The following is a 288358-nucleotide window of genomic DNA, read 5'->3' as shown; positions in this document are numbered from 1 at the left end:
ACTTTTGGGTGGATTATATTGCAAAGGGGAGGTCTTGAACGCAGCCCTATTAGCACCAACCTGCCATTTGAAAATGAAGTAGGGAACCTCCCTTGATCCTGGAAAGTTTTCTGGAGTCAAAAGTTTCTGGCAGGACGATGCCAGCATAAGTGCTGGAATTGCTGCCCAGTGCATTCCTGATGTCGATATATCCCCCCGTGTGGTGCTTGCCACAGATTGAGTGAGATGGGGTGCTGCGAAGTGCTTGGGAAAGGGCAGACAATGCTGTCTGTGGTATCTTCACCATGGGCAGCTATAAGATCAGAAGGAATGCCGCCATTCAGAGACCCCTCAAAGCAGAGCTTGTGTGGCAGCATATTAGAGCTAATTCCTCAATGTAAGACACAAGAAGCAGGCCCACACCTGCAGCACAGAATTGGTTGGACAGACACAAGGACCGGCAACACTGCATGCCATTTACAACGAAACTAAATGTCTATAGAGTTTCAAAGATTCCTACTTAATGTGAATATATGTTAATGACTCCTACATCAAGCTCCCCAGAAACAGTTTAGGGAGTGGGCTTCTTCATGAGGAGTACTTGAAATGGATCTCTTTTGAAGCTGTGACAGCCTACTTTAGTTAGTGTTATGGTTCTAACTTGTGTCACGTACCACAGTTGCTTTTGCAATATATTTCCACTCCAAGACTCCTTCAGCAAAAACGTCCAACCACAGCATTATTGCTACCACCTACAGCTGACATCATCACTGCTCAGCTCAGGCATTCCATTGCATCAGCCAATGGCTATTCTAGATTTGGAGCAGGAAACAGAGTTCAGATAGAGGGAAGAAAGACAGTGTATTTGCAGCTCAGGGACTTTCAATCTACCTGCAATTGGTCGGGAAACTCCATTCTCCAATCCAGACCCTTTGTTGCCACTTAGGAAAGGGCGGGATGAAGCCTAATATTTCAAGGTCTTTGTGAGCATGACCCCTCGTCTCTCAAGACCAGAAAGGAGAGCCTCCTGCAAATTGGAGCACCTGTTCTCAATAGCGTCACACAGTGCTGGCGAGCAAAGTTGTTTCTTGTACCCCTCTGTCCTCTAGGGCTGCCCTGCAGATCACCCTGGAGGTGCCACCAGCTTTGCAGCTTGCGTCTGGCAACCCTGCACAGATGCCAGAACTGTACTACAATGAACATGCTGGTGCTTATGGGGTCTGCCATGCTCAATGGATACTAGTGCCAATTTCCGGTGCCTGAAGTTGTACCCATTGCTAGACACATGTGAAAAGGCAGAAGTTGGTTTAAAAGGCCACAGGAAGTACTATAAAAACCTTGGGCTGGATCTTCAAATGCCAATGGGAGCGGGAGCGGGCATGGGCACGATTTGAAAATTGCTTTCCCTTGAGGTAGCGCTGAATCCCGCTGCTGCCAGTGTGCCATGCAATCTTCAAAGGGAGGGCCGGGGGGAGATATTTTGAAACCCGCAAACCTACAATTAAGTGCTTGTTGAACTCAATGGCATCTTTCCATCTGCGAGAGATGATGGAAATGCAGCCTCGGAACTTTGGTGAGGTCAGATAAGATCATCTGCTGCACTTCTTTGATGGCTGAACAAGCCGATTCTGGAAAGGCAAAGTCTGCCACAATTGCCTCTCATGAAGTTGTCCCTTGTTGGTGATGCAGGATCATCTCTGCTGATGCCTTATTTGCAGGGCTGGCATCTGCTTTGGAGCTTCTGAAACCACATGTTGTCATGGTGGCGAATTCCTGCCCACAGCTGGTGTTGCCATTTGCATCGATCAGCTAGAGCTTCCCACTTGTTGTGATTGATGTCGAGGGCTTTCATGTCTCTTTTGGCAGCATCCTTGAATCAGAGCTTTGGACGTTCTGCTGGTCACTTGGCATGAGCTACCTCTCCGTGTAGCATATCCTTGGGGATACAGCCATCTTCCATCCTATGCACATGCCCAAGCCAGAGAAGCCTCTTTCCTTGATTAGAGCTGGCATGCTTGTCCTGTTTGCCCAAGAAAGGACTGCTTCATTGGTGACTTTGTCTTTCCATGTGATGCCGAGAATGCGTCATAGACACAGGAGATGGAAATTATTGAGCCTTTTTTCTTGGTGGGTCTAAGTTGTTCAGGCTTGGCTGCCGTACAGCAATATGCTGAGAATACAGGACTTGTAGATAAGCATCTTGGTCCTGTGGGTCAGTTTTTTGTTTTTCCATGCCAAAGTTGGTGGCTGACTTTCCAATGCGTACGCTGAGCTCTTCATCAAGAGACAAGATGTCACAAAAAGTCGGAGCAGACATCACTATTTTCCGGAGCGCAATGTGGAATAGGACATGGACTCGCCCAGGCAAATAGCTGAGGTTTGGACCAGAAAAGATCCCAATGATCAGTTGATAGAGTCCAGAAATGCTCCCCTTGTTAGTTTCAAACCTTTAAACTAATGTACCTGGTTGAATTTCACACATGACACAGCATAGACACCTGTGGCTTCCTGAATCTGCCTGGTGTGGAGATAATCACTGGCAGGGCTGTGCTAGCTGGCCAGCTACAAGGGGTGGTGGTCCTCTCCCTCTCCCTGTAAGAGTCCCATGTTAAATATTTCTGAGCCACTATAACCTAGAGTGTGTGAGTACTTATCACAAAGCTTGGGGAGTTCAGTGCTGCAAAGTGCAGATACCTCTCAGAATGGTCCTTCTGAGACAGGTGTACCTTCAGCACTGAGCTCAATGATGAGCTCATTAACAGCCCTCAGAGGAGCAGTTTCAAATTTTTAATTGGCAGGTACGGGGAACACAGTGTCTGGGACATGTCAGGGTTCAGCTAGCATGAACACAGCAGGGAGCCGTGAGGGTTAATGGATACACTGGTCAACTCATTTAAAAGAGGGTGAATAAAGTTAGGCTGCACAACCGGTGGCACAGAGTTGCCATCGCTGGTACTGAGAGGTTGTATTTGAAAAAAGTGAGAAGTAGGAGTCCTGAGAGGGGATCAGGCTGTTGGTATCACTTGGGCAAAAAGAAATTGGCAGAGGAAGCCCTGGTGAACAAACAAGCACCAGCTGAGGGAATTGAAATGAGAGCAGTCTACACTGACGTTGGACAGAGTAGCGAGGAGGAGCTTCAGCAGATGCATCCTCCTGGTCAGGAGGAGCTGAGAGGGGCACAGAGAGGGGCTGCAAAGGGAAGAAGATGCTGCCCAAGACATAAGGTGTCCCAGACATCAGCTATCTACAATTGACAGAGCGCCAATGCCATAGGACACTGGGCCTATCCAGGCAGTGGATGCCATAGGGCATCTGTGCTTCGGTCCACAATGATCTCTATTTTGGGCAAAAGAAGAAGGGGACATATAAGGAAGCACTTTTTTTACACAGCGGATAGTAATGACTTGGAACTCATTGCCCACAAGGGTGCTGGAAGTGGAGACGATCAGTGACTTCAAGAGGAAGTTGGATGGCCAACTGAGAGAAATAGACTTGCAACACTACGGGGACGAGCTGAGGAGTGGGACTGACTGCATACCTCTGTGAAGGGCTGGCACGGACTTGATAGGCTGAATGGCCTCCTTCTGTCCCATAAATGACTCTGTGACTCTATGATGTGAGTACTCGCAGGTCCCATGGCAGTCCCTTACCCTGAAGCCATCAAGGTCACTGTCACCCTGAATTTTTATGCTTCCGGGTGGTTCAAGGGATCAGCTGCAAAACTGGAGGCAACTCACTGTCGGCAGTTTATCATACCATCAGGCAGGTCACAAATGCCATATTCCAGAAGGTGGGGAATACATCCATCTTGAAACAGAGGGGCCAGCGCTGGCACAGAGAGCTTTGGGCTTTGCGTCCATCGATGGATTCCATCAGGTCCAGGTGGTCATCTATTGCACCCACATAACTATCAAGGCACCGATAGACCAGCCAATCAGATTCCTGAACAGAAAAGACTTCCACTCATTGAATGTCCAGCTGGTCTGTGACCACAGGAAGCGAGTTTAGCAGGTCTGCACCCAGTTCCCAGGCAGCTGGTACAACTCCTACATCCTGCGGGAATCCCAGGTGCCGCACCTCCTCAGGTCAACATCCAGACTCCGTGGGTGGCTGCTGGGGGTAAGGGTTATCCTCAGAGGAGGTGACTCCTGACACCTGTTTACTACCCAGACACAGATGCAGAAAGGCACTACAACCAGAGCCATCTACTAACACGGACCTGCATTGATGATGCGCTTCTGTTGCCTTGATCGGTTGGGGTGGTGCCTTCCAGTGCGAGTCAGCCAGGGTGTCTTGTATTGTGATAGTCTGCTGTGAGCTGCACAACATGATAGTACAAAGAGCCTGGAACTGGATGAAGAGGAGAACCTGTAATGACACTCTTCCTCAGAGGAGGACAGGGAGGAGGAACAAGAGGAGAATGAAAGGGGCATCACAGAGCAACCCAGTGCCCATGCATTGCTTAGAAGGACAAAGGACCATTCCTTGACACATTCAACCCACAATGGACCTTGATCACCAGGTATTGTGTGTAAGAGGAGCATTCCAGAGATTGCTAAAGTGATACAATCCAGGACAGGTTAGATTAGCTGATCAGATGACCAACTGGCTGTTCCAGTGTCTTTTGAACTAGCCACAGAGAGTTTGGGCAGAAAGACTGTTTGCTCCTGGACTGAGAAGATCTCTCCAGTCTGCTCCCATCTCTTTCTCACAGGCTTTTGAATCCACTGAAGACACATGAACCCCAAGAGAGAAAAATCTCCTACTGCGAACAAGGTTTAAGAAGAATACTGGGCCCCAACGAAAAGCGGAATCTACCTACAAGCAAGGACTTTACAGTGAGCTCAAAGAACCGTAACAAAAACTCTTCAGATATTGCCTCAAACTTTTCCACTTTATTTCTTCTGCTCTTTTCTGTCTCTACTTACATGCGTGTGTCACGTATGCATGTTAGCATGAGTGCATCGTGTATCTATTGGCGTCAATCGAATTAGAGATTAAGTTTAAGTTTAATAAATTTCAGCCTTCTTTTCTTTAAACCTAAGAAACCTGTTTGTGCTGGTTTCTTTTCCTTATAATTGGAAAGTGGTGAACAAGGATTCACCAAGGGGAGCTAAAAACACAGTGTGTTTAAAATTAAACCCTGTTACAGTAAGACCAGGTGAAGGCTGAAAGGGAACTCGAGACACCCTCCTCAATGGCTCACCTGGAGTTCTCACATCGCACAGGATGTACATTCCCAAGGTTGGAGCAGCCCTGCCATTCCTCTATCTATTAGGTAATAAACATTTGTACTGCAAATAAACCCTACTACTACTACTAATAACTCTACCAATAGTAATAAACCTTAGTAATAACAATAATAATCTTCCTACTGCGAATACTAAAATGTTACCAATACTAATCTACCTTACCACTAATAACACATCCTACCAATACTAAAACCTCACCAATAGTAATCAACCTTACTAATACTAATAAACCTTATTTAAAATAAAAGACCCACCAGCTACGCACTTGTTACTTATTATTCATACTTAATATTTTTAACGTTTTTAAACTCCCAGTTGTTTAGACTCAGTACCTAAGCAGCAATATTCACCAGCCAATCAACTCATTGCTTTCCTGTGATAGCACAGTTTGATTTTTTTTCAAACTCCTCGCAGGTCCGACACTGCCGCCACCTCTCCCGATTCCCTCCAGGTAAGTGCAAGGTCCTAGCCTGGTTCTCTCTTTATCTGCTTCTGGTAGACCCACGCAGGTCCTCCACTGCCGCCACCTCTCCAGACACCCTCCAGGTAAATGGAAGGCCCCTAGTCTGGGTCACTCTTTATACACTCCCCAGTAATTCTCTCCACACAGGTCCGCCACTGCCACTGCCGCTCCTGACAGTCTCCAGGTAAGTCTATTGTCCAGGAAAATCATCCTTGGAACTTTTTAGAGTTGCTTTTTTGAGACTTTGCCTGAACCTTCAGTTTGATAACAGTGGCGATACAGATCGCAGCCGGCTAGCACTAGGAGAAACTCAGTTCTTGGATGACAAGTTGAATTCCCTTTTGATTTAGGAGTCAACCAGCTAAACCAATTGCAGAGGTTAAGCATGGCATATTGCTCATTTCTCAAGGAAGTTAAAAAATAGGGGGCTCTTACAAACAACTGAAGAAGAAAGTGCAGGACCGTGAGGTGTGGAGAAATGAGCAGAGGACTTGCCTTTGGGCAGATCACCAGTACCAAGCCACTGAGATCTTATTCTGGGGGAGGGGAAGGGAAAACACAAGTGTGAAACAGTTAAAAGCTCAAAAAAATTACTTCTTAATGTCGGGGTTACATTTTCAAAGCAACTACAAGAGCCTTATTGAGGCCATTGAAGCAGTTTAAAGGTTGGCAAAACAGATTTGAATTTCTTGAGCTTAGGTTACAGACAATGTTGGGAAATGAAAGGGGGAGATTGTCTTTCTAAGGGATCAACTGGAATTTTTATGAAACTAATTTTGGAAGAACAATATCTTCAATTCAGTTGACTAAATATACCAGGAACTTTCCAACAGTGCTTGAAATAAACAGAAGAATATATTTTTAGCTTCCAGCAGATCTGAGTATACTCTTGCAGGTCAGCAAAAATTTTTTGACTTAGAGCAATGTTCAATTGACATGTTTCAGCTGTAATTCTTAAGCACTTACTCACCTCTAACCTGCTCACTGATGCTCAGTTTGGGTTCTACCAGAACCACTCAGCTCCAGACCTCATTGCAGCCATGGTCCAAACATGGACAAAAGAGCTGAATTCCAGAGGTGAGATGAGAGTGACTGCCCTTGACATCAAGGTAACATTTGAATGAGTGTGGCATCAAGGAGCCCTGATAAAATTGAACTCAATGGGGATCAGGGAAATACCATTCGTTGGATTCATACCTATCACAAAGGAAGATGGTTCTGATTGTTGAAGGCCAATCATTTCAGCCCCAGGACATTGCTGCAGGAGTTCCTCAGGGTAGTGTCCTAGGCCCAACCATCTTCAGCTGCTTCATCAATGACCTCTCTCCATCATAAGGTCAGAAATAGGGATGTTCGCTGATGATTGTACAATGTTCAGCACCATTCGCAACTCCTTAGATGTTGAAGCAGTCCGTGTCCAAATGCAGCAGGACCTGGACAATATTCAGGCTAGGGCTGATACATGGCATCTAAACATCTCCCCTTCTCCTCAATTTCATTACCATTGTCATATTCTATACCATCAACTTCCTGGGGTAACTATTGACCAGAAACTGAATTGGATCGGGCGTATAAAAACCCTGGCTACCAGAGCAGGTCAACAACTGAGTATTCTGTGCCAAGTGGCTTAACAAACTCTCTAAAGCCTTTTCACCATGTATAAGACTCAAGTCAGGAGCATGGTGGAATACTCTCCATTTGCCTGGACGAGTGCAGCTCCAACAACATTCAAGAAGCTCAACACTATCCAGGACAAAGCAACCCTTTTGATCAGCACCCCATCACTTGGGTTAAACATCCACTGCCTCTGACATTGGCACACAGTGGCTGCAGTGTATCAGATTGGGGGTATGGTAACATAGTGTTCTTTTTCTTTTTTCTTATTTATTCGTTCATGGAATGTGGTGTTGCTGGCTTGGCCTGCATTTATTGCCCATCCCTATTTGTCCTTGAGAAACTGAGTGGCTTGCTCGGCCATTTCAGAGGGCATTTAAGAGTTAATCACATTGCTGTGTGTCTGGAGTCACATGTAGGCCAGACCAGGTAAGGTCAGCAGATTTCCTTCTCTAAAGGACATTAGTGAACCCAGGTGGGTTTTTACAACAATCGGCAACGGTTTCATGGTCACCATTAGACTAGCTTTTTAAAAAAAATTCCAGATTTAGTAATTGAATTCAAATTTCACTAACTGCTGTGGAGGGATTTGAACCATATCCCCAGGATTTTAGCCTGGGCCTGTGGATTATTAGTCCAATTACATTACCACTACACTACCGCCTCCTCTCAATGTCATGTTATGTGACTAGTAATCCAGAGGTCTAGGCTAATGATCAGGAGGCATAAATTCAAATCCCATCATGGTAGTTGGGGAATTTAAATTCAGTTAATAAAATAAATCTGGAATAAAAAGCTAGTATCAGTAATGGTGACCATGAAACTACTGGACTGTTGTAAAAACCCATCTGGTTCACTAATGTCCTGTAGGAAAGGAAACTTACTATCCTTACCCAGTCTGGCCTATATGTGATTCCAAACCCATAGCAATGTGGTTAACTCTTAACTTCCTTGCAAGTTTCTCAGTTGTTATCAAAAAAGGGACTCACCACTACCTCTTCAAGGGAAAATAGGGAAGGGCAATAAATGCTGTCCACATCCTGAATGAATTTTTAAAAATCTACGACATGCATTTCAGCAACTCACCAAGATTTGTTCAGTAGCACCTCTTGAATCCACATCCTCCACCACCTGAGAATAACAAGTGTGCAGGTGCATAGGAATACCACCACTTCCAAGTTCTCCCCCACACACCAACCTGACTTGAAACGGTTCCTTCATTGTCTCTGGGAACTCCCTCACTAACAGCACTGTTGGTGTACCTTCACCACACAGTTCACCCTCTGAAAATGAAGGAATATGTAAGGGTGCATTTTAATTCTCGTAAGTCAGCTGCCCAATCCTGCTAGTGGGTGCATTTCAAGGACCAGGCCTCATTACCATGCCATCAGTGATTGGTATGGCCACTGCAGCTTGCCAGCTTCAGGCTGATACAATGTCGCCTGTCCCTCAGATTGACCCAGCCAGCAGGATGGTAGGTGCAGGGGAGAGGGATCAATCCCAGTTGGGTGTAAGATGGCAGGGCAGCAACCCACATTATTCTTGTGGAGCCGGCAGGAGCACTCCTGCTTATCCTGGCCCCACTCCAGTAACTTTTCATTTATTTTATGGGGGGGGGGTCACTTCCTCTGCACTGCTCAGTATGACTGGCCAGAGAATGCTTGCCATTTATTCCCCTCGGAATTGCATAAAGTTCCTAAGTATATATGGAGTAGTGAGGCTGCTGCCTGATTCAGGCAGGCGCAGTGGAAGGCCCTAGTAAGTATGGCAGCAGAGCAGGAACAAGGTGGTAAATTCACCCAAGAGATTTTAACTTCACTACCTCCCTGTTTCCGACAGGCATGCCGAGTTACAATTGTCCCTTTACTTCTAGAAACCATGGCAGAAAGAAAACATTTCCTCCCTTCTCTCAAGATATGTTGCATATTAATTATCTTCCTGATTTTCTGCTCTCCTTTCCCAAAGAAGCTCAAGTATGATGCTAGGAAGATAATTAATATGCAACATATCTTGAGAGAAGGGAGGAAATGTTAGGAGACATTTCTTCGAGCAAAGGGTGGAAAAAGTATGCAAATCTCTCTCACAAAAAACAGTAGATGCTAGCTCAATTAGTAATTTTAAATCTGAGATTGATAGATTTTTTTTAGCCAAATGTTTTAAGGGATATAGAATGAAGACGGGTAAATGGAGTTAGGATGCAGATCGGTTATGATCTCATTGAATGGCAGAACAGACTCGAAGGTCTGAATGGCCTATTCCTGTTCCTGTTTTCAACAGCAGCAAGCATCACAGCCAAGCTCAATCTTATCCTTACCAAGCATCCGTACGTGGGCACTTTCCAGCAAAAGTCATTGAATAGGGATCAGGTGAGAGAACACTGGCTGCATCATCTCACCCTCTATCAAACAGAACTAAGGTCAATTGAAGTGGCCTTATGATTATCCATCTGTGATCAGCTAACTTAGCAACTGTCCACAGGTTGAACCAACGATCTTCTTGGGCTCTCCGGCTCAATTTGTAACATGTGCTGTGGATAAAAGGGAGTTCGTTGATGTACTATGGATTTCAAGAAGGCATTTGACAATGTGCCACATAAAAGATTATTGCGCAAAGTAGGAGCTCATGGTGTAGGGGGTAACATATTAGCTTGGATAGAAGATTGGCTGGCTGACAGAAAACAGAGAGTATGCATAAATGGGTCCTTTTCTGATTGGCTGGATGTGACGAGTAGAGTCCCACAGGGGTCTGTGCTGGGGCCTCAACTTTTTACAATTTATATCAATGACTTAGATGATGCAAATTATGGCATGGTAGCTAAAATTTCAGATGACACAAAGATAGGTCACACACCATCCTGACTTGGAACCGTTACTTCGCTGTCGCTGGGTCAAAATCCTGGAACTCCCTTCCTAACAGCACTGTGGGTATACCTACCTCACATAGACTGCAGCGGTTCAAGAAGGCAGCTCACCACCAACTTCTCGAGGGCAATTAGGGATGGGCAATAAATGCTGGCATAGCCAGTGATGCCCATTTCCCATGAATGAATTAAAAATAAATACTGTGTGCAGTTTTGGTCTCCTTATTTAAGGAAGGATGCGCATGCGTTGGAGGCAGTTCAGAGGAGGTTTACTAGATTGATACCTGGAATGAACGGGTTGTCTTATGAGGGAAGGTTGGACAGACTGGGCTTATTTTCACTGGAGTTTAGAAGAGTGAGGGGAGACTTGATTGAAATATATAAAATCCTGAATGGTCTTGTCAAGATGGATGTGGAAAGGATGTTTCCTCTTGTGGGGGAATCCAGAACAAGGGGGCATTATTTTAAAGCTAGGGGTCACCCTTTTGTGACAGAGATGAGGAGAAATGTTTTTTTTTAGAGATACAGCACTGAAACAGGCCCTTCGGCCCACCGAGTCTGTGCCGACCATCAACCACCCATTTATACTAATCCTACACTAATCCCATATTCCTACCACATCCCCACCTGTCCCTATATTTCCCTACCACCTACCTATACTAGGGGCAATTGCTAATGGCCAATTTATCTATCAACCTGCAAGTCTTTGGCATGTGGGAGAAAACCGGAGCACCCGGAGGAAACCCACGCAAACACAGGGAGAACTTGCAAACTCCACACAGGCAGTACCCAGAATTGAACCCGGGTCACTTGAGCTGTGAGGCTGCGGTGCTAACCACTGCACCACTATGCCACCCTCAGAAGGTTGAGTGACTTTGGAGCTCCATGCCTCAGAAGCTGGTGGAGGTGGGGTCATTGAATAATTTAAAGGTGGAGGTAGATAGATTCTTGTTAGGCAAGGGAATCCAAGGTTATCAGGGGTAGATGGGAGTGCGGAATTCGAGACACAAACAGATCAGCCATGATCTTATTGAATGACAGAGCAGGCTCGAGGGGCCGAATGGCCTACTTCTACTTCTTAATTTGTATGTTTGTAATAGACCACAGTGTAGAGCATTTATTCACTGCACCAGCTGTGCAGGTCAATTTTTAATGATTTTCGTCTCACTTTAGTTTTGATTCTGAGGGGCAGATGAGTTCTTGTTCGAGCTGCAGCATAACAATAGAATCGTGCCTCTAACGTTACAGAAATCTCAAACCACTGTCACAAACAGCTGCAGATTAAAAAGCATGATTTCTTTTTTTCTTTGCAACTGAGAAGTGCTTCTATTTTCTGCTCAGTGGTCCAACAGCCTCTTCTCTGTCATAGAGAAGCTATTTTTCTCTCTTTTTGCAACTCAGTAAAGTTACAAAACTGAAGCATGTGACTTATTTTCTCTGAAGCCTGCTGGACATAGGAGTGACGCAAATGGCCCTTTCAGAAGCCATTCATATCATTCTCTCTTTTCCTGAATGGTTGTGTAATCATCCATCTCCTACCTGCTTTTCAGAGCTTGATTAGGTATTGTCCTGTTCAGTTCTGAAATCCTTTCTGCAGAGTCTATAATTTGAACAGTAGACTAAGTTTGGATTGCACAACTGAAATTCTCACACATCTGATCAGCAATCCCTTTCCTATGCCTTTACATGTAAATAGCTAGTTAGTTATTACAGCTGTTCACTAAACCTCCCCCAGCTGAAAGCACCTGGGGATTTACTCTAATTCTTCAAGGATGTATTTTCCTTGCAGACAAGTTTTAAGCTGTGCAGTGCGTTGTTTTGTGAAATCTGAGTGGATCGGTGCAAATGCATGAGAAGAATTAGGAACCGTGATTACTTCTAAAAATTGCTCTTTGGACTGATCACAGTTTCTTTCCTGCACTCTGCACATTGACAACAGCATGTGGGAAAGGCTAGGAGTCAGTGGTGTCGGGCACATGATGTTGAATTTATACTCCAGGGAAATACAAGTTAAACAGAGAGGAAAGAAAAAGAGAAGTGAGATGACCAATCATCATTAATGAATGTCCACATTGCATGGAATTTTCCCAAACAATTTTGATTAGAATAGATTCCCATAGAAACATAGATGTTTCCAGCGCAGAAGGACTTATGTCCCATTGGGAACTAAATTGAAGAGCCTCCAAACATGGACGCAAATTTCATGATGGGCAATTACCCAGTGCCCCTTCAATGCAATGAAGGCAGCACCACATCTTCATGCTGCCTGCACATTATCATGATTTCTACATGCAGCCAATGTTCACGGTGCTGTTAATAGGCTACATACATCAAGAAAGGTCCAAAATCAGAACTTCCGAGTACCATTTAAAGGGGTGGTGCATTGTGGTTGGAGCAGGTGCTGGGAATCCTTTGTGAGCTGAACCTGGCCTGTGAATGAGAGGACAATGGCTGAACATGGGAGAGAGTGGGCACGCAGGTTTTCTGACACGGCACTGGAAGTCTTTGTGGAGGATGTGGAAAGGAAGAGAGATGTCCTACACACCTAGGGAGCCAGTACACCATCCAAATGCATGGTGAAAAGGCAGTGGGAGCAGATAACTGTAGAGGTCAATGCCTGATATTAAAGATATCAAGGGATTATGGGATAGTGTGGGAAAATGGCATTGAGGTAGATGATCAGCCATGATCTAGTTGAATGGTGGAGCAGGCTAGAGGGGCCGAATGGCCTACTCCTGCTTCTATTTCCTATGTTCCTATATTCCTGTGTTCCAGGAGTCAAGCCCCAATGCACTGGATATAGTGCTGCAAGAAGTTCAATGACCTCACACGAGGTCAGTGAATGCATCTTCGAATGCCATATTTCACCAAATGCAGCACTAGCCTCAGCCACTGCTGGAATCACCACACCCCCATCACTCATCTACCAACAATTTATATCACACAGGACTCATACCTAACATTCATATGTTTCACCCCACCCTCATACACCATGCACTGTTGAAAGCCTCACACCCACACCTCTCCACTTGCGCACACTGCCAGTTGTTCAACAATGATTGGTACATCACCCAAATGCACTGACACACTTCCCTCTCCTTTGCTCGACAAGGTGGTGCACAACTGGAGGCAGCAGGAACTAACTGCAGGAGGAGAGGCAAACCTGCATGCTTCTAACCCCCATGAAGGAGACAATGTGAGGTGATGCATTTGGGGAGGTCAAACAAGGCAAAGGAATACACAATTAATAGGAAAATACTGAGAAGTGTAGAGGAAGTGAGAGACCTTGGAGTGAATGTCCACAGATCCCTGAAGGTAGCAGGACAGGTCGATAAGGTGGTTAAGAAGGCATATGGAATCCTTTCCTTTATTAGCCAAGGTATAGAATATAAGAGCAGGGAGGTTATGCTGGAACTGTATAACTCATTGATTAGGCCACAACTTGAATACTGTGTGCAGTTCTGGTCACCTCATTACAGAAAGGATGTAATTGCACTAGAGAGGGTACAGAGGAGATTTATGAGGATGTTGCCAGGACTGGAAAAATGCAGCTACGAGGAAAGATTGGATAGGCTGGGGTTGTTCTCCCTGGAACAGAGAAGGCTGAGGGGAGATCTGATTGGAATGTATAAAAATTTGAGGGGCCTGGACAGAGTGAAGGTGAAAGGCCTATTTACCTTAGCAGAGATGTCAGTGATGAGGGCACATAGATTTAAAGTGATTGGTAGAAAAATTAAGGGAGAGATGAGGAAATTTTTTTTCACCAGAGGGTGGTAGGTCTGGAACTCACTGCCTGAAAGGGTGGTAGAGGCAGAAACCCTCAACTCATTCAAAATGAGTCTGGATTATACACCTCAAGTGCCAGAATATGCATGGCTACGGACCAAATGCTGGAAGGTGGGATTAGACTGGGTGGATCATTTTTCGGCCGGCACAGACAGGATGGGCCAAGTGGCCTCTTTCTGTGCCTTAACCTTCCTATGATTCTATGATTATCAGAATAGCCAGGCCATGGCCAGCGGCAGGGCTGATCCACTGAAGATGACAGTATCGTCATACATAATACTCCTTCTCGTGTTCACTTTTCCACAATCTCATATGACTTACAAGTTGCAGACGGTGTCAACATGCACATCTTACTTTCCCCCTTCATTCAACATAACCTTATCCTTGTGCGTTTTTCCCTACGTTACACAAGATATACAATCTGGCCAGGCAGTGGAGGATGACAAAGAAAACAGTGATGATGAAGACACAGCAACATGTGATTTCACACTCGCAGCCATCAGCTCAGATACTGGCATTGTGCATATCTTAGAGAAAGGGTTCTGAAACCATTTTGTTTCTGCGCTCCCCACTCCCATGTTATAAAAACACAAGTTTTTTTTATATATAAAAATTAGTTATGCAATTAAACATGTATTCATTATTTTTATTTTTACTCACTTAGTGTGAAACGTGATGCTGGTGTTGAGCAACAATTCTGCCAAGAACTGGAGGTATCTTCAACAAGCACACAAGCATATTATGGTCAATGTTCATCCTGGCTCAGTAATTCACCACACCATAATTCATTTTTATCATCTGCTGAAAATCCAGTTCCACATAAGTAGATTGTACTAATTGAGATGAACACTTTCAGTGCTGCAGAAGAAGCAGTGCTGTATTCATCGGAACATTCATACCAAATGTCTCCAACAGTATTTCACTGAACATGGTTCTGAGGGAGTTGTCTGATAAATTGTCAATGAGCTCCTCGAGTAGCTTTGATGGGACAGAGGATGGCAGCTTAGCTTCAGTATTCTCACAAAAGGGGTTTGTAGCCCAGAGATATGTCATAGATTGTTCTGCCATGAGCTCTGAAAAGTAATTATTAAATTTGTTGAGTAGTCCAGAAGAATGCACTAGCAGGTATGGTTTGATTATGACAAAGTCAACATTTCTCCATTGTCCCAACATTATCATCGGAGTGACCTGACAAGGAGAAGACCCTCCATAACGCTGAGCAGGTTGGCAGGACAATTGCTGCTTTTTCAACTAAAAAATTAAACAGAAAAGACAGAATGTAAAACTTCAAAAATGTTTGTATAGGGATTGTTAGTGCAAGTTTTTTAAAAATGCAAGCAAACATTTCACATAAATTTATCCGACTGTGCTCTCTTTCACAGCACACCAACAATTTTAATACAAAGCTTTTGTTTGAGAAAAAAATAATCTCCATTTTATCTCTTCCATGTTTACATGAACATTGACACTTATTTGCTGAGGAAGGACATGATAACTTTTCTTTCCACTCAAATATTGTTCCAATCTAAATTAACAACAATGTGCCCATGATCATGCCCATGCACCCTCCAATATTTGGTTCTTCCTTCGGTCCAGTGGAAAGTGCTGGTTGGTGAGTAACTGGTACTTATAATAAATAGTTATAAAGTTAAGGTACGGCAGGACAGCTGTGCTGAGTGGAATGTACAGCCTTGTGTCATGTGGGAAGTCGCACCATGTGTCCTAGACAAAGACATCTGCAGGAAGTGTCATCGGCTGCACAATCTTGAGCTCCGGGTTTCGGAACTCGAGCGGGGGTTGGAGTCACTGTTGTGCATCCGTGAAGCAGGGGACTACATGTATAGCATGTTTAGGGAGGTGGTCACACCACAGATTAGGGGATGCAGGCAGATAGGGAATGGGTGACCACCAGGCAGTCAAAGAGAACCAGGCAGGTAGTGCAGGAGTCCCCTGATATGATCTCACTCGCTAATCAGTTTTCCATTTTGGATACTGGTGAAGGCGATGGCTCCTCAGAGGAGTGCAGTCACAGCCAAGTTTGTAGCACCACAGGTGGCTCAGCTGCACAGGACGGGAGGAAGAAGAGTGGAAGAGCAATAGTGATAGAGGATTCAATGGTCAGGGGATCAGACAGGCATTTTTGCGGCAGTAAACGTGACTCCAGGATGGTGTGTTGCCTCCCTGGTACCAGGGTCAAGGACATCACGGAGCAGCTGCAGAACATTCTTCCGGTGGAGGGTGACCAGCCAGAGGTCCTGGTCCACATTGGTACCAATGACATAGGTAAGAAGGGGGATGAGATCCTGAAAGCAGATATTAGGGAGCTACGAAGGAGATTAAAAAAGCAAGACCTCAAAAGCAGTAATCTCAGGATTATTCCCAGTCCCACATGCAAGTGAGCATAGGAATAAAGAATTGAGTGATTGAACACGTGGCTGTAGAACTGGTGTCGGAGGGAGGGCATCAGATTTCTGAGACATTGGGACTGATTCTGGGGCAGGTACAAGATGGACGGGTTGCATCTTAGCAGGACTGGGACAAATATCCTCGCAGGGAGATTTGCTAGTGCTGTTGGGGAGGGTTTAAACTAAATTGTCGGGGGGGGGAGGTGGGGGGGGAACCCGAGAGGGAGCTCAAATTGGAGGGAAGCAAAACTGGTAACTTGTCAGGGGTGTGGGAACCAGGAGCAAGTATCAGAAAGGAATAACAAGGTGCACAGAATACTATTCAAGGTATTCAAAATTATGAGGGGTCTGGACAGAGTAGATAGAGAGAAACTGTTCACACTGATTAAGTTCTGGAATGTGCTGCCTGAGAACGTGGTGGAGGCAGGTTCAACTGAACCATTCAAAAAGAAATTAGACAGTTATATGAAAAGGAAGAATGTGTAGGGTGATGGGGAGAAGGGAGGAGCATGGAACTGAGGGAATTGCTCTTTCAGAGGGCCAGTGCGGACACAATGGGTCGAATGGCCTCCTTCTGCACTGTGATTCTGTGATCATGTGCTCTTGCTTTCTCAAATTCTCATTGAACCAGCTCAGCTATCAATCACAAGGCATTTCCCCACCCAAGTTATATTCTTTATTTGGTCCATTAGTCGGTCACATCCGGTGCTTTGCTTGTGTCAACTGGGATATAAGCGCTTATGGTTAAGGGTAAATGCTTAAGGTTATGACCTGAGGAAATGGCAATGTTTGGGCTGTCAAATCATGTCCGCGAGTCTTCTTGTGTGGGTCTGGACGGGGTGGAGAATAGTGGAGAAAGATTGGGCTTGACTGAGTGAGTTCAGAGGAGGCTGGCATTGCAGTAAGTCATTCTACCTGGCCCTGGGGAATTTGAAAAATAACTTCAGCGGGTATAGTTTGGATTTCTGATTTACAGAATGGAATTGCCGACAGCTGGGAATCTAAAATTAGGAAAAGATTGACGAGAAAAATGAGGCCTTCATGATCATCATGGAATAGTTGATCCGTTTATTTTTGGCTAATGTTTTGAAACTTTCACGCAGACCCTTAAGGGTCCACAGACCCCCAGGTGAGAAGCCCTGTCTTCAAGCATAGCATAAAGGCAGGATCTGCATGTGGTGAGACACCAGGCACAAATGTGGTGCAGCCAGGGCAGGAGGCAAGGATAGCAGAGGTGTCTGCTCGCCGGATAGCATAGTTACATACAAATTCTGCTGCAGAGGACTCAGATGAGGATTCGATGGGCTAAGCTTACAGAAGCCCGATCAGCTGCCTCTGCCACTTCTCTCTCTTCCCCCACCCTACCGGGCCACACTTCCTATAGGGCTCCCCCCATCCTAGCCCTGAACATGTATTTTCCTCTCATTTCTTTCCTATCTCCCCTCGTGCCCTCTCTAAGCTTATTTGGTCCATGAGACCCACCTCCTGCTCTCTTGACCCTATTCCCACAAACTACTGACCACCCAACTTCCCTTCATAGCTGCCAGTTAGCTGATTTGTTAACAGTTCCTTCTCCTCAGGTTCTGTCCCTCTCCTTCAAATCTGCCATCAGCACCCCTCTCCTCAAAAAAAACCTTCGATTTCTCTGTCCTTGCAAACTATTATCCCATCTCCAACCTCTCTTTCCTTCTTGAATTTGTTGTCCCCTCCCAAATTTGTGCTCATCTTTCCTGGAACTCCATGTTTGAATCCCTCCAATCAGGTTTCCGCCCCTGCCACTGTACTGAAACAACTCTTAGCAAAGTCGCAAATGACATCCTATGTGACTGTGACTAAGGTAATCTATTCCTCCTTGTGCTTCTCGACCTGTCATCAGCCTTTGTCATGGTTGATCACACCATCCTCCTCCAATGCCTCTCCTCTGTCATCCAGCTGGGTGGGACTGAACTTTCTTGGCTCCATTCTTATCTATCTAATCATAACCACAGAATCACTTGCAATAACTTCTCTTCCCATTCCCACATGGTTACCTCCACTGAACCCCAATATCTTTCACCCTCAACTCTATCTCATTTACATGTTGCCTCTCAGAGACATCATCCGAAGACACAATGTCAGTTTCCACGTCGCTGATGACACATCGCTCTGCCTCACTACCACCTTTCTCAAATCCTCCACTGTCCCGAAATTATCGGACTGCTTGTCCGGCATCCAGTACTGGACAAGCAGAAAATTCCTCGAATTGAATATTGGGAGGACTGAGGCCAGTGTCTTCTGTCCCCATTCCAAATTCTGTTCCCTAGCTACCGAATCCATCCCTCTTCTTGTCAACTGTTTGAGGCTGAACCAGACAGTTCGCAACATTGTTGTCATATTTTACCCTGAACTGAACTTTCAACCACACATCTGCGCCATCACTAAAACCACCTATTTCAACCCCTGTAACATCGCCTGACTCCGCCCCTGCCTCAGCTCATCTGCTGCTTTTCATCCATATCTTGGTTACCTCTAGATTTGACTATTCAAACGCACTCTTGGACAGCCTCCATAAACTTGAAGTCATCCAAAGCTCTGCTGCCTGTGTCCTAACTCACACCAAGTCCCATTCACCCATCTCCCCTGAGCTCGTTGACATACACCAGTTTCCACTTAAGCAATGCCTCAACTTCAAAATTCTCATCCTTGTTTTCAAATCCCTCCATGGCCAGGCCACTCCCTATCTCTGAAATCTCCTCCAGCCGAACAACCCTCCAAGACATCTGTGCTCATCAAATTCTGTTCTCTGTAGCATCCTTGATTTTAATTGCTCCATTATTGGTGTCCGCACCTTCATTTGTCTAGGACCTAAGCTCTGGAATTCTCACCCTAAACCTCTTGGCCTTTCCTTCTTTAAATCTACCTCTTCAACCAAGCTTTTGTCAGCAAAGTTGAAGCCCATGGAATAAAAGGGGCAGTGGCAGCACGGATACAAAGTTGATTGAGTGATAGAAAACAGAGTCGTTGTGTAAACTGTTGGTTTTTGGACTGGTGGGCAGTATATATTGGGGTTCCCCAGGGGTCAGTATTAGGACCACTACTTTTCTTGATCTATGTTACTGACTTAGAGTTGGGTGTGCAGGGCACAATTTCAAAATTTGCAGATGACACAAAACTTGGAAGTATAGTGAACTGCGAGGAGGGTAGTGATAAACTTCAAGAGGACATGGACAGGCTGGTGGAATAGGCAGACATGCAGCAGATGAAATTTAATGCATAGAAGTGTGAAGTGATACATTTTGGTAGGAAGAATGAGGAAAGGCAATATAAAATAAAGGATATAATTCTAAAGGTGGTGCAGGTGCACCAAATTGTTGAAGATAGCAGGGCATGTTGAGAAAGTGCTTCATAAGGCATAAGATCCTGGGCTTTATAAATAGAGACATAGAGTACAAAAGCAAGGAAGTTTTTGGTGAACCTTTATAAACACTGGTTCAGCCTCAGCTGGAGTATTATGTTCCAATCTGGGCAACATATTTTAGGAAGAATGTGAAGGCATTGGAGAGGGTACAGAAAAGATATATGTGAATGATTCTGAGTATGGGAGATTTCAGTTACGTGGATAGATTGGAGAAGCTGGGGCTGTTCTTCTTAGAGAAGAGGAGGTTGAAAGAAGATTTGATAGAGGTGTTCAAAGTCATGAGGCATGTGGACAGAATAGATAGAGAGAAACTGTTCCCATTGGCAAAAGGATCGAGGACCAAAGAAGACAGATTCAAGGTGATTGGCAAAAGAACCAAAGGCAACATAAGGAAAAATATTTCTACGTAGTGAGTGGTTAGGATCTGGAATGCACTGCCTGAGAGTGTGTGGAGGCAGATTCAATTGTGGCTTTCAAAAGGGAGGTGGATAATTATCTGAAGAAATAAATTTGCCAGGCTATGAAAAAAAGGTAGGGAAATGGGACTCGCCAAAATGATCTTGCAGAGAGCATGGACATGATGGGCTGAATGACCTCCTTCTGTACTGTAACCATTCTATTATTCTATAATACTAAGCTCTTCGTCAATTGTCCTAATATATCCTTATGTGATCCAATGTCATATTTTGTTTTATATTGCCCCTGTAAGAGCCTTGGGACGTTTCATTACATTACAGGCTCTATATAAATACAAATTGTTGTAGTTGATGTTGCTGGGTGCATTGGGAAGCCTGCAGTCGCTGTCATGGAGCATGGAAGAGTCAGGCACCAACTTGGCACAGGGCTTTACACAGATCTTGGCTCCCATCCTTTCCAGCCTGGAACTGGCTTTGTTTTTTGCTCCCTCTGTTCACAGACAGATATGGATCAAAGGCCTTTCCAACATAATGGGGTCGAACTGGTGAGTCATAGAACATAGAACATTACAGCGCAGTACAGGCCCTTCAGCCCTTGATGTTGCGCCGACCTGTGAAACCATCTGACCTACACTATTCCATTTTCATCCATATGTCTATCCAATGACCACTTAAATGCCCTTAAAGTTGGCGAGTCTACTACTGTTGCAGGCAGGGCGTTCCACGCCCCTACTACTCTCTGTGTAAAGAAACTACCTCTGACATCTGTCCTATATCTATCACCCCTCAACTTAAAGCTATGTCCCCTCGTGTTTGCCATCACCATCCGAGGAAAAAGGCTCTCACTATCCACCCTGTCCAACCCTCTGATTATCTTATATGTCTCTATTAAGTCACCTCTTCTCCTCCTTCTCTCTAACGAAAACAACCTCAAGTCCCTCAGCCTTTCCTCGTAAGACCTTCCCTCCATACCAGGCAACATCCTAGTAAATCTCCTCTGCACCTTTTCCAAAGCTTCCACATCCTTCCTGTAATGCGGTGACCAGAACTGCACGCAATACTCCAGGTGCGGCCGCACAAGAGTTCTGTACAGCTGCAGCATGACCTCGTGGCTCCGAAACTCGATCCCCCTACTAATAAAGGCTAACACACCATATGCCTTCTTAACAGCTCTATTAACCTGGGTGGCAACTTTCAGGGATTTATGTACCTGGACACCAAGATCTCTCTGCTCATCTACACGACCAAGAATCTTCCCATTAGCCCAGTATTCTGCAATCCTGTTACTCCTTCCGAAGTGAATCACCTCACACTTTTCCGCATTAAACTCCATTTGCCATCTCTCAGCCCAGCTCTGCAGCCTATCTATGTCCCTCTGTAACCTACAACATCCTTCGGCACTATCCACAACTCCACCGACCTTCGTGTCATCCGCAAATTTACTAACCCACCCTTCTACACCCTCATCCAGGTCATTTATAAAAATGACAAACAGCAGTGGCCCCAAAACAGATCCTTGCGGTACACCACTAGAAACTATACTCCAGGATGAACATTTACCATCAACCACCACCCTCTGTCTTCTTTCAGCTAGCCAATTTCTGATCCAAAGCACTAATTCACCTTCAATCCCATACTTCTGTATTTTCTGCAATAGCCTACCGTGGGGAACTTTATCAAACGCCTTACTGAAATCCATATAGACCACATCCACGGCTTTACCCTCATCCACCTGTTTGGTCACCTTGTCAAAAAACTCAATAAGGTTTGTGAGGCACGGCCTACCCTTCACAAAACCGTGCTGACTATCTCTAATGAACTTATTCTTTTCAAGATGATTATAAATCCTATCTCTTATAACCTTTTCCAACATTTTACAACCGAAGTAAGGCTCACAGGTCTATAATTACCAGGGCTGTCTCTACTCCCCTTCTTGAACAAGGGGACAACATTTGCTATCCTCCAGTCTTCCGGCACTATTCCTGTCGACAATGACGACATAAAAATCAAGGACAAAGGCTCTGCAATCTCCTCCCTGGCTTCCCAGAGAATCCTAGGATAAATCCCATCTGGCCCAGGGGACTTATCTATTTTCACACTTTCCAAAATTGCTAACACCTCCTCCTTGTGAACCTCAATCCCATCTAGCCTAGTAGTCTGAATCTCAGTATTCTCCTCGACAACATTTTCTTTCTCCACTGTAAATACTGACGAAAAATATTCATTTAACACTTCCCCTATCTCCTCCGATTCCACACACAACTTCCCACTACTATCCTTGATTGGCCCTAACCTATCTCTAGTCATTCTTTTATTCCTGATATACCTATAGAAAGCCTTAGGGTTTTCTTTGATCCTATCCGCCAATGACTTCTCGTGTCCTCTCCTTGCTCTTCTTATCTCTCCCTTTAGATCCTTCCTGGCTAGCTTGTAACTCTCAAGCGCCCTAACTGAGCCTTCACGTCTCATCCTAACATAAGCCTTCTTCTTCCTCTTGACCAGCTCTTCAACTTCTTTAGTAAACCACGGCTCCCTCGCTCGACAACTTCCTCCCTGCCTGACAGGTACATACTTATCAAGGACACGCAGTAGCTGCTCCTTGAATAAGCTCCACATTTCGATTGTGCCCATCCCCTGCAGTTTCCTTCCCCATCCTACGCATCCTAAATCTTGCCTAATCGCATCATAATTTCCTTTCCCCCAGCTATAATTCTTGCCCTGCTGTATATGCCTGTCCCTGCCCATCGCTAAGGTAAGTCAAGGGAACAATTCCCAGCATAAGGTAAGTGTTGGGGGTGTGGGGGGATTGTACAGTTAGTATCAATTCTGGGATGAAGAGGAAAGTGTGTGGCAGGGCAGGCCCACGGATTCCTTGTGGTACCAGGAGAAGCACTCCTACACTTCTAGCTCATAATCTGGAGGTGAGAGTGACTGCCCTTGACATCAAGACAGTATTTGACAGAGTGTGACATCAAGGAGCCCTAGCAAAACTGGAGTCAATGGGAATTAGAGGGAAAACACACCACTGGTTGAAGTTATATCTAGCACAAAGGAAGATGGTTGTGGTTGTTGGAGGCCAATTATTTCAGTCCCAGGATATCGCTGCAGGAGTTCCTCAGGGTGATGTCCGAGGTCCAACCATCTTCAGCTGCTTCATCAATGACCTTCCCTCCATCATAAAGTCAGAAGTGGGGATGTTCGCTGATGATTGCGCAATGTTCAGCACCATTCGTGACTCCTCAGATAATGAAGCAGTTTGTGTCCATACGCAGCAAGACCTGGACAATATTCAGGCTTGGGCCGATATGTGACAAGTAACATTCATGCCACAAAAGTGCCAGGCAATGACCATCTCCAGCAAGAGAGAATCTAACCATCTCCTCTTGACATTCAATGGTATTATCATCACTGAATCCCCCACGATCAACATTCTGGGGGTTACCATTGACTAGAAACTGAACTGGACCAGCCATATAGATACTGTGGCTACAAGAGCAGGTCAGAGGCTGGGAATTCAGAGGCGATTAACTCAGCTTCTGACTCCCCAAAGCCTGTCCATTATCTGTAAGACACATGTCAGGAGTGCGATGGAATACTCTTCACTTGCCTGGATGCCTCCAACAACACTCAAGAAGCTCGACACCATCCAGGGCAAAGCAATCCATTTGATTGGCACCCCATGCACAAAAACATTAACTCCTTCCACCACCAACACACAGTGGCAGCAGTATGTACCATATAAAAAATGCACTGCAACAACTTTCCAAGGCTCCTTAGACAGCACCTTCCAAACCCGTGACCTCTACCAACTAGAAGGACAAGGGCAGCAGACGCATGGGAACACTACCACCTGCAAGTTCCCCTCCAAGCCACACACCATCCTGACTTGGAACTATATCGCCGTTCCTTCACTGTCGCTGGATCAAAATCCTGGAACTCCCTTCCTAATAGCACTGTGGGTGTACCTACACCCCAAGGACTGCAGTGGTTCAAGAAGGCAGCTCGAGGGTAGTTAGGAGTAGGCAACAAATGCTGCCTAGCCCACACCATCCACATCCCATGAAAGAATGAAAAAAATAATTTCAAAAACTAAAATACTGAATTTAATTTTGCCTCTTTTAGACATTCTGCTGCCTCCTACCAGGTTTCTCTGATATGTTTTCCACTTGGTGGATTCAACAGCTGGCCCCTGCCTGAGTTCCAGTAAAAATAACACCGCAGCACCATTGATGTAATCAGACCATGACTTTTTGATTTCAAGTGGGCCCCTGCCTGCCTGCCTGTAACAAGAGCCTCGGCCAACTTGAAGACAAAATGCTGGAGATAAAGTGTCACCAGGCGGGAATGGAACTGTCTTGGCCCAGGTAAGATGACTCATTAGGTTTTAACCCCTCCCATACACCGTTCCTGCTTGCTGGGAGCATGCAGTTAAAGTTGACCCCATTATGTTGGGAAGGCCTTTGATCCACATCTGTCTGTGAACAGAGGGAGATCCAGATCCAGATGCCAGATCCAGCTACGGCTGCAAAGATCTTAAAAGGGAAAGCTGTGAAGGTTTTTGCTGAGACAAAAAGGTTTTTTGAAACTAGATGGTGTGAGGCAATCTGGCACAAAAGGCTGCGAGCAGGTCCGAGTGTCGAAGAGAATAGTCAGTAATGACCTTGTTTAAGTCAATCAAGGTAACCCATTGAAATGGGGAAGCATGGTATGTTCTTTATTTTGTATTATTAATGCAAAGATAAGTTATGTTTGAATTAAAGTGATCATAACAGCTGCTGTCTATGTTCACCTTACTGTCAAATGAAACAATTTTTCATATCAAGTCTCATCTGAGCAAGTGTTGGTTCAGCCTGCCGTCAAAGAGATTGAAGCAGTTAACTTGTGAAAGATGCAATTATCCAGTTTAGGTCACATGAGGACACTACTGTTACATCCAAGGTTATGGTATGATACAAGTAGATATGGGGTAGAGTGAGTCAATCAAACCACTGTGGGACAGACTGATGACACTAAACCCAAGAAGGTATGTACAGCAAAGCCACATTTGCATTTCAGAGACAGCTTTACTGGCAGCATAAATTACTGGGTTCTATGAATTAGTTACTGGCAATCTAATTTTTCTGAATGGAAAGCAATGTCACGTTACGTCACTTAGTTGTCTATTAGGCAGCGTAGTTATATTTGCTCACTGCAGAGGCTATAATTAACTTGAGTACCTAGCATAATGATATTGTTTACTGCTGTTGCAGTTCACAAGGTCACAATCTATATTAGCCTGATTACATAACTGGTGCAAACTGGTTTATGAAGAGCCTGACAATACTGTTGAGCAGTATATAAAGAACCCCAGGGGTAGAAAGGAAGTGGTTCCAGACTGTTGCAAATAAGAGGCCCTATTATGGGTAGCATGCACTTGGCACTAATGCTCCCCAATCCCTAACAGCTGTTCTCTGCTGTGAGCTGAGATATAATTAGGAACTATACAACTCCAATGACTGGCTCACAGCAGTTAGGAAGGATGAAACAACAGGCTTGGCAGCATTTGGTCGGAGTTTCCAGTTTCTGAAGTAGGCTTCCAGAAAACGTAGATCTTCAGTGAATGTGAGAATGTCCTGAAGTTCTTTAGCCTGGAAAGCCAGGACCAAGTTGTTAGCATATATGAAGAGCCGTGACTTTGTGGGAGGGAGGTCACTGGTATATATATTGAAGAGGGCCGGTGCGAGAACCGATCACTGTGGGAACCCATTGTTGGTTACATGTGGGTGGCTGATTTGATCTCCAAGGTGCACATGGAACTGTTGGTTGCTGATCATGGAGTTGATTAGTTGTAGGGTTTTCACACAGCAGATGATTTTGGAGAGTTTCAACAGCATGCCTGCTTGTCACACCGTGTCATAGGCACAGGATAGGTCAACAAAGGTGCTTCCTGTCTTCAGGCCTTTCTAAAAATTGGCCACAATATGTGAGGTCAGTGTCAGGACCTGCTCAGAGCAGTCGTGGCCGATGTGAAAACCTGGCTGTTGGGGAGCTATCGCTGCTTCCAGGATGGGACTCACCTGAACAACTTGAAGACCAGGGAAGAACTTCATGTCCTGTTCTGCAGCCAACCACTCACCCACGACCCAATGCCAAAATACCTTTGCATCACTCTTGACCGTACATTGACGTATGTGCAGCTAAACACGTGGCTGAGCAGCTGGTGTAGAAGGGAGGGTTTCAGATATCTGGACCATTGGGCTCACTTCAGGGACAGATGGGACCTGTACAAGAAGGACAGGTTGCATCTAAACTGGAGGGGCACTAATATCCTGGCTGCAAGGTTTGCTAGGGAGGGTTTAAACTAGTGTGGCGGGGGGTGGGAACCAGAGCAGTAGGACAGCTAGTGAAGTAAATGAGGAGGACATAGTAAATAAGGCCAGTAGGACTAAGAGGAAGAGCAGGCAGGGAGATGTCGCTGAGCACAGCGGGACTGGTGGTCTGAAGTGCATTTGTTTCAATGCGAGAAGTATAACAGGTAAGGCAGATGAACTTAGAGCTTGGATTAGTACTTGGAAATATGATGTTGTTGCTATTACAGAGACTTGGTTGAGGGAAGGGCAGGATTGGCAGCTAAATGTTCCAGGCTTTAGAAGCTTCAGGCAGGATAGAGGGGGATGTAAAAGGGGTGGGGAAGTTGCATTACTGGTTAAGGAGAATATCACAGCTGTACTGCGGGAGGACACCTCAGAGGGGTCATGCAGCGAGGCAATATGGGTGGAGATCAGGAATAGGAAGGGTGCAGTCACGATGTTGGGGGTTTACTACAGGCCTCCCAACAGCCAGCGGAAGGTAGAGGAGCAGATATGTAGACAGATTTTGGAAAGATGTAAAGGTAACAGGGTTGTAGTGGTGTGTGATTTTAACTTCCCCAATATTGACTGGGACTCACTTAGTGCTAGGGGCTTGGATGGGGCAGAATTTGTGAGGAGCATCCAGGAGGGCTTCTTGAAACAGTATGTAGATAGTCCAACTAGGGATGGGGCCATTCTGGACCTGGTATTGGGGAATGAGCCCAGCCAGGTGGTCGAAGTTTCAGTGGGGGAGCATTTCGGGAGCAGTGACCATAATTCCATAAGTTTTAAAATACTTGTGGATAAGGATAAGAGTAGCCCTCGGGTGAAGGTGCTAAATTGGGGGAAGGCTAATTCTAACAATATTAGGCAGGAACTGAAGAATTTAGATTGGGGGAGGCTGTTTGAGGGTAAATCAACATCTGACATGTGGGAGTCTTTCAAACGTCAGCTGATTAGAATCCAGGGCCAGCATGTTCCTGTGAGGAAGAAAGACAAGTTTGGCAAGTTTCGAGAAGCTTGGATAACACGGGATATTGTGAGCCTAGTCAAAAAGAAAAAGGAAGCATTTGTAAGGGCTGGAAGGCTAAGAACAGATGAAGCACTTGAGGAATGTCAAGACAGTAGGAAGGAACTTAAGCAAGGAGTTAGGAGGGCTAAAAGGGGTCATGAAAAGTCATTGGCAAACAGGATTAAGGATAATCCCAAGGCATTTTATACATATATAAAGAGCAAGAGGATAACCAGGGTTACCTGGTTACCTGGTTGGCCCACTCAAGGACAGAGATGGGAATCTATGCGTTCTTTCTTTCTTCTTTTGGGCCTCCTTCTCTCGAGAGACAATGGAGATGGTCAGTGGTTTGTGAAGCAGCGCCTGGAGTGGCTATAAAGGCCAATTCTGGAGTGACAGGCTCTTCCACAGGTGCTGCAGAGAAATTTGTTTGTCGGGGCTGTTGCACAGTTGGCTCTCCCCTTGCACCTCTGTCTTTTTTCCTGCCAGCTACTAAGTCTCTTCGACTCGCCACAATTTAGCCCTGTCTTTATGGCTGCCCGCCAGCTCTGGCGAATGCTGGCAACTGACTCCCACGACTTGTGATCAATGTCACACGATTTCATGTCGCGTTTGCAGACGTCTTTATAGCGGAGACATGGACGGCCGGTGGGTCTGATACCAGTGGCGAGCTCGCTGTACAATGTGTCTTTGGGGATCCTGCCATCTTCCATGCGGCTCACATGGCCAAGCCATCTCAAGCGGCGCTGACTCAGTAGTGTGTATAAGCTGGGGGTGTTGGCCGCTTCAAGGACTTCTGTGTTGGAGATATAGTCCTGCCACCTGATGCCAAGTATTCTCCGAAGGCAGTGAAGATGGAATGAATTGAGACGTCGCTCTTGGCTGGCATACGTTGTCCAGGCCTCGCTGCCGTAGAGCAAGGGACTGAGGACACAGGCCTGATACACTCGGACTTTTGTGTTCCGTGTCAGTGCGCCATTTTCCCACACTCTCTTGGCCAGTCTGGACATAGCAGTGGAAGCCTTACCCATGCGCTTGTTGATTTCTGCATCTAGAGACAGGTTACTGGTGATAGTTGAGCCTAGGTAGGTGAACTCTTGAACCACTTCCAGAGCGTGGTCGCCAATATTGATGGATGGAGCATTTCTGACGTCCTGCCCCATGATGTTCGTTTTCTTGAGGCTGATGGTTAGGCCAAATTCATTGCAGGCAGACGCAAACCTGTCGATGAGACTCTGCAGGCACTCTTCAGTGTGAGATGTTAAAGCAGCATCGTCAGCAAAGAGGAGTTCTCTGATGAGGACTTTCCATACTTTGGACTTCGCTCTTAGACGGGCAAGGTTGAACAACCTGCCCCCTGATCTTGTGTGGAGGAAAATTCCTTCTTCAGAGGATTTGAACGCATGTGAAAGCAGCAGGGAGAAGAAAATCCCAAAAAGTGTGGGTGCGAGAACACAGCCCTGTTTCACACCACTCAGGATAGGAAAGGGCTCTGATGAGGAGCCACCATGTTGAATTGTGCCTTTCATATTGTCATGGAATGAGGTGATGATACTTAGTAGCTTTGGTGGACATCCGATCTTTTCTAGTAGTCTGAAGAGACCACGTCTGCTGACGAGGTCAAAGGCTTTGGTGAGATCAATGAAAGCAATGTAGAGGGGCATCTGTTGTTCATGGCATTTCTCCTGTATCTGACGAAGGGAGAATAGCATGTCAGTGGTCGATCTCTCTGCACGATAATCCCAAGGCTTTTTATACATATATAAAGAGCAAGCGGGTAACCAGGGTTACCTGGTTACCTGGTTGGCCCACTCAAGGACAGAGATGGGAATCTATGCGTAGAGCCAGAGGAAATGGGCGAGGTGCTAAATGAGTACTTTGCATCAGTATTCACCAAGGAGAAGGACTTGGTGGATGATGAGCCTAGGGAAGGGAGTTCAGATAGTCTCAGTCATCTCATTATCAAAAAGGAGGAGGTGTTGGGTGTCTTGCAAAGCATTAAGGTAGATAAGTCCCCAGGGCCTGATGGGATCTACCCTAGAATACTGAGGGAGGCAAGGGAAGAAATTGCTGGGGCCTTGACAGAAATCTTTGCATCCTCATTGGCTACAGGTGAGGTCCCAGAGGACTGGAGAATAGCCAATGTTGTTCCTTTGTTTAAGAAGGGTGGTAAGGATAATCCAGGAAATTATAGGCCGGTGAGCCTTACGTCAGTGGTAGGGAAACTATTAGAGAGGATTCTTCGGGACAGGATTTACTCCCATTTGGAAACAAACGAACTTATTAGCAAGAGACAGCATGGTTTTGTGAAGGGGAGGTTGTGTCTCACTAATTTGATTGAGCTTTTTGAGGAAGTGACGAGGATGATTGATGAGGGAAGGGTGGTGGATGTTGTCTATATGGACTTTAGTAAAGCCTTTGACAAGGTCCCGCATGGCAGACTGGTGCAAAAGGTGAAGTCACACGGGATCAGAGGTGAGCTGGCAAGATGGATACAGAACTGGCTCAGTCACAGAAGACAGAGGGTAACATTGGATGGGTGTTTTTCTGAATGGAGGGATGTGACTAGTGGTGTTCCGCAGGGATCAGTGTTGGGACCTTTGCTGTTGGTAGTATATATAAATGATTTGGAGGAAAATGTAGCTGGTCTGATTAGTAAATTTGCGGACGACACAAAGGTTGGTAGAGTTGCGGATAGTGATGAGGATTGTCAGAGGATACAGCAGGATATAGATCGGTTGGAGACTTGGGCGGAGAAATGACAGATGGAGTTTAATCCGGACAAATGTGAGGTAATGCATTTTGCAAGGTCTAATGCAGGTGGGAGGTATACAGTAAATGGCAGAACCCTTAGGAGTATTGACAGGCAGAGAGATCTGGGCGTACAGGTCCACAGGTCACTGAAAGTGGCAAAGCAGGTGGATAAGGTAGTCAAGAAGGCATACGGCATGCTTGCCTTCTTCGGTCGGGGCATAGAGTATAAAAATTGGCAAGTCATGTTGCAGCTGTACAGAACCTTAGTTAGGCCACACTTAGAATATTGCATGCAATTCTGGTCGCCACACTACCAGAAGGACGTGGAGGCTTTGGAGAGCGTACAGAGGAGGTTTACCAGGATGTTGCCTGGTCTGGAGGGCATTAGCTATGAGGAGAGGTTGGAAAAACTTGGATTGTTTTCACTGGAACGACGGAGGTGGAGGGGCGACATGATAGAGGTTTACAAAGTTATGAGCGGCATGAACAGAGTGGATAGTCAGAAGCTTTTTCCCAGGGTGGAAGAGTCAGTTACTAGGGGGCATAGGTATAAAGTGCGAGAAGCAAAGTTTAGAGGGGATGTGTGAGGCAAGTTTTTTACACAGAGGGTGGTGAGTGCCTGGAACTTGCTGCCAGGGGAGGTGTTGGAAGCAAATACGATAGCGACGTTTAAGAGACATCTTGACAAATATATGAATAGGAAGGGAATAGAGGGGTATGGGCCCCGGAAGTGCAGAAGGTGCTAGTTTCGGCAGGCATCAAGATCGGCGCAGGCTTGGAGGGCCGAATGGCCTGTTCCTGTGCTGTACTGTTCTTTGTTCTTTGTAACAGCAACACCTCCAGAACACCAGAGCCAAAGTCAAGACGAAGTGATTCTCATAAAGAAACTGGCAGGTACCACCTGGGGCAGCAGAGCCAACACACTCTGCTTTGCTTCACTTACCCTGGTCTACCCAACAGCAGATTACTGTTGCTCAGCTTGGCTCAGGAGCCGCCACACAAACATGATAGATATCCACCACAGGGAAATTTTGAGGATTACTTCTGGAAAGTTGAGACAACACAGCTCAAATGGTTTCCCGTGCTAGCGCACATCGAACCTCCTGATGCTCACAGATAAAACATTCTCCTCAAAGTACACCTCAGGCTGACAACTAACGAAGCATTTTTATTGATACAGGACCTCAAAAAAAAAAACCCATGCACTCGCCTGAAATTTTGTAGCCCCTACTGGAACACACTCCACACCCTACAATCCAACCACAGCCCCACCTCTCGATGGCACAACTCCTGGTTGACTCTTAACATCACCAAGCGCAATCTGGTAACTGACCCGAGTGGTGAAGTCCCAGGTTTCAACCTCCCATGAAAAATCTGGACAACCCACAACCGCTTGAGGACGGGCCAGGGAAGATGTGGCCACTTCCTCCACCAGTTGAACATGAGGACTGGTTCAAATTGTGACTCTGGCCATTCAAGTCACCCACATATTGAACTCTTGCCCTGAGAGATCCATTCCTGGTGGCATCACAACCATTCACAATATATCAGCCGAAGCTGTTGAATTCTTAAAAAATTCTTTCATGGGATGTGGGCATCGCGAGCTAGGCCAGCATTTATTGCCCATCCCTAATTGCCCTTAAGAAGGTGGTGGTGAGTGGCCTTCTTGAACCTGGGAGCAGACCAGTCTGTATGTCTCAGGAACACACTACTTGATGGGTTCACCCACTAATCCATCAACGAATCATTTTTACTACTGATTTGATAAAAATAGAAACTGAAATTTGCCAGTTTCAGATATTGTGCAATATTATCAGAATTAGTAGGTTACTCTTCAAGGAATTACATGTTTCATTATGGTACATGTAAATCCTGAAAGCACATTCATTGCCATCGACAAATTATAACATTTTAATGCGAAACTATAACTTGATTTCCAATAAATTTGCATACGAAAACTTGGGGCAATAAGCCTCAGAAACTTTTACTGACTCAATTGCAGCAGATAAGTTAGAATTTCTATCTTCAGCACTTTGGATTTGTGCGGCTTCACAGAATTATACAAAACTACAAGTTTCAATTAAAACAATGTTGTCTTTCTGGTTTTAACAGAAGGGATTTGAAACTGAAACTGTTTTTGAAGATTTTAAGCTTGATGGTAATCAGCTGCGGGGCCAAGTAGCTCAGGTATCCAGCTGGTAAGTTGTCATTCATTAAAATGACAAGCATGTGAAACCTCTCTGGAGTCTCGGCTTTGCTACATAAGGTTCTCACTTTACATATTAGCTAATCCTCATCCATCAAGAAGACAAAGCTCCTTGAATCAAATGAAATAAGAAACCGAATGACTTCAGATGCACATGAGCAAATCAGTAAATTTCATCACAAAAGTAAGCTGTTACCACAAGAGCACACACACAAGAACACAAGAATTAGGAGCAGGAGTAGTCCATTTAGCCCCTCAAGCCTGCTGTGCCATTCGATAAGGTCATTGCTGACCTGATTGTGCCTCAACTCCACTTTCCTGTCTGTCCCATAACCCTTGACTCCCTTGTTGATCAAAAATCTATCTAACTCAACCTTGAATATATTCAATGATGCAGCCTTCATTGCTGTCTGGGGAAGAGAATTCCACAGGCTAACAAACCTCTGAGAGAAAAAAATTCTCCTCTTCTCATCCCTAATTTTTAAATTGTGTCCCCTAGTTCTAGACTTCCCCACAAGGGGAAACATCCTCTCAGCATCCATCCTGTCAAGTCCCCTCAGGATCTTATATGTTTCAATAAGATCACCTCTCATTCTTCTAAACTCCAATGGGTGTAGGCCCAACCTGCTCAACTTTTCCTCGTAAGACAACCCCTTCATCCCAGGAATCAGTCGAGTGAACCTTCTCTGAACTGCTTCTAATGCAATTATATCCTTTCTTAAGTCAGGAGACTAAAACTGTACACAGTACTCTAGATGCTGTAGCAACACTTCCTTACTTTTATACTTAATTCCCCTTGCAATAAATGCCAACAGTCCATTTGCCTTCCTAATCACTTGCTGAACCTGCATACCAACTTTTTGTCACTCCTGTACCAGGAAACCCAGATCCATCTGTACTGCAGTACCTCTCCATTCAAATATAATGCTGCTTTTCTATTCTTCCTGCCAAAATGGACAAGTTCACATTATACTTCATCTGCCAAATTTTTGCCCACTCACTTAACCTATCTAAATTCCTTTGTAGACTCATTATTTCCTCTGACACCTTACTTTGTGTCATCAGCAAATACATCCAAGTCACTTATATAAATTGTAAATAGTTGGGGCCCCAGCACTGGTCCCTGTGGCACTCCACTAGTTACAGTTTGCCAACCAGAAAATGACCCATTTATTCCTACTCTCTGCTTCCTGTTAGCTAACCAAACCTCTATGTTAGCCGCTACACCATGAGCTCTTGTTTTGTATATTAACCTTTGATGTGGCACCTTATCAAATGCCTTTTGGAAATCCACATACACCACATCTACAGGTTCCCCTTCATCCATCTTGTTTGTTATTTCCTCAAAGCAAGGCTCTGCCTAATTGCATAATGATTTTCTAAATGTCCTACTATTATTTCCTTAATAAAGGATTCTAGCATTTTCCAATGACAGATGTTAGACTAACTGGCCTATAGTTTCCTGCTTTCTATCTCCATCGTTTCTTGATTAGAGGTGTTAGATTTGTGATTTTCCAATCTACTGGCACCTTACCAGAACCAACTACTATCTCTGCAGCCACTTTTTTCAAGTCCTTGGGCTTGACAGGATAGATGCAGGAAGGATGTTTCCCCTGATCGGGGGGTCTAGAACCAGGGAACAAAGTCTCAGAATAAGGACTGAGAGGAGGAATTTCTTCACTCAGAGGGTGGTGAATCTTTAGAATTCTCTACCCCAGAGGGCAGTGGAGGCTCATTCATTGAGTATGTTCAAGACAGAGACGGATAGAATGCTAGATATCAAAGGCATCAAGGCATCACGCTAGCTACTCTCTTTTCCTTTCTAAATACTTGCAGACACTCTTACATCTGTTTTTATATTTCTAGCTAGCTTTCTCTCATACTCTAATTTCTCCCTCATTTTGTTTTAGTCATTCTTTGCTGGTTTCTAAAATCTGTCCTATCTTCTGACCTACCACTAATCCTCAAGATATTATACACTTTGTCTTTCAATTTGATACTATTCTTAACTTCCTTAGCTAGCCACAGATGGTGCATACTTCTCATAGAGTCTTTCTTTCTCAATGGAACATACCTTACCTCCGAGTTATGAAATATCTCCTTAAATGTCTGAAACTGCTTCTCTACTGTCTTACTTTTTAATCTATTTTCCCATTTCACTTTAGCCAACTCTGCCCTCATATCCTTACAATTGTCTTTATTTACATTTAAGACACTAGTCTTAGACCCACACTTCTCACCCTCAAACTGAATGTTGCCTAGAGGCTCCTTTACAATGAGGTTTTTAATTAATCCTCTCTCATTGCACATTACCAGATCTAAAATAACCTGCTCCCTGGTTGGCACTAGAACATACTGCTCAAAGAAATTGTCCCAAATACATTCTAGGAAGTCATCCTCCAGGCAATCTTTGCCAATCTGATTCATCCAATCTATAGGAAGATTAAAATGACTAATGATTATTGTAGTACCTTTCTTACAAGCCCCATTATTTCTTCGTGTATACTTTGTCCTCCAGTGTAGCTACTGTTAGGGGGCCTATAAACTACTCCCACAAGTGACTTCTTATCTTTGCCCAAACTGATCCTACACCTTGATCTTCTGAACTAAGTTCATTTCTCACTACTGTACAAAGGTCATCCTTAATTAACAGAGCAACCCCACCACCTTTTCCTAGCTTCCTGTCACTCCAAAATGTCAAATACCCTTGAATATTTAGGTCCTAGTATTGGTGACCTTGCAACCACGTCTCTGAAATGGCTATCAGGTCATACATATTTCTATTTGTGATATCAGTGCATCCATTTTGTTACAAATGCTGTGCGCATTCATATACAGAACCTTTAATCCTGTCCTTTTTACCATTCTTGCAAACTCTGGCCTTATGTTTTGGTGCACTCTTCAATTTATACACTCTGTCCCTTCCTGCCACACTCTGGTTATCATTACCCATATTATTACCCTGCTCTATTGCATTCTTCTTTCTGTTTAATTTACCACATCTCTCCTCATGTGATCCCTCCCTCCCCCCCAACTATCTAATTTAAAGCTCTCTCTACCATCCTAGTTGTACAACTTGCCAGAACACTGATCCAAACACGGCTCAGATTAAGACTGTCCCAAAGGTACAGCTCCCATTTTCCCCAGTACTGGTTCCAGTGCCCCATGAATCAAACCAGCTGAAACATTTAAACATTATGTACTTTAAAGCAGTCCAAAGTGTGTTTTCTGCCTGTAGAACAGATGTTTTCTGGGGTGAGAATGAGAACTAGATACGTCCACATGAAATGAGTAATCTGAATGGATCATGAAATGAGTAATCTGAATGGATTTCACAAAATGGATGAAGACTTTCAGGGTCACCGAGGTAAAGGTTATCTTTTCAACCAGTTTGAATAACCAAAAAACCAAATCTGCCTGGGGTTCTCTATGATCACCCACCACAGTGACACACTGTCAAATTTTTTTAAAATAGGAGAATGAAGACACCCAATGATATAACAGTGCCAATCATCGCAGTTAATCATCCTTCATCTTTTTTTTAAGCTCTGCAATTTCTTCTAAACCTCCTGTTAGGGCGTCACAGTGGCAGACAAAGAATTCACATTCTCTGGGCTGGATTTCATAGGGTCTCCGACACCAGGAATGGTGGCGGGGGGGACTTGAAGATCACTATGGATGAAGCCCACTACTGACCCCGACGCCGGCAGGGCCTGTCCCGATCTCGGCGGGAGCGGCGAGGTCTTGTGGCGCTCCCACTGCCGCTCGGTGAACCACATTACAATATACAGATGGGCACATACCTTTCATTAACATGACGGCCGCAGCAATTCTGACATCAGGTTGAGATCTTCATTCCGGCGGCCGGCAATGCTGCGCCTTCGAATCCCCATTTGGGGAAACGAAGTGCGCCACCTGTAAGGCGGGAGGAGGAGGTGATTTTCTTAGTGCGGTGGGGGGAGCGGGGTCAAATGCTTTGGATTGGTTGCGGGGGATGATGGGAAGATGTTGAGGGTTAGAGTTCATGAACTTTGGGGGATGAAGGTCACATAGTTAAGGTAAGTATTTTGTGGGGGGTGAATGGGCAAGGCATTAAATGTAAGGCATTGAGTGGGGTGGAAGAGGGGATGGAAAGAGTTACTTAAATGATTTTCAATATTTTTTAATGGACTGTCACTTTAAAAATTCAACCTGTCATTTAGGGTTCTAGACCCTTTAAAAATGGCGCCGGCGCCTGCACAGTGGTACCGGACACCGTTGCCAGGGACAGCTCACCCGCCCCCTCCACATCATGAGGGGGAGGGAGGGTGGAGGAGGGGCGCAGCCGCCCCGGCCATACTAATGTGCCGCCAGTTTGGAATCGTCGTGGCTCTGCGACCTGCACCTTGTGTGTGCGGGCCGCCATGCCTTTCACCTGCCGCCTAAATAGGCAGCAGGCATATAGAATTCAGCGCTCTGTGTCTCCCTCACACCTTTCATTGTTGCCTCTGTATCTTGCTTAGGATCTTTCTGCTGTATCAAAAAGGTTTAGAGTTATTCCATAATGCAATTGATTTTTTAAAAATTCATTTCATGGGATGTGGGCGTCGCTGGCAAGGCCAGTATTTGTTGCTCATCCCTAATTGCCCTTGAGAAGGTGCTGGTGAGTTGTCTTCTTGAACCGCTGCAGTCCATCTGATGCGGGTGCATCCACAATGCTGTTAGGGAGGGAGTACCAGGATTTTAATCCAGCGACCGTGAAGAAACGATGATGTATTTCCAAGTCAGGGATGGTGTGTGGCTTGGATGGCAAGTTGCTGATGGTGGTGTTCCCTCATATCTGCTGCCCTTGTCCTTCCAGGTGGAAGAGGTCATGGGTTTGGAAGGAGGTGTGTTGAGTTGCTGCAGTGCATTTTGTATATGGTACACATAGCTGCCACTATGCATCGGTGGTAGAGGGAGTGAATGTTTAAAACAAAAACAGAAAGTGCTGAAAATACTCAGCAGGTCAGGCTGCATCTGTCGGGAGAGAAACAGAGTTAAATTTTCAGGTCTGTGACCTTTCATCAGAACTGGCAAAGGTTAGAAATGTAATAGGCTTTGAGAAAGTGAAAAGGGGGTGGGGGAAGAAGAGCAAAAGGGAAGGTGAGTGATAGGGCAGAGGGCAGGAGAGATTAAATGGCAAAGATGTCATGGAACAAAGGCAAAGGACTTGCTAATCATTGTATTAAAAGATGAACCATTAGTCCAAAGAGAGTGTTAATGACAGAATAATGAAGAGTTCTGCCTGAAAGCAAAAACATGAAAAACAAGTTTAAGACAGAGCCATGGTTAAAAAAATAAGATATAATAAAATAAAATGAGAAAAAGGCTCTGAAATTGTTGAACTCAATGTTGAGTCCAGAAGGCTGTAGAGTGCCTAATCGGAAGATGAGGTGCTTTTCCTTGAGTTTGTGCTAGTGGTTCACTGGAGCACTGCAGCAGGCCAGGCCAAGGACAGAAATGTGGGCATGGGAGCAAGGTGGTGAATTAAAATAGCAAGCAACCGGAAGCTCGGGGTCATGCTTGCGGACTGAACGCAGGTGTTCCGCAAAGCGGTCACCCAATCTATGTTTGCTCTCCCCAATGTAGAGGCAACTGCATTGTGAGCAGCAAATACAGTATACAAAATTGAAAGAAGTACAAGTAAATCACTCCATCACCTGGAAGGAGTGTTTGGGGTCTTGGATGGTGTGAATGTTGAAGGTAGTGAATGGGGTGCCGATCAAGCAGGCTGCTTTGTTCTGGATGATGTTGAGCTGCCTGAGTGTTGTTGGAGCCACCCTCATCCAGGCAAGTGAAGAGTATTCCATTACACTCCTGACTTGTGCCTTGTAGATTGTGGACATGCTTTGGGGAGTCAGGAGGTAAGTTACTCACCTCAGAATTCCCAGTCTCTGACCTGATCTTATAGCCACAGTATTTATATGATTGGTCCAGTTCAGTTTCTGGTCAATGTTAACTCCCAGGATGTTGATAGTGGGGATTTAGTGATGGTAATGCCATTGAATGTCAAGGGGAGATGGTTAAATTCTCTCTTGTTGAGATGGTCCTTGCCTGGCACTTGTGTGACACGAATGTTACTTGCCACTTATCAGCCCAAGCCTGAATGTTGTCCAGCTCTTGCTGAATATGGACATGGATTGCTTCAGTATTTAAAGAGTTGTGAGTAGTACTGAACATCCACATTTCTGACCTTATGATGGAGGCAAGGTCATTGATGAAGCAACTGAAGATGGTTGGGCCTAGGACACTACCCTGAGGAACTCCTGCAGCAATATCCTGGGGCTGAGATGATTGTCCCCCAACAATCACAACCATCTTCCTTTGTGCTAGGGATGGCTCCAACTAGTGGAGAGTTTTCTCTCTGATTCCCATTGACTTCAATTTGGCTAGGGCTCCTTGATTCCACACTCTGTCAAATGCTGCCTTGATGTCAAGGGCAGTCACTCTCACCTCACCTTTTGAGTTCAGCTCTTTGGACTAAGGCTGTAAATGAGGTCAGGAGCCGAGTGGTCCTGGCTGAACCCAAACTGAGCAACAGTGAGCAGGTTATTGCTATTTAAGTGCCACTGGATAGCATTGTCGATGACACCTTTCATCACTTTGCTGATGATTGAGAGTAGACTGATGAGGCGATAATTGTCCGGATTGGATTTATTCTGCTTTTTGTGGACAGGACATACCTGGGCAATTTTCCACATTGGCGGGTAGATGTCATGTGCTTATAAAGCATTAGGTGTCAGCCTTTGCTCAGTGTTATCACTCCCACCTCTGAGTCAGAGGTTCTGGGCTCAAGTCTTACCGCAGAGACCTAAGCATTGTTGCTTCAGTGCAGTAGTAAGGGAACATTGCGGATGCTGTCTTTCAGATTGGCTGTTGAACCAAGGCCACATCTGGCTCTCAAGTGAATATAAAGGTTCCCATTGTACTACTTAAAGAACAGCAGTGAATTTCTCCCAACATTTATCTCTCAACTGACTCCATTAAAAATCAAATTATCTGGTCATGAATCTATCCCATTTATGTTTGTGGTACCAAGTGTATGCAATTGGCTGCCATGTTTCCTTCCATTACAACAGTAACTACTCTTTAGAAGTACTTCATTTGCTGTGAAGTGCTTTGGGACAACTTGAGGACTTGAAAGATTTTAGTTATGTTCAAATTCGTTCCTTCATTAGGGGTAAAACAAGCTTTTCAAAATTTCACCTGAGCCTATTTTGCAAACTTTTGTACATTCGAGCTCTGTGTTACCAAATTCAGTCACGTAAATGAGGTAAGAAATTTGTCCGCTCCTTGACAGTTGTTGAAGGATCATTATTACAAGTGTATCATGATTGTTTGATTTTCTTCATTTCAGCTAGAGAACTATTTATTTCAATAAAAACTCATATTTCAAAATCATACACCCATCACTTTGTGAGCAGATCATAAACAACAATGAAAGGCACGAGATAATTTTTTTTGCACAAACAAGGAAAATATTGTCCATGGCCGGATATGTGTAAAAAAAAAACCACACAGGGACAGTACAACAACAACAGAAACAATTTGTATTTATAAAGCGCCTTTAGCCTAGTAAAGCGTTCCAAGGTGCTTCCCAGGAGCGTTATCAAACAAAATATGACACTGAGCCACATAAGGAGATAGTAGGGCAGATGTATCAAAGAGGTAGACTTTAAGGAACTTCTTAAAGGAGGAAAGAGAGATAGAGAGGCGGAAAGGTTTAGGGAGGGAATTACAGAGAATAGGGCCTGGGCAGTTGATGGTGGAACAATTAAAATTGGGAATGCACAAGAGGCCAGAATTGGAGGAGCACAGAGATCTCAGAGAGTTTGTTGCACTGGAGGAGGTTACAGAGATAAAGAAGGGTAAGTAATATGATCATTTCACCTATCTGTGACAGCTGTGCTTGCATATAATTTAAATTTCACTCAGCTCTTATAAAAAGGTCTTATAAAAAATAATTAATACATTTTTGGCCATAACCAGCATTTGGCTCTTCCAAATAGACCTTTTATCACTTTATGCTAGTTAGATCCTGCCTATTTGGCAGGTTAGCCCACATATTCACCGCAGACAGCTTTGAAGAGTTATATTAAATGGAGATGAAAATATTCATATTCAGTATGACCTGGAGATAACACAGAATTTGTTATGATAGTTTTAAATTCCAAGAAATTTTTCTCATTTTTGGCAACTAATGTCAAGTTTTACTATTATTTGCACTTTTTTTTAATTCACAGATCCCCTATTAACATTGATTGCAATTTAGATAATGTCTGGTTCAATGCATAGCACCACAGAGAAATCTAAATGAGTAGTTACATGAACAAAGAAAATGGCTTAATTGACTCAGGCAGAACAGTTTGGGATCATCTGCACCATAATAGTCTGACAGCTATTTGTGTGCTCGATATGTATGCAAACTGAAATGTGTACACTTAAACAGCTCATAGACCTTTTTTTCTTCTCATTTGTCTCAGCCACCATCTTTTCATCCTCCCTTCTGCCCTGACCCTGTTCAATCTGGATTACCGCATTCAGTTCAGAGCACCAAACCTGAAGGAAGACTTACTGGCCTTGGAAGAAGCTTCACCAGAATTATACCATTGGTTAAAGGGTTAAATTACTAGGCTGGTATTCCCTAGAGTTTAGAAGGTTGATGGGCCATCTACTTGAGATGTTAAAATAATTAATAGATTTGCGTTCTAGATTCCCTCACCAAAGGGAATCTGTCTCTCATCGCCTTGCCTCCCATACCACAGGTGAGCACTGTCCTTCAGTAAGCCTCTCCACTTTACTGTATGGATATGAGCCATCATAAATCATCCAAACTATGGTAAGTAAATTCAGATAGTGGGCAAACTCATAATTCCACCGAATAGGGGCATAAATGTGCCTGCCACTATTAAACTTTTTAATTCATTAGCAGAGTGCAATAAATCTTCCCAGTGGAGCTCTATATCCTGAGTGACCTCTGAGGTTATCAGCTCTTCTTGAATCAGGGCTTTCCATTCACTTCCTGCCCTTGTTCTGAATGGAAAGATTTAGCTCAAGTGACTGACGATATGCCACACCCAGACCCTTGGTGGATCATAAGCTGACACATACATTCACAACTATAACAGTAATTTAGAGACCCATATGTTTTGTTAATTATCCACAAGAAACAAGAAAACTGCAAATTAGTAGGTGTGGTCTGTGATACAATACTAACTCCTGTTCATGTATGAGTTCGAAAACAATTCATTCGAGGATTTTGGTAACATTAGAAATTCCAACACTGAAGCCTGAGCAATTTATGAACATCACCAGAATCCCAAGATTGACTTCCAGTCATCTCACATCAAATTTTACATGCATTATTTGTACACTTTCTAAAAATCTTGAAACAAAGTAACACTTATGAAGAGAACAAAGCTAGTAATAAGGTAAGATGATAAATAAGCAGGATTTTCAGTACACAACATAATTTTTACCAAACCAATAATACACTTATTGTATAGCATAGTGCATCATGATAACAGTATACACAAACTGTGCAGGTAACTGCACCATAGAGCCAAAGTAATGTTCCGGTACAGATTTTCCTGTCAAAATAATAAAGAGGCTAATGGCTCCATTATTTCTGCACAAATGGTAGAACAAATTCAATTGAAAGGTAGATGCATGGTTAAACTCAAATATGCAAAAGTTGCTGTCCAAGTTGCCATTAGCTTTGCAAAAACGGCATCTCACTGCCAGCCTCACCGTTGAAAAAAAGACAAGCTCTCCATTATATACTGCCTTTCACAGCCACAGGATGTCCCAAAGTGATTTACAGCCAATGAAGTATTTTTGAAGTGCAGTCACTGTTGTAATGTAGGAAACACAGCAGCCAATTTGCACACAGCAAGCTCACACAAACAGCTATGTGATAATGACCAGATAATCAGTTTTTGTGATGTTGCTGAAGGGATATATATTGGGCAGGACACCAGGGATATCTCGTCTGCTCTTCTTTGAAATTCTGCACACCCTCAGTACTGCTTTGGTTTTTGTGTTCAAGTCCTGAAATGTAACGAATGGCGTGAAGTTGCTGCATTTCCACAATAAATACAAACAAAACTTGCCACATAATGTTGAGTCTTGTCCATTTCAGGCTAAGTGCACTTTTAACAATGCGATAAGTTTTAATTCCTGCCAATCAACCTCTCTGGTACTGAAAATTAAATTTTACAGTGTGGAATCTCATTCCTCCAGGGTTTAATTGATGTTGGAGTTTTTAAAAACATAAAAGTTTAAATTTTAAAGTTTTACTTCTACTTTCTTTTTTCTCTCTCTCTTAATCCAATCTTTCTTTCTCTACCATTAACATATTGTTTGCCTTTGCTCCGTGACCTTTTGGTCAGCTATGTGGCCTGGTCCAATCTGCACCTTCTCCTTTGTTATCTCTTGCCCAACCCCCACCTCACTTGTTTATAATCTGTGACTTTTCTAATATTTGTCAGTTCCGAAGAAGGGTCGCTGACCCGAAACGTTAACTCTGCTTCTCTTTCCACAGATGCTGCCAGGCCTGCTGAGTGATTCCAGCATTTCTTGTTTTTGTTTCTTTCTTTCTCTCCCTTTATTTCTCTATCTGTACCTGCTTTGACATTAAATTCACCTACTCTAATATACACTTCCTACCTTCCTGAGAGCAGAGGCAGCAGCAGTGGCGCAAAGGCAGCCAGCAGCAAGGGAGCCACTCGGCCCTACATGACAGTCATGGAAATGAGGTGGCAGCACCAAATTACTGGCTCTTGGAGGTGGGAAGCCCGGCTCGGCTTTTTAGCACACCCCTCTCCTCCCCAAGCGCGATCCACCATCTTTCTGGAGGCAATGTTTCTAGTGCCAGGATCCCCGTCCCTTTAAAGACAGGGATCCAGCCTCCAAGAGCTTCCGGCCAATCACAGAGCCGACTGCTCAGCAGTATTGTCAGCACCACCGGGAGCGGTGGCTACTGCCGGTACTGCAGAGGCCTTGGACTGGAATCCCAGACTTCAGGTAAGTGATGCGGGGACGCCAGAGCCAATCCGGAAGGCCCCAGCAAGGGGGGTGGTGACAGGGTGGGCGTGAAGTCAAGGGGGAGGATGGTTCTTGGTGGTGGAGGTTTTGCCAGTGGGGGACCCCCCCCAAACCCACAGGGAGGGCGCCTTACTTTACAAGGTGCAGTCCCCATGTGAAGGAGGCATCCCCCCACTGCTGGTTAGATCGCAGCAGCAACAGGAAGAGGCCCTTAAGTGAGTGTTAATAGGCCACCTAAGGGCCTCAATTGGCCTCTGGACACGAAGGCCGTCATCGGCCTATCCCGTCCCCAACAAAATCATTTGGTGATGGGGCAGCGATGGGGAGGTCACAAGCCCTCTGCCCCGCCACCTGTCGTGATTCTATGGGCCCCCCGGCTTCTGACCCCTCTTCAGGGGTGCTCATTATATCCAACCTTTTGAGTGAAGAAATGTCTCCGCATCTCAATATTCCAGGGTATAGAGTCTTCAGGGATGATGCAGGGTGGGTGTGAAAGAGGAGGTGGCATTACACTATTGATCAAGGAGTCAATTACTGCAGTAAGGACAAATGATATCTTAGAAGGTTCCTCAAATGAGGCCATATGGATAGAACTTAAAAACAAAAAAATCACTTGGCTGGGAGTGTACTGCAGGCCTCCAAACAGTCAGGGAGAGATAGAGGAGCAGATATAGGCAAATCTCAGACAGGTGCAAAAATAATCAGGTAATAATAGTAGGGGATTTAAACTTAACATAGAAACATAGAACAAAATAGGAGCAGGAGTAGGCCATTCGGCCCTTCGAGCCTGCTCCGCCATTCATTACAATCATGGCTGATCATCCAACTCAGTAACCAGTTCCTGCTTTCACCCCATATCCTTTGGTCCCTTTAAATCCAAAGAGCGATATCTAACTCCTTCTTGAAAACATACAATATTTTGGCCTCAACTGCTTTCTGTGGTAGCAAATTCCATAGGCTCACCACTCTCTGGGTGAAGAAATTTCTCCTCATCTCAGTCCTGAATGGTTTACCCCGTATCCTTAGACTATGATCTCTGGTTCTGGACTCCTCCCCCATTCCGGAAAATCCTTCCTGCATCTACCCTGTCAAGTCCTGTTAGAATTTTATAGGTTTCTATGAGATCACCTCTCACTCTTCTGAACTCCAGCGAATATAATCCTAACTGACTCAATCTCTCCTCATACGTCAGTCCCACCATCCCAGGAATCAGTCTGGTAAACCTTCGCTGCACTCCCTCTATAGCAAGAACATCCTTCCTCAGATAAGGAGACCAAAACTGCACACAATACTCCAGGTGTGTCCTCACCAAGGCTCTGTATAATTGCAGCAAGACATCCCTGCTCCTGTACTCAAATCCTCTCGCTATGAAGGCCAACATACCATTTGCCTTTTTTACCGCCTGTTGGACCTGCATGCTTACCTTCAGCGACTGGTGTACGAGAATACCCAGGTCTCGCTGCATATTCCCCTCTCTCAGTTTATTGCCGTTCAGATAATAATCTGCCTTCCTGTTTTTGCTACCAAAGTGGATAACCTCATATTTATCCACATATACTGCATCTGCCATGTATTTGCCCACTCACTCAACTTGTCCAAATCACCCTAAAGCCTCTCTGCATCCTCCTCACAACTTACCCTCCAACCCAGTTTTGTTTCATCTGCAAATTTGGAGATATTACATTTAGTTCCCTCATCTAAATCATTTATGTATATTGTGAATAGCTGGGGTACTAGCACCGATCCCTGCGGTACCCCACTAGTCACTGCCTGCCATTCGGAAAAAGACCCATTTATCCCTACTCTTTGTTTCCTGTCTGCCAGCCAATTTTCTATCCATCGCAATTCACTACACCCGATCCCATGTGCTTTAATTTTATACGCTAATCTCTTATGTGGGACTTTGTCAATCTCTTATGTGGGACTTCTGAAAGCCCAAATAAACCACATCCACTGGCTCTCCTCATTAACTCTAGTAGTTACATCCTCGAAGAATTCTAGTAGATTTGTCAAGCATGATTTCCCTTTCGTAAATCCATGCTGACTGTTCGATTCTACCACTGTTTTCCAAGTGCTCTGCTATAAAATCATTGATAATGGACCTTAGAATTTTCCCCATGACTGACATCAGGCTGACTGGTCTATAATTCCCTGCTTTCTCTCTCCCTTCCTTTTTAAATAGTGGGGTTACATTAGCTACCCTCCAATCTGTAGGAACTGTTCCAGAGTCTATAGAATCTTGGAAGATGACCACCAATGCATCCACTATTTCTAGGGCCACTTCCTTAAGTACTCTGGGATGAAGACCATCAGGCCCTGGGGATTTATCGGCCTTCAATCCCATCAATTTCCCCAACACTATTTCTCTACTAATACTGATTTCCTTCAGTTCCTCTCTCTCACTAAGTCCTGTGTTCCCCAACATTTCCGGTATGATATTTGTGTCCTCCTTTGTGAAGACAGAACCATTTATGCATTTAGTTGGTCAGCCATTTCTTTGTTCCCCATAATAAATTACCCTGTTTCTGACTGTAAGGGACCTACATTTGTCTTCACTAATGTTTTTCTCTTCACATACCTATAGAAACTTTCCCAGTCAGTTTTTATGTTCCCTGCAAGCTTGCTCTCGTACTCTATTTTCCCCTTCTTAATCAATCCCTTGGTCCTCCTTTGCTGAATTTTAAACTGCTCCCAATCCTCAGATCTGTTGTTTTTTCTGGCAAATTTATATGTCTCTTCCCTGGATCTAATGCTATCTCTAATTTCCCTTGTAACCCATGGTTTGGCTACCTTTCCCGTTTTACGTTTATGCCAGACAGGAATAAATAATTATTGCAGTTCATCCATGCGCTCTTTGAATGTTTGCCATTGCCTATCCACCGTCATCCCTTTAAGTAATGTTTCCCAATCCGTCATAGCCAACTCACGCCTCATACCTTCGTAGTTTCCTTTACTAAGATTCAGGACCTTAGTCTCAGAAACAACTATATCACTCTCCATCCTGATGAAGAATTCTATCATATTATGGTCGCTCATCCCCAAGGGGTCTCGCACAACTAGATTGTCAATTATTCCTCTCTCATTACACAATACCCAGTCTAGGATGGCCTGTTCTCTAGTTGGTTCCTCAACGTCTTCTTCTTCTTTGGCCTCCTTGTCTCGAGAGACAATAGGTAAGCACCAAGAGGTGGTCAGTGGTTTGTGGAGCAGCACCTGGAGAGGATATAAAGGCCAATTCTAGAGAGACAGACTCTTCCACAGGCGCTGCAGATAAAATTGGTTGTTGGGGCTGTTACACAGTTGGCTCTCTCCTTGCACCTCTGTCTTTTTTCCTGCCAACTGCTAAGTCTCTTCGACTCACCACTCTTTAGCCCTACCTTTATGGCTGTACACCAGCTCTAGCGATCACTGGCAACTGACTCCCTTGACTTGTGGCCAATGTCACAGGACTTCATGTCAGGTTTGCAGATGTCTTTAAAGTGGAGGCATGGACGGGCAGTGGGTCTGATACCAGTGACGAGCTCACTGTACAATGTGTTCTTGGGGATCCTGCCATCTTCCATGCAGCTCACATGGCCAAGCCATCTCAAGTGCCGCTGGCTCAGTAGGGTGTATATGCGAGGGATGTTGGCCGCCTCGAGGACTTCTGAGTTGGAGATACGGTCCTGCCACCTGGTGCCAAGGATTCTCCGGAGGTCGAATGAGTTGAGACATCGCTCTTGGCTGATATACGTTGTCCAGGCCTCGCTGCCGCACAGCAAGGTACTGAAGACACAGGCTTGAAACAAGCAGACTTTTGTGTTCTGTGTCAGTGCGCCATTTTCCCACACCCTCTTGGCCAGTCTGGACATAGCAGTGGACGCCTTTCCCATGCGCTTGTTGATTTCTGCATCGAGAGACAGGTTACTGGTGATGGTTGAGCCTAGGTAGGTGAACTCTTGAACCACTTCCAGAGCGTGGTCACTGATATTGATGGATGGAGCATTTCTGACGTTCCCATGATGTTCATTTTCTTGAGGCTGATGGTTAGGCCAAATTCATTGCAGGCAGCTGCAATCCATTTGATGAGTCTCTGCAGACTCTCTTCTGTGTGCGATGTTAATGCAGCATCGTCAGCAAAGAGGAGTTCCATGATGAGGACTTTCCGTACTTTGGTCTTCGCTCTAAGATGGGCAAGATTGAATAACCTGCCATCTGATCTTGTGTGGAGGAAAATTCCTTCTTCTGAAGACTTGAACGCATGTGAGAGCAGCAGTGAGAAGAAGATCCCAAACAGTGTAGGTGCGAGAACACAGCCCTGTTTCACGCCACTCAGGATAGGAAAGGGGTCTGATGAGGCACCGCTATGCTGAATTGTGCCTTTCATATTGTCATGGAATGAGGTGATGATACTTAGTAGCTTTGGTGGACATCCGATTTTTTGCTAGTAGTCTGAAGAGACCACATCTGCTGATGAGGTCAAAGGCTTTGGTGAAATCAATGAAAGCAACGTAGAGGGGCATCTGTTGTTCGCGGCATTTCTCCTGTAGCTGGCAAAGGGAGAACAGCATGTCAATGGTGGATCTCTCTGCTCAAATGCCGCACTGTGCCTCAGGGTAGACATGTTCAGCCAGCTTCTGGAGTCTGTTTAAAATGACTCGAGCGAAGACTTTCCCCACTATGCTGAGCAGGGAGATTCCACGGTAGTTGTTGCAGTCACCACGGTCACCCTTGTCCTTATAGAGGGTGATGATATTGGCATCGCACATGTCCTGTGGTACTGCTCCCTCACCCCAGCACAGGCAAAGCATTTCATGGAGTTCTGAGAGCATAGCAGGCTTGGCACTCTTGATTATTTCAGGGGTAATGCTGTCCTTTCCAGGGGCTTTTCCACTGGCTAGAGAATCAATGGCATCACTGAGTTCCTATTTTGTTGGCTGTTCGTCCAACTCATCCATGACTGGCAGAGACTGGGCTGCATTGAGGGCGGTATCAGTGACAACAATTTCATTGGAGTACAGTTCTAGGTAGTGCTCCACCCAGTGGTCCATTTGCTTACGTTGGTCAGTGATCGTTTCCCCTGATTTAGACTTGAGGGGGGCGATCTTCTTGATGGTTGGCCCAAAAGCTCTCTTAATGCCATCATACATTCCTCTGATGTTTCCGGTGTCAGAGGCCAGCTGAATACAACTGCATAGATGTTGCCAGTAGTCATTTGCACAGCGCCTGGCTGTTCTTTGTGCAGCGCTTCTGGCTACTTTAAGTGCTACAGATGTTAACTCGCTGGGGCTTTCTTGTAGTTCCACAGTGCAGTGCGCTTAGTGGCTGACAGGTTCCAGCTCTTCAAAGTGAGATTGAAACCAGTCTGCATTCTGCTTCTCACATTTGCCAAAGGTGGTCATTGCTGAGTCATAGATGGCGTCTCTGTTGTGGGCCCACTTCGTCACTGCATCCCCTGCAGGAGTGTTTTGAAGGGCTTTTTCAAGTGAATATAGAAACTCATGTAACGGCTATGGATAAGAAATTCTGTTAGTGTTGATGCGCGGGCGGCCCTTCTGCTTGGAGTGATGTAGCTTCTTTGGTTTGAGTCTAACTCTGCTGCACACCAGGGAGTGGTTGGTGTCGCAGTCCGCACTGTGGAAGCTGCGTGTGATTTGGACACTGTTTATAGAAGCTAGCCTTGTGACGATGAGGTCCAGCTGGTGCCAATGACATGATCTTGGGTGTTTCCATGAAACCTGGTGACAGGGTTTAGTATGAAAGAACAAGTTGGTGATGCAGAGGTTGTGATAGGTACACAACTCCAGCAGTCTCAGCCCATTCTTATTCATCCTTCCAATGCCATCGTGCCCAAGGCATGAGTCACGGCCCCAACCCGTGGCGTTAACAAGGCGTTAAAGTCCCCCAGCAGGAACAAATGTTCAGTATTAGGAATGCTACGAATGATATTATGGAGTTCCTCGCAGACCTGGTCTTTAACTTCAGGTGGGGAGCAGAGTGTTGGTGCATAGATGCCGAGTAGGTGTCCTGGGCCAGAGGCGGTGAGCAGTCAGATGGACAGTATGCGTTCCAAGCCATTTGAAGGTGGCTCTATCGTGCTGAGCAAAGGGTTTATGATGGCGAAGCCCACTCCATGTTGTCTTGGTTCTTCAGGATTCCTACCCTGCCAGTAGGAAGGTGTAGTCTTGCTTTCTTAGAGATCCACTCGCAGGGAGGCGAACCTCAACGTATTGTTCCAGAAAACCATCCCATATACACTCCAAGAATTCCTCCTCTACGGTAGTGTGACTAGTTTGATTTGCCCAATCTATATGCAGATGAAAGTTACCCATAATTACAGATGTTCCTTTATCCCATGCGCCTCTAACTTCCTGTTTAATGCCATTCCCAACATCACCACTACAGTTTGAGGGTTTATATGGAACCACTCACTAACGTTTTTGCCCCTAAGTGTTTCTCAACTCCACACATACAGATTTGACATCGTCAGAACTAATATCTTTCCTCACTATTGAGTTAATTTCCTCTTTAACTAGCAATGCAACTCCACCGCCTTTTGCTTTTAGGTCGCCACACTACCAGAAGGACGTGGAGGCTTTGGAGAGGGTACAGAGGAGGTTTACCAGGATGTTGCCTGGTCTGGAGGGCATTAGCTATGAGGAGAGGTTGGAAAAACTCAGATTGTTTTCACTGGAACGACGGAGGTAGAGGAGCGACATGATAGAGGTTTACAAAGTTATGAGCGGCATGGACAGAGTGGATAGTCAGAAGCTTTTTCCCAGGGTGGACGAGTCAGTTACTAGGGGACATAGGTTTAAGGTGCGAGGGGCAAAGTTTAGAGGGGATGTGCGAGGCAAGTATTTTACACAGAGGGTGGTGAGCGCCTGGAACTTGCTGCCAGGGGAGGTGGTGGAAGCAGATACGATAGCGACGTTTCAGAGACATCTTGACAAATATATGAATAGGAAGGGAATAGAGGGATATGGGCCCCGGAAGTGCAGAAGGTGTTAGTTTCAGCAGGCATCAAGATCGGCCCAGGCTTGGAGGGCCGAATGGCCGGTTCCTGTGCTGTACTGTTCTTTGTTCTTTGTTGTCTGTCCTTCCTAAATACTGAATACCCCTGGATGTTCATTTCCCATTCCTGGTCACCTTGCAGCCATGTCTCCGTAATCCCGACTATATCATACCCATTTACATCTATTTGCGCGATTAATTCATCCACCCAATATTAACTGGGATAGTCTTAGTGCAAAAGGCTTAAAGGGGCAGAATTCTTAAAGTGCATACAGCAGAGCTTTTTGAGCCAGCACGTAGCAAGTCCTACAAGAGAAGGGGCAGTACTGGACCTAATCCTAGGAAGTGAAGACGGACAAGTGGTAGAAGGGTCAGTGGGGAAGCATTTTGGGGATAGTGACCATAACTCTGTCAGATTTAAGGTAGTTATGAAAAAGGACAAAAATGGATGAGAAATAAAGGTACTGAATTGGGGAAGGCCAATTTCAATACGATAAAACAGGATCTGGCCAAAGTGGACTGGGATCAGCTACTTGTTGGAAAGTCTATATCAGACCAGTGGGAGTCATTCAAAAAGGAAATAGTGAGAGTTCAGGGCCAACATGTTCCCGTAAAGGTGAAGGGTAGGACCAACAATGATCAGTAAGTTCGCAGATGACATGAAAATTGGTGGTGTCGTAAATAGTGAGGAGGAAAGCCTTAGAATACAGGATGATATAGATGGGCTGGTAAAATGGGCAGAGCAGTGGCAAATGGAATTTAATCCTGAAAAGTGTGAGGTGATGCACTTTGGGAGGACTAACAAGGCAAGGGAATATACAATGGATGGTAGGACCCTAGGAAATACAGAGGGTCAGAGGGACCTTGGTGTACTTGTCCATAGATCACTGAAGGCAGCAGCACAGGTAGATAAGGTGGTTAGGAAGGCATATGGGATACTTGCCTTTATTAGCCGAGGCATAGTATATAAGAGCAGGGAGGTTATGATGGAGCTGTATAAAACACTAGTTAGGCCACAGCTGGAGTACTGTGTACGGTTCTGGTCGTCACACTATAGGAAGGATGTGATTGCACTGGAGAGGTTGCAGAGGAGATTCACCAGGATGTTGCCTGTGCTGGAGTATTTCAGCTATGAAGAGAGACTGGATAGGCTAGGATTGTTTTCCTTAAAGCAGAGAAGGCTGAGGGGGGAACCTGATTGAGGTATACAAAATTATGAGGGGCATAGATAGGGTAGATAGGAAGAAACTTTTCCCTTAGCGGAGGTGTCAATACCAGGGGGCATAGATTTAATGTAAGGGGCAGGAGGATTAGAGGGCATTTGAGGAAACATTTTTTCACCCAGAGGGTGGTTGGAATATGGAACATACTGCCTGAAAGGGTGGTAGAGGCAGGAACCCTCACAACATTTAAGAAGTATTTAGATGTGCACTTGAAATGCCATAGCATACAAGGCTACAGGCCAAGTGCTGGAAAATGGGATTAGAATAGGTAGGTGCTTGATGTCTGGCATGGACACGATGGGCCAAAGGGCCTGTTTCTGTGCTGTATGACTCTATGACTCTATGATTCTATAAATGTATGTCATTTAGAAGAGAACCAATAACAAACAGGATTGGTGCAGCAGAATCAGAAGAGGCTGCGATTATGATAAAAGAAACTACACATGTGAAGATTCAGCCTGTGGCAGATTAGAGTCTGCAGAAAAACATATACAGCTGTTCGAGTAACCTGGGCATCAGTATTTAAAGTTTGCTTACATAATACAACAGGTGATATACAGTAGAGTTTTGCCACCATTGTTCATGAATACATTCAGAGAGGTTGAAGACCTTCTAGATGTGAGAGGACATAAGACAAGACACAAGTATTGAGACATTTAAAACAATATGGAAAGTTAGAGATTAAGGACAGGATCTTGTTCCACCTAAATAAAGAAAGAGTTATTGGGAAGACAAGATTCCAATTAATGGTGCCATCATCTCTTTAGATGGAAGTAGTAAAAGAAATCCATAATCAAGCAAGACATAATTATCATAATGGAGGCACAGGGCACTCCCAATTACACGATAGGGCAGGCTCTGAGGCATTGATTAGGGGGACAGATGACTCCAGGGGGTGCTGACACCATATTTAAAGCTCTGCCAACCCTGCTTGCATTGCTGCCTTTGAGTGGTTTACTCTTTGCTGATGGCTGCTGAACCCAGTGTGGTAGTGACTCCTCACTCCTCGACCGCCCTGCCCCCCACCCCCCACTCTGGAGAAGGACGGCACACTATAACAGAGACAAGACACTGGATGGTGTCATGGTTTAGCGATGCCTCCCTGGAGATTCTCCTCCAGGCTGCAAGGCAAAGGCAAGATGTCCTCTTCCCCAACAATGGCAAGAAGAGGTCCTCATGCCTGACCAAGCAAGCCTGGACAGAGATACAGAGGAGGTCAGCAGCTGTAGGGTCACCCCACAAACATGGTTGCAGTGCAGGAAGAGAGTCAATGATCTCCTTCATTCTGCCAAGGCTCCACACCTCTCTCCTCTTTGGAGATTGCATGTGGCTATGCGGGAGGGAGTGTCACATTTCTAGGGAGTGACCACAAAAGGGGTTAGGCATCATCACATCCTGCCAGATACATGTCTGCATCTCAGCCACAGGTCACCTTCTTTCACAGCTCACCCCCATGACATTCCCTGAGAGTAGATGTGGTGAGGAGCCATGTAGGAAACCCCAGCAGTGGACGAGAGGCTGTCACTAGCAAAACTGTTCTCTCACCCTTCCTGCAAAATCTTACTATCTCCCTCTTTCCACTTGCAGGATAAGCGGGCCCATAACAACAGGGAGACCTCAAGGACTGACAGAAGAATTCCAGACATATGGCCTCTCTCAACAGCTGAGTAGGAAGCACTGGAGTTAATGGCGCTGCTCAATAGAGGATGGTGAGACTGGAGTCTCCGTGCAAGAGTGCGAGAAATTTCTTCAATCAACATCCAACATGCTTCCAGAGATCCACAACATGCATGGTTGGCATGACAAGATCTGTGCAGCAGAATCCACTGATGTTTGTGTTCACTCATGCAGGTCATCATCCGCGGGAGGCTCCAGCTGAAGAGGGACAGTCATCAGCCTCTGATGAGGAGCAATCAGAGGATGCGCTCTCACCTGACTGTCCTGCACCTTCCATCAGCACAGATACTTTCACTTCGGTGGGTTTATACTCGGCTTTAACATCAGGGTCACAAGCTGGTGAGAGCACCGCACATGCACCTGAGCAGCTGGCTGAGGCTGACACAGCTGAGGCCACTGATAGTCAGAGGACTGTTGGGGGGCCAGGTCCATACTAAGCCCCAGGTTCATGACAAGCCTCTGGTATCAACAGCACAGGGCATACAAGAGTTGCAGAGAAAGGAAGGCAACATCTGGCAGAGATGCCGAGGCAATGCGCAGCCATGAGTGGATGATGGAGGAGTCCATCCATGTCTCAGGTGTGTGAGCGCATGGCTTCCTCTATCGGGAAGTTGGTGACTCTCATGGAGAGCTAAATCCCACAGATGCTCTCAGACCTGCACACCATCGCCTTGGCCATGAGCTCAACACAGCAATGGCAAGGTAAGAGAAGGACAAGGTGCCTGGGGTCTTCTCCAGCTTCTCAACCTTCTCTGGTCAGCAGGGAGGCTCAAGTGAGCCTTGAAAGGGAGGGGAAGAGGCTGATCTCCATAGCTGGTGGTTTCCATCAGGGCACACCGAGTGCAGACATGCTCCTCAGCCCCTCCGCCAGTGAGCCCAGCTCCAGCATCCATGATGCCTGAGGAGAGTCCTGCAGCAGTGCAGGAAACGATCAGGCAGCCGCAGCCCTCCAGGCCTCAGGCAGCTAGAAGATGGCCACCAAAGTCATCCCAGGCCAAAGCTAGCACAGGGGTTACACCTCACAGAAGCACATGTAAATATATACAGAAAACCACCTAAACACTTTTAGTGTTTTGATTTGATTTTTTTTGATTTGATTTAGAGATACAGCACTGAAACAGGCCCTTTGGCCCACCGAGTCTGTGCCGACCATTAACCACCCATTTATACTAATCCTACACTAATCCCATATTCCTACCACATCCTCACCTGTCCCTATATTCCCCTACCACCTACCTATACTAGGGGCAATTTATAATGGCCAATTTACCTATCAACCTGCAAGTCTTTTGGCTGTGGGAGGAAACCGGAGCACCCGGAGGAAACCCACGCAGACACAGGGAGAACTTGCAAACTCCACACAGGCAGTACCCAGAATTGAACCCGGGTCGCTGGAGCTGTGAGGCTGTGGTGCTAACCACTGCGCCACTGTGCCGCCCTGTGTCTGTCATTTGCCATTTGTTTTTGTGTTATAAAGTTCTCTCATTATGACAGTTCACATTTATTGTGCAAAATTCTTATTCTTTCATGCCTTAAACATGAGATACTGACTTTACCCTTCTCCCTATTGGGCTGCCAGTGTAGGCACAGCCTTCTTTCAGTAAGCGTCTCAGATATGCTTCAGAGTTTTTGGTTAACCTGGACACCAGGCACGGAACCCAAATGGAAAGGAGGCAACAGACTGAATGCATTGAGGTGAGTCTTTATTGAGTTCACGATGAGCTGCCATCAGGGTGTCTGGAAGCGGGTAAGTATGAGACGGTCTCTTGCCTCCTTGGCCTGTCGCTCAATGTGCCTGGCCTCCAGTGCAAGGGGTTCAACATCCAATGCTGCCTGCTCAACACCCTCCTCTGTGTCCTCCTCATTGGTGCAGGACTGCCGTTCAATCATGTCTTCATCATGCAAGGCCTTTCCCCCTCTGCAGTGTTAGATTGTGCAGAGCACAGTAGACCACCACGATATGTGAGGCCCTTGCTGGGGCATACTGCAGGCTCCACCGGATCGATTGAGGCACCAGAATATCATCTTCAGCAGCCCAATGGCCTGCTCGATGGTCGCTCGAGTGGAGCCGTGACAATTGTTGTACTTTTTCTCACAGGCATCAGTAGCCATGTCTTCAGTAGGTAGCCCTTGTCCCCCAGAATCCATCTCTGAAGGTGAGCGAGGGCCTGAAAAGCTGTGGCACCTGGGACTGTTGAAGTATGTAGACATCATGGCTGCTTCCCGGGAAGTGAGCACCATCAGCAGGAAACGCTTTCAGTGATCTCAGACCAGTTGAAAGTTGATGGAATGGAAGCCCTTCCTTTTGATGAAGGCAGCTGGCTGCTCCGTTGGAGCCTTGATGGCCAATTGTGTGCAATCTATCACACCTTGCACCTGGGAGAATCCAGCAATGGCCCCAAATCCGATGGCCCTCTCTGCTTGACTGTCAGAGTCGATCTGGTAGTGCACATAGTCACTGGCCCTATAGGACAGGGCATTGATCGCCTCCTTGATGCAGTGATGGGCTGCTGCCTGGGAGACCCCACACATGTCCCTGGTGAATCCCTGGAAAGATCCAGATGCGTAGAAGTTGAGTGCCACAATGATCTCCAGGGCCACAGGCATTGGGTGATCACTGAATAGGTCGCAATTCATCCTCTAGTATGGCACATAAATCAGTGATGACCTTTCTGGAGAGCCACAGTCTGACACTGATGCTCAGACATTTGGAGGTAGCTGACTCCAGTCCGGTATACTCTCTGGCACAGATGGGCCTTTCTTGGCATGGCCAGCTGTTGTTGCTCTCATTGTGGAGCTTCACGGGCAGCCACAGCTACCTCCTGGTCCTCCCTCCATTGGAGGCACTGCATCACGCCATGGGGGTCCACAAAGACAAGGTGTATGCGACTCATGCCAGGTGATCAATAGGCCTCCAGAGTTCTGTCGAAGACAAAGTTGCCTTGGGGCCTTTGCCTTTGCTACTCCTCTCAGCTTACACATTAATGGCACTCAGTGCCCACCCTTGTTGAGAACCAACCCTTTACCTGATGGTCTGGCCACCCATGCAGATCACCCAGCAGTATCGCCACTTGGTACTACCACTCGAGACCACGCCCACCCATGCAGAGTTCACAGCGCTCCGTTCCCCATTCTTCCGCTACCAGTGCTGTTGATGGCTGCCTTCCTGTCATGGTACTGAGACCTTGCCTTGCCTCGTCACTGCCGCCTCTTAATGGCCGAGGATCCGAAGGGGACGTGAGGGCTGCCTCACGTTCACTTAATTCCAAGTCCCCCATTGAATTGCTTACAATTACATGCAAATATATTATAAATATCTGTTCAGCAATTAAAATTGCGCTCCCGTCGCGTCGGGGCAGCACCACCGCTGACTAAATCTGGAACAGACGTCACCATGTTGGATTTCCAGGCAGACCTATCTGACGCTATTCTCCAGCCCCTCACACCTCCATTTCCACTCCAAACAGCCTCACTAAATTCAGCCCAATATGTGCAGAAATGTAAAAATACACTCTGAGCAAAATTTATTAGCCAGAAGACGAAGTTCCAGTGCAGCCAATTCACACCACTAACAGGTAAAGATGGTTTGTTTGGAGTTCTGCACAACAGATGACAGCAAAAGCAACCACAGATGCATTCAGGAAAATGAACCACTTTAGGAAGATAGTTTAAGCATTTCCCTGCAGCAAAAAGACCACTTAAGGAGGTGGTTCAGAAGATGTGAACCACTTCATTTGTATTTGGATTCCAAAATAGATGCAGACAGTAGCCTTTGAGAATGGTAACCTATTGATTATAATACTGAACTAGTAACCAGTGGTCAAGAGTTCAAATCCCACCATGGTGAAATGTGAAATTGAATTTAATAAATCTGATAATTTCTGGAATAGCACAAGAAAATGAAAATAATGGATTGTTGTTAATCCCAACTGATTCATTAAAATTCTTCAAAAAAGGGATTCACCACCTCCTAGGTGGTGGGACCCACATGTGACTGCAGTCTTATGCTTATAATACTTGGAGCTATACTGCTTTTCGTCCATTGACACTGTGTCAAAATTGTGGAACCTTTTACCGAACTGACTCCTAACACGCTCAGGATAACTTGGGATGGGCAATAACTACTGACTTACCAATGTCACAATGGGACAATTTTGAGTTTCAGTTGATTTATATGAACCAATAAGAATAGAAGTGCGGGCTGATTTAACTGGATGTTGGTGGTATAATCAAAGCTCCACCTCCTCATTGGAAAAATTAGTAATTTCAAACATTCACTACACTTACCTTTGCTTATAATTGTATCACACCTGAATCAATTGGATTTGCATCAACTCATCTCATGTTTGGGCAGACTCAAAAATTCCCCATATGTTATGTTTGACAGCAGTTCACAAGACAAGAGCATTATGAGTTATGATGTTTATGTCAAAAATATGTGTGGAGATCACTGAGACATTCCAGAAACAGAAAACCAAAGAATGTGAAAGTCAGAGACAGCAGTGAGACCTAAATGCAAAAGGATCCTCTGTCAAAGTAAATGATAGCTAAGAAAATGAGAAAAGAGGAAGTTAGCAGACTGAAGGGAATCCATTATGTAAAAGAAGAAATAACTTGCATTTCTATAGCACCTTTCATGACCTCAGGATGTCCCAAAGCACTTTACAACCAATAGAGTACTGCTGAAGTGTAAGCTGGGATTTTATAAGTCTCGCAACGTTCCCAACAGCGGGACCAGAAGTTGGTAGAACTTTCACTTCCGCCATTTTTCCCATATCACATGCAATTTTACAATCAAATCAACAGTGTGGCGATGGGCACAGGAGACACACATGATTATGCGGTGGAACCCGCTGTCACTCGATCAAGCACCATGAGCCCCACGGCTAAAAATCATTCTGCATTCCCAGCCTCAAGGTGCAGCAGCATTCATGGTGGTGTAAGTGTCTTCAGAGTTACTGCAATAAAATCGTTTACTGAGTTTTAACTGCTTTTCCCTATCATTTTCTTTTGACTACAACAAAGGTAAAAAAACATCAGCCAGCAGGCAGCGTCCCGACCTGCAGTTCAGTGTTGCCTCCCTGTAGGTCTCCTTCAGGCCGTCAGGGAAAGGCGACAGGTTCTTTTCCCTGCAGATGGAGTCAGAAGACCCTCCCGCCTGACCAAGGTAGTCTGGATGGAGATAACGGAGGAGGTCTCAAACCGTGGGGTTACACAACAGACCAGTGTCGGAAACATGGGAACATAGGAAATAGGTGCAGGAGTAGGCCATTTGTCCCCTCGAGCCTGCTCCACCATTCAACTAGATCATGGCTCATCTTCTACCTGAACGCCATTTTCCCACACTATCCCCATATCACTTGATATTTTTATTATCTGGAAATCTATCAGTCTCTGTCTTGAACATACTCAATGACTCAGCCTCTACAGCCCTCTGGGATAGAGAATTCCACAGATTCACTACCCTCTGAGTGAAGATATTCCTCCTCATCTCAGTGCTAAATGGCCTACCCCTTATTCTGAGACTGTGTCCTCCTAGTTCTAGACCCCCCCAGCCAGGATAAACATCTTTCCTATATCAACCTCGTCAAGCCCTGCAAGAATTTTGTAAACTTTAATGAGATCACCTCTCATTCGTCTAAACTCCAGAGAATATAAGCCCAGTATCCTCAATCTCTCCTCATAGGACAATCCTGCCATCCCAGGACTCCTTCCATGGCAAGTATATCCTTCCTTAGGTAAGGAGACCAAAACTGTACACAATACTCCAGGTGCAGTCTCAACAAGGCTCTATACAATTGCAGCAAGATTTCTTTACTCCTTTACTCAAATCCTCTTGCAATAGAAGGCCAACATACCATTTGCTTTCCTAATTGCTTGCTGCACCTGCATGTTAGCTTTCAGTGATTTATGAACAAGGACACCCAGGTCTCTTTGGACATCAACACTTCCCAATCTCTCACCATTTAAGAAATACACTGCATTTCTGTTTTTCCTACCAAAGTGGATAACTTCACATTTTTCCACATTATATTCCATCTGCCATGTTCTTGCCCACTCACTTAACCTGTCTAAATCCACCTGAAGCCTTTTTGTATCCTCCCCACAACTCACATTCCCACCTAGTTTTGTGTCATTAGCAAACTTGGAAATATTAAATTTGGTCCCCACATCGAAATCATTGACATAGATTGTGAATAGCTGGGGCCCAAGCATTGATCCTTGCGGTACCCCACTAGTCACAGCCTGCCAACCTGAGAATGACCCGTTTATTCCTACTCTCTGTTTTCTGTTCATTAACCAATTCTCAATCCATACCAGTATATTACCCCCAATCCCATGTGCTCTAATTTTGCTTACTAACCTCCTGTGTGGGACCTTATCAAAAGCCTTCTGAAAATCCAAATATATCACATCCACTGGTTCCCCCTTATCTATTCTGCTAGTTACATTCTCAAAAAACTCCAACAGGTTTGTCAAACATGATTTCCCTTTCATAAATCCATGTTGACTATGCCCAATCCTACCATTATTTCCTTAGTGTCCAGTTATAACATACTTTATAATAGATTCTAGCATTTGGGGAATTCAAGCATGCATTCTAGCATGAGGAAAAACTTTTTCACCCAGAGGGTGGTGGGGGTCTGGAACTCATTGCCTGAAAGGGTAATTGAGGCAGAGACCCTCAACTCATTCAACAGGAGTCTGGATATGCACCTCAAGTGTCGTAATCTGCAAGGCTATGGACCAAATGCTGGAAGATGGGATTAGAATAGGTGGATAATTTTTCGGCCGGCACAGACACGATGGACCAAGTGGCCTCCTTGTATGCCTTAAACTTTCTATGATTCTATTTCAGGCTAAGAGGTCTGTAGTTCCTCGTTTTCTCTCTATCTTAAATAGTGGGGTTATATTTGCTATCTTCCAATCTTCGGGAACCATTCTAGGATGTATAGAATTTTGGAAGATGATCACCAACGCATCCATTATCTCTACAGTCACATCTTTCAACACTCTGGGATGTAGATCATCAGGTCCAGGGGATTTATCAACTTTCAGTCCCATTAATTTCTCCAGTACTACTGTTTTACTAATACTAATTTCTTTCTGTTCCTCATTCTCGCTAGTTCCTTGGTTCTTTAGTATTTCTGGGAAGTTTTTTGGATCTTCCTCTCTGAAGACAGACACAACAGATTTGTTTAGTTTCTCTGTCATTTCCTTATTCCCCATTATAAATTTCCCTGTCTTTGCCTGTAATGGGCCGACATTTGTCTTTGCTAATCCTTTCCTTTTCCCATACCTATAGAAGCTTTAGAGTCTGTTTTACAGTCCGTATCAATGACTTGCTCAGATCGGCGAGGTTAAGTGGTCTTGCTAAAGCTGTTCCATTGTTTTTCTCCCTGGCTCTGTGTGTTTAAGACAGAGGCTAGACAAGGCATGTAGTGGAATGCATGAGCAGCCTTGGTGCAACATACTAGCTGGAAAAACATTTGCATACTAACAGACAGTGCTTGGAGAGACAAAGGCCTATTCCTAGGTCCACTTAACCCATAAAGGATTGTGATCGCCAGACATTGAAGGTGAGGAAACTCACATCCCAGGATGACTGCTAAGATGACAGAATCCACAAACAGAAGTGGTCAAACCAGCTAGTCACATGACTAATCTGCTGGGCAACCTGGGTTTTTTGAATTCACAGAATCACAGAATTGTTACAGTGCAGAAGGAGGCCATTCAGCCCATCATGTCCACACCAGCTCTCTGAAAGACCAACTCCCTCAGTTCCATTCCCCTGCCTTCTCCCCATAACCCTGCACATTCTTCTTTTGCATTTATCTGTCTAATTCCTTTTCGAATGCTTCAATTGAACCTGCCTCCACCACGTTCTCAGGCAGCGCATTCCAGACCTTAACCACTCGCTGTGTGAAAAAGTTTTTCCTCATGTCACTTTTGCTCCTCTTACCAAATACTTTAAATCTGTGCCCTATTGTTCTCAATCCTTTCACGAGTGGGAACAGTTTCTCACTACCTACTCTGTCCAGACCCCTCATGATTTTGAATACCTCTATCAAATCACCTCTCAGCCTTCTCTTCTCCAAGGAAAACAGATCTAACTTCTCCAATCTATCTTCATAACTGAAATTCCTCATCCCTTGAACCATTCTTGTGAATCTCTTCTGTACTCTCTCCAATGCCCCCAAGTCTTTCCTAAAGTGCGGAGCCCAGAATTGGACACAATACTCCAGCTGAGGACAAACTGGTGTCTTATACAAGTTCAACATAGCTTCCTTGCTCCTGTACCCTATGCCCCTCTTCATAAATTGTTGAGAGAGTTAGTACAGGCTGCCCAGACTGCAACTGAAGCAGAGGGAGTCCCTGATTGCTATTATTTAAAGAATGAGGTACTGATGAGGAAGTGGAGTTCTCCTCACAGATAAGAGAGCAAGGAGTGGACAGTGGTTCACCAGTTAGTGGTGCCACAGAGGTACCGGAGAGAAATATTAAGAATGGCTCATGAGATTGCAGTGGCTGAACATGTCGGTATACGAAAAACCAAAGCCCGCATAAGTCAGCAGTTTGACTGGCCAAAATTCCACAAAAATGTGGTGGAGTACTGTAGGAGTTGTCACACGTGCCAGGTTGAGGGGAAACCCCAACCTGTAGTGAAATCTGCACCCCTAAGTCCTGTATCGGCGTTTGGAGGACCCTCCAGCAGAGGGTTGGTGAACTGTAAGGGATCCCTGCCGAGAATAAAAGGGGACAGGCAGGCACCAGGCTGGCAACAGGTTAGAAAGGAACTGGGATAAAGGAACCAGGAGAGCAGGTTAAAGGAAGTTCGGGAAGAATCCCAGATGAACACTCCTATTGTCCAGATAGCCAACCCCGAAATATTTGAAAAATTAGAACCCACATCCTCCTATGTAAATGCAGATACTAGAAGCACCCCACCAGAGTTGCTAACAACATTTACAGGCACCTGTAGAGTCAACGAAAGTCCTCAAGAGGGCAGAGAAACCATGAGGGTGATGCCTCACCCAGTCGATGTACCGCAGGGGACTGCAGTAGAATCTGGACAAATACCTTCAAGCAGGAGTGTCCTAGAGGACAAAGGGAAGATTAGCAAAGAATCCTTCCCCACAATCAGGAAAAAAAGGAACCAACTATCCCCTGAGGTGAAAGGCCCTTGCTTGACTCATCAAGGCACTGAAAGAGAGTTCAAAGTGGAACCACCCACTGCCACCACCCTTGAACAGAACTCCAACCTAGGGCTAATTAAACCTCCTCACCCAACCACCCACCACCCACTGCAGCTGCAGTTTGAATTTGCAGTTAAACAACAATTCAAAATATCTTCAGCAAGCATTTGAAATGTTAAAACTTATCAGCTGGAGAATTTGTTGCTGTTGTTTGTTTGCCTAAATCACATCAGAATTACTCCATTTCAATTTTTAAAAATAAAAACAACTATTGATTAGTTACTGACTTTACAGCCCACAGGCAGTATACGATGACCTTGGCTCTGGATCATTGCATCTTGTACTGTCAGCTTAATTTGTTCACACCTATTCAATAGCATGCATAGGTTAGAGCTCTATGGAAAATTAAGGTTTGAATTTAGCTTTAAATCTTTCAAGTTAAGAACTGCACTTCTGTATATCAAGGTCAAACCATTCGGGCTTTACTATAAATACACTAAAAATATATTACATTGAAAATGTGCAGCGCTACAATCACTAATTATGCAGCAATACATTGGAAAATAAAATAAACAGACTAATAAATTGAAAAGGAGCAGCCGAATATCAGAAATTGATATTGAGTTGTATTAAAAATCAACTAATAAAAATTGTATTATAATGGGGGGTGAAATTCAATTCCAGTGGGAATGCAAAATGGGAAGTTAACCCTTCTTTCCTCAGGGAGTTCTCCACGGCATTTAACACATCATCCTCTTCCACTGTCTTTCCTCTGTGGGACTGGCCTTGCGTTTCGACCTGCTTTGATACAGCATATCTCCAACAATGGATGTTCCTTCAACTCCCGCACAGTCCTTTCGAAGTTCCCCGAAGATCTATCATAAGCCTCCTTCTGTTCTCAGAAACAGCAATGAGGATAAATGGCCAGTTAGTCTGTCTTAGGGTCATTGGGGGGATTTTATCCTGGCGGCGGGGGTCTCGACGTTGGCAGAAACCGACACCACAATCCGCACGTCACCTGTTTTCCGGAAGGCCTGCCGAATTTAGTGCCAAGCAGGCACTTAAGTGGACAGTAGTGGGCCTTCCATAAGATTTAGGACCCCGTCGCTGGAAGTCCCGCTCTTGGAATGCTGTCAGTCAATCAGAGGCGAGCAGCTGCAATGCTACCGCGGAGGCGGTGGCTGCTGCTTGAGGTGACCGTACCAGATGCCCAGGAGCATCGTTGGAGCCGGGCCTGAGGTAGATCAGGGCAGGAGGGGTCTCGCAGGGTGGGAGTCTCGAGGGAGGGAGGGGGGTTGGCAGTCAAGGATTGGGACATGGCCCTCAGCGGGCTCCCCCCCCCATTTCCCAATGCCGGGTTCCTCTTTCAGGAACTAAGTGCCTTTTAACAAGAACCCTTTCCCCCAAGACGGGAAGCAGCCTGCATGGATTTTCCTATTGTGCTTGCTGTGCAGCGACAGGACCGCCCGCTGCATGGGTAATTGTGACTGCAGCTGGATGAGGCCCTTAATTGGGGGTTAATTGCCCAGATAAGGGCCTCAATTGGCGGCAGGGCGGGAAGGTCATTCACAGGCCTTCCCGCTCCCAACTAAATTTCGGCAGAGGTGAAACAGTGGTGGGAACCCCGCTGCCACCATCCCTCCCGATTTTATGCTCTCCCCTTCAAACTCGCCATGGGGGAGAGCATAAAATTCCACCCACAGAAGGAGGCCATTCAGCCCATCGAGTCCATGCCACCTCTCCACGGAGCTATCCAGTCAGTCCCACTCCCCCGCTCGATCCCCATTGCCTACAAGTTTATTTCCTTCAAGTGACCATCCAACTTCACCACCCTTGTGAACAACGAGTTCCAGGTCATTACCACCCACTGCTTAAAAAAGTTCTTCCTCATATTCCCCCTGCATCTTTTGCACAAAACTTTCAATCTGTGTCCCCTAGTCCTTGTACCATTAGTTAATGGGAACAGTTTTTCCTTGTCTAATTTATCTAAGCCTGTCATAATCTTGCACTCTTCTATTAAATCTCCCCTCAATCCCATTTGTTCTAAGGAGAACAAACTCAGCTTTTCCAACCTAACCTTGTAACTAGTAAAATCCCCCATCCCTGGAACCATTCTGGTAAATCTCCTATGCACCATCTCAAGGACCCTTACATCCTTCCTGAAGTGTGGTGACCAGAACTGGACACAATACTCCATTTGGGGCCTAACCAGAGCTTTATAAAGATTCAGCATTACCTCCCTGCTGTTGTTCTCAATGGCTCTATTTATGAAGCCCAAGATCCCATATGCTTTACTAACCACTCTCTCAATATGTCCTGCCACCTTCAAAAATCAGTGCACATGCACCCCCAGATCCCTCTGATCCTGCACACTTATTAGAACTGTGCCAGTAACAGGATCACAGAATCATAGAATTGTTACAGTGCAGAACCATAGAACCATCGAAAAGACATGGCACAGGAGGAGGCCATTTGGCCCATCGAGTCTGCACCAGCTCTCCGAAAGTTCCATTTCCCTGCCTTCTCCTTGTAACCCTGCACATTCTTCCTTTTCATATAACAGTCTAATTACTTTTTGAATGCTTCAATTGAACTTGCCTCCGCCACACACTCAGGCAGTGCATTCCAGACCTTAACCGTTCTCTGTGTGAAAAAGTTTTCCTCATGTCACTTTTGCTTTTCTTACAAAATACTTTAAATCTGTGCGTCTCATTCTCGATCCTTTCACGAGTGGGAACAGTTTCTCTCTATCTACTCTATCCAGACCCCTCATGATTTTGAATATCTCTATCAAATCACCTCTCAGCCTTCTCTTCTCCAAGAAAAACAGTCCTAACTTCTCCAATCTATCCTCATAACTGAACTTCCTCATCCCTGGAACCATTTTGTGAATCTTTTCTGTATTCTCTCCAATGCCCTCACGTCTTTCCTAAAGTGTGGCACCCAGAACTGGACACTCCGGTACTCCAATATTAAGTATATATTGCCTCTCCCTATTCCTTCTGTCAAAATGCATCATCTCACACTTGTCAGTATTAAATTCCATCGGCCACCTGTCTGTCTTAATCTTATTGTTGAACTCCTGGAGCACTGCATGCAGGGAGTCAAATCCAAGTGTAGTCTTCATGTGAACGTATAATTGGATCACGGCCTGCAGAGATAATTCAGTTCCCATTTTAAAGTGATGCATTCGGTCCTTATTTTATGCAATACTTTGATTTAACATTATTTAGAGTCAAAAATTAAAACTTTCAATTATTTGGGTAGCAGGAAAGAAGAATTATTTGGAGCATAGTAGCTTCTCTGTTCAGCTGAGGAGATCGGAGATCCAAACTGAAGCACTACAGTACCACCACGGCCAGGAGGGTGTAATTGCAAAATGACATATCTCTATGATGATGATGATGTTGGCTAGTTCTTCGAAGATGAAAATCAAGGGAAGAATCGGCTCTGTAGGTGCTGGCAAACTCATTGGTGGCTAAACAGTCCAATTCTAGATCAGCAGGCTGCTGAGCATTTGGGGCACAGGAATTCTTGATCTGGGGGAGCCCAGGCAGAAGCAGCTTCCTTCCATTTCCAACGTTTCTCTCCTGCAGCTTCCAGTCTTAAGGACCCAAACCTCTGCGTAGCATTCCTGATTTTTGAGCACCAGTTGTTGCTGTCAGCAGCTTCCTGCTCTCACATCCGTTGTTCAATGTCAACCAAGGAGAGTTGTTTCTTCAACTGGTTCGTGAAACGTTTTCTTGGAGCAGCTGGATTCTGCTTCCCAAGGCACAATGCTCCATACAGCACTACTTTTGGCATTCTAGTGTCCTCCATGTGTGCCTTATGCTCTGACCTGGTCAGGACATATTTACATTATATTACATTACATACGTGCCATTATAAATATGGGCTTAAGAATTTATAATAAGAAAAAATTGAAAGAAGAGTGTGACAAAAATATGATAACAGGAAGTAAGGAAGTGCACACACATGTAAAATGTTTAATATTATCATAGTTATCTTGTACTGTTGATATTGCCACAATATTTTAATATTTTACAAGTTAGGTGCTATAACACAGTCAATTTAACTACAACCATTGTTAAATACATAAATTCCACTGCTGAACCCAGACAACGTTACCTACCACTCGCTCAAACACATATTTTTGGACCATTTTATTTAAGAAGAACTTCCAAAATTGGACAAATTAGAAGCAACATTTCCAGAAATGTTTTTAACATTGTCAGTTGAAAATATATAATAATCAGGCACGGGCACTGTAACCATATTGCAGGGCTCAAAGTACCATTGTACTATTCACTTCTGTCCCTGATGATATGTAGAAATCTCACCCTTCCTTCCACACACTAATGCCAGGATCTGAGTAGAAATTCAAGGCTCACTTTCCATTTATTGGTAACTTCTCCCCACATATTTCTGTCCATGTTTCTCTCCACACAGCTCAACAAGGTTTTTTTTTATAAATTGCTTTTCAGTTCTTTTACAATGGGACCAAGACCCAGAGTAACACCAGAAACTGAGTTTATGGTGCACTTACTAATTCTACCAGCCTTCCTCAGCTCTTTACTCATGGTTACTTTTGATACCGCTTTACAGACAATGGGAAGTTTACCCTTAAGTAATTTTAAGTCAATGTTTCTGTCAGAACATCAAAAATCTGGCTGTAGGATCAACTTTAAGTATGAAGTAGGAAGTAGAATTTGAGAAAGTAACAGAACCATTGAATGTTTTTTAACTTGGAGGTGTCCTTTAAATTAAATACAAAATGAATACGCCATCTATATTGTTTTATTTGGGAGCTGAAGTGCCACTGTAGAGCTGAAAGATTTAACCTACTGGGTATAACAAACTAAATGCAAATATAGAAGTAGATCTATTAGCATATGAAAGAAAAAAAATGACAGAATAATGTTTTGGATTGAGACCCCACATCAGAATTGATCACAGAATCACAGAATTGTTACAGTGCAGAAGGAGGCCATTTGGCCCACCGTGTCCGCACTGGCTCTCTGAAAGAGCAATTCCCTCAGTTCCATTCCCCTGCCTTCTCCCCGTAACCCTGAACATTCTTCCTTTTCATATAACTGTCTAATTCCCTTTCGAATGCTTCAATTGAACCTGCCTCCGCCATATTATCAGGCAGTGCATTCCAGATCTTAATCACTCGCTGTGTAAAAAAGTTTTTCCTCATGTCACTTTGCTTTTCTTACCAAATACTTTAAATCTGTGCCCTTTCATTCTCAATCCTTTCACAAGTGGGAACAGTTTCTCTCTATCTACTCTGTCCAGACCCCTCATGATTTTGAATACCTCTATCAAATCACCTCTCAGCCTTCTCTTCTCCAAGGAAAACAATCCTAACTTCTCCAATCTATCTTCATGACTGAAATTCCTCATCCCTGGAACCATTCTCATGAATCTTTTCTGTACTCTCTCCAATGCCCTCACATCTTTCCTAAAATGCAGCGCCCAGAACTGGGTGCAATACTCCAGCTGAGGCTGAACTAATGGCTTATACAAGTTCAACATAACTTCCTTGCTCTTGTACTCTATGCTCCTAATAATAAAGCCCAGAATAATGCATGCTTTATTAATCTCGCTCTCAACCTGTCCTGCCACCTTCAATGACTTATGTGCATATACACCTAGGTTCCTCTGCTCCTGCACCCCCTTTAGAATTGTACCCTCTATTCTAAGGGCGGCACAGTGGCGCAGTGGTTAGCACTGCAGCCTCACAGCTCCAGTGACCCGGGTTCAATTCTGGGTACTGCCTGTGTGGAGTTTGCAAGTTCTCCCTGTGTATGCGTGGGTTTCCTCCGGGTGCTCTGGTTTCCTCCCACATGCCAAAGACTTGCAGGTTGATAGGTAAATTGGCCATTAGCAATTGCCCCTAGTATAGGTAGGTGGTAGGGAAATATAGGGACAGGTGGGGATGTGGTAGGAATATGGAATTAGTGTAGGATTAGTATAAATGGGTGGTTGATGGTCGGCACAGACTCGGTGGGCCGAAGGACCTGTTTCAGTGCTGTATCTCTAAACTAAACTATTATTGTCTCTCTATGTTCTTCCTACCAAAATGATTCACTACACATTTCTCTGCATTGAACTTTATCTGCCACCTGTCTGCCCAGTCCACCAACTTGTCTATGTCCTTTTGAAGTTCTACACCATCCTTCTCACAGTTCACAATGCCTCCAAGCTTTGCATCATCTGCAAACTTTGAAATTGTGCCCTTTATACAAAGGTCTAGGTCATTAATATATATCAGGAAAAGCAATCGTCCCAACACTGATACCTGGGGAACCCAACTACAAACCATCCTCCAACCCAAAAATCATCCATTAACCACTACTCTTTGTCTCTTGTCAATCACCCAATTTCGTCTTCGTGTTGCTACCGTCCCTTTTATTCCATGAGCTGCAACTTTGCTCACAGGTCTGTTGCGTGGCCTTTTGAAAGTCCATGTACACCACATCAACAGCATTGCCCTCCTCAACCCTTTCCGTTACCTCCTCAAAAAAACTCCAGTAAGTTAGTTAAACATGATTTTCCCTTAAGAAATGATAAAAGAAAGTTGAACAACCCCTTTATGTGAACTGTCCACAACAAAAGGTGCAGGGGAAAAGTAAAAAAATACTAGAGTATAGAACGCTAACACTTATTACAAAGATGCAACTAACTGGTTTAACGACCCAAAACCAATTAAGGGATTGATAATCTACATTATTTTGTTCATATTGATGCTCCACAGAGCAAAGATTCATCCCAACTCTTTCAGCAGTGAGCGCTGGGACATACATATTTATCCAGGCCTTTCAAAACTCAACTTTAAACAAATCGACAAAAAAGTTCAATACTTTTGTTGTTGAGTTACAAACGACAACAAGATAAACATTTTTAGTGTGGTTGCTTTGCTTTGATTTGGAAGTTATAAATCTGACCTTTCTATTAAATAAATTAGATGCAACAAGAGTAAGCAGGCTGTTTACAACTCGAAAGTAAAACATTGGCCTGCCCTTTGACTCACTCATGACGCATTTGCCTTTCCTCAAAGTGAAAGGTGAAACCTCTCTTGTTGCTAAATACAGAAATGGCACTTAAAACTGCGGAACTCATATTCCTTTAATTGAGTACGTCTGTGAGCCATTAATTCCTGAGTGCTGCTCTGTAACCTGAAGCAAAATGGTACATTTCCACGAGAGCAGTCCTTAGATTTGTATTGATTATTATATCACTTGGTGAACAAATCTATGCTCAGCTGCTCGAGGAGAATTCTATTCAACTGAATTGTCACTCAGGGCCCAAAATTCTAGGTTCCCTGTTCCACTGGTGAATGTGCTGTAGTTTGGGACTCCTGTTGCCCTGCAGTGAAGAATGTAGGCCCCAGCCAGAGCAGGGATAAGGTCATGTCCATAGTCAGGGAAAGTGGCTCATGCTCGTATGTGCACAAAAGAGGCAATCACGCTGACTACCTGGAGAAATGGGAAGAGGCTTCTCCTGTTGCCAAATGGCATTCGCCAAATGGCAAAGTTTAGGGACCCCTTAGAGGGCCAAAGAGAGTCATTTCTGTTAGCCTGTGGCCAATTATTTTGGGGAACCATAAGGAACTTTTGGAAGACCTGATGGTGGAATTCAGGCCAGATCTAAGCTAGTGTAGCTTTCACTACACTGCTGCGTATCAAACATTTCCAGAATGAAGAATTGCCCTGAATTTCTTTCCAAAAAATTTAGACATAAATTACCATTAAATTGGCAGTCTAACTCAGAGAGGTGTAAGAGGTCTGACATGGGAAATGGGGCAAAAGGTGTCTCACAGGTACAGTGGGAGTGCTGTTCTGAAGTGTGGAAAGAGGCATGTTGTAGCACAGAGGGAGTTTTATTCTGTATCTAACCATGCTGTATCACCCAGAAGTGTTTGATGATATCACTGAACTCTCTGAAATGGGAGTGTTATATTCCACATTATTAACATCCCTCAATTCACAAATCTCTACTTTTAAATTGTTATGATAAAATTAGGGAATTCACTGGATATCCAGAACCTACTTTAATTTAAAGTCTTTGCCCAATGTAACAAACTAATCTAGTTTTTAATTATTTATACAGAAAATGCTCATATAATCTTTTAATGACTGTTGCAGAGACTGAAAGGTTAGATTGAAGCTGAGAGCTGCACAGAAGGATTAAAAAGCTGCTTGCAGTCTTACTTTGAAAGATATTTTCCTCTTCTGTTTTGCTTATTTAACAGGAGTCTTGCCAGCAGCTCAAAGTACCTGTTTCAGGCTCATAAAGCTTATAACATAATAGAGTTATGTCTGAAATGCCTCTCTGCTGTTTCATTCCCTTTAATCAACAGGGAAATAAATAGAATCTCCAGTCAAACTGAACATCATTATTAACAATTCCCCTCAGCTATGCCACAACAGCTACAATATAAAAGAAGAGTTGATAAGCAGGGTAAAGGAATCCAAAACAAACATGAGAAACAATAAAGATACATATTTTCCAAAGAACAGATTTGTCCTAAAGCTTTTTGGAAAGGAAAATTGGGCAGTTTCTATAACAGGCACCCAACTTCCAATACCAGTTTTACACTCAAGTGGTAAGTTGAAAATTGCGCCTGTTATTTCTTTTTCATCTGCCTTTTTTGCGAGTCACATAGATAATGTTGAACCTGACAGTAATTTTCACATTTACTTGCACATAGTAATCAGTATTAAAGGGTTCTGTTCAATCGGTACATCAATGATCTGACAACGGCCTAGAGGGAGTGGCATCCAAATTTGTCAACAGTGCTAAAATAGGAAGTAAAGTAAATAATTATGTGGACCAAAGGAAGATGCAAGGGAATATTGATAAAATGGCTGAATAGGCATAGAAGCAATAGATGGAATTCACTGAAAAGTGCAAGTGACATAATAAAAAAGGTTTAAAAAAATATAGGTAATTTGAACTGGAGAAAGCTGAGTGATTTGGGGGTTCAAATTCACATGACTTTAAAAGTTAAAAAGTGGATAAGTACATTTTTTAAAAATGAATGGATACTGGGTTTTATGGAAAGAGGCATTGAATCTAAAAGTTGAGATGTAATAGTCAATCTCTATAAAACTTCAGAAAAACCATGTTTGAAATATTGTGAGCAGTTTTGGGCTACACATTATAAGGAAAAGATGCTAAGGCAATAAAGAGGATATAGAATCAGTGGGATATTGTCTCATGTGTGAAAATAAAAATATAAATACAAAGAAAGACCTGAACAAAATCAGGACATTTTCATTAGAACAGCTGATATTAAAGCATAATTTGATAGAGGTGTTCAAAATTATGAAGGATGGGACAGAGTATAAAGAAACATCATGTTCCCAATGGTCAAGGGGTCTCAACCAAGGGGATATTCATACAAGCATAAAGGTAAGAAATTTAGAACAGACAGCTGAAGAAATATTTTAATACAGAGAGTTGAGAAGCTGTGAAACATACTACTACTATTGTGAGAGTATTGTTATGACCAGGTGAGAAAGGGGTCTAGGGGTTCCTGCTCAGCCTTTTTCTGGTTTGACCGTAACAAGGTTTATTTTTTAAAACACTGTGTTTTTAGCTTCCCCTCAGTGACTTCTTGTTCACTGCTCTCCAATTGTAATGGCAAAGAGTTAAACAAGAAAGGTGTAAGTTTATTAACCTTAAAATTATAATTCTGTTAAAACTACTAAAAATACGCGATGTGACCACACTAGCATGCATACGCAAAGAAGACACATGCAGATAGAGATGGAAGAGGAGAAAGAATAAAGGGGAAAAGTTTGAAACAATAGCTAAAATTCATTTACAGTCTTTTGAGTTCGATGTAGAGTCTTTGATTGCAGTTAAATTTTGCGGTCTTGTTGGAGCCCAGTGCACTTTCAAACTTCTTTCAATGGTTTTCTTTCTTGAGGCTTAGTTTCCTTCCATGGGTCCCTGTCTTTGCCTGAGAGGGAGAGAGAGAGAGAGACCTTCCTTCTCTGTTGTCTTCAAATTGTAGTCTGACTCAAACTGCTCTGTGAACGCAATTCAAAACCAAACCTGGGCCAGCAGGTTAGTCATGTGAACAGCTTTTTTTTAAACAAACTCTCCTGTGTTATTGTGGATTCTCCATTTTAGTAGACACCCTCAGTGTGGCGTGGGGTGGGGTTGGGTGGAGAATGGAATGCTGGCTTTTTACACATTCAATGTCTGGTGATGAAAATCCATTTGGGTTAATTGGATCAGGGAGCAGTTCCATTGTCTTCTCCAGCAACTGTCTCCAAGAATGCAAATGTTTCCAGCCACTGCTGTGATCTCTTTAAATAAGTCATCTTTTCAATCCAGCAACAGTTTAAAATTAATGTTTCATATGACAAAATTAATATGCCTCATTCTTGGCAGGTGGGGTTTTCATGACAGTATGACTACACAGACTTCAGTGACTCATGGAAAAGGCCTACCAGCACCTTGTCAGAGCATATGAGGTAATAAATGTAGCCTTGCTAGCATTGTCCATAGCCTGAGAACAAATTATCAAAGAACCAGAGTTAATGATTAATGCAAAGACCATGGGAGCTAAATGTGATAGCAAATACTCACTGCACGTGTACTTAAGCACTCACCAATATGAGATCTGGCTCAGCTCAGATCAAAAGTATGCTCACGGGCCATGGATGCCATTTTGGATCTCAAAGGCCACTCGTAGCACCTAAAAAATGGTTGCTATGCAACTGAATTTTGTGCCCCATGACTATAAAAGGGCTTTCAACTGCACTTTGGGAAAAGTTACAGCAGTGAAGTTAATACAGCTCTGAGGAAATTCCCAGCTCATTTCAACATTTAAGAAAAGGTTAGCTAGAGGAAAGAGGCTGAAGGGAATAGGACAGCCGCAAAGGTTGCTGGTGCAAGGATACTTTTACAAGTGGCACAGGAGGTGCTGACACGTAGCTCAGTTGGTAGCACACTCCCCTTGAAGTCAGCAGGTTCTGGATTCAAACACACTCCAGAACTTGAGCTCAAAAATTAAGGCTGGCAATCAAGTGCAGTACTGAGGGAATGCTGTCTTTTAGATAAGACATCTGGATGAGGCCCTGTCTGCCCTCTCAGGTGGATGTAAAAGATCCCATGGCACTATTTTGAAGAAGAGCAGAAGAGTTATCCTTGGTGTCCTGACCAATATTTATCCCTCAAACAGTATCACAAAAACAAATTATCAAATTATCTCATTGTTTGCGGTAACAGACTGTGGGAACAATTTGGCTACTGTGTTTCATACATTGCAACAGTGACTACACTTCAAAAGTACTTCATTGGCTGCAAAGCAATTTGAGACTTCCGATGTATGTGAAAGGTGCTATATAAATGCAAGTCTTTCCTTTTTAGGAATAAATTATATAGCCGTAAAATGCTTCAAGGGTAAGCTCACAGATCATCAGACAATGGGGCTGACATTCACTATTGTTCCAATCATCTCCCACTGAAGTTTCAGTGGGAATCCACCAGAACGGCTGCAAACTCAGCTGGGACTCAGGTACCCCAGTTCCCAGCCTTGAATTCATTTCTAGATTGGCCTTGTGGGGACAAAACCTCATTTTCCCCGACAATGGAATTGACAAAAGGGAGTGGGGCAATCAAGGTCCGAGAGTATGTGCCTCAGGCCTCAGTTAGGCTCAGAAAAACATAAGCCTGATCTATCATTAGGCATTCATTAACAAATGGAAGAGGTGGAGTCCATCTGAATCACTGAAGATTGGGGGGATATTTTTTCAATACTGCCAGCTGCGGACAACCTCTTCCTCTTTCTGATGCAATCTAACATCCCCCATCTCTAGGTCAGCAAACCGAGGGTGATTGTTTTTGCTTCTTTGGTGTGGGGCAACCCCAACCCTTCAAAGGCCCATTCCTCATGGCCCAACAATCAGCTAAACTGGTGTTTTTAGTAAATATTTACCACAGTCAACCCCAGAAAATGTCAACCGATGCAGCTTTTCAATAATATAATTGCCAACATCCCAAATTAACTTTTTTTACATCAGCATTTGTGAGGACATGTGATCGCTATATTAATAAACATTACCAGACATCCTGACTATCCTCCTCTTCAAATAATCCCTTTTGGTAAACACTCAACAATGACAGAGTTCAAATATCAGCACAGTGTTTATAAATTCTACACTGCAAGCACTCACTACACACACAGTTCAAAAAAAAAACTTTCTATTTGTAAATAGTCACCAGTAGCACTGCTCAGCAGTCAAATATACCGCCCAGAACTTTCGCCAGGGTTTCTTCAGCAGGCAATCATTGGAACCTCAGAGAAACCAATTAAATGGTTAAAAATAACCATTTACTCCATTTGCACAGGGTTTCTGATTATCTTTTGCCACCATTATGACATGAGATTGGTGGAATCCCATTGAAATTTTCTAACCTGTGATTATAGCAAAGGTGAATATAAAGTGCTTCCCTGAATATATCTATTCCCCCAAAAATGAATTCACTAACATTAACATTAGTTAATAAAAATCTGATGTGTGCTTAAGTCCTTATTATTGTCGCTAGTGAGAAATGCATGCAACATTCTGCAGTTGCATAGTTAAAACATGAAGTGAGTATAGAGATTATGAGTTAGTGAACTGATTTGAACAGGAGAATTTGGAATCATTAGCACAGCAGTTGCAGAAGTGAACAGTCCACATCATTGCTTTGTAAGAGAGAATTGAATAGCAACTGACAGACACTTCATAGCAGCAGCAGTAGGGGGGCAGTCTGGGTGTGTTAAAAGCACAACCATCACAAATGGTCTAATTTCAAAGTACAATTCATTTTCCACTCCACTAATTAGGTTGAGATACAATCCTTTTAAATATGAATCTGTTGCTAGATAAGACGCATTGTTCAGTTGCAAAGGATTAGATAGTACAATGGGATGGCACATGTTCTATTAGCCCATTAAGGCTAACACTATAAGCTTTTTCTGGAATACCATGTATAATATTCCCTTGATGATCACCAATCTGTTAAATGGATAAACAATCTGCCACAGAGGAATCTGCTAGTCTGTTTTTACTTTGCCTGGCATGACCGTTAGTTGACAAGAAACATCAACAACATCCTCTGCATACAGAGAAAAATCATGAAATGATAAGAGGCACCAATCACAAAGTTATAACAAAGTTGCCTACTTTTAGCTGTTGCTGATTATTTGGGCATCTACTGGAAAACTGAATTTCTGCATGGTATCATAATTCCATGAAAAATATGTTACCCCAGAGAAGGCAAATGTGATGAAATGGAAAAACTGATTGTCAAGAATGCCAGGTCTAAGTTCTGCCTCTGCTGATTGGTTGTTTGCCAACATTGCAAGCTGGTAGCCAAACAATGCTTCACTGGTTCCAATTGAGCTGTTACTTGGTGGCCTGTAATTTTACTAATACCTTGGTTAAATTGAGGCAGAATGATCTATGGCCAGTAGAGTTTGATTGTTGGAGAGGCTCTCTGCAGTCAGGAGATGAGTCACCTGTTGCAAAGTACTTACCGCTGCTTTGTGGTTATAGGCACTGTGCAAATAAAATTGCTCCAGTTAAGCTTCCAGACCCCGGTGACCCCCAAGTTATTAATGATGGGGCAGACAGCAATTGTGGTACTTGAAAGTAAGAGAGAGCTGGATGGTCTTCTTCTTGTTAGAGATGGTCATTACTTGACACTTGTGGTGCAAATGTTATCCTGTCACTTGTCAGTCCAAGCCTGGATATTTTCCAAGTCCTGCTGTCGGCCATCATGGTCGGCTGCATTATTAAGGAAGTTAAGAATGGAGCTGAAGACTATGGAATCAACAAGAAACAGCCACATTCCTGACCTTATGATGGAGCAAAGGTCATTGATGAAGCAGCTGAGAATTATTAAGCCCAGAATACTGCCCCAAGTTAGTTCTGCAATGATATCCTGGAACTGTATTGATTAACTTCCTGTATGTTAATATGATTCCAGTCACTTCAGACTATTCCTCTTGAATTCAATAGGCTTCAGATTTGCTAGGGCTTCTACTTGGTCAAATGGTGTCATGGTATCTCCTCAGCCTTTTCTTCTAGTTAATCTTCGGATAATTTTTATTGTAGTTATGCCATGTGAATGCCTCTTTCAATTGCCATGTTACTGCAAATTCAGCAGACCATGATAACCCACAAAACTTCAACTAGGTAATACTTTAAGATGCCCTGACTCGTCAAGGCATCAGAAATGCTGCTTCAGCCTTTCTATATTGTGCTATAATGCATCGGATGGTGGCACATGTCTCATTGTATCTGTGCTTAGCTCGATAGCTCTGGCCAGGGATGCTGCATAGAGATCATCTGCCAAGGCAGCAGTGAATATTTTTGGTCTCTCACTACCCAATTGTTCACTACTGAGGAACAGAAAATATTGGTGGTACATTAGAGTGATATTAAGTGAACAAATTCTGACAGATACCAGGTATCAGGTAATGACATGCAGTATCCAGTGTGGTTACACAAGCCGAACACTTATTGAGCTGACACAAGAATGTCTACTGCTGCCTTGCCTGATGACCCCTGTGCAGCCTCTCAGATCAGCACTAGACACAGATACAATGAGACATGTATCACCACAAGATACACAATGCAGCAGGCCATAAAAATGCTGAAGCAGTACTTCTGATATCTCGACAAGTCAGGGCATCTTACGTATTACCCAGTCAAAGTTTTGTGGGTTTTGTGGTCCATGTATGGGGCACTCCTGTAAACAGGAATACTAAGGGCTAGAGTACCATCAACAACACCTTGAATATTTTGTCATCCTACAATGCAGTAGAAACCTTGGGTTCATCTCTGATGGCCTCTGGTGTCCATGGGGAGGTGATGTCATCTCTTTGCTCTAGTTCACAATGCACCAGTGATGTATTTTTATGTAGGAATGCATTACAGACTGACCAATGTTGTTGATATCCCCAATGGCCTCCTGGAAAGATCCCGTGGCAAGAAGTATTCAACTCAATTGTCATCTTAATTGGCGTTAGCAGTACCAAGTGCGTTGAGCTGCAAGGTCCCTCTCACCACCCCTGCTGTTTCCCTTTTGAGCTGGAGCTAAACAGAGCAATAGTTAAGCTGCACCTGCTGCACTGCATACAGCTCTGTTTCAGGGGACAGTTAAACTATAGTCAGAGTACAATACATGGTTTTGGACTCTCCATTACAGAAATTATATTAAAGCCATAGACCAATGTAGGTTTATAAGGTGATAACAGTGGTGGAAAACTATAGTTATGAGGCGAGATAGTAGATAGTTGAACTATTCCACTGGAGAAGAAAAGGTTAAGAGAAGACTTGAAAGATGATTTTTTGATTATGAGAGCATGAAAGAGTGAATAGGGTAAGTCTATTCCCTCTAGTTATGTGATGAGGGGTCATCAACTTAAAACTAGGAGAGTGAGGAGACAGGTTAGGAGAAATTGCTTTATCCAGAGGGTTATTAGAGCATGGAATATTTTGCATCCAAGAACGGTTGAGGTTTGAGGACATTGTATCATTTAAGGAAAAATTGGATAAATATTTGAAGCGGTAGAGAATACAGGAATACAGGCAGAAAGCAGTTTTGGATTTCCCCAGAGTAGGCAAAATGGGCCAGGATTCCTACTGTCTGTATATAAATTCTCCCTGATGCTGAAAGATAATCAAATATAATCCAAAGTTTTCCTTCACCATTCATGATGTAATTACATTCCAATGATTTGCAGTTTATGCAAAACAATTGTTCCAGGTGAAGGTGTTACTTCCTGTTCATCATTACTCCATTGTGAAAACTATTTAGAAACACATTGGTGAGAAAGATAGCATTTGCAGTTTTGGTGCAGACATTATTAGAAAGAAAAGCTCTTTACTCTGTGATAACTATTATTCATTTTCTTCAATATTTCTTCTATGTGAAATTCTATTAATTTATTATGGTCATGGGGTATAATTCCTTATAGCTAAGATAGAAGTAAAATGATTTAGATTTTGTGGTCAGCAGTGAAGTGGTAATTTAAATCTGGCACCATCATATTGAAGCATTCATACACAGCAAACCAGGAAGTTAAAAGCACCTTCACTTTTAATTTAAATTTTCAGATAGAAAAATTATTGATTATTAGATTAGCATAAAATAAAATAAAGATAAACAAAGTGTAAAAAAAATTTGTTAAAAATACATGGAATTTCTTATCATTATAGAGAAATCTGACATTCCACAAATATAGAATTAGCTTCTCAGGGTCAAGGAGGGTGTTTAGCAGTAATGTTAAAGTTAGTATGCTGTTAAAAAGCCCATTCAAGATGGTATAACTTTTGCATGGGTTTTTACAGTGAAACTAACAGCATAAGAATGGAAGTTCTCTTCAATTTAATTGTGTTCCCATTGATTGTTGTCCAGGCGTCCTCAACAGTACGTTGATCACTGACAGCATCTTTTATTCTGCGCATAGATGGTCTCCAGACGTTATGGGCAGTTTCCAAAGAGTAATGACGACACATACGAACAGTTTCACCAATGTCCCTGGTAACTTTCCTAGTATAAACATGGCTAAATTGTAATTGTCCCTGGCTTCCTCTCCCTCTTTCTCTCTGTCTGTCTATCTGTCTCTCGCTCGCTCACACACTTTCTCTCTGCTTCTGTCCCTCATGGGATCAGTACAGTCTGATAGAAGATTCCTGCCACTTGTATTGGGTCTCCTTGCTGTACTGAAGACCTCACTTGATCCATTGTTTCTATTTGAAGCTGTTTGTAGTGGCCATTATAACAACCTTTGCTGTATAAACCATCCACTTATCATAACACTATCATGTGTCAAAATTATATGTTGATAGGATAAGATGAAGGTGGGGTGAAGCTCATATGGAACATAAACGCCAGCATAGACCTATCGGACTGAGTGACCTGTTTCTGTGCTGTAAAATTCTATGTAATAAGGATCATCCTTGACAATATATTGTAGGCATATTGGGTGAGCACATGACCATGCTCAACTGTGATACCGTTGTGGTTGAATAGCCCACAGATATCCATTGCTTAGGCTGAATTATGAAGACTGGCAACTTGGGTGAGATATTAATGGGTCTGTGAAACTGTACACCAGCATGAGTCAGCATCTTCAGGAATGGAGAAGAGAAAACTGCAAGGAAAATGTATTTCTTTAATCAAAGAAGGAGAAATCTTATCAACTTTTGAAATGCTGTTTGATCCTTTCTTTGCTAACCACAATGAAAGAATGGAGCAGTCCTTCCTCATTATTCTTCACCAATCCATGAGGAATTCATTGAACTCATGCAACAAAAAATGCTATGGCTGTTACAAAAAAGCTAAGCATATTACTGAAAATGTTGATTCCTCTGTTGATAATCATTTTGAGGTTTGATTAGCTATGCCTGAAAGTTTACCAATGAATAATTTATTACATTTGCAGGCACTGAAGGAATGCTAAATATATTTGTTCTAATAGCATTGGAAGACTTCAAAATAGAGAACAAGGATCGCAAAGGTCCGATCTACGGCAAAGCATGGAACACGTTTGGAATTTCAAAGGACTTCACATGTATTCAAATACAACTGCAAGGCAAAGTGTTCCTCTGTGCCACCCACTTCCTGTATCATGTGGGAAAGATTGGTGTTAATGCTTGTCTGGAAACTGGACAACTTTTTTTAGTCAACATATCTTGTAAAGCTCCACTAAAAGGATATCCGAATAAAAAGTGTTAATAGATAGTACACAAAAAGCAGTTCCAGCCACTAGCTGGACATGTATCGGTGATACCACAAAAGCTCTTTCAGAAAATGTTGCTACTATTTACTGCACATCTGCAAAGGACTCAATTATCTTGCTTACATGCTTCCTGTCAAGATCCCTTCCAAAACATTCAAGACTATTAACAGGATCTTTGTCAAATAACTGTGGGCAGGCAAACAAACCAAAGCCAGTAAACTGCTTCCAGGAACTGTTAAACACTGAACAGTTCTGTATCTGTGTACTATAATATGATGTTTTTATTGAAGGCCTAAGAAAAGTAAATGGAATAGATGTCTTAGGGGTCAATAGGATGGAAATGAAATGAAAATATTGCAAATCTGTTCTAAATAAGGTCAAAGCAAATAACGTGGCCTTAGCATAGCTCAGAAAAAACATTAATAAGGAAAAATTTAAAGAATGAATGAGTGAAGAAAAAGAGAAAAAAAGGAAGATTTGCATTTATTTAGTGCCTTCCACAACCACAGGACGTCCCAAAGCTTTACAGCCAATGGAGTACTTTTGAAGTATAGTCACTATACAATGTAGGAAACTTAGCAGCCCATTTTCACAGAGCAAGCTCCCACAAACAGCAATGTCATAATGACCAAATTATTTGTTTTTTGGTAGTGCTGACTGAGGGATGAATAATTGGTCAGGACACTGGGATAATTCCTCCACCCTGCTTCAAAATATTGCCATTCACCTCAGAGACCACAGATCGCCTAAGTTGAACATTTCATCCAAAAGTTGGCACCTCTGTCAATGCAGCACTCCCTCAGTCCTGTGCTGAGTGCCAGTCTAAATTTATGTGCTCAAGTCTCTGGACTTAAACTCACAACTTTCTGGATCAAAAGCGAGTGCTATCAACTGAGCCATAATGCTTTATATATCATCTTTAAACGTAGGATAGCACAGACGAAATTGAAGGAAATTCATTCAAGATGAGGAATTTGCTTTAATTAGTGTAGGATAGTATACAAATTGTAAATGCCACACATAGAGAGAAACTATTAAATGTGTTTAGAGGGATTTGGGTGTCCTTGCATACGAAACGCGGAAAGTTAACATGCAGGTACAGTAAGTAATTAGGAAGGTATCTGATATGTTGGTCTTTATTGCAAGGGGTTGGAGGAGATAAGGAAGGACACACTTGCCTTACAAGGGTGCAACAACTGATTCCTGGAATGAGAGGACTGTCCTATGAGGAGAGATTGAGTAGAATGGGCCTATACTCTCTAGAAGAATGAAAGGTGATCTCATTGAAACATAAAAGATTCTTAGAGGGCTTGGCTGGCAAGTTCCTGAGAGACTGTATCCCCTGGCTGGAGAGTCTAGAACTAGGGGCATAGTCTCAAGATAAGGGATCAGTCACTTAGGACTGAAATGGGGATACATTTCCTCACTCAGACAGTTGTGAATCTTTATTATTCTCTACCCAGAAAGACTGTGATTGCTCAGTCATTGAATATATTCAAGGCTGTAATGGATAGATTTTTGGAGTCTGAAGAAATCAAAGGATACGGGGATTGGGAAAATTGTATGTTCGGTTAGTCTGCTGCCAACTTAGTATATTTGGTTAGCTTAGCTAAGAGAGATTACTGAGTCTTCAGTAATTTGACCTAACTTTTATTATATTTTAACTATATACAGCTTTACATAAGTCTGTATGACTTCTCTGAAACCACACTGCATCTCCTTCCAGTCTTTCTCACATGTTATCTCTTACATCATCATGGTGGGAGGTATTCCTTGCACTGTCTCAAATATTAACCCTTTCAAACCTCCCCCAAATCTCTGACATCACAGACTCAGATGTCAGGAGGCTCCACAACTCTCCCTGATCATGTTGTTGTCAGACGCAGAAGATCAGTAGTCTTTCTCTGAACTCTTGTTTCTTGACTTGGATGGCCTTCAGTGAGGTTTGTAGTATCCAGTGCTTTCTGAATTTTAGGTTCAACATCTGGTTTGTCCAAATGTATGACTGATTGACGTCTTTGATGAATAGGAATAAGATTTCTCCTGTTTCTTCTTATAGTACCTTCTGAAGTATGTGCTAAATAAGATTGCTGTTGATTCTCATCTCTCTGAACAATTACTCCTTCTCTGCTTTGGTCTCGTACCCATACCTTTTCTCCTTCCATCAACTTAGGTAGGTTCCTGGTACGGTATTTCCTATTATAATTATAAACTTATTGCTCTTGGTAAGACTTTTCTCTGTCTTGAACTCTTTGATAATCCTGGACTTCTAGCCCTGGATGTAATTTTTTTAAGGAGGATGGAAAGTTGTGTTTTAAGTTGCCTTCCCATCAACAGTTCTGATGGTGCTAATCCACATAGCAATGGAGTAGATCTGTAGTTTAGGAGTGCTGTTTGAAAATCTTCATACCTCTTTAACAATGCCTTGATAGTTCTGACTCTTTTTTCAGCTTCACCATTGGATTGTGGATATCTAGGGGAACTTGTAAGATGCACAAATCCACAGTTTTCTGCAAAGTGTGTGCAGTAGACATTTGCAAATTGTGGCCCATTATCAGAAACTATCTGGTCAGGTATACCATGTGTTGCAAAGATCTCCTATAGCACTCAAATGACTATCTCAGTTGTTGTTGTGTATAAATGTTTAACTTCAACCCACCTTGAAAAATAGTCGATGACAATCAGGTAGAATTTTTCATTAAACATAAACAGATCCTTCCCCAGACATTCCCATGGTCTGGTTAGAAATTGGGTCAAGATAGGGGGTTCCCTCTGATCCTATCTGTGTATTGCGCATACCTGGTAATTAGAAATCATTTCTTCTATATCTCTCAATATTTCCAACTGAGCCCGTGCTCTGCATTTCAACATACCCATGTACCCTGGTGTATTTTCTTCAAGATGTCTACCCAGAGTGAGTCTAGAATCACCAGCCTCTCGTCATATACCAGCAAATCATCCACAATAGTAAAGTGTCTTCTGTGCTCAAAGAAGATTTTCATCCTCTTATCACTCTTAACACTGCTGTGGCCAACCTTGCTTGCAATGCTGGCAGATATAGATGCATTCCTCATCTTGCATCTGAGCATGACGTATTTCTTGGAGCTTTTTTGAACTTGCCGGCCATTGTGATGCAGTGAACTGAGAATATGACTCAATCTCATTAATTAATTTGCATCCTTTTGTGTAGGATGGTCAACAGTAGCGCTGGACAATGCATCTGATGTCGTTTGTTGCTTGCCCTGCAAGTATACCGTTTCTTATATGAACCTCATTAGCCTCAACCGGAATCTCTGAATTCTCAAAGGCAACCTAGCAAGTTCCTTTTCATCAAGTAAGGAAACTAGGGGTTTCTGATCTGTCTCTATGACAACCTTTAAGCCGATAATATAGTCTGAGAACTTCTCACAAGCCCACATGACTGCGAGAGCTTCTTTCTCTATGGCGGCGTACCTCGACTCAGTCTCAGACAATGCTCATGACGCATAATAGAGTCATAGAGTTATACAGCACAGAAACAGGCCCTTCGGCCTGGTGTATTTTCGGCCTTAGACATCCATCTAGTGTTCTTGTAAAAGGACTGCACCTATCTCTGTTGATGAGACGTCTGCTGCAATTGTGGTTGGAAGTGAGGGGTTATAATGCGCTAGGATATTTGGTGAAATCAGCATCTGCTTCATCCTTTGAAATGCTTGCTCCTGAGGTGTATCCCAACATGATGCTTGAGCTTTCCTTAATAGTTATCGTAAGCATTCAGTAACTTGCGCTAGATTGGGTAAAAATGTTGCCAACTGATTAACCAGTTCCAAGGAATTGTTGAAGATCTTGGACAGAAGTAGGAATTCACTAATGGCTCTCGTCCTTTGCATGCCTGCCATTATGCTGTTGCTATTGTTACGCCAATTTTTTTTTATATAGATGCAGCACTGAAACAGGCCCTTTGGCCCACTGAGTCTGTGCCAACCATCAACCACCCATTTCTAGTAACCCTACATTAATCCCATATTCCTTACCACATCCCCACCTTCCCTTAATTCTCCTACCACCTACCTACACTAGGGGCAATTTACAATAGCCAATTTACTCATCAACCTGCAAGTCTTTGACTGTGGGAGGGAACTGGAGCACCCGGCAGAAACCCACACAGTCACAGGGAGAACTTGCAAACTCCGCACAGGCAGTACCTAGAACCGAACCCAGGTCGCTGGAGCTGTGAGGCTGTGGTGCTAACCATTGCGCCACTGTGCCGCCCACTACTAATTTGCTTCGTTGAATGATAATTTTCTTTAATCCATTGACTGGAGATCTGAATTTATGCACTTTTTTAAAAGACAAGCTAAAAGGATGATTTTGCTGGCAGTTTAAGTTGACTACCTAATTTGCAACACTGTATCCTACACTGCAATGCTGTGAGGAGGGAGATGAAATGTCTGCTCATGCCCCAGCAAGAACCACAACCCAGGAAGGTTAAACAAACTACCTATTCTTTTCAGCAAACAGAGAAATACTGCTAACTGCTATGTTTGAATGACTGAGTGACTGTCATGTGACAAGCCCCTCACCATCTGTGGTTTTAAGCTGGTGTTTTGTCTGCAACGAAGGAGAAACAACTGGGCGCTGACATGAGCAGACCCTAAGTGGGGGGTCCCTCTCTCTCTCTCTCTCCATTCCAGCTTGAAAGCTTTCAAATCCTGCTTGTTGACTGACCACCTTTCCATACTCCAGCTATAATCAGAAACTCCATTGGAGGAAATTATCCACATCGCTATCTCTAAGAGACCCACCGACCCAGTCATCTACCTCTTCAAACTAAAAGGCTCAGGACCACTGAATTCAGCTAGAAGCCAACCAAATCACCAAACTCTACAGACTGTATACCTTTTTTATGGACTCTAACTCAACCAATCTACCTTTCCCCACTCTGTAACCGATTTGTGTGTGTATAAACCTCTAGTGTGTGTGTATGAGTGAAAGTTGGCACATTGTTTATTATTTTTATTTGTTCGGTTTGGGTACAATAAAGTTAACCTCTTCCTTTGTTGAACTTAAGAAAACCTGTCTGATTGGTTCTTGTTATGATCATAGCAAGGAAGTAATCAAACACCTACTGAATTGGCCAGTACATCCACTTTAAGAAAGAGTTAAACCTGTAGTGGTCAAACAAGGAGATGGGAAGAGGGTAGTCCTTCAATCCCTCCTCACTTGTCCAAAACACTACTGACACTGTGTCCTAAGAAACAAATGGACATTTTCAAGAATTCACTCTTTTCATTAAGTGTCAGGCCTCCTTTTTGTAGATGATTCAAAATTGTTCTAATCCTCAGGTCATGTTCTTCAATGGGTCCACCATGGACTAAGATGTCGTCCATATGGCACATTACTCCTTTAAGGCCCTGTAGAATGTTTGACATAGTTTTTTGGAATATTTCCGGTGTTGATATTATACTGAATGGTAAATGATTAAAACAAAATCTTCCGAACGGAGTCATTAATGTTGTCAATAACCTTGACTTCTTATCCAAAGGAACTTGCCAAAAGCCACTATTCAGGTCAAGCTTTGTGAACATGGTACTTTTGGATAACTTTGCCAAGCTTTCATTTACTGAGGTCATCGGATGAACTTCTCTTGCCACAGCCTTATTAAGTTGAGCTAAGTCTACACAAATGCGAAGAGCACCATTAGGTTTAGGAACTGGAACCATTCCCAAACACCGCTCTGTAGATTCAGTAACAAGAGAGATGACTCCCATCCTGGTCATGTCTTCCAGCTAATGTTGGACTTGCTTCATTAGTGGGTGTGGTCTCTTCCTAGGTGTGAAAAGACATACAGGTTTAGCGTCTTTTCTCAACATAATGTTGCATTCGGTCTTCTCCAGGCAAGTCTTCCTAGGCCAGTAAACAATTTTGGAAAGTCTTTTTGGAAGTGACTCCTGGATTCTTGTTGCTTAACTTCTTCCACTTTTCTTATAAGATGAAGGTCAATACAATCTCTTCTACTTAAGAGAGAGAATTCCTAAATCTGTAAAACATATAAGGCTGAATTTTACTGACCCCGCCCTCCCCCCCACAACCGACGTCGGGGGTCGCGGCAGAGAGGGGCCAGAAAATGCCTCCGGGAGAGGCCTGCCATGGACCTCAACACCAGGTAAGCCCAGCCCGATATTGCCGGTGGCAGCGAGGCCCCGTGGCGGCACCCCCCGGCCACTCAGCGATAGAACTGCCATTTTAAATATGTAAAGAGCTACTTACCATGCTGCATTATGCATCCTGCTGCGAGTTCTCAAACAGTTTACAATATTTAGTTGAATGGGCATCTCTCAACTGCCTTTCCATTCCCGACTGATAAAAGCCGGCGGTACAGAGGTTGCAGTGCTCACAGCTTGTAAAAGTGAGTGTTGCAAGATGGGTCTTAACGCTGCATACATGTAGGGAGGTGGGTGTGGGAGTGCATTAAAGGGGGCACAACTCTGCATTCGTGTACGGAGGCACTGCATACCCTCCCTCCGTAAAGAGGGACACTCTGCATCCTTGAATGTTTGTGGGAATGAAGGAACAATGGCGCTCCAGGTACCCTTTGTGTGGGGTGGGGGTCACAAATGGTAGCTGGTTAAAGGTAGTGTCGCTGGTGGGCTAATCCATGCAACTGCAACAATCTGAGTATGGTCATGCTGCCCCACTCTTAGTGAAAGCTAAGAAGGGCAATGCCATGCCACACCATATAGTTGATGCATGAATGCACCTGAAGTACCAATGCATATCATTCTTTGCCCTGTTAGGTGCTTTTGAAGTACTGAAGGAACCAAGTTTGACTCCAACTTTGAGATGTGGATGGTACACCCTGTGTTCATTGGTCCATGTTCCATGAGGAGCCATATGCACTGGAGGCAGAACCAAGAGACAGGTGCAGCCCATGTGAAAGCCCCCGGTCGTGAGCAGCAGCAACCCCCAAGGCAAATTCGACACTACTAAACACCGTGCATCTACAGGTCCCATACCTGCAGATGTCTGAGCACTGGTGTCAGAGGCGACTGCAGATGCTGAGAGAGGCGGTGACACATCTATATGCACTGCTAAACGATGATCTGCAGCCAATGGGTTTTGGTGGACATCCTATGCCTGTAGCCCTCAAAGTAACAGCAGGTCTTAACTTCTACATCTCAGCATCACTTCAGGGACCCACCAGCGACCTCTGTGATGTGACACAGTCAGCAGTGCACCGCTGCGTCAGGGAGGTAACCAATGCCCTGTACCGGAGGGCCAGTGACTATGTTTGTTTCAGGACGGACCCTGGGAGTCAGGCCCAGAGGTTTATCAGATTTGGCTGCATTGCAGGATTCCCACAGGTACAAGGGGTCATAGACTGCACCCATGTGGTCATCAAGGCTCCCGCCGGGCGACTAGCTGCAAACCTCAACCAAAAGGGCTTCCACTCGCTCAACGTACAGCTAGTATGTGATCACCAAAAGCACTTTATGCAAATCTGTGCCTACTTTCCAGGCAGCTGCCATGATGCCTTCATTCTGTGACAGTCCCATGTGCTGTTGCAGTTCACTGAACTGGCTCAGATTGAGGGTGAATTCTTGGAGACAAGGTCTACCCCATACAGACATGGCTGCTGACACCAGTGAGAAATCCCACCACTGCTGCAGAGGAGAGATACAACGCCAGCCACAGTGCTACAAGAGCCACCATTGAGCAGGCGATTGGCAAGCTGAAGATACATTTCCACTGCCTGGATAGATCGGGTGGTGCCTTGCAGTACGAATCAGAAAGGGCTGTTGTATTGTTGCTGTTGGACGATGAGGACACCGAGGGCTTGCAGCAGAAAATGCACATAGGAGGACAGAGAGCATGCAGGCAACACATGCAGGGCGAGCAGCGAGCAAGGAATGCACGACAATGCCTCATTTGATCAATGCTTCTTCAGACCCTCAAGTGCACCATGTGCTCTGCAAGCCACACAGCACCCTCATTCACCTGCTGTGTACCCATCCGCAACTGTAACATCTTTGTCTCCACCATTACTGGCAGAAGCAGACTGAGCCATTGTCCATGTGACTGCATTCGTGGAGATGCACATGAGTAATGCTGGCATGGCAATGATGATACATTGGCAGTTCTGTCAGGCCAATGATGTAATGGAAGGAGACATGGTCGGTACATGCTGGCACACCCTTCACACAGTAAAAATTACAAGTTCATGAAGCACATTTAGTGAGAGTAAATTATAGATTGGAGTGTCACCTGTGCAGACCTATTTGTGTCACTGTTTTTTTTAAGACGTTTGCAGATGTTCCTTCGCAGTGCCACTTCTGCACTAGTAGGCTGACTGGAGGAAGGCTGCTGATCAGGACGCCCTTTGGCTTTTGATGATTTCGGTGGTCATCCTCTGTGCGCCTGAGGCCTGGAGGGCCCTGGCTGGCTGGGGAATCCTGCGTCAGTACAGAACTCTCCTTAGACGTCGTGACTGCTGGAGCTTGACTCACCAGCGAAAGGGCTGAGGGGTTGGTGTCTACATTGGAATCACCTTGAGGGGGGACCCCAGATATGGCACGCAGGCTTGCCTCCTTCATCTCAAGGCTCGTCGGAACCTCACTGCTCTCCCGGGAAGGACCAGGAGCAAGGATAGTCTCAATGCCCCTGGTCCCTCTCTCGCCTTGCCACTGCTGTGTCCAGCTCATGGTCGCAGTGAGGGTTTGCAGGTCAGCTCAGAGCATTGGAATCTGGCTCTCCAAGAGGGCTGCCATCCTCTCCATGGATGAAGCCAGGTGCTCACATCCCTGGGACATGGTGGCTGTCATGGCCTGGATGGACTCCACCATCGTCTGCTCAAGGCTGCACATGGCCTGTGGCAGCCATCTAGCAGATGTTGCCATGACTGCTGCTGCAGCTCCAGCATGCCCTGTGCTGTCGACAACAGAGGGTCATCAGTAGCCTGGGGCTCAGCATGAGCCTGGACACCCACAGCCCTCTGACTGTCAGGGACTTCAGCTGTCTCAGCCTCAGTCACCTACTCGGGCGCCTGTGCAGTGCTCTCACCATCTCGTGAATAGACTCTACAGCCAATTGGATTCCCACTGAGGTAAGCTGGTGGAAGGTGCGAGAGTGTCATGGGACGCTGCATCCTCTGAGGTTGTCTCTTCCTCAGAGGTGCGGAAGGACTCCAGAGCCGACAGGATGGATCCAGAGCATCGACCCGCAAGATACAATGTGAAGAGGACACTGTCAGTCTTTATGGTGCACATGTAACGATTATGGCAGCATTGTTTCAAACAATAAAATATTCTAACATTATTGTGTATATCAAATGGCTGTCTATTCACCCGGGACCCCCCGAACTCCACTTCAGCAATGGCACGATCTACATGGATGGCTGCTAGCTCCAGGGCCTCCTCCTCAACCTATGTAAGTGTATGTAAATCAGGCACCCCTCCACCAGTTTTAGATGCCTCACTCGCATTGTGGTCCCTCATAACCTGGGGGACCAAGGAGGCAGATATTAAGCATTGCCAAACAACAACACGGCACATGTCACAACAGGGGTGCTGGACCCAAAGGTGGGGGAAGTTCGGTCTGTACTACTGACTGAGCCTGTCATGTAGGTGCCATGCTCTGAGCAGCAGACAAGGGTTAGTTCTTTCATACATGCAGCCATTCATGTTACATCATTCCTCCCTGCCTGTCCTCCCTGTCTTTGGCATGGCAGTGGCAAACATGTGCCACTCTGTGTGGGGACACCCAGGTTCAGCAGAGCTATGCAACAAAGTGCCACTTACCTTTGCGGAGCGCAAGAGATTGTTCACCCTTTTGCAGTACTGCACCCAGTCCCGGCAGATGGCCCCATGTCTACTAACCTCCTCTGCCACCTCCGCCCAGGCTTGCTTGGTCAGTCGGGAGGGCCGCTTCTTACCATCGTTGGGGAAAGGACCTCCCGCATTGCCCGCACAGCCCGGAGGAGAGTGAGCAGGGAGGCATCACTGAACTGTGTGGCCACCCTGGCTTGCGCCTCTGCCATCTCGTCAAAGTTGCAGGGACCTTGGTTTTTAGAAATTTCTGGAATGATTATCTTGTCATCAGCTGCAGCAGCGAGGTTTAAATGTGGAATTAATGCAGGGCTGGCTGCTGTTTAAATATGGCACCAGCACTTGTTGACCTGTCAGCTAACACCGTTCACGGAGGCGTCAAGCCTGCCCACTCCACGTCATTGGGGAGGGAAAACAACACGACCTGGGGCATGCTAATGAGCTGCCATGCTGAATATCGCAGTGGCTCCATTTTTTTCGCCCGCCACTGATTTTGGCAGTGGGATCTTAAATTTCAGCCCACAGTGTTTCCAATATCTGCTTTCTCTTGTACTGGAGTGTCGCCAGTAGCTTTCCCTTGACTTTACGTTCAATCCCTCCTGGGCCAAGTAATGGAGTTTCTGTTGGTTGCAGGTAATGCATTGATAACCACGGCTCTTTGTCTGATAAGACTGTTATAAATGCTCCAATGTCTAGTTTAAAATTGGTGATATGCCCATTGACATATAGATCTGCAGACCAAAATGCCTGATTAGGATCATTGGGAAGGACCAAGGAAGTTTTCTGAATTCTCTCCTGATGGAGATTCTTCAACTTCATTGACAACTCTGTGCTTGAAGACTTTTTCTTTCAAGCCTATGAGAGTAAAGGTTTTACTTGGCACATCTTCTCAAAATGGCCTATTTTCTCACAGTGGAAGCATTCTGCTTTGTTTGGAGGACACTGTTCATGCTTGTGGGTCTTTTTGGTGCCACAGCACTGGCAGGGTTTCACGGCGTCTTACACTTCACCACCCACCCCCCCCCCCCCCCCTTCCCCGCAACCTCCCCCCCAACCACCACCCCACAGGGTACCTTCTTTTCTGATGCTTCTTTTACAGCTCTGTGATTAAGAAACTGTACAGTCACTGGAGGTTTCCTGAACCAAGGTCTTTCTTCACCTCTCAGGATTGCTCTGTTCTTCAGCCGGGCCTCTGCTTGTCTCATCAGCTGAATTGTTTTGTCCAGGATGAGGTCTTCCTTAAACTGCAATAAATCTGATAAGGATTCATCAGCAATACCTACTACAATGCGGTCTCGTATTAATTCTGCTTTTAAGTCTCCATATTTACATTATTCAACTAGTCTGTAAAGGTCATTAATAAAAGCATCAACTGGCTCACCTAGTTTCTGGACCCTTCTGTTGAATCTTGCCATTTCCAGAATCTTATTGCTCCGCAGGTTGAATTAGCTATCAAAGGCTTTTAAAACTTCATCAGATTTGTCTGATGCCCAATTAGTGCCTTGTCTTGCAATAACATCATCTGCTATTGCCCCAATGGAATACAGCAATATGTTAACTTGCTCTGCTTCAGACTGACTGTCTAATTTGGAGGAAATTTTGTATCTCAGAAATCGTTTTCACCAGAGTGACCAATTTTGAGTTTGATTTGGTCCTTCCATGTGTCCAAACCTCTCTGGTGTGGTGAATTTAAGATCCATGGCTTTCTATTTGGTTTACTTTCTTTTTAAAATTCTCCCTTCAGTATCAGAGGTTTCCCATGCTTTTTCAGGCTCACACTTACTCCCACTATGGTCACCGTGTCTCCCTGTGAAATCTCACCACCAGACGCTGTATGTATTTATTTAAACACAGTTTTGTAGCAATTTTGGGTTTTTTTTGCTCGCATTCGCCACTTGTAATGGTGTTGACCTCAGATCAGCCCTCACTAAGGATTTTTAGTTTTCCCGATGCTGTCTGCCTAATGCCGTTAGGAACACATTTTTTACCCTCTTTAAGTGTCGTTCACCAGATCCCAACCATTGCTTGATTCTCTGACTCAAAGCCTGCAATCACTGGACTGGAATTTTTTCACAGACTACTCGCCTCTGTGGTGCAGCCTGAATGCCTCTATAAGCCGAATCCCCAATTCTCCATGCCTCCTTCTACCACAGAGCAGTTCTGGAGCTCCTCAGAGCTTCTTCTCAAGTTCTGCAGTTTTGGCACTTTTTCCAGGTTGGCCTTCTTCAAAGTGTTTCTTCACATTTTTCTGGGTGTTGTACGGTAAGAACCACCACTATTCACCATATTGTATGTTTGGTTAGTCTGTTGCCACCTTAGTATATTTGGTTAGTCTAGCTAAGAGAGATTACTGAGTCTTCAGTAATTTTAACATTAACTCTTTTATTGCATTTTAACCATATACAGCTTTACATAAGTCTGTATGACTTCTCTGAAGCCATGCTGCATCTCCCTCCAGTCTCTCTCACACATGATCTCTTACATCATGCTGGGAGGTATTCTTTGCACTGTCTCAAACATTAACCCTTTCAAACCCTTACACTACAGGGCGAGCAAGTGGAGTTGAGGTCGAAGATTAACCAGGATCTTATTAAATGGTGGAGCAGGCTTGAGGGGCCATATGGCCTACTCCTGCTCCTATTTCTTATGTTCTTATGCCCTTAAAGGAACTATTAGAGGCTGCCACTCAAAGGATAAATTTTATGTTTTTTACTGACCTTTTTGTTGAGCCATTGGGAGCTCCACATTAAAACTGGTATCACTGGCAAAGTCTGTAGATTCCAGTCCTGAGGTAACAATGGGAAGGCACATAGCCCCTGCCTTTTTACCCAAACGTGATGTCCCCTCATCCTTGTTGTTCAGGTCATACAGTATTAGAATATCCAATGGGATTCCCATTGCTTCCCCAGTACTGTGTGCCATAGCAGTAATAAAGCAACAATTTGCTTTAAAATGAAGGCCACAGCAACAAGTTGCAATAATGGAAGCTTCCACAGCTGTACAAAAAATGAGGCATTGCTGAAATTCTCTTTCCACCAAAACAGCAGAAACATTGTGGTGTGTTGACACTCGTGGCCTTTTAAGTAACTGACATCAGTCATGTACCAATGGAGAAATGAGACATATGATCTTATTTGAATATATCTGCCAAAGTAATTGGGATTGCATGTGCCTGCAGCGTGGCCAACTTTGGAGTCTCAAATTCACACATCAGAAAATTGGATGTGATATGGCAGCAGAATGCGGGATCAGAGGCTTTTTTACCCAACCCCACACACCCCATCAGCAAGGACCCACAGCTCTGAGGCAGAGCCTCAGAAGATTTTCTCTCATGTTTACCAAGTGTCAAATTATTCAGTACAATGCGAGGCAATGCCCCTTTGTGAAATATAAACAACAGGGAACAAAGAACAAAGAACAGTACAGCATAGGAACAGGCCATTCGGCCCTCCAAGCCTGTGCCGATCTTGATGCCTGTCTAAACTAAAACCTTCTGCACTTCCGGGGACCGTATCCCTCTATTCCCATCCCATTCATGTATTTGTCAAGATTCCTCTTAAACGTCGCTATCATACCTGATTCCACCACCTCCCCCGGCAGCAAGTTCCAGGCATTCACCACCCTCTGTGTAAAGAACTTGCCTCGCACATCCCCTCTAAACTTTGCCCCTCGCACCTTAAACCTATGTCCCCTAGTAACTGACTCTTCCACCCTGGGAAAAAGCTTCTGACTATCCACTCTGTCCATGCCACTCATAACTTTGTAAACCTCTATCATGTCACCCCTCCACCTCCGTCATTCCAGTGAAAACAATCTGAGTTTATCCAACCTCTGCTCATAGCTAATGCCCTCCAGACCAGGCAACATCCTGGTAAACCTCTTCTGTACTCTCTCCAAAGCCTCCACGTCCTTCTGGTAGTGTGGCGACCAGAATTGCACGCAATATTCTAAGTGTGGCCTAACTAAAGTTCTGTACAGCTGCAACATGACTTGCCAATTTTTATACTCTATGCCCTGACCAATGAAGGCAAGCATGTCGTATGCCTTCTTGACGACCTTATCCACCTGCGTTGCCACTTTCAGTGACCTGTGGACCTGTACGCCCAGATCTCTCTGCCTGTCAATACTCCTAAGGGTTCTGCCATTTACTGTATACTTCTCTCCTGTATTAGATCTTCCAAAATGCATTACCACACATTTGTCCGGATTAAACTTCATCTGCCATTTCTCCGCCCGAGTCTCCAACCGATCTATATCCTGCTGTATCCTCTGACAATCCTCATCGCTATCCGCAACTCCACCAACCTTTATGTCGTCCGCAAACTTACTAATCAGACCAGCTACATTTTCCTCCAAATCATTTATATATACTACAAACAGCAAAGGTCCCAGCACTAGTCACAGCCCTCCATTCAGAAAAGCACCCTTCCACCGTTACCCTCTGTCTTCTATGACCGAGCCAGTTCTGTATCCATCTTGCCAGCTCACCTCTGATCCCGTGTGACTTCACCTTTTGTACCTGTCTGCCATGAGGGACCATGTCAAAGGCTTTACTGAAGTCCATAAAACTCACTATCACATATTTGCATACATGATAAATCCACAAATAGCTGAGGCAGTTCAAAATTAATAAATTACCAGGGATTATAAATGATCAACTCTATCAAATTTGTGTAACTTTTAAATAGGGATTTAGTGCATTAACTTGTGTCAACTCTTTGCTCATGTGATTGATGGTTGCCACGCCACCATGCAGTGACTCTGTTTTTGCTTTATATTCTTTTGGGTCAATTTCCCAGTACCATGCTGCCAGTTGGGAGCATCACCCACCAAGAGTGCATATAGGAAATGCAGCCACACGCTGTTCTGTTCTTTGGCCTCCTTGTCTCGAGAGACAATGGGTAAGCGCCTGGAGGTGGTCAGTGGTGTGTGGAGCAACGCCTGGAGTGGCTATAAAGGTCAATTCTTGACCGGGGGCTGCCCGGTTTGAGGCGGGCGGTAGCTGTCCAGTGAGGTGCAATGACCTCTCCCACCGACAAAGGCAACCCGTGGCGCCCAGTTTCTACGCCAATTTATCTGGACTTATAACCCGTAACTGCTGCCTTCCGTGTTGTTTCAGTCGCTGTGAGGCAACTATGGAGTGACCTCTCCATGGCGCATGCCTGGGCAAATTTATGGAGGTTGAGAGTTGCCCACGCTACACACAAATATTTCACCGTGCCCTCCTGCCATGTGAAGTTGTTATCCAATAGCACCATGTTATAAAATTACTCATGATCATCAACTCACCAATATCACAGTTGCATCCACATAATAGAATCTTATACATCGAGGTCTTTAAAATTATTTTCTAATTCAATAGGGTAGATATAAATCTATCCTCTGGTGGGGAATCCAGAAACAATGGGGTATAATCTTAAAATTAGACTTTGGCCATTTAGGAGTGAAATCAGGTAGTACTTTTTCACACAAAGGATACTAAAAATCTGAAACTCACTCCCCCAAAAGGCAGTGAGCAATGGGTCAATTTAAATTTTTGAGACTGTGATCTTTGTTAGGTGAGGGTGTCAAGGAAATGGAGCAAAAGCAGTAAAATGGAGCTGAGGTACAAATCAGCCATGATCTAGTTGGATGGCAAAGGTGGCTCGACGTGCTGAATGGGCTATTGCTATTCCTATACATGCTCAGGTCAAGTAAGAACACATCACTACCTTTTGTGTCATCAATAATTTATCTTACTGCCTCTGTTAAACAAAACTTTTTATTTACTCAGAAAATATACTGTTTAATTCTGTAGTAAAATAAACATCAAGGCAAGAAGGAAATTCAATATAGTAAATATTGTTGCGGATATAGGGCTCATGTATTTCCAATGTGTATAAGATTCGTCAAAGAACACAAGAACTCATTAACAGTTCTGCTGCATAGGACCCAGTTTGCAGAGCTCTCTCACACAAAATGCACAAAGGTCTCAGTGTTTGCAGCACATCTGGTACAGATGGGAGGCCCTGTCAGAATCATTTTGCTTTCAGCTCATGTAAAATATACTGCAGCATCTAATTCCAACAGTGGCTATGATCTGGGACATGAATGAAAATAACTCCATTAGCCATCTCTCTCCTGCAGGGAGTACACAAAATAGGCATAGCCATTATACAAAATAGATCCCATCAAAACGTTTTGCCTCATAAATAAAACGAATGGATCATTTTAGATTTTTTTAAAATTTATTTTTCAGTATGATAGCATTAGATGGTGCAATGGGTTAGACACTGGGATTTCACTTCTGAGACCTCTGTTCAAATTTAGATGTTAAGAAATCTGATGGTTATATATGTCCCATAAAAATGTATTTGGAAAATCTCAATTCAATTCCAAGTAAGCAACAATCAAAGCACAAAATTTAATTGACAATGGGATACCACTTTAAATTAAACTGTGGAACTAGAACAAATGGACACAGATTTAAACAAGTAAAAGTAAACTTTAGGACTGATAGCAGCAAGTTCTTCTTCACACAGAGAGTGATTAACACTTGAAAGAGACTTCCAGATAGAGTAGTGGAGAGGAAAACCCTGGAATCATTTTAGAAACAACCAGTTTAAGTAATAAGGGGATTGAAGGGCTGTTTTGAATGGATGAATTAAAATGGACTGAAAAGCCTTCCTGATCCATAAGTATCTTATGTGACCTCAATCAAATGTTCGATTCCAAAACTGGAGCAAAGTCAAGAGAGCTTATACGGAGTGCTCCATTCTTACCTCGAACATCTATCATTCTGAAAAACACAAAAAGGATGGGGTAAGACTTTCTTCCCATAGGGATATTTTTCTTTTTAATGAAATATACACAGGAGAGACACTGTGAAAGGTGCTTCAATAAAGACAAGTTGATCCTCTACAATGCTATTTAATTTGTGAGTGGCTCTGTATTCGACAAAAGTCCATTTGCTACATATGTCTGGAGTTCACATGTAAGATGCAGAATCACAGGATAACAGTATTGTTGTAGCACAGAAGGAATCATGCTGATCCAAGTCCAGGCCTTTCCATGGGGTTCCCACTACATTTATGGCAACAAGGTGTTGAAAAGGCCATGGACTTTCATCGCGCGTGTGTACTGTACAAGTTCTAGACGTGTACCAGCTTCAACCAATACAGAGCCAACAGAATAAGTTATTCTGCAGGTCTACGTTACTTCTCAGCATAAAAAGATATGTCTATCAGTATCAAAATATCAATAACATTTTAACATTAGCAAACAGTTGATTGAACTGCTTTTTACTAATGCTATAAAGGTCAAAAATGAAGTTCAAAAATTACAGTAAAACTATTTTTATTTATTGTATGGCACCATCTTGTGGTAGAGTATACATCTGTACCACACAAAGGTAACTGTCACCTTAAAGGATCAATTATTATTTTGGGTGAAATTTGAAAGCACAGCTTCCACTGCTGCTGTTAAAAGTTATTCTCCTTTTTACTGTTTTCTGAATCAAACATAGTTACCAGTTACGTTTGAAAAAAAGAATTAATCTTGATGCACTTGATAGTCAATCTTAAGAATAATAGCAGGAGATTCTGATCTGGATTTTCCTCTGCTATTCTTTCCCAACCTGGGATGAGAGGATTGGAAGTGAGAGGGAAAATCAGGCAGTGAGGCCTATTTCCATCTCCTTGTTCCCAATTTTGATTTTCACTGTCCTTGATCCCACAGGAACCACTGCTGGACACTCATTCCTTATTTGCTACATAGAGGCCAGGCCCAAATTTCAGGCCCATTTCCTTCTCATCTACCCCTCCTACTGCCAGTTTCTAATAGCTGGGTGAAGCCTCACAGTTGTCCTTGGGGTAGTAACAGGAAGATCTGGAAGTGTGAGAATTGATGGTAATGGTCTGATAGTGGCCTCCTTTCCCTCCAATTTGGCTGCAGACATCTACCTCGGTTGAGCTACCTACTTCTTCAGGCTTCTATGGCCCACTAAAAGCTCCCTCTCCTGCAATACCATCTCAGTTTTCCTGGGGCTACTGGTAGGCTATTATTTTCCAGCAGGACTCACACTGTGAACCTATCATGAATAACTAATGATCCCAACCCAAAAAAATATGCTGGGGTCATAGCAGGGTTCAGCCTGTGGGCGGAAATCCTGCCATGAGCAGGAAAAGAAAAATACTGCCCTCTGTTTCACCTGCAGGTGCTCAACCTTTTAAGGTGAAATTTTAAGTGTGAAGAAACCTTTATTTTTTGAATAGCTATCTGCACTGATTAAATGGACACCATCTTCATGAAAAGTGTTTAACAAAAGAATTTTCATATCTAGAAAAATTGCAGTGATGCAAAGTTAGAGCAAGACACAGGTTCAGGGATAGTGCAGGAAACCTAAGGGCAGGTTTGGCTTGGTGGACAAGGGAAAGGGGCAGAAGAAGCAGAGGCAGCTGAACGAATGATCTCAACCTTAGAGGCAAAGAAGTCCATGAGCTATTTGCACGTTTTTGGAAGGTGAGGATGGAGGGAGCAGGGCAGAGGGGTTTAAGGAGATGGTTGATAATGCAGAAAAGAAACCAGGTGTTATCTTTGCTTTTCAGGATGATCCTGGAGTAGTGAATGGTTTTGGTTAAGGAAAGTGAAGTTTGATAGAGCTTAATGTAGTCCAGCCAGATCTGGCAATGAATGGCTAAACCAATTGTGCCCCATCTATGCTCAGGTCTGCACTCCTTGGACTGGAGGAAGCAAAAGTAGTGGTTGTACCAGAGAACAACCAAGATGGGAGACAGTAAAGCTGTTGCAGATGCCAATTGCATGAAAGATGGATGGGAGAGAATGGATCAAAGGCTGAGAATGTGTTGTGACAACCAAAGACTAGGATTTAGAAAGTACAGCTGTAAGTAACTGGGGGTAGGGGGCGGTGGAGGGGGTGGTGGGGTGGGGGGGGGGTAGTTTTTCCAGGGAGCAGCTCTCAGCTTATATCTTGTGATTATTCCATGTGGTGCACACTTTTGCTCACAGAGTTGTATCTCAGCATCTTGATGTAGAAATCCAGTTGGACTGACTGCTGCCTTCCAGATAGACCCCTCATTTAAAGTGAAAGCAAGTTGTTTGCAGAGCATCCCCCTTCCTGGAAGTAAGCAGGACTTTTGTGACACAGGCATTAATCTTGAGACAACAACTGCTTTCCCAGAGGATGCTCCCCGATGAGTCAACCAGTACAGATATGTTTCCTTCTCACAGCAGAAAGGTTTCATATAATCACTGAGGTATTAGTCAATAATCTGGACCATAAACAAAGGTAGGCCTTTCGCTTTGAACCTCAATGTTTGCTGCAGATAGCAGTTCTGGATTATTTACATCAGGAGAAAGGAAATTCTGTCAGACACAGAAAGCATAGTTCCATTAAAAAAGTCCCAGCGCACTATTCTAGCTAGTTTGCCATGAGTGATATAAAATAAAAATAATTTATAACATGACATGGGACAGAGCTAGCATCAATCCCAATGTGATTTTAATTTTATCCACAGCTTCATTTCATCTACAGAGGCACTCCTGTTCATAAAGGGGAGAGGGATAAATCCAGCATTTACAGGCCAGTCAGCCTAACATTGGTGGTGGGGAAACTTTTACAGACGTTAATTCAGGACAAGATTAATTGGCATTTGGAAAAATATGGGAAAGTTGCCACAGCTTTGTTAAAGGCAAATCATGCTTGACTAATTTGATTAAGTTCTTTGATGAACTAATGGAGAAAGTGGATAAGACTAGTGCAGATGATGCTGTATACATGGACTTTCAAAAGGTGTTTGATAAATAGACATAATAGACTTGTTAGCAAAATTGAAGCCCATGAGATTAATGGGGTACTGGCTTCATGCATACATGGGTAAGGGACTTACCCTTACTGGGTAAGGGACAGAAAACAGAGAGTATTGGTGAGTGGCTATTTTTCAGACTGGGGGGATGTGTGCAGTGGTGTTCCCCAGGGACTGATGTTGGAACCAATGCTCTTTTTGATATATGTTTATGACCTAGACATGGATATACAGAGCATAATGTCAAAGTTTGAAAATGACACGTAACTCAGAAAGTATCAAACTTAAAGAAAAAGCATATAATTGCACTAAGATGGGTGACAGGTCAGACGATTGGACAGAATTTAAAGAACAGTATAGAATGACTATAAGATTGATAAGGAGGTAAAAATTACAGTATGAGAGAAAGCTAGCTAGAAATATAAAAATACATTGTAAGAGTGTCTATAGATATTGAAAAAAATAAAAGAGTTAACAAAGTGAGCGTTGGTCCTATAGAAAGTGAGTATGGGGAATTAATAAGGGAAAATAAGGAGATGGCAGATGAATTGAACAGGTATTTTGCACCGGTCTTTACTATAGAGGTAACATCCCAGAAATAGCTGTAAATCAGGAAATGGAAGTGAGGCAGGAATGCAAGAAAATTGCAATCACCAGTGAAGTGGTACGAGCAAATTGTTGGAGCTGCGGGCTTACAAGTCCCCGGGTCCTGATGGACTTCATCCTAGGGTCCTAAAAGAAGTAACTAGTGAGATAGTTGATTTGCTGGTTTTAATTTTCCAAAATTCCGTAGACTTAGGGACAGTTCCATTACATTGGAACTATATTCAAAAAGGGAGGGAGACAGAAAGCAGGAAACTACAAGCCAGTTAGCTTAGCGTCTGTCCTAGGGAAAATGTTAGAAGCTATTATTAAAGACGTTATAGCAGAGCACTTAGAAAAATTCAAGGTAATCAGGCAGAGTCAACATGGTGTTATGAAAGGGAAATTATATTTAACCAATTTATTAGAGCTTTTTGAAGAAGTAACCTGTGCTGTAGATGAAGAGGAACCAATGGATGTACTGTACAGATTTCCAGAAGGCATTTGATAAGATACCACATCAAAGGTAATTGCAGAAAATAGAAGCTTATGGTGTAGGGGGTAACATATTGGCATGGATAGAAGATTGGCTAGTTAACAGGAAACAGAGAGTTGGCATAAATGGGTCATTTTCTGGTTGGCAAGATGTAACAAGTGGGCTGCCACAGGGATCAGTGCTGGGGCCTTAACTTTTTACAATTTATATAAATTACTTGGATGAAGGGTTGCTAAATTTGCTGATGACACAAAGATAGGTAGGAAAGTAAATTGTGAAGAGGACATTAGGAGGGTGCATAGGGATATAGATAGGTTAAGCGAGTGGGCAAAGACCTGGTAAATGGAGTATAATGTGGGAAAATGTGAAATTGTCCAATTTGGCAGGAAGAATAAAAAAGAAGCATATTATCTAAATGGTGAGAGATTGCAGAGCTCTGAGATGCAGAGGGATCTGGGTCTCCTAGTGCATGAATCGCAAAAGGTTAGTATGCAGGTACAGCAAGTAATTAGGAAAGCTAATAGAATGTTATTGTTTATTGTGAGGGGAATTGAATACAAAAATAGGAAGGTTATGCTTCAGTTATACAGGGCATTGGTGAGACCACATCTGGAGTACTGTGTACAGTATTGGTCTCCTTATTTAAGGAAGGATGTAAATGCATTGGAAGCAGTTCAGAGAAGGTTTACTAAACTAATACCTGGAATGGGCGGGTTTTCTTATGAGGAAAGGTTGGACAGGCTAGGCTTGTATCCACTGGTGTATAGGAGAGTAAGAGGCGACTTGATTGAGACATATAAAATCCTGAGCAGTCTTGACAGGGTGGATGTGGAAAGGATGTTTCTCCTTGTGGGAGAATTTAGAACTAGGGGTCATTATTTAAAAATAAGGTGTTGCCCATTTAAGACAGAAATTAGGAGAATCTTTTCTCTCAGATGGTTGTGAGTCTTTTGAATGCTCTTCCTCAAAAGGCAATGGAAGCAGAATTTTTGAATATTTTTAAGGTAGAGGTAGATAGATTCTTGATAAGCAAGGGGGTGAAAGGTTATTGGGAGTAGGAGGGAATGTGGAGTCGAGGTTACAATCAGATCAGCCATGATCTTAATGAATGGCGGAGCGGGCTCGAGCAGCCTACTTCTGTTCCTAATTTGTATGGTCGTATTAACGTAAACTTCTCATAGCAACAAACAGAGGATCATCATGAGTGTGGGGATGAGCTGGGGCCTGGTCCCCAGCAGTCCTCCGATTGTTAAGGGACCCAGCTGGCATCTGCTCCCTCAGCTGCTGGAACATGTTAGTGTCGTGCACACCAGATTGTGACCCAGATACTAACCTTAAACTCCCTGCAGACAGTGTGGATGTATCTCTGCTGGTGGGGGCGGAAGAAGAAGCAGCTGATGGTGCACCCTCTGGGGCATTGTCTTCCTCTCCCTCCCCAGAGGAGGAGTCTTGGGCCTCGCGGCGTTCCGGGACTCGAGTGCGGGCAGCTGCAGTGGAGACACAAACAAAGGCACATTAAGCATCAGCTTTGCGTGAGTTCAGACACTTTCAATGGATGTTTACAAGACTGAAGATGACACTTCATCCTTAAGCCTTGAGGATCCTGCCTCACCATCTGATATGGCCCTGCACCCTCCTCTCTCGCTATGTGAGCAGCCTCCTCTTCAGCCGGTGTCAACACACGTGTCTGGTACACCTCCTCCTGTCCTGGCCTGCTCGCGATTATTGTGAATGCGTTTGTTCTGCAAAAGACAGTACAGATGGAATGAGAATTCATTTGTTAAGAATCGCAACCATCGTAAACATGCATCGACATCAATTATTCAGGACTGGTTTTTGCACGACACATCCAAGCACATCAACAATGACAACCATGTATTTTGCGTAAAATCATTTAGTGCATTTCACCAAGGCTGCTCATGTAATCCTTACATGCCTTGTTTCCCCTCTTTCTTAAAGAGACGGAGCCAGGGTGACAAACAGCGGGGCAGCTTTGCCAAGACCACTTACCCTTACTGAACTGAGCATGTCATTGATGCGTTTGCGACACTGTACCCAGGTTCTGCGCATCACCCTACAGTTCGAGACCTCTTCTGCGGCCTCTATCCAGGCCGCCTTTGTCAGGCGGGAGGGTCTTCGCACTCCATTTGCAGGGAAGAGGACTTCCTGCCTTTCCCTGACGGCCTGGAGGAGAACCTGCAGAGAGGCACCACTGAACTGTGGGGCGGGACACTGCTTGCTGGCTGATATCTTCTTCGTGGGCTGCAGAGATAAAGTACATGATCTAAAGTTGGTGCTGGATTACAAAAGTTAAGGGAGGCAAAAGCATTTTGGATTGATTTCAGACTCCTATTCAGACACTTACATGACAGGAAGGCTTCTGCTGCTTGAGGCGGCAAGCACAGAATGCTTTATCGCCATGGTAACCATGATGCTTGGTCCAGTGACAGCAGATTCCACAAATGAAAGGCCGTCCCCGCTGCTGAATCCCATGTGCCCAGCACCACAGGCTTCATTTACATACAAAATCAGATTGGAAATAGGAAACATGGCAGAAGCGGAAGTTATGCCGACTTCCGGTTTCGCTGTCGGGAACGCCACGGGACTCATAAAATCCTAGCCTGAGTGTCAGCCTAGATTTTTGCACTTTAGAGTCTGGAGTTGGATCTGAACCCACTGAGCCATTGCTGACACACAGAGCAGCTGCTGTACTATCCATTAGTTACTGCTATCAAAATGGAATTAATTTATACTGTCAACATTTCCAAGCTACATTAATCTTGACTCAGCCTTTTTCATAATGACCTACCAAGAATAATTGGGGAAGGGAGAAACAGGGTTCAAGATACAGAAAGCAGTTCTCATGTTGCTAAATCACATTTATGCTCCACTAGCAATACTAAGGGTGGCATCATGCCAATTAAAACTTGCCCTTTGTGGGCCAAATCTACCTATTGGTGCAGATTTCATTGTCTTGTTTCATTCTGTTGGTGGGATTTAGACATGGTGCACGAAAAACAGCATTTCTTTTCTGCTGTTGCCAATTAAGCTAAGTGGAGTCAGGGTTAAATCATATTATTAGCATCCATCCAGTAAATTCACTGAAGAACACATCCTTAGATGGAAGTGTATATCAGATGTACATGTTTGTTAGGCATAGTGAAGAATTTAGCTATGCTGTAGGAATAAATTAGTACCGCTCAGTATTTCCCTTGAGTAAGTTTTAATTTTGCAAGCAACGCATGCAAATATCAGTCTTACATGTATAACTCATGGCCACTGCTCAATATTAAAACCAATCTATTTAACCAAAACATAAACAAGCAATAAACAAAAATGAATGGCACTGTTCTTTTTTTGTCCCTGGGAATGGAACTAAATATAAACAGATTTTTCTCTGCATTATCTGCCCAGCTTTTCACATCTTCCTCCAGAAAGCAATGCAGAACCATCTTGGCCTATGCCTCTTCATAGATACCATCAGTAGCATTCCAGCATTAGCCAGTAAGAGACACAATTCGAAGATGTGAGGAAAGTACAAGTGTCAAATACAATACAATATTTCTTCATAAGTTAGAAGAATTTAACCTGGTTAAACTCTGTCTTGGGGCATTTAATAACACACCAAATCCTAGAATTTGAAAAATAGTCTTCTGATCAACAGCAATTGATCCATAAATTTCATCAATACCTTTGACATGTTTTTTTAAAATTATTTGAACAGAATACACCAAATTCTAATGAGAAAAATGCTTTCAAACAGTACTGGTATAATGCAATCTATCTCATTTAATTATTTCACTTAATAGTCACTTTAACTAAAGGGTTTTCTGGTGAAGTGGAAATGGCTCATTTTCTACACATACTTCCATTTTAACAAAGAACAAATAAATGGTGAATTCTGTATGTGATATTTGGACAGATGCTTCGGTACTAAAACTGTCAAATCACTAAAAGTTTTAATTTAACAAGCAACTTTTTTTTTTAAGTTTCTTTCTTGGATGTTAGCGTCACTGGTAAAGCTGGCATTCATTGTCCATCTCTAGTTGACTTTGAGAAGGTGATCTTGGGCCTTCTCCTTGAACTGCTGCAATCCATGTGGCGATCGCACTCCCACAGTGAAGCTAGGTAGGGAGTTCCAGGATTAATGACAATAAAGTGAAGGATGATATTAATGTCCCTTCTCCAGAATACTATCCCAAACATCAAACACTACTTTATAGCCCATCAGCAAATAAATTTAAAGGAACAGAATTCAGTCCAGCAAATCAGAATGCCAACCAAGCAGATTCAGGTACCAACCAACTTAGAACTTAAGGGACTGACAGTGCTATACTATCAGGCTGTATAACTCTGTGTTCCTTACAATTCTGGCAGTGGACTTTTACCTCCACTAGTTCTGATACAACTGGCATCGACAAAGGTGGGTCACTTATGAATCTGAAGGTTGTGAAATAATGCATTGGCCGTGAAATGAATTCTTCATACATTATAGACTTTAAAAGGGATTTGTATATTATAAAATAATAGACCAAATTAAAATGTCTAGCAATAGTGTCTAGACCAACATTCAGAATGAATTACACCTGAAAAGATTAGATTTTAATTCTAGTTATAAAAAGCCATGATATATATATATAAAATTACATCCACCTGGCTCTGATTATAGCCTTTCCAGGCACTGAGCAGACTGATTAATGAAGCTAGCTTGGGACATCCACCAAAATAACAGCATGAGACCCTTTCATTCTGATTGCAGTATGGCATCATTACATAATGCATGTCACAAAGGACAAAAAGTTGAACATTCAGTAGCTCATCATTTCAAATGAAACCTCTTCACTCACACAAGAGGTAAGCAGCACAGTTATTTCCTCAATCTTTAATTGGCATGGATAAGCACTAGATCCAAAACACAACACATTAGCAGAATATTTAATTTTTTGATATGGTCGGGCTAAAATGATCTAATTTTCTTTATTATAATTCTCAGCTTCCATTTTTAATTTTCAACAAAAACTGTGCTTACTTTCCGTATTCATCAAAAGTAATCCACCTCAGCACACCTTCTGTTTTAAATAACAAATAAAAATGTGTAATTATATAGCACTTGTAAGTTGGACTTGTAATGTAACATAAACCAAAATATAGGTATTTAAAATAAAATCTAGGTTATTTTGCAAAATTCTATATGCACACATATATTTAGGACTGAGACGAGGAGAAATTTCTTCACTCAAAAGGCAGTCTTTGGAATTGTCTACCCCAGAGGGCTGTGATGCTCGGTCACTGAATATATTCAAAATAAAGATTGATAGATTTTTGGATTCTAAGAGAATTAAAGGATACAGGTCGTATGGGAAGATGGAATTGAGGTAGATTAGCTCTGATTGTATTGAATGGCAGAGCAGGCTCAAAGCGCCAAACAGTCTACTTCTGCTCCTATTTGTTATTTTCTTATGTTCTTACCTGTGACTAGGAACTGGTCAGTTAGTTTGAGATTTAATACAATTGCAAGCTGTATTTTAATCATTAAAACATTGTTTAAAAGATCAAAATGTTCTGGAATTGTTCTGAAATAAATCGAGCGACTTGGCAAGCATGCAATAAAGGTATAATATTACAATATAATGAATACCAATTATACAAAGCTCTCCAAACCAATGTTATTTCCAAATGTCACCATTGTTGCCTTCACAGCAGTAGCAGCTTCAGCAGTGCAATTGTAACAATAGGAGATTCTTTCTGCCTTGGCAACTCATTTAATACACATTTTTGGACAAAATAAAACATATAATTGTATGAGTTAAATTATGTTTCAGTATCTTAGCTTGGCCAAGCATATCCACTGAATATATTTTCATTTCCCTCCAGAGAAGCCATCATTATATATCAGTTATATTAAATGATTAAAACATGAAGCTTTATTCATTTAATTTAACTATTTGTAATTTATTCTCAGGATGTGGGTATCGCTGGCAAGGCTGGCATTTATTGTCCCTGTTTGGTTGCCCTGAGAAGGGAGTAATCTGCCTTCTTCTCGAACCACTACAATAGAGGTTTAATACAAGCAAATGGCTTGTTGGGCCACTTCAGAGGGTAGTTAAACGTCAATCCCATTGGTGTGAGACTAAAGTCATATGTAGGCCAGACCAGTTAAGGACAGCAGGCTTCCTTCCCCAAAGGACATTAGGGAACTCATTGGTTTTTACAACAATTTGACAGTTTATTTTATTAACACCAGTTTTTTTAACTGAATTTAAATTTTCAAGCTGCCATGGTGAGATTTTTATGTTGAATTGGGTAGAATGTTCAGCACAGAAAGTCCATTCAGCCTAAATAGTACCTGTAGTTCAGGTTCCACATGAATCTACTTCCACCCCTCTTCATCTAACCCTATCAACATTGTCTTCCAGTCCTTTCTCCCTCATGTACTTAGCTAGCTTCTCCTTAAACGCATCTACGCTATTTGCTTTAACTACTCTTTTCGCTAGCCAGTTCCATAATCTAACTACTTTCTGCATAAAGTAATTTGTCCTAGATTCCCAATTGATTTATTAGTGACTATCTTATATTTATGGTCTCTAGTTTTGGACTTCCGCAGAAGTGAAAACATTTTCTCTAAGTCTGCCCTTTAAAACCCTTTCATAATCTTAAAGATCTCTATCAGGACATCTCTCCGCCTTCTTTTCTTGAGAGAAAAAAGCCCCAGGAGCTTTCTCACATTTTCAAGATTGTTAACTAGACTTCCCAGAAACATAATGGCCTGATTTTACCCCGCCCACACCCACTCCCCCCAGCAAAGAGCAGGATGGTGGCGGTGGGGGTGGGTAAAATGGAGTTGGAGGCTCGGGGGCCCTTCCCGGCCCATTCCCACCTCCATCACCATTTTACACGGGGCAGTGGCGGTGAAAACCGGCCCACCCACCCCAGGCCAATCAAGGCCCTTAAGTGGCCAGTTAATGGCCACTTAAGAGACACCGCCCGCCGCCACGGGGATTTTGTCATTGGCAAGAGGGTGGCCCAGGCCCAAGAAAAACCGCCTGTCAAAGATAGGTGACTTTCTAACGGCCTGGGAGGGGGGGCTATCCTGATCAGGCATCCTGTGTCCGACAGAGGGGTGCCCCCGATGCCCCAACCACCCCTAACACCCAACATAACCCCTGTCCCCCCAATCGACCACCCTTGCCTCTCTGGGGCCCGAATGATTACCCCCAGCGAGGCCCCAAAATTTAGCTTTTCCTTGGGACGTCCTTCCGCTTCTTCTTGAAGCTGGGTTGCAGTCCTAGCAGTGGCCACCACTCCCAGTGGTGCTGCCGGGACAAAGAGCTGCTGGCCTGCTAATTGGCCGGCAGCTCCATTAGGTGGGATTTCCTGCCTCAATGAGGTGGAAGTCCCGCCTCAGACCAATTAAGGGCCTGGGGACTGTAAAATGCAGTCTGGATCCCCAGGCAAGGCGGAGGTGGGATCGCCACCGACCTTTCAGTTGGTGGACGGCTCCCGTCCATCGAGACTATATTTCTGGCTGATCTGCCTGTGCAAATTGTGTATTCTTTCATTATTCAACCAATTCCCAGAAGGTGTCAGTTCAAGAGATATAGTTCGATGTGGCCTTTCTGAGCAACTGTATTATGCTATGAAGTGTTATTTTAAATCACTAAATCCTTTATAAATCAGCCATGGGTCTGAGCAAAAATGAAAACATATCTGCTCTGCAATCTCAGCTTCTCAGGGTGGCATGAAGCATAGGGCACAGGTGGATGTTGTCAGTTCAATCACCAACAAATTAATATGCTAACTCAGGACTTCATGTATTAAAGGGTACTGTGGCACAATAGATTAGCTGTCCTTTCACCCCAAGGAGGTTTGGAAAGGGAAAAACAGATATGGGCTGAATTTTACCCCGCCCCTGACATCAGGGGTCGTGGTGGGGTGGGCCTGGAAACTACCTCCGTGAGAGGCACACCACGGACCTCGATGCCAGGAAGACCCCACCCCATATTACCGGCGGTGGCAAAGCTTTGCAGGAGCCGCCCCGGCACGCGGCAGTGGCATCACAATTAAAATATGTTAATACATTAAAATTAATGAATTAATCGTTTACCTGCTGCCGTCGACTGTCCCCCTGTGATACTCCGGTCAGTTGCCGGAACTCCTGCGCCTTCTGTTCGGTGATCCGAAGCGGAGCACTGGTTGGGAGGGGTGGAGCAGGTAAGTTTTCAGGGCGCAGGATATAGATCGGTTGGAGACTTGGGCGGAGAAATGGCAGATGGAGTTTAATCCGGACAAATGTGAGGTAATGCATTTTGGAAGGTCAAATGCAGGTGGGAGGTATACAGTAAATGGCAGAACCCTTAGGAGTATTGACAGGCAGAGAGCTCTGGGCGTACAGGTCCACAGGTCACTGAAAGTGGCAACGCAGGTGGATAAGGTAGTCAAGAAGGCATTCGGCATGCTTGCCTTCATCGGTCAGGGCATAGAGTATAAAAATTGACAAGTCATGTTGCAGCTGTACAGAACCTTAGTTAGGCCACACTTAGAATATTGCGTGCAATTCTGGTCGCCACACTACCAGAAGGACGTGGAGCCTTTGGAGAGGGTACAGAGGAGGTTTACCAGGATGTTGCCTGGTCTGGAGGGCATTAGCTATGAGGAGAGGTTGGAAAAACTCGGATTGTTTTCACTGGAACGACGGAGGTGGAGGGGCGACATGATAGAGGTTTACAAAATTGTAAGTGGCATGGACAGAGTGGATAGTCAGAAGCTTTTTCCCAGGGTGGAAGAATCAGTTACTAGGGGACATAGGTTTAAGGTGAGAGGGGCAAAGTTTAGAGGGGATGTGCGAGGCAAGTTTTTTACACAGAGGGTGGTGAGTGCCTGGAACTTGCTGCCAGGGGAGGTGGTGGAAGCAGATACGATAGCGACGTTTAACAGACATCTTGACAAATATATGAATAGGAAGGGAATAGAGGGATATGGGCCCCGGAAGTGCAGAAAGTGTCATAGACAGGAGTTTTAGAGAAGTGGTTACACCCAAGGTGCAGGCAGATAGATGGGTGACCGCTAGAAGGGGCAGGCAATCAGTGCAGGAATCTCCTGTGACTATCCCCCTCTCTAACAAGTATACCGTTTTGGATACTGTTTGGGAGGATGGCCTATCAGGGGAAAACAGCAGCAGCCAGAGCAGTGGCACCACGCCTGGCACTGTTGTTCAGCAGGGAGGGACAAAGCGCAGAAGAGCAATAGTTATAGGGAACTCTATAGTCAGGGGCAAGAGACTCCAGGATGGCATGTTGCCTCCCTGGTGCCAGGATCAAGGATGTCTCTGAACGGACAGGGGGCATTCTGAAGGGGGAGGGTGAACAGACAGAGGTTGTGGTACACATCGGTACCAACGACATAGGAAGGAAGAGTGATGAGGTCCTGCAGGGGGAGTTTAGGGAGTTAGGTAGAAAGTTAAAAGACAGGACCTCAAGGGCTGTAATCTCGGGATTACTCCCTGTGCCACGTGCCAGTGAGGCTAGAAATAGGAAGATAGTGCAGCTAAACACGTGGCTGAACAGCTGGTGTAGAAGGGAGGGTTTCAGATATCTGGACCATTGGGATCTCTTCAGGGACAGATGGGACCTGTACAAGAAGGAGTGGTTGCATCTAAACTGGAGGGGCACAAATATCCTGGCTGCGAGTTTTGCTAGCGTCACTCGGGAGGGTTTAAACTAGTGTGGCAGGGAACCAGATCAGTAGGACAGCAAGTGAAATAAATGAGGGGGAACTAGTAAATAAGGCCAGTAAGACTAAGAGGAAGAGCAGGCAGGGAGCTGTTGCTGAGCACAGCGGGACTGGTGGACTGAAGTGCATTTGTTTCAATGCGCGAAGTATAACAGGTAAGGCAGATGAACTTAGAGCTTGGATTAGTACTTGGAAATATGATGTTGTTGCTATTACAGAGACTTGGTTGAGGGAAGGGCAGGATTGGCAGCTAAATGTTCCAGGCTTTAGAAGATTCAGGCGGGATAGAGGGGGATGTAAATGGGGTGGGGGAGTTGCATTACTGGTTCAGAAGAATATCACAGCTGTACTGCAGGAGGAGGACACCTTGGAGGGGTCATGCAGCGAGGCAATATGGGTGGAGCTCAGGTTTTAGGAAGGGTGCAGTCACGATGTTACTACAGGCCTCCCAACAGCCAGCGGGAGGTAGAGGAGCAGATATGTAGATAGATTTTGGAAAGATGTAAAGGTCACAGGGTTGTAGTGGTGGGTGATTTTAACTTCCCCTATATGGACTGGGACTCACTTAGTGCTAGGGGTTTGGATGTGGCAGAATTTGTGAGGAGCATCCAGGAGGGCTTCTTGAAACAATACGTAGATAGTCGAACTAGGGATGGGGCCATACTGGACCTGGTATTGGGTAATGAGCCCAGCCAGGTGGTTGAAGTTTCAGTAGGGGAGCATTTCGGGAACAGTGACCATAATTCCATAAGTTTTAAGGTACTTGTGGATAAGGATCAGAGTAGTCGTTGGGTGAAGGTGTTAAATTGGAGGAAGGCTAATTATAACAATATTAGGCAGGAACTGAAGAATTTAGATTGGGGGCGGCTGTTTGAGGGTAAATCAACACATGACATGTGGGAGTCTTTCAAAAGTCAGTTGATTAGAATCCAGGACCGGCATGTTCCTGTGAGGAAGAGGGATAAGTTTGGCAAGTTTCGGGAACCTTGGATAACGCGGGATATTGTGAGCCTCGTCAAAAAGAAAAAGGAAGCATTCGTAAGGGCTGGAAGGCTCGGAACAGACGAATCCCTTGAGGAATATAAAGACAGTAGGAAGGAACTTAAGCAAGGAGTCAGGAGGGCTAAAAGGGATGAGAAGTCATTGGCAAACAGGATTAAGGAAAATCCCAAGGCTTTTTATACGTATATAAAGAGCAAGAGGGTAACCAGGGAAAGGGTTGGCCCACTCAAGCACAGAGAAGGGAATCTATGTGTGGAGCCAGAGGAAATGGGCGAGGTACTAAATGAGTACTTTGCCTCAATATTCACCAAGGAGAAGGAGTTGGTGGATGATGAGCCTAGGGAAGGGAGTGTAGATAGTCTCAGTCATCTCATTATCAAAAAGGAGGTGTTGGGTGTCTTGCAAAGCATTAAGGTAGATAAGTCCCCAGGGCCTGATGGGATCTACCCCAGAATACTGAGGGAGGCAAGGGAAGAAATTGCTGGGGCCTTGACAGAAATCTTTGCATCCTCATTGGCTACAGGTGAGGTCCCAGAGGACTGGGGAATAGCCAATGTTGTTCCTTTGTTTAAGAAGGGTAGCAAGGATAATCCAGGAAATTAAAGGCCGGTGAGCCTTACTTCAGTGGTCGGGAAATTATTAGAGAGGATTCTTTGGGACAGGATTTACTCCCATTTGGAAACAAATGGACTTATTAACGAGAGGCAGCATGGTTTTGTGAAGGGGAGGTCGTGTCTCATTAACTTAATTGAGTTTTTTGAGGAATTGACGAAGATGATTGATGAATGAAGGGCAGTGGATGTTGTCTATATGGACTTCAGTAAAGCCTTTGACAAGGTCCCGCATGGCAGATTGATACAAAAGGTGAGGTCACATGGGATCAGAGGGGAGCTGGCAAGATGGATACAGAACTGGCTCGGTTATAGAAGACAGAGGGTAGCAGTGGAAGGGTGCTTTTCTGAATGGAGGGATGTGACTAATGGTGTTCCGCAGGGATCGGTGCTGGGACCTTTGCTGTTTGTATTATATATAAATGATTTGGAAAAAATGTAGCTGGTCTGAATGGTAAGTTTGCGGACGACACAAAGGTTGGTGGAGTTGCGGACAGTGATGAGGATTGTCAGAGGATACAGCAGGATATAGATCGGTTGGAGACTTGAGCGGAGAAATGGCAGATGGAGTTTAATCCGGACAAATGTGAGGTAATGCATTTTGGAAGGTCTAATGCAGGTGGGAGGTATACAGTAAATGGCAGAACCCTTAGGAGTATTGACAGGCAGAGAGATCTGGGCGTACAGGTCCACAGGTCACTGAAAGTGGCAACGCAGGTGGATAAGGTAGTCAAGAAGGCATACGGCATGCTTGCCTTCATCGGTCGGGGCATAGAGTATAAAAATTGGCAAGTCATGCTGCAGCTGTACAGAACTTTCGTTAGGCCACACTTAGAATATTGCGTGCAATTCTGGTCGCCACACTACCAGAAGGACGTGGAGGCTTTGGAGAGGGTACAGAAGAGGTTTACCAGGATGTTGCCTGGTCTGGAGGGCATTAGCTATGAGGAGAGGTTGGATAAACTCGGATTGTTTTCACTGGAACGACGGAGGTGGAGGGGTGACATGATAGAGGTTTACAAAGTTATGAGTGGCATGGACAGAATGGATAGTCAGAAGCTTTTTCCCAGGGTGGAAGAGTCAATTACTGGGGGACATAGGTTTAAGGTGCGAGGGGCAAAGTTTAGAGGGGATGTGCGAGGCAAGTTTTTTACACAGAGGATGGTGAGTGCCTGAACTTGTTGCCTGGGGAGGTGGTGGAAGCAGGTGCCATAGAGACATTTAAGAGGCATCTTGACAAATACATGAATAGGATGGGAATAGAGGGATACGGACCCCGGAAGTGCAGAAGGTTTTAGTTTAGGCAGGCATCAAGATCGGTGCAGGCTTGGAGGGCCGAATGGCCTGTTCCTGTGCTGTACTATTCTTTATTCTTTGTTCTTGGCGGGGGGAGTGCATGGGGAAACTATTGCATTTGGTGGAGGGGATGGTGGGAAAGGGTTGAAGGTAAAAGGTTACAAACTTTGGGGGAGCGGGGGAAGGTCAGGATCACAAGATAAGTTTTTTGGGGGCAGAGGGCAAGTAATAAATTGTTTAGTCATTGGGGTGGTCGGGGAGATACTTGAATCCTTCATTACATTTTTTACTTTAATTTTAACATGTCTGTAACATTAAAAATTGAAATGCAATGCAAGGGCTTGAAGCCCTTTATAAATGGCGCCTGTGCCTGTGCAGTGGCACTGGATGCTGTTGCCGGGGACGAACCGCCTGCCCCCTCTACGTCATCGTGGGCGGGCGGTCTGCCCCGATCATGTAAATGAGCGGGTGCATATAATATCGCGGTGGCTCCATGGAGTAAATCCCACGCGTTTGTACCACCATATTTTACGGCTACCGCCGAATACGGCGTAAACACACTTCAAGGCATGTTTTGAAAGCTTTTAAGTATTATAATTTTTAATTTACTCAGAAACGAACAACTGTACACCAATGGAACTAATAAATTGTACTGTATTTTTTTAACTTGTGTCCTGACATGGTTAATCATACTGCTCCTGAAATCCTCAGGACGGCTACACCAGCATAAACCTGGCAGAACAGGTGCCACTGACCTCAATTCCTGGCCCCACTCAAATATCTGGGATTAGAACAGGGTTGTGTCAGTCAAATGTTTTCAGCAGGCCTCTGTGCTAATGTGGGCATACATTATCTGCTTGGGTAACCAGCCAGCATCGCTGGCTAAAAGAGAACTAATAAAGTGAATGTGCTAACAGGTTTCAGTGTTGTCTAAGGCTCTGGCAGAGTTCTGGACCCACAAATGGACCACACCTCTGCCCCTAAACTGACCTAAATGCCAAGCGTTATTCTGGCATCCAGATTGCTGGATGGAATGGAGATGAAAGGCTCAAGATTTCTGACATGGGAAAGCACTCCTACCAGCCCCACCTCCCATGATGTCACTAGCCATGATACAGGTGGACAGAAATGACACCCGCCCCAGGTCACAATTAAGATTCTTGTTGAGGCCTATTCTGGGCAGAGAGATAGGGCAGGATGTTACGTGAGGTTGCATGGATTTTTTCTGCACAACTCACCCAAAATCAGCCAAACCAATGCAAAAGAATGAGGAATTTAAAGCACAAATCAAGTTTCCACAATCTTTTGTGCAAAAAACATTGTGCCAGAAACCAGCCCTGCCCACAAAACTGACCACTTCCCCAGATCAAATTAATCACTCTGACCAGTTCCCAAGAATTGCACCTGTTTACAGGCCTTCCTAAAATTAACCCTATTTTATGTGTAAACACACTTCAAGGCATGTTTTGAAAGCTTTTAAGTAGCATAATTTTTAATTTACTCAGAAATGAACAAATGTACACCAATGTAACTAATAAATGGTACTGTATTTTTTTAAAATCATTTTGAGTTATTTAAATTTGGTGGTAGACTAGACACGGATTAAAGATGAATATTTTTTGTGATAAACCCATTTTTAGCTGTATTAATCAAACTGCACCAAGTTACCACTGTTAAATATATCAATGAATATTTTTTAAGTGCAAAAATTATTTATAGAAATTTTAGCTCCAAAAAGCTGTCCAATTGTACTGGTTCATGGAAGATTTTACATTCATCAACATGCAAAGGAATTTTAGTGGAAACCTAAGCAAAAAAAAGGAAACTTCTGCAATTTGCAGCCATATTACCAGCGGCAGCCAATACTGAAACTCTCGGCCCTAGCGTTTCCAGGTCCTGACTGAAATTCCAACTCTGCCAAAATATGTATTATATCTACACGTTTATATGGCCATATTATTGTTGGTGTATGAGCACAACATTTGTATCAGGGTATGTCATACAGAGACATAGAGTTATACAGCACAGAAACAGGCCCTTCGGCCCATCATGTCCGCGATGGCCATCAAGCCTCTCTATTCTAATCTCATATGTGTAAAATTGAATGAAATACAATTTGTATGAAATACACAAATAAAATCCTTTGCAGGTAATTCAGTTGGAAGCAGTCTTTCCCTGAGTCACAAAGTTGTGCACTCTTGAGGAATTAATCTTGGCTGACACCTCTTTACAATAATTAGCCTTAATGTGGTAATCACAAGCATTCTCATTTTAGAATGTACAGATTATCTGTAATTTTGAACTCGAATATAAATATTCACTTTTGTCATTTTCAGTTCCTCTGGACCCTGTAATAATACTTGTTCCTTTGGTATGTGAACTATTGTAAAATTCACAGGACTCCAAATAATATCCAGAGAAAATGTAGGTTTTTATTATCACTTAACTAGACCATATGTATACATACAGCTACTGCAGGAGCCACACCAACACACATCTTACTCTGTCAAGCTACGCCCACAACTCTCTGGACATGTGTGACGCGACATCACTTCCTCTGGTGATCTTCACTTACATCTTCTTGAGGTGGTCCTCTCTTAAGGTCGTCCCACAAAATTCCCCTTTGTTCCAAAGATAAAAACATATGTACAATATACAATGATGTTGCAGCTTGGACTAACTATCCATAATTAAAACAAAATGTTATTTACAAGTAAGCAAGTTTAACACTCTCTGAAATGTAGAGGAGGTTTGCTTATTAGTCCTGATCTTGCTATCATAAACCTCTTCCCAGAGCTGAGCTTGTCTGGATGACTCATCTGAGACTCTGGTGTTTCAAAACTCTGGTTAGCATGTTCTTCTTCTCTGCTTGTAGCCTCTGTACATTCATCTTTAGACTTTGTCTTTGAATGTGTCTGTGATGCCACAGGGTTGTCACATGTAGTGTTGTCATACAGCTCTCTGAGTTGACTTCAGTTCCATCTGAGAATCGGCCATTGGGTTTCTGGACTTGGTACGATCTGGGCTGGTCACATATCCTAGCAACCTCTGCAGGATACCAAGCTCCTCTGGCCTTCTGTACGACTTGCAATCAAGCTAATTCTGATCCTCTTTGCCTCTCATACAATGCCATCATCTTCCCTTGTTTAGAAAAATGATGACTGGCAACATCACCTATTACTGACAATTCCTCTGGCCTCCGGGTACTTGCTGCAACAAACTGAAGCCTGAGGAGAGACTCCCGGTCGTACTACCTCTTCGTGTCAAGACGCCCAGCCTTTGCATTGGCCTTTACATGACTGACCCGATACACTAAACGTAGGTAATTTGTACCATCTTTGGTACGTTACTGACTTCATGTAACAATTGTGACAATTCGTAAATGGTGACATACTGGAAGTCCTGCGACAGCTGGCCAAGTTGTGTCTACAATATTTGCACTTGCTCCAGTGTTGATTTTTACTCTCAGCTTATGCTTGACATACAATCCCAATCAAGGAGAATGCCTCAGATTATGTAATCGCATTGACATGTTGATCCAAATTAACAATGTGAAATGCGTGCTCATTGTTCACACAAGTGCACTCTTCATCCATGTCTTCCTGGCAATCTGTTTGTCTGCTGACGTGACGTTGCTGCTTGGGCTTTTGTTGTGTGATGGCATACCTGTGTTGCATTTGCCATCCTGTCTTTCAGATGTGCTCTCTGCATGTAATCTGCCACCATTCCTGTGTGCAGTGTCTGAGCTCAGTCTTCTGCACTGCCTTGCCCAATGTCCTCGCATGCCACAAGCTTTGCACTGGTCCTGGTACACTGAACAACAGCAAATTGGGTGACTCAGGCCACATTTGCCACAAGGCCTAGCACACTTCCAAGCCTTGGTTACCATATCAATTGTCATAACCGCTCCCAACGCTTGTAACTGTTGGCGCCCAGCCATGATTGCTTCAAATTCCTTCCATCATTGAGTTGTGCATCTATGGTGTGCCCTTTCTTTTCTTCTTGCAGGTCTTTTTGAAAGGCCTCTAGTGGCATAGTCATGATTACCAGCTCTATAACCTGTTCCGACAATTCAATATCTTCGAAGTCGCATTCTTGAGCTTTGTCTCAGCATCTTGCCACAAACTGGTCAATGGACTCATCTTGCCTGTGCTGGTAAGTCATAAGCTGACGCCGATATACTCAGAAATTGACCTTCACCTTGAGTTGCTGCTCCATGAATGCCCATAGCTTGCTAGGGTCCTTCTGATCCTCAGCTGACAATCCTGATGTGTTCATCCATTGCAGGTCCTCATTACCCAGTGTGATCTTGATCTTGATAGCTTGTTTCTATGGTTTGCTCACTTCTTGATCCAGGAAACACAGTTCCACCCATCATCATAACAATTTAATTCAGACAGTGGGCTGAATTTTACCAGCCCCCCGACGTTAGGGGTTGTGCGGGGAGGCCCGGAAAATGCCTCCGGGAGAGACCCGCCACAGGCTTCAACGCCAGGAAGGCCCCACCCCATATTTCCAGTGGTGGCAAGGCCTCGTGACGGCCCGCCTGCCCCCGCTGATCGGCAACGTGGCCGAAATTTCAATATGTTAGAGATCCGATGTGGGACACTGGTTGGGAGGGGGGAGGAGGTAAGTATTTCAGTGTGGGGGTGGGGGAGCGGAGCCAAACTAACCTGATTGATTGAGGGGGTGATAAGAAGGGGTAAAGTTAAAAGTTTCTGAACCTTGGTCGGGGGAAGGAAAGTCAGGTATTTTGGGGGGAAGGCTATAGGGGGGTTGCTGTGGGAGAGGGACTAGAAAGATTTATTTAATTATTTCTAACACTTTTAAATTCCCTGTGGCTTTAAAAATTTAAATAGTCATTAGGGCTCTAAGCCCTTTAAAAATGGCGGCGGCACCTGTGCAGTGGTGCTGTATGCAGTTGTCGGGACGGATCGCCTGCCCCCTTCATGTCATCGGGGGGGGGGGCACGCTCTGCCCTGGCCATGTAAATAAACTATTGCATTTAATTTGGGATGGAGTAAATCCCGCGCATGCGCCCCGCCATCTTTGAAGATTGCCGCCGAGATCAGTGGCGAGCTGGTAAAATGCAGCCCACTATGTCTGATACCTTCCAGTCTATAACTGGATACTTGAAAGCCATTTTCTGGAGATCCTGCTGTTTCTTTAAAAATAGGAATTTTTACAGGTACAGCTTTCTGTTTCCTTTTTTTAGACAGGTTCGTTTTTGCACGCCTGCTGCTTTTAAGAGTGAGAGACTGTCGCTGTTTTGTTTACACAGCTTTTTTTTTAAACTGAGAGAGCAGTTCTTTGTTTACACAGCTTGTTTATTTTTTTAAATTGGGAGCAGTTTTTTTTAAGAGGGCTGCAGCCTACTGTACCGGCAGCTGCCACAACCAGCCTTTTACCTTGTGTTGGGCCTCCAGTGGCGCTGTTATACACTTCCTGCTGTTTTTGGCTTAGGCCCTGCCCACAAAGTAGAAAAATGGGATAACTAAAGCAGTTATGACTTATTACTTCTTTTCAAATTTTTCCGACGTCCTGGCAAATTGTCTGCTGTACTCACAGAATTTCAACACCTCTTGGGATCCTGTCTGCAGCCTAGCTCACCGCACTGTTGTGAGGTCTCCTGCCAACTAAATCATCAGCCACTCTAGGTAAGTAATTATCTGTTCTTTGTTTACTCCTGGTGTGCTCTTCAGGAAAAAAAAAATCAAATGTTACCACGATGTAACCTTTGATGGTCCTCAGAAAGCATATGGTCCAAACGTTGCCACCATGTAACATTACTTGTTCCTTTGGTATGTGAACTGTTGTAAGATTCACAGGACTCCAAGTCTCTCCGAAGAAAACATGTTTTTTATAATAACTTAACTAGAACATATATATATATATATATATATATATACAAACAGTTACTGTAAGAACCATACCAACATACATCTTACTCTGTCATGTGTGAGGCAATATCATTTCCTCTGGTGATCTTCACTTACATCTTCTTAAGGTGGTCCTCTCTTAAGGTCATCCCACAACAGACCATCTTTTGTTTCTTTACTTATCCCATTACCATCCCTTTTTGCCTTGCACCATCATCCCTTTTGCGATTTAATTTCTCCTGCCTTCCACCTTATCACAGACATTCCCTTTTGTTCTGTCCTCCCCTCCTTCCTTTCTCTGCCTCTGTATTTTCTTAAAACCTGTCACATCTCCATCCTTTTCCAGTTCTGATGAAAGGTCACCGACATGAAATGTTAACCCTGTTTCTTTCTCCACAGATGCCATCAAATCTGCTAAGTATTTCCAGCAATTTCTGTTTTTATGTCAAATATAAACTGTCGAATAGCACTTGAAATGCTGCTCCCATTTGTTTCAGAGGCATTGTCACCTGTGCAGTCTATTCATCCAGATAGCAGCCCACCCTCTCTCAATAAATGGAAACTGAGGAAGTAGGAGACGGGGTTTACTTCAAACACACTGCACAAACAACAGATAGTCAAATGCTCATTACACCTCCTCACAAGTTTGAAACCTGCATGTACATGACTATCAAGATTCATAACTGGCAAAGCACCACACAGAAACATGCTACATCCAAGACCATCCATTACTATAATATAAAGCATTTTAATTTATTCTGTTATTTAGATATGTAGCTGAAAGGAATAAAACAGATCGGTATTATCATAGCTTATCATGCTGCAGGTGCATGAATGGAATAGTCGCAAGTTCTTACAAAATACCTACCTAGAACAGTATCCCATTGCCACAAAGAATTCACAAAAGGTTGTTTATTGGGATGTATATCTGTGATTCCAGTGATGATTTGTAATTGCTAACCAGCTGATTTTCTTTTGGCAAATGGACATCTGACACCTTTACTGGTCCATGAAAGACAAAGCACTGCCTGATGCAGTTTTCAGGTGGACCTGTAAATGGTCAAATAGTCGCTCGCTTGTTTCAGTCAGGAAATATGGCCACTTCACAGAAGGGCCACAAACTGCTTTCTCTTTCATCTTTGCAGGGCCAGATCATCTGCTAGCCAGATAAATGAAGGAGCTAGTCCATTCCCTGTTCTCCCATAATGGGCAAACTGCAGTGGAGCTCCATCTGGTGCATATAGCTACATTCCAATGAAAAGGGCTCGGGCTTTTTGATGCTTTAGATGGACGGTGCGGCCACTATCGTCAACTTTGCACCCATTTGGGCAGAAGTTGAAGATTCCTGCCTCTATCTCTGGAACTACCAACTATAACAAAAATACATATCATATACAATGTTTAGTCATCCAAAATTTATACACAGTCTGCTGAGTTAAATGCAGAAAAAAGCAGAAAAGGTATTGGCTGGGAGAGATCCTATTCAAGAAAGGAGGGAGAGAGAAAAGATGGAACTACAGGCCAGTTAGCCTGACTTTAGTTGTCGGGAAAACACTGGAGCCTATTATTATGGAAGTCTTAACAATGCATTTGGAAAATAATAGTAAAATCAACATGGTTTTACGAAAGGGCAATCATGTTTGAAAAATTTATTAGAGTTTTTTGAGGATGCGACTGGTAGGGTAGATAAATGGGAACCAGTAGATTATAGTATACTTGGATTTCCAAAAGGCGTTCGATAAGGTGCCACACAAAAGGCTCATACACAAGATAAGGGCACATGGAATTGGTGGTAATATATTAATATAGATAGAGGATTGGTTAATTAATTAAAACTAGAAAGTAGGGATAAATGGGGCATTTTCAAGTTGGCAGGCTGTAATTAGTGGAGTACTGCAAAGATCAGTGCTGGGTCCACAACTATTTACAATCTATATCAATGGCTTACACGAAGACACTGAGAAAAATGTATCTAAGTTTGCTGATGATACAAAGCTAGGTGGGAATGTAAGCTGTGAGAAGGACGCAAAGAGGCTCCAAAGAGAAATAGACAGTTTAAGTGACTAGGCAGCAAGGTGGCCGTCAGAGTGTAATATGGGTAAGTGTTATTCACTTTCGTTGTAAAGACAGAAATGCAGAATACATTTTGAAAGGCATGAAACATCTAAATGTTGAAGCTCATAGAGACTTGGATATACTTGTAAAAGGAATACAAAGTTAGCATGCAGGTACAGCAAGCAATTAGGAAGGTAAATGGCATATTAGCCTTTATTGCAAGAGGACTGGAGTACAATAAGGACATCTTGTGACAATTATACAGAGCTTTGGTGAGACCATACCTGGAGTACTGTGTGCACTTTGGTCTCCATATTTAAGGAAGGATATACTTGCATTGGAGGCAGTACATTGAAGGTTCACTAGAATGATTCCTGGGATGACAGGTTTGTCCTATGATGAGAGGCTGAGTAAATAGGGCCTATACTCTCTGGAGTTTAGAAGAATGAGAGGTGATCTCATTGAAACATACAAGATTCTGAAGGGGCTGGATAGGGTAGACACTAAGAGGTTGTTTCCCCTGGCTGGGGAATCTAGAACATGGGGCACAGTCTCAGCTTGAAGGGTCAATCAGATGAGGAGAAATTACTTCACTCAAAGGGTTGTGAATCTTTGGAAGTCTCTAGCCCAGAGGACTGTTGATGCTCCATTGTTGAATATATTTAAAGCTGATATAGACAGATTTTTTGGTCTCTCAGGGAATCAAGGGATATGGGGAGTAGGCAAGAAAGTGGAATTGAGGCAGAAGATCAGCCATAATTGTATTGAATGGCGGAGCAGGCGCGAGGGACCATATGGTCTACTTCTGCTCCTATTTCTTATATTCTTATGTTCTTCTGTTTTGATGTTCTTATGACACACATACATCCCCAGACTTTGTGCCTGGTATAGAGGAAGTACAGACATCATAAATATTGTTGCTGTCATGGTTTGGTAGTGGTTATTTGTTTCCTATGTGTTGATCATGCTTAGTGTTTTTGGTTTGTTCTACTGTCAGCATGATGCTGCATTTATAGTATTAACACATGAAAAATGATCCAACCCTGCTCCGTGTGCCTCAACCTTCGTGTAAATTAGATGCTCATTTTATATGGCTGTGTTGATGACTAGTGCTATTCCCACAAAAGCTGTTGGAAAGTGTGTGGATCTCTAAATCAAATCCTTGCAGCCTCATTTACGTCTTCCAACTGGAAAACTGGTAGAAACTTCTGGCAAGGCTTGGAATTCTCACTGAAAAATTAAATTGGGTGCTAAATGGGCGTAAGTGATCTCTAATCGGTTACATGCACTTTAAACCTGTTTATTAGATGTAACTGATAGCAAAGGCAATCCCAACAAAACTCTCTTGAATATTTTAAGTTTGCTCACTTAGCAATAACTGCATTTCAAATTTTAACTTTCTGTTTTTAATTTGCCTGATGCACCGGGAGCAGGGGAGCTGGTAAGGCGGGGGGGGGGAGCCCAGAAGTCAGGGATCCCCCACACTCTGTGGAGTGTTAATACCACAGCGGGTGTACGACATTACCGACAGGTTCCCTGCCCCAACGTCAAGCTGATTGACAGACTTGGCTTCTAGTCGGGCGGGGAGCAAGTTGGTGGAGGCCACAGAACAGGGAAGGGGGAGTCTATCCAAAGGAGGGAGGTGACCAATCCCTGGGGAGGGGGCTGCAGGGAATCAGAGGTTGTGGGAGGGTCAGGGGTCAGAGTTTTGGGGTTGGATTGGACGTTTGGGGGGAATTGAAGGCCTTGGGTTGTGGGGTGGAATCGGAGGCCTGGAGTGGGGAGGTCAGAGGCCTTGAAGGGGGGACTGGAGGCCTAAGTGGGAACCTAAGTGGGGAGGTTGGAGGTCTCATGGGGGAAGGTCGGGGATGGGGTGCCCGATCACAAGGTTGCCCAGGCAGGTACGCTGGATCTAGTGGGTAGGTTTAAAGGATATCCCCCTTGTCTCTGATAGTCCTCACCTAGGTGTAGCTGAGGAGTTTCCCAAGCCTCAGGAAACCTGGCCATCCATAGATAAATTTGAAAAGTTGAATAACAATGAGACTTGTAGCCTCACTATAATATTTAAAGTGCCAACCCACCTCTTTGGTGCAGGTTTATCACTCACCCCCATCCCACCTTTGTTAAAATTGGAAGCGGCCAGGTTGGAGGTGGGTTGGTGTAGGGATTCTGATTTTTAACTCTTTAACCTCCTACATGACCTAAATCCACTCATTTTTGTGGTTAAAATTCCCTCCATTATCTGTGAAGCACTTTGGAGGCGGTTGGGGCTTCAGGGGCAGCCGTCCAATGGGACACAGGATGCCTGATAAGGAGGCCTCACCCCCAGCCCCCTAAAAGGCCGTCTAGTCTTATCAGGCAAATTTTCTGAGGCCTCAGCCGCCCGTCAGCCAAACGCAAAATACCCGGCGGGCGGAGGCCCTTAAGAAAATTGGCCATTTAAGGGCCTTGATTGACCTGGGGTGGGCGGGCCGTTTTTCGCTGCCGCCGCCCCACATAAATTGACAACGGAGGCAGGAACAGATCAGGAAGAACCCCCCCAGCCTCCCACTCTATTTTACCCCCCGGCCGCCAGCCCGCTCTTTTGAGGGGCATAAAATTCTGACCAATGTATTCCAAGCCTTTAAGTTCTAAGTTAAATCGCACTCTTAGATTAGAAGTCTTATTACTTGGGTTTTAGTATTGATTTAAAAGCCTTTAATGTGCTTTCTTCGCCTTCTACCTAATGATATAAAAGTAGAAAACTGACCTATGCTTGTAAGATTGGTATGTCAATGCATTGCCCTGGGTGTACAATGTAACAAAACTGCACAGACACGTCAACAAATACACATATACTTACAAAAGGACCAGAAGGAAGTGAATGTGGACAGTTATATACAAAAATAAATGAAATAAAAAAAGTTCATTTGTAGTATTGTTTCAAGTGAAACCAGCACACAAAGAGAAGGCATTATTGGCACAAACTAGTAAAAGGCAAGTACAGGACTTTATTTTCATTCATGGGATGTGGGCGTCGCTGGCCAGGCCAGCATTGTTTCCCATCCCTAATTGCCCTTCAGAAGGTGGTGATGAGCTGCCTTCTTGAACCGCTGCAGTCCATGTGGGGTAGGTACACCCACAATGCTGTTAGGAAGGGAGTTCCAGGATTTTGACCCAGCGACAGTGAAGGAACGGCGATATAATTCCAAGTCAGGATGGTGTGTGACTTGGAGGGGAACTTGCAGGTGGTGCTGTTCCCATGCATCTGCTGCCCTTGTCCTTCTAGTTGGTAGAGGTTGCAGGTTTGGAAGGTGCTGTCTAAGGAGCCTTGGTGCGTTGCTGCAGTGCATTCTGTAGGTGGTACACACTGCTGCCACTGTGCGTCGATGGTGGAGGGAGTGAATGTTTGTAGATGGGGTGCCAATCAAGCGAGCTGCTTTGTCCTGGATGGTGTCGAGCTTCTTGAGTGTTGTTGGAGCTCCACCCATCCAGGCAAGTAGAGAGTATTCCATCACACTCCTGACTTGTGCCTTGTAGATGGTGGACAGGGTTTGGGGAGTCAGGAGGTGAGTTACTTGCCGCAGGATTCCTAGCTTCTGACCTGCTCTTGTAGCCACGGTATTTATATGGACTGAGATAACAGAAATATTCAAGATCCCAAAGTCCATTGTGGTCCATCCCTCTGATCCCAGTGAACTCTTCAAGAAGCACCTTATCACAAAAGGACTGATCAATATTTGGAGTAATCTTCCAAAATGGGAAATAAGAGACCAAAACTCTGGAGTCATTCAAGAAGCAATTGGAACCCTGTAATGGATGGACCTGTTGCTTTCTATGGAAGGATGAACTGGATGAGCCGAATGGTCTTTGAACAACTGCTCTTAGGGGGTAGTACACAATGTTTCCTTTAAAATTTAGTTGTTGTGCGTGGCCAGTTTCTTCCGTGTGCGGCCCCTTTAACTTTTTTCGCACGGTATTTATAATGGAACAATTCCTGCTCGGTATGTGCCAGGCTGCTTCACAGTCACGCAACTGCGCAGCTCAGTGGGAACATTGGTAATAACGTATAATTAAAAGGATATGGCCACCTAAAGGTGAGTGACCACATATACAGATGAAAAAGGCTTCTAATATTTTTAATATGTGTTTCAGTCTTTGGAAAGGGTACTTGGATAACAAATGACTGCCAAAACTTAGTGGCTGGCAACATAACAGACAGGAAGCAGAGTCTGCCATTAAGGGATGGATCAACAGAACACTTGAATCGCAAATTTAATGGCTGGCATACTGGAGGTACTGCATGAGGTAATAGTGAGAGATGGCCCTGTTTGTTGTTTCAGGGCACCATCCCCAAAGGACAACATTGCAGTATGTCAGGAAGTAGGTGGAGGCAGAGACCACAGCTGAAATTAATTCCACTGGCATATCCAGACCTAAAGTACACATTAGTTGCCCCTTCTCCTACAGGAACCAGCCCGCCTCCATCACTGCTTCCCTGATGATTCAGAGAATCTGAGGGAAAGTTCTTCTAACAAAACCATGTAGCTATGTCCCTGCTTGTAAATGTGGATGTAACAATATCACCGGGTGACTGTTTCTGGTACAGTCTGACCTGCTTAGCATCTCTCCAATGTGCCTCCTTTTAGAATCATAGAATCATAGAAAGTTTATGGCACAGAAAGAAGCCACTTGGCCCATCGTGTCTGCGCCGGCTGAAAAATGAGCCATCCAGCCGAATCCCACTATCCAGCATTTGGTCTGTAGCCCTGCAGGTTACACACCTGAGGTGCATATCCAGACACCTTTTAAATGAGTTGAGGGTTTCTGCCTTCATTACCCTTTCAGGCAATGAGTTTCAGTCCTCCACTACACTCATCCTGGGTGAAAAATATTTTCCTCATCTCCCCTCGAATCGTTCTACCAATCTCTTTAAAGCTATGCCCCCTCATCATTGACCTCTCTGCTAAGGTAAATAGGCCCTTCACATCCACCCTATCCAGACTACTTACAATTTTGTACATTTCAATCAAATCTCCCCTGAGTCTTCTCTGTTCCAAGGAGAACATCCCCAGCCTATCCAATCTTTCCTCATTCATTTCTCCAGTCCTGTCAACCTCCTCATAAATTTCCTCTGTACCCTCTCTAGTGCAATTACATCCTTTCCATAATGAGGTGACCAGAACTGCACACAGTACTCAAGTTGTGGCCAAACCAATGATTTATGCAATTCCAGCTTAACCTCCCTGCTCTTGTATTCTATACCTTGACTACTAAAGGAAAGGATTCCATATGCCTTCTTAACCACCTTATCGACCTGTCCTGCTACCTTCAGGGATCTGGGAACATTCACTCCATGGTTCCACACTTCCTCTGCACCTCTCCGTATTCTCCCATTAATCGTGTATTCCTTTGCATTATTTGACCTCCCCAAATGCATCACCTCACGCGTCTCCAGGTTGAATTCCATTTGCCACTTTTCTGCCCATCCGACCAGTCAATCGATACCTCCCAGTAGCCTCCAGCTATCCTCCTCGCTATCAACCACACGGCCAATCTTTGTGTCATCTGCAAACTTCTTGATCATGCCCCCTACATTTACCTCCAAATAGTTAATATATACCACAAAAAGTAGGGGACCCAGTACTGAGCCTTGCGGAATGCCACTGGAAACAGCCCTCCAGTCGCAAAACACCCATCAACAATTACCCTGTTTCCTGCCACTGAGCCAATTTTGTATCCTGCTTGCTGCATTTTCCTGGATCCCATGGGAGTTTATTTTTTTAACCAGTCTTCCATGTGGGACCTTGTCAAAAGCCTTGCTTAAATCCACGTAGACCACATCAACTGCACTACCCTCATTAATCGTCCTTGTTACTTCCTAAAAAAATTTGATCAAGTTTGTCAGACAAGTTCTTTCCTGAACAAATCCATGCTGACTATCCTTGATTAATCTGTGCCCTTCTAAGTGACAGTTTATCCTATTCTCAGAATTGATTCCAATAATTTGCCCACTCCTCTACAAACAAAAATAGAATATTAGACCCTATGGATCAATTCTTTTTGCCAATATTGTGAATATTCCAAATAATTGGGAGTGTAAAATCATTTGGTAAAAACAATTCTATTCTCAGCAACAAAAAAACAAAAGATCTGGAATAATAACCTCATGATATTAAGACTTCTCCTTCAGATCTCACCAGAAAACCATATAACATAATTGTAAGCAAAACTGGATGCTCATTTTAGATGGATGGGTTCATGACTATGCTATTCCCACGCAAGCTGCAGGAAAGTGTGTCGATGTCTAAATCACATCACTGGGGTCTCATTTAAAGGTTCCAACTGAAAAATTGCTGGCACTGCTGGGAAATCTCACTGAAAAAATAAATTGTGTGCGAAGTGGATATAAGCCATCGCAAAACGTCAGTGGCAAGCCCTGCTCCACTGGGCTTGGGGAGCCACGCCAAGATTTTTGCTCATCAGGCCCTTAATTGGTCTTGGGCGGGACGTCCACCTCCTTGAGGCAGGAAGTCCCGCCTAATGGAGCTACTGGCCAATCAGCAGGCCGGCAGCTCTTAGTCCCAACAGCGCCAATTTGGAGCGGTAGCCACTGCTGGAACTATACCCAGGTTCAGCAAGATGAGGAAGGACGGCCCTGGAAAGATGAGTTTTTGGGCGTTGTGCGTTGGGGACGGTCGGGGCTTTGGGAGCAGCCCTCCATGGGGCACAGGGTGCCCGATCAGGTTTTACCTGGCAGGGTTCTTGGGGCCTTTGCCGCCCACCCGCCGCGGGTAAAATACCTCCAGTGGTGGGAGGAGGCCCTTATGTGGCTGTTAATTGGCCACTTAAGAGCCTTGATTGGCTTGGGGTGGGCGAGCCGTTACTCGCCACTGCCACTTCGCGTAAAATAGCAGCAGGGGCAGGAAGGCATTGGGAATAGCACCCCCAGCCTCCTACTAAATTTTTTGGCCACCAACTACCCACCCCCACCCCGCCACCAGCTCACTAGTTGGGGACTGTAAAATTCTGGCCGCAGTCTTTACACTTGTTTATCAGATGCAACTGATAGCAAAATCAATCCCAGCACTTTGCAACATCCTGTAAGACATGCTGTGCTGTTTAAACAAGAGTTCTTCTTCACCTACATCTCAAGTGAATGTAAAAGTTTTACTATTTTGGAAAAGATGTGAAAATGTAGTTTTGAACATCAGTGCTGCATTTAACAATAAAAAAAGTTTTATTTCTATAATTCTGAATAAGATTATAAAGGAAGACAACCTAGTCTCAAAACACAATGCAACCTTGCTTTGACTATAAAAGAGTAACTGCAGCTCATGACTAACAATAACATTTTTTAAAAATACATTCATAGGATGTAAGCATCACTGGCAAGGCCAGCATTTGTTACCCATCTGTAATTGTCCTCGAGAAGGTGGTGGTGAGCCTCCTTCTTGAACCTCTGCAGTCCATGTGGTATACGTACACCCAGAGTGCTGATAAGGAGGAGGTTCCAGAATTTTGATTCTCTGCAAGACCAAAAATCTATCTATCCCAGCCTTAAATGCATTCAATGGTGAAGCATCCACAACCCCTGGCATAGAGAATTCCAAAGATTCACAACCCTTTGAGTGAAGTAAGTTCTCTTCATCTCAGTCCTGAACGATTGGCCCCTTATCCTGAGACTGTGTCCCCATGTTCTAGATTCCCTGACCAGTGGGAACAATCTTTCATCTTCTATCCTATCAAGCCCTTTCAGAATCTTGTATGTCTCAATTAGATCACCTCTCATTCTTCTAAAATCCAGTGAATATAAGCCCAATTTACTCAGCATCTCATCACAGGTCAACCCCTCATCCCAGGGACCAAATAAATAAATCTTCGCTGCACTGCCTTCAGTGCAAGTATATCCCTTCTTAAATGTGGAGACCAAAACTGCACACAGTATTCCAGGTGCAGTCTCCCCAAAGCCCTGTATAATTTTAGTAAGACTTCTTTATTCCTGTCCTCCAATCCCCTTGCAATAAAGGCCAACATGCCATTTGCCTTGTTAACTTTGTGTGTTCCTTGTACGAGTAACCCAAGTCTCTCTGAACAGCAACACTTACCAGTTTCACGTCTTTTAAAAAAATGGAGTTTTTGTCTCCACAAGGATTGTGTGGTGGTCACTCTTACCAATACTGTCATGGACAGATGTATCTGCGGCAAGTAGAGTGCTGAGGATGAAGTCAAGTAGTTTTTCCCTTGTGTTACTTCTGCTGTTTGGCATGCACGTAGTCCTGTGTTGTAGCTTCACCAGGTTGACACCTCTTTTTTTAGATATGCCAGATGCTGCTCCTGCCATGCTCTCCTGCACTCTCTATTGAACCAGATTGATCCCTTAGCTTGATGGTATTGGTAGAGTGAGAAATATGTCAGTTCATGAGGTTACAGATTGTGGTTGAATACAACCCTGCTGCTGCTGATGGTCCACAGCGCCTCATGGATGCCCAGTTTTAAGCTGCCAGATCTGTTCTGAATCCATCCCATTCAGCATGCTAGTGGCACCACACATAATGGAGGGTATCTTCAGTGTGAGGACGGGACTTCATTTTCACAAGAACCGTGTGGTGGTCACTCCTACCAATACTGTCATGGACAGATGCATCTGCAACAGGTAGATTGGTGAGGACAAGGTCTAGTAGGTTTTTCCCTCTTGTTGGTTCCCTCACCACCTATTGTAGGCCCAGTTTGGCAGATATATCCTTCAGGACTCAGCCAGCTTGGTCAGCATTGGTGCTCCGTGCCACTCTTGGTGATGGACATTGAAGTTGCCCACCTGAGTACAATCTGCGTCCTTGCTACCCCCAGTGCTTCCTCCAAGTGGTGTTCAACATGGAGGAGTACTGATTCATCAGCTGAGGAAGGTCGGTAGGTGGTAATCAGCAGGAGGTTTCCTTACCCATGTTTGACCTGATACCATGAGATTTCATGGGGTCCAATGTTGTGGACGCCCAGGGTCGTTCCCTCCTGACTCTCTACCACTGTGCCACCACCTCTAGTGGGACTGTTCTGCTGGTGGACAGGGCATACTCAGGGATAGTGATGGAGGAGTCTCTGACATTGGCTGTAAGGTATGATTCAGTGAGTATGACTATGTCAAGTTGTTGCTGGTCAAGTCTGTTCGATAGATATCCCAATTTTGGCACATGTCTTCAGATGTTGGTGAGGATAACTTTGCAGGGCCAACTGGACGGGGTGTGCCTTTGTCATGTCTGGTGAGAGGGTCAATGCTGGATGGTCCATCCAGTTTGATTCTTAATATAGTTTAGCACAACAACTCAAGAGGTGAGGTGAGAGTGACTGCCCTTGACATCAAGGCAGCATTTGACCGAGTATGGCATCAAGGAGCCCCTAACAAAACTGGAGTCAATGGGAATCAGGGGGAAAACCCTCCGCTGGCTGGAGTCATACCTAGCGCAAAGGAAGATGGTTGTGGTTGTTGGAGGTCAATCAACTGAGCTCCAGGACATCACTGAAGGAGTTCCTCAGGGTAATGTCCTAGGCCCAACCATCTTCAGCTGCTTCATCAATGACCTTCCTTCAATCATAAGGTCAGAAGTGGGGATGTTCGCTGATGATTGCACAATGTTCAGCACCATTTGTGACTCCTCAGATACTGAAGCAGTCCGCGTAGAAATGCAACAAGACCTGGACAATATCCAGGCTTGGGTTGATAAGTGGCAAGTAACATTTGCGCCACACAAGTGCCAGGCAATGACCATCTCCAACAAGAGAGAATCTAACCATCTCCCCTTGACATTCAACGGCATTACCATCGCTGAATCCCCCACTATCAACATCCTCGGGGCTACCATTGACCAGAAACTGAACTGGAGTAGCCATATAAATACCGTGGCTACAAGAGCAGGTCAGAGGCTAGGAATCCTGAGGCGAGTAACTCACCTCCTGACTCCCCAAACCCTGTCCACCATCTACAAAGCACAAGTCAGGAGTGTGATGGAATACTCTCCACTTGCCTGGATGGGTGCAGCTCCAACAACACTCAAGAAGCTAGACACCATCCAGGCCAAAGCAGCCCGCTTGATTGGCACCCCATCTACAAACATTCACTCCCTCCACCACCGACGCACAGTGGCAGCAGTGTGTACCATCTACAAGATGCACTGCAGCAATGCACCAAGGCTCCTTAGAAAGCACCTTCCAAACCCGCGACCTCTACCAACTAGAAGGACAAGGGCAGCAAATACATGGGAACACCACCACCTGCAAGTTCCCCTCCAAGTCACACACCATCCTGACTTGGAACTATATCGCCATTCCTTCACTGTCGCTGGGCCAAAATCCTGGAACTCCCTTCCTAACAGCACTGTGGGTGTACCTACCCCAAATGGACTGCAGCGGTTCAAGAAGGCAGCTCACCACCACCTTCTCAAGGGCAATTAGGGATGGGCAATAAATGCTGGCCTGGCCATCGTCGCCCACATCCCATGAATGAATAAAAAAAAACTTTGATCTAACTGGGTGGCTTGCTAAGCCATTTGAGAGGGCAATTAAGAGTCTGTCACATCGCTGTGGTTCTGCAGTCACATGTAGGCCGTCCTGGGTAAAGCCAGCAGATTTCCTTCGTTAAAGGGCATTAGTGAACCAGATGGGTTTTTACAGCAATCCAGTAGTTTCATTGTCACCATTACTGATACTAGCTTTTTATTTCAGATTCACTTAATTAACTGAATTTAAATTCCCCCAGCTGCCATGATTTGAACTAATGTCTCCAGATCATTATCTGAGGCCAATAACATAACCATTATGTTACTATACCCCTACTGATAATAAAAATCTTCTAACTGGTGATGGTTGCTCCCTGTTTTGATAAAGCCAGATGGTGTCACGACAATAAAATGTAAAGTTTAATTTAATCAGTCGTTATCATCCTCTTCACAAAAATAAAGAAATCTTATTTGACTACTTACTGCCCCATCAGTCTCAATCACCAGCAAAGTGATGGAAGGTGTTATGAACAATGCTATCAAACGGCACTGACTCACCAATAATCTCCTCACTGATGCTCAGATTGGGTTCTGCCAGGGCCATTCAGCTCCTGACCTCATTACAGCCTTGGTCCAAATATGGAAAAAAGAGCTGAACTCAAGAGGTGAGGTGAGAGCGATTTCCCTTGACATCAAGGCAGCATTTGACCAAGTATGGCACCAAGGAGCCCTAGCAAAATTGAAGTCAATGAGAGTCAGCTGGAAAACTCTCCACTGGTTGGAGTCATACCTTCAGAAAGGAAAATGGTTGTGATTGTTGGAGGCCAATCATCTCAGCCCCAGGACATTGCTGCAGGAGTTTCTCAGGGTAGTGTCCTAGGCCCAACCATCTTCAGCTGCTTCATCATTTCCTTCCCTCCATTATAAAGTCAGAAGTGGGGATGTTCGCTGATGATTTAACACTGTTCAGTCCTATTAGCAATTCCTCAGATACTGTAGTATCTGTGCCTGCGTTCAGCAAAACGTTTTTTAAAATTTGTTTTTGTGGGATGTGAGCGTCGCTGACGCGGACAGCATTTATTGCCCATCCCAACTTGCCCTTGAACTGAGTGGCCTGCTAGGCCATTTTAAGAGTCAACCACATTGCTCTGGGTCTGGAGTCACATGTAGGACAAATCAGGTAAGGACAGCAGATTTCCTTCCCTAAGGGCCATTAGTGAACCAGATGGGTTTTTACAACCATTGACAATGGTTTCATGGTCACCATTGGACTTGCAGATTTATTAATTGAATTCAAATTCCACCATCTGCAGTGGTGGGATTTGAAATCATGTACCCAGAGCATTAGCCTGGGCTCTGGATTACTAGTCTAGTGCCATTAGCACTATGTCACCACCTCCATGGACAACATTCAGGCTTCGCCAAATAAGTGGCATGAAACATCAGTGCCACACTAGTGTCAGGTAATGATCATCTCCAACAAGAGAGAATCTAATCTCCACATGACATTCGATTGCATTATCATCGCTGAATCCCCACCACCAGCATCCAGGGAATTACAATTGACCAGAAACTTAACTGGATCATAAATCTAGGACAAAGCCGCTCACTTGATCAGTAACTCAGCCACCATCTTTATCATTCACTTCCACCATTGGGACAGAGTGTACAAGATGCACTGTAGCAACTCATTAAGGGTCCTTAGACAGAACCTTCTAAACCCATGATCTCTACCAACTAGAAGAACATGGGCAGCAGGCACATGGGAACACCACCACCTGCAAGCTCCCCTCCAAGTCACATGCCATTCTGACTTGAAATATATTGCCATTCCTTCACTATCACTGGGTCAAAATCTTTGAACTCCCTCCCTAACAGCACTGTTGGTGTACCTACACCACATGTTCAAGAAGGTGGCTCACCACCACCTTCTCAAGGGCAATAAATGCTAGCCTTGTCACTGACACCCAGATCCCATGAATGAATAAAAAAAGTAAACTGAGTTGCAATGCTTCTCTGCCAAATGCCATGCTTGATGACATGTATCAGATTCACCCTGCGATCAAGTGTTTTTGAGTCATGTCAACTTTTTCCAAAATATGTGATGTGTCTGATTTCTTCCTTCACAGGTCTACTCTGTAATTTTATTATACAAGGTCTTCTTGAATTCAATTAAAATTACAAAGTGTTGTCATTACACATCAAATCTCTGCAGAATTGCATTCAAGGCAGTAACTGATGAAAAGTTATAATTGTTAGACATGCTACTGAAAAAGTGGAATCCAGGAGTGCTTTGGTCTGCTGTCAATGGAATGTATGGGAATGAAACTGACCACTTTTATTCCTTTACCTTACTAGCCATCAAAGAATGGCCACTCGTTCAGTTTTGAACTGGCCAGTCCAGTTCAAGGGTGGCTACCCAGTAATGTTATCATTGAAAAGCAGACAACAAAAGCTCAATTTTCAATTGTCACATCTAAAACATGCTGCGTATGTGTCCCAATGGATCACTTTTACTTTTGTGCATTCATGTATTAGTCAATGAGTAAATCTATTGACCATAAATTGCATGATCCAAGTATATGACTGCACAGTTCTATGGTGCTGTCAGTGTTCCCCATTTTGGAGAAGGCCAGTGCATCCACAAAGGGCAGTCAGTATAATCTTGCAGCATTCAGTGAAGCCACATTTCGGAATCAGCCTGGGGAATATATTTCCATCAGTAAATAAATATAACAGACAAGGTTTGAATGGTGATACAATAGGCTGAAATTTAACATTAAAAAAGGGCAGGTTTGAGTCGGGTGGTGGCGGTGGCAGTTAAAATCAGAAAAATCAGTTTCCCGACCCAAACCTGCCCTCAACACACCCATTTCCAGATTTAACTGAGGCTGGAAGTTGGGCAGGTGACCAACCGGTGGGCTGTGAACCTCATTGTCATTCAGGTTTTCAATTTTAACAACTGTCAGCCAGGTTTCCCAATGCCAGGAATACAGCATCTTCATCGAAGTGAGGACTTAGTACCTACCTCCAGGATCGTGGTGCCAGTCTGAGGAGCCGTAATCAGGCTCCTCCCACCTGATCGAACCCCCTTCCTTCTCCGATTGAACCCCCCAATTGATGCCCCTCACCCCCACAAAAGAACCCTACAGTATCTGCAGGATCTTGGTTCAAATTCAGCTTTTTTTCTGCTGCCATTGAGACATTTTCTCCAACAACTGTGCACTCCACAGCTAGATGATCAAACTGTGATAATTACACAGACTAACTGATTCATTCGCTGTTTGAGAAATGTTGAAGGATCCTGATTGCAGCTGCTACTTTCTCATAGTCACTAATGAAATAAAATTGTCACAAATCACGCATTTGAGAGATGCATATTCCTGTGATTTTGTTAGCAGTTTTCTTAATTTTATTGAATATGTTCTCTTGTGACTGGAAATGATCTAGTTCAGGCACTTATAGTAGAGGCAGTTATGAGTAGTTTGTGAAACAGCATGAGAGGACTGTGCTGCCTTTTATCATTCACATTCAAATTCTTTCCAGATTCCTGCTTTAGTTGAGAGTATGAAGACAGCAAATAATGAAGCCATTTTCACATGTTTAGTCAGTGGATGCTTAGTCGTTTATTTCATTCACTAACTGGGATAAAATTGTTACTTCTAGAATGCAGTGTTCACTGCTGTCCTGCAAGTTTTTGGCAAATATATTAGGCCTTAGCACTGGACACTAAACCATAATCATTTCATTTTAGGAATTTTGCAAACACTAGAGATGTGACTTTAACTCCCTCATTCGTGGATGGATTTTGCCCAAATTTCTGTAAGGTGCTCTAAGGCACAGCATATTAGCACATTAATAACAATTACATTAAATTAATTAAGCATTTTTATGATATAAATGACAAAGCATGTGACACACCTCTGATCGACACTACTATAACCCCAATGTATCAATATAAATTTTTGATATTTATCAGCCTATAGCAGAGCTCTTTACTGAATTGCTATTAAACACTATTAGCTTCCCCAAGCATACATGTGAGTAGGTTAAGAAAGATCAGTTCATTTACTAAAGTGATGGCCTTCACTGTTACAAGCTGTTCTTGCTTGTTATGTGCTATAACCTTATCAAGAACTCTTGCATTTGCTTTTGAAAATAATGCTTTTCAGAGAATTGATTTCCAGAAGATCTTTAAAATCTGTGGGCCTTTTAAAGGCCCTCCCACCTGCAGGTCCATTCTAGACCTCCTTCCCGACAGATTTCTCTGCGTATACTGGGGATTCCAGAATGGTCGTAGGCTAAAAATGTCCAAGCTGCCTCCATTTTTAATAATCTCCATTTTAATATGGGAAGGAAGTTCCTACCTCGGTCACAACCTCCTAGGAAACTCATCAATCTCTGAAACTGCCATGAAATGGGCATGACTAAATTCCACTTTATTTCCTGACTACAATCATCCATTTTCAAATGTAAAATTGGTCCACAAATCTCAACATATCTGCACTTTCTTTTAGAAACAGGGTCACTAAGTTGACAAACATGTTGGCGAATTTCTCTTGCCCAGCTCCAGGGCATTGAGGTCAATTCTTGCCCCAGCTGAAATCTAATGGTGAGGATTCGGAGCTGAACCTGAGACCTTCCTGGCCTATGTTGTTCAGTATTACAGCACATGAAACATTACCACTGATCCATTGGAGACCCCCACCTTATCCTGGTAGATAAAACTTATTTAGCTTAGTACAAAATACTACAGTTACAGAAATACAAAAGTTACAAAATGTCATTTATGTTCTTATCAACCTCTAAACCTCAGCAGAAAGAAATCTATTTAAAAGAAATTAGGAGGTGAAAATTCTCAGTGCAAAGAGTGCCATTGATTCATCAACGGTTGTTTAGGACAATTGTGAACATTATTATCAAAGACCTAAAGTGGTCAACAGCTTTTCAAAAGATGGCATGAATATTTTAACTATTTTTTTTATACCCAGGTTGAGTTAAAGCTATATGCAGTTCTGAAGAATAGGCTTGACCTAGTAAGTAACATTAACAATCCAAAAATGTAAAATGTGCAAATAAGGCATTAAAGCTACAATGTGCATCAGTCTCTTCAGGATGATTGACAGTTCACCCAGCATTCTCTTCATTCTCACCAAAAATGAAGTAAGGCGCGACTTCTGCATCGTGACGGAGTCTGGGTAAGGAAAGAAAAAGAACACATTATAACACTTTCTGCAGCATTTTTATGTGTGCTTTACAAATGCAATGAAACCCTATTGCTTCAAAAATGGAAATAAAAGACAGTTATCATTTTCCATTTTGTGTGCTTGTGCAGTTTGCATCAAAAAAGCAACTAGCTGCTGTATAAATATGAGAGTTTCCGCTTTGAGTATAACTGGAAAATTGCACCCAAAATGTGTTGGAAATTGCGCTGGTTAGGTTACAAGTTTCCCCTAATAATCATTTGTATAATCACAAATGCAAAATCTTCCATGTACCATGCCGTTTGGGCAACATAATAGAATGTAATTGTTTATTTTTTCCGCATTAAAAGGTATACCTTCATGTACTTAAGAGTGGTAACCTGGTGCAGCTTTATTAATACAGCTGGAAATGGGTTTATCACCAAAACAAGCATTTCTATTAAGTGACCAGACCCCACCTGTGAATAACTTGATTTAAAATAAATGAAAATGGTTTAAAAGGCTATACTGAACTATGTAACAGTTTCATTGGTGTACACTCGTCAGTTTCTTGGCAAATTAAATATTTTACGATATAAAATATCTTTAATTGTGCCCACTAGTGCCTGTGCACCTAAAAAAATGAGGACAATTTGAAAAGCCTTCCTGAACCAGCACAATCAGCGGAAACTCAATTTCATCCTGGGGGCGCAGCCAATTTTGTGGGTGAGGTCTGATCGGTTGAACTGAATCTTAGAACAGCATGAATGGTCAGCGAACTTAAAGGGTAAGTGAGTTACACCCAAAAACACATGTGCTCATGTTTTCAATGACTTTTTACGCTGGCTTGGCCGATTGCGCTGGAATATGGTGCAAAGCTAACAGAAACAAGCGGAATCTCTATCCCAATATATTTGACAGATTATTTCAGCTGTTTTTCCTACATCAGCAGAAAGACGCTGGAATTGGAAAGGAGTGACTCTGCCCTCCCATGGGGAGCAGCAAAAAAAAAATCACAATACACTTTAAAAAGAAAGCAGAAATCAGAATTGTTATTTCTCCCATATATGATGCAGTTACTCGACAGGAAAGGATGTTCTGACACAGTAAAGCATTTTACTGATGCTGGCTTGGACAATTACAATAATTAACATTGACAGACATCAGAGTGAAAGTCAACATGCTTCAGTAAACTGCTAAAATCACCCAGATAACAATTACACCACAAACTTTCTTTCTCCAAATGACAATGTATTTATAAATGTTTTAACTTTGCTGAATAACGAAATCTGACAAATGCAAGCAACTGAAAGCTAACTTGACATTCTATTGCAATACAATTACACAACGATACTTGTGGCATAAATGCATCACTAACTGGGAAATGTGAAATGGGAACATGTCACTTGCCTCCACTGAGAAAATTGAGATTGGCTGGCAAGTACAATGTAACAGTTAAGTTTGGCAGGAAAAATGCATATCTTTCTATCTGAAATCAAATGCATATGTGGTTGCTTTTCAGTGCAATGATGATCACTTTTGTGTCCATGATTAAACCTTCCCTCGAAATGAAAGATCAGATAAATACAGCTGAATTAACTGAATTAATGGACTGGATTTTAAGAGCTCGCTGCCGACCTTGGTGGAGAGTTCAAAAAATGGTGGCCCGCACATGTGGGCCACACGCCAAAGAGCCGGGGAAGACCTCCCCCCCCCACCCCACCGCCAATCACGTGGACGGGGGCGGGCTGTCCATCACCAGCAATGGCATCAGATGCCTGTGTGCAGGCGCTGGCACCATTTTTAAAGTCAGCCAGCCCTGCCAGCATATTTCAATTTTTAAAGATACATCCCCCCAAAATTTATCAAATAAATTTCTAACGCCCCTTTCCCACCCCCTCAGTAACAACTACATTAACTATTTGTCCTTCCCCCACAAAACACTTACCTTTTAAATCTGACCTTCCCTATCTCAAACAAGAGAGAATCTAACCATCTCCCCTTGACATTCAATGACATTACGATCACTGAATCCCCCACTATCAACATCCTAGGGGTTACCATTGACCAGAAACTGAACTGGAGTAACCATATAAATACCGTGGCTATAACAGCAGGCCAGAATCTAGGAATCCTGTGGCGAGTAACTCATCTCCTGACTTCCCAAAGCCTGTCCACCATCTACAAGGCATAAGTCATGAGTGTGATGGAATATTCTCCTCTTGCCTGGATGAGTGCAGCTCCAACAACACTCAAGAAACTTGTCGCTGTCCAGGACAAAGTAGCCCGCTTGATTGTCACCCCATCTACAAACATTCACTCCCTCCACCACCGACGCACAGTGGCAGCAGCCTGTACCATCTACAAGATGCACTGCAGCAACTCTCCAAGGCTCCTTCGACAGCACCTTCCAAACTCGTGACCTCTACCACCTAGAAGGACAAGGGCAGCAGATGCATGGGAATACCACCACCTGCAAGTTCCCCTCCAAGTCACACACCTTCCTGACTTGGAACTATATCGCCGTCCCTTCACTGTCGCTGGGTCAAAATCCTGGAATTCCCTTCCTAAACAGCACTGTGGGTGGACCTACCCCACATGGACTGCAGCGGTTAGTGAAGGCAGCTCACCACCACCTTCTCAAGGGCAATTAGGGAGGGGCAATAAATGTTGTCGTAGCCAGCGACACCCGCATCCCATGAACAAATAAAAAAAAAAATTTATTCATCCTGTTCATTTAAATATTGCAATTCAGTTCCCGTCACCCAGTGACCGGGGGGCCGTCACGGAGTCTTGCCGCCACCGAGAGGATCGGGTCAGGCCCTCTGGGCGTCGGCCTCCGTGGGGAACGCTGCCAGTCCCATCTTTCGGCCACCTTTTCCACGGAGCCCAATGTCGTGGGTTTAGTAAAATCCATCCCATTTAATGTATTAAAATCTCTACAATTAAAGTTATACTCAAAATGTTTATAGAAACAAATAGATTTTTTTTGTTACATCTGGTAATTTTAGAGAAAAAGTAAAAGTGCATGAACCTTGAATGAAGATAAATCAATAAAATTGAGGCTTGCACCAGCTCAGATACCTGGGGGGGAATTTTAACCTCCCAAAACTTGTGTGTTTGGGTCAGGTGGGACATTAAAATTTTAAAAACCTCAAACCTGAACCGCACCCACCTTGAACCCGCACACTTCTGGTTTTAATGGAGGCAGGATAGGGGACAGCCAATCAATCCACTCCTAATGGGTGTGTTTCTCATTTAAGTATTTCAATGAAGGGGTGTTCCTCATATTTTATCTCTCCTCCGGGTTTAATTCTGGCTGGCAGGAGTAGGAGTGCCTTCCCCTCCCCCACCATGCTTACTTGCTTCCCTTCCTGTGATGGGACCTCGCCTGCGATCGGACTCTTTCCCCCACGATCATCAACCTGCAATCACAGAACCACCTTCCCCCGCAACGATCAGACACCCAAACCCCATCTCTGTCCCTGATCTCTCTGTGACCCCCTGCAAATACCCACTGACCCTCCAAGCCATGCTGTACCCACCCACGTAATATCTACCCCAGCTTCAGAAAACCTACTTACTCCTGGACGATGGCCTGTTCTGCAGCATTCCCCACCCGACAGGTAGCCAAGCCTATCAATCAGGCTGGCTACCAGGCAAGGACCCTGTTGAAAAAAACATGTACCCTGTGGAGTTTCTGGGTTTCCTGACCAGAACTCCCCCCTCCACTGGGAAATCCCATCCCAAAGAGTGCCAGAAGATGATAAATTCAAAGCTCAATCTTAATTACTAGGTAAGCCACTAGTATTGAGGTTGCTGTAGGACAAGATTTTAAGGGGTAACCGGGGAAAGAGAGAGAAGAAAAATGAAAACAAAAATATCCGGTCTTGTCCATGCAGAGGTTGACATAACCAATCACCTAAGCAGCATAAGAAACAGAGCCTCTGCTTCTAATTACCGCACAACCAACCCAACCTGTGCCATTGGCCTATCATATTCAATACATGTACATTTCCTGGCAAAAATAAATAAAATTAGTAATGCAAATGCTCTTGGTCTGAATTTCCGTGGGAGTTGTCCCAAGTTCCTGCTTTAACTTTTTAGCAGATCAGCAAATCTCCCAAAGAAACGCTTTCTGCTGTTTGCATCATTCTTCAGGTTTTCAGCTGATCTCCTGTCAAAGTTATGGCAAGAAATCAAGAACTTCAATGGAAAATCAGGGTCTTATTATCACATCAATCATTCAAGAGGAAATGGATATGCCCTGATATAATGTTCGGCTCTTTTGCTCAATTGTAGCAGGTTCAATAACACCATCCCCCAACTCTTTCATGGACTAAAATGGTGTCTCATTGCAGGAAAACAGTCAAGATAAGCTTATTCCCAATTTTTACTCAAAAGTCTCAACAAAAACATATAGTTCGAATCTTTCAGATGTTATCCACAGGTAATCCACTGATGATACTGTGGACTATTGCTTCTCAAATTCAATGTGTTCTACAGGTTAGTTGCCATAACTTGTTTCTCTTTATAGATCTACTTCATAACATAATGTTTGACAGTTTTTGCCTCCCTTCAACTCATGAACTTGCTCTCTGGTTACTTAATGTGCTGTGACAGCCCTGACAAAAGAAAATCCAATAACACAACTTCCTCAATTTTAATGTCTTCAAATGTTAGCAAAGGAATATTTAATGCAGTCAAGTGAAATTACTTTCCTCATTATAAGCATGTTAGCAACTTTGCTTAAATAGAAAAGATATTTCAAAACATTTAATGATAGCTTTGAGCAATCTTGCTTTAGGATGCAAAATGCAGGATTTCAGTGTTATTGTTGAGGGGAAAAGCACACACTCGTCGTACAGTACTCCTGCTGTATATGTTTTCTTCTTTGCCAAGCACACAAGTAGAATCCAAGACCTAATATTTCTTGGCTAATGTATTACTAGTGGCACAGTAATTTAGAAAATAAACTTTAAAAAAATGTCTTTGCTTGCCAATAACAATGACTGGTTGGCAGTAATACACATCTTACTAAGTAAACTGGTGTTTGAAATATACACCCACACGTTAGTTGAAACACACAAATGTGACACACGCTGTTGATAATCCATATTTTTGGTCAGCCGGAAACCCATCACCATATGTAAATGTCCAAACCAAACTATTAGTAATGCCTTGCGTTACTACACAAACAAATAACAGGAAGTTAGAAACCTGGAGCAATCATAACTTCTCTTAAAGTACACAAAAATGCATGTTTATATTACCTTTTTCATTAAATTACACTTGAAATTGCAAAGTAGAAATTTACACAAGCAGCCAACGATTTCTCAAATTTCTTTAAATAAATATATACACCATTTTAAAGTATCCATTGTAAACCATTTGAGTACAGGGTAAATCATAGAAATTATAGTAGTCATTTGGCCCATTGCATCTGTGCTAGATTTTTAACTGGAGCTAGCTCCACTAATCCCAATCTCCTGCCCTTTTCCATATCATTTTATATACTTCCTTTCACATACTTATCCAATCCCTTTTAAATTATGTTATAGTTTCTGCCTCATTAACCACGTTAAAGGAAATCACTCCATGTTTCACTAAACCGCTGTGTTCTTCTGTCTCCTTTGCTTCTGGTGATAATCCTTAGTCTTTCCCCCTTGTTACTGATTAGACAATCAATGGGAACAAGCTCTTGTACCAATTCACCATCCTTGTTTTTGTATTTAATTATCCTGTATATAAAATCCAGAATCCCACTTGCCTTCTTTAAAGGTAGGAATTCAGTTACAAATGGCCATCAAGATCATTGGGGGGTAATTTTAATCATGTCTGACCAGTGAGAAACTGGCACAAATGAATGAGTTTAACATCTCGCTCAATTTTACTTTCAATTGACTCCTTGAGCTGGATTTTAAAACCCCTCCGCTGTCGGAAACGGTGGCAGGGGGCAATGAAGATTGGTACGGTGTGTGAAGGTGGAGGGGGAAGGGGTGTTACAGCTCTGCGTATTGGTCGGGGGGGTGTGATGGGAAGGGGTAAAGGACAAAGGTGCCGAAGTTTGGGGGGGGTGGTGCTGTGGGAAGGTCAAATTTTCAATATGCCATTGAGTGGGGTGGGAGAGTGCATAGGTTATTTTATTCAGTATCACAAAACTTGACATTACTTGGCCCTTTAATTTTAAAATGCACATTGCGAGCTATAAGCCCTTTAAAAATGGCGGCGGCATTTGCGCATTGGCGCCAGACGCCATTGCCGGTGTCGGCTCTCCCACCCCCTCCATGTCATCGCGGGGGGCAGACGCTGCGGCCATACAAATGAGCCGCCGCTTTTGAACTCACGGTGGCTCTGTGACGTGGTCCCTGTGCACGCAGGCCGCGTTTGTTTACGTCCACCACCTACTTCAGCGGCAGAGTTTTAAAATGCAGCCCCTTATTTAAACTTAAATAAGGGCAGCTATGTGGGCATGAAAGCTGAGCTAGCTGAAGTAAACTGGGTTACTAGCGAGGAGATAGAGCAATAGAGAAACAGTGGCAGACATCCAAGAGGATATTTCAGAATACTCAGGATAAAGAACAATTCTAAGGGGAGGACCCACCATCCGTGATTAACTAAAGAAGTTAAGGAAAGCATCAAACTTAAGGACAAAGCATATAATTGCGTAAAGATGAGTGGCAGGTCAGATGATTGGTCAAAATATAAAGAACGGCAGAGAATGACTAAAAGGTCAATTCGGAAAAAGAAATTAGAGTATGAGAGGAAGCTAGCTAGAATTGTAAAAATGGATAGCAAGAGTTTCTACAGGTACTTAAAAAAGGAAAAGAGTAAGTAAAGTGAGTGTTGGTTCTCTGGAGAGTGAGAATGGGGAGTTAATAGATAATAAGGAAATGGCGGATGAAACGAACAAATATTTTGCTTCTGTCTTCATCACAGAGGATACAAAGAACATTCCAGTAATAGCTGTAAATCAGGAGGTGGAAGGATGAGAGGTAAAGGCCTGCTTGGGTCTGCAAATGAGACCCGACCCGAGCCCGACAGAACCCCATCCGACTCCTAGCCCGACCCAGCCCTAGTCCTTCCATTTTTTTCCTGCACCCGACCTGACCATCAGTTAACCTACCTTCCATTTTTCACTTTGTTCCTTACCAGCACAAGCTTAAAATAACTGTAGCAAAACCACAGTAATCACCAGGGAAGTGGTACTGAACAAACTGATGGAGCTGCAGACTTCATTCTAGGGTCTTAAAAGAGGTAGCTAATGAGGTAGTAGATGCGTTGGAGTTAATTTTTCAAAATTTGCTAGATTCTGGAAAGTAGCAAATATAACCCCTCTATTCAAGAAGCGGGGAAGCAAGAAAACAGGTAACTCTAGGCCAGTTAGCTTGACGACTGTTGTGGGGAAGGTGCTAGAATCGATCATTAAGGAGGCTACAACTGGGCACTTAGAAAAACTCAAGGTAATTGGGAATAGTCAGTGTGGTTTTGTGAAAGAGAAATCATCTTTAACCAATTTATTGGAGTTCTTTGAAGTAACATGCGCTGTGGATAAAGGGGAGCCCATTGACATACTGTACTTGGATTTCCAGAAGGCATTTGACAAGGTGCCACATAAAAGGTTATTGCACAAAGTAGGAGCTCATGGTGTAAAGGGTAACATATTATCATGGATAGAAGATTGGCTGACTGGTAGAAAACAGAGAGTGCGTATAAATGGGTCCTTTTCTGATTGGCAGGATGTGATGAGTGGAGTGCCGCAGGGGTCTGTGCTGGGGCCTCAACTTTTTACAATTTATATCGATGACTTAGATGAGGGGAGCGATGGCATGGTAGTTAAATTTGCAGATGACAAAGATAGGTAGGAAAGTAAGTTGTGAAGAGGACATAAGGAGGTTGCAGACCGATATAGATAGGCTGAGTGAGTAGGCAAAAATCTGGCAGATGGAGTATAATGTGGGAAAATGTGAAGTTGTTCACTTTGGCAGGAAGAACAAAAAGCAGAGTATTACTTAAATGGAGAACAACTGCAGAATTCTGAGGTGCAGAGGGATCTAGGTATTCTAGTGCATGAGTCACAAAAAGTTAGTATGCAGCTACTTCTTCTTCTTCTTTGGGCCTCCTTATCTCGAGAGACAATGGATACGCGCCTGGAGGTGGTCAGTGGTTTGTGAAGCAGCGCCTGGAGTGGCTATAAAGGCCAATTCTGGAGTGACAGGCTCTTCCACAGGTGCTGCAGAGAAATTTGTTTGTCGGGGCTGTTGCACAGTTGGCTCTCCCCTTGCGCCTCTGTCTTTTTTCCTGCCAACTACTAAGTCTCTTTGACTCGCCACAATTTAGCCCTGTCTTTATGGCTGCCCGCCAGCTCTGGCGAATGCTGGCAACTGACTCCCACGACTTGTGATCAATGTCACACGATTTCATGTCGCGTTTGCAGACGTCTTTATAGCGGTGACATGGACGGCCGGTGGGTCTGATACCAGTGGCGAGCTCGCTGTACAATGTGTCTTTGGGGATCCTGCCATCTTCCATGCGGCTCACATGGCCAAGCCATCTCAAGCGCCGCTGACTCAGTAGTGTGTATAAGCTGGGGGTGTTGGCCGCTTCAAGGACTTCTGTCTTGGAGATATAGTCCTGCCACCTGATGCCAAGTATTCTCCGAAGGCAGCGAAGATGGAATGAATTGAGACGTCGCTCTTGGCTGGCATACGTTGTCCAGGCCTCGCTGCCGTAGAGCAAGGTACTGAGGACACAGGCCTGATACACTCGGACTTTTGTGTTCCGTGTCAGTGCGCCATTTTCCCACACTCTCTTGGCCAGTCTGGACATAGCAGTGGAAGCCTTACCCATGCGCTTGTTGATTTCTGCATCTAGAGACAGGTTACTGGTGATAGTTGAGCCTAGGTAGGTGAACTCTTGAACCACTTCCAGAGCGTGGTCGCCAATATTGATGGATGGAGCATTTCTGACGTCCTGCCCCATGATGTTCGTTTTCTTGAGGCTGATGGTTCGGCCAAATTCATTGCAGGCAGACGCAAACCTGTCGATGAGACTCTGCAGGCACTCTTCAGTGTGAGATGTTAAAGCAGCATCGTCAGCAAAGAGGAGTTCTCTGATGAGGACTTTCCGTACTTTGGACTTCGCTCTTAGACGGGCAAGGTTGAACAACCTGCCCCCTGATCTTGTGTGGAGGAAAATTCCATCTTCAGAGGATTTGAACGCATGTGAAAGCAGCAGGGAGAAGAAAATCCCAAAAAGTGTGGGTGCGAGAACACAGCCCTGTTTCACACCACTCAGGATAGGAAAGGGCTCTGATGCAGCTACAGCAAGTCATAAAGAAGGCTAATGGAATACTATCCTTTATTACGAGAGGAATTGAAAATAAAAGTAAGGATGTTATGCTTCAGTTATACAGGGCATTGGTAAGACCACATCTCGAATACTGTGTGCAGTTTTGGTCTCCTTATTTGAGGAAGGATGTAAATACATTGGAGGTGGTTCAGAGGAGGTTTGCTAGATTGATACCTGGAATGAGCGGGTTGTCTTATGAGGAAAGGTTGAGAGACTGGGCTTGTTTTCACTGGAGTTTCGAAGGGTGAGGGGAGGCTTGATTGAAGTATATAAGATCCTGAACGGTCTTGACAAGGTGGATGCGGAAAGGATGTTTCCTCTTGTGGGGGAGTCCAGAACTAGGGGGCACTATTTTAAAATTAGGGGTCACCCTTTTAACATAGAGATGAGGAGAATTTTTTTCTCTGAGGTTTGTGCGACTTTGGAACTCTCTGCCTCAGAAGAGGGTGGAGGCGGGTCATCGAATCTTTTTAAGACAGAGCTAGATAGATTCTTGTTATCCAAGGGAATCAAAGGTTATCAGGAATAGATCGGAGTGTGGAATTCGGGACACAAACAGATCAGCCATGATCTTATTGAATAGCAGAGCAGGTTAGAGGGGCCAAATGGCCTACTTCAGCTCATAATTCGTATGTTCGTATGTCAATTTCCTACCCAGCAACTAATCCAATATTATCAGTTTCCCCCTCTACCTCTGTACTGATAGACCTCTCTGTTTTGAATCTTACTATTTGGGGTATATTTCCATTTTATGCCCACTCTGTTAATTCTGTCTCCTATAAAGTTTCTCATACACATTAAAAATATCAGCAGCAAACCCTGATTCCAATCCTCTTGTTCCTATATCATTTCTTTATACAAATGAACAAGAGATCTCAGCACAGAGCCCCGAGACACATCACTATTCAAATTCCACCAATCTGAAAACACTCATTCACCTCTACTCTTTCAGTCCTGAAGCTATTGCACCATGCATACAGCTACAGTGGCTTAACACTGTATGCTTTCATTTTCGTAATAATTGATATGTGGCACCTCATCAAATATCAGCTTACATGTACATGGAATCATACAGGCCCCTGCCTGCTAAGAATAAGGCACATCAATTTTGTCATGAACATTAATTTTTAATTGTTGTTAGAGCGAGGAAATGTCTTGTTAAACAGATCAACCGTGGCTGGAAAAAACCTTTACATACTAACAGACATCGAAGGTGAGGAAGCGCATTCCAGGGCCTGCTAAGGAGGATATAATCCACAAGGGCCAGGACTGGTTAGACCAGCTGGTTACATGATTACTTGGCTGTTCCAGGGTTTTCTTGTGAAGTGGCCATGGAGAGTTTGAAGGCAAAGTTTCCTATTGCTCCTGGACTGAGAAGATCTCTCCTGTCTGCTCCCATCTCTTTCTCACAAGCCTCTGAATCCACTGAAGACACATGAACCCCAAGAGAGAAAAGTCTCCTACAGCGAACAAGGTTTAAGAAGAATACTGGGCCCCAACAAAAAGCAAGACCTACCTACAAGCAAGAACTATACAGTGAGCTCGAAGAACCATAATAACAACCCTTCAGATATTGCCTCAAACTTTTCCACTTTATTTTTCTTCTGCTCTTTTCCGTCTCTATTTGCATGTGTGTATCGCGTATGCACGCTAGCGTGGGCATGTCATGTATCCGTAGGCGTCAACCGAATTAGAGTTTAAATTTAATAAAGTTCAACCTGTCTTCTTTAAACCTAAGAAAACCTGTTTATGCTGGTTTCTTTCCCTTATAATTGGAAAGTAGTGAACAAGGATTCACCAAGGGGGAGCTAAAAACAGTGTGTTTAAAATTAAACACTGTTACGGTAAGAGCAGGTGAAGGCTGAGAGGGACCCCTAGACCTCTTTCTCACCTGGTTATAACAGAAATTTGGGTGCTAGCATCTGGCATTGACCCACAGGCAAACAAGAGAAATTGGAAGTGGGAAGCCAAATTGTTCCCAATCAAAAAAGGGCAAGATTCCAATACAGGTTTTCTTGTGGTTGTGTGTGCTTGAATACTAACATGTCTGCAACTGAAGCTCGTAGCTCCCCAAGCCAGGGTGTAGTAACTTGGGATAAGTTAAAAGCACTGTCTATGGAGGAGTTGAGGAAAATGGATGAGCAATGTGGGATCACTGTACGTGGCAAGGCTAGGAAGTCTGAACTCCTAAGACTAGTGACCAAACATTTTTCCTTGAATCTGAAGAAGCAGAAACAGGGTTAGAAGCAGACCCAGACAGGGTACTGCTAGCAACGATACAATTGGAATAGAGGAAACTTGAATTTGAGGAAAGGGAGAGGGAGAAAGAAAGAGCCTTCCAGAAGGCACGTGAAGAAAATGAAGGGCAGGAGAGGGAGAGAGAAAGAATATTCCAGAACGAATGCGAAAAAAGAGAGCTGAAGCGGCTTGAGTTAACTAGGGGGCGACAGAGTAACCCCAGTGAAAGCATGGCCAATATGGAGGAGCGTAATTCAAGGCTGGGTACAGAATTGTTAAAACTAGCTCAACTTATTCTAAAATTCAATGTGGAAGATGTAGAAAGATTTTTTGTGTCCTTTGAGAAACTGGCAAGGCAGCTAAAATGGCCAGCTGAGACCTGGCCTCTTTTACTACAAAGTAAGCTAACCAGAAAAGCCCATGAGGTTTATTCCCTGTTGCCAGACGAGAGTTCATCAAATTATGAACTGACAAAAAATTCTATCCTCAGGGCATATGAATTAGTACCCGAAGCCTATCGCCAGAAGTTTAGAACCCTCAAGAAGCAAGTTAATCAATCTTATCTGGAGTTTGAAAGAAGTAAGCAGCTGGCTTTTGATCAGTGGCTGAGGGCTGTCAAAGTACAGCTCAGCTATGAGAATCTCAGGGAAGTAATTCTTTTAGAGGAATTTAAAAACTCTCTCCCACTCTCCATAAAGACCCATGTAGAGAAGCAGCGGGTTGAGAGAGCCCGGCAAGTGGCCGTTCTGGCCAATGAGTTTGCTTTATAAGCAATTATTTGCTTATAATTCGGTTTCCCAGGGGAGGGCCTTTCTTAATCACCCCCACAAATCTGAAAAGGACAAAGGGTAGGAAAGTGAAATAAGCCCATGCAGTCCTGGGAGCGAAAGAATAGCAGGAGACACAGGGGGCCCTCCTCTAGCCAAAAAGGAAGGTGCTGTGAGTAAGAGTGAGACCCGGAGAACTGTGTGCTTCCATTGTAATAAATCAGGGCATTTAAAAGTTGACTGCTGGAAACTAAAGGGAAAACCTGTAGGGTAAATCAGGGCACACCTGCTCAGTGAAGACGGGACCCTGATGGAAAGCACAGCAGAACAAGCTGTGGCTTTAGCTGCAGTAAGAGTGAAACCCAGGAAGCTTACAGCTGCAAGTGCAGGAAAATTTAATAAAATTCCTGAAGGTTATCAAGGTTTTGTGTCTGAAGGGAAAGTAGCCCCATACCTCTCAAGTGGGGCAAGCCAGCTCATAGTAATTCTCAGGGACACAGGAGCCACTAGATCCCTTTTACTGGGAAACGGCCTGACCTTTCCCCCAAACAGTGCAATGAACACCAGATTGGTGCTGAATGGTATTGGAGGGCAGTGTATGCCTGTACCTGTACACCGGGTGCAGATGGAGTGAGACCCAGTTTCGGGGGACCTGTGACCGTAGGGATTGTCCCTAGTTTGCCTGTGGATGGGGTTTACCTGCTTCTAAGTAATGATCTGGTGGGCGTGAAGGTGGTAGCCCCCACAGTGGTGAGAAAAGACTGCAGGAGGTCAAAAAGACAGGGCAGTGGCAGGTGAAGGACCCCTGCAGTTTCCCTGAATGTGTAGTGGATCAGGCCATGATTAAACCAGCTCCCTGACAGGTGACTGCATTGGCACTGCAGGCAAATGACCAGGTCTGTCTGTCTGTCTGAGACTTCCTTTGGAAAGTTAGGAGACCCAGGGAATGAATTAAATGGATTTTCCCTAGGCGAGGCTCAGCAAGCCGACCCAGTATTGTGAGAGTTAGCACAAGCTGCCCAGTCCGAAAGTGAAGCAGAGGGAGTCCCTGATTACGACTATTTAAAGAATGAGGTGCTGATGAGGAAATGGAGTTCTCCTCACAGACCTGAGAGCAAGGAGTGGGCAGTAGTTCACCAGTTAGTGGTGCCACAGAGGTACCGGAGGGAAATATTAAGAAGGGCCCACGAGACTACAGGGACTGTACATGCTGGTATACGAAAGACCAAAGCCTGTATAAGACAGCAGTTTGACTGGCCAAAACTCCACAAAGATGTGGTGGACTATGACAGGAGTTGCCACATGTGCCAGGTTGAGGGGAAACTCCAACCTACAGTGAAACCTGCACCCCTAAGTCCTGTACTGGTGTTAGGAGGACCCTCCATCAGAGGACTGGTGAACTGTCGTAGAGTCACAGAGTTATATAGCACAGAAACAGGCCCATCGGCTCATCGTGTCCATGTCAGCCATCAAGCACCTATCTGTTCTAATCCCATTTTCCAAAACTCGGCCTGTAGCCTTGTATGCTATGGCGTTTCAAGTGCTCATCTAAATACTTCTTAAATGTTGTGAGGGTACCTGCCTTCAGGCAGTGTGTTCCAGAGTCCAACCAACCTCAGGGTGAATATTTCTTTCCTCAAATGCCCTCTAAACCTCCTGCCCCTTATCTTAAATCTATGCCCCCTGGTTATTGACACCTCCGCTAAGAGAAAAAAAGATTCTTCCAATCTATCCTATCTATGCCCCTCATAATTTTGTATATCTCAATCAGGTCCCCCCTCAGCCTTCTCTGCTCTAAGAAAAACAACCCAAGCCTATCCAGTCTCACTTCATAGCTGAAATGCTCCAGCACAGGCAACATCCTGGTGAATCTCCTCTGCACCCTCTCCAGTGCAATCACATCCTTCCTATAGTGTGGTGACCAGAACTGCACACAGTACTCCAGTTGTGATCTAAATAGTGTTTTATACAGCTCCATCATAACCTCCCTGCTCTTACATTCTATGCCTCGGCTAATAAAGGCAAGTATCCCATATGCCTTCCTTACCACCCTATCTACCTGTGCTGCTGTCTTCAGTGATCTACGGACCAATTCACCAAGGTCCCTCTGACCCTTTGTACTTCCTAGGGTCCTACCATCCATTATATATTCCCTTGCCCTGTTAGTCCTCCCAAAGTGCATCACCTCACACTTCTCAAGATTAAGTTCCATCTGCCACTGCTCTGCCCATCTTACCAGCCCATCTATATCTTCCTGTAATCTAAGGCTTTCCTTCTCATATTTACAACACCAATTTTCATGTCATCTACAAACTTACTGACTATACCTCCTATATTCACGTTTAAAACATTAATGTACACTACTAAACAGCAAGGGTCCCAGCACCGATCCCTGTGGTGCACCACTGGTCACAGGCTTCCAATCGCAAAAAACAACCCTTGACCATCACCCTCTGCCTCCTGCCACTAAGCCAATTTTGGATCCAATTTGCCAAATTGCCCTGAATCCCATGGGCTCTTACCTTCTTAAACAATCTCCCACGCGGGACCTTATCAAAAGCTTCACTGAAGTCCATGTAGACCACAGCAACTGCTTTATCCTCATTTACACACCTAGCCAGCTCCTCAAAAAATTCAATCAAATTTGTTAGACACGATCTCCCCCTGACAAAGCCATGCTGACTATCCTTGATTAATCCTTGCCTCTCCAAGTGGAGATTAATCCTGCCCCTCAGAATGTTTTCGAATAGTTTCCCTACCACTGATGTTACACTCACCGGCCTGTAATCACCTGGTTTATCTCTACTGTTCTTCTTGAATAATGGTATCACATTCGCTGTCCTCCAGTCCTCTGGCACCTCTCCTGTGGTCAGTGAGGATTTGAAAATTTGTGTCAGAGCCACTGCTATCTCCTCTCTTGCCTCACATAACAGCCTGGGATACATCTCATCTGGGCCTGGGGATTTATCCACTTTTAAGTCCGCTAAAACTGCTAATACCGTCTCCCTTTCAATGCTAATTTGTTCAAGTATATCACAATCCCCCTCCCTGATCTCTACACCTACATCATCGTTCTCCATCGTGAACAAGGATGAAAAGTAATTATTCAAAACCTCACCTACATCCTCCGGCTCCACACACAGATGCCACTTTGGTCCTGAATGGGCCCTACTCTTTCCCTGGTTATCCTCTTGCCCTTAATATACTTATAAAATGCCTTGGAATTTTCCTTTATCTTGTCCACCAGTGTTTTTCATGGCCCCTCTTCGCTCTCCTAATTACTTTTTTTTAAGTACCCCCCACTGCACTTTCTATACTCTAGGACTATTTCCTTTTTGAATGCATCCCACTGGTCTGATGTAGACTTTCCTACAAGTAGATGCTCCCAGTCCAATTTAGCCAGATCCTGTTTTATCATATTGAAATCAGCCTTTCCCCAATTCGGTACCTTTATTTCCAATCCGCCTTTGACCTTTTCCATAACTACCTTAAATCTTACAGTTATGGTCACTATCCCTGAAATGCTCCCCCACTGACACTTCTACCACTTGTCCGGCTTCATCCCCTAAGATGAGGTCCAGTACCTGCTCTTATAGAACATAGAACAGTACAGCACAGTACAGGCCCTTCGGCCCACGATGTTGTGCCGAACCTTTAACCTACTCTAAGATCAAACTAACGACCTACCCTTCATTCTACTATCATCCATGTACCTATCCAAGAGTCGCTTAAATGCCCCTAATGTATCTGCTTCTACTACCACCGCTGGCAGCGCATCCCACGCACCCACCACTCTCTGTGGAAAGAACCTACCTCTGACATCTCCCCGAAACCTTCCTCCAATCACCTTAAAATTATGCCCCCTGGTGATAGCCCTTTCCACCCTGGGAAAAAGTCTCTGACTATCCACTCTATCTATGCCTCTCATCATCTTGTACCCCTCTATCAAGTCACCTCTCATCCTCTTCGCTCCAATGAGAAAAGCCCTAGCTCCCTCAATCTTTCTTCATAGGACATGCCCTCCAGTCCAGGCAGCATCCTGGTAAATCTCCTCTGCACCCTCTCTAAAGCTTCCACATCCTTCCTATAATGAGGCGACCAGAACTGAACACAATATTCCAAGTGTGGTCGAAGCAGGGTCTTATAGAGCTGCAGCATAACCTCGCGGCTCTTAAACTCAATCCCCCTGTTAATGAAAGCCAACACACCATACGCCTTCTTAACAACCCTATCAACTTGGGTGGCAACTTTGAGCGATCTATGGACATGGACCCCAAGATCCCTCTGTTCCTCCACACTACCAAGAATCCTGTCTTTAAGCCTGTATTCCGCATTCAAATTCGACCTTCCAAAATGAATCACTTCACACTTTTCCAGGTTGAACTCCATCTGCCACTTCTCAGCCCAGCTCTGCATCCTGTCAATGTCCCGTTGCAACTTACAACAGCCTTCCACACTATCCACATCTCCAGCAACCTTCGTGTCATCGGCAAACTTGCTAACCCGGCCTTCCACTTCCTCATCCAAGTCATTTATAAAAATCACAAAGAGCAGAGGTCCCAGAACAGATCCTTGTGGAACACCACTGGTCACTGAGCTCCATGCTGAATACTTTCCATCTTCTACCACCCTCTGACTTCTATGGGCCAGCCAATTTTGTATCCAGACAGCCAACTTTCCCTGAATCCCATGCCTCCTTACTTTCTGAATGAGCCTACCATGGGGAACCTTATCAAATGCCTTGCTAAAATCCATATACACCACATCCACTGCTCTTCCTTCATCAATGTGTTTTGTCACATCTTCAAAGAATTCAATAAGGCTTGTGAGGAATGACCTGCCCCTCACAAAGCCATGCTGACTGTCTCTAATCAAACCATGCTTTTCCAAATAATCATAAATCCTGTCTCTCAGAATCCTCTCCAATAATTTGCCCACTACCGACGTAAGACTGACTGGTCTATAATTCCCAGGGTTATCCCTATTCCCTTTCTTGAACAAGTGAACAACATTTGCCACCCTCCAATCATCCGGTACTACTCCAGTGGACAGTGAAGACGCAAAGATCATCGCCAAAGGCGCAGCAATCTCTTCCCTCGCTTCCCGTAATATCCTTGGGTATATCCCGTCTGGCTCCGGGGACTTATCTGTCCTCATATCATTCAAAGTTTCCAGCACATCCTCCTTCTTAACCTCAAGCTGTTCGAGCATATCAGCCTGTTCCACGCTGTCCTCATAAACGACCAGGTCCCTCTCACTAGTGAATACTGAAGCAAAGTATTCATTTAGGACCTCCCCTACCTCCTCCGACTCCAGGCACAAGTTCCCTCCACTATCCCTGATCGGCCCTACCCTCACTCTGGCCATCCTCTTGTTCCTCACATAAGTGTAGAACGCCTTGGGATTTTCCTTAATCCTACCCGCCAAGACTTTTTCATGTCCCCTTCTAGCTCCCCTAAGTCCATTCTTCAGTTCCTTCCTGGCTACCTTGTAACCCTCTAGAGCCCTGTCTGATCCTTGTTTCCTCAACCTCAAGTAAGCTTCCTTCTTCCTCTTGACTAGCTGTTCCACATCTTTTCTCATCCAAGGTTCCTTCACGCTACCATCCCTTCCCTGCCTCATCGTGACAAACCTATCCAGCAGTCGCAGCAAGTGCTCCCTAAACAACCTCCACATTTCTGTCGTGCATTTCCCTGAGAACATCTGTTCCCAATTTATGCTTCCCAGTTCCTGCCTAATAGCATTGTAATTCCCCCTCCCCCAATTAAATATTTTCCCATCCCGTCTGCTCCTGTCCCTCTCCATGACTATAGTAAAGGTCAGGGAGCTGTGATCACTATCACCGAAATGCTCTCCCACCGAGAGATCTGCCACTTGGCCTGGTTCGTTGCCAAGCACCAAGTCCAACATAGTCTCCCCTCTAGTCGGCCTATCTACATATTGAGTCAGGAAACCTTCCTGGACACACCTGACAAAATCTGCTCCATCCAAACTATTTGCACTAAGGAGGTTCCAATCAATATTAGGGAAGTTGAAGTCACCCATGACAACAACCCTGTTACTTCTGCACCTTTCCAAAATCTGCCTCCCAATCTGTTCCTCCATGTCTCTGTTGCTACTGGGGGGTCTACAGAAATCTCCCAACAAAGTGACTGCTCCTTTCCTGTTTCTGACTTCCACCCATAATGACTCAGTAGACAAACCCTCCCCGACGACCTCCCTTTCTGCAGCTGTGATACTATCCCTGATTAACAATGCCACTCCCCCACCTCTTTTACCTCCCTCCCTATTCCTTTTGAAACATCTAAACACCGGAACATCCAACATCCATTCCTGCCCCTGTGATATCCATGTCTCCATAATGGCCACAACATCGTAGCTCCAAGTACTGATCCATGCTCTAAGTTCATCACCCTTATTCCTGACACTTCTTGCGTTAAAATAGACACACTTCAACCCATCATACTGGCTGCAACTTTGCCCTGTCAACTGTCTAACCTTCCTCACAGACTCTCTGCACTCGGTATCTGCCTGTTCAACAGCTACCCCATCCACTGATCCGTGGCTCCAGTTCCCATCCCCCTGCCAAACTAGTTTAAACCCTCCCGAAGAGCTCTAGCAAACCTCCCGTCAAGGATATTGGTGCTCCTCCAGTTCAGATGCAACCCTTATCTTGTAGGACTGGCTCAAAAAGCTCTCCTGCATGCACTTTAAGAATTCTGCCCCCTTTAAGCCTTTTGCACTAAGACTATCCCACTTAATATTGGGGAAGTTGAAATCCCCTGCTATTATTACCCTATTATTTTTACACCTCTCTGAGATTTGCCTACATATCTGCTCCTCTATCTCTCCCTGACTGTTTGGAGGCCTGTAGTATACTCCCAGCAAAGGGACTGTCCCCTATTTGTTTTTAAGTTCTACCCATATGGCCTCATTTGAGGAACCTTCTAAGATATCATCCCTCCTTACTGCAGTAATTGACTCCTTGATCAATAGTGCAATGCCACCTCGTCTTTTACAAACCCCCCCCCACCCTCACCCCCGTCACGTCTGAAGATTCTATACCCTGGAATATTGAGGGATCTGTAAGGGACCCCCGCTGAGAACAAAAAGGGACAGGCAGGCACAAGGCTGGCAAAAGGTTAGACAGGGAAGGGGAAAAAGTGACCCAGAGTGCAGGTTAAAGGAAGTTTGGGAGGAATCCCGGATGAAAACCCCTACTGTCCTGTCAGCCAACCCCGAAAAATATGAAAGGTTAGACCTCACATCCTCCTACGTAAATGCAGACACTAGAAGCACCCCACCAGAGTTGCTAACAGCATTTACAGGAACCTGCAGAGACACTGAAAGACCTCTTGAGGGCAAAGAAGCCATGAGGGTGATGCCTCACCTAGTCAAAGTGCCAGAGGGGAGTGCAGTAAAGTCTGCACAAATACCTGCAGGCAGGAGTGTCCCAGAGGACAAAGGGGAGATTCGCAAATAATCCTCCCCCACAGTCAGAACCAAAGAGAACCACCCATCCCCTGAAGTCAAAAGCCTTTGCATGACTCAGCAAAGCACTGAAAGAGAGTTCAGAATAGACATGCCCACTACTGACTCTCCTGAAAAAAAAATTACCTCAGCAGGAACAAAGACCCTAGGCAATCATGGAAATGGGCAAACTAAAGAAAAACATCCCCAAAGAACCACATGTTTACTGGGATGCCAAAAAGGGGTAATAAAAGTCGCACTGGCACCATGAAAAGACAGGTTGTAATAGGTTTTAGGATTTATGCATAAATGGGAATAAATGAGAGAAATGCATTTTTTTTTCTGTATCTTATATTTTCTCTTGACCCTTTTAATGAAAAGCGCGTTTCTCAAATCGCATTTCACTCCACTGGGTGTGGAGGTGTCATGCAAGCCCCCACCTGCCAAGAATGGCATACATCAGTTTTGTCATGAACATTGATTTTTAACTGTTGTTGGAGTGAGGAAATGACTTGTTAAACAGATCAGCTGTGGCTGGAAAAAAACATTTAAATGCTAACAGACATCGAAGGTGGGGAAGTGCATTCCAGGGCCTGCTAGCGAGGATACAATCCACAAGGGCCGGGACTGGTTAGACCAGCTGGTCGCATGAGTAACTGGATGTTCCAGGATTTTCTTGTGAAGTGGCCATGGAGAGTTTGAACTCAGAAAGACTGTTTGCTCCTGGACTGAGAAGATCTCTCCTGTCTGCTACCATCTCTTTCTCACAAGCCTCTGAATCCACTGAAGACACATGAACCCCAAGAGAGAAAAGTCTCCTACAGTGAACAAGGTTCAAGAAGAATACTGGGCCCCAACGAAAAGCAAGAGCTACCTACAATCAAGGACTCTACAGTGAGCTCGAAGAACCGTAACAAAGACTCTTCAAATATTGCCTCAAACTTTTCCACTTTATTTTTCTTCTGCTCTTTTCTGTCTTTATTTGCATGTGCATCGCGTATGCATGCTGGCATGGGCGCGTCGTGTTTCCGTAAGTGTCAACCGAATTAAAGTTTAAGTTTAATAAATTTCAACCTGTCTTCTTTAAACCTAAGAAAACCTGTTTGTGCTGGTTGCTTTACCTTATAATCGGAAAGCGGTGAACAAGGATTCACCAAGGAGGAGTTAAAACCACGGTGTGTTTAAAATTAAACCCTGTTATGGTAAGACCAGGTGAAGGCTGAGAGGGAACCCCTAGACACCTTTCACACCTGGTCGTAACAATAGTGCTCTCCTTCTCCATATACTGTGATTTCTTTAAAGAAATGAAGCATGACCTGCCCTTTCCAGACACATGCTGACTGTCCCATATTAGTCCATGCCTTGCAAAGTATTCACAAATGTCAACTATATATTGACTCTATGGAAGTAAAATTAATTAGGGCAGACTTTCGTGCTGGACACATTTCTCTTTTTTGAACAGGGAGTAATATTTCCCAATTTTCCGTCCTTCAGTTCAATTCCCATTTCCAAAGGTTTTTGTAAATTAATCTTTAGTGTTTCCACTATCTTGTTCCCAACCTATGCTGGACCTGGTAACTTTGCTTCATTTATTCCCATTATGTTTTAAATAGTATTCTTTGAATATTTATCTTCAGTAATGGCTGTTCCAGATCCTCCTCATGTTTTACCTTCCACAACAAAAAAAGTGCAAAATACATAAGCATCTCCACCAGTTCTTTGCTGTCATGTACAGAGTCTCCTTCATTTCCAGCTGATCTCACCCCATCTTTATCTCCTTTTTTACTTATGTGTTTAGAAAAGCCTCTATTTCCTTTTGTTCTGATGTCAATCTGCTTTGACACTTACTCCTGAACATTTCTAATCCCATTGTTTGTTTCCTTTTTTTGTTTTTTGCATATAGTTCCCTTTTCTCTCTGCTATGCCATATTATATGCCTCTTTTTAAATTTCACTTTGGTTCTAACTTCTTTGTTTATCCATAAACTCCCCTTTGGATGTGTCAGAATGTACCTTATCCAGGTCGTATTTAAATATTCTTCACTGCTGGTCTGCCATCTGATCTATTGCTTTTCCCAGATAGTTAATCTGGGCATCATTTTCAGTTCTCCTTCTGTAATGAGGTAAATTCATATGGGCACCGCTTGTCATATTTCAGTCGACAATATAGAGAGCAAGGGTTCTCTGTTGTGATCCTTAGGTCATATTATTATTTAACTAGACAATGGATCTTACGCAATGCAAAGTCCACAGTTACGAATAGCATTGAACTTGACAATACCTAGCACAAAAACCCTAAAATTATGACACAAATACAGACCTCGAAATTATAGCGATATTCACAGTGTATGAGCTCATGAGTTCATATGAAATTTGTATATCTGGTTTTACTATTTTAAAGTAAATAAGTTAATGCCTCTATTGAAACAGCAGACAAAAAGAGTTTGTATAACCATTTTAGGCATTCATACAATGTGCATACAATGTAATTTAAAAGTTGAAAAGGAAAGTAAGCCAAAAACATGAAAAAAATACACAAATCTGCTCAATTCTATAATCGGCGTGGCAAATACTGAGCTAATAATTGGCACCAGTATCAGTGAATAAAAACATTATATTACATTTCTGTCTCTTTTGTAGTTGGATCTAATTTTTCAAGGCCTTGTCACAAACTTTTATATCTTTACCTCACGCATGTATGAGTGTCTGGCTGTCCTTTGTTGTTACCTTAATAACTAATATTAAAAAACAAAAACAAAATTACCCCCAAAGAATGCAAGATAATTGAATCTGCTATTACCTAAATTAAACCCGTAAAGACATATAATCTAGCAGAATCTTTGACTTTCCTTTCAGATCATGCACCTGTTCTCCTCAACAAACAGATGGACTATACTTATTGCTTCCTGTGTCCATAATTCATTCGTTGTCACCAGACTATAATTGTCAACAGCTGCCTGAAGCAGATACCCAATGAGCAGAGAATGCAGCTTAGCCTCTACAGCATTGAAATGCCATTAATAATATGGTATTAGATAGCGGAAGCAGTTACTAATAGACAACTTGAAAGGCTGTAATTTCTTTCTAATTCACACGAACAAGTCTAATGCTGTTTGTCCTTAAGCATTCCCCTTCCCCCGACTACCACCAAATCTCCTTCTCTGCATTTTAGTAACTAAAACAGGACAGCTGATTTGGCCCTTGAGACAAATATTGACATTTCTTCCCCTCCTTTCCCCACCAAACACTGGTTTGTAGCTCATCCTGCAATGGACTGTTTGCATCCACTCTATATATTTGGTAACCAGTTTCTTTGTGCTCAGCTGCCAGTTCATTCGAACTAAACAAATATCCAACAGCAAAAATGTTTTAAATAGCTCCTACAGAGACCGTTCAATGGTTTTTGGCACATTTATGCACAGAATAGTGAACCTAAGTAACAGTTGCATAGATCTTTAAATTTTGATGTGAAGTCTCTGAAACTGTGATGTCACATTCCTCTTTTCTAACATCGATCTTTCTTGTCCATATGTAGCACACTATGGGCTGAATGTAATACGGCCGTTGAAGGTGGGAATGGTGGCGTGGGGGGACGGAGAATCGCATCGGAACTGCCCGCCCGGAAATCCAGCGTCATGACGCCAGTTCCGGATTTTGTCAGTGGCGGGAAAGCATCATGGCGGCATTGCCACTACAATGCAATGGGAAGCTATTTTAAATTCCTGAAATGCTGTTTTAAATGCATTCAAATATAATTAATTCCAATTTAATGATTGGCCCTCGATTTTGTGAACAGCAGGTGGCACTCAGGTGCCTTCGGGTTCACGAGCGTTAAAACCTGGCAGCACTGAGGTGAGAGGCCACATTGCCGCGACAGGGAGGCAGCCCAAGCATTGCTGCATGAGGAAGAGAGGGGCTCGGAGGCCATTCTGGGACTGTGTTGCTGTGGGCTCTGCAAGGGGGTTCAGGGTGTCAGGGGCTCTGAAAGGGGCTTCAGTGAGGGTTTGGGGGTGTACCGTATTGGGTTACCAAATTGCTGTGTGATGTGTATGGTCGCTCACTCTGTTGGAACGAGGGTGAGCCTGCTGCAGGACAAGTTGTGAGCTCTGGGATTTGGGGATCACCATATGCCAATGGCCCTGACGATCACCATGACACTAAACTTCGACACATATGTATCTTTCCAGGGAATCCATTGGGCACATGTGTGGGGTCTCCCAGGCAACAGCCCACTACTGTATCAAAGAGGTGTCAATTCCCTGTTCAACAGCATTAGCGAATATGTGCGCTACTGGACCGACCCTGGCATACAGGTGAAAAGGGCCATGGGATTCGGGGCCATCACTGGATTTCCACGGGTGTAAGATGTGATAGATTGTATGTATGTGGCCATCAAAGCTCCAATGAACCAGCCAGCCACCTTCATCAACAGGAAGTCCGGCGGCAGGCTCATTTAATTCAGCCCCATATATAACAATGGGCTGAATTATACCGGCCCTTCAACGCCACGGCATGTAAAATTCTGTGTGGAGAGGCCCGCCTCGACCCGTAACGTCGAGAAAGGCCCGCTGCATATTACCGGCAGCGGGGGGACCTCGGTGCGGCCCCTGCCGCCTGGCAGCGGGCCCTTCATTAGCATATGCAAATTAACATTAACAATATGTACATAAACCTACCTGCAGGCGGCGGCCATCCCACACCGATATTACAGCCGCCATTGGTGCTTCGCGCACCTTTGGAACTCCGTACGAGGCGGGAACCTGGTGGGGTGGTGGGGGAGGAATAAAATTTTCAGGGCGGGAGGGGTGGGGGAGTGGAGAAAACAATCCTGATTGGATGTGAGGATGGTGGGAAGGGGTTGAAGAGCAAAAGTTTGAAGGTTGGGGGGTAAAGTTTGGATAGGGAAAACAGCATGTTTTTGTTATCCCGGGCAATTAAATGATCATTGTGGGGAGTGGGGTTGGGGAAGGGCCTCCATCACAAAGGTTTTATTTAATAAAAATTTATAATGACACAACTTTAAAAATTAAAGTTAATTGTCAGGGCTTAAAGCCCTTTATAAATGGCGTTCGGTGCCTGTGCAGTGGCGCTGGACGCCATTGCCGGGGATGCAGCGGCCGCCTGCTCTATGTCATCGGGAGTGGTTGCTCCGCCCCCTCTATTTAAATTAGCCCCCGTGTATAATATCGCTGGGGTTCAAGGACGGTGCATCCATGTGGGATGCACACCGTCATCAGAGTGCACTGCCGCGAACTCATAACATTCAGCCCAATGTTTCAAGGTAGCAATACTTCAGGTTTAAAACGACTGACAAAGCACTCAAGTTTCACTCTTATGACTTAGGATTTTTCCCAAATCCTAACCATGTTACTTCCTTAAACTTAACTCCAGGATATCTTGCATCCTCTAACTTAATTATATCCCTTTCTGTAAAGTGAAATGGAACTGCAAGAAGAAGAAGAAGAAGAAGGTGGGAATATATAGTGGCAGTTAAGGAGCATCTTTCCAAATGTAGCTATATTTTTGCATTAATAAAAACAATGCATTGAAATATATTAGTTAAAAAAATCTAGAAACAAGAATCTTATTTATTTAATGAAGAATTGCTCCTCCGAGATGCAAAGTCTGATTTTTATTTGAAAGCATAGGACCGATTAAAATATGCAAATCTCATTACCATGCAAAAATCTGCTTAATCTTTGGAAATAAAGTACAGTTACTTCTACAGTGACTCATTTTAACCCCAGACACTTATCAAGAAAACATGATCCATAATTTTTCCAAACAAAAAAAAACCCAATAATCTGTTACATCTACTAAATGTGCCTTACCTTAAGAATGCTCGCAGTCTTTCATCCATTCTCCACTTTTTGTAAAAAGAATAGGACAGGTATATCAGGATTATGCCACCAATGCAACCAAACACAGCTCCAGTCAGCACATCCCTTACAAAGAAAACAAAATAATCCTTGAAGAAATGAAATGATGCTCAAACATTACATTGCCAGAAAGGATACAATGTCTTGTAAGATTTGATAAGATAGGGGTGTTTTATACATGCTTCTAAGGTGGGAACAGACTTGGCAGCACAACAGCTTGTTGTGAATTGACTTTCTGAGGTAAAGGTAAGGACAAGGTAAAGGTAAGGTAAAGGTGGGCGGCGCAGTGGCGCAGTGGTTAGCACCGCAGCCTCACAGCTCCAGCGACCCGGGTTCAATTCTGGGTACTGCCTGTGTGGAGTTTGCAAGTTCTCCCTGTGTCTGCGTGGGTTTTCTCCGGGTGCTCCGGTTTCCTCCCACATGCCAAAAGACTTGCAGGTTGATAGGTAAATTGGCCATTATAAATTGCCCCTAGTATAGGTAGGTGGTAGGAAAATATAGGGACAGGTGGGGATGTGGTAGGAATATGGAGTTAGTGTAGGATTAATATAAATGGGTGGTTGATGGTCGGCACAGACTTGGTGGGCCGAAGGGCCTGTTTCAGTGCTGTATCTCTAAACTAAACTACCATAGTCACAAACTCAGGCAGTAATTAACAGTCTAACACAGATACTACCCATATAAGAGAGTTTCTTTTGCGGCTTTTGGTCTTCAAGTTTCCCTTGTTGGTCTCTGTCTCTCTTTCTTTTCTCTTGTTGTTGTTGTTCTCTACCATACAGTGCCAAAGACAAGACTTTTTTTTATCCTGACAGCTTTCCAGTTAACCCTCCCCTCTCCCAATCAGTGATAAGTCTTGTATTAAAGGATGCCTTTCTTAACCAACCAAGGATCGTTTTGTGATGGTTGCTAACCTTTTGGATTTGCGCAAGTAACACTCCTTTGTGTTGACTACTTTATCTCAATGCTTTTACATTTCGAGGTTCCTTATCTCATTACAAGACAAATCTACACTGTCTGCTCTCAAGGTCTCCCTTTTGCTGCTAGTAAGCATTTTAACACTTGACATAATCTCCCAGAATCCCCCTGCCTTGACATCTTCTCTATACTGAGCCTTATTTCTAAGTTTTTCCACTTTACCATACTACAAAGAAGGGTTCTAATAAAGCTAAATGTTAGTTTATGATAATTAGTTAGTTGTTAGTTTATAATAGCTGTATTTTAACAATTAGTACTCTGGTTAGTAACTTTTAGTAACCTAATAATTTTACAGTCTGCATTACATATACTTACTTAGTCAGACAGCATATTTGTATATAAAATCACATAAAAATAAACTGTTTCAAACCAATTACAAACAGTTATCTCTTTTATAATAAAAGAGTAACACTACTCACTGGTGCTCCAGTATTTTGAAAGTTATGATGCTATAAAGATACACTAGAACCATTTATTTAAAAATCACTACTCAAATATTTAACTAGCAACTTACAAACATAACAAACAGAATAGGGTACTAGCATTGTGATAGATGTGGAGCTCCTTCCTGTCTCATATCATAAAAGAAATTATTCTACAAATCCACATTCCATGTCTGAGTATCAACTGCCACGATTAAATATGGGCATTGGTCCATCACAATTTTCCATCCATTTGTAAAATTGCCCTTAAAATATCATGTTTATATGAAGTTGTATCTTATCCAATGGACTGTTTAAAATGGAGCTTCATAATTGCTTCCAAAGCAATTTCTTTTGTGCTTGCCCTGGGGTTGACTTCTAAGTAATCTACAATACCACGGTACAAAAGTTATCTGTTCAACAGGTGATGTCAGGCAAGCCTGCCAAGACTGAGGCACACATTATTTTGCCACATGAACATTAAAACTTAAAACTGCAAGCCCCTGACTGGAAATACCTTTGTATAGTAACAGACAGTGTTGGAACATGCCACAAATGACCATGCCCTGACACATTCAACTAACAATGGACTTTTGATGACCAGACGTTAAAAGTGGTGGGTGCTAGCATTCCAGGTTGACTGCTAAGATAACAGAATCCACAAACACAGAAGAAGTGGTCAGACTAGTTTTAATCACATGACTGACTGTTGGAGTTTTTTGAATTTGAACTTCCAACAAGAAATTTGAAATCAGGAAGACCTCCCTCCTGTTTGCTCTCATCTCGCTCATACCAGCATCGGAAACCATTGAAGACATGTGAACACTAAGAGAGAAAAGTCTCCTACAGCGAACAAGGGACAAGAAGAATACTGGAGCCCCAACGAAAAGTAAGAGCAGTCTACAATCAAGGACTCTACGTCGAGGATGTTTAATTCACTCAGTTCACAGGTATAAAAGAGGGGACGGATATGCAGTCAAATCAAAGATGAAAGGATTCCAATTAAGTTTTCTGGGGGGAAAAGAACTCTAAGATATGCAGTTCTGATGAAGGCTCACTGACCTGAAACGTTAACTCTGTTTCTTTCTCCACAGATGCTGCCAGACCTGCTGAGTATTTCCAGCATTTCTTGCTTTTATTACTCTAAGCTATGCTCCTTGCTTACATCCTCCTTGTGGAGAGCCTCACTGCTAGGAATGCACATCAACAAATTATGCATATGCAACCCATGATTTTCCAACCATTCCTTTCAATGTTTGAAAAATTATGGACCAAGTGCCTGCAATTATAGATGTGGCAGATGAAGGTCCATATTGGGAGTACACAAGTGGAAATCCATCTTTAAGACTTCAGAGCACTGTGACTTCCAAGTCGGGGGAAATTAGTAATGTTTGTTAAATATTGCTCAGTTGTATTTTTTGCTTATGTGTGAACCTTTATCTTGTAATAATTTCATTGTTAGTTTTAGACTGAATTATATGGTCTGACAACCTATAGGTAGGTTTACAACTTGGTGCCTGGGTGCAAAACTGACATGGCAGATCAGCCGCCCATTAGTAGGGGCTTAGTAGTAGTGGGGTTTATTACTTGTAAACTAATTAAGAAAAATAAATTAACTAACACAAAATAAAGATGGCAGGGCAGGTAATGTGTTGCAGCTGCAGTATGTGGGAGCTGGTGGACACCAGTGTGATCCACAGCAAACACGTGCAGTAAATGCGGCTCGAGGAGATACAGCTAGGAGTCAAAAAGCTGGAGGCTGAGCTACAGACATGGCGATGCACCAGGGAGGGGGTGGGGGAGGGGGGGGGAAGGTTACCTGGACACTTTGTTCCAGAAGGCAGTCACACCCTTTAGGATAGGGTCTCCTGATCTGGTCAGTGATCAGGGACAGCAGTGTGTGACTGCGAGTGAGGCAGGTAAGGGGATCAAGAAGGCAGAAGTGGAAGAGCCTCAGCCCTTTCAATTGTCCAACAGGTTTGAGGTTCGTTCAGCTTGTATGGATAAGAGCGAGGGCTGCAGGGTGGATGAGCAAACTTACCACAGCACTGTGGTACAGGAAGCCATTAAAGCAGGGGGAGTAAAGAGGAATGTAGTTGTAAAATCATAGAAATCACAGAAAGTATATGGCACAGAAAGACGCCACCTAGTCCATCATGACTGTGCCGGCCGAAAAGAGCCACACAGCCTAATCCCATTTTCCAGCATTTGGTCCGTAGCCTTGCAGGTTATGGCACTTCATGTGCACATCCAGGCACCTTTTAAATGAGATGAGGTTTCCTGCCTCCACTACCCTTTCACGCAGTGAGTTCCAGAACCCCCACCACCCTCTTGGTGAAAAATAATTTCCTAGTCCCCCCTCTAATTCTTCTACCAATCACTTTAAATTTACGCCCCCGAGTCACTGACCCCTCTGCTAAGATAAATAGACCCTTCACATCTACTCTATCCAAGCCCCTCACAATTTTGTACATTTCAATCAAATCTCCCTTCAGCTGTAAGGCATTTGGATATCTATTGTATTTTTGATATGCTGTGAATATGTTAATATTTGTTAATATCTCCTGCATTTCTGTTCATAAGTAAAATGTAACCAGTTGTGGTGTGGACCAGTGTGTGAAGCTCACCCGGTGGTAAAACCATGGAGGTGAAAGACATCAGGACGAAGAATTCTGACCGAAGACATCATCGCTGGGGCTTATATTGGACTTTTAAAAATAAAAGACAATGTAACCGAACAAGGACCCCCACTTACAAACATAGACAGACAAGTTAGGACATGCCACTGATGTGGTAGCCTGGGCTGTTACAACATCCAACAGCCTGTCTACAACCACACTCATGGACAATAGCCTTTTGAAATTTGTGTGAATGATTTCCTACTTGCCTTATCAAGATGCAGATATGACATCCTTGGGTGGTATGCACCTGAGAACTCACCCTGCTGAGAGCAGGATATGACCACATGCAGATGGTCTTGCATAGCCAGGGTAGGATTGATAAGGCACTGAGACACAATCGGATGACCGAATTCAAAACATTACCTTATATGTCAAGGGACCAGGATCAGAAAGGGGTATAAAGCCACAGCTCACAGGGACATTGTTGCTGCAGCCGGGAAGTGTGACTTGGTCAGTCACAGGAAGTAGTGCAGGAGAAGTCATTCAGAGGACCTGACCACCAGGGAATGAGCTCCTGTACATGGGTCTACTAAGCAACTGGTGTTGTGAGTATATACTAATGCTTGGTGAGTTAATAAAGGTGTTCCACATAAAGTGGAAATTTTATTCAAAGTCTGTTTCATGTGATTGATAGTCAGTCAAAGCCCCAGAGGGAAGTGAGACCCCCCTTTTAAGAGTCTTATACAACTTCCTCTGTTCCAAGGAGAACAACCCCAGCCTATCCAATCTTTCCTCATAACTGCAATTTCCAGTTCTGGCAACATCATCGTAAATCTCCTCTGTACCCTCTCTAGTGCAATTACGTCCTTTCTGTAATGAGGTGACCAGAACTGCACAGTGCTCAAGTTGTAGCCTAATTAATGTTTTATATAGTTCCAGCAAAACCTCCCTTCTCTTATATGCTATGCCTCGGCTAATAAGGGAAAGAATATACTTTCAACCACCTTATCGACCTGTGATCTGTGGGCATACACTCCAAGGTCTGTGGGCATACACTTCCTCTACACCTGTCAGTATCTCCCATTTATTGTGTATTCCTTTGCATTGTTTGACCTCCCCAAATGCATCACACCACTCTGCTCTGGACTAAATTCCATTTGCCACATTACTGCCCATCTGATCAGTCCATTGATATCTTACTGCAGTCTTCAGCTATCCTCCTCACTATCATCCATGTGGTAGTAGGTGGTAGCATTGTCAGGGGTGTCATACAGACCCCCAACTGCCAAGAATGAGGCATATTAATTTCATATGAACATCAATTTTAAAGTGTTGCTGGAGTGAAGAAATTACTTGTTTGACGAACAACAGACACTGGGCTGGAAGGACATTTGCATACTAAGAGAGTTGCTTGGGAGACAAAGGACTATTCCCTGGTCCAGTTCGCCCCAAATGGATTTTGATCACTACACATTGAAGGTGTAAGGAAGCGCATTCCAGGCCCTGCAAGATGATACAATCCACAGAGCCAGGACTGGTTAAACCAGCTGGTCACATGACTAACTGGCTGGTCCAGGTTTTTTGAACTAGCCACAGGACAGTTTGAATTCAGAAGGCAGTTTTGCAGCTGGAACAAGCAAATCTCTTGCCTAGCTGTCTCCCACCTAACTGTCTCCCTCTCTCTCGCTTTCTCCCCAAGCCACCAGACCCATGGAAGACATGTAAATCTCAAGAGAGAAAAGACTCTGAAATCAAAACAAGTTGAAGCATGAACTGGGCCCCAACGAATAGCGGGATTTACTGGCAACCAGAGACTCCATATTGAACTTAAAGGACAGTAAATAGCTAACAGATATTGCCTCCAACTGTTCCCCTCTGTTCTTTCTACTTTTCCTGTGTCTATCTGCGTGTGTGTTTATCGCGTATGCATGCTAGCGTGGTCGCATCGAATATTCGTAGTCATTAACTGGATTAGAGTTTAAGATTGATAAACTTCTACCTTTCTTGTTTTTTTTTTATTCATTCATGGGATGTGAGCGTCACTGCTATGCCAGCATTTATTACCCATCCCTAATTGCCCTTGAGAAGGTGGTGGTGAGCTGCCTTCTTGAACCGCTGCAGTCCATGTGAAGTAGGTAGACCCACAGTGCTGTTAGGAAGGGGGTTCCAGGACTTTGACCCAGCGACAGTGAAGGAACGGCGATATAGTTCCAAGTCAGCATGGTGTGTGACTTGGATGGGAACTTGCAGGTGGTGATGTTCCCATGCATCTGCTGCCCTTGTCCTTCGAGGTGGTAGTGGTCACGGGTTTGGAAGGTGCTGTCGAAGGAGCCTTGGTGAGTTGCTGCAGTGCATCTTGTAGGTTGTACACACTGCTGCCACAGTGGTGGGTCGGTGGAGGAGGGAGTGAATGTTTGTGGATAGGTGTGTCAATCAAGCGGGCTGCTTTGTTCTGGATGGTGTCGAGCTTCTTGAGTGTTGTTGGAGCTGCACCCATCCAGGCAAGTGGAGAGTATTCCATCACACTCCTGACTTGTGCCTTGTACATGGTGGACAGGCCTTGGGGAGTCAGGAGGTGAGTTACTCGCCGCAGGATTCCTAGCCTCTGACCTGCTCTTGTAGCCACGGTATTTATATGATGACAAGGGCAGTCACTCTTACCTCACCTTTTGAGTTCAGCTCTTTTGTCCATGTTTGAACCAAGGCTGTAATGAGGTCAGGAGCTGAGTAGCCCTGGTGGAATCCAAACTGAGCATCACTGAGTTTAAATCTAAGGAAACCGGTTTGATTTCTTTGCCTTACAATTGGAGCAGTGAACAAGGATTCACCGAGGGGGAGCTAAAAACGCAGTGTTTTAAAATTAAACCCTGTTACGGTTAAACCAGACAAAGGCTGAGAGGGAACCCCTAGACCCCCCCCCCCCTACCTGGTGGTAACAGGGAGATTGACACAGCACTGCAGCCAAGAATGAGAGCCCAGAAAGCTGTGTTGCCTGCCTGGTGCCAGGCTTCAGGACATCTGCTCAGGGCCAGAGAGGAACTTGCAGTGGGAGGGGGAGGATCCAGTTGTCGTGGTCCACGTGGGTACCAACGACATAGATAGGACCAGGAAAGAGGTTCTGCTTAGTGAGTATGGGCAGCTAGGGGCTAAATTAAAAAGCAGAATCTCAAAGGTAATAATCTCTGGATTATTACCTGAAACACAAGCAATTTGGCATAGGGTAAATAATACTAGAGAGTTAAATGTGTGGCTCAAAGATTGGCGTGGGAGAAATGGGTTTCGATTCATTGGGCACTGGCACCAGTACTGGGGAAAGTGGGAGCTGTACCGTTGGGACGGTCTTCACCTGAACCATGCTGTGATCAGTGTTCTAGTGAATTGTGTAACTAGGGCAGTAGAGAGGGCTTTAAACTAAATAGTGGGGATGAGGGATCAAGTGAGAGAAAATGTGATAATTTAAAGTGAGGAGAAGGCAAGAGAGCAAAGTAGCAACAAGGGTATGCAAATCATGGTGTGGTAGAAGGGACAGAGTGTACAAACTTAAGAGTGCACCAGCAGATAAGGCTAGAGGTGTGAAAATAATAAAAAGACAGAATTAAAGGCACTCTATCTGAATTCACACAACATTCGCAACAAGGCAGATGAATTAATGGCACAAATGGAAGTTAACAGATATGATCTAATTGCCATTTCAGAGATGTGGCTGCAGGGTGACTAAGGCTGGGAACTGAATGTCCAATGGTATTCAACATTTAGGAAGGATAAGCAGAAAGGAAAAGGAGGTGGTCTAGTGCTGTTAATAAAGGATGAGATCAGTCCATTCCTGAGAGAGGATTTTAGATTGAAAGATCAAGATGTAGAATCAGTTTGGATAGAGCTAAGAAAAAGCAAGGGGTAGCAAACATTGGTAGGAATTGTTTATAGGCCACCAAACAGTAGTGCTAATGCTAGGCATGATATAAATCAGGAAATTAGAGGTGCATGTAACAAGTGTAATACAGTAACCATTGGGGACTTCAATTTACATATAGACTAGGTAAACATAATTAGCACTAATGTTGTGGAGGATGAATTCCTGGAATGTATACGAGATGGTTTTCGAGAACAGTATGTTGAGGAACCAACTAGAGAATGGGTTATTTTAGATCTAATATTGTGCAATGAGAAAGGGCTAATTAATAATCTCATTGTAAAGGAGCCTTCTGGGAAAAGTGACCATAATATGAGAGAATTTTACTTTAAGTTTGAAAGTTATGAAGTTCAATCCAAAACTAGGGTCTTAAATCTAAACAAAGGGAACTACGAAGGTATGAGGGTTAGGGTTAGGGTTAGTTGCCTGTGGTAGATTGGGAAACTACATTAGAAGGCATGATGGTAGACAGGCAATGGCTAGAATTTAAAGAATTACAGAATCACAGAATTATTATAGTGCAGAAGGAGGCCCTTTGTCCACACCGGCTCTCCAAAAGTACAGTTCAACTAGTGACATTCCCCCTGCCTTCTCCCCATAACCCTGCACATTCTTTCTTATAACATAAAAGTCTAATTCCCTTTTGAATGCTTCAATTGAGCCTGCCTCCACCACACTCTCAGGCAGTGCATTCCAGACCTTAACCACCCGTTTTGTGAAAATGTTTTTCTTCATGTCATTTTTGCCTCTCTTACCAATTACTTTAAATTTGTGCCCTCGCATTCTCAATCCTTACACGAGTGGGAATAGTTTCTCCCTATCTACTCTGTCCAAATTCCTCATGATTTTGAATACCTTTATCAAATCATCTCTCAGCCTTCTCTTCGCCAAGGAAAACAGTCCTAACTTCTCCAATCTATCTTCATAAATGAAGTTCATCATCCCTAGAACCATTCTCGTGAATCTTTTCTGTACTCTCTCCAATGCCCTCACATCTTTCCTAAAGTGCGGCGCCCAGAACCAGATGCAATACTCCTGCTGAGGACGAACCAGTGTCAAAGAACAAAGAACAGTACAGCACAGGACCAGGCCATTCGGCCATCCAAGCCTGCGCCGATCTTGATGCCTGCCTAAACTAACACATTCTGCACTTCCGGGGCCCATATCTCTCTATTCCCTTCCTATTCATGTATTTGTCAAGATGTCTCTTAAACGTCGCTATCGTATCTGCTTCCACCACCTCCCCTGGCAGCAAGTTCCAGGCACTCACTACCCTCTGTGTAAAAAACTTGCCTCGCACATCCCCTCTAAACTTTGCCCCTCGCACCTTAAACCTATGTCCCCTAGTAACTGACTCTTCCACCCTGGGAAAAAGCTTCTGACTATCCACTCTGTCCATGCCGCTCATAACTTTGTAAACCTCTATCATGTCGCCCCTCCACCTCCGTCGTTCCAGTGAAAACAATCAGAGTTTTTCCAACCTCTCCTCATAGCTAATGCCCTCCAGACCAGGCAACATCCTGGTAAACCTTCTCTGTACCCTCTCCAAAGCCTCCACGTCCTTCTGGTAGTGTGGTGACCAGAATTGCACGCAATATTCCTAACTAAGGTTCTGTACAGCTGCAACATGACTTGCCAATTTTTATACTCTATGCCTCGACCGATGAAGGCAAGCATGCCGTATGCCTTCTTGACTACCTTATCCACCTGCGTTGCCACTTTCAGTGACCTGTGGACCTGTACGCCCAGATCTCTCTGCCTGTCAATACTCCTAAGGGTTCTGCCATTTACTGTATACTTCCCACCTGCATTAGACCTTCCAAAATGCATTACCTCACATTTGTCCGGATTAAACTCCATCTGCCATTTCTCCGCCCAAGTCTCCAACCGATCTATATCCTGCTGTATCCTCTGACAATCCTCATCATTATCCGCAACTTCACCAACCTTTGTGTCGTCCGCAAACTTACTCATCAGACCAGCTACATTTTCCTCCAAATCATTTATATATACTACAAACAACAAAGGTCCCAGCACTGATCCCTGCGGAACTCCACTAGTCACATCCCTCCATTCAGAAAAACACCCATCCACTGATACCCTCTGTCTTCTATGACCGAGCCAGTTCTGTATCCATCTTGCCAGCTCACCTCTGATCCCGTGTGACTTCACCTTTTGTACCAGTCTGCCATGCGGGACCTGTCAAAGGCTTTACTAAAGTCCATATAGATAACATCCACTGCCCTTCCTTCATCAATCATCTTCGTCACTTCCTCAAAAAACTCAATCAAATTAGTAAGGCACGACCTCCCCCTCACAAAGCCATGCCGTCTCTCGCTAATAAGTCCGTTTGTTTCCAAATGGGAGTAAATCCTGTCCCGAATAATCCTCTCTAATAGTTTCCCTACCACTGAAGTAAGGCTCACCGGCCTATAATTTCCTGGATTATCCTTGCCACCCTTCTTAAACAAAGGAACAACATTGGCTATTCTCCAGTCCTCTGGGATCTTACCTGTAGCCAACGAGGATGCAAAGATTTCTGTCAAGGCCCCAGCAATTTCTTCCCTTGCCTCCCTTAGTATTCTGGGGTAGATCCCATCAGGCCCTGGGGACTTATCTACCTTAATGCTTTGCAAGACACCCAACACCTCCTCCTTATTGATAATGAGATGACTGAGACTATCTGCACTCCCTTCCCTAGGCTCATCATCCACCAAGTCCTTCTCTTTGGTGAATACTGATGCAAAGTACTCATTTAGCACCTCGCCCATTTCCTCTGGCTCCACACATAGATTCCCATCTCTGTCCTTGAGTAGGCCAACCCTTTCCCTGGTTACCCTCTTGCTCTTTATATATGTATAAAAAGCCTAGAGATTTTCCTTAATCCTGTTTGCCAATGACTTTTCATGACCCCTTTTAGCCCTCCTGACTCCTTGCTTAAGTTCCTTCCTACTGTCTTTATATTCCTCAGGCTGTTCCTAGCCTTCCAGCCCTTACAAATGCTTCCTTTTTCTTTTTGACTAGGCTCACAATATCCCGTGTTATCCAAGCTTCCCGAAACTTGCCAAACTTGTCTTTCTTCCTCACAGGAACATGCTGGTCGTAGATTCTAATCAGCTGACGTTTGAAAGACTCCCACATGTCAGATGTTGATTTACCCTCAAACAGCCGCCCCCAATCTAAATTCTTCAGATCATGTCTAATATTGTTATAATTAGCCTTCCCCCAATTTAGCACCTTCACCCGAGGACTACTCTTATCCTTATCCACAAGTACCTTAAAACTTATAGAATTATGGTCACTGTTCCCGAAATGCTCCCCCACTGAAACTTGGACCACCTGGCTGGGCTCATTCCTCAATACCAGGTCCAGAATGGCCCCATCCCTAGTTGGGGATACTGTTTCAAGAAGCCCTCCTGGATGCTCCTCACAAATTCTGCCCCATCCAAGCCCCTCGCACGAAGCGAGTCCCAATCAATATAGGGGAAGTTAAAATCACCCACCACCACAACCCTGTTACCTTTACATCTTTCCAAAATCTGTCTACATATCTGCTCCTCTACCTCCCGCTGGCTGTTGGGAGGCCTGTAGTAAACCCCCAACATCGTGACTGCACCCTTCCTATTCCTGAGCTCCACCCATATTGCCTCGCTGCTTGACCCCTCTGAGTTGTCCTCCCACAGTACAGCTGTGATATTCTCCTTAACCAGTAATGCAACTCCCCCACCCATTTTACATCCCCCTCTATCCCGCCTGAAGCTTCTAAAGCCTGGAACATTTAGCTGCCAATCCTGCCCTTCCCTCAACCAAGTCTCTGTAATAGCAACAACATCATATTTCCAAGTACTAATCCAAGCTCTAAGTTCATTTGCCTTACCTGTTATACTTCTCGCATTGAAACAAATGCACTTCAGACCACCAGTCCCGCTGTGCTCAGCAACATCTCCCTGCCTGCTCTTCCTCTTAGTTCTACTGGCTTTATTTACTCTGTCCTCCTCATTTATTTCACCAGCTGTCCTATTGCTCTGGTTCCCACCCCCCTGCCACACTAGTTTAAACCCTCCCGAGTGACGCTAGCAAACCTCACAGCCAGGATATTTGTGCCCCTCCAGTTTAGATGCAACCCGTCCTTCTTGTACAGGTCCCATCTGTCCCTGAAGAGATCCCAATGGTCCAGATATCTGAAACCCTCCCTTCTACACCAGCTGCTCAGCCACCTGTTTAGCTGCACTATCTTCCTATTTCTAACCTCACTGGCACGTGGCTCAGGGAGTAATCCAGAGATTACAACCCTAGAGGTCCTGTTTTTTTAACTTACTACCTAACTCCCTAAACTCCCCCTGCAGGACCTCATCAATCTTCCTGCCTATGTCATTGGTACCGATGTATACCACAACCTCTGGCTGTTCACCTTCCCCCTTCAGAATGCCCCCTGTCCGTTCAGAGACATCCTTGACCCTGGCACCAGGGAGGCAACATACCATTCTGGAGTCTCTTTCACGTCCACAGAAGCGCCTATCTGTGCCCCTGACTATAGAGTCCCCTATAACTATTGCTCTTCTGCACTTTGTCCCTCCCTGCTGAACAACAATGCCAGCCGTGGTGCCACTGCTCCGGCTGCTGCTGTTTTCCCCTGATAGGCCATCCCCCCCAACAGTATCCAAAACGGCATACTTGTTAGAGAGGGGGATAGCCACAGGGGTTTCTTGCACTGACTGTCTGTCCCTTCTAGCGGTCACCCATCTATCTGCCTGCACCTTGGGTGTAACCACTTCTCTAAAACTCCTGTTGATGATGCTTTCCGCCACCTGCATGCTCCTAAGTGCATCCAGTTGCCGCTCCAACCGATCCATGCGGTCTGTGAGGAGCTGCAACTGGGTACACTTCCTGCAGTTGTAGTCCTCCGGAACGCTGGAAGCGGCACGGACTTCCCACATCTCACAGGTGAAGCACTTCACCCCTCTAACTGACATTTCTAGCACTAATTAGTTAATTAATATAAAATAAATAAATACTTATTAAATCCTTCCTAAATTATGATACACTTATCTATATGGTCCCGAGTGCTAGACTTCTACAATAAATACTAAATGCTAACTAAATACAGTAATCTCCTCCCTCTGGTTTAGTTACTCTACTTATTAATTAGTTAATTAGGGTTTTAATCAATTTTTATCAGTTTTATTTTCAAATTCGGTACAGATTCCCTACCAGCCAATCAGGTCACAGCTTTCCTGTGACGTCACTTTTTCAGTTTTTTTTTCCCACCCGAAGTAACTTACCCCTCTGGAACTCCGCCCTCTGAGTCTTCTCCGAGAATCTCCGAGGTAAGTTTTTTTTGATATATACTTACCGGTCTGGAACTCCTCCCTCTGAGTCTTATCCAAGTTCAACATAACTTCCTTGCTCTTGTACTCTATGCCCCTATTAATAAATGCCAGGATACTGTATGCTTTATTAACCGCTCTCTCAACTTGTCCTGCCACCTTCAATGACTCATACACTCAGGTCCCTCTGCTCCTGCACTCTCTTTAGAATTGTACCCTTTATTTTACATTGTCTCTCCATGTTCTTCCGACCAGAATGAATCATTTCACATTTCTCTGCATTGAACTTCATCTGCCACCTGTCTGCCGTTTCCACCAACTTGTCTCTGTCCTTTTGAATTTCTACACTATCCTCCTCACAGTTCACAATGTTTCCAAGTTTCACGTCATCCACAAACTTTGAAATTATGCCCTGCACACCAAGATCTCGGTTTACAACAAACTTATATCTTTTGAGGCACATAAATCCAGCAGGAAAGGTGATCCAATCATGGCTAACAAAAGAAGTTAAAGATTGTATTAGATCAAAGGAAGAGGCTTATAAAGTTGCTTAAAGAAGTAGTGAGCCTGAGGATTGGGAGCATTTTAGAATTCAGTAAAGCAAGACCAATAAACTGATAAAGAAAGCAAAAATAGAATATTAAAGTAAACTAACAAGAAACATAAAACGGACTGTAAAAGCTTTTATAGGTATGGAAAAAGGGAATGATTAGCAAAGACAAATGTAGGCCCATTACAGACAGGGGAATTTATAATGGGAAATAAGGAAATGGCAGAGAAACTAAACAAATACATTGTGTCTGTCTTCACGGAGGAAGATACAAAAAACTTCCCAGAAATATGAGAGAACCAAGGGACTAGCGAGAATGCCCAGGTATGTCCTGTGCACAAAAAGCTGGACAAATCCGATCCGGCTAATTCCCACCCTATCAGTCTACTCTCAATCATCAACCAAGTGATGGAAGGGATCGCCGACAGTGCTATCAAGTGGCACTTACTTAGCAATAACCTGCTCAGTGACATTCAGTTTGGGTTCTGCCAGGGCCACTCAGCTCCTGACCTCATTACAGCCTTGGTTCAAACATGGACAAAAGAGCTGAACACAAGAGGTGAGGTGAGAGTGACTGTCCTTGACATCAGTGCAGCATTTGATCAAGTATGGCATCAAGGAGCCCTGGCAAAACTGGAGCCAACTGGAATCAAGGAGAAAACTCTCCACTGGCTGGAGTCATACCTAGCACAAAGGAAGATGGTTGTGGTTGTTGGAGGTCAATCATCTCAGTCCCAGGACATCACTGCAGGAGTTCCTCAGGTTAGTGTGCTAGGCCCAACCATCTTCAATTGCTTCATCAATGACCTTCCCTCCATCATAAGGTCAGAAGTGGGGATGCTCGCTGATTATTGCACAATGTTCAGCACCATTCGCAACTCCTCAGATAATGAAGCAGCCTGTGTCTAGATGCAGCAAGACCTGGACAACATTCAGGCTTGGGCTGATAAGTGGCAAGTAACACTGATGCCACACAAGTGCCAGGCAATGACCATCTCAAACAAGAGAGAATTTAACCATCCCCCATTGATGTTCAATGGCATTACCATCACTGAAACCCCCACTATCACCATTCTGAGGGTTACCATAGACCAGAAACTGAACTGGAGTAGCCCCATAAATGCTGTTGCTACAAGTGCAGGCCAGAGGCTGGGAATTCTGCGGCGAGTAACTCACCTCCTGACTCCCCCATGCCTGTCCACAAGGCACAAGTTAGGAGTGTGATGGAATACTCTCCACTTGCCTGGATGGATACAGCTCCAACAACACTCAAGAAGCTCGACACCACACAGGACAAAGCAGCCCCCCTGACTGGCACCCCATCTACCACCTTCAACATTTACTCCCTTCACCTTCGACACAAGATGGCAGCAGTGTGTACTATCTACAAGATGCACTGCAGCAACTCACCAAGGCTCCTTTGACAGCACCATCCAAACCCGCGACCTCTACCAACTAGAAGGACAAGGGCAGCAGATGCACGGGAACACCACCAACTGCAAGTTCCCCTTCAAGCCACACATCATCCTGACTTGGAACTCTATCCCAGTTCCTTCACTGTTGCTGGGTCAAAATCCTGGAACTCCCTTCCGAACAGCACTGTGGGTGTACCTACACGCCAAGGACTGCAGTGGTTCAAGAAGGCAGCTCACCACCACCTTCTCAAGGGCAAATAGGGATGGGCAATAAACGCTGACCTAGCCAGCGATGCCCACATCCCATGAACAAATTAAAACAAGACAATCCTTAATGACTCTGAGGTAGGTCTTGGGAGTGATTATGTGCTTCTCCTAAATTATGTGCCACCATCATTAAAGGCTCCTTTGTGGCAAATGTGGAAACATTCTGTTTCCACCAACAACAACAACTTATATTTCTATAGCACCTTTAACAGAATAAAATGTCCCAAGGCGCTTCACAGGAGCATTATAAAACAAAGTATGACACTGAGCCACAACAGGACATATTGGGTCAGATGGTCAAAAGTAGGTTTTGAGGAGTGTCTTGAAGGAGGAATGTAAGGTGGAGAGGTGTTGGGAAGTTATTTCAGAGCTTATGGCCTAGGTAACTGAAGGCGCAGCTACCAGTGGTTTCCACAGGACCATTTTAGGTTGAAGCACTGAGTTACAGAACTAGGGGGATAATTAGCTCCATTACTGGAAGTATGCAAGCATATTAAACAGAATTTGGGCAGCCGACAGAAACAAACATTTCAACATATTGCATATTGTCACTAAGATTTCATTAAAGTGTAATGATGCATAGTTCTTCCAATTGTTACTGGAACAGTAATCCAACATCCTGGAATAATAATCCAAAGAAAATGACAGTTTGAGAATTTTGACTTAAGTTTTAAAAAGCTGGAATCAGTAAAAGTGATCATGATGTTAGCGGATTGTCAAAAAATCCCAGTGGGTTCATCAATATTCTTTAGAGAAGGAAGCCTGCCTTCCTCTTTTTTTTTATCGTGTGATTGGTAAAAGCTTTTCGTTCCTTTTTCATTTATCTAAGTTAAGACTAAGTTAAGCTTAAGATTAAAAATGGCAGGAGATCTCAGACCCGTGTTATGCTCCTCTTGCTCAATGTGGGAGCTCAGGGACACGGCTGATGTCCCTGACTCCTTCACATGCAGGAAGTGTGTACAGCTGCAGCTCTTGTTAGACCGCATGACGGCTCTGGAGCTGCGGGTGGACTCACTTTGGAGCATCCGCGATGCTGAGGAGGTCGTGGATAGCACATTTAGCGAGTTGGTCACACCGCAGATTAGGATTGCTGAGGGAGAAAGGGAATGGGTGACCAAAAGGCAGAGAAAGAGCAGGAAGGCAGCGCAGCTGTCCCCTGCGGTCATCTTCCTCCAAAACAGGTATACCGTTTTGGATACTGTTGAGGGAGATGGCTCACCAGGTGAAGGCAACAGTAGCCAGGTTCATGGCACCGTGGCTGGCTCTGCTGTTCGGAAGGGCGGGAAAAAGAGTGGAAGGGCTCTAGTCATTGGGGATTCGATTGTAAGGGGAGTAGATAGGCGGCTCTGTGGTCGAAAACGAGACTCCCGAATGGTATGTTGCCTCCCAGGTGCACGGGTCAGGGATGTCTCAGATCGGCTGCAGAACATTCTGAAGGGGGAGGGTGAACAGCCAGTTGTCGTTGTGCACATAGGCACCAATGACATAGGTAAAAAACGGGATGAGGTCCTACTAGCAGAATTTAGGGAGTTAGGAGCCAAGTTAAAAAGTAGGACCTCAGAGGTAGTAATCTCAGGATTGCTACCAGTGCCACGTGCTAGTCAGAGTAGAAATGAAAGAATAGTCAGGATGAATGCGTGGCTTGAGAGATGGTGCAGGAGGGAGGGGTTCAGATTTTTGGGACATTGGACCGGTTCTGGGGGAGGGGGGACTATTACAAATTGGACGGTCTACACCTGGGCCGGACTGGAAACAATGTCCTTGGGGGTGCTTTTGCTAACGCTGTTGGGGAGGGTTTAAACTAATGTGGCAGGGGGATGGGAACCAAATGAGGAGGTCAGTGGACAGTAAGGAGGTAGTAACTAAAGCCTGTAAGGAACTAGATAATGAAGTCAGCGTGACTAAGGGAAAGAGTAGGCAGGGAGCAGATGATGAACGCAAAGGGACTGGAGGTCTGAGGTGCATTTGTTTTAATGCAAGAAGTGTAGTAGGTAAGGCAGATGAACTTAGGGCTTGGATTAGTACCTGGGTGTATGATGTTATTGCTATTACTGAGACTTGGTTGAGGGAAGGGCATGATTGGCAACTAAATATCCCAGGATATCGATGCTTCAGGCGGGATAGAGAGGGAGGTAAAAGGGGTGGAGGAGTTGCATTACTGGTCAAAGAGGATATCACAGCTGCGCTGAAGGAGGGCACTATGGAGGACTCGAGCAGTGAGGCAATATGGGCAGAACTCAGAAATAGGAAGGATGCGGTAACAATGTTGGTGCTGTACTACAGGCCTCCCAACAGCGAGCGTGAGATAGAGGCACAAATATGTAAACAGATTATGGAAAGATGTAGGAGCGACAGGGTGGTGGTGATAGGAGATTTTAATTTTCCCAACATTGACTGGGATTCACTTAGTGTTAGAGGTCTAGATGGAGCAAAATTTGTAAGGAGCATCCAGGAGGGTTTTCTAGAGTAGTATGTAAATAGTCCAACTCGGGAAGGGGCCATACTGGACCTGGTGTTGGGGAATGAGCCCGGCCAGGTGGTTGAAGTTTCAGTAGGGGACTACTTTTTGAATAGTGATCACAATTCCGTAAGTTTTAGAATACTCATGGACAAAGACAAGAGTGGTCCTAAAGGAAGAGTGCTAAATTGGGGGAAGGCCAACTATACCAAAATTCGGCAGGAGCTGGGGAATGTAGATTGAGAGCAGCTGTTTGAAGGTAAATCCACATTTGATATGCGGGAGGCTTTTAAAGAGAGGTTGATTAGCGTGCAGGAGAGACATGTTCCTGTGAAAATGAGGGATAGAAATGGCAAGATTAGGGAACCATGGATGACAGGTGAAATTGTGAGACTAGCTAAGAGGAAAAAGGAAGCATACATAAGGTCTAGGAGGCTGAAGAAAGACAAAGCTTTGAAAGAATATTGGGAATGTAGGACCAATCTGAAACGAGGAATTAAGAGGGCTAAAAGGGGTCATGAAATATCTTTAGCAAACAGGGTTAAGGAAAATCCCAAAGCCTTTTATTCATATATAAGGAGCAAGAGGGTAACTAGAGAAAGGATTGGCCCACTCAAGGACAAAGGAGGAAAGTTATGCGTGGAGTCAGAGAAAATGGGTGAGATTCTAAATGAGTACTTTGCATCGGTATTCACCGAGGAGAGGGACATGACGGATGTTGAGGTTAGGGACAGATGTTTGATTACTCTAGGTCAAGTCGGCATAAGGAGAGAGGAAGTGTTGGGTATTCTAAAAGGCATTAAGGTGGACAAGTCCCCAGGTCCGGATGGGATCTATCCCAGGTTACTGAGTGAAGCGAGAGAGGAAATAGTTGGGGCCTTAACAGATATCTTTGCAGCATCCACGGGTGAGGTCCCGGAGGACTGGAGAATTGCTAATGTTGTCCCCTTGTTTAAGAAGGGTAGCAGGGAAAATCCAGGTAATGATAGACCGGTGAGCCTGACGTCATTGGTAGGGAAGCTGCTGGAGAAGATACTGAGGGATAGGATCTATTCCCATTTGGAAGAAAATGGGCTTATCAGTGATAGGCAACATGGTTTTGTGCAGGGAAGGTCATGTCTTACCAACTCAATAGAATTCTTTGAGGAAGTGACAAAGTTGATTGATGAGGGAAGGGCTGTAGATGTCATATATATAGACTTCAGTAAGGCGTTTGATAAGGTTCCCCATGGTAGGCTGATGGAGAAAGTGAAGTCGCATGGGGTCCAGGGTGTACTAGCTAGATGGATAAAGAACTGGCTGGGCAACAGGAGACAGAGAGTAGCAGTGGAAGGGAGTTTCTCAAAATGGAGACGTGTGACCAGTGGTGTTCCACAGGGATCCGTGCTGGGACCACTGTTGTTTGTGATATACATAAATGATTTGGAGGAAAGTATAGGTGGTCTGATTAGCAAGTTTGCAGACGACACTAAGATTGGTGGAGTAGCAGATAGTGAAGGGGACTGTCAGAGAATACAGCAGAATATAGATAGATTGGAGAGTTGGGCAGAGAAATGGCAGATGGAGTTCAATCAGGGAAAATGCGAGGTGATGCATTTTGGAAGATCCAATTCAAGAGTGAACTATACAGTAAATGGAAAAGTCCTGGGGAAAATTGACGTACAGAGAGATTTAGGTGTTCAGGTCCATTGTTCCCTGAAGGTGGCAACGCAGGTCAATAGAGTCGTCAAGAAGGCATACGGCATGCTTTCCTTCATCGGACGGGGTATTGAGTACAAGAGTTGGCAGGTCATGTTACAGTTGTATAGGACTTTGGTTCGGCCACATTTGGAATACTGCGTGCAGTTCTGGTTGCCACATTACCAAAAGGATGTAGATGCTTTGGAGAGGGTGCAGAGGAGGTTCACCAGGATGTTGCCGGGTATGGAGGGCGCTAGCTATGAAGAGAGGTTGAGTAGATTAGGATTATTTTCATTAGAAAGACGGAGGATGAGGGGGGACCTGATTGAGGTGTACAAAATCATGAGACGTATAGCAAGAAGCTTTTTCCCCAGAGTGGGGGATTCAATTACGAGGGGTCACGAGTTCAAAGTGAGAGGGGAAAAGTTTAGGGGGGATATGCGTGGAAAGTTCTTTACGCCGAGGGTGGTGGGTGCCTGGAACACGTTGCCAGCGGAGGTGGTAGACGCGGGCACGATAGCGTCTTTTAAGATGTATCTAGACAGATACATGAATGGGCAGGAAGCAAAGAGATACAGACCCTTAGAAAATAGGCGACAGGTTTAGATAGAGGATCTGGATCGGTGCAGGCTTGGAGGGCCGAAGGGCCTGTTCCTGTGCTGTAATTTTCTTTGTTCTTTGTTCCATACCCACTTTGGTTTATCCTATGTGTTGAGTATGATCTACCACAAGCAGATTCCAGTCTCACACCAACATTGTTGACTCTTAACTGCCCTCTGAAGTGGACAGCGAGGCACTCAGTCATATCAAATAGAGGATGGCCCATCACCATCTTCTTAGGGCAACTAGGGCTGGGCAATAAATGCTGCTCTCGTCAGTGACACGCACATGCTGTGAATGAATGCAAAAACCTTCAGCAGAAAGCTTATGATTATTCACCTCCAGGCGCTTACCCATTGTCTCTCGAGATACGGAGGCCAAAGAGAAACAGATATGAGAAAATTGAAACAAATTACAGAAATTAACTATTCAATCCCTCATATGAGATGTGGAAACATATCTGTGTATTGAGTCACTAGAGGGGAGGCTTGTGGATAAATTATACAGCTGGTTTCAGGTCAATGCTGTTTAATTATATGCTTTTTGTTTATTATTTCATTTTTTTTTTAATCACTAAAGAACTGCAGAACACATGCTGCTAACTCAACCTGCTTTCAGTTTATGCTGTACTAATAAAGGGTATTCATGGTTTGATAGCTTATAGGTATAAAAAAATTAAACCATAAATTGCTCAGAATACACACTAACTTCTTTCCAAGATCATCACTCAATGAACTTGCATATTCCAAATGTTAATTCTTTAGTTCGTGCATCACATATAAACAATGCCCTGGCAGCCATGATACTGTTAGCAAAAAGATATAAACCCAAAAACAGAATTAGTTCCGATTTGAAAACACAGAAGTGAAGTCAAGGCAGTAATCTTGTGATCTTAAAGATCGAGTGACTGTTACAAAAACAAATCAGGCTTCACAGCATAACATGAACCCCTTCACAAAGCCACTGCTATGTAAGTCCTTCCAAATATCAATTATTACTCATGTTATAAAATGCATCCAACCTTCACATTTATAATATTTTTCTTAACTTGCAGGAAAGAAACATAACTGTAACATAAATATAAAGGTAACAGGGTTGTAGTGGTGGGTGATTTCAACTTCCCCAATATTGACTGGGACTCACTTAATGCTAGGGGCTTGGATGGGGCAGAATTTGTGAGGAGCATCCAGGAGGGCTTCTTGAAACAGTATGTAGATAGTCCAACTAGGGATGGGGCCATTCTGGACCTGGTATTGGGGAATGAGCCCGGCCAGGTGGTCCAAGTTTCAGTGGGGGAGCATTTCGGGAACAGTGACCATAATTCCATAAGTTTTAAGGTACTTGTGGATAAGGATAAGAGTAGTCCTCGGGTGAAGGTGCTAAATTGGGGGAAGGCTAATTATAACAATATTAGGCAGGAACTGAAGAATTTAGATTGGGGGCGGCTGTTTGAGGGTAAATCAACATCTGACATGTGGGAGTCTTTCAAACGTCAGCTGATTAGAATCTACGACCAGCATGTTCCTGTGAGGAAGAAAGACAAGTTTGGCAAGTTTCGGGAAGCTTGGATAACACGGGATATTGTGAGCCTAGTCAAAAAGAAAAAGGAAGCATTTGTAAGGGCTGGAAGGCTAGGAACAGATGAAGCACTTGAGGAATATAAAGACAGTAGGAAGGAACTTAAGCAAGGAGTTAGGAGGGCTAAAAGGGGTAATGAAAAGTCATTGGCAAACAGGATCAAGGAAAATCCCGAGGCTTTTTATACGTTTATAAAAAGCAAGAGGGTAACCAGGGAAAGGGTTGGCCCACTCAAGGACAGAGATGGGAATCTATGTGTGGAGCCAGAGGAAATGGGTGAGGTGCTAAATGAGTACTTTGCATCAGTATTCACCAAGGAGAAGGACTTGGTGGATGATGAGCCTAGGGAAGGGAGTGCAGATAGTCTCAGTCATCTCATTATCAAAAAGGAGGAGGTGTTGGGTGTCTTGCAAAGCATTAAGGTAGATAAGTCCCCAGGGCCTGATGGGATCTACCCTAGAATACTGAGGGAGGCAAGGAAGAAATTGCTGGGGCCTTGACAGAAATCTTTGCATCCTCATTGGCTACAGGTGAGGTTCCAGAGGACTGGAGAATAGCCAATGTTGTTCCTTTGTTTAAGAAGGGTGGTAAAGATAATTCAGGAAATTATAGGCCGGTGAGCCTTACGTCAGTGGTAGGGAAACTATTAGAGAGGATTCTTCGGGACAGGATTTACTCCCATTTGGAAACAAACGAACTTATTAGCAAGAGACAGCATGGTTTTGTGAAGGGGAGGTCGTGTCTTACTAATTTGATTGAGTTTTTTGAGGAAGTGACGAAGATGATTGATGAGGGAAGGGCGGTGGATGTTGTCTATATGGACTTTAGTAAAGCCTTTGACAAAGTCCCGCATGGCAGACTGGTACAAAAGGTGAAGTCACACGGGATCAAAGGTGAGCTGGCAAGATGGATACAGAACTGGCTCAGTCACAGAAGACAGAGGGTAACAGTGGATGGGTGTTTTTCTGAATGGAGGGATGTGACTGGTGGTGTTCCGCAGGGATCAGTGCTGGGACCTTTGCTGTTTGTAGTATATATAAATGATTTGGAGGAAAATGTAGCTGGTCTGATTATTAAGTTTGCGGACGACACATAGGTTGGTGGAGTTGCGGATAGTGATGAGGATTGTCAGAGGATACAGCAGGATATAGATCGGTTGGAGACTTGGGCGGAGAAATGGCAGATGGAGTTTAATCCGGACAAATCTGAGGTAATGCATTTTGGAAGGTATAATGCAGGTAGGAGGTATACAGTAAATGGCAGAACCCTTAGGAGTATTGACAGGCAGAGAGATCTGGGCGTACAGGTCCACAGGTCATTGAACGCAGGTGGATAAGGTAGTCAAGAAGGCATTCAGCATGCTTGTCTTCATCGGTCGGGGCATAGAGTATAAAAATTGGCAAGTCATGTTGCAGCTGTACAGAACCTTAGTTAGGCCACACTTAGAATATTGTGTGCAATTCTGGTCGCCACACTCCCAGAAGGACGTGCAGGCTTTGGAGAGGGTACAGAGGAGGTTTACCAGGATGTTGCCTGGTCTGGAGGGCATTAGCTATGAGGAGAGATTGGAAAAACTCGGATTGTTTTCACTGGAACAACGGAGGTTGGGGGGGCGACATGATAGAGGTTTACAAAGTTATGAGCGGCATGGACAGAGTGGATAGTCAGAAGCTTTTTCCCAGGGTGGAAGAGTCAGTTATTGGTCACCCTTGTTCTTATAGAGGGTGATGATATTGGCATGGCGCATGTCCTGTGGTACTGCTCCCTCATCCCAGCACAGGCAAAGCAGTTCATGGAGTGCTGAGAGTATAGCAGGCTTGGCACTCTTGATTATTTCAGGAGTAATGCTATCCTTCCCAGGGGCTTTTCCACTGGCTAGAGAATCAATGGCATCACTGAGTTCTGATTTTGTTGGCTGATGAGAACCCATATACACATATCCATTACATTGCCCTAATCAATTCACTCCATTATTTTCTTTCAAAGAACAAAGAACAGTACAGCACAGGAACAGGCCATTCGGCCCTCCAAGCCTGCGCCGATCTTGATGCCTGCCTAAACTAAAACCATCAGCACTTCCGGGGACCATATCCCTCTATTCCCATCCTATTCATGTATTTGTCAAGATGCCTCTTAAACATCATTATCGTACCTGCTTCCACAACCTCTCCCGGCAGCAAGTTCCAGGCACTCACCACCCTCTGTGTGAAGAACTTGCCTCGCACATCCCCTCTAAACTTTGCCCCTCGCACCTTAAACCTATGTCCCCTGGTAACTGACTCTTCACCCTGGGAAAAAGCTTCTGACTATCCACTCTGTCCATGCCGTTCATAACTTTGTAAACCTCTATCATGTCGCCCCTCCACCTCCGTCGTTCCAGTGAAAACAATCCGAGTTTTTCCAACCTCTCCTCATAGCTAATGCCCTCCAGACCAGGCAACATCCTGGTAAACCTCCTCTGTACCCTCTCCAAAGCCTCCACGTCCTTCTGGTCGTGTGGCGACCAGAATTGCACGCAATATTCTAAGTGTGGCCTAACGAAAGTTCTGTACAGCTGCAGCATGACTTGCCAATTTTTATACTCTATGTCCCGACCGATGAAGGCAAGCATGCCGTATGCCTTCTTAACTATCTTATCCACCTGCGTTGCCACTTTCAATGACCTGTGGACCTGTACGCCCAGATCTCTATGCCTGTCAATACTCCCAAGGGTTCTGCCATTTACTGTTACCTCTAGTCTTGACTATTTCAATACACTGCTGGCTGTTCTCCCGCATTCTACTCTCCATAAACTTGTGGTCATCCAACATTCTGCTGCCCATGTCGTAACTCACACCAAATCCTGTTCCCCTATCACCCCTGAGCTCGCAGTTCCCAGTCAAACAATATCTCGATTTTAAAATTCTCATCCTTGATTTCAAATCTCCCCATGGTTTCGCCCCTCCCTATCTCTGCAATCTCCTCCAGCCCCACAACCCTCCAAGATATCTGTACTCTTCTAATTCTGGCCTCTTAAGCATCCTGATTTTAATCGCTCCACCATCAGTTACCTCGGCCCCAAGCTCTGGGATACCCTCCCGTAATTTCTCTGCCTTTCCACTTCACTTTCCTCCTTTAAGACACTCCTTAAAACCTACCTCTTTGACCAGGCTTTTGGCCATCTGACCTAATATCTCCTTTTTTGGCTTGTTGTCATACTTTGTTTTGTAATGCTCCTGTAAAGCACCTTGGGTTGTTTTAAAGGTGCTATATAAATATAAGTTGTTGTTGTTGTAGAGGCCCATCAGCTCAGCAGCGTCACCACAAGCGATGGCCATTGCTGAGGCTGCAGCTCCAGAGAGAGGGCGCCTCAATGGTGAGGTGACTACAAAGAGAATTGTAGTAGATTGGGGGAAGCCAGGGCCTGGCAGCTAGCCCCAATCAGCGGTGAGGGGTGGAATCGTGGAGCACTGGCACTTAAGTTGCAATTCAGGGCCTCTGTGGGCCACTGAGTGCCATAAAGCAGGGCTCCTCCCAACCATCTGAGCCCGCTGGGAGGCTACCAGGTTTCACTGAGCAATCTTCCCTCTGGGCAGTCTTCCCACGTAGCCGCAGTCCCTCTCAATGCTGGAAAATGCTCAGAGGCCCTTAATTGGCCACTTACGTGGCTCAACTGGCCATCCTGAGGGCAGCCAGATGCCTACTTTCCCGCCACTGGCAATATGCCATAGCAGCAGGAAGATGTTGGGCTCTCCTCCTGACACCTTCCCCTGCCATTTTGCCAGCTTCACTCCCCTCCCAGCCCATCGCCATTGGGCCAGGAAAAATTAGCCCATTGTACCATTTTCAGAATGCATTTGATAAGCGACTTGTTACTGAAAAGAAGAGGTTGTCATTGCCTGGATAGGGAGATGTTAATGATAAGGTGACAAAATGCAAAGATTAGGAGTAAACAGACAGTTTATAGATTGTAAAGACGTGTTTAGCAGTGTATCCCAAGCATTTATACAAATGTTTTGTCATAAAGCCCTGTGAATAGTGTCAAAATAGATAATCATGCAGTTGAAAAAGATCTGGGAGTCTCAGTAAACTTGACAGCCAATATGTCCAATCAATTCAAAGAAACAATCAACAAAGCCAAAGTGTTAACGTACAATCAAAATAGTAGAATACAAATCAGAGGAAAGTATTATCAAACTGTATACTGTACTACTCAGACCACGTCCTGAGTACTATGTCCAGTTCTGGTCACCAAGACACAAGAGAGACATTCGAGTATTTAAGGCTATGCAGAAAAAAGCCATGAAGTTGATCTCCAATGTTGATCCCGAGAGAAATTTGAGCTTTATGGCCTTGAAAAGAGGCATGCAAAAGATGATCTGATAGAGGCATATAATGTAGCTCATAGAATGGAAAAGGTGAATCTGAAAATTACTTTAAATTAAATTGCAAGATTAGGAAAGTGAACATGGGTTAAAACCTGTAAATGGCAAATTTAGGACTGATAGTAGGAAAGAGTGATCAATACATGGAACAGACTTGTGGATAGAGTAGTGAAGGCAAAACACTGTGCACCATTTAAAAAATCAATTAGTTGCTACAATGGCAGGATGGGGTGGAAGAATGGGGGTCGTTCTGAAAAGATGAATCAAGATGGGCCCAAATGGTCTTTCTTATCCGTAATTATTTTGTGATAGGCACTGGAAGAATTAGATTGAAGATTGCTGAAGCCACTAAAACAACAGACATGGGAAAAGGTGAGGAAGAATATAAGAGGATAGTTGCAGGTTACTGGAGTTTGCAAATAGGTGGTTGGTGCACCTTAAACCAAACACTGGGCTGGGCAAAGATTGGTGATGCACAATTTGCAGCTAGTAACAAAGTGCGGATTTGAGGATATGAACAGTTTTTAAATATCTGCAACGTTTTACACTGGCAACCTTTGAATCCCTCAAATTCCTTAATTATATATCACTGTACAATCATAAAATGGCTGTATTTTCATTTACAATAACAGTCAAATTTTATAAACAGCATTATAAAAACTTGACGTACATTCTGCTGGATCAGTTCTACAGCACCAACCAGCTTTGGCACTATAATCAACAATCTGCAGACACACATTTTAAAGCTTATGAAATACTGGCCAATTTCACATTTTCACTCAACTGTTGTAAATACAATCTGCAAAACTAAAAATGTCAACACCCACTAAGTGTTGAACCGTTTGCGTCACATTTAATCTAAACTAAAGCAGATGTGGAATCAAATGTAAAACAATTGTAAACAAACTTATGATTCACAGAAAAGTTGCGAAAGTTTTAACCAAAAGGCTTTACTCAACTTTTAGAAGTTTTCTGTGCAATTTAACCACCCAAAAAGAATTTCAAGTAAAATCAATATGACCATTCTATAACTCATTTTCATGTCATACGCATAATGACTCGCCATTGCATGTGGCTAAGCTGTTGGAACACAACACAGAAAAAAAACACAGACAGGGTAGTTGCAGCTAAGATGTTTCCCCTAGGGAGTCTAGAACCAGGGGACACAATTTCAAAATAAGGGGGAAGACAATTAGGACCAGGATGAGGTGACATTCCTTCACTCAGCGGGTTGTGAATCTTTGGAATTCTCTACCCCAGAGGGCTGTGGAAGCTCAGTCATTGAGTGTCTTTAAAGCAGAGATTGTCAGATTTCTAAATACAAATGACATAGGGGGATATGAGGATAATGTGGGAAAAAGGCACTGAAGTGGAAGATCAGCCATGACCATATTGAATGGTGGGGCAGGCTCAATGGGCTGAATGGCCAATTCCTGCTCCTATGTTCCTAAATGCCTTTAAATGCCATTGCTAACCAGTCTGTACTGGCATTCAGAAATTGAAATCAAATAGTGAAATATTAAAGTGACTTTTGCTAATGTGGATCAAATAAATGTAAAATGGATATCATTTCTTATGTAAAGGAAACCTGTTTGATAATGGTTGAAATTAGCTGGAACAATTCTGAATACCATTTCTATTTTCATTAAAAGTATTCCTGTATAATGTCACTTTTTTCTTAAGAACAGAAATCATATTCCAAGCATTCTAGTTAACTTCACTCACTCCTTCTGGGTGATGCCCCATGATATAACTGTGCACAAGGTCAAGATTACCATAAGAAAATGAAGAAGAAGGGATATTGTGTGTTGTGTCAAACAGTCTAGCGGTAAAGCATGATTTGCAGTGATTCTTATGGTGTTCTATATAAGATTGTGCCCTACGAATCTGCATAAAGGTGACTTACACACCAAAAGTGACAGTAATTCTATTCGACCAAAATGAATGAACATACTGTATGCAAATCTAAAAAAACCTCAACTGTCACAGCCAGCAATAGTATGTCCCCTATATTAATTTCAGTTCATAATACATTATTGTAATTACTCTGTTGGGAACCTTTGCTTCTGACTTTCTGTAGTTTATATATATCCGTTGATGGTCTTCTGCTTTCTTATTCTCTCTCCTCCCTCTACCAATTTATCCATTCTGTTAATTTTTCAAATATGAGAGTGTCATGAAGACCCCCACCTGCCAAGAATTTCATCATATGAACATTAATTTTACACTGTTGCTGGAATGAAAAAATGACTTGTTTAAAGGGATCACCAGACTTTTGGCTGGAGGACATTTGCATACTAAGAGACAGTGCTTGGAGAGACAAAGCAACTATTCCCTGGTCCAATTAACCCAAATGGATTTTCATCACCAGACACTGAAGGTGTAAGAAAGCTCGCATTCCAGTATCTGCTAAGATGGAGATTCCACTAACACAGGAGTGGTTAAACCAGCTAGTCATATGACTAACCTGCTGGCTCTGGATTTTCTTTTAGAACTACACACAGGACAGTTTGAAGACAGACTGCAGATTGCAACTGAACCTGAAACAAGACTGTCTCTCTCCTGGCTGGCTCTCTCTCACTTTCTCACAAGCCTCCGGACCCACTGAGTTACTTAAACCTCAAGAGAGAAAAGACTCCTACATCAGGACAAATTAAAGCGTGCACTGGGACCCAACGAATAGCAAGACTTACTGGCAACCAAAGACTCCACATTGAACTCAAAGCACTGTAAATATACCCAGCTATTGCCTCAAACTTTCCCCCTTTATTCTTTCTACTTTTTCTGTCTCTATCTGCGAGTGTGTTTATTGCGTTTGCATGCTAGCGTGGCCGCGTCGCGTATTCGCAGTCGTTAACCAGATTCGAGTTTAAGATTAATAAACTTCCACCTTTCTTGTTTAAATCTCTAAGAAAACCTGTCTGATTGATTTCTTTGCCTTGCAATTGGAAAGCAGTGAACAAGGATTCACTGAGGGGGAGCTAAAACACGGTGTTTTTAAAATTAAACCCTGTTATGGTTAAACCAGGCATAGGCTGAGATGGAAGCCTGGACCCCTTTCTCACCTGGTCATAGCAGGACATAACACTGCAGCAGTCACTAAAACTAAATACAGTTCCAGAACTAAATATGCAAAAACAGTTTCTTTTTGAATACGTCATAAAAAAATAATTGGCCAAGTACCTTAATTATTCAACCATATCCAATACCAATATGTTGCCCAAATTAGCCAGCATTGAGTTTTAAAGCAACTGATTTTACTGTGGTGTCACATTCCCTCAACTCAGAGATTAGGCTAATTACTTTAGGGCATACATAGTCAATAATTATATTGTGTGTTCAATTTGAACATCTGGGCTGCTTTTTCAATGACTGTCCTGCTGGGATATATATGTGTAATACATTCATATATCAGTAGATTTCACATGATATTGCTCCTGGTGAATCGGAGGACACACTAGAGAGACTTTCGGATTGGATGCAGAATGGGTGCGATATTGGCAGCTGGGAGGCCTGACCCACTTTCAGGTTCAGGCCAAACTAGTATTTTCTTGCTGAGCTACAGATGCCAAACAGGCAGCTCAATGTATTCAGCTCTTTCTTGATAGACTTCCGGTGCTATTGTTGCTCTTGTATCATGAGGGCCTCATTTAGCAGCACTGGCAGCAGTTGCAAGATCTGAAAGCACTTAGAATGTGTCTTCAAGTCTGTTATAGCACCTGGGAGCATTTGGAAAATGAGGTCCCAAGGCCCTGGAGCAGTGAGGGTGTTCCAGGGATCAGAGAACACTGCGAATGTGTTCCGGAAATTGTGGGCATTGAGAAGCAGATACAGATCTAGGAAGATAGGGGAAGGGGGCGGATTAGGAACCTAGTTACACCATGTTCTTACATGCCAGCCTCCTCTTCCAACCTGTCCAGAGACTAGTTTGTGCTGACAGCTACCACCCTTCAATGATTTCCCTATCAGGTAAGTTCCTGTCTTTACATTCCTGCAGTAAAAGCACTTAGTCACAATTTGTGAGCTTACCAACGTATAGGTTTTAATAAACAAATTTTCATAAACATCCAAAATTGTACCGTAAAATATTCAAAGGTTGATTGGTTTAGTTTCCAAGTTTGTAATATTAAAACAAACTTCCCTTAAGTCCCCAAAATAATACAAACAGAACGATTTTTTATTTTTTACCCTGGATTTTTCAACCAGAGAGGGATGTGACTTAAATAAAAACATAAAATGTTGGAAATATTCAGCAGGTCTGGCAGCATCTGTGGAGAGAGAACAGAGTTAATGTTTCAGCTAGGTGGCCTTTCATCAGAACTTGTTGTGGTTGACATCGACCATCGACCACATCTAATCAAGAGAATCCAAATAACTCAAAACTCATTTTCCTATTGGGTTTAAATCACTTGGAGAAACAAGCCAAAATTCTTTTCAAACTTGTGAGAAAAGCAAAAGAAATACATTCTCGATAAAGAATCTTTGTTTCTAATTGTCAACAACCAAACAGTCCTCATGCTAATCACAGCTGTGTTAATTACAGGCAATGTATAAGTCAGCAGTTCATAACAGAAAAGGAGTAGAAATATAAGACATGCCTGAAATAAAGCTTTGATAATTTAATCTCTAATTTCTTTCAAAGTCTTTGGGAAGAAGCAAAGAAATGTGCAAATCTCCAAAGGATAAAGAGAAAACCCCTTTACTTCAACTCCAAAAGCTGATGATAAATACTGAAAAATTCACAAACTGCATACGAACATAGGAATTAGAAGCAGGAGTAGGCCACTCAGTCCCTTGAGCATGCTCCGCCATTCAACAAGATCCTGGCTGATCTGATTGTAACCTCAATTCCACATTTCCGCCTACCCCCAGTAACCTTTCAACTTCTTGCTCATCAAGAATCTATCCACCTCTGCCTCAAAAATCTTCAAAGACTCTGCTTCCACTGTCTTTTGAGGAAGAGAATTCCAATGACTCACGAACCTCAGAGAAAGTTTTTTTCCTCATCTCTGTCTTAAATGGGCAACCCCTTATTTTTAAATAGTGACCCCTAGTTCTAGATTCGCCCACAAAGGGAAATATCTTTTCCACATCCACCCTGTCAAGACCCCTCAGAATCTTATATGTTTCAATCAAGCCCCCTCTTACTCTTCTAAACTCCAGAGGATACAAGCCTAGCCTGTCCAACCTTTCCTCATAAGACAACCCACCCATTCCAGGTATTAGTCTAGTAAACAACAGCTATAGAAGACACAAATGTGATTGAAAACTCAATTGTTCTGGTGAAAAATATGCAGTTGAAGGAGGCTTTTGATACATGCTGAGGCCTTCAAATAAAAATTTTAAGGTACGCATCAAAAGGCACATAAAAGATTAATTGGGTTAATTGAAGCACACTGCTATGAAATATGTCATTTTTTGAATCTGTTTAAAACTTACTTTGGATAAAATAAATAGCAATTACTCAAAAAAGGATGATTTTTTTAAAGAAAAATCATTGAGCAATTTTTCACTTTTTTATATTGGTGGTTTCTCCAGACTATCATTCAGTAAGCCCTTTGTAGTTTCTGCTTTGCAATTTTCTAGCTGCTTAACTTACTTTACGTTTGTAGGTCTTGACCTTAACTGGGTTTTGGGCAAGTGAGGCAAGTGCGAAACTCACTCACTGCTACAAAAATGAGGCCTGGGCTGCTTTAACACCTGGGTCTTATTATTATGTTGCTGTCCCACTTCCCACCCAGAATGGTCAGAAAGTGGCAGAGAATTGCAAAGCTAGGAGGTCACCCACTGACATAAGATAGGTGGCGGGATCGAGTTCCAGGGCGTATCAAAGATTCTGATGTTCGGGAAGAGAGGACCGGGGAGGCCTACAAAGGAAAGAAAAAAAAACCTCTCAGCCTCTCTTCCCAGAATCTGATTGCCCTCATCTGGCAGCAAAGCCATGGTGGCTTTTCCGTACACATCACAATTAAATTTGCCACTGGGTCCCGATACCATAATTGAGACTCAACGTGCATATGTAAAGTAGGACATGGCAGGTACCCTTGCCTCGGGATAGCAAGTTAAACTCCCAAATGTTCCTGGCAATGTTCATCACTTTATAATGCTTGCTCCTAGAACAACATTTTTCAATGAACTAGGAACAAATATAGTATTAAGATGATGACTACACAGCTGAGCAGACAACTGGTGCATTTACGAAAAGCATTTTTTTAATACTCTTTCCTGGGATGTGGGCTTCAGTGGCAAGGCCAGCATTTGTTGCCCATCCCGAATTGCCCTTGACAACTGAGGGTCTTGCTAGGCCATTTCAGAGAGCCGTTAAGAGTCAACCACATTGTTGTGGGTCTGGAGTCATGTGTAGGCCAGCAGATTTTCTTCCCAAAATGACATTAGTTAACCAGATGGATTTTTACATCAATCAACGATAGTTTCATGGCACCATTACTGAGACTAATTTTCCATTAGATTTTTATTAATTAATTAAATAAATTTAAATTCTACCAGCTACCGTGGTGGGATTTCAGCCCATGTTCCCAGGACATTAGCCGGCGCCTTTATATTACTCATCAGTGACATTACCGCTATGCCACCGCCTCCCCCTATGTCACTATGACTCTCAGAAATCAGCATTATATTGTATCTATGACTAGTTCAATCTGTAGAAGGAGTACCTTGTGACAAACAAGTGTCCATTACAATCACAAGCAAATCATAAAACATCATGAATTAACTTGGTAACTTTTACCAATTTGGGTCTGTTGCATATACCTTCTCGGGTTTAGTTTAGTTTAGTTTAGAGATACAGCACTGAAACAGGCCCTTCAGCCTGTGCCGACCAGCAACCACCCATTTATACTAATCCTACACTAATTCCATATTCCTACCACATCCCCACCTTCCCTATATTTCCCTATCACCTATCTATAGTTTAGTTTAGTTTAGTGATACAGCACTGAAACAGGCCCTTCGGCCCACCAAGTCTGTGCCGACCATCAACCACCCATTTATACTAATCCTACACTAATCCCATATTCCTACCACATCCCCACCTGTCCCTATATTTCCCTACCACCTACCTATACTAGGGGCAATTTATAATGGCCAATTAACCTATCAACCAGCAAGTCTTTGGCATGTGGGAGGAAACCGGAGCACCCGGAGGAAACCCACGCAGACACAGGAAGAACTTGCAAACTCCACACAGTACCCAGAATTGAACCCGGGTCGCTGGAACTGTGAGGCTGCAGTGCTAACCAATGCGCCACTGTGCCGCCCCCATAAGTAGTCCATGTATCTTACATTTATGGGAATTACCTTACAAATTCCACAATCTAATAATAGGACCTTAAAGTGTAACAAGAGAACCCCCTTGTGATCTAAACTAGATATCCATGTATTTTGCATAAAAGTTTCCTCAATCTCTCCGAAGACTGACCACGTTAAACAGTGAGACGAATCTTGGTTTGAATCACTGGAAATATCAATATTTCTACAAAATCTGTAATAACAGAAAAATTGTCTCATTTATTGTAAAATACATTTCTGATTATACGTCACATTGAAAGCAACAGTGTTCGCTGTATACAAAGTGTAATAAGTTAACAAGTATATCACTACAAAATAGATGAGTGTCATGTTTCTGCTTTTCTGACCATTTTTCAAGAGATAAATTTGGGAATCAAGTTAATTTTAATGTTCTGTATTCTCATTATTTCAGATATGAAGGACATTGTTGCTTCAATGTATTACGACTCAGTACAATCTATAATTGATAAAATGCATGAAGTGACAGGATAAAGATTCCACACCGAAATGGCACACAATTGGAAGCATATTTTATAAAGTCTATTACATGGAAATTCTTCTGTTTTCAATTTAGAGAAAACAGCAAAGTTTACATCAGATGAGAAGGTGCAAGCATGTGAAATGGCAGAAAATGTAAATAGAATGAAAGTTTTGTGTTAAAGAAGACAATAGAGAGGAAGTGATAGAAAGGGGGGCATCCATTTCAAAAAAGATTTACTGGCACCTATTGAAAAGAACTGGGGTATGGAAAATGAGAACCAAAATAAACAGGTAGTGTCAATTAAAAGAATGTAATCCACAATTATAATTGTTCAGTAACCATTAAACTCAGAAAATATCCCTTTTTAAGATCTCAATAATTGCTTTTATACACTAGTAAGTTATTAAACATTGATATTCCTCATTTACCAACGTATGATATAATTCTGAAAACTTTGTTGGATATCTTAAAAGTATAATGGCTAGAAACAAGAGTCATCTTTCTCTTTGTGATGTTAAAATGGGTGTGATATTTCAAAGTTAATGATTTGCTGTCCCCTACTGGTACAGTTAAAGGACTATAAAACCCCTTCCCAATACAAATGACTACTTAGCTTTGTCTTGCAATGCAACAAACTCAATGGGCCAGATTTTATTCCGGAAATGGGGGCCCCGTTGGCAGGCTGGAAGGTCCGTCAGACCCCATTGTTATCTCACAGTGAGCAGCCTGCCGCCGGGGACACCATCCCTTTAATGGACAATCTCAAACCTCCAGAGCTGCCAGTCAAATCGGAGGGCCGGCAGCACTGCAGTACTGGCAGTGCCACTGGGAGCGGTGGCCAGTGCTGGTACTGTAGAAGGCCTGCAGTGCCGAGGAATGGAAGAGGCCTTGGGAGAGATGAGTGATGTTGGGGTCACCTAGTCTGTCAGGCCCCTGGCAATGGGGATGTGGAGGGGGTCACTTGGTGAGGGTTGTGGGAGGGGTGGTGTTCCAGGGAAGTGGCTGCCAGGACCCTCACGACCCTGCTAGGAGGCTGCAAGGCTTTACCTGGCAATGTCTTGCTGCAGAGGGAGGGCCCTCTACCTTCAATAAAATTGAAGTGGAGGCGGAAGGAGGCCCATTAATTGGCCAGTAAAGGGCCTCAAGTGGCCTGCAGCGGGAAGGCCATCCTCGGCCTTCCCCTCCCCGGACAAAATGGCAGGGGCCCTGGGTGACGTCAAGAACGGCGGCCCCTGCCATTTTGTTTCCCTCGCCCCCCACTGACTTGCCCATCTCCAAGGGAAGCACAAAACTGTCTAATGTTTCCTTTCAAAATATTGATGCGGCATTCTAAAGTGATTGAAAAATATACTTTTCCCAGCATTTTCTGGAAAATTACTTCCTTCAAATATTATTGTTCATGGATTTGTTTTCCTAGTTATTCTTCTGTGGAATCCTGTATATCCTATTTAGCAGCCAAACAATAACAGTTGAGAAAACATAAATGAGGGAACTTGCTGAATGGCCTGAAAGTAAGCAAATAGCATGGACATCAAAGTTAGACTGACTTAAATAAGCTTGCACCTAAACAACAGCAATTTTTTCTTTGACTTCAAGGCTCTAGATTGGGCCACAGTCTAAAATCGCTCCTACTGAAGGAAACTAAGCCATTATAGTTGGCACACAGGCTGTCCCTTTATCCTTATTTAGCAGAATGGCTGAGAAGGGAAACGGAGACCTGAGATGGGACATAGGAAGAAATGTAGGGCATTCAATTGCACAAGCCTGTTCCACTATTCAATGAGATCATGGCTGATCTGTACCCTAACTCCATCCTCCCACCTTAGTTCCACAATCCTTAATACCCTTGGCTATAAAACATCTCAGTATTAAAATTCTTAATTGAACTGGCATCTATTGCTTTTAGTGGGAGAAAATTTCACACTTTGGGCTGGATTTTTGTGCTCATCCCGATGACTGGTTTCGTGGTGGGAGGTGGGGGGTGCGGAGAATCAGGGCAGAATCACCCGCCATGGAATAGGAAGCCGGGAATCCAGGTTCCGATTCTCCTGGGGGCGGGATAGACCAACGATGGCCTTCCCGCCCAGAGGCCAATTTCGGGCCTCTTCCCACCGCCACTGGGATCGTACCAGTGGCGGGAGGGCCTCCTCCATGCGGAGAGGATGCCTTGGAAAACAAGGCGCCCTCATGCAAGCTTTGGCGGGGGTGGGTCCCTCCGTGGTCTTCAATTTGTGGCCCACCGCTCCCGGTGGCACTGCTGATATTAGATTAGATTAGATTAGAGATACAGCACTGAAACAGGCCCTTCGGCCCACCGAGTCTGTGCCGAACATCAACCACCCATTTTATACTAATCCTACACTAATCCCATATTCCCAACAAACATCCCCACCTATCCCTATATTTCCCTACCACCTACCTATACTAGTGACAATTTATAATGGCCAATTTACCTATCAACCTGCAAGTCTTTTGGCTTGTGGGAGGAAACCGGAGCACCCGGAGAAAACCCACGCAGACACAGGGAGAACTTGCAAACTCCACACAGGCAGTACCCGGAATCGAACCCGGGTCCCTGGAGCTGTGAGGCTGCAGTGCTAACCACTGCGCCACTGCGCCGCCCCTGTGATTGGTTGATAGCTCTTGGGGGTGGGATCCCCATCCCTATAAAGTTTTTAAAGGGATGGGGATCCGCCTCCTTAAAATTTTACCCCAAAAGACCGGATGATCTCTCCAGAGGACACGAAAAAGCAGAGGCGGGGGTCCCCCCGACTTTTCAGACCGGCGCCAGAAGCCCCACCTCCTGCACAAGTGAAGTTTTCCCACCAGTCTAAGGAACATTGAAAATTTATGGCTAGTGCCCCTGCAATTTCCACCCTCATTTCCCTCAGTATCCTTGGATGCATCTCATTGGCCCTGTTGCTTTATCCACTTTAAGTACAGACAGCCTATCTAATACTTCCTCTATCAATTTTAAACCCCTCTAGTGTCTGATTTACCTCCTCTTTCAACATTGCCTGGGTTGCAGCTTCTTCCTTGGTAAAGACAGATGCCAAGTATTCATTTAATACCTCAGCTATGCCATCTGCCTCCATGTGTAAATCTCCTTTCTGGTCCATAATCGGCTCCACTCCTCCTTTTATCACACTTTTACGATTTATATGCCTATTGTTATGATCTGTAGTTTTTTTTTAGGGAAATATGTGGTGTGTCTTTAAGACAGCAAAGGATCAGCACTGTTTTAAGAATAAGCAGGCCTCAGGAGTTACTGAGAAGGTGCATTCTCGTTGCCTTGGATACTGCCACTTGGACTGACCATCGAGAGATACATTTGTTACAATTTAATTTTGGCCTGGCTGATAGTGCAAAGTGTGTTCCAACAAGGGACTCAGACAGAGAGCTGTGTGTTAGCATCTGAAAGAAGAGCTCTCAGCCCATTTCAACTGAAGGAAGAGAATTTAGTCTCTATTATTCTCTCAAAATTCTAAAAAAGTCAAACCAAAACAGAGATCTCTGATAATTTAAACTGAAGGAAGGGAAGTTAGACCGTGACAATTTTTTATCCCTCAAAAACTCGAAAGTCAGATTGATTCTATTGAAAGTGTTCACAAGTTGTTAATTGTTGAAATTCATCGCTAGAGAAGGAAAGTATCACTTACTGCTGGAATTAGACCACGGACTGTTCTACTGTTGAAGAACCTTTATCTCCCCATCGGACGGCTGTGAGGACTTCAAGCAACCTTGCACTTTTTCACCACCGGCAGGAGTGTAAATTTGCACGGACTCTAATTTTTTCTATTTTAAATGTTGTTTATATCTTAGTCTTCTTCTTCTTCTTTGGCCTCCTTATCTCGAGAGACAATGGATAAGCGCCTGGAGGTGGTCAGTGGTTTGTGAAGCAGCGCCTGGAGTGGCTAGGTATATCTTAGTAGTGTTTAAGAATTTAGTTTTTCTAATTAAAGAGTTAATATGTTGATTTAAAGACACCTGGTTTGGATAGCCTCATTCGGGGGTTAATAGGTGGTCCAATTTGGTTTGGTCTTTCTTTAATTTGGAGAGTTTAAGATGATATGTTAGGCGATCTGTAGAGGGACAGGATTGAAGTAACAGTGCGTTTCTCCCACCACAATCAGAATCATATATTTTGATTGGCGGCTTTGACTGGAGCGGTCGGTCGTAACATATTAATTGGGGGCTCGCTCAAGATTTGAATCATATTAATTCGGTTTCTTGTCTGGGGATTTGAATCATATCTTAATTGGGGGCTCGCTCACAGTTGAATCATATTTAATTCGGTGGCTCGCATCTGGGATCAGAATCAGGCTAATCTGGAAGGCTCGCATTTGGAATCATATTAATTATTCATTTCTGAGATAACATATTTAAATTGGGTTAACTTTTCGGGTCAGTGACCCTTCTTCGTTCCGAAGAAGGGTCACTGACCCGAAACGTTAACTCTGCTTCTCTTTCCACAGATGCTGCCAGACCTGCTGAGTGAATCCAGCATTTCTTGTTTTTGTTTCAGATTTCCAGCATCCGCAGTATTTTGCTTTTATATTTAAATTGGGATCTTGCGTTCGGCAACATATTAATTGCTTTCAAGTCTGGGATCATATCAATTGGAAACTCTATTGTTGGGATATAAATCTAACACCAATTGCAAAGAAATTAAAAGAACCAGGTCTCTTGTACAATAACGTACAGTCTATACCATTGTTATGGCATTAGTGGTTGTAGTAGAGTTTTTGAGAAAGCTGAATGTTTCCCTGAGTGACTTGATAACTTTAATTAAGAACAATTTAAAAGAAATGGCAGCAAAATTGGGGTTGGAATTAAAATCAGGTTCCAAAAAAGCAGAGGTAATTGAATAATAGCCGAACAACTGGAATTAGTAGAAGATGATGATGATGATACAGATGAAAGGCAATACGAGGAACAAGAAAGGGAATATGAGAGACATGAAAGTAGTAGGTCCGAGAATGATGCAGTGATATTGGCTAGGATTCAGTTAGAAATGAGAAAACTTGAATTGGGAAAAGAGGAAAAGGAAAAAGAGCAATAGCATTAAGAAAGCTTGAATTGGAAAAAGATGAAAGGGAGAAAGACAGTATTTCGGAGAGAAAGTGAAAGAGAAGAGAGGGAATTTAGGCTAAAAGAGATGGGACTAAAACAAAAAGGTAGTCTTAAATCCAGGGAAAATTCGAGTCAGGAAGAATCTGAATTTAGACCAAAACCTAGCGAGAAGTTGTTTAAATTTATACAGGCTCTTCCTAAGTTCGAGGAAAGGGACATAGAGGCATTTTTCATATCTTTTCAAAAAATAGCCAAATAGGTGAAATGACTGAAAGAAAGTTGGACATTGCTCATGCAGGGTAGGCTGCTAGGCAGAGCTCATGAAGCTTATGCCATGCTTTCTGAAGAAGCTTCTGCAGATTATGAGGTGGCAAAAAAGGCTATTCTTGCTATATGAGTTGGTCCCTGAAGCTTATCGTCAGAAGTCGAGGAACTTACGGAGATTGGCTGGGCAGACATATTTAGGACTTGAGAGGGTAAAGCAAATGAATTTTGACAGTTGGATACAGGCATTAACAAAGAACAAAGAACAGTACAGCACAGGAACAGGCCATTCGGCCCTCCAAGGCTGCGCCGATCTTGATGCCTGCCTAAACTAAAACCTTCTGCACTTCCGGGGTCCGTATCCCTCTATTCCCATCCTATTCATGTATTTGTCAAGATGCCTCTTAAACGTCTCTATTGTACCTGCTTCCACCACCTCCCCTGGCAGCAAGTTCCAGGCACTCACTACCCTCTGTGTAAAGAACTTGCCTCGCACATCCCCTCTAAACTTTGCCCCTCGCACCTTAAACCTATGCCCCCCAGTAACTGACTCTTCCACCCTGGGAAAAAGCTTCTGACTATCCACTCTGTCCATGCCGCTCATAACTTTGTAAACCTCTATCATGTCGCCCCTCCACCTACGTCGTTCCAGTGAAAACAATCCGAGTTTATCCAACCTCTCCTCATAGCTAATGCCCTCCAGACCAGGCAACATCCTGGTAAACCTCTTCTGTACCCTCTCCAAAGCCTCCACGTCCTTCTGGTCGTGTGGCGACCAGAATTGCACGCAATATTCTAAGTGTGGCCTAACTAAAGTTCTGTACAGCTGCAGCATGACTTGCCAATTTTTATACTCTATGCCCCGACCGATGAAGGCAAGCATGCCGTATGCCTTCTTGACTACCTTATCCACCTGCGTTGCCACTTTCAGTGACCTGTGGACCTGTACGCCCAGATCTCCCTGCCTGTCAATACTCCTAAGGGTTCTGCCATTTACTGTATACTTCCCACCTGCATTAGACCTTCCAAAATGCATTACCTCACATTTGTCCGGATTAAACTCCATCTGCCATTTCTCCGCCCAAGTCTCCAACCGATCTATATCCTGCTGCATCCTCTGTCAATCCTCATCACTTCCGCATCTCCACCAACCTTTGTGTCGTCCACAAACTTACTAATCAGACCAGCTACATTTTCCTCCAAATCATTTATATATACTACAAAGAGCAAAGGTCCCAGCACTGATCCCTGCGGAACACCACTAGTCACATCCCTCCATTCAGAAAAGCACCCTTCCACTAAAGATAGTTCCATTAAAGATAGAAACCACATGAAAATTGATTCTCTTAGAAGAATTTAAAAATTCCATTCCTTCAGTAGTGAGAACTCATAGATAACCTGAAAGTTTTTAAAGCTAGGCAAGCAGCAGAGACTGCCGATGATTTTGAGCCTGTGAATAAGCCTACATATTTTGTCCGTCACCCCCATAAACCCGACAAGGATAGAAAGTGGGAGAGTGAAAGGAAGGCAAGTAGCTGAGGACAAAAAGGAACAGCTGGGAATGCCCCAGGATCACCTCCTCAGGTCAGAAAGGAAGCTGCTGAGGGTAGAAGTGAGGTTTGCAAGTCAAAGTGTTATCATTGCAACAAAACGGGTCATCATTGTTCAGAGTGCTGGAAATTGCATGGTAAACCCATAGGACTTGTTGGGGTACGCAAAGTTAGTGCAGAGGAAAGACTCTGACTGAGAGTATAGCAGACCAGGCTATAGCTTTAACAACAGCTGTGAATGTGAAACCAGATACTAAAACTAAAAGGAGTGTGTGGGTTAAGAATAAAATACCTAAGAGTTATAGTGAATTTTTGTCAAAGAGGAAATTAACTCCGTATGTTGTAAGTGAGGCAGGAAAACCTATCCTTATACTCAGGGACACGGGAGCAAACACTCTTGCTGGGGAAAGATATCATGTTTCCACCAGAGAGTGCCTTGAACACTAAAGTTTTAGTTAATGGAATTGTATACCCGTATCTTTGTATAAAGTACGCCTAGAGAGTGACTTAATATGAGGGATAGTTACTGAAGGTGTTAGAGTCTTCGAGTCATAGAGTTATACAGCACAGAAACAGTCCCTTCGGCCCATCATGTCCGTGCCGGCCGTCAAACACCTATCTATTCTAATCCCATTTTCCAGCACTTGGCCCGTAACCTTGTATGTTATGGCGTTTCAAGTGCTCATCTAAAATATTCTTCAATGTTGTGAGGGTTCCTGCCTCTACCACCCCTTCAGGCAGTGTGTTCCAGATTCCAACCACCCTCTGGATGAAAAAACTTTGCCTCAAATCCCCTCTAAACCTCCTGCCGCTTACCTTAAATCTATGCCCCCTGGTTATTGATACCTACGCTAAGGGAAAAAGTTTCTTCCTTTCTATGCCCCTCATAATTTTGTATACCCCAATCAGGTTCCCCCTCAGCCTTTCTCTAAAGAAAACAACCCTAGCCTATCCAGTCTCTCTTCATAGCTGAAATGCTACAGCCCAGGCAACATCCTGGTGAATTTCGTCTGCACCCTCTCCAGTGCTATCACATCCTTCCTATCGTGTTGCAACCAGAACTGCACACAGTACTCCAGCTGTGGCCTAACTAGCGTTTTATACAGCTCCATAATAACCTCCCTGCTCTTATATTCTATGCCGCGGCTAATAAAGGCAAGTATCCCATATGCCTTCCTAACCACCTTATCTACCTGTGCTGCTGCCTTCAGTGATCTATGGACAAATACACCAAGGTCCCTCTGACCCTCTGTACTTCCTAGGGTCCTACCATCCATTGTATATTCCCTTGCCTTGTTAGTCCTCCCAAAATGCATCACCTCACACTTCTCAGGATTAAATTCCATTTGCCACTGCTCTGCCCATCTTACCAGCCCATCTATATCATCTTGTAATCTAAGGCTTTTCTCCTCACTATTTATAACACCACCAATTTTCGGGTCATCTGCAAACTTACTGATCATACCTCCTATATTCACATCTAAATCATTAATGTACACTAAAAACAGCAAGGGTCCCAGCATCGATCCCTGCGGTACACCACTGGTCACAGGGTTCCAATCGCAAAAACAACCCTCGACCATCACCCTCTGCCTCCTGCCACTAAGCCAATTTTGGATCCCATTGGCCAAATTGCCCTGGATCCCATGGGCTCTTACCTTCTGAACTAGTCTCCCATGTGGGACCTTATCAAATGCCTTACTGAAGTCCATGTAGACTACATCTAATGCTTTACCCTCATCTACACACCTAGTCACCTGCTCGAAAAATTCAATCAAATTAGTTAGACACGATCTCCCCCTGACAAAGCCATGCTGACTATCCTTGATTAATCCCTGCCTCTCCAAGTGGAGATTAATCCTGTCCCTCAGAATTTTTTCCAATATTTTCCCTACCACTGATGTTAGGCTCACCGGCCTGTAATTACCTGGTTTATCCCTGATACCCTTCTTGAATAATGGTACCACATTCGCTGTCCTCCAATCCTCTGGCACCTCTCCTGTAGCCAGAGAGGATTTGAAAATTTGTGTCAGAGCCCCTGCTATCTCCTCCCTTGCCTCACATAACAGCCTGGGATATATCTCATCTGGGCCTGAGGTGTATCCACTTTTAAGCCCGCTAAAACAGCTAATACCTCCACCCTTTCAATGCTAATTTGTTCGACTACATCACAATCCCCCTCCCTGATCACTACACCTACATCGTCCTTCTCCATAGTGAACACAGATGAAAAGCAATCATTTAAAATCTCACCTACGTCCTCCAGCTCCACACACAGATTGCCACTTTGGTCCCAAATGGGCCCTACTCTTTCCCTGGTTATCCTCTTGCCCTTAATATACTTATAATACGCCTTGGGATTTTCCTTCATCTTGCCCACCAGTGTTTTTTCATGTCCCCTCTTTGCGAATTACTTTTTTAAGTACCCCCTACACTTTCTATACTCCTCTAGTGCCTCTGCTGTTTTCAGCGCTTGGGATCTGCCGTAAGCCTCCTTTTTTCCCCTGATCCAATACTCTATATCCCTTGACATCCAGGGTTCCCTGGACTTGATAGTCCTACCCTTCACCTTAATGGGTACATGTTGGCTCTGAACCCTCACTATTTCCTCTTTGAATGACTCCCACTGGCCTGATGTAGACTTTCCTACAAGTAGCTGCTCCCAGTCCACTTTGGCCAGATCCTGTTTTATCAAATTGAAATCGGCCTACCCCCAATTCAGTACCTTTATTTCTGACCCATCTTTGTTCTTTTCCATAACTACCTTAAATCTTACACATATGGTCACTATCCCTGAAATGCTCCCCCACTGATACTTCTACCACTTGTCCAGCTTCATTCCCTACTTTTGTGCTATCTATCTCCCCCAGTATTCTGTGCACCTTGGTATTCTTCTCTAATACTTGCTCCTGGTTCCCACACCCCAGACAAGTTACCAGTTTTGGTTCCCTCCAATCTGAGCTCTCTCTCAAGTTCCCATCCCCCTGACAATTTAGTTTAAACCCTCCCCAACAGTACTAGCAAATCTCCCCGTCAGGATATTCGTCCCAGTCCTGCTAAAATGCAACACGCCCATCTTGTACAGGTCCCACCTGCCCCAGAACCGGTCCCAGTGTCTCAGAAATCTGATGCCTTCCCTCCTACACCAGTTCTGCAGCCACATGTTCAATCACTCAGTTCTCCTATTCCTATGCTCACTTGCATGTGGGACTGGGAGTAATCCTGAGATTACTGCTTTTGAGGTCCTGCTTTTTAATCTCCTTCCTAGCTCCCCAAAATCTGCTTTCAGGACCTCATTCCCCTTCATACCTATGTCATTGGTACCAATGTGGACCACGACCTCTGGCTGTTCACCTTCCACCAGAAGAACGTTCTGCAGCCTCTCTGACATCCTTGACCCTGGTACCAGGGAGGCAACACACCATCCCAGAGTCATGTTTACTGCTGCAGAAACGCCTGTCTGTTCCCTTAACTAACAAGTCTCCTATCACTACTCCTCTTCCACTCCTCTTCCTCCCATCCTGTGCAGCTGAGCCACCTATATACTGCCTGATTTGCTACCTGAGTTTCAATTAATATCAGATAATGGTGTGACCCAATACAGCACCACCTGGAACCGGTGGTGACATCATGGACATCTGCACCCATGGGTGGCAGTATCCCACAATTGTAGAGTCAAGTCTATACAGGCACAGAGGGAATGGTGTCAAAATTTGTTGATGAAACGAAAATAGGAGGTGTAGTTATTTTTTAGAAGACCAAAGAAAACTGCAGAAGGATATTGATAAGATGGGGAAAGGGCTAGAAAGTGGCAGATGAAATTTAGTGTCAGTAAACATGAAGCGATGCAGTAATTATACTCTGCATGGAAGTGAGCCTGGTGCTGTAGAAGAGCAAAGGTACTTAGGGTACAGGTTCCTAGGATTTCAGGTTGATTAGACTACAAAAAATCTAATAGAATACTAGGTTTTATCTCCAGAGGTACAGAATATAAAAGCCAAGAGGTAAAGATAAGCCTATATAAAATTTTAATAAGACTTCAGTTAGAGACTTCATGTTTACTGACACAGTATTGGACTCTATACTGTAGGAACAATATTGAAGCTTTAGAGACGATACAATGCAAATTTCACGAGGGCTACACTTCCTCACACACAGCCTCCTATAAGGACCCCATTCCATTCCATTCTCCCACTTTCTCCGTGTCCGATGCATCTGTTCTGATGATGCAACCTTCCACAACAGCTCTTCCTCAACCAAGGATTGCTTCCCCCACCCCGCACCGCCCCCACACTGTGGTTGACAGGGCCCTCAACTGTGTCCAACCCATTTCCCACACTTCTGCCCTTACCTCTTCCCCTCCCTCCCAGAGCCACAACGAGGTTCCCCTTGTCCTCACTTTCCACCTCACCAGCCTCCACATCCAAAGCATCATCCTCTGCCATTTCCGCCACCTCCATCGTGACACCACCACCAAACACATCTTCCCCTCCCCTCCCCTCCCCTTCTCTCCTAGCATTCTGAAGGGATTGTTCCCTCCGCAACTCCCTGGTCCACTCCTCCATCAGCCCTGATACCTTGTCCCCTTTCCAACGCATCTCCCCATGCAATCGCAGGAGGTGTAATACCTGCCTTTTGCCTCCTTTCTCCTCACCTTCCAAGGCCCCAAACACTCCTTCCAGGGGAAGCAGCCATTTACTTGTACTTCTTTCAATTTCGTGTACTGTATTCGCTACTCACAATACCATCGCCTCTACATTGGGGAGACCAAATGCAGATTGGGTGACCGCTTTGCAGAATACCTCCGCACAGTCTGCAAGCATGACCCCAAGCTTCTGGTTGCTTGCCATTTCAATTCACCACCCTGCTCTCACATCCACATTTCTGTCCTTGGCCTGCTGATGCAAGCTCGAGGAACAGCACCTCATCTTCTGATTAGGCATTCTACAGCCTTCTGGATTCACCATTGAGTTCAAAAATTTCAAAGCATGACTGGCTTTTTTTATTTTATTTTATCTTATTTTTTAACCACGTGCCTGTCTTAAACTTGTTCTTCATGTTTGTGCTTTAGGACAGAGCTGCTCATTATTCTGTCATTAACACTCTCTTTAGACTAATACTTTGTCTTTCACTACAACTATTACCACTCCCTTTGCCTTTGTTCCATGACATTGTCATGTCAGTTAATCTCTCCTGCCCTCTGCCCTATCACACACCTTCCCTTTTGTTCTTCTTTCCCCCTGTCTTTCACTTGTTCAAAGCCTATTGCATTTCTAACCTTTGCCAATTCTGATGAAAGGTCACAGGCCTGAAACATTAACTCTGTTTCTCTCTCCACAGATGCTGCTAGACCTGCTGACTATTTCCAACACTGTTTTTATTTCACTAGTATATTGTCTGGTATAAGGAAATACAAATATGACAGAAGAACTAGGATTTTTTTTTTCAATGGAATAATGCAGATCACTGGACGATAGGATGGAAATGTTTAAAATTATGAAAGCATGGCACTGATTATATAGAAGCAAACTATTTCCAGTAATTAAAGGGTCAAAAACAAGGGGCCAAGATTCATATGAACAAGACTAAATGTAAGAGATTTAGAACCAAGCATTGTGAGGATGTAGAATTCACTTCCAGGATTAGTAATTAAGGCAGAAACTATGTAAGTATTCAAGATTAGATTGGATACATGGATGAAGGAAAGGGGGGTATGAAGGGATATGGGACTGGGGTTGATAAATGTGAATCATTTCCTCCCCGGATAAATTAGCTTGAATGGCCAGTAACATCTATGTATTTCTACATTTTTCCTTTAATGTAGCTGCATGCCTGATAAACTTGCTATGATTCAATGATTCTAAGGCACAGAAAGAGGCCACTTGGCCCATCATGTCTGTGCCAGCCGAAAAATGATCCACCTATTCTAATCCCACCTTCCAGCATTTGGTCCATAGCCCTGCAGATTAATGCACTTGAGGTGCATATCCAGAATCCTTTTGAATGAGTTGAGGGTTTCTGTCTCAACTACCCTTTCAGTCAGTGAATTCCAGACCCCCACCACCCTTTGGGTGAAAAAACTTTTCGTCATCCCCCCTCTAATTTTTCTACCAATCACTTTAAATCTATGCCCCCTCGTCACCGACCTCTCTGCGAAGGTGAATAGACCCTTCACCTCCACTCTATCCAGGCACATCAAAGTTTTGTACATTTCAATCAGATCTCCCCTCAGCCTTTTCTATTCCAAGGAGAACAACCCCAGCCTATTCAATCTTTCCTCATAGCTGCGTTTTTGAGTTCCTGGCAACATCCTCGTAAATCTCCTCTGTACCCTCTCTAGTGCAATTACATCCTTTCTGTAATGAGGTGGCTAGAACTGTACACAGTACTCCAATTGTGGCCTAACCAATGAGTTATACAGTTCCAGCATAACCTCCTTGCTCTTATATTCTATACCTCAGCTAATAAAGGAAAGGATTCCGTATGCCTTCTTAACCACCTTATCGACCTGTCCTGCTACCTTCAGGGATCTGTGGACATTCACTCCAAGGTCCTTCACCTCCTCTACACTTCTCAGTATTTTCCCATTAATCATGTATTCCTTTGCCTTGTTTGACCTCACCAAATGCATCACCTCACAATTCTCCAGGTTGAATTCCATTTGCCACTTTTCTGCCCATTGACCGGACCATCAATATCTTCCTGAAGCTGACAACTATCCTCCTCACTATCTACCCATGGCCAATCTCTGTGTCGTCTGAAAACCTCTTGAGCATGCCCCCTACATTTACGTCTAAATCATTAATATATATACCACAAAAAACAGGGGACCCAGTACTGAGCCCTGTGGAACGCCACAGGAAACAGCCCTCCAGTCGCTAAAACAGCCATCAACAATATCACCCTTTGTTTCCTGCCACTGAGCCAATTTTTTATCCACCTTGTTGCATTTCCCTAGATCCCATGGGATTTTATTTTTTTAACCAGTCTGCCATGTGGAACCCTTGTCAAAAGCCTTGCTAAAATCCATGTAGACCACATCAACTACACTACCCTCATCTATTTCCCTTGTTACTTCTTCAAAAAATTTGATCAAGTTGGTCAAATAAGATCTTCCCTTAACAAATCCATGCTGACTATCCCTGATTAACCTGTGCCTTTCTAAGTGGCAGGTTATCCTAAAACTAAGTCTAAAACTGCACCCTCTCTTGTTGGACTTGCTACATACTGGGCAAAAATGTTCTCCTGAATGCACCTCAAGAATTGTGCTCCCTCAATTCCCTTCACACTAAAACTATCCCAGTTAATATTGGAGTAGTTAAAATCCCCTACTATTACTGCCCTATTGTTCTTACACGTCTGATATTTCCCTACATATCTGCTCTTCTATCTCTCTCTGACTCTTTGGGGGTCTATAGTACACTCCCAGCAGTGATTGCCCTTTTTTTATTCCTTAGCTCAATCCTTATGGCCTCATTTGATGAACCTTCCAACATACCATCCCTCCTCACAGCTGTAATAGTTTCCTTGACCGAAATTGCCACTCCCTCTCCTTTCACATTCCCCTCCCTATCGCGTCTGTAAACCCTGTAACCAGGAACGTTGAGCTGCCATTCCTGTCCCTCCTAAAATCATGTTTCTGTAATTGCTATGATATACTGCCACGTGTCTATCTGTGCCCTCAGCTCATCTGCTTTATTTGCTATACTTCTTGCATTGAAATAGATACCCTTGAGCACTGCAAAACTCTTTGATTTTCAAACCTTTGTTTCCTCTGTCTTCCAGACTCATCTGTTAATTTTCTGCCTTCCATTTTCATTTCTGATTTGTCCCAACTGAGTCTGCCCTCAGGTCCCCATCCCCCTGCCAAACTAGTTTAAACCTTCCCCCTGAAGGCCTCCATTAGAAGACCATCTAAGGGAAGGCTGCGTTTGCTGACAACGCAACCACTAGGTGGTGTAGTACTTGTACATGTGCAAATGCAGGACCTTCGACTGGAACGTCAGTGTCTACGACGTTCAGACTACTGCCAGGATTAAAGATGACGCTGCTCAATTTATCATAGGAAATGCTTATGGCTAGATCGTTCTAGCAAACCAACCTTACATTAAGTTGGATGAAAGCCCAGTTATATGTACTATGTAGTTATAGAATACTAACTGCAATCCTCCGATCCATTGAATATTCCAGTAATGCTATTAAATACAAAAGGAATTTTATGATTGAATTTCCATTGGAAGATAGTAAACTGGCACCCGATCAATGGAAAAGAAAATCAGGCAGAGTATAAAATGTGCTGCCAATTCGTTATTGTGATTAGTTTATATGACTGACCAGGACCAATTTCACCCGAATACAGCTACTAGCTCCCGCCCCACTGGCCGCTCTCCCCCCTCGGCAACAAGCTTCCTCCCCCTCTTCCCCACCGGCCGCTTCCCCCCCTCAGCCGCTCGCTCCAGACCTGTGCCTCCCCCCGCCCCCTCCCCCCCCCACTCCTCTGGCCAATTGTTCCTCACTTCGTGCCACCCCGCTCTCCGGTTGCTCACTCCCCATCCCTCCTGCCGCTAGTTATAGGCCACGCGCGTCCCCCCTCTCGGCCACTCGCTCCCACATTTGATCAGTCACCAGGCACCACCTGAAGAAGCAAGGGGTGATGGGGCGACATAGGAGCGAGTGGCCGAAATGAGGGATGTGGCGCGGCCTAGAGCTAGCAGCTGGGGGGGCGGGAAGCGGGGAGCAAGCGGCCGGAGAGCGGGGTGGGTACGAAGCGCAGAACAATCGGCCAGGGGAGTTGGGGGGGTGGGGGGGGGGGAGAAGCAAGGTCTGGAGCGAGTGGCTGAGAGGAGGCAGCGTCGAGGCCTGGAGCAAGTTGCCGAGGGGGGAGAGTGGCTAGTGGGGTGGGAGTGAGTGACAGGGATCGAGCTCCAGCCTCAGTCTCCCATTCAGTCGCTTCCTCCAGTCGAGTGGGGGGTTGGATACCCGATGACACTTTATCGCGCATGCGCGAACGTGGACCTGGTGCGGATACGCAATGACGTTGGCGCTGCGCGATGACATCATCCTGCGCATGCATCACTACGTCTAGGCAAGATGTAGCTGCGTATGTGTGCAGCTTGGCGCACTCTGATGACGACAGCGGGCTGGTGCATGGTCAGGAATCAGTTTGCTAAGGGAATTCGAACAGTGAATACTATCGTCATGACTCTATGGTAGAAGAATGGGCAGCAAAAGATTGCTGATAACCAGCTTGCAAAATAATCTTAGTTGCACAGCTGTGAAACGACGGGGGATTTTTAATGGGCAAGGGAGCAGGATTCAGGTGCGTGCATGGATTTAAATCCCCTAAAAGTGACTTTGGATCGGAATCCCGACATCATCCCGTCCACTTCTGGGTTTCACCCAGGTGGGTTTGCAGGAAAACGGGGAACCCTCTTGGAACTGCCGGGTGAGGAACTAAATTTTCAAATAGATCATTAACTGCAGCTTTAACCAACCATTCTGGCTTTAACAGCCTGCGCACCCATTTCCCGAGCTGTCAGCAACTCGTCAGTGTCAACCTGGTGACTGCACAACAGGGAGTGCTTCTTCAGTGAAACTGGCAGGCTGGGAAGCCTTGGAACAGTAAAACTGAAGAGCTGTAGCCATGACCAGGTGAGATACTGGTGCTCACAGCACTTCTCAGAGTGCTTTCACTGCTTGACTTGTGATTGCCAACTTCTTGGACTCAATACACCTGTCTCGCACTTCACTCATGTTCAGCTACACTTCCCTGCTACCAGCCCTTATCACAGCTTGGCAGCAACTTATGCAGCTCTACCTTGCACCTCTGATGAGGAACAAGAGTAGCGACAACACCAACAACACCAGCAGGAGCAACACCAGCAACAGCTACTTTCTCCTCAGCCATATGCCACTCCACAGGGCACAGGGAATGGACAAAGAGATCCAGCTCCAAGGTGGTGAGACCCCCAACACAGAGTCTACAGGTAGAGGATCAGCTCTCTCAACAAGTGGCACCAGAGGCTCAGGCTCTCACGGCACGTCACTGCCGACATTTACATCCTTCTGGAACAGGTCCTCCTTCCCAGTGGATCAGGTGGGCATGCATTACCAGTGGCCAACAAGGTCCCTGTCAGTGGAGGGCTACTCCACTCCCACCAGCCCCCAGATCTTTGACTCTTCCCGAAGTTGTGTGCTCTCTTCTCCTGCAAGGAGAGGAAGCAGAGAGTTTGAGTGTTAGAAATGGCTTGTGTGGTTAAGAAGGGGGGGGGGGGAAAAATTACTTGCATTTATATAGCGCCTTCCATGAACACCAGACATCACAAAGCGCTTTACAGCCAGTGAAACCTTTTGTTTTGAAGCGTAGTCACTGTTGTGATGTAGGAAACGCAGCAGCTGGTATGCGCACAGCAAGCTCCCACAAACAGCAATGTGATCATGACCATGTTTTTTTGTGATGTTGATTGAGGGATAACTATTAGCCAGGACACTGGAGATAACTCCCCAGCTCTTCGTCAAAAAGCACCATAGGATCTTTTACATCCACCCAAACAAGCAGATAGGGCCTCAATTTAACATTTCATCTGAAAGACAGCACCTCCAACAGTGCAGTACTCCCTCAATAATGCACTAGAGAATCAGCCTTGACTTTTGTGCTCAAGCCCTGCAGCAGGACTTGAACCCAGCATCTTGTGACTCCAGCAGCAAGAGTGCTACCAACTGAGCTACAGTGCAGGACAACATTAGCAGATGGGTGGGAGAGGGCAATAGGATGAGGGTGAGTGAGTGCTGGCTGTTCAGATGGGGATGTGAGGTGTCTGAAGAAAGAGGAATGAGCAAGGTGTGTTGTTCTGAGGAGTGCCTTGCAGGAGAATGCTGGGAAGTTGTGTGGAGCTTGGCACCTGAAAGTATTATGCCACTCACCTTTCCCACCCTACCGAGGACCTGTATCCTCTCTGATCACTGTCTCCTTGTTGGAGGGACCACAGCTCTGCTGCTGACTTCCTCCGTCACTTTCATGAAGGCCTGCTTGTTTGGAGAGGTTGTCCTCTTTCTCCTGTCCTTGGGAAAGCTCACCTCACTGCAGTCCCTCAGATCCTACAGCAGGATCTTCAGGTAAGAGTGAGAGACCCAGGAGGCAGCCTTCCCAGGATCAGAAATCCATGTCCAGTAGAGCCTTTCTGACCCCTGCCACGTCCCTTTAATTAGAAATCCTTTATTGGATTTTGTACCCATGCTCTCTGATAAGTGAGGAAACCTGGAAGCAGAATGCTAATGCCGTGATTAGTGGAAGAGCCACGGCAAAGCCTGCTCCACATCCCGTTGTTTTAGCAGGGATGATCAATTCCTCTGGATAATCCTTATTATTTGAGTTAAAGCTGATGTTTCAGACAAACCTTGTGGCCATTAAAGCTTGTGACCTCAAACACTTTCTGGTTTGACAAGATATGCATGTAACTTACCCTTTTTTCTGCAAGCTAACCTTAAATCAGGTCCAATTTGAGCAAAAGAAATGACAAAATTTCTGGGACAGCAGCTTTTCCTCTCATTCTCCTGTCCTTTAAATTCATGCACCACTTTGGATGTTGGTGCATCTTCTGCAACAACTAATAATACCAGAATTTAGTGTGTATTTTATAATGGGTTATATACAAAAATTGCACTCCAGTGCAGTACTGAGGATTTTTTTTATTCGTTATCCACACTGCTGGGTAGATGCCATCTGTCAGATGATACGATAAACTAAGACCCTTTCCAGCAGATGTAAAAGATCCCAGGTCACTATTTCAAAGAAGAGCAAAAATATTCTTGTTGGTTTCCTGGCCAATTTTTCCCTCAATCAACAACACTAAAAAACATTATATGGTCATTATTACATTGCTGTTAATGGGAGCTGCTGTGTGCAAATTGGCTGCCACATTTTCTACATTACAACAGTACTTTAAAAGTACTTTGGGACGTTCTGAGGTCATGAATGGCACTTTTTGTTTACTTGTTCATGCGATGTGTTCGTCATTGGCTAGGCCAGCATTTATTGCCCATCTCTAATTGCCCTCGAGAAGATGGTGGTGAGCTGCCTTCTTGAACCGCTGCAGTTCTTGTGGTGTAGGTACACCCACAGTGCTGTTAGGAAGGGAGTTCCAGAATTTTGACCCAGTGACAGTAAATGCAAGTCTTTCTTTAGCCTCCAGATTGTAAATGATTCTAAAATTTACCCTGCTGCTGTGAAATACTCAAACCAATTAAAGTTTTGAGTGATTTTTACAAAAATCTGATATACATTTTTTGAGGACAATAGTTGTACACAAATTCCACTTTGAAGCCAGTATATAAGCTGTACGTACGAATTGAGTAACTTAGCATGGTTCAGGTGGTCACTTAAACTGGACTGAGTTTTTGCTGTTGATGTGGATGGTGATGTTGAAGGGCGAAAACTTGGCTCTATACCTAGAATGCAAAAAAGTGCTATTTCAATGCAAGACAAGCAAAAAAGTTAAGTTTACTTCATGTAACTTTAGGAGTACAAAGCCTTGGCACACTAGTCTATTTTATGTTAACACAGACTCTGAATGAACTTCAGAGTCATTATATAAGTCATTGAATATATAATCTGAGAGATTTTCATTTAAAGGAAAGAGTAGAATATAGAACTAGCATGGAGGCAGTAGGGAGATTAAAACAGTCCTCAACAAATTGAGAAATTGGAAAATCCATTTTCATTTGCTGATAAACCCTTTATCCTCCATGAAAACTCTGGCCACTTATTTATTAATTATTTTATTTATTTATTAATTGGAGATTTAGTGAAGGGAAGGAACAGGATAAAAATTCCAAAAAAGATTTGACTGTAGCCAAGTTGAAAGGAGACAGGACTTGGAAATACCTCAGATGTGATGGAATGGCGGTGGTATTACACTCAGCATGGATGGTATTATTCACGGAGGAGGCTCGCCTGTGCTATACAGCAAGGATAAGAACCACTATCATGCTGACTTAAATACTCCAAAGGACAGTTAAATTACTAGTGACTGGATGAATGCACATGTACCACCAGTACAGATTGGCCAAATTCTTATTAGTCTACAAAGACTGGACAGGCAGATATACTTCAAGATTTGAAAGCCATCTTCCCACTTGATTACTACAGAATCCCAATAAAGACCACAGAGATGATGAGAAATGATAAACGTTCAAGCAAGGACATGAAAGACCACAAGCACAGAAATATATGTAAGAAAGTAGAGGCTACTTGCTTACATGCTTCATTTTAAAGCAGGTTTTAGCAATGTAATAATGGTAATGTACTACATTATAAGCAATCCTTGCTTCAAATGAAGCAACAGAAGCAATGAGGGAACATTTAAGCAGAGATCACCTGTTGCTGCTAGTATTAAATAAACATGCCCACAGAAATCACAAATATGAAATCACTCCCCTGATTTACACCTCCCTATAAACATCTTGTAGGTTTCTTCTTTATATTCAATGAACTAAAAATATTCTTATACTTCTTGCCCAGTTTATGGTAGTAGCTGAACACAAGACAAAGCTAATGCCAAGTTACATGACTACCAAAACCATGTACAAAAACAAAATACTGTGGCTTCTGGAAATCTGAAATAAAAACAGAAAATGCTGGAAATGCACAGGTTGCATCTGTGGAAAGAGAGAAACAAAGTTAACGTTCAATGTTATAATCAAAGATCATCGACATAAAACATTGCATTGGAGTTTCCCGCAGGCTACGGAGCCCTGACATTGGGACTAAATGGGGCTCCTGAGCCTGCACTTGCCGACAGTGAGACCAGCGGAGCAATCTTCCAGGAGGCAGCCTCCTAATTGGCCACCTCCACTCTCACCGTCCAATTAAGGATAGCGGGTGGGCTCCCGATGCTGCCAGCCCAATTAGAAGGCCAGCAGCTCTGGAGCCTCAGCAGCCCCAGTGGAAGAGGTGGGCATCGGTACATCAACGTAGATGTACCCTCAGAGGCATTCAGCTAAGTAAAGGTTTCGAAGCTGTTAGGCCCCTCAGAGCAAAGGGGAAACCCCTCCAGATGGATTGTTTGGGCCACAAGTGTGGCCTTTCCTGCCCGCGACCCTGTCATTGGGGTATTGAGCCTCCAGCTCTGATGTCACCAGGCCTGTCGCAGGAAGGCCAAGCCACCTCCATTGAGCCGGTGGCCTCCACATGCAGCGGGGATGCTGCTCTTCCAGCAACAAAATACTGGTGAGGCTGCAAAATCACCCGTAATTGGAGCATTAACTATGTAAATCGGCTGTCCATCACGTGGTGCAGGAAGCCGATCCTACTCCTAGGTCACCCCTGGGAAAGTTCCCTGATGGCGTGAATGTATCAGGGAACTGTCCTGCATGGCTCCCCACTATTTTCCTGGCCCCCCCACACGCTTCCACCCCCACCCCCTTCCACCGCCACCTCCAAGCCCACCAACATGGGGCTCTGAAAATTCAGCCCATTAAATCTGTTTCTTTCTCCACAGATGCTGCCAGACCTGTTGAGCATTTCCAGAATTTGCTGTTTTTATACCCAAACCATGTCTTCTTTCTGAAGAGATATTAAAAGCTACAGTATTATACCTGTATCAATGCTGACATTTGAAGACTTGAGAATTGTTTCACCATTAAAACAGGTCAAGCTGACAGTGTAAAGAGTCCCAGCCTTTCGATCTGTTAATTTCAAACTTCCATTTCTGAAATTTTAAAGAAGGTATTAATTAAATATATAGACATGCCACCAAGCAGCTGAAAAATATGATAAAACAGTAGATGATAACGTGAAACACAAAACACCACAAGTACAGTGTCTGGTAATTCATTTAAAAATTAAAAGCATCAACATAATTCAACAATGTATTTATACTATATATAGCTTACTACACTTAGAAAGTGGCTGTAAGTCATATTTCCCTTCATCTGTGCATCTTGTACAATGTAACAAAACATGAACTGGTAATCCCAGCGTCTACAGGTCCCAACTAACATTTTCTGCAATTAAAAAAATAATAAAAGAGATTGATAGATGATATATTGATAGATGATAGATCAATAGATTAATGCATTTGTTGAGACAGGAATGTTGTTCAGGAAAACAAAAGAACTTCCAGCTCTTATTCAGAAAAGTGCTATGAATTCTTTTATATCTATCCAACAAGGTTTCAATCTAATATCTCACCCAAAAGGCAGCATGTGGAGTTTCCACATTATTTATGTCCAGATATTACTAATCTGGGGAGAATGGAATGAAATAGTGCTAAATATCATTTAATTTTAAACGTAATTAATGAGTTATTCTCATAACCCTAACGCTGGAGTCTTTTACGTTGGTTCAAAAGTCCATTCACTCAAAGCAGACCCCGCCCACAACACTGGCCACACACCGACGTCAGAATGGCGAGATTCCGCGAATTGCGCTGAGAAGGTCGGGCACATAGCCACCCAATGGTCACATGATTCCAGCATCAATCACCTGCATCTGCAGTGACCAGCAGTCAATTGAAGCTGAACTCAGATCTGTTTCAATCTTCTGCAACTGCTGCAATTACTTTCAATTACTTTTAACTCAGTTTGAATTAGTCTAAATTCAGTCAATTACAGAAGAGCATAGCACACCAGTGTGGCTTCAATTGCCTTCTGATCACATGTCTTATGTGTCAAGGGCAGGTCAAAGCTGTCAATTGATGCCAATTATAATGCAAGAATGGCTCATTTCCTGGCAGTTGACTCCTCTTTATGATGCTGGAGAATGGCCTGCTCCAGTCACCAATCAATTACAAGCAATTACGCAGCTTGATTGCACTGAGTCATGGGAGGTTTGACGTCACCTCAACAATATTGGCGCAGTGTCCAGTGCATTCTGGGTGCATATTGCCAATTGCTCCCCAAGTAGAAATTCTGCACCAGCACCTCCAACAATGCACTCAGTATTATATGAAAGTGACAGCCTAGATTATGTGCTGACGCCCTGGAATAGGGCTTGTACCCACAACCTTCTGACTAAGAATAATCCTTGATTCTTTTGATTACATTAGCAACAAGAAGTATATAGTCCCCATAAAAACAGGGATAATTAATAACTGACCTAACTCAGGTCAGACCCGACCTGACCCGAGCCCTCAGGCCGGACCCAGAACAGCGGCCCGACCCAAACCCAATTCATGTCGTCAGGTCCCGTCGGGTTCAGGTCGGGTAGCAGGCCTTTACTGCAGCGGTTCAAGAAGACAGCTCACCACCACTTTCTCAAGGGCGATAAATGCTGGCCTAGCAGCGATGCCCACATCCCACGAACGAATAAAAAAAAATGAACTAGAGGAACACCAAATTCCTCAGGTAGAGCTTTCAAAATCTAAACATCGACCCCACCTGTTCCTGTCCATTGATTAATTTTAACGTTCTTGTGTATAATCTTGTTTTGATTAATTTAACTTTCATAGAAGGTTTGATATCAGACCTTTCAGGAAATGTTCATCAACTCTGTCTTACAGGCCTGTAGTTTGGATTCTGTCCTTCACAATAGAGTCAAAACTAGATGCAGAATACTTGTCCTGACTGCCTGCTTGCTGCTGCTTAAAAAAGTATTGACTAATTTCTCATGCACTTCATCTAGCAATAGTAGAGAGCGCAACAGCACCATCTGGTGAAATTCTAAAGGAAATGAAAATCAGGAAGTGAAAATATTTATTTTGAGACTTTTTGGTGAAATTAAAAATTAATCTGTGCTAGGAACAAAATCTTGGAGCAACGCTCAGTGTGGGAGGTAAATGCTGTAAAGTTGACAATAGGACCATATATGGAACATTTTGTGAATTCTGAATGATTTAAAAAGGATATTAATACACTGGTTATAGTTCAGAGAAATTTGGCACGGACGACTCTAAGACATATTTTAAAGGAGACTCTCAGAGTTGAATTTATTTTTACTGGAGAATAGAAGATTGAGAGGAGACATGGGAGCTGACTTTTATTTGAGGTCCGACCCATTACCCGTCAAGAAAATACGGTGGTGGCTCAAAAAATATCGAGATTTACATCCATTGAGATCTCGCAAGAGGCCTGCCTAGTGCAGTCTTCCAGCAGACCTCACTCTAGGCATCTAGCACTTCCACCCTAAACAGGTGGAAGCCTTATTTAAATATTAAATCAGGATCCTACGCCCAATGTAAGATCCTGATGTGATTTTTGTGGACCAATGGTCAGTCTATATAATACAAATTATACCCATTTGTCCCTGCATGGAGCAGCCTAGCCAGCAGTCCTTAAAGGAGCAGGCCATTCCAGGAAAGGGAAAAAGAATTATTTCAATCTTGAAGAGCCAGGGAGAACAAAAATATTTTGGCCCACTGTCAGTCCTTGTGCAGCCCCTCCCAGTTACCTCTCCCCAGGTGCATACTTCCAGCTGCTTAGAATAGGATTCAGTCCATTTCCTGGCCTCCATGACAGATGAACTGCTTCGAAGTAGAGAGGCTGACAGGTGTAGGGAGGGTATTCCAGAGTTTAGGGCCTAGGCAACTGAATGCACGGCCACCAATGGTGGAGCGAATTAAATCGGGGATGCTGAGGAGGCCAGAATTAGAGGGGCACAGATATCTCAGACGGTTGTGAGGCTGGAGCAGATTACAGAGATAGGGAGGGGCGAGGCCAGGGAGGGATTTGAAAATAAGGTTGAGAATTTTAAAATCAAGATGGTGCTTGATCGGGAGACAATGTAGGTCAGTGAGCGCAAGGGTGATAGGGGAATGGGACTTGGTGTGAGTTAAGACCCAGGCAGCAGAGTTTTGGATGACCTCAAGTTTACGGAGGATAGAATCTGGGAGACCAGCCAGAAGTGCATTGGAATAGTCAAGTCTAGAGGTAACAATGGCATGAATGAGGATTTCAGCAGCAGACGAGCTGAGACAGGAGTGAAGTCAGGCAATGTTACAAAGGTAACATTAGGTGGTCTTAGTGGTGGTGTGAATAGGTGGTCGAAAGCTCATCTCGGAGTCAAATGTGACACCAGGGTTGCAAACAGACTGGCTTAATCTCAGACTGTTGCCAGGGAAAGGGATGGAGTCAGTAGCTAAGGAACGGAGTTTGCAGTGGGGACAGAAAACGATTGAGTCTTCCCAATATTTAATTGGAGGAAATTTCTGCTCATCCAGTACTGGGTGTCGGATATACAGTCTGATAATTTAGCAACAGTGGAGGAGTTGAGAGAAGTGGTGGTGAGGTAGAGTTGAGTATCGTCAGCATACACATCACAGAATCGTTACAGTGCAGAAGGAGGCCATTCAGCCCATCATGTCCGCACTGGCTCTCCGAAAGAGCAATTCCCTCAGTTTCATTTCCCTGCCTTTTCCCCAAATAATTACCAAATACTTTAAATCTGTGCCCTCTCGTTGTCGATCCTTTCACGAGTGGGAACAGTTTTTCTTCACCTACTCTGTCCAGAACCCTCATGATTTTGAATACCTCTATCAAATCACCTCTCAGCTTCTCTTCTCCAAGGAAAACTAACACTTTCAGATGATGTCACTGAGAGGCAGCTTGTAGATAAGAAATAGGAGGGGGCAAGGATAGATTCTTGGGGGACACCAGAGGTAACGGTAGGGGAGCAGGAAGAGAAACCATTGCAAATGATTCTCTGGCTATGACTGGATAGGTAAGAATGGAACGAGCAGTCACACCTAGTTGGACAACAGTGGAGAGGCGTTGGAGCAGGATGGTGTGGAAGGACTAGGAGGGATGGTTTGCCTCTGTCACAGTCACATAGAATGTCATTTGTGTCTTTGATAAGAGCTGTTTCAATACTGTGGCAGGGGTGGAAACATGATTGGAAGGATTCAAAGGAGTTCTGGGAAAGATAGAAACAGATTTGGGAAGCAACAGCACATAGGATTACATAGGATATACAGCACAGGAACAGGCCATTCAGGCAACTAGTCCATGCTGGTGTTTATGCTCCACTCAAGTCTCCTCCCATCTCTCCTCATCTAAATCTATCATTGAAACCCTCTATTCCCTTCTCCCTCATATGCTTGTCTAGCTTTCCCTTAAATGCAACTATACTAATCACTTCAACCACTCCCTGTGGTAGCGAGTTTCACATTCACTCTTTGGGTAAAGAAGTTTCTTCTGAATTCCCTACTAGATTTCTTGGTGACTATATTATACTGACGTCCTCTAGTTATGCTCTTCTCCACAAGTGAAAACATTCTCTCTGTACCACTCCAACAAAACCTTTCATAATTTTTAAAGGCGTGCAAGGACTTTGGAGAGGAAAGGGAGGCCGGAGATGGGATAGTAGTTTGCAAGGATGGTGAGGTCAAGGGTTGGTTTTTTGAGGAGAGGCGTAATGATAGCAGATATTATAGGAGAGAGGGACAACACCTGAAGAGAGAGAACCATTAACAATACTGGCTAACATGCAGACATGGGTGGTCGGCAATTTAGTGGGAATAGTATCGAGGGAGCAGGAGGTGGGTCTCCTGGACAGGATGAGCTCAGAGAGGGCATGAGGGGAGATTGGAAAGAAGCTAGAGAAAGATACAAGTTCAGGGCTGGGCAGGGGGTAGCATTAGAATAAGTTTGGCCCGGTAGGCCAGTGAAAGGGAAGGATGTGGCAGAGGCAGCTGATCGGATGGTCTCGATCTTACCGACAAAGTCCATAAGCTCCTCACACTTATTGTTGGAGGTGAGGGTGGAGGGGGCAGGAGAGAGGGGCAGTAGAGAAAAGAAGCCATTATTTATCTTTGTACTCCAGGAGGACCCTGGAAAAGTGAGCAATCTTAGCAGATGAGAGCAGGACTGATAGTGTTTTAAGCGGTCCAGCCAAATCTAGTGGAGGATGGCTAAACCAGTTGTCCGCCATATTCTTTCAAGTATGCGTCCCTTGGACTTAAGGGTGTGGAGATGAGGGCTGTACCAGAGGAATAGCTAGGGTGAGAGAGAATAATGGTTTTACTGGGGATTAGCGCATGTTATGACCGGTGAGAGAGGGATCTAAGGGTTCCCTCTCAGCCTGGTTTAACGGTAACAGGGTTTAATTTTAAAAACACTATTTTTAGCTCCCCCCTTAGTGAATCCTTGTTCACTGCTTTCCAATTGCAAGGCAAAGAAATCAAATCAGACAGGGTTTCTTAGATTTAAACAAGAAAGGTGGAAGTTTATTAATCTTACACTCTAATTCGGTTAACGACCACGAATACGCAACACGACCACGCTAGCATGCATACGCAATAAACACACATGCAGAGACAGACAGAAAATAGAAAGAATAAAGGCGAAAGTCTGAGGTAATATCTGGTAGTTATTTATGGTCCTTTAAGTTCAATGTGGAGTCTTTGGTTGCCGGTAAGTCTTGCTGCTCGTTGGGGCCCAGTGCACACTTCAACTTGTTTTGATGTAGGAGTCTTTTCTCTCTCGACGTTTACGTGTCTTCAGTGAGTCCGGAAGTCTGTGAGAATGCGAGAGAGAGCCAGCCAGGAGAGAGGCTGTCTTGTTCCAGGTTCAGTTACACTCTGTGGTCCGTGTTCAAAACTGTCCTGTGAGCACAATTCAAACCTCCAAGTTGGCCAGCAGGTTAGTCATGTGACTAACTTTTTCAACAAACTCTTGCGTTTGTGGATTCCAAAGCTCTCGGTGGTGGGGGGCGCGGGGGGTGTAGTGCTGTCTCTTATACCGACAAGTCATGGATCACTATTGCCCAGTCCAATCTCTGTTAATTGAATCAGTGAGGAACTCTTTTGTCTCTCTAAGCACTGTCTCTTAGTATGCAAATATTCTTCCAGCCACTGCTGATCTCTTTAAACAAGTCATTTCTTCACCCCAGCAACAGTTTAAAATTGATGCTCATATGTCGAAATTAGCATGCCTGATTCTTGGCAGGTGGGGGTCTTCATGACAGGCATCAAAGGTGGAGGTGCATACATATGAACGTATGAATTAGAAACAGAAGTAGGCCACTCGGCCCCTCAAGCCTGCACCGCCATTCAACAAGATCATGGCTGATATGATTGTAACCTGGACTCCACATTCCCGCCTACCCCCAATAACCTTTCACCTCCCTGCTTATCAAGAATCTATCTACCTCTGCCTCAAAAATATTCAAAGACTCTGCTTCCACCGCCTTTTGAGGAAGAGAGTTCCAAAGACTCACAACCCTCTGAGAGAAAACATTGTTCCTCATTTCTGTCTTAAATGGGCGACCCCGTATTTTTAAACAGTGACCCCTAGTTCTAGACTCCCCAACAAGGAGAAACATCCTATCTACATTCACCCTGTCAAAAACCCTCAGAATCTTATGTTTCAATCAGGCCACCTCTTACTCTTCTAAACTCCTGCGGATACAAGCCTAGCCTGTTCAACCTTTCCTCATAAGACAACCCGCCCATTCCAGGTATTAGTCTAGTAAACCTTCTCTGGACTGCTTCCAACGCATTTACATCCTTCCTTAAATAAGGAGACCAATACTGTACACAGTACTTCAGATGTGGTCTCACCAATGCCCTGTATAGCTGAAGCAATACCCCACTACTTTTGTATTCAATTTCCCTTGCAATAAACAATAACATTCTATTAGCTTTCCTAATTACTTGCTGTACCTGCATACTAACCTTTTGTGATTCATGCACTAGGACACCCAGATCCCTCTGCGTCTCAGAGCTCTGCAATCTCTCACCATTTAAATAATATGCTTCTTTTTTATTCTTCCTGCCAAATTGGACAATTTCACATTTTCCCACATTATATTCCATTTGCCAGATCTTTGCCCACTCACTTAACCTATCTATATCCCTTTGTAGCCTCCCTACGTCCTCTTCCTACTTTCCTACCTGCCTTTGTGTCATCAGCAAATTTAGCAACCATATCTTCAGTCCCTTGATCCAAGTCATTTATATAAATTGTAAAACGTTGAGGCCCCAGCACAGATCCCTGCAGCACACCACTCGTTACATCTTGCTAACCAGAAAATGACCCATTTATACCTACTCTCTGTTTCCTGTTAGCTAGCCAATCTTCTATCCATGCCAATATGTTACCACTACACCGTGAGCCTTTATTTTCCACAATAACCTTTGAAGTGGCACCTTATCAAATGCCTTCTGGAAATCTAAGTACAGTACATCCACCAGTTTCCCTTTATCCACAGCACATGTAACTCCCTCAAAGAACTCCAATAAATTGGTTAAACTTGATTCCCCTTTCACAAAACCATGTTGACTCTGCCTGAGTATCTTGAATTTTTCTAGGCAACCTGCTCTAATGTCTTTAATAATAGCTTCTAACATTTTCCCAAGGACAGATGTTAAGCTAACTGGCCTATAGTTTCCTGCTTTCTGTCTCCCTCCCTTTTTGAATAAAGGAGTTACATTCGCTATTTCCCAATCTAATAGAAGGTGATGGTGCAGTTCAGCAAATCAGTGGCTGTAGAAATGTGGCAAATGGAGGGCCAGAGGCTGGACAATTGGGATTTGGAAGTGCAGCTGTAAGTTACTAGGGGGATTTTTTTTTTTTTTTACAGAGACCAATACAGAAGGAAGTAGGGTCGGGACGTGAAAGGGGATGTTGGTGGCGAGTGATACGAGGAAGTGATCAGAGATGGCCTTATCTGCAATTGATATGATTTTCCAGGAAAAAAATAGTTGCAAGTACAAAGTGGAGAGCCCTTCTCCCAAATAACTGGATGGGAACACAATTGAAGGTTACAAGGGGAAGTAATTGTTCTTTGTACTAAACTAAATTTTAGTTCATTTTTCAATTAAACACAAAATTGAAAAATCTACTTCCTAAAATGTGAAACTTAAAAGAATGAATGAGTAAGTTAATACTATCCAAACCTAAATGAAATACAGACATTTACCATGAAAAGGTTTAAGCCTAAATGGCAACTAATGTATAATTTGCAAAACATCATTTCACTTTTGAAAGTTCAAGGACAAGCAAAGACCAGGGAGAGCCTCCAGGCATTTGAATTAATATGCTGCTGTACAATAGAAACCTCAACTTAGGTATACGTGTAATTTTGGTTTCAGTTGATTGTGGCTTGAGTGCTGGAGGGATGTGGTGGTAAATAAAATCTCAATACTGTTTCAAACCAATCTTAAAGGATATTAATTCAGAATACATTTATAAGTAAATGTGGAGTAAGAAGACAGTTCAAGCTATTCCTTCTATACACCATTGCCATCTGCCTCATCATGGACTCATGGATAACTATAAACCAGCTAGAAAATAAGAGTTATGGGAAAACTCTTGGAATCCGTAATGTGAGATAAAATTAGTAAACATTTAGAGCTGCATGGATTATTCAAGGGAAGGATTTGTTAAAGGCAAGCTGAGCTGGATTTTCATTGCGGCTAAACTAGAAACAGAAGTCAGGACTGTTTCCAGTTCCCGAACTACCCCCCACCCCCCCACAACCTTCCGCACCCCACCTCCAGGGGAAACAGTAATCAGCCCCAAGTTTTATGGGGCCCACCCCTTAATTGCTCTGGAGATGGGTTTTGGCAGCCAATTAACATCTGCGGAGATGGGAACACAAGCAGGACAGCTCAAGTGAGGGCCCGATTTAAACTGACAATGGTTAAACTGACAACTGACAACCATTACAGTGGTTGTCATTTCACTGCTGTAACCACAGAGTGAAAGATCATAGAAAATTTGAATTCCACAATGTCTCAGCAGAACTGGAGGCCTGAAAGCCGGGGCAGGACAACCCCTTGATTTTCAGAAGCTGACTTGGAGGTCATGCTAGAAGCCGTGAGGCAGAGGAGGATGATCCACATCCCAGTGGGTAGCAGGAGGCGGCCACCCTCCCAGACCAAGCAGGTGTGGATGGATATTGCGGACACAGTCAGCAGAAGAGGTGTGATCTGCAGAAGTTGAATCCAGTGCAGGAAACGTTTTAATGACCTGATACTGTCTGGTAAGGTGAATGCTACCCCGAAACTTCAGGACAGGCCTCTGGGAATTCACCCTCCACCAGACACACCAGCTGAGGAACCTCAGGGCGCATGCTCCTCGTGAACATGGGAGCAGTGTGTGCCCAGGGCACTTACTGACCCCTCAGAATTGCTCAGAGCCATAGTGCTGCTGAGGACCTGTCACCCATGATGCATGCACCTTCTAATATGAGCAGCTGCTATTGGCCATAGAGGACAGCAGCGCCTTATCTCACTCTCTCCAGGAGAAATGGGCTCATAATGCCCGGGAGAGACCCAGACAGGTGGCGGGGCCCCTGCCTTCAAATCATAACATCCATGGAGGAGGAAGCAATGGAACTAGCTAGGATCACAGACCACAAGGAAGTTGGCAATGGCAAGATGGGCACTCATTGAAATTCCTCCACTGAGAGAGTGGCCAACCTCATGGAGAGCCATATGTGACGGCACTTGGAGAGCATTCAGGAATTGCGCACTGACATACACGGGATGCATTCCACACTATCTAGCCTCGACTGGTCTATAGCGCTAGTGGCAAAGAGATGAGGGCAGGCGAGTTGTGCCCCAGCTGGTGCTCTCCTCCAGTCATCCAGAGTTCCAACCAAGGGCTCACGATGTCATCATGGAGGATGAGGGTCCCACCCACATGGGTCACCATCATCATCTTTGATCTGTTATGAAAGTGATTTTTGTTTTTTAATGGAAATTATAGTTCAACTGAATAAATGTTGGACCAGTTTTTTTTTAAAAAGAGAGCCATCAAGAGGGCACTGAAGGAACTGGTGGCAACAATGTTACTGATTGTCACATGTCTCAAAGATAGAACAGAAACCCTGGTAGCAGGGGCACAGAAATGACAAGTGCCCCTTTGATTGGACAAACCCAGTAGCAGCAGAGCATACCTGGAAGGGAAGAAAACTCACAAGCTTTTTGGTTATTGGTTGGTGTGTGTTTTACCTTCCAGAATGAGATGAAGCCAAGTTTGCTGCAGGAGGAGAGAATTCCAAGGAAGAAGAGAAGACCAGAACACAGTTCCGTTTTCCAGTGAAACTCTAAAGACCCTGAGAAGTCCATGTGTCAATACAACTTGTTTCCTGTATTTGAAGAAAGCCTGCTAAAAATAATTCTCAATGCCACCTGAAAAGAACTGTTCTAAAGATCCTAGTGACCTGTCTATGTGTACTCGGAAGTTAGACTGTATCCCAGTTTTGGACCGACATATCTCTTCTGCTGTTTTCTTCAAAAAATGAGCAAGTAATCTAGCCAAGTGTGTTTTTTTGTCTGTAACAGAGCTCTGAATTTTCAAAAATCCCTTTTTTTGGTGAACTGTGTGTGTGAGAGAGTGTGAAGGGACTAAGGTAAAAAGGGAACTTTAATATTTAAATCCGTGTGTTTATGTTTTACTTCATTACTAGTTAGGACTTGTTTGATAATAAACTGATAATTTTGTTGTTCATTAAAGAAATCTGGTTAGTGTATTCTATTCTGGTATATGATTGACCATATTGATAAGTGGGAAAATTTTTAAATAATATGTTGCGACCGGTGAAGAAGTGGGACTACAATAAACAGTGAACTCCTCCCACCTCGGTTGTAACATATTAATCCAGGGCTCTCTTTTGCCGGGATAAACCCAATGCTAACGACATACAATTATAAGTGAGGTAATAATAAGTGAAAAAGAAAAAAGAAAAAGAACCAGGTTTCTTGTGCAATAGAGTAAAGTTTACACCACCGGAATGTCTTTAACAATTGCTGCGACTTTTCTGGAGAAAGAGGATGTATCCCCGAGTGATTTGAGGAATATAACCAAGGTTAAACTAAAGAATTTGGCAGAACTGTTGGTGTTAGAGGTAAAGCCAGGAGATACGAAAGAAGACATAATTGAAGTAATAGCACAGCATTTACAATTGGAAGAAGCAGAAAGCAAACCAAAGTGTAGTGCAATTGAATTAGATAAAATTCGGTTACAGATGAAGCAGCTTGAACTTGGCAAAGCAAAAGCAATAGAATTGGAAAAACTTAAGTTTGAATTTCAAAGAGAAAGTGAAAGAGAAGGAAGGGAATTCGAATTTTAAAAAAACTAAGACGAAGGGGTAGTCTTGACTCCAGTAAAAATTTTGGTGGGGAAAGATCTGGCTCCAGCTTAGGACCCAATTTAGGTTTGTTCAAGCCCTCCCTAAGTTTGCAGAAAGGGACGTAGAGGCATTTTTCATTTCTTATGAAAAGAAAGCCAAACAGATGAAATGGCCAAAGTAAAGCTGGACACTGCTTATGCAAAGCAGATTGATGGGCAGAGCTCCTGAACTTTATGCCATGCTTTCTGAGGAGGCTTCTGCAGATTATGAGATGCCAAAAAAGGCTATTCTCGCTGCCTATGAGTTAGTCCCTGAAGCTTACTGACAGAAATTTCGGAACCTCCCAAGATTGGCTGGGCAGATTTATATAGAATTTGAGAGGCTAAAACAAACTAATTTTGGTCGTTGGATATGGGCACTAAAGATGGAAGCCACATATGAGAACCTTAGGAAATTAATTCTCTTGGAAAAATTTAAAAATTCACTCCCTCCCTTAGAAAGAACCCATGTGGAGAAGCAAAAGGTTTGAAAGGCCAGACAGGCAGCGAAAATTGCTGATGATTATGAGCTTGTGTATAAGCCCAAACCCCCACAAACTCGTGAAGGATAGATGGTGGGAGAGTGAAAGGAAGGCAAGCAGCCGGGGACATGAAGGGACAGCTGGGAATGCCCCGGGATCTCCTCCTCAAGCCAGAAAGAAAGGTGCTGAGGGTGCAAGTAAGATCCACAAGCCTAAATGTTACCATTGTCACAAGGTGGAACATCTTCATACAGAATGCTGGAAGTTGTGGGGTAACCTCATGGGACTTATTGGGGTGCACAAAGCCAATGCAGAGAAAGGGGCCCTGACTGAGAGTATGACAGATCAGGCCGTATCTCTGACTGCAGCTGTAAGGCCAAGTATAAAAACCAATGTGATTGCAGGGGTTGTGAATAAGATACCCGAGGGTTATAGGGAATTCTTGTAGAAAGGAAAAGTAACTCCTTATCCCTCAAGTGACGCAGGCAAATCTTTAGTTATACTTAGGGATACTGGAGCCACCCAAATCTTTTGCTGGGGAAAGGCATAACATTTCCACCAGACAGCACACTGAATGCTAAAGTTTTAGTGAGTGGTATTGGCGGGGAGTATATACCTGTACCTTGGTAGTGGGTGCACCTAGAGTGTGACCTAATGTCTGGAACAGTAACTGTAGGAGTTGTCCATAGTTTGCCAGTAGACGGAGTTGACTTACTCCGGGGAATGATTTGGCCAGAGCGAAAGTAATAGCTTCTCCAGTAGTCACGGAAAAAACATGTAAAGTTAAAGAGACCGAACAGTTACAGGATATGGTTCCAGAAATTTTTCCTTCATGTGTAGTGGCCCGAGCAATGGCCAAATAAGTTCCATTGTCGGAGGTAAAGTTGGCACTACAGATAGATAGCCGAATATCTGAAACTTTCTTTTGGGATTTGGATACTCCAAGGGAAGTGTTTAATGATTCTTCTCTGACCGCGGCTCAGCAAGCTGATCCAGAGTTAAAGAAATTGGGACAAACAGCTCTAACAAAAGCTGAGCTAAAAGGAGTTCCAGAAGATTATGTTAAAGATGGGGTTCTGCTGAGGAAGTGGAGACCTCCTCACAGACCTGCAGATGAAGACTGGATGGTTATTTGTCAGATAGTGGTACAACCAAAGTATCGCCGGAAACTATTAAGGTTAGCGCACAAGATTTCTATAGCAGGACATATGGGGATCCGGAAGACCAAAGCATGTACAAGTCAACATTTTTACTGACCAGGTCCTTCCAAGGACATGGTACAGTTTTGTAAAACGTGCCATACATGCCAGATTGTGGGAAAACCGCAACTTGCCATAAAACTGGCACCTCTAATTCCCATACCAATTATTGGGGAACCATTTAGTAGGGTGTTAGTAGACTGTGTAGGCTGGCACAGACACAATGGGCCAAAGGGCCTGTTTCTGTGCTGTATAACTCTATGACTCTATGTGTAGAACCTTTACAAAAAACAAAAGCGGGACACCAATACATACTCACTATCACGGATATGGCTACTCGGTTCCCAGAGGCCATTCCCTTGAGAACAATTTCTGCTAGGGTAGTGGTAGAGAAGTTAACCCAGTTCTTCACTAGATATGGATTACCAATTGAAGTTCAGTCAGATCAAGGATCAAGAGTTTCTATAGATATTTTAAAAAGAAAAGTTAACAAAGTGAGCGTCCTACAGAAAGTGAGTCTGGGGAATTAATAATGGATAATAGGGAGATGTCAGATGAATTTAACAGGTATTTTGCATCGGTCTTCACTATTGAGGATACAAGTAACATCCCAGTATTAGCTGTAAGACAGGAAATGGAAGGGAGGGAGGAACTGAAGAAAATTACAATCACCAGGGAAGTGATACTGAACAAATTGTTGGAGTTGTGGGCTGACAAGTCCCCGGGTCTTGATGGACTTCATCCTAGGGTGTTAAAAGAACTAGTGAGATAGCTGATGCGTTTGTTTTAATTTTCCAAAATTCCCAAGATTCGGGGAAGGTGCCGCTAGATTTGAAAATAGCAAATGTAACTCCTTTATTCAAAAAGGGAGGGAGACAGAAAGCAGGAAACTACAGGCCAGTTAGCTTAACATCTGTCTTAGGGAAAATGTTAGAAGCTATTATTAAAGACGGTAAGGCAGGGCATTTAGAAAAATTCAAGGTAATCAGGCAGAGTCAACATGGTTTTGTGAAAGGGAAATCATGTTTAACCAATTTATTGGAGTTCTTTGAGGGAGTTACATGTGCTGTGGGTAAAGGGGAACCGGTGGATTCATTGTATTTAGATTTCCTGAAGGCATTTGATAAGGTGCCACATCAAAAGTTATTGCAGAAAATAAAAGCTCATGGTGTAGGGGATCACATATTGGCATGGACAGAAGATTGGCTGGCTAAATAGAAACTGAGAAGGCATAAATGGGTCATTTTCTGGTTGGCAAGATGTAACGAGTGGTGTGCCACAGGGATCTGTGCTGGGGCCTCAACTTTTTACCATTTATATAAATGACTTAAATGAAGCAACCGAAGGTATCGTTGCTAAATTTGCTGATGGCACAAAGATAGGTAGGAAAGTAACTTGTGAAGAGGACATAGGGGGGCTCCAAAGGGATATAGATAGGTTAAGTGAGTGGGCAAAGATCTGGCAAATGGAATTTAATGTGGGAAAGTGGGAAATTGTCCACTTTGACAGGAAGAATAAAAAAGAAGCATATTATCTAAATGGTGAGAGATTGCAGAGCTCTGAGATGCAGAGGGATCTGGGTGTCCTAGTGCATGAATCACAAAAGGTTAGTATGCAGGTACAGCAGGTAATTAGGAAAGCTAATAGAATGTTGTCATTTATCGCGAGGGGAATTGAATACAAAAGTAGGGAGGTTATGCTTCAGCTATACAGGGTTTTGGTGAGACCACATCTGGAGTACTGTGTACAGTACTGGTCTCCTTATTTAAGGGAGATGTAAATGTGTTGAAGGCAGTACAGAGAAGCTTTACTAGACTAATACCTGGAATGGGCGGGATGCTTACGAGGAAAGAGTGGACAGGCTCGGCTTGAATACGCTGGAATTTAGAAGAGTAAGAGGTGACTTGATTGAAACCTTTAAGATCCTGAGGGGTCTTGACAGGGTGGATGTGGAAAGGATGTTTCTCCTTGTGGGAGAATCTAGAACTAGGGGTCACTATTTAAAAATAAGGGGTCGCCCATTTAAGACCGAGATGAGAAACATTTTCTCTCAGAGAGTCATGAATCTTTGGAATTCTCTTCCTCAAAAGGCGGTGGAAGCAGAGTCTTTGAATATGTTTAAGGCAGAGGTAGATAGATTCTTGATAAGCAAGGGGGTCGAAGGTTATCGGGGGTAGGTGGAAATGGAGTAATCAGTTAAGCCATGAACTTATTGAATGGCGGAGCAGGCTTGAAGAGCCGCGTGGCCTAAAGCCTGGCTACCTGACCAGAGCCCAACTAAATGTGTCGGATTCGGGTCGGGTCAGGTCTATATTACGAGTCCAGCATTCAGGCTCGGGTCAGGACAGGCTGGACAGTGCTGCCTCCAGGAACCCATGGTAACAGGCTCACCCATGATTCCCCACAATTCCATCTACAGGAATAGCCTGCTGCTGGAACAGATAAACAGGATCACAAGTATTACCATTTGGACAAGGTGGAACACAATAACATGTCATCAAATTTATTGCGATATTCGTGTCGGGTCTGATCGGGTCGGGCACGGAAAAACATTCGGGTTCGGGTTGGATGTGGTCGGGTCGCGCCCAGGTCAGGTTTCAATTTTATACCCGAGCAGCCTTTAGAGTGGCCTACTCCTGCTCCTAATTCATATGTTCGCAAGGTTCCAATTTTATGTTCAAAATTTTTCAGCAAGTTATGGATAACTTAGGTATAACACAGTTAAAGTCTTCAGCATACCACCCACAGATACAGGGAGCTTTAGAAAGGTACCATCAGACCCTCAAAACAATGTCATGAATATCCCCAGGATTGGGATAAAGGGCTGTAATTCCTTTTGTTTGCCACTAGGGATCCACCTAATGAGTCTACAGGTTTTAGTCCTTCTGAATTAGTTTTATGGACATGACAGAAGAGTTCTTTTAAAACTAATTAAAGAAAGGTTTTTGGAACAAAGGGCTGAATCTTCTGTACTAGATTGTGTATCCATGCTCTGGGAATGGTTCACGAGAGCCTGCAAAGTGGCTCAGGAACACCTTAAAGCTTCCCAAACAATTATGATGAAATGGGCAGGCAAGCATGCTAAGACCCAAACATTTCAACCAGGGGATACAGTGTTAGTATTACTGCCTTTACAGGGTGAACTGTTGAAAGCATGGTTCAGTGGGCCATATAAAGTGGTCATGAGAACTGGTAAAGTAAATTATTTGATTGACACACCAGAACACCGGAAAAAGAATCGACTGTGTCATATCAATATGTTAAAACAATATCATCACCGGGAGGAGGATAAGCAAGCACAGGTATGTCAGGTAGTAGGGACAGTGAAGGATGAAACAGATAGTGAGGATGAGGTAGAAAGAGGCCTAGGCAACTCTCAAATTGAACCTCCTCCTCTCCGGTTAGCTGATACTGAATGGTTAGGGAGATTGGACACTATGCTTTCATATTTAGATGCAGAACAATGAGAAAACCTAACAAGGTTACTCACAGCATTTAAAAGAGTCTGCAGGGATAAGCCAGGATGTACAACCTTAGCTGCACATGATGTGGATTTAGGGGAATCCATTCCTATAAAACGGCATCCTTACCGCTTAAGTCCAGAGAAACAGGCCCAGGTAAATGCAGAAATCCAATATATGTTGGAAAACCACCTAATAGAACTCAGTCAAAACAGCTGGAGTTCACCAGTAGTATTAGTGCCTAAACCTAACAGTTCAATTAGACTCTGTATAGACTACAGAAAAGTTAATGCAGTAACAAAGACAGACTCCTACCCAATTCCTTGCTTGTAATAACTAGGGGGGCTCTGTTTGGAAAGTTGCAGTCAGTTAATTTGGTGATAAACATTTGTGGAAAAAATTTAAAACCAGAATGTCAGACTATTCCGATGGGGTTTACTATTACAACCTTGTCACTTGAAGATTGTCCACATTGTGGGAAAACTTAATGTTATTGCAGATGCTTTATTGAGACTCTAACTTTGTTTGAGTTATCTGAATGAAGAGAGGGTACAGAGCAGGACTGTATTAACTATCAGAAAAGTGAATGAATATGAGTGTAAAAATGTGTTTTGGGATTTTTATGTTTTATTTTTCCCACACTTTGTAATGAAACACATTTAAAAATGCCGTTTCATTTCTCCAAGGGTGGAGATATTATGAAAGTGATTTTTGTTTTTGTTACAAATATTTTAAGGAATTTATAATTAATTTGAATAAATGTTGGACCAGTTTTTTTTTAGAGAAGAGAGGCATCAAGAAGGCACTGAAGGAACTGATGGCAACAATGTTATTGGTAGTCATATGACTCAAGTTAAAGATAGAACAGAATCCTGGTTGATAAATTCCAGAAAGCTTGTTATGGAAGGATAATGCTAGAGCTTATATTTACTCAGTTTCACATTTATTGTGCAGAATAAAAGGATTATAAACCTGTAACTCCTCACTGAAAAGCCACCATCAGTCTCAGTGAGTGTCTGCTTATAAGTGCTCAACTAAGACTCCAATTAACACCCTTCATCTGCATGTAATCAAACCATTGACACACAATTAACCGATTAACAGATTCCCTTATTTCTTTTACAATACAACTTGGATTTACATGGCCCAGCAACATTTCAAAATAAATTTCATACTATGCATGAAGTATTATCATGCTCAAAGAACATTTCAAAATAAATTCCAAATTAGGTACAAAGTATTACATTGTGAGATGCCCCTCCTCTAGCACTTCAAACAATTTCTTTGTACAAGCATTTCTTTTTGTAAAATAATTGGATAGCTGATGACTTGTATCTACCCATTTAAGTTTGGATATTTCCTTTCTCTCCAGCATTTGTTTCAATCAAGCAAGATCAATACATAGTCTTTTCTCACTCACACTTTTTATAGAGTGCATTGTCCCACAAAAAATGATTATCTACATAACATTCAATGGGTATCCTATCTTCAGTATGTCTCTTGTTCAGAATTTCACCCAAAATATTTGACAAATAGAACCCCATATCCACTGCCTCCACAAGACCCAGTGTTTCTGCAGCTAACGTGCTTTTAATGATCCATTTTATTTTCTTAGCCTCCAAAGCTAAAGGACAACATTTCCCATTTTCACCCATCAGAAATAATATGAAGCCAGCTGCACTCGAATACCCATCAGCAAGATTAGTATGTGAAACATCACTAAAAATTATTAGCTTCATATTCTTTGGGTCACCTAGGGATGGGAATTTCAGTAGGCATTTCTCCAGATTTAGTTTTTTCAACATTTTATTTGCCCTTATAACATTCTCAACTTTTGGATGTTTCATCATCGTGCTTAACTCCAGCACATCAAAACTAACATCAGACCTAGTCTGAGTCCAACCAGTTTAATTGACCCATCAGGCTTTGCAATTGCTCAATCTCTGCTTTAAATAGAATATCATCATCTTTCTGTGATGACCTAACATGATTAACCGGGATGGGAGTAACGCTCTCTAAATAGGATTGTTGATTCAAACTTATTCCAGACTTCGTCTGCATAATATTTAAACAAATATATTTAAAGGCCCCACAAGCCTGACTCCCAATCTTAAATTCTGCCCTAATCTTAACATATTTCTCAAAATCCGCAGTTTCTTCTTTCTTCTTTCTTTTGGGCCTCCTTATCTCGAGAGACAATGGATACGCGCCTGGAGGTGGTCAGTGGTTTGTGAAGCAGCGCCTGGAGTGGCTATAAAGGCCAATTCTAGAGTGACAGGCTTTTCCACAGGTGCTGCAGAGAAATTTGTTTGTCGGGGCTGTTGCACAGTTGGCTCTCCCCTTGCGCCTCTGTCTTTTTTCCTGCCAACTACTAAGTCTCTTCGACTCGCCACATTTTAGCCCCGTCTTTATGGCTGCCCGCCAGCTCAGGCGAACGCTGGCAACTGACTCCCACGACTTGTGATCAATGTCACAGGATTTCATGTCACGTTTGCAGACGTCTTTATAGCGGAGACATGGACGGCCGGTGGGTCTGATACCAGTGGCGAGCTCACTGTACAATGTGTCTTTGGGGATCCTGCCATCTTCCATGCGGCTCACATGGCCAAGCCATCTCAAGCGCCGCTGACTCAGTAGTGTGTACAAGCTGGGGATGTTGGCCGCCTCGAGGACTTCTGTGTTGGAGATACGGTCCTGCCACCTGATGCCAAGTATTCTCCGGAGGCAGCGAAGATGGAATGAATTGAGACGTCGCTCTTGGCTGACATACGTTGTCCAGGCCTCGCTGCCATAGAGCAAGGTACTGAGGACACAGGCCTGATACACTCGGACTTCTGTGTTCCGTGTCAGTGCGCCATTTTCCCACACTCTCTTGGCCAGTCTGGACATAGCAGTGGAAGCCTTTCCCATGCGCTTGTTGATTTCTGCATCTAGAGACAGGTTACTGGTGATAGTTGAGCCTAGGTAGGTGAACTCTTGAACCACTTCCAGAGCGTGGTCGCCAATATTGATGGATGGAGCATTTCTGACATCCTGCCCCATGATGTTTGTTTTCTTGAGGCTGATGGTTAGGCCAAATTCATTGCAGGCAGCCGCAAACCTGTCGATGAGACTCTGCAGGCACTCTTCAGTGTGAGATGTTAAAGCAGCATCGTCAGCAAAGAGGAGTTCCCTGATGAGGACTTTCCGTACTTTGGACTTCGCTCTTAGACGGGCAAGGTTGAACAACCTGCCCCCTGATCTTGTATGGAGGAAAATTCCTTCTTCAGAGGACTTGAACGCATGTGAAAGCAGCAGGGAGAAGAAAATCCCAAAAAGTGTGGGTGCGAGAACACAGCCCTGTTTCACACCACTCCATAAAAAATAATCAACGTGCATCAGGAAGATGCCTGTAAATTTCCCTTTATGATACCAGTAAAACATTGCAGGATTTGCTTTTAGTTGAACACAACCAATTTTCAACAAAACAAATCTGACCAAGAAATACCACACCCTGGAAGCATCATTAAGGCCATAGATGCATTTGTTCAGTTTCCATCATTTTCCTTCTGCATCTGCTGCCTCTTTGGGTGGTTTCAGAAACACTTCTCACTGAAAAGTATCACCCTGCAGAAATGCAGCTTTTATGTCAATGGATCTATATTCCCATGAATATGTGGCCAAAAGAGCCAAAAAGATTTTCAAGATTACTTTTCCAGCTGTGGGAGAGTCCACTTTAACATTGGTATCACCCAGTCGCTCTTCAAAACCCCTCGCAACTAGCCTCGCTTTAGCCTTATAAGTTCCATCAGGAAGGACTTTTTCAGTACAAATCCATCTATGTGACAAGGCTGGCTGTCCCCTATCTTTTGCTTCTCTTATTAGTTTACCCTCAAGTTTATTGGCAGCCACTAAAACTTCACGATCATGAGGACTTCTGCTTCTAGTTCTATTCCGAGACTGCCCTCTAGCCTTCATTTCATTGTGGAACCTGTTCATACTACGGCCTCTATTAGCACTTTGATGTCTTTCGGAACTACTGCTAGAAGATCTCCCTCGCACTTTATCGGAGGCTCTTTCTCCAGTATGTGATCATTTCCTTACACAAGAGTCACTGCTGGACCAGCAATCAAAATTTGCACTGCGCTTTCTTACCCTCCACTCTTTCACCCCATTCTGCCAGTCCAAGGCTCTGGCTTCTTGGCCATCAACTTGAAGATTTAACCAATATTTAAACCTGCTGGTAGATTCTACTGCATGTCCCACAATTGTTGCAGCCCTCCATTTATTAGACCCCTCTGGAATATATCTCACCCAAGTACCTACTATAGACAATTGGCCTTTGGATGCGATAGCTTTCTCCTGTGCATCATGATCGGTCACATTACTATCAAGCTCTTGATCTACCATATTCTGTGCCTCAAGACCTTCATCACAAAACACATGAGTATTTGAGGTACAAGGTGCATCAGCTGCTCAGATTCTGAGATTTTGTAATCAACCCCAATTAATCGTGAGGAATGAACCTTAACAGTTTGATTTCCATGCTTGATAACTACTGTCTTACCATCACGAATAATTACCTTACCAGGGCCCTTCCATTACCGATTGCCCTCTCTTTTATAATACACCAATTCTCCTGAACTAAATTCCGACTCCGATGGCGTTATACAATGCCTCAGAGCTCTGCGGATTTTCTCAGAGACCTCAGACTTGATGAAAGTCCGTCTCCCTGCATGTAAAGCCTTCAGATGTGAAAAAAATGGAACTAATTGTAGTACCTTCTAGAGCAGGAGGACTGTTGCACAGTACACAAGGACATTTGGGATTCTGCCCATAGTGCATTTGATAGGCACTATATCCTCTAACCATCTGAAGTGAATTCTTCGCATGAACCGCCCACGCCAGGGCAGTTGTCAACTGGCAGTTTGGCTGGTCAGCTAAGATTTTATGTAACATTTCATCAACCACTGCGTGATTCCTTTCACAAAGCCCATTGCTGAAAGGACTTTCAGCTGCTGTATTCATAACTATAATGTTCATGTTTTCACGCATATCTCTGTACTCGTCATTGGCAAATTCCTCTCCATTATCAATCAAAAACTTAGTTGGTGTCCCAAGCGCAGTGTCTATCCATTTCTCCATAATTTTGTCTATAATCACCCTTTTGCCTTTGCTATTTATTATTGTAGAAAGACTAAATCTAGTTACTAGGTCTATAAAATGTAGATTTAAAATATTTTTGTCTTTGTCCCATACCTTTAAATCCATGGCAACTACCTCATTAAAGTCACGTGCCAATGGAAGGCTGATAATAGGACATGATGGTGTCCTCTGATACTTTTTACAGATTTCACACTTCTCACTAATCTCTTCTATTATCCTTGTTTACTCTTCATCAATCACACCTGCATCTTTTAGTCGGGTTTTTAATCTGACAAGAAGGGTGAGCAAATTGTCTGTGTAACTTTAAGACAATTTGCCTTTTATCTTTCTGATTCTTAACACCTGATGCCATCAATACTTCTCTAACACTCTGAATAGAAATATCAGGTTTTATTAAGGGGATACAATAATGCCCTGACTGGGTAAACTGCGAATTCACTGGCTTCCCAAAAACAATTGTCTTATCATGCTCCATATCAACTTTCATCTGTGCCTTTTTCATTGAAGGCTTACTCAAGAGTAAATGTATCTCACCAGAGACTACTTCAGTACTGATAAAGTGGCTTACTCCAGCTATTTTACATGGGATTACTGCTCTCTTCAATGACTTCAATGTGTTGGCATCACCAAACCTAAAGCTGGTAGCACTTTTATGCTCCTTCACCTTGCATCGATCCTCACTACTGAGTGAATCCAGATAAAACTGTAACCAATCAGTTCCACTTATTATTGACATACAAGCACTATCCAGTACAGCACAGTTGAAAGAATCCGCAACTAATACATTCATCACAGGACTAAAACTCCTTGTGATAATTCAATAATACAATTCAATCAGATCCATCAGTATCTTCCTCTTCTGCCTCAGAATTCTCCGCATTATTTCAAAGACTCTGCCCCTCCACTTAGGGCAGTTCATTGCATAATGATACTTTGAATGACATCTGAAGCACCTAGTAACTGTTCCTGGGGCATTCCTGGGACTCATTCGCCTATGATTGCTGTTCCAATTCTGTCTTCCACTGTAATATTCAGACCTGCTAAAGGTGCTTTCATCCTCATTACTCCTGTCTTTAACTCTTCCATTGAACTTAGACCTGCTTCCAGTACCTGGATTATTTCTAAATCTTGTAAACATTGAGTCCTCCATTCTTTGTGTCACCACAGAGTATCCCGCTTGTTCTACCAGGACTGCGGGAAATGACTGTTTCCCTAGAAATTTTTTTAAGGCCGCGGACATTTGGTTCGACAGGGAGTCTTTGTCCAAGAACTGAACCCCAGTTAGAACCAGGAGCCTGTCCATATGCACCACCCTAGCATAATCTAGCAATTTAAAAGCTAGCAGTGAAACAGGAATCTCCAAATTGAATTTCCTCAATCTTTTATACAGACTGTTAAAGTCCATGATACCTTCCACCATTGAATAACAATCTATTTTCCAAAATCTATCAAAGTCTGACCGTGTCTCATATGCATTCACTAGGTCATCTTTCTTGTAAATTTCATCCACGAATTCTAACAGAAGATCCAACCCTTCATCAGTATCTAACTGACAAGCATCCAGTTCAGAAAATATCTGACTTCTGATTTTACTTTTGGTCGGAAGTCACAACACCAAAGCCATACCTTGTTTCGTCTTTGGTAGAAATGTAACCCATGTCCACATAGCCACTTCATTCTTCCACTGGTCATATGGTTCAGACTCCAAGAACACCGGAACCTGCTTGCGGCAATGGCAGAGAGGGCCAACCACATGGCCCCAAGGTTCACAGATGTCCTCCTCCAGGCGGCTGAGGCAAGGTGGGAGGTCCTCTTCCCACAAGACAGAAGGAGGAGGCCTCTCCAGACCACCAAGAAGGCCTGGATGGAGGTTGCGGAGGAGATCAGCAGCCAGAGGGTAGTTAGGAGGGCAGGGATACAATGCCGCAAGTGGGTCCACCTAGCAGCAAACTTAGATACACTACTCTCTGTCTCTTTATTCATCTAAGTCCTTGATATAGATTGTGAATAGCTGAGGCCCCAGCACTAATCCTTGGGGCACTTACTGTCTGCCAACTTGAAAATGCCCTGTTTATGCCCACTCTTGACTTGAGGATATATCACTGTCGCTGGGCCAAAATCCTGGAACTCCCTCCCTAACAGCATTGTGAGTGTACCTGCACTCATGGACTGTATCGGTTCAAGAAGGCAGCTCACCATCACCTTCACAAGGCCAATTAGGAATGGGCAATAAATGTTGACCTTGCCAGTGATACTCACATCCCATGAACAAATGAAAAAAAATCCTGTGCCACATCACATCCTATTCACTCGTTACCCATGTGGTTGCTAACTTACATTGGCTCCTAGTCTCCCAGCACCTCTAATTTAAATTCTCTTCCTCATGTTTAGATAGTATCATGGCCTCAGCCCTCCCTATATTTGCAATTTCTTCCAGCAGTACAGCAGATGCTCCACACCTCCCAGAACTCTGTGTTCTAACTCTCACCTCTTGTACATTTCCCACTTCTCTTTCAAAACCCTTCTTAAATCTCATCTGTTTGACTAAGCTTTTTGTCACTCTGCCTAATACCTCTTTCTTTAGCTCAATGTCCATTTTTGTCTGATTCAGCCTTTATGAAGATTCTTAGGATGTTTTTTCTACATTAAAGATATGGCATATTGCTTATTTGCTCTTGTCACTATTGTGTCTTTACTAAAGAAATATCAAAGATGAGGTGAATCCTGAAGTGAATGAAAGTGAAATTAGCAACATTAAGATTGATAACAAGAATATTTTACATAAACCATTCAAAAAGTGAATGGAATGCTAGATTTTATTACAGGAGAGACAGGGGGTTAAATTGGATATGACCAGAAAAGGATTAACCTGCACCCATTCATTGCATTGTAGGCAGCACATTAAAATGGTGCTGCCTCGTTTTTTACATAATTGCTACTTGCAACCAACCCTACCTGCACTGGTCACTGGCCGCACACATTAGCAGGGGGCCCAATATTGTGATTGGCTAGCACTACTTAAAGGCAGCCTGCATCTCTTAATAGGGGAGATGCATTGTGGCTGGAAGTCCTTTGTGAAATTGTCTGTGCTGTAAAAGATTGAGGAATGACTGAACATGAGAGAGCACACACCGAGGTTTTCCAAAAATGATGGAACAGGTGGAAAGATGTCCTGTATCTGTAAGGGGATAGGAGATCCTCCAGACACATGCACAAGAAGCAGTGGGCAGAGGTAGCAGCGGAGGTCAATCAGAGGACTGTTGCTCCTAGAACCTGGATGCAATGCAGGAATAAGTTTAACAATCTCACATGAGTTGTCTAGATGAGTGAGTTCATCTTCAAATGGCATATCCTACCAACTGCACCAGCAGCCTCATTCACTGCTCAACTAACTACACCCCCTATCTACCAGCACTCTCTATCAATTAGGACACAACCCTAACATTCATAGGTTTCACCTCACCCACAACTCGCACACACACGCAGCTATTCAACCATGACAATCACATCAAAGAGAGATACAGCACTGAAACAAGCCCTTCGGCCCACCGAATCTGTGCTGACCATCAACCACCCATTTATACTATTCCTACATTAATCCCATATTCCCTACCACATCCCCACCTTCCCTCAATTCTCCTACCACCTACCTACACTAGGGGCAATTACCTATCAACCTGCAAGTCTTTGGCTGTGGGAGGAAACCGGAACACCCAGCGGAAACCCGCACAGTCACAGGGTGAACTTGCAAACTCCGCACAGGCAGTACCCAGAACTGAACCCAGGTCACTGGAGCTGTGAGGCTGCGGTGCTAACCACTGCACCACTCTATGATGTGCCAGCAACCAAACATATTGCAGGAAACTCACTGACTAAACTTTTCTCTTTCTTGCAGGACAACGTGGAGCATAACAGCAGGCAGCAGCAATGCACCGGAGGAGGACATATGTGCCTGCATCTTTTAAACCCGATGGAGGAGACAGAGCTAGCCATCATAGGAAGGGGTATCACTGAGGCTGTGGCCACTGGCAGGGCTAGAGATATTGCGGTTGAGGGTATCTGCATTTCTAATCCTCCTTCTCTCATCCATTTCACACTCACCCCTCAATCTCTTCTGTTTGAGAAGCTGCAGTTGGTGTAAGCACGTAATTCTTACTTTCTCTTCTCCCCTTTTTCATTTCAGATACCCAAGAACTGGAACCTGCCCAGGTCGTGGAGGAAAAGGAAGAAGACAGTGAAGATGAAGAGACACCGCCACTCGATCTTACACCCAAAGTCAACAGCTCAGATATTGAGACTGCAAATATTTTAGAAGCTAGAGGTGGGATCTGCATGTTATGAGAAATGGGGCTGATAGTTTTATGTAACCATATGCTCTTCTTTCTTTCTTTGGCCTCCTTGTCTTGAGAGACAATGGGTAAGCGCCTGGAGGTAGTCAGTGGTTTGTGAAGCAGCGCCTGGAGTGGCTATAAAGGCCAATTCTAGAGTGACAGACTCTTCCACAGGCGCTGCAGATAAAATTGGTTGTCGGGGCTGTTACACAGTTGGCTCTCTCCTTGCGCTTCTGTCTTTTTTCCTGCCAACAGCTAAGTCTCTTCGACTCACCAGTCTTCAGCCCCGCCTTTATGGCTGTCCGCCAGCTCTGGCGATCACTGGTAACTGACTCCTACGACTTGTGATCAATGTCACAGGACTTCATGTCGTGTTTGCAGACGTCTTTAAAGCGGAGACATGGACGGCCGGTGGGTCTGATACCAGTGACGAGCTCGCTGTACAATGTGTCCTTGGGGATCCTGCCATCTTCCATGCGGCTCACATGGCTAAGCCATATCAAGCGCCGCTGGCTCAGTAGGGTGTGTATGCTGGGGATGTTGACCGCCTCGAGGACTTCTGCGTTGGAGATACGGTCCTGCCACCTGATGCTGAGGATTCTCCGGAGGCAGCGAAGATGGAATGAATTGAGACGTCGCTCTTGGCTGACATACGTTGTCCAGGCCTCGCTGCCGTAGAGCAAGGTACTGAGGACACAGGCTTGTGGATTATGGAAAACTATCATTCAACAAAGCAAGTTGGCATGACAGAGGGTCAACTTGCATTGGTTAGGCAATATTGCCTGTTTCTGCATCATAATTTCTATGTATTTTAATGGTCTGGAACTGTGACACTGCTGCTCCCATTCCATCACTGTAACTTCACAAAAACCCTGATTTTAAATTGAACAGTACATTAGCATAATCACAAAATGCAATTACTGCGGTGCATCTCACAGTATGTACCACGAGATTAAAATGTTTCAAAGTCACTCAGCCTTACAATTAACATATGTGTCTGAAATTCCTTTGAATTATGTAGTCCACAACAGTTTTAAGAATGATTTACTTAATCAAATTTAAATAAAGGAAAGAGGAATAATAAGGAACAAAAACTGAAACAATGTATAAAGTCTTACTGGTTCCTTTCTTCCCTCAACCCCTTTCTGTACATTGTTTTACCTGGGCAGTAAAAATATCTCATCTTCCTTGCTTCCTTTTACGAAGACGAAAAGAACACATTGCAATATAGAATGAAGATGTGAGTCCCACTCAATACGGATGGTAGTAGAGTTTTCCACTTCCACCTGCACATCAACATGAGATCCCATGACATCTGTAACACACAATATTAAAAACTGAACTTAGGTTAAATATTTTCAGCTACAGAATCTATCAGACAAGGGCAATGGGCCTGACTGAATTTGATAATTGGTCCTTTTTAAATGAGTTATAAGCTTGCCACAGCCCCCAGGACCTGCCAGTGCCAGCAGAAGTTTAATGACCTTACCAGAGCTGCCAAGGTAAGACTACCCTTACCAGAATACAGTCCTACAGTAAACACTTTTCCAACAAACACTACCAATCGATCCCTCTTCCACTGCACAAGCCTCTCCTCCAATCACAACGGGACATTTTGCTACACTTCTTTCCGCTTACACTCACAGACTCAACATCTGCTACTGCCCTCAAAACAGGCACAAACACCATTCTGCTTTTACCTTGTTTGGACTTGGATTTGTTTTCACATTTTTCTTAAATTCTGGTACTTCACATTGTGCCCACTTTCGCTCATCCCTTGCTCCTTTGTACACATTTCCTCCTTCTTCCTCTCAGTGTGCACACTCTGTTAAGCTGCCTCACACATTTTCGCAACATTATCACATGTCGCACCGTAGCCCACTCTTACTCTTCTTGCAGGATAACTTTACACTCAACAGGAGGAAGTCTGGAAGAACACTGATATCATTGGCAGAGGAAGGACATGTCAGACTGGAGATGGTGACTCACAGCAGGGTATTTGGCCCTTTTCCTTTACTCTTTTCACTTAATTTTTCAGTTCACACACTCACAGCATGGCACCCTGGGGTTACATTGTGCTGTCACTCATCTGCTACTGCTTTTCCTTGCTATTGAGGACAGGGCCAGCTGTGCATTGGATAAATTCAGGATTACACCTCTCTGAGTTGAAGGAGTAATGATGAGGGATATACCAGGATGAGCAACAGACACGAGAAACATTGATTGATTTACTGAAAACAAGGCAGCATGCAGAGTGTTCTGTCCTGAAATGAACAGTCCCAGTCACAGCCAGACAATCAAAATGAGGTACTGAAGGTTGCGACTCGATACTTTAGCCAATGATCTAAGATCCGTAATAAAAATAAGAAATGCTGGAAACACTCAGAAGGTCTGGCAGCATCTGTGGAGAGAGAAGCAGAGTTAGCGTTTCAGGTCAGTGACCCTTCTTCAGAACTGGTCTGAGATCAGTGACTACACTGCAAGTGCATTCTAATTAGCATTCCAACTGCCTGTAGTTCCAGTTAAATTTGTCTGCACCAAATGGTTCAGAGCAACATCACTGAGACAACTCTACAATGAAACATTTAAATACATTTTTCATCATTAACAATTTTAGTATACAGATTACAAAAGATGAAATCCAGTCTATATCCCACTAGTGGCTCGAACCATAAGTCATTTGTGATCTTGTCACCAGAACATTTTTGGAAAAAAAAGTATGAGTTATATTTTGAAGGTCCTCCACGTGGTGGCCTGGAATTCACTGCAATGGCAATGAGCATCATAAGTTAGACCGTGTTGTTACTTGATTTTCCAGTGGCAAATGTACATCCCAATTTGCTGGGAGAAAAAATTAGAATGTGCCACATGAGCATTACTTTGGTTCAGGAGCAGCACAGTCTATGGATAGTTAAGAATTCATGTTAGTTGATGATTTCTGCAGGAATTTTCACCTGATTTATTTTTATATTTATTGATTTCCAGAAGCAAATTGCTGGAAGATATAAATGGGAACAAGTACTGAACAAATATTGGCACAAGAACAAAAATTATTAGGAAAGTAGCAGTTTTTCTCTAACTCTCACATTGCATTACAGGGCTATGGCTATAAGCTATAGATTCTCAGAAGAGTGTCATACTTTACTCCTGATTGACATCAGAAAAAAAACCCAAAAGATTAAGCACTGAATCAAAGACAACACAACTTGGTGCTACATATGCAGTGAAAAAGAGCGAGAAATTTCTTCAAAGGTTCAACAATAGCTTTCAAAAGGGAATAGGATACATTCTTGGAAAGGAAAAATTTGCAATGGTATAGGGAGAGAGCAGGGGTGAATGTCTCTTTCAAAGAGCTGGCACAGGCATGTTCGACAAAATGGCCTTCTTCTGTTCTGTATGCTTCTTCATAAAGTAATTTCATAAGCAATGCAGAAAACAGTCACCCAAGAGCAATTTCACGGTCTTTCAAGGGTTACCATAGTTTGTTTTAATCAGAGTATCCTAGCAACAACAATTTGCATTTATATACTGCCTCTAACATAGTAAAACGTCCCAAGACACATCACAGCAGCAATTATCAGACAAACATTTGACAACAAGCTATATAATATATATTAGAACAGATGACTGAAATCTTGGACAAAGCAGTGTGAGCATTAAGTATAATAGCATTCACATTCACATTACATTAAACATTGAAAAATATGGGCTCTGCTTTGATCAATCTGATTAAGAAAATTTAGAATTCAGATGGCAAATGTATTATAATGCCCAGAAGTGAGGCTGCCACTTTTGAATATATTGCTGCTATGATTCCTGTATACTCAGCCCACCAATGCCATCTATAATCGTCTAATTGGCAGTGATGATCGGGGTGTCTTTAATTCAGCAAACTCGATCTCACCACTGATTTTAATGGGGTGCAGGACCATGATAGTTAGCTGTACAACTGTTTCAGTGAGGGAAATAATGGAGTAGTGCAAATATCTTAAGAAATTAGGGAGTGGAGGAAGTAATCGTGGAAGTTGATGACAATTTTCTGGAGCTTTTACTGCGCCTGCAATTTTGTTGCATCATTACAACAATGAAAATCTCCAGGAAATTTTAGGTCAATACTTTCTATAAACCAATTCCTGATCAAACTAAGAGTGTAGATATTAAAGCATGCTCCAAAACAAGATAATTACAATAATTTTTCTAAGCACATCCAAAATATGCCCTAAAACAGTAAGATCTAGATGGGCTGAATGGCTCAATATTATGTTTTTTTAAACTTTTCTTTAAGTGGCTACAAGGTTACCACTTATTATACTGGGCAATTATTTGTCAATGAAAAGTATACATTGTATGATATTTTGGCTGGCATTGATTGTATTAAATATCACTTTAATAATAAAATTGGCTAAGTAGCTTACAAGTGATAAAATCACCAGTCAATTTGATTTGTCTGAAGTATACAATATTCTGCAGACCACATGGTAACATGCCTTGCAATGATTCTATCTTCAATACTCAGGTGCTGTTTTGCTCTTCCGAACATTTCACACACTTCTTGTTACATCTGATCCTGATCACTAGGTGGTGCTGTAAACTGCCTATATTAAAATGTAAACAAAAAACTATGGAAGCAAGAAAGCTGAAATAATAAAAAACAATTACTGGAAATACTCAACAGATCAGGCAGCATCTATCATGACAACTGAGAAATTTGCAGTATTTTATTTTTGATTCACAAGGTCACTAGATAATTACAGATGAGGAAGGCGATTTGGCCCATTTGATTCACCCATCCAGAGAGATTCACATGTTCCCCCTTCCCGACTGTAGCACCTATTGCTTCTTAAATGGTTCCAGGGTTTTTTCCTCTGCTATTATGTCTGGAAGTTTATTCCACATGTTGATCAATTTTTATGTGAAAAAGAACTTCCCAATATCTGTCAATATCTGCCTTCTCTAGTTTGAACCTGTGTTCCCTAGTTCTGCAATTTAATTTTATGTTAAATTCGGGCTCAATATTTTCTGTGTCCTTAAAAACACGTCATAAGATTAACTTTCCAACATCTCCCTTCTAAGCTGCAAAACCCAAGTTTCTCCAACCAGAACAGGATGCAGCATTCATAGTGCGGTCTGGCTAGAGCACAATAAAGTTTGATCATTACCTCCTCTAACCTATACGTCACTATTTTGGCTATGTAGTTCAGCATTCTACTGGCTTTATTCACTGGTGTTCTGTATTGATTGGGTTATGGTTTAAGGGAATGGGGCACTAACTTGGGATTTTACAATAAAGCTACCCATCTTGGCTAACAGGAATTATCTGCATGGTCTAAAGTGAAGACTTTAGCATGACGATACCACCACATGACCTCCTTTACTTTATATTGCCTAGGGTTGTTACTGGGCAGAATATGTAAATAGACTGTGACCATCATCACAGGAAGTGATATAATGTAATCTGTACAGAACCTCATGGAAGAGTTGTAGTGGAAGCCTTAGGTGCAACATGTGTGTAAATAAACTCCTGTTACCTTCACCCTCCGACTCATATGTATTTTCTGTACTAAGTCAACAGTTAACAGAATATTATATGGTGGCAGCGGAAAAGCGATTATAACAAAGAACAAAGAACAAACAAAGAACAGTACAGCACAGGAACAGGCCATTCGGCCCTCCAAGCCTGCGCCGATCTTGATGCCTGCCTAAACTAAAACCTTCTGCACTTCTGGGGTCCGTATCCCTCTATTCCCATCCTATTCATGTATTTGTCAAGATGCCTCTTAAACGTCTCTATGGTACCTGCTTCCTCCACCTCCCCCGGCAACAAGTTCCAGGCACTCACCACCCTCTGTGTAAAGAACTTGCCTCGCACATCCCCTCTAAACTTTGCCCCTCTCACCTTAAACCTATATCCCCTCGTAACAACGGAAAAGGAAAGAAAGCAAAAAAATGGATAAGTCTTTGCCTCTACCAGAACACTTCAAGAGTGTAGTTGGACCTAACCAAGCCGAGCCATAGCCAAAATGGATCCGGAGGTTTGAAAGGTACCGTTTTGAATCAGGTCTAGCGCGGGAGCCAGACAAAGAGCAGGTCAGTACATTATTTTATGCTATGGGAGAATGTGCAGATGACATCCACATCACCCAAGGCATAGATGAAAAGAGGGCTACGTACGAAGAAACTACCGGGGCACACAAGACTTACTTTAAAGTAAGAAAGAATGTTATCGTGGAGCAGAAAGGCAAGAGTATCGATTCGTTTATTAATGATTTGCATAAAATCGCTGCGGATTGCGAATACGGCAGCTTATGGGAAGAACTGATTTAGGGACAGGATCATAGTTGGGGTATTAGATGACGCCCTTTCAGATCAACTACAGTCGAGGGAAGATTTAATATTATTGAAAGCCATTCAATTTAATCAGATAAGCGGAGGTCAGACAGTTTAACCAACCCATGGTTCAAGGGGACCGAGAGAGTCCAATCCTGAGGGTATCAGACTCAATTGAATTTGTTAGAAAAACAAAGGCGAAAAATGGCGACAAAAGGCCAGAAAGGCGGGAAAAGCATCTCGAGGCAGAAGCAACCAATTGCAGTAGGTGTGGCCAAGAGAGGCACCAGTGGGAAAACTGCCCAGCCAGAGAAACGGAGTGTTTCTTGTGTAGGAAGAAGGAACACTTCCAGTCAATGTGTCACAATAAAAAACTAGCACTGCAGACAAATGTGGGAAAATCCAGAGAGAGCACAAAAGTTAACGAAATACAAAATGTCCAAAGTACGGAAATGTCCTTTTTAGGAGAGATCCAGGGAACCAGTGAGAATTCTAGATAGCAGAAATTCATGTGGAAGGAAACAGGACCAATTTTAAACTGGATACTGGAACAGCAGTTTCAGTTTTATCAGACACAGAACCATGGCTGAAAAAGAAAAGTCTTAAACCAACAGGTTTGAGGTTATATGGGCCTGGTGGCATTGAGTTGAAGTTAATAGGAGAGTTAAAAACATGACTGACTTACCGGGGAGAAGAAATCCCTGAGACTTTATATGTGATTAAAAATCAAAGTTCTCCTAAGCAGAAAGGCTTACATAGACATATAACTAATATGTAGAGTAGACAAGTTCAAATGTAAAGAAGAGCAGCCTAGAGATTTTACAGCTGAATTTCCAAAATTATTCAGAGGATTGGGAAGTTAAAAACAGCATACATATCACTCTGAGAAAGGAAGCACAGCCAATGAGCTGGATTTTGTGTTGGAGGCAGGGCTTCCGGCGCTGGGCCAAAAAGGCAGGGGAACCCCGCCTCTGCCTTTTTATACCCCCCCCCCCCCACCCACCCAGAGTGATCCCCCGGTCTTTTTAAATCAAAAGGATCACGAGGCGAGCCCCGTCCCTTTAAAGATGGGTATCCCACCGCCATGAGCTGCCTGCCAATCAGAGGGCCGGCAGCTCAGCAATATCAGCAGCACCAGAAGGAGCAGTGGCTTCTGCCGGTACTGCATAGGCCTCGGACCCAGGCTCAGCACTGGAACCCTGGATAAAAGGTAGGTGAGGCGGTGTCGCCAGGGCCAGTCCGGAAGGGGAGGGGGGTGGTGGTGGGGGTGGTGATGCAGTCTGAGGGAGGGAGGTTCTGGGGGGGAGGGTAAAGTTGTTCCCGGTGGGGATCCTCCTTGGGCCACAAAGCCCACAGGCAGGGCGCCTCATGTTGCAAGGCGTCCTCCCCACACAGTGGAGGCCCCTGCTGCTAAGATCCCAGCTGAGGTGGGAAGAAGCCCTTCATTAGCCATTAATAGGCAATTTAAGGGCCTCAATTGGCCTCTGGGTGGGAAGGTCGTCGTCAGCCTATCCTGCCCCCAGGAAGATCGCTTGGCAACGGGGAGACGACAGGCCCTCCGCCCCGCCAACACCCCCCACCCCCCCCCCGCCCCCCTCACCACCCGTCACAATATTCCATGTCCCCCCGCCTGCGACCCGCCGCAGGGAACCTCACAAAATCCCGGCCAGTGTCTTGTTCACACTTAGGAAGGTTCCACATCCACTCCTAGAGAAAGTTAAAAAGGAAACTGAATTAATGGAAAAACAAGGAGTCATTTCACCTGTAACAAAACCTACAGGATGGTGCTCAGATATGGTTCCAGTGAAGAAACCTAATAGGTCCACTCAAATTTGTGTTGGCCTCACACAACTAAATAAAGCAGTGGAAAGAGAAATCCATCCAATGTTATCAGTAGATGAGAGTTTGGCAAAGCTAGGTAAAAGCACAATTTTTACCAAATTGGACGCTAACAGCGGACTTTGGCAATTACCATTGGATAAGGAATCTAACCTCTTAACAACATTCATAACACCATTTGGATGATTCTGTTTTAACAGGTTGCTGTTCCGAATTATGTCAGGACCGGAATTCTTTCAAAGGACAATGTCAAGGAGAGCAGTACTACAGAGATTGGAAGAAGCAGGTCTCACATTGAACGGGAAATGTGTTTTTTCATAGCCAATGATAGGATTTTGTGGGCCCGGTATTCAGGCAGATCCTCAATAGGCAACAATGATAAAGAACTTCCCAGAGTCTAAACATGTTAGAGCTTCAGAGGTTTATGGAAATGATGAATCAAGTGGGGAAATTTCTACCGAATTTAGCCATGATTAATGAGCCATTACAGCAGTTGTTGAAAAGTGATAATGTTTGGTGTTGGAAAGAAGGCCAACAAGAATCCTTCGAGAAAATCAAGAAAATGCTAGTTAGTATCACCAGAAGTGTTCGAAAATTACAACACAGAGCTATTCAACATTCTAACTGTGGGTGCAACTTCAAAGGGATTGGGAGCAGTCTTATTTCAAGTCCCTAGAGATGCGAGACGCAGACTTATAGATTTTGTTTCTCATTTGTTAATTGAAACCAAACAGATTCGCAGTCATATAGGGAAGGAAACTTTGGCAGCAACTTGGGCATATGAAAATTTTCAGATTACGTCCCAGATCTTCATTTCAAAATTGGAACAGATCATAAACCACTTGTTACTCCTTTAACCTCAAAGGAGCTTGCAAAATTACCTCCAAGAGTACAGAGGATCAGGTTAAGACTGATGAGGTTTTGACACAAAAACTGAATACGTTCCAGGAAAACAACAGATCACACCAGACGCTTTATCAGGTATTTCAGCAGCAAGACCAGAAGGAGATATATTGCTTCTTGAAGAAGTAAAAGTTTTTGATTTGACGACGACAACAACCCAAAAACTGAGTGAAATCAGGAAAGCACAGAAAACAGACGATGTAGGTGCGAAAATCAGGGAATATTGCTTGAATGGATGGCTGGAGAATATGCCATATAACCCTAAGTTCTAAGTCAATATTATGAACAGAGGGGCCATTTAACCATTATTGATGATTTACTGATCTATGATGAGAGATTAGTTATCCCTAGAGTATTGAGATTAGAGATCTTGGAGAGATTACACCAAGGGCATTTGGGAATTATGAAGTTTACAGCCAGGGTCAGATATTCAAAATGGTGGCCTGGTATATCGAAAGAAATTGAAGAGATGATATCGAGATGTATCATGTGTGCTTTCAACCGACAGGAGACGGAAGAACCACTCATGTATTCTTTTCCATCCAGACCATGGGAGCGTCTATGAATGGATCTTTTTGAACATAAGAGTAAAATGTTCCTAATACTTGTCGATTATTATTCAAGGTGGATTGAAGTTAAACAGCTATAAGGTTGAAGTTCAGAAGCTGTAATCACATCCTTGAGAGAAATTTTTGCTACGCATTGAATTCCAGATATTGTAATATCTGACAATGGGCCACAATTTATTTACAGAAGCATACGGCTTTGTCCATGTCACTAGTTCACCGAGGTACCCTCAGGCTAATGGTGAAGCAGAGAGAGGAGTACGGACTGTAAACACACTGTTAAAAAAGAATGAGGATCTTCGACTAGCACTTTTAAGTTATCGATCGACACCTAGAACCATAGAAACCATAGAAAAGTTACGCCACAGAAAGAGGCCTGTCATGTCTGCAGGGGCTGAAAAAATTAGCTGCCCAATCTAATCCCACCTTCCAGCACCTGGTCCGTAGCCTTGCAGGTTACAGCACTTCAGGTGCAGGTCCAGGTACCTTTTAAATGAGTTGAGGATTTCTGCCTCCACCACCATTCCTGTAAGTGAATTCCAGACACCCACCACCCTCTGGGTGAAAAAGTTTTTCCTCATGTCCCCTCTAATCCTTCTACCAATCACCTTAAATCTGTGACCCCGGTAATTGACCTCTCCACTAGGGGAAACAGGATCTCTCTGTCTACTCTATCTAGGCCCATCATAATTTTGTACATCTCAATTAAGTCACCCCTCAGCCTCCTCTGTTCTAAGGAAAACAACCCCAGCCTGTCCAATCCTTCCTCATATCTGCAATTTTCAAGCCCTGGCAATATTCTTATAAATCTCCTCTGTACTCTCTCCAGAGCAATTATGTCCTTCCTGTAATGTGGCGTCCTGAACTGTACCCAATACTCTAGCTGTAATCTAACCAGCGTTTTATACAGTTCCAGCATTACATCCCTGCTTTTGTATACTATACCTCGGCCAATAAAGGAAAGCATTCCATATGCCTTCTTCACCACTTTATCTACCTGTCCTGCCACCTTCAGGGACCTGTGGACATGCACTCCAAGGTCTCTCACTTCCTCTACCTCTCTCAATATCCTCCTGTTTATTGTGTATTCCTTTGCTTTGTTTGTCCTCCCCAAATGTATTACCTCACACTTCTCCAGATTGAATTCCATTTGCCACTTTTCTGCCCACTCAACCAAACCATTGATATCATTCTGGGGTCTACAGCTATCCTCTTCTCTATCAACCACATGGCCAATTTTTGTGTCATCAGCAAATTTCCCAGTCATGCCTCCTACATTTAAGTCCAAATCATTAATATATACCACAAACAGCAAGGGATCCAACACTGAGCCCTGTGGAATGCCACTGGAAACCACTTTCCACTCACAAAAACATCCATCGACCATTACCTTTTGTTTCCTGTCACTGAGCCAGTTTTGGATCCAACTTGCCACATTCCCCTATATCTCATGGGCCTTTACTTTTCTGACCAGTCTGCCATGTGGGACCTTGTCAAATACTTTACTAAAATCCGTGTAGACAACATCCACTGCACAACCCTCATCAATCCTCTTGTTAATTCCTCAAAAAATTCCATTAAGTTAGTAAGACACAACCTTCCCATGCTGACTATCCCTGATTAATCCATGCCTTTCTAAGTGACCATTTATCCTCTTGCTCTTAATGTACTGATAAAATAACTTTGGGTTTTCCTTGATTTTCCCTGCCAATATTTTTTCATGTCCTCTCTTTGCTTTCCTAATTTCCTTTTTTACTTCGCCCCTGTACTTTCAATACTCCTTCATGCTTTCTAAAGTATTTTTGTGACTGTCATAAGCTTTCGTTTTTTGCTTTATCTTACCCTGTATACTTCTAGATAACCAGGGAGCTCTAGATTTGGCAATACCACCCTTTTTCTTTGGGGACATGTCTACACTGTGCCCACAGAATCTCGCTTTTGCATGTCTCTCATTGGTTTGCCGCTGATTTTCCTTCAAGTAGCTGTATCCAGTACACTTTCGCCAGGTACCTGTCAGCTTTGTAAAATTTCCCTTTCCCCAATTTAGAACTTAGAACTTTTACTCCTGTTTTATCCTTGTCCTTTTCCATAATAATTCTAAATCTAACTATTATAGTCATTATCACCAAAATGGTCACCCACTGTTACATCATCCACTTGCCCAGCTTCATTTCCTAAGACTAAATCTAGAATTGCAACCCCTCTCGTTGGGCTTGTTACGTGCTGGCTAAAAAAGTTCTCTTGAATGCAGTTCAAGAATTTTGTGCCCTCTGTGCCCTTCACACTGTTTGTATCCCAGTTGATATTAGGGTAGTTGAAATCCCGACTATTATTGCCCTATTGTTTTTGCACTCAGAAATTTGCCTACATATTTGTTCTTCTATCTCCCTCTCACTATTTGGGGGTCTATAGTACACTCCTAGTAGTATGGCTGTCCCTTTTCTATTTCTGAGCTCAACCCATATGGCCTCACTTGATGATTCATTTAGTATATCATCCCTCCTCACGGCTGTAATTGATTCTTTAACCAATAATGCTACACCCCCTCCTTTTTTATCCCCCTCTCTATCCTGCCTGAAAACTCTATATCCAGGAATGTTGAGCGGTCATTTTTGCCCCTCTTTAAGCCAAGTTTCCATTATAGCAATGATATCATGCTGTCATGTGTCTATCTGTGCCCTCAGCTCATCGGCTTTATTTGGTATACTCCTTGCATTTAAATAAATTAATACTGCCAAATTCCTGTGCTGCACACTTTTTAATCTTTGCTGATTCTTTCAGAATCACTCGCTAATTTTCTGCCTCCCGTTCCCTGCCCTGAATTTGTCCTATCTGAAACTGTCCTCAGGTTTCCATCCCCCTGCCAATCTAGTTTAAACCATCCCCAACAGTACTAGCAAACCTTCCTGCAAGGATATTTGTCCCAGTCCTATTCAGGTGTAGACCGCCCAGCTTGTACATGTCACACCTTCCCCAGAACCGGTCACAATGCCCCAGAAATCTGAAGCCCTCCCTCCTGCACCAACTCTCCAGCCCCGCATTCATCTGGTGTATTCTCCTATTTCTATACTCACTACCACGCGCCCTTGGGAGTAATCCGGAGATTACTAACTTTGAGGTCCTGCTTGCTAATCTCTCTCCTAACTCCCTAAACATAGCCTGCAGGACTTCATCCTTTTTTCCACCTATATCGTTGTCACCAATGTGGACCATGATCTCTGGCTATGCACCCTTACCCTCCAGAATACTATGCAGCCATTCGGCGATATCCATGACCCTTGTACCAGGGAGGCAACATACTATCCTGGAATCATGTCTGTTCCCCTAACTACAGAATCCCCTACCACTATTGCTCTCCTGGCTTTTCTCCTCCCTCCCGGCACAGCTGAACCACCCATGGTGCTCTAGCCATGACTCTCACTGCACTCTCCAGAGAAACCCTGTCTCCCATCGGTACTCAGAATTGAATGCCTGTTAGAAGTGGGATGCCCTCCAGGGTCTCCTGCACTACCTGCCTTGTACTTCTTGTCTGTCTGGCAGCCACCCAGTCCCTCTCTGCCTCTCCTCTCAGTACAGAGCTTGTAACCCCTCCTCCACTCGGTACAGACCCTGTACCCCCCCCATCTCCTCTCAGTCAAGACCCTGTACCCTCATCTCCTCTCAGTACAGACCCTGTACCCACTCCTCCTCTCAGTACAGACCCTGTACCGACTCCTCCTCTCAGTACAGACCCTGTACCCTCATCTTCTCTCAGTACAGACACTGTACCCTCTCCTCCACGCAATATACACTCTGTTAACCGCCCCCCCCCATCTCCTCTCAGTACAGACACTGAACCCCCTCTTCCACTCAATACAGACTCTGTACCCCCCATCTCCTCCCAGTGGAGATCCTGCACCCACATCTCCTCTAATACAGACCCTGTATCTCCTCGACCTCTCAGAACAGACCCTGAACCCCCTCCTCCTCTCAGTACAGATTGATATCTCCTCCTCTCAGTTCTGACCCTGTGCCCTCTCTTCCTCTCAGTATAGATATTGCACCCCCTCCTCCTCTCAGTACAGACCCTGTACCCCCTCAACCTCTCAATACAGACCCTATACCCCCTCCTCCTCTCAGTACAGACCCTGAACCCCTCCGCCCCTCGGTCCAGACCCTGTACCCTCATCTCCTCAGTCAGGATCCTGTACCCTCATCTCCTCTCAGTACAGACCCTGTAACCTCTCCTCCTCTCAGTACAGACTCTGTAACCTCTCCTCCTCTCAGTACAGACCCTGTACTCCCATCTCCTCTCAGTCCAGACCCTGAACCCTCGTCTCCTCTCAGTACAGACTCTGTAACCTCTCCTCCTCTCAGTACTAACCCTGTAACCTCTCCTCCTCTCAGTACAGACCCTGTACTCCCATCTCCTCTCAGTCCAGATCTTGAACCCTCATCTCCTCTCAGTACAGACCCTGTACCCCCTCCTCCTCATAGTACAGACCCTGTACCCCTTCTTCCTCAGGCCAGACCCTGTAAGCTCTCCTCCTCTCAGTACAGACCCTGTACTCCCATCTTCTCTCACTCCAGATCCTGAACCCTCATCTCCTCTTAGTACAGACCCTGTACCCCCTCCTCCTCATAGTACACACCCTGTACCCTTTCTTCCTCAGTCCAGACCCTGTAAGCTCTCCTCCTCTCAGTACAGACCCTGTACTCCCATCTCCTCTCAGTCCAGACCCTAAACTCTCATCTCTTCTCAGTACAGACCCTGTACCCCTCCACCTCTTAATACAGACCTTGTGCAAAGAGAGAAACCAGGAAATTATTGACCTATAGGTCAACCAGCTACTGGTAGAAAGGTGGAATCTGTATTTATGGTCGGAGTGACTGAGTGCTTAGGGAAATCTGTGTTGATTAGAGGGAGCCGACATGGACTTGTAAAGGGTTGATCAGGTCTAATGAACCTAATTAAATGGTTTGAAGAAGTAATTAAAGTGGTAGATAAGGGAATGACCATAGACATACTTTATGTGGACCTTCAAAAGGCATTTGATAAGCTTTCACATATGATACTGTTCACTAAGTTTAAAGATCATGGAATTGAATGCAAGTTATTACCTGGTTAGGAGATTGATTGGATGGTAGAAGACAGAGAGTGTGAATAATGGGTATTGTTATGATCAGGTGAGGAGGGGTCGAAGGGCTCCCCTCTTGTCCCTTGTTTGACCGCAATAGGTTTATTTCTTTTTTAAGGCCAATGTGCTTGCCAATTTAGTGAGTGTTTAACTATGTATGTGCTACAATCATAAAAAGAACCAATCGAATAGGTTTTCTTGAGTTTAACAAAGAAAGAAGTTAGCTTTACTGTTCTTGAACCGATGATCTTACTAAAATAATAAACTACGCTCCAACTTTCACACACACATTCACTCGAGGTTCTCACACACACACACAATTAGGTTACAGAGTGGTGAAAGATTAGAGTCCGGAGCAATAAAAGGAGTATATAGTCTGTGGAGGTTGCTGACTCGGCTGGCTTCAGGCTGAATTCAGTGGTCCTGAGGCTTCCGGTTTGCAGATATGAACAGCTGATTCTGTGGTTCTTCTGGAAATAGTGATGCGGATGATTTCCTTCATGGTGTCTCTGTCTGCAGCAGTGATAGGCCTAGGTGGTTATGGCCAGCAGGCAGGGTTCGAAGCTTGCAAGATGGACTGGAGAGAGAGAGAGAGAGAGAGAGAGAGAGAGAGAAGGGACCCCACTTGGATCTTCTCTGGTTAGTCTCTAGCTGCTTCTCTGGCATCTACAGAGAAAACACCAGCTTAAGCACACAGATGGTGGGCCTGTCACATGATCATCACCCAGTGATTCAACATGATGGTTGCCAGTGTATATTCCCTCTTGCAACTTAATCAACCTATGTCTAGGAATTGCCTTCTCTCAACCTGGGTCCCATTGTTCAAGTGATTAGGTTTGAGTGTTTCGTCTCCACCCCTTTATGTGCCAAGTGTTACAAGACTGCTACTATTTCTTTTGTAAAATATATCTGAAAGAACTTATAGTTGAATACTAGACATTGATTCAGATGGAAATTGCTGAACTTTGTGGTTTAAAAAACAAAGGGAAGGTCAACAGAAGGTTGGCTGGTGGGGCAGATCTTACTGGAAAGCATCTGTTTGCAAATAACCCAGCGGGGGATTGTGCTTGTGACTTTGAAAGGATGTTTGCAAGGGAATGACAGACCAAGATTTATGGTTGTCATTGGACAAAGTTGGTTTCATATTGTACTGTTAAAAGAGACAGTTGGTTTGCCATAAACAGAAGGTTGGATTTTGCTTATTGACCTGCCAGGAGAACAGAAGAGGTTCCAGCCAGCCCATCTTGCTCTTGATAAACAAATCTTGTGTCAAGTGTGTTTCTTGTTGCCTCCTGTATTTGAAAAAATCCTGCATGTTTGCAGAAACCTCACACCTTTGAAGGAACTTTGCATCAAATATGTGAGAATTGAAACCTTTGTTGCTGCCCACCTGATGCAAGACCTATGTGAAGCCTTCTGTAGCTGCATCTCTTTGAAAACCTACCCAAACGGATCATCAACATCACCTAGAAAGAACTATTCTAGGAAGATTCCATTGACAGCTGCCTATTCACCTTTCGGACACCTTGCCAAAACAAAGGACTTCCATATCTTCTTTTCAGTCTAAGTGTTTTTTTATTATTCCTTCTATTTAAACAAAAATCCCTTTTTTCCTGGTTAACTTGTTGTGTATGTATGTGTGCATGAGGGCTAGGATAAAATAAGGGGCTTTAATATATCCATTTGTGTGTATGTTTTAATTCATTATTGGTTAAGACTTGGTTTATACTAACCAGATAATTGAGTTGTTTAATAAAGAAACCTGGTTGGTGTGCTTTATTCTGGGGGAGAAATAGAGTAACTGATTGACGGTTTCGGTAAGTGGGAAAATTTAAATATAAGTTGCAATCTGTGGAGAAGTGTGACTGAATTAACAGTGCACTCCTCCCGCCTTGGTCATAACACAAGTGCTTGCCTTAATGTCTGGTTAATGGGAGCAGGGCAGGTAGTTTACTCAAAATTCCCCAGGTCATTGTTCTGGAGGGGACTGGGCAGACAACCCGTCTCCACCTCAATGCATTGGAATGTAGGGTATAGTGATGCAAATTTCGGCGGCCATCTTAGCTGCCGGCAATCACCTTTTATCTTTTCCTTTTTCCATTTTTAAAAATTTAATTCAGGTTTCCAGCTGGTGGATTAAAAGACTTCATTCGACATAGCACGCTTTTATGACACCTTCACACCATGTGGAATGAAATGTTTCATTTCATTATAAGGTCGTAAATAAAAAAGAAACTGTGCACACACATTCATCCTCAAACACTCACTTCTCAATCTCATACTGCCATAGCTATGCTCCAATTTAGATTTCATTAGGGATGATTTGGTGCTGAGTTATACTCTGGATAAAGCATCAGCTATCACATTGTTTTTTCCTGCAATGTGGGTAATCTTTAAGTGGTAAGGTTGCAAAAGCAGACTCCATCAAAATAACCTTGCATTCTGGGTTTTGAATTTCTCCACCAATGTCATAGAATTGTGGCTGGTATAAACTATGGTCTCACTATATCCATTTTGGACATATACCTCAAAGTGCTTGGCAGCCAGCAACAGTCCCAGAATTTCCTTTTCCACAGTAGAATATCTCCTTTGATGTCTGTTTAATATTTCTGGAGAAATACCCAACTGGTCTCTTAATGCCTAACTCATCGTCTTGGAGCAGGACGGCACTTATCCCTCGGTCACGAGCATCCACTGCCACTTTAAATGTTTTATTAAAGTTTGGAGCTGCCAGCTTGGTTAAGATGGCTTTCAGTCTCTCAAAAGCTGTTTGGCACCTCCCTGACCACACCACCTTTGCTCTTTTCTGTAATAGGTCTGTCAGTGGGGTGGCTATAGTGCTGAAGTTTGGGACAAACTTGCAGTAAGGCCAACACATTCCCAAAAATCACAGTATTTCCTGTTTGATCGTGGGGATGGGAAAATCCATCACTACCTGTACCTTCGCTGCTCTGGGCAGCACTCTCCCCTGAACCACAACATGCCCTTAGGTAAGTTATCTAACCTTTAGTGAACTCGCTCTTAGCAAGATTTACCACTAGGTCAGCCAACTGTAACCTTCGGAAGAGGGCTTCTAACTGGTCTCGGTGGTGCCCCTAGGTATCACTGTACACTGACAGATCATTCAAGTACACTATGCAGTTGGGTAGGCCAGTCACTACCTGGTTCATCAGCCTTTGGAAGGTGGCTGGGGCATTTCTTAATCCAAAGGATATCACCCGACATTGGAATAAGCCATCTGGGCTGTCAAAAGCCGAGATCTCTTTAGCTCGGGGTTAAGGGAACCTGCCAGTATCCTTTCAACATGGCATTTCCTACTCTATCAATACAGTCTTCCAGGCAAGGAATGGGTAGGAGTCATCTCTGGTCACTGCATTAACCTTCCTGTTATCAATGCAGAGCCTTGTTGAGCTATCGGGCTTGGGCATGAGCACAACTGGGGAACTCCAACTGCTCTGACTGGGCTCAATCAGCTTGTGCTCCAGCATATACTGAATTTCCTCTGGCACCTGGTCAGTTTCTTGGGATTTAGGCAATAGGGATTTTGTTTTATGTGTCTTTATTGGTCTCTCCTTCATCCACATCTTGTAGGGTTAGGGTTGTGCACCCTGGTTTGTTACTGCAGATTTCTTGAAACTGCAGCCCTGTTAGGTCTCCTCTCTGTTCTGCATTTAAGTAGAAGAGTACAGTGTCTAATTTCCCTAACCTTTCGGTGTTAGCTAACCGGACAGTAGGGGAATCGATTTGGGAATCCTCCAGGCTTCCCTCTAACTCGTCCTCACTGTCGCTTTCGCTCTCCTCTTTCCTGACTGCCTGACAGATTTGTGCTTGTTTGTCCCCTTCTGGCTATGATACTGCTTTAACATGTTGATATGGCACAACCTTTGCTTTTTCCTGTGGTCTGGTGTGTCAATTAAATAATTCAATTTGCTAATCCTCTTTACTACTCTGTATAGGCCATTGAAATGGACTTTCAGTGGTTTCCTTGTATTGGAAGTAGCATTAATACATGGTCTCTGGGCAGAAATGTTCTGACCTTGGCATGTTTATCCGCCTGCCTTTTCATAGCTGTCTGGGAGGTTTTTAGGTGTTCCTGAGCCACTGCACAGGATTCCATGAGCCACTCATGGTACATGGAGGTGTAGTCTAACATGGAATGTTCGTCCCTGTGTCCCAAAAACCTCTCCCTGATCAGTTTAAGAGGACCTCTCACCTCGTGTCCATAAACTAATTCAAAGGGACTAAAGCCTCATTGGGTGAGCCCCTGGTAGCAAACAGAAAAAATCCCAGCCCTTTGTCCCAATCGTGAGGGTACGCAGAGCAGTAAGCCCTGATCATTGTCTTTAGGCTCTGCTCCAAAGCCCCTTGTGACTGTGGGTGGTAAACTGGGGTATGCCCAGATTACCCATGACCTTTTGAAAAATACCGGACATGAAATTCATGTCCTTATCCGACTAGATCTCAGCAGGCAGCTCATGTCACACAAAGAATTGGGTTAGCCCCTCCACTCCTAACTTGGCAGAGATAGTTCTTAGGGAGATGGCCTCTGGAAATTGGGTAGCTACATCCATAATGGTGAGAATATACTGGCAGCCCCCTTTTACTTTGGGCAGGGGCCCCACACAATCCACCAGCACTCTGCTGAAGGCCAGTATGGGAATTAGGGGTGCAGGTTTTAATGCCGGTTGGTGCTTCCCTACAACTGGCACATGTGGCAAGTTTTACAGAATTCCACCACATCCTTGTGGAGTTGTGGCCAGTGAAAATGCAGTCTTATGCAGGCTTGGGTTTTTCTAATACCGACATGTGCAGCCATTGAAATCTTGTGGGCTATTCTCAATATTTCCCTATGGTACTTCGGCGGCACCACTGTCCACTCTTCGTCTGCAGGTCTGTGAGGAGGTCTGCACTTCCTCATCAGCACCTCATTCTTTAAATAGTAGCACTCTGGAACTCCCTCTGCTTCAGCTTCAGTAGCCTGTGCTAACTTTTTTAACCCTGGGTCGGCTTGCTGAGCCTTGACCAAGGAAGACCTGCTGAACACTTCCTTTGGCTCCTCTAAATTCCTTAACAAGGTTTCGGATAACCAGACAGCAGAGTCATCCGTCTGCAGTGCCAGTTCAGCCTTCTCTGATGGAGCTTGTTTGGCCATGGACCAGGTCACCATACAGTCAGGGAAAATGCTGTGGACCTTCTCCTGTAACTGCTTCGTCTCCCTGACCTTGGGAAAACTACCACCATCGCCCCCGCCAGATCACTACCAAGGAGCAGGTTGACCCCATCCACAGGTAAACTAGGGACAATCTCCACGGTTACGGGTCCTGAAACAAGGTTGCACTCGATATAAAAGTATGGGCATATACCTTCCTCCAATACCATTTACTAATACTCTGACATTCAATGCACTCTGCAGGAAAGGACAACAGAGGGATTGGGTGGCCCCTGTATCCCTAAGTATGACTATGGGCTTTCTTGCCTCACTCGAGGGGTATGAGGTCACTTTTCCTTTGGACACAAAATCCTGGTAACTCTCAGGGATTTTGTTAAGTTCTCCTGCACTCACAGTGGTATGTATGTTAGAGCCACAGACTGATCTGCCGTGCTTTCCATCAGGGCCCCTTTTACTGCAAAGGTCTGGTGTAACCTGACTAATCCTATGGGTTTTCCCCATAAGTTCCAGCAGTCAGCTTAAAGGTGAACTGCCTTGTTCCATTGGAAACACACAGGCTTTTGGGCATAATTCCTGTTCTTAGCATCTTCCTTTATGGCTTGAGGAGGGCCCCCTGTGTTTCCAGCTTTCCCTTCTCGTTGTTCATCCTCCTATTACTCTCCCACCTTCTGTCATTTTCAGGTTTTTGGAGGTGACTAGGGAAGGATTTCCCTTGGGGCAAGGGCTTGTGGACAAGTATAATCATTAGCCAGGGTTGCTGCCTGCCTGGCTCTTAGAGCCTTTTGTTCCTTCACGTGCGTTTTTATGGAAAGGGAAAGCGAGCTTTTGAACTCCTTGAGGAGAATCACCACTCTGAGGTTTCCAAAGATGGGCTCAATTTTAAACACCCATATCATCGGTCAAAAGCAAGTTAATTAACTCTTTCAAACTCGATGTAAGTTTGTTCAGGCTGCTTTCGGAGAGTTCAGATTTTTTTGGCAGTACGCCTCCAGTACGAGCTCATATGTGCTCAGGATAGTATTTTTGGTCATCTCATAGTTTGATGAACTCTCAAAGTAGGGGATAAACCTCATGGGCTTTTCCTGTTAATTTGCTTTGCAGGAGCAGGGTTCAGCCCTGTGCTGGCCACTTCAACTGTTTTGAAAGCTTTTCAAACGAGATGAAAAATACTTCTACATCCCCTTCAACAAACTTTCGTATCAACTGGGAGACTTTAAGAGCTCAGCACTCGATCCTAAGCTAGGGGTAGTTCCTTCACTAGTAGTGCCTTCATTGGGTCTTCCCCTAGTCAGTTCGAGCTGCCTTAACTCTCTTTCCTGATTCTTCTTCTGGAAAACTCTTTCTCCCTGTCCATTCCTGGAATTCTCTCTCCCTGTCCTTTTCTTTTTCTTCAAATTCTTCCTCTAGTTTCCGCAGTTCCAGCTGTATCTTGACTAATGTTACTTAGTCTGTTTCAGATTCTATGCCTGTCTCTGGTTCTTCAGTTTCAATTTCAAAATGATTGGCCACAAGTTTTAGGATTTTGTGTTTCCTAGCTTTTGGATGGATATTTATCACTAAATGCCTAGCTATACTCCTTAACTCTTCAACAGATAGGGCTTTTAAAATGTCCCAAGTTACTTCACTTTGTTCTAGAAAAGTACTGGCTTCGAATGTGGACATTTTAGTACTCAAGCAATGAAAAGCACAAGAAAACCTGTATTGAAGTCTTTAAATTATTGCTAGGGATCTATTTGGTTTCCCACTTTCAATTTCTCATTTGTCCTTGGGTTTGATCAGAGATACAGAGCCCCCAAATTTCTGTTACGATCAGGCGAGTAGGGTCAAAGGGATCCCCTCTTTTCCCTTTCCTCATTTGACCACAACAGGTTTATTTCTTTTTTAAAGTGGATATACTTGCCAATTCAGTGAGTGTTTCACTATTTATATGCTACAATCATAAAAAGAACCAATCGGACAGGTTTTCTTGAGTTTAACAAAGAGGTTAGCTTTATTGTACTTAAACAGATCTAAGTAAAGTAATAAACTCTGCTCCAACTTTCACATACATACAATTAGGTTACAAAGTGGGGAAGTATAGATTGGTCGGGCAATAAAAGGGGTATACAGTCTGTGGAGGTTGGCTGGCTTCAGGCTGAATTCGGTGCTCCTGAAGCTTCTGGTTTGCAAATGTGGTTCTCCTGGAAACAGCAATGCGGACGATTTCCTTCATGGGGTCCCTGATGGCAGCAGTGATAGCCCGAGGTGTTTATGGCCAGCAGGCAGGGTTCGAAGCTTGTAAGGTGGACTGGAGACAGAGAGAGGGAGAAGGGACCCCACTTGGGTCTTCTCTTGTCAGTCTCTAGCTGCTGCAGAGAAAACACCAGCTTAAGCACACAGATGGTGGGCCTGTTACATGACCGTCACCCAATGATTCAACATGGTGGTTACCAGTGTGTATTCCCTCTTGCAACTTAATCAGCCCATGTCTCGGAATTCCCTTCACTCAATCAGGGTCCCATTGTTCAAGTGATTAGGTTTGACTGGTTTGTCTCCACCAATTTAATGTCCAAGATATGGCTTTAATGTTCTGCTAATGGGAGCAGGATAGGTAGTTCTCTCAGATTCCTTAGGTCATTATTCTTGTTGGAACTGGGCAAACAACTCGTCTCCACCTTGGTGCATTAGAATGTGGAGTGTAGTGATGCAAATTGGGATGGCCATTTTAGCTGCTAATAAAGTCACCTTTTATATGTTTCTTTTTTTTAAAGTTTAATTCATGTTTCCAGCCAGTGGATTAAAAATCATCATTCGACATCGCATGCTTTCTTGAAAGTATGTACTCGAATTGGAAAGAAGTGACCAGTTGAGTCCTGCAGGGATCTGTGCTGGGGCCTTAACTGTTCACAATACTTATTAATGACTTAGATAACATAATAGAGAGCAATATATCCAAGTTTGACAAAGACACAGAAATTGGTGGCATAGTAAGTAGTGTAGAGGGGAGCATAAGATTACAGAGACATTGATAGATTAAGTGAGTGAGCAAAACTGTGGCATATGGATTTCAGGTAAGTGTGAAGTCATTCATTTTTGTCCTTCTCTCAGTATAGATCCTGCACCCCTGCATTAAATTTATAACAAAACCTATATTGCCAAAGAGTAAAAATATATGTACCCTATATCTAAGGAGGATTGAAAAATTGTGGACAGTAACTCTGCAATTTCTACCTTTACTTCCCTCAGCATCCACGGATGCATCCCGTCCAGTCCTGGTGACTTACCAATTTTGAATACAGCCAATCTAGCTAGTACCTCCACTTTATCATTTTTTAGCCCATCTCATTTCTCAAATACCTCCTCTTTCAGTATGATTTTGGTAGCACCTCTTCCTTGGTAAAGACAAATGTACCTCAGCCATGCTCTTTGTGACAGGAGGAAAATCTTTTTCATGCAGCAAGTGGTTAGGATCTGGAATGCACTGCCTGAGAGTGTGGTAGAGGCAGGTTCAATCAAGACATTCAAGAGGGAATTGGATTATATCTGAAAAGAATGTACAAGGCTACGGGGAGAAGGCGGGGAAGTGGCACTAGGTGAATTGCTCCTTCAGAGAGCCAGCACAAACACAATGGGCTGAATGGCCTCCATTTGCACTGCAACCACTCTGTGAATCTATGTGTAGGTCTCCTTTTTGGTCGCTAATCAGACCTCCCCAAATGCAACATCTCACACTTCTCCAAGTTGAATTCCATTTGCCGCTTTTCTGCCCATCTGACCAGACCATCAATATCTTCCTGCAGCCTACAGCTAACCTCCTCGCTATCTACCACACAGCCAATCTTTGTGTAGTCTGCAAACTTCTTGATCATGTCCCCTATATTTACATCCAAATCGCTAATATACACCACAAAAAGCAGGGGACCCAGTACTGAGCCCTGCGGAACGCCACTGGAAACAGCCTTCCAGTCGCTAAGACAGCCGTCAACAATTACCCGTTGTTTCCTGCCAAAGGGATCAACTACATTGCTGTGGGTCTAGAGTCACATGTAGGCCAAAACAGGTAAGGATGGAGGATTTCCTTCCCTTAAGGGCATTAGTGAACCAGATGGATTTTTCCAACAAGCTGGTAGCATTTTAATCCAGATTTATCAATTAATTGAATTTAAATTCCCCAGCTATTGTGTGAGATTTGAACACCCGTCAACAAAGCATTAGTCCAGGCTGCTGGAATACTAGTCTAGCAGCATTACCACTATGCTACCGTTCCCACTTCAATATGCAAAATCTGCTCAATTTTTATGCTGGATCAGTACATTTTTTGGGTGGGTGGGGCTGTCAGGTGAAACTTTCCTGTGAATTGCATTTATGCATAATACAATGAACAATCACACAGTGATTAAACAACTTTTAACATGACTGTAGTACCATATTACACTAAACTATGTCTTAGCATTATTCTCAAGAGATGCATTTGCTGTCGACTCTCATACTTACAATGGCACACCAATAGTAAAACTTGAATTACCAGAAAGTAGAAACATCACCTGCCTCTTGATATTGTGCCAGAATTCTAGTTGAAGATTTCCTCTATGTACAGTGCCCTTCCCAATCTGCATTGCTGACAGCAAGAATAGATGACTCATTTTATTATAAAGACTAAAGAAAAGCTAGCGGATTCTCCCATTGTGTTTAGACTCCGGGTGGGGTAAATATAGCACACTAAATGAGCTGTACCGCGTGTTATCACCCGGCTTGATATTGAGTTGTATTGAAGTTGTGGAACTAAATATCGGGTGGGCATACAACCAACATTTCCTTTAAGCCGCATAGCAACCCGCAAGTTCCCGTGCAGGCCATGCACAAGTGCATGCAGGGCCCACGCACTTAAACGAATCAGCCAGGCATTACAAAAAAAAAATTTAGTAGGTTGCATACAACATTTTGCATCACTGCGCAGGACAAATTTTCTACCCCAAGGAGTCAAAACCATTCCAAGCAGGGTTAAAGGGCAGAAGTATAATTGGACTAAGATGGGTAAAGAGAGAGTGGAATAGAGTGTTGTGAGAGCGAAAGTAGGTTAAGAGAAGAGAAAGGAAGGATAGAGAGGGGAGGACAGGAAGGGTGCACAGTAGGAGTGACCATGAGGAGAGGAAGGAAATGAAGGGGCCAGGGAAGGATGCCTGATGATCTGTACCTAGGGGAGCAGCCACATGACTGCCATAGTGGGAAGGGGAAAGGAAAAGGAGAGGAAAGTTGCCAGTAGAAATGGGTGTGACAACATTGACACTTCCAGTCATATAGCAAAGTGCTTCAGTGTGACTCTTGATACAATTTTAAGCTGGTTTTACTATGGTGATGAGTCCAGAGGATGTGGTGCTGAGATTTGCTGCTGTATGAGGTAGGGGACATGGTGGGGGGGGGGAGGGTGCAATTTAGGAAAAACCAGTTCCTCCATAATATTTGCTCCCAGACCAATACTATTTTGATTTAAAAATTCTCATCCTTGTGTTTAAATCCCTCCATGGCTTCAACCTTCCCTATCTCTATAACCTCCTCCAACCCCAGAACCATAGGGCGGCACAGTGGTGCAGTGGTTAGCACTACAGCCTCACAGCTCCAGCAACCCGGGTTCGGTTCTGAGTACTGCCTGTACGGAGTTTGCAAGTTCTCCCTGTGACCGCGTGGGTTTCTGCCGGGTGCTCCAGTTTCCTCCCACAGCCAAAGACTATCAGGGTTGATAGGTAAATTGGCCATTGTAAATTGCCCCTAGTGTAGGTAGGTGGTAGGAGAATTGAGGGAAGGTGGGGATGTGGTAGGGAATATGGGATTAATGTAGGATTAGTATAAATGGGTGGTTGATGGTCAGACTCGGTGGGCTGAAGGGCCTGTTTCAGTGCTGTATCTCTCTATGACTCTAACCCTCTGAGAACTCTGTGTTCTTCAAATTCTGACCTCTTGTGCATTTCCTTCATCACCATCAAGCTGGGTCACCAACCTTGGTTTAATGAGGAGTGCAGGACCTACCTGAAAATGAGATGCCCATCTGGTAAACCTACAACACAGGATTAAATGTATTTACAACCATCTTCAACCAGAAATGCAAAGTAGATGATCCTTCTCGGAACCCTCCTCAGATCCCCACCATCACAGATGCCAGTCTGGGACCAATTTGATTCCCTCCATGTGAGTACACTGGACACAGCAAAGGCTATGGGTACTATCAATATCCAGGTTGTAGTGCTGAAGATCTGTGCTTCCAGAACTAGCCAAGCTGTTCCACATAGCTACAGCGCTGGCATCTACCCAGCAATGTGAAAACATTGACAAGTATGTCCAGTCCACAAAAAGCAGGACAAATCCAACCCAGTTATCAGCCTACTCTCAATTATCAGCTAAGTGCTGGAAGGAACATTTGCAAACAAGATTTGATACGAAATCAGGAATTTTAAAATCGAGGTGTTGCCAGACAGGGAGCCAATGTAGGTCAGGGAGCACAGGGATAATGGGACTTGGTGCAAATTAGGATACGAGCAGCAAAGTTTGGGATATGCTCAAGTTTATGTAAGGTGAAGATGGGAGACTGTCCAGGGGAGCATTGGAATAGTCAAGTTTAGAGGTAACAAAGACATGATGAGGGTTTCAGCAGCAGATGGGCTGAGGCAGGGGAGAAGTCAGGCGATCTTACAGAAGTGGAAGTAGGCAGTCTTGATGATGCAGTGGATATGTGGTCGGAAACTCATCTCGGGCTCAACAATGACACCAAGGTTGCGAATGGTCTGGGTGAACCTTAGATAGTTGCCAGGGAGAAGAATGGAATCAATGGCTATGGAATGGACTTTGTGGCAGGGAATGAAGACAATGACTTCAGTCTTCTCGTTATTTAATTGCAGGAAATTTGTGCTTTTCCAGTACTGGATGTTTGACAAGCAGTCTGACAATTTAGAGACAGTGGAGGGGTCGAGAGAGGTGGTGGTATAGTAGAGCTGGGTTTGTCAGCATACATGTGGAAACTGACAGTGTTTCTAAAACACATCACTAAGCAACAACATGTAGATGAGAAATACGAGGGGGACAAGGATAGATCCTTGGGGAACACCAGAGGTAATGGTGTGGGAAAGGGAAGAGAAGCCAATTCTCTGGCTATGACTAGATAGATAAAATGGAACCAGGAGAATGCAGTCCCACCCAGCTGGATGACGGTGGAGAGGCATCAGAGGAGAATATTCTGGTCAACCATGTCAAAGACTGCAGACAGATTGAGAATGATGAGGGGAGATAGTTAATCATGATCACAGTCACTTGGGATGTCATTTATGATTTTGATAAGGGCTGCTTTTTGTGCTGTGACCTTGTTCACAAGTACACAGAGGGAGGGAGGGAGATGCTGAGAGAGGCAGTAATAGCCAATCAGGGGGAAAACAGTCCATTGGTGGAGTCATACCTAGAACAAAGGAAGATGGTTGCGATTGTTGGAGGCTAATCAGTCTGCTTGATTGACAGCGCATCCATAATCTTAAACATTCACTCCCTCCACTGTAAGAAATGGCATCTTTAGGAATATTATAGAACTAGCAGACATAATATTGTGATTGCCTGTCAGAAAGCTGTTTCTTTTCTCTCTCAGGAAGAGACAGAGAAACAGTTCTTAGCAGCCAGGGATATGACTGGTATAAACAAAGATAAGGGTCAAGGAAAAGGGAGTCATATATAAGCCAGTAGATACTATAGACATTTCTAAGCTGATAGGAGGGAGTCTTGTGGTGCCTTATATCCTCTTAGCTATACAAGGGTCTGGCAGGAGTTAATGAATGGCACCCATCAGGAGAAAAGCTGTAAAATGACCTTGAGCCGAAGTGATGGACAGAGGGGAGGTTACACATTGGGTACCTATTCTCCGATCATTGGCCAAATGGGATAAAACAAGTGATTGACATAAGGTGAGCCACCAGCCCCTAGAGATAAAGAACATAAACAGGTGCTTGGAGGGGAAAGGGTCAGTCCTCTTCAGGCAGTAGACAACCGGGAAAGAACCTCCTGGCACCTCAGTCAGTTTGAGAAGACAAAGAAGAAAGAGAAGACGACTGCAAACAGAACAGACAAGAGACTGCCACCTCCAGCTGCAGAAATCGGGCTTCATTCGTCCGTTCGCTCTTCGGGATTAGTAAACTTTTCTCACCTCTCATGGTCGTATGCATTTTCTGTTTATTTAACCTGTACATTATACTTAAGCTGTTGCTCCTTAATAAGCTACTTTAAAATCACATGATGAGCTCCACCCCCTTCTTAGGGTATCTGTGACTCCCAAATGAAAATCATAAACCACCACCTGCACACTGGCTGCAGTGTGTAATATCTCCAGGATGCACTGCTACAACTCATCAAGGCTCTTCAACAGCACCTAGCAAACCCCTAACCTTCACCACCTAGAAGGACAAGGGCAGCATGAGCAGGGGAACACTGTCACCTCCAAGTCACACACCATTCTGACTTGGACATTTACTGCCATTCCTTCTTCATAGTTGGAGCAAAATCCTGGAACTCTCGACTGCACAACCTTGTGGGTATACTTTCATCACATGGACTGCAGCAGTTCAAGAAGGTGGTTCACCACTACCTTCTCAAGGGCAACTTGGGATGAGCAATAAATGCTGGCCTTGTCAGTGATGCCCACCTCCCGAGAATGAAAATAAAACATGCCAAGGCGCTTCACGGGATTATAATTAGGGCAGGTGACCAAAAGCTTTGTCAGAGGTTTTAAGTAGTTGAGTAGTGGGGAAGCAGGAAGGTTTATGGGCGGGAATCCAGTGCTTCTGGTCTAGATAACTGAAAGCAGGGCTATGAATCAGAGTTTGGGTAGGGGGGAGCTGCAGAGAAGAGGGGTGAAGGAAGTTGGGGATCCACATGAGGTTAGAATTGGAGGGTTATAAGGCTGGTGGAGGTTACCGTTAAAGTTAAGATTTTATAGTTTAAGTTGCAATTTTGTTTATAAATATTAATTCTGGTATGCATCTATGCAAGAGGCTCCATTCGGTTCTATGCGGAATTACTTTCTAGGGTTTTTTTAAACAAACAGAACAGATCAAAAATAGGAGGGCGTCACAGGTGGATGTGAATTGAATAACGTAAATCACTGCTATGCCAGTGCCTTGAGGTTTGTGCCTCGTTATGAATGGAGGTTGTGTCTTCCTCTCTAGTTACTGCAGGCAGCAGAATTAATTGAAAGGAATGAAGTGTAATATTCTGTCCATAGTATAAATAGGTGACCGCACTCAAAATTTAGATTTAAAATAAAACTGTTAAGACAAGTTTGACCAGCTGCTTAGCGATGTTTCACTTTACAGGAAGACCCGCCTAATCGACCCTCATTCGTCCAGTGTCATGAATGGTATTGTAGACAGTTATTTAATTAGACACTGAGTGCATCAATCACCACACTGGATGGAAACTTCGCCTTTGTGTTCAGTGGACAAAGCGAAGTGCGTGTTGGACGAGGAAATGATTGCTTGCTGAGCTCTTACCTTCATCACATACGATGGGCGTTAAGGAGATCAAGAGCAAGAAGCGCAGACTCATGTTGTATGGGACTCGGTGCAGAGTACTCTTGCTGCCGAGAGCTTGCCTTCCATTCCGTGGTCGTCTCCTGGGCAGCCTGCCAGCGACGTGCGCTACCCGCCGGTCATCGCCTACTGTCATCATACGAGGCGGAGCTGGAGCCGCCACTGCATCTCCTTGGCATTAAATGGACAGGGCAGGCTATATGTGGAAACCTTCCTGCACAGTTTCCACATCATGCAGCAAGGGGGGAAAAGAATTTGTTTTTCAGTGCAGCAGTTCCGGTGTTCCTACAAATTCTGATGACCCACTTATAACCGAAACTACCCAAGAAAACCTGTAATTCCACAATCTGGCCACCGGGTGACACTTGCCTTTTCCCCACAAATTGCTTTCTGATTTTTTTTTCTCTCAGGAACTGAAAATTTTAGGAATGCATATTTTACAATATCATTAAATTTATTAATTGAATTATCTTTTGGTGTCATATTTGACGCCGTGAATAGCTTCTGACTAGATCTCTGCTCCATCCCCAAGACTGCCTATTTCCACCTACGTAACATAGCACAAGTTCACCCTTTTGCTGCTGAAACCCTCATTCATACCTGTTACCTCTAGACTTGGCTATTCCAATGCACTGCTGGCCAGCCTCCCATCTTTCTGTAAGCCTGAGGTCATCCAAAACTCTGCTGCCCGTGTGCTAACTCACACAAGTCCCATTCATCCATCACCCCTGTGCTCTCTGATCTACATTAGCTCCCAGGCACTGTTAGGATGCGAAGCCAGGATATCCTGCTAACAAGGAAGGAGCTTTATCTATTGATCCACAGTGCCCATGCAAATTATGTAATGGAACACTCACCATTTGCCTAGATGGGTGCAGCTTCAACAGGACAAGCTTGACATTATCCTTTTGCCATTTATCTGTCCTGCCCTCCACCCTATCACAGACTTTCCCTTTTGTTCTTCTTCCCATCCGCCTCCCTTTCACTTGCTCAAAACCAATTAATTACATTTCTAACTTTTCTCAGTTTTTTTTTTATTCATTCATGGGATGTGGGCGTTGCTGGCTAGGCCAGCGTTCATTGCCCATCCCTAATTGCCCTTCAGAAGGTGGTGATGAGCTGCCTTCTTGAACCGCTGCTGTCCATGTGAGGTAGGTACACCCACAGTGCTGTTAGGAAGGGAGTTCCAGGATTTTGACCCAGCGACAGTGAAGGACCGGCGATATAGTTCCAAGTCAGGATGGTGTGTGACTTGGACGGGAACTTGCAAGTGGTGATGTTCCCGTGCATCTGCTGCTCTTGTCCTTCAAGGTGGTAGAGGTCACGGGTTTGGAAGGTGCTGTCAGAGGAGCCTTGGTGTGTTGCTGCAGTGCATCTTATAGATGGTACGCACTGCTGCCACTGTGCGTCAGTGGTGCAGGGAGTGAATGTTTGTGGATGGGGTGCCAATCAAGTGGGCTGCTTTGTTCTGGATGGTGTCAAGCTTCTTGAGTGTTGTCAGAGCTGCACCCATCCAGGCAAGTGGAGAGTATTCCATCACACTCCTGACTTGTGCTTTGTAGATGATGGACAGGCTTTGGGGAGTCAGGAGGTGAGTTACTCGCCGCAGGATTCCTAGCCTCTGACCTGTTCTTGTAGCCATGGTATTTATATGGCTACTCCAGTTCCGTTTCTGGTCAATGGTAACCCCCAGGATGTTGATAGTGGGGGATTCAGTGATGGTAATGCCATTGAATGTCAATGAAAGTTCTGATGAAAGGTCACAGACCTGAAACATGAACTCTGTTTCTCTCTCCACAGATGCTGCCAGACCTGCTAAGTATTTCCAGCACTTACTGTTTTTATTATCGGTTGGATTAGTTGTATCCCTTCTAATAATTGCTTTTAACATGTGCCTTTTTAGCATTCATTTTTCTTCACAAGGGCAATGTGCACTTTCCTCTCCTTCATTCATTCATTCATTTCCACACTTTTAATCTGTGTTCAGCAATCTTTAATCACAAATATAATTGTTTTATTGCTGCTGACTTTTTTTTTTGTTTAAAGAATCTGAGCGTTGTCTCAGAATTTATATTTGTGAGAATAAACCTCAACACAGCAACCGAGTCAAACAAATATCCATCTGTTATTTGCCAATCAGGTTTAGCTCTTATTTCCCTAAAGTCCGGCTCCTGTTTTATGTGTTTTTTTCAATCCAAGCCGATGTTCTTTTCCCAGATTAAACAATCTCCTCTTTCATTTTCTTTCCCTCACTGGGTTTTCTCTTTCACTGCCACCTGAGTAATTAAGACGTGTAGCTTTCACCAAGTTTGTACTTGCATTGAAATGTCTTCATTAAACATAGTAAAACTACATATAAGCTATATGTGGGGGATAAAGACAGGGTGCAAACAATGCCTGATATAGTATAGGAGCTCTTGGTTTGATGGAGAATCTATTAAAAATGAATGCGAATTAGTTATCTTTCAAAGATGTGTATGCATAGGTTAGACATACATTTTTGCATAATTTTAATAAAAATCGATTGTCTAACCAAAGTCATACTTGGCAATGCATCCTGTTATATAGGTGTCTACATTGGCAATGTATCTTGTGTAATATATGTACATATATAGTAAATATATAGGCCCCTACCGATGAATTGTTGGGTAAATGCACTCGCTTAATGTCATACTGGCACAGGATTCCTGGGCTGTGCTCCGTTATCCATTCTGAGTCAAACAAGAGGTCCTCCAACATTTGTTCCCACACCTGATTTCTTAAACAATGATCCCTGCTGGAAAGTGCATGTGTGAGCCCATCAAACAAAGCAGGATCATGTTGGCGATTGTGCAATTTTGTTTTTAATTCGTTTGTGGGATGTGGGCATTGCTGGCTAGGCCAGCATTTATTGCCCATCCCTAATTGCCCTTGAACTGAATGGCTTGCCAGGCCATTTCAGAGGGTATTGTTTTAAGAGTCAACCACATTGCTGTTAGTCTGGAGTCACATGTAGGCCCAGACCAGGTAAGGACAGAGGATTTCCTTCCCTAAAGGACATTAATGAACCAGATGGGTTTTAGCAACAGTTGAAAATGGTTTAATGGTCACCATTAGACTAGCTTTTAATTTCATATTTATGAATTGAATTCAAATTTCACCACCTGCCGCGGTGGGATTCAGACCCATGTCCCCAGAGCATTACTAGTCGAGTGACATTACCACTACACCACCACCTCCCCAGGTGAACACAGCACTGCTTCTTCTGCAACACTAAAAGTTCAATCTCCTTATGTGAAGCTGGATTTTCAGCAATGACATCAATGAAAACAAGGTACTGATCCAGGATGAACATACTACAAAATGCACGAGTGCTTGTCAAAGACACCTCCACACTTGACAGAATTGTTGCTCAGCATCAGCTATAAGTTTCAGAGGAAGTAAAACCAAAACAATAACATGTTTAATTGTATAACTTTCATACAGAAAAAATACTTAAGTTGAAGGGGAATCCATGGAATTTTTATAACATGGGAGGGTTCCTTAGAAGCACAAAAGATTGAGAATCCTTGATCCACTGGATGCACTTCAGCAATGCAGCTATCATCCTTGTGACCTAGATAACAAGAGCAACAATGCCATGGGAATAGCATCAATCCCATGTCACACACCAATCTGACTTAGACATATGTCTTCATTGTCACTAGGTAAGTATCTTTGAATTCCATACCCAACACCAGCCCATGACCCGCATTAATACAAATGGTACAAGGAGAAGACCTGCTGGCACCTTCTCAGAGCAACAAAGGGTGGGTAATAAATGCAACTGCGCCAATGTTACCCATATCCTGAGAACAAAGGGAAAGTTTCTGCTCAACTGTTTTTCATCATTATTTGAAAGAAAGCTAGAGGTTAAATTTCAAACTGTTTATTCAAGTAAAGTTTATATTGAGTTTTTCTTGTGAAAGAGAAAGGCAACTACTGATTATGGCTACAAAATGTGCATAGCGTCATACAGCACAGAAACAGGCCCTTCGGCCCATCATGTCTGTGCTGGCCATCAAGCACCCAACTATTCTAATCCCATTTTCCAGCACTTAGCCCATAGCCTTGTATGCTATGGTATTTCAAGTGCTCATCTAAAAACTTCTTAAATGTTGTAAAGGTTCCTGCCTCTACCACCCCTGCAGGCAGTGAATTCCAGATTCCAACCACCCTCTGGGTGAAATTTCTTTTCTCAAATCCCCTCTAAACCTCCTGCCCTTACCTTAAATCTATGCCACCTGATTATTGATCCCTCCGCTAAGGGAAAAAGTTCCTTCCCCCCTCAGCCTTCTCTGCTTTAAGGAAAACAACCCCAGCCTTTTCAGTCTCTCTTCATAGCTGAAATGCTCCAGCCCAGGCAACATCCTGGTGAATCTCCTCTGCACCCTCTCCAGTGCAATCACATCCTTCCGATAGTGCAGTGACCAGAACTGTACACAGTACTCCAGCTGTGGCCTAACTAGCGTTTTATACAACACCATCATAACCTCCCTGCTTTTATATTCTATGCCTCAGCTAATAAAGGCAAGTATCCCATATGCCTTCCTAACCACCTTATCTATCTGTGCTGCTGCCTTCAGTGATCTGTGGACTAGTACACCAAGGTCCCTCTGACCTTCTGTACCTCCTAGGGTCCTACCATCCATTGTATATTCCCTTGCCTTGTTACTCCTCCCAAAATGCATCACCTCACACTTCTCAGGAAAAAATTCCATTTGCCACTGCTCTGCCCATCTTACCAGCCCATCTATATCGTCCTGTAATCTAAGGCTTTCCTTCTCACTATCCACGACACCACCAATTTTTGTGTCATCTGCGAACTTACTGATCATACCTCCTGTATTCACGTCTAAATCATGAATATACATTACAAACAGTAAGGGTCCCAGCACCGATCCCTGTGGTACACCACTGGTCACAGGCTTCCACTCGCAGAAACAACCCTCGACCATCACCCTCTGCCTCCTGCCACTAAGCCAATTTTGGATCCAATTTGCCAAATTGCCCTGGATCCCATGGGCTCTTACCTTCTTAACCAATCTCCCATGCGGGACCTTATCAAAAGCCTTACTGAAGTCCATGTAGACGACATCAACTACTTTACCCTCGTCTACACATCTAGTCACTTCCTCGAAAAATTCAGTTAAGTCAGTTAGGCACGATCTCCCCCTGACAAAGCCATGCTGACTATCCTTGATTAATCCCTGCCTCTCCAAGTGGAGATTAATCCTGTCCTTCAGAATTTTTTCCAGTAGTTTCTCAACCACTGTGTGGAGTTTGCAAGTTCTCCCTGTAACTGCGTGGGTTTCCTCCGGGTGTTCCAGTTTCCTCCCACATGCCAAAGACTTGCGGGTTGATGGGTAAATTGGCCATTGTAAATTGCCCCTAGTGTAGGTAGGTGGTAGGAGAATTGAGGGAAGGTGGGGATGGGAGAGGGAAATGGGATTAGTGTAGGATTAGTATAAATGGGTGGTTGATGGTTAGCGCTGACTCAGTGGGTCGAAGGGCCTGTTTTGGTGCTGTATCACTCTATGACACTATGACTCTATGACATTGATGTTAGACTCACCAGCCTGTAATTACCTGGATTTGAAAATTTGTGTCCAGAGCCCCTGCTATCTCCTCCCTTGCCTCACATAACAGCCTGGGATACATCTCATCTGGGCCTGGGGATTTATCCACTTTTAAAGCCCTCTAAAACAGCTAATACTTCCTCCCTTTCAATGCCAATATGTTCAAGTATATCACAATCCCCCTCCCTGATCTCTGCACCTACTTCGTCCTTCTCCATAGTGAACACAGATGAAAAGTAAGCATTTAAAACCTCACCTTCATCCTCCGGCTCCACACACACATTGCCACTTTGGTCCCTAATGGGCCCTACTCTTGCCCTGCTTATCCTCTTGCCCTTAATATACTTATAAAATGCCTTAGGATTTTCCTTTATCTTGCTCGCCAGTATTTTTTTCATGTTTTTCATCTCCTAATTACTTTTTTAAGTACCCCCTTACACTTTCTATACTGCTCTAGTGCCTCCGCTGTTTTCAGCGTTTTGTATCTGCCATAAGCCTCCATTGTTCCCTGATCCAATCCTCTATATCTCTTGATATCCAGGGTTCCCTGGACTTGTTGGTCTTACTCTACACCTTTACAGGAACTTGCTGACTCTGAACTCTCACTATTTCCTCTTTGAATGACTCCCACTGGTCTGATGTAGACTTTCCTACAAGTAGCTGATCCCAGTCCGCTTTGGCCAGATCCTGTTTTATCATATTGAAATCGGCTTTCCGCAATTCAGTACTTTTATTTCCGATCCCTCTTTGTCCTTTTCCATAACTACCTTAAATCCTAGAGTTATGGTCTCTATCCCCAAAATGCTCCCCCACTGACACTTCTACCACTTGTCCAGCTTCATTCCCTAGGATTAGGTCCAGTACTGCCTGTTCTCTTGTAGGACTTTCAACATGCTGGCTCAAAAAGCTCTCCTGGATGCACTTTAAGAATTCCACACCCTTTAAGCCTTCTGCACTAAGACTATCCCAGTTGATATTAGGGAAGTTGAAATCCCCTACTATTATTACCCTATTATTTTTACACCTCTCTGAGATTTGCCGACATATCTGCTCCTCTATCTCTCCCTGACTGTTTGGAGGCCTGTAGTACACTCCCAGCCAAGTGATTGCCCCCTTTTTGTTTTTAAGTTCTACCTATATGGCCTCATTTGAGGAACCTTCTAAGATATCATCCTTCCTTACTGCAGTAATTGACTCCTTGATCAACAGTGCAATGCCACCTCCTCTTTTATCCCCTCCCCTGTCTTGCCTGAAGATTCTGTACCCTGGAATATTGAGCTGCCAGTCCTGCCCCTCCCTCAACCATGTCTCTGTGATAGCAATAATATCATAATCCCATGTGTTAATCAATGCCCTCAATTCATCTGCCTTACTAGTAAGACTCCTTGCATTAAAATAAATGCCAGCCAGCCTTGCATTTTTCACTTGTACCTTAACTGGTCGATATCTGTTCTTCCTTCCAGACTAACTCAGTTTCTCTTCTATATTTGACTGTGCATCACCCCTTACTGTACCTTCACTCTGTACCCCACCCCCACCTGCCAAATTAGTTTAAACCTCCCTCCCAACAGCACTAGCAAACCTCCCAGCAACGATGTTGGTCCTGTTCCGGTGCAACCCGTCCAACTTGTACAGGTCCCACCTTTGCGAGAAACAGTCCCAGTGATCCAGGAAACTAAAGCCCTCCCTCCTGCACCATCACCTCAGCCACGTATTCATCTGCTCTATCCTATTCCTATACTCACTAGCATGTGGCACCGGGAGTAATGCAGAGATTACAACCTTTGAGGTCCTGCTTTTTAATCTGCTAACTGGCTCCCTAAATTATTGTTGCAGGACCTCATCCCTCTTATTACCTATGTCATTGGTACCAATGTGTACCACGACCTCTGACTGTTCACCCTCCCCCTTCAGAATGTCCTGCAGCTACTCCATGACATCCTTGACCCTAGCACTAGGGAGGCAACATACCATCCTGGAGTCACATTTGCAGCCACAGAAACGTCTATCTGTACCCCTTACGACAGAATCCCCTATCACTATAGCTCTCCCACTCCTTTTCCTCCCCTCCTGTGTAGCTGAGCCACCTGTGGTGCCACAGACTTGGCTCTTGCTGCATTCCCCTGAGAAGCTATCTCCCCCAACAGTATCCAAAGTGGAAGATCTGTTAGAAAGGGAGATGGACCCAGTGGACTCCTGCACTACCAGCCTAGTTCTTCTACTCTTCCCGGCGGTCACCCTTTCAGTCTGAGCAGTCTTTACCTGCAGTGTGACCACCTCCCTGTACGCGCTATCCACAATGATCTCAGTCTCGTGGATGCTCCACAGTGTCTCCAGCTGCCACTCCAGATCCGAAATGCGGATCTCGAGTAGCTGCAGCTGGAGACACCTCCTGCACACGTGTTCACCCTGGACATTGGAAGTGTCCCTAACTTCCTACATTGCACAGGAGGAGCACTCCATGTTGCCAAGCTGTCCTGCCATGACTTACCCTTAATTTAATTTATCCCCTTAGATTACCCAACAACTAGATTATTTACACAAGGGATCTCAATTCCCTAAAAAACACTGCCTACTATAATAAAAAAAAACTATAGACCTTTCTCCTTACTTTAGTTACTTACCCAGCTATTTAGAGCTATTCCCCAATAGCAGTGACTCATCAACCAATCACCTTGCAGCTTTCCTGTGACGTCACTGTTGGCTTTTTTTTCAAAACTCCAGCACGCCCAAAGAGGTCCGACTGCTCTCCACTCCTGAAGGTAAGTGAAGGCCCTAAGCATCGCGCTAGATTTATCCACTCCCGGTTCTCGTTTCCACACAGGTCCGACTGCTCTCTGCTCCTGAAGATAAGTGACGGCCCCGAGCCTTGCGCTGGATTTATCCGCTCCCGGTTCTCGGCGTTTCCACAGAGGTCCAACTGCTCTCCGCTCCTGAAGGTAAGTGAAGGCCCCAAGCCTCGCATTGGATTTATCTGCTCCCGGTTCTCGACGTTTTCACACAGGTCCGACTGCTCTCTGCTCCTGAAGGTAAGGCATTGTTTTGTATTTAATAAACTTAAAGTGCATTAAGCAGAAAGTGTTTGTTCAATTTTTTTTTATGACTATGGGAGTTGTTTACAGAGAAGTGACCTTTCAAGATTTGTGGCGCTCAAGAGTTGGTTTCATTTTTGAATATTGTTTTGAGTCAGTTGGCGGTAAGCCTGCTAAGAGAGAAGCCACCAGCTCATCTTTTTTCCACCTTTTTGAGAAACCCTGAGAATCCAGAGTGATAGCTAAAACCCCTAATGCAGTGATTCTTCTGGAAAGCTTGCCAGACTAATCCTCACCATCGCCCGAAAAGAATCACTTCAAAAAGATCCCAGTGACAGCCGTCTACTCGTATTTGGATGCCAGAATATAGGACCAACTGGGAATATACCATGTCTTACCCTTTTCCTTGAAGAATTAACAAGTATTTGGCCAAAGTATTTTTTTTTTGTCTTTTTTGTAAAGAGATCTCTGCAGAGAAAACTTCTTTATTTTCGGTGTGTCTATGTGCATATATGTTTGGTTAATTTAGAAGGGAACTTTCATATTTCAACCTGTGTGTTCATAAGCTTTGCATCTTTATTGAATAAGTCTTGCTTTATAATAAATTAATAATTTTGTTATTTATTGAAGAAATCTGGTTGGTGGATTTTATTCTGAAACTAAAATAGATAAAGTATATAATAGGCCGTGGCCTTTTTGTTAACTGGGTAAAACATTTAAACATATGTTGTGACCCATGGAGAAGTGGAACTAGAGAAAGACAGTGCAATCCTCTAGCCTCGGTTGTGACAAAGGTTCAGAGGGGATTTGATAGAGGTGTTCAAAATTCTGAACAGTTTTGATATAGTAAATAAGGAGAAACTGCTTCAATGACAGGAGGGTGAAAAAATCTAAGGTAATTGGCAAAAGAACCAGAAGCGGCATCAGGAAATTTGTTTTTTAATCACAAGGAATTGCTGCGAGCTGGGATACACCACCAGAAAGGTTGGTGAAAGCAGATTCAGTAATATTTAAAAGAGAATTGGATAACTTTTCAGTTTTCATCTGTATTTTTTCATCGTCGCACTTCTTGTAAGCATGACAGTGTCCTACACCTCTTCACCTTTCCCATCACTACCACTCACTCATCTTTAATCCCACCTCTTCCTCTCTGAAATACCTGCTTAAACTCTGTATCCTCCTCACTCCATAGTCACTCACCTCACCCTTAACCCTCTATTCAACCTCCCACTTTTCATGGTACATACCAATGATTTAGTCTTAAATGTAGAGAGCATGATTATGAAGTTAACCTACAGGGCTACAGACTAGTGAGTATAAGAATAGAAGGATGGAACAGATGAATGCGTGGCTGAAGAGATGGTGCAGGAGGGAGGTCTTTAGTTTCCTGGATCATTGGGTCTGTTTCTGGCGAAGGTGGGACCTGTATAAGTTGGACGGGTTGCACCTGAACCGGACGGGACCAACATCCTTGCTGGGAGGTTTGCTAGTGCTGTTGTGGGGGGTGGGGGAGTGGGGTTTAAACTAATTTGGCAGGGGGATGGGATACAGTAAGGGGTGAGGCAAAGTCAAATATATAAGAGAAACTGAGTCAGTCTGGAAAGCAGAGCAAATATAGACCGGTTAAGGCACAAGCGAACAATGCAAGGCTGGATTGCATTATTTTAATGCAAGGAGTCTTACTAGTAAGGCAGATGAATTGAGGGCATTGATTAACAATTGGGAATGTAATATTATTGCTATCACAGAGACATGGTTGAGGGAGGGGCAGGACTGGAAGCTTAATATTCCAGGGTATAGAATCTTCAGGCAAGACAGGGGAGGGGGCAAAAGAGGAGGTGGCATTGCACTGTTGATCAAGGAGTCAATTACTGCAGTAAGGAGGGATGCTATCTTAGAAGGTTCCTCAAATGAGGCCATATAGGTAGAACTTAAAAACAAATAGGGGGCAATCACTTGGCTGGGAGTGTACTACAGGCCTCCAAACAGTCAGGGAGAGATAGGGGAGCAGATATGTCGGCAAATCTCAGAGAGGTGTAAAAATAATAGGGTAATAATAGTAGGGGATTTCAACTTCCCTAATATCAACTGGGATAGTCTTAGTGCAGAAGGCTTAAAGGGTGTGGAATTCTTAAAGTGCATCCAGGAGAGCTTTTTGAGCCAGCATGTTGAAAGTCCTACAAGAGAACAGGCGGTACTGGACCTAATCCTAGGGAATGAAGCTGGACAAGTGGTAGAAGTGTCAGTGGGGGAGCATTTTGGGGATAGAGACCATAACTCTAGGATTTAAGGTAGTTATGGAAAAGGACAAAGAGGGATCGGAAATAAAAGTACTGAATTGGGGAAAGCCGATTTCAATATGATAAAACAGGATCTGGCCAAAGTGGACTGGGAGCAGCTACTTGTAGGAAAGTCTACATCAGACCAGTGGGAGTCATTCAAAGAGGAAATAGTGAGAGTTCAGGGCCAACATGTTCCTGTAAAGGTGAAGGGTAGGACCAACAAGTCTAGGGAACCCTGGATGTCAAGGGATATAGAGGATTGGATAAGGAAAAAAATGGAGGCTTATAAGAACTAGGAGCAGGAGTAGGCAATTCCCTCGAGCCTGCTCCGTCATTCATTACGATCATGGCTGATCTCATCTTGGCCTCAACTCCACTTTCCTGCCCGTTCTCCATAACCCTTCAACCCATTACTAATTAAAAATCTATCTATCTCCTCCTTACATTTACTCAATGTCCCGGCATCCACCACACTCTGGAGTAGTGTATTCCACAGACTCACGGCCCTTTGAGAGAAGTAATTTCTCCTCATCTCTGTTTTAAATCTGCTACCCCTTATCCTAAAACCATGACCTCTCATTCTAAATTGCCCCACCAGAGGAAACATCCTCTCTACATTTACTTTGTCAATCCCCTTAATCATTTATATACCTCAATTAGATCTCCTCTCATTCTTCTAAACTCTAGAGAGTAAAGGCCTAAACTGCTCAATCTCTCTTCAGAAAACAAACCCCTCATCTCTGGAATCAATCTAGTGAACCTTCTCTGAACTGCCTCCAATGCAATCACATCTCTCCTCAAGTAAGGGAACCAAACATGCACGCAATACTCCAGATGCGGTCTCACTAATGCCTTGTACAGCTGCAGCAACACTTCCCTACTTTTCTACTCTATTCCTTTAGCAATAAATGCCACAATTCCATTTGCCTTCCTTATTACCTGCTGCACCTTCATACTAGTTTTCTGCGATTCATGCACGAGGACACCCAGATTCTTCTGCACCGAAGCACTCTGAAGTTTCTCTCCATTTAGATAATAATTTGCCTTTATGGCTGAATCAAAGCACTGAAAACAGGGGAGTCCCTAGAGGAGTATAGAAAGTGTAGGGGGGGGGGGGGTGGTACTTAAAAAAGTAATTAGGAGAGTGAAGAGGGGACATGAAAAACACTGGCAGGCAAGATAAAGAAAAATCCCAAGGCAGTTTATAAGTATATTAAGGGCAAGAGGATAACCAGGGAAAGAGTAGGGCCCATTCGGGACCAACGTGGCAATCTGTGTGTGGAGCTGGAGAACATAGGTGAGGTTTTAAATGATTACTTTTCATCTGTGTTCACTTTGGAGAAGGACGATGTGGGTGTAGAGATCAGGGAGGGGGATTGTGATATACTCGAACAAATTAGCATTGAAAGGGCGGAGGTATTAGCTGTTTTAGTGGGCTGAAAAGTGGATAAATCCCCAGGCCCAGATGAGATGTATCCCAGGCTGTTATGTGAGACAAGGGAGGAGATAGCAGGGGCTCTGGACACAAATTTTCAAATCCTCTCTAGCCACAGGAGTTCTCCCAGAGGACTGGAGGACAGTGAATGTGGTACCATTATTTCAGAAGGGTAGCAGGGATAAACCAGGTAATTACAGGCCGGTGAGTCTAACATCAGGGGTAGGGAAACTATTGTGAAAAATTCTGAGGGACAGGATTAATCTCCACTTGGAGAGGCAGGGATTAATCAAGGATAGTCAGCAATGCTTTGTCAGGGGGAGATCGTGCCTAACTGACTTAACTGAATTTTTCGAGGAGGTGACTAGATGTGTAGATGAGGGTAAAGCATTAAATGTCATCTACATGGACTTCAGTAAGGTTTTGATAAGGTCCCACATGGGAGATTGGTTAAGAAGGTACGAGCCCATGGAATCCAGGGCAATTTGGTAAATTGGATCCAAAATTGGCTTAGTGGCAGGAGGCAGAGGGTGATGGTTGAGGGTTGTTTTTGCGAGTGGAAGCCTGTGTACCTCAGGGATCGATGCTGGGACCCTTACTGTTTGTAGTGTACATTAATGATTTAGACATGAATATAGGAGGTATGATCAGTAAGTTCCCAGATGACACGAAAATTGGTGGTGTTGTAAATAGTGAGGAGGAAAGCCTTAAATTACAGGATGATATAGATGGGCTGGTAAGATGGGTGGAGCAGTGGCAAATGGAATTTAATCCTGAGAAGTGAAAGGTGATGCATTTTGGGAGGACTAACAAGGCAAGGGAATATACAATGGATGGTAGGACCCTAGGAAGTACAGAGGATCAGAGGGACCTTGGTGTACTTGTCCATAGATCACTGAAGGCAGCAGCACAGGTAGATAAGGTGGTTAGGAAGGCATATGGGATACTTGCCTTTATTAGCCCAGGCATAGAATATAAGAGCAGGGAGGTTATGATGGAGCTGTATAAAATGTTAGTCAGGCCACAGCTGGAGTACTGTGTACAGTTCTGGTCACTGCACTATCGGAAGGATGTGTTTGCACTGGAGAGGATGCAGAGGAAATTCACCAGGATATTGCCTGTGCTGGAGCATTTCAGCTATGAAGAGAGACTGGATAGGCTGGGGTTGTTTTTCTTAGAGCAGAGAAGGCTGAGGGGGGACCTGATTGATGTATACAAAATTATGAGGGGCATTGATAGGAGAGATAGGAAGAAACTTTTTCTCTTAGCAGAGAGATCAATAACCGGGGGCATAGATTTAATGCAAGGGGCAGGAGGTTTAGAGGGGATTTGAGTTACAACTTTTTCACCCAGAGGGTGGTTGGAATCTGGAACACACTTCCTGAAGGGGTGGTAGAGGTAGGAACCCTCACAACATTTAAGAAGTATTTAGATGAGCACTTGAAAATCCATAGCATACAAGGCTATGGGCCAAGTGCTGGAAAATGGGATTAGAACAGAGAGGTGCTTGATGGTTGGCACAGACACGATCGGCCGAATGGCCTGTTTCTGTGCTGTATAATTCTATGACCAAAACCTGGAAAGTGGGATTCAGCTAGGTAGCTCTTTTTCAGCTAGTATAGACACAATGGGCTGAATGACTTCACACTTCTATAGATTGAATTCCATTTGCCACTTTTCTGCCCATCTGACCAGCCCATTGATTTCTTCCTGCAGTTACAACTTTCTTCCTATCAACCACATGATCAGTTTTTGTACCAACTGCACACTTTATGCCCCCTACATTCAAGTCTAAATATACATATCACAAAAAGCAAGGGACCTGGTACCAAGTCCTGTGGAACGCCAGTGGAAACAATCTTCAAGTCACAAGAACATCCAATGACGATTTCTCTTTGCTTCCTGCTGCTGAGCCAATTTTGAATCCAACTTGCCACTTGCCTTTTGATCCCACAGGCTCGCTCTGTTCTGACCAGTCTATCTTGTGGGTCCTTGTCAAAAGCCTTGCTAGATTCCACGTAGACTACATCAAACACAC

The 288358-nt window shown here is 43.9% G+C and overlaps 1 protein-coding gene across 4 annotated transcripts; it reads right to left on the bottom strand.

Moving 5' to 3' along the window:
* Positions 1 to 135547: 135547 nt before the first annotated feature.
* LOC137382528 (uncharacterized) lies at positions 135548 to 274307 on the bottom strand. Of its 4 annotated transcripts, none has more exons than XM_068054668.1 (7): positions 273936 to 274023; positions 248932 to 249111; positions 245678 to 245831; positions 218442 to 218554; positions 216191 to 216293; positions 162956 to 163069; positions 135549 to 137310 (listed from the first exon to the last, which is right to left on the bottom strand). In XM_068054668.1, the coding sequence occupies exons 2-7, from the start codon at positions 248999 to 249001 to the stop codon at positions 137244 to 137246; spliced, it is 621 nt and encodes a 206-aa protein (XP_067910769.1). In that variant the 5' UTR covers positions 249002 to 249111; positions 273936 to 274023; the 3' UTR covers positions 135549 to 137243. The 4 variants fall into 4 exon arrangements, with proteins under 4 accessions (XP_067910941.1, XP_067910769.1, XP_067910859.1 ...); XM_068054758.1 differs by having other exon boundaries at positions 248932 to 249135; positions 273936 to 274018; XM_068054574.1 differs by lacking the exon at positions 248932 to 249111 and having other exon boundaries at positions 273936 to 274303.
* Between the last annotated feature and the right edge of the window lie 14051 nt (positions 274308 to 288358).

This window comes from Heterodontus francisci, chromosome 1, assembly GCF_036365525.1.
Source record: "Heterodontus francisci isolate sHetFra1 chromosome 1, sHetFra1.hap1, whole genome shotgun sequence".
In the NCBI taxonomy this organism is placed as follows: domain Eukaryota; kingdom Metazoa; phylum Chordata; class Chondrichthyes; order Heterodontiformes; family Heterodontidae; genus Heterodontus; species Heterodontus francisci.
Note: the sequence above shows the minus strand (reverse complement) of the source record. Positions and strands in the feature narration are given on the sequence as shown.

What these genes read in the sequence shown, in the direction of transcription:
- LOC137382528 (XM_068054574.1), bottom strand. Translation starts at nt 274,113, where the DNA reads ATGATGACAGTAGGCGATGACCGGCGGGTAGCGCACGTCGCTGGCAGG. An exon ending in GCCCATCGTATGTGATGAAG is followed by an intron (nt 245,832 to 273,935) that starts GTAAGAGCTCAG and finishes TGTGTGTTACAG; the next exon opens with ATGTCATGGGATCTCATGTT. An exon ending in CATGCTAAGTTACTCAATTC is followed by an intron (nt 163,070 to 216,190) that starts GTACGTACAGCT and finishes TTTCTTTGTAAG; the next exon opens with GGATGTGCTGACTGGAGCTG.